The sequence below is a fragment of the Podarcis raffonei genome, chromosome 5, assembly GCF_027172205.1.
Source record: "Podarcis raffonei isolate rPodRaf1 chromosome 5, rPodRaf1.pri, whole genome shotgun sequence".
Classification (NCBI taxonomy): Eukaryota; Metazoa; Chordata; class Lepidosauria; order Squamata; family Lacertidae; genus Podarcis; species Podarcis raffonei.
In genome coordinates this window covers 79,389,005-79,677,362 of record NC_070606.1, presented here as the reverse complement: position 1 = coordinate 79,677,362, position 288,358 = coordinate 79,389,005, and the positions used below count along the sequence as shown (strand labels likewise).

The following is a 288,358-nucleotide window of genomic DNA, read 5'->3' as shown; positions in this document are numbered from 1 at the left end:
CCAACAAATGGGAACTAACATCCACTTCTTTCGCATAGGGTTGTACATACTGTTGCAATCTCAATGTCTGATACTGTGTCCACATTTTTCCTTTCTTTGCTAACTCAATTAGTCCCTTCATAAACTCCTCATCATCCTCTTCCTCTTTGCTCTCTAATTCATCAACCTTGGAGGGTTCAGGCTGAGGGCCGGCTCCTCCCTGGTCCTGGGGCCCTGGGCCTGGGGGATTCGCTAGAGGGGCAGTTGGTGGAGCATAGGGTGGCGGCGGTTTAATGACTTCCCCCTCTTCTCCTTCTGGCTCTGGTATCACCGGGGGCTTTTCTGCCTTCCCTGCCGGTCGAACTGTACAGATTGTATTTCGTGGGGCGTCGCCTTGGCAGGCTTTCAACCACGGTGGATTCTTTTCTACATTGGTTTTCCAAGTAGAAATATAAGGGATCTGGTCTGGGTGGACGTTCAAGATATTTTGATATAGTGGGCTGATTAGTTGCAAATCAAAGCTCCCCTCCGAGGGCCAGTTAGTTTGTTGGGGCCAATCAACTTCACACAATGTCCTCATCCTCTGTCTTCTCAATTTGAACCCCCAATCATCATGCTTTGTGGCCGCTTTCCAGTTCTTTAAAAAACATTTCAGAGGACTACGTTAGCTTGCCCCAGACCCCATTTTTTTTTTTCTTTTTCAGATACCCCGCACCTAATGGGCTGTAAATTCTTTCACACTCCACGCACTACAGATTGTGACCTGCCGAGGTCGCCCTGGCAGAAAATGCACAACCCTGCAATCGCTCGGCCAAGGGGACGCTAAGCCCCGACCCACACTTGACAACAATTCAGTCACTGGGGTATCCGACATGCAACATATAACATACAAATCACACCATTATAATTTCAACATGCAACACACAAAACACACCAATACAATTTCCCCTCTGTTTCCCTTTTACCCAACCTTACTGGCGGCACTCTACTGCAATCGGCCAGTTCCCTTCCTGGCGGCCCTCTGCACAACCAGGTGAGGCTTGATCAGACCTCGCCCCCCTTTTCCTTGGGGCCCACGCCCTTTCCCTTGGGCTTACCGTTTTCCGCTGCGGATTCCCTCCTGGCCAGTCCTCTTTTCTCTCCCGACTGGGTGTCTCGGCTCAGGCACAGCGTGGCGATCTCCCCCTACAAACTGGCAGGGTGCGCGCTGGAGATTGCGAGCCCTGGTCCTGGTTGCTCACCCGGTCGAGTCTGGCCCCTCGGTCCACCTTTCGTGGGGTGGGGACCCATCCCGGACGAGCCCCCAAAACTGAAGCCTTAGATTAGCAGTACCCGGAGGTCCAGCGGTCCGCCAACCCCGTGGCCAGAGGGGAAAAACAATTCCAGAGACTTCTTGGTCAGAGAAAAGAGATTTATTGCAAATCTGTGCACAGAGACAGTCAGCAGAATATAGTTTCTGAAATCTGACTGTGTTGTTACCATGTTCAGCAAGCATTTTTATACCTGAAAGCATTCACCCTCCTCCCATACCTCCCCCCCAATATTTGCTGGCTAAGGCTGCTAGCTAAGCACTTCCTCTGCTGGTTAAGCATTTTCTCTGCTCAGTAAGCACCCCCTCCCACCTTCTTGTACACGTGTCTTTCTTTTGCTAGCTAAGCATTTCCTTCGTATCTCTTCTTATCTTGCATTACTTAAAGCAGAAGTAAAGCAGGAAACATCTTGCTAGTGGTTTTTAGTTGACAGCAGTTTTTGGCTAGGCAGGAAACGACCTTCTGACCTGTAGCTAGCATCAGCAGTTTCAGATAGCTGGTTAGACAGAAAACGGTCTCCTGACCTGTCTGATTTAGGCTTTGCAAATAACTGCATTTTTTGAGTTTGAGCCATCCTAGCAGAGTGCCGGAATTTACTATGTGTAGATAATATTAATGATTAACCGTTCCCCTCTCCCTTCAGTAGGGAAAATGTACCTGCATCAAGTGCTATTTCTTTGCTTTCCCCCTTTTTCCCTTTTGCATGTTATCACTCCTTACACTGCCAACATTCATTTCCACCCCGATAAATTAGCATCTTCATCTGTAATACAATATCCAGTCTTAATGAATACTTACGCAAAGTCCAATCTTTTTATAGATTTGGATCTCGAGAGATCCAATGCCGGTATCATAGCACTTAATGTGAATTTTTACATTTCTGATTAAAAGTACGTCACCAAGAACATCCTTTACCGTATATGAGTGGCACAATAAATGTCTCACTGACAACTTAATAACCAATTGTTATACTATGAATTATATATATATATATATATATATATATATATATATATATATATATATATAATCACAAATGGGAGCTCATCATTAATCACAATTTACAACACCAATTGATTTGTGAATGGTTGGCCTGCTTTCTTTAGAAATTCTGGTTATAGACATATTCTTCCACAAAAATGTATGCTGGTGTTTTCCCATTGCTCTGTGCAATCTGGTCTTACCAGATCAGATTGTGGTGCCTTTTGACTCCAAACGTCCTGATGACCACAGGAGATGTTGCTGAATTCTCTTCCAAATAAGAATTTGGTGGTAGATTTGAAGTTCTGTTCCTGAAGTCCGCACCGCCAGTGTTCTAGCTGTCATTCAGCATGTTTCATCACACATAGATTCCTAGAATACCAGGGTGCTCTGAGGGCTCCACAGTCCTGGAGAAGATGCTCAAGAGCACTCGTGTAAATATCCTTCTGCATCTCACCATTCTACAGCAAAACAAGAGCCTCAAAGAGATCCCCCAGAGCAATCAGAAATCCATCAGATTCTATAAGTCAGATGGGAAGGGCCATCTTCATAGTTTCATAGAATTGTAGAGTTGGAAGGGAGCATCTAGTCTAATCCCTGTAATGCAGAATGTTTTGCACAATGTGGGGATTGAACCCATGACATTGAGATTAAGAGTCTCATGCTATCCCATGCCTAAATTGGTCCTACACCCTCGCTGTGGCACCATCACAGTTCAAGAGCACATTCCAGACAGAGGAAACCATTTGAGGAAAGTACAGAGCATAGCTAATGAAGAGTGTCACTTGCAGATAATTCTTAGGGCCATTTAGAGGTTGAATCCTGACAAGACAGAAGAAATGTTTTTGGGGGACAGGGGGCAGGTGGGTATGGAGGACTCCCTGGACCTGAATAGGGTAACTGTACCTCTGAAGAACCAGGTGCGCAGCCTGGGAGTCATTTTGGACTCACAGCTGTCCATGGAGGCACAGATCAATTCTGTGTCCAGGCAGCTGTCTACCAGTTCTATCTTGTATGCAGGCTGAGACTCTATCTGCCCGTGGACTGTCTTGCCAGAGTGGTGTATGGTCTAGTTATCTCTCGCTTGGACTACTGCAACACGCTCTACATTTGAAGGTGACCTGGAAACTACAACTAATCCAGAATGCGGCAGCTAGACTGGTGACTGGGAGCAGCCGCCGAGACCATATAACACTGGTCTTGAAAGACCTACATTGGCTCCCAGTACATTTCCGAGCACAATTCAAAGTGTTGGTGCTGACCTTCAAAGCCCTAAATGGCCTCAGCCCAGTATACCTGAAGAAGCGTCTCCACCCCCATCGTTCTGCCTGGACGCTGAGGTCCAGTGCCGAGGGCCTTCTGGCGGTTCCCTCGTTGTGAGAAGTGAAGTTACAGGGAACCAGGCAGAGGGCCTTCTCGGTAGTGGTGCCCACCCTATGGAATGCCCTCCCACCAAATGTCAAAGAAACAAACAACTGACTTTTAGAAGACATGTGAAGCCAGCCCTGTTTAGGGAAGCTTTTAATATTCGATGAATTATTGTATTTTTGGCTAGAAGCCGCCCAGAGTGGCTGGGGAAACCCAGCCAGATGGGCTGGGTATAATTATAATTATTATTATTATTATTATTATTATTATTATTATTATTAGGTCTTAGAGGGCCACATTCAGCAACCTGGATCCAAAGTTTATTGCCTACATGGCATGGGCATTAAGATGGACACCTTTATATTAAATTGACATGCTTTTTGAAAAACAAATGAAAATTGTAAGTGCTTTAATTATCATCTTAAAAACAGCTTTTTTTAAAATCACAGTGTGTGTGTGTTTTATTGCAGTTTGAGCTTTCATTTGGATATTATTGCATTCTGTTTTATTGTTAGCCTCTCTGAAAACTGAACAAATAAATGGAACATTTTTTTAAAAAAATGTGCAGTGCAATGTTGGAAATATCCCTAGTGCTTGGTCGCAGACACAAGCGAGACAATTTGATGCTGATGTCTAGTCTAGACATTTGTAATACTTTCTCAGGGTTGTGCTGTTGATTCACTGTACTGGAAAATGTTTTCTCAAATACTAAATATTTAATGCCATCTTTTAAAAGAAACCTGCCGTGATGCATATTTCTGCCATCTAAGCTGGGCCAACAAACCACCAAACAAATCTTTGAGTTTTGAGATTAACACCTCCGGGCGAGGGGCAAAGTGTGTGTATTCCCTAATCAGACAAAACAAACACTCATATTGCATTTCAGTGGGGAAATTGGCTTGATATTTTGGTAATGGAAATCCTTTTGTGTGCATGGATCTCTCCTTCCCCCTCTCTGCCCCAGACACTGTGTTGGATCATAATGTACGTGTAAAGTCTGTGGGTATGTAAGTCCATGGAGTTTCAAGGGGCTATAGCAGGAGGCGAGAAACTGTAGCCTTCCATGAAAACTCCCATCATCCCTATCTGTTGGTCACACTGGCTGGGGCTGGTGGGGCTTGGAGTCCAGCAACACCTGGTAAGCCATTGACTCCCCATTCCAGATCTATAGAATCCTATATCTGGGCTCAAGCTGGGCTGAGGGCTTTCCACCTTGGTTTATGCAGGGTAGTCATGAAGGAAGACTTAAAATTTGGGGTGGGGCAGGGTTAAGGTTAGGTGAATATGTCCATTTTTGTTTCTCTCCTGTGAAGTAGGTTAGGTTGAGGAGGAGTACCAGGACAAAAGTCACCCAGTGAGCCTCATGGCTGAGTGGAGATTTGAACCCTGGTCTGACACCCTTCACCACTGCGCCACGCTGGCTCTCATTACAAAAAATCATTACGCAAAGCCATTTCCCCTAACATAATGCAATTTCACGTGTTGTTTTCACTACTCTATGCATTTTTATGCACACTTTACCCTGGTATAGACATTTTGGTTCACACTGCTAGGCTGGGGGAAATACCCACATTGCAAAATTGAGAGATGCACAGGTTTGGAAGGATGACTGGGTTTCGTTTCACGTATTGTTCTGAAAAGTAAGAATCCTGTAAGTTTGCCTTTAAATGTGAATTAAATCAAGGTATTCTCCCCCATAATGGGGGCGCGGGTGGCGCTGTGGGTTAAACCACAGAGCCTAGGACTTGCCGATCAGAGGGTTGGCGGTTCGAATCCCTGCGAAGAGGTGAGCTCCCGTTGCTCGGTCCCTGCTTCTGCCAACCTAGCAGTTCAAAAGCATGTCAAAGTGCAAGTAGATAAATAGGTACTGCTCAGGCGGGAAGGTAAACGGCATTTCCATGCCCTGCTCTGGTTCGCCAGAAGCGGCTTAGTCATGCTGGCCACATGACCTGGAAGCTGTTCGCCGGCTCCCTCAGCCAATAAAGCGAGATGAGCACCGCAACCCCAGAGTCGGCCACGACTGGACCTAATGGTCAGGGGTCCCTTTACCTTTACCTTTATTCTCCCCCATACCTAGCCAGGGCCTTGGGGACAAGTGGCAGTGATGGTGTCAGCTTCCCTCTTTTTATTTTTATATCTCATTTTTCTTTCTCCAAGTGGTGGCGGAGCTGTAGTCTCCCGCCAAATTCCCCCGACTACTTGCGCTTGAACAATGCTTGGATGCTGCTGCATCATACTTTAAAAATATTTCAACATATTTTTTTCCAGTGAAACCTTTTGGCTTTAAAGAATGGAGTGCAGGCTTACCAAAGGTAAGAGAAAAGAGACATCTACAAAGTCCCTTAAAAGCAAAATCAGTGAATGCCCTGATCTTAGGTGTTTGGCAGCTGGCCTCCCTGGGCTTTTGTACTTCAGTTCAAGCTCCAGCAGGGTGTGGGGAGCAGAGAGACCATGAAGTAACTCCCCTCATGAGCTTTCTTCAGATCAGGAAGTACAGGCAACTGCAGAGGCCTCAAAGCACTGGATAAATGTTTAATGGGAAGAAAAACCTTGATGGCTGCCTTGAAGCAATAAGGTAAGCTCAACTCACACCCACCAAAGCTGTATCAAAATTCTAAGGGCCTTGGGGAAGAGGCAGAAAAACAGAAGGATCTTTGCGACGGGGGGCAGAGTTTTGGGAAATTTATTTTAAGAAATATGCCACTTAATGTGCGAAAAATCCGAAAGCACTTTACATAGCAGCACAACAGCATTCAGTAAGATTTCCTAAAAACTGGATGTGCACAAGATCAAATGGAAAATTAACGAGTCAGAGTCCAGGAGAGCTTCAGCAAACATGTAACTGGAAGATAGGTTTGGACACTGCACTAGTCAGGGTGCATGGGCTTGAGAAAGTGTGTTCCAGGATCAGACCACTGGGCACAGGGCAAATATGAACAATAAATGTGCCATTTGAAGCTTACATGGTTAAACAGCAATATTATATCAGCGATCGAGTGGCTTCAAATAGCTGGAATTGCTTCTGGCCTGCACTGAGCCCTTCTGTCACAGAGGATGACTGGCTTGTGATATATTTGATTATAGTACTAAGAACCTGATGATGAGCCAACCAGCAGTTGTAGCAGGTAGCAAAAAGTGCTGCTTTTAGAAGGTGCCAGTCAGCCACCATCTACACAATTTATATTTCCCTCCCTTCTTGATTCATGTTCTTTACTGCTGAATCGGAGCAAACAGCATTCTATGGAAAACCCAGTTGCTATTTGGTCCAATTCAGCGGTAAAATGTGGCTCTTCCCAGGGGAGTGTGGTGGGGGAAACGGAGGTGTGGGCGAACCTTTAGTGTAAACTTTCATGGTCTAGAGTGCACTTCATGAGATGTACGAGATGTTATGCTTCACTGCTCATTGTCGTATGATCTCTCTGCAAGCAAATCAGAATGAATGCTCTGTGAAGATCATATGTAGTCCAACCTCTTGTTGTAAGCTTTGTTCAAGCAAATCTGGATGAATGCTCAGGAAACCACTCATCTGGGGGAGCCCAGGATTTCTCAGCACTGAAACTTCAGTGGGAGCTAGGCTAGGTCTCTCCTGAATTTAGCACTCTAGGCTTATTGAGAGGACAGTTGTTTCCTCTGGGGAATAAGCACAGTCACTCACCCAGAAATCCTAGCAGCTTATTTCCTGGATACAGAGTTTTAAGTGCTTTCCCTGTCATTCACAGCTCATTAAGATGAGCGGTTTAAAAGATTTAAGAGCAACACTTTGTGCAGGAGGCTAATTGTTCCAACTGGATTTCTGCAATGCCTTCCTAAATTTTCAAGTGATTTCAGGAGATCAAATATTCATAAGCTGGAACTGAGTGGTGCTGAGAAAGCAATACAGCGTGTGTGCTTGAGCTCTCAGACTGTTAAGCCATCATTTGGAATATTTTGTCCCAACGGCACTACGTTTTAACGTGATTGCCAATGGGATTCTGTGTTAGGAGTTCATGTTGTGAGGCGACCTACAGAAATTTTACTGTAATGTCTCCCGAGAAAGAGGAATAGCTCTCTGCCATCAATTGTGCTGTCAATGCATGCAGTTATATAGATATTACAGGCATTTATAACCTTGCATGCCCTCTCCCGCATTTCAGAAGCGAGTTTTCCTTGTTGGTCACTTTATATCTGGGCTGGAGGATCTGTGTTTCTCCAGATGTGATTGGACTCCTATGCCTACAGCCCCAGCCAACATGTCTAATAGTGAGGGATGATGAGAGCTGGAAGACAGAACAGCTGGAAGACCAAAGGTTAGCCACCCCTACAGTGGTGAAATCCTTGTGGCATGGGATAATCTGCACTGTGAATAAGGCAATAAAACTTCAGTCCCTTGTGTATTTCTGTTATGTACTGAAGTTCTCACCCTGGGCCAGCAGGGGGATACTGTAGATAGTTTTCACTCAGGTCCACATATGCAAATAAGGAATTGAAAGTGACGTTCAGTGATTGGATAGTTACAGAAAGTTGTTACTGTTGCCTTGTAGTTGAGCTCTATATAAGCAGGTTGGCTGAACCCTTCAGCCCAGTTCTGTTCTGGCCTGTGAATAAACAAGAGCTGTTTGAAGAATCGCTGTGTCGTCTGATATGTTCTCCCACAACTTAAGAATTTCTATCCCAATCTAGCCATTGCCCAGACTGAGCTTACAATGTTTTCTTCTGTCTGTTTCTTAAAACAGGGGCGGGAAACCAATGACTCTTCATATGTTGCCCATCATCCCTGACCACTGACCTTGGTGGCTAGGGCAAATGGGAGTTCTTTGAGTTCAAGAAAACTGGAGGACCACAGCTTCCCCATCCCTGCCCTAAGATTTATTGCTGATGTCCCAGTGTGATATAGCTCCCTTACAACACTGTAGGAGTCATAGCACTGTGACTACAATTCCCTCATCCTTTACTTGCCAAATTGAAGGGGACTTGCATGGATGTTTGATTTCTTGTGTTTACACATCTCCCCGTGATCTTATTGTAATACAGTGGTACTTTGGTTTAAGAACAGCTTAGTTTATGAACAACTTGGATTAAGAACGCTGCAATCCTGGAAGTAGGTGTTTTGGTTTGTGAACTTTGCCTTGGAAAAAGAACATGTTTCGCTTCCTGTTGAGTGTGTTCCATTTGTAAAACTGAGCCCCCTTCTGCTATGGGAAAGCACGACTTGGTTTAAGAATGCTTTGGATTAAGAACAGACGTCTGGAACGGATTAAGTTCGTAAACCAAGGTACCGCTGTATGTAGTTACTGACTCACACTTGCATGCATGAAAAGGGTTAACCTGAGCTCAGGCTATTATTATTTTATTTTTCATTTCATATCTTTACTGTTTTATATTTTTAAGGGGGGGAGTCTCAAAGTGGTTTACAAGCTACATTAAAACAACAAATAAAATCTAGGACAAAACATTACTGCAGAAAGTAATGCTTTGAAAGTATACATTCAAAGCGACACAGTTAAGATAACATATTATCTTAAAGATTTCAAAGGAGGTCAACTACAGAATACACATATCTTAAACATTTCCAAAAGAAGACATTATTAAAGGAAGTCAAATGTAAAATGCACATTCAAAACAGCATAATTAGCAAGAGAATAAAATATTATCATAGGCATAGAACATCTCGTCTGGTGTTGCTGCCAATCCTGGTTCATGGCAGGCAGCTGTGGCTCGATGGCCTGGGTCTGCACTAAGAGAGATCCCAAATGGTCTCTGGCTTCTTCAGCAGCTTCAGCTTTTGCAGCTAGAGTCAGCTAGCGCCCTGCCTCCCCACTCTAGGTGGGAAAAGGCCTGCAAGGCAGGGAGCAGGTCTTCCAGATCTCACGTCCAAGATGGTCTCCAGCTTCTTCAGCAGCCTCTGCTTTTGTAGCTGGAGTCAGTCAGGGGCCTGTCCTCCCAGGCCAGGTGGTATCCACTTTCCCCCCTGCCAATAATAATTATATAAACTTCCATCATGTCTTCTCTTACTCTTACTCACCTTTTCTGTAAACCAAAAGGTCCCAAACACTGCAACCTTTCCTCATAGAAGAGTTTCTCCATCCTCTTGATGGACATGACAGTTGTGGTGGGGACTCTTCCTTTTGGCACCCATGAAAGGGAGAAGTGCTTTTTGCTTGGTTCTTGACCAGAGAGGGGTTTAACAAACCTTTCCCCTCTAAGCACTGCTGTCTGCATGAGATATAGCTCCCCACACATTTAATCAATTAAACAAACCCCTAACACACAGCTGTACGATATGCCTTCAGCAGAACATCAATTCTGACTCCCACCAAGGACAAATGACTGGATATAAATGTAGAAAGTAGATAAGGAACATCAATTGCCTGCTGATCTTCTAAAGCCCCTTGGCAAAAGCTAAAACTTTCATAACAGGTTCTTCCTAATCTGCACTGATTGATTGATTGATTGATTGTGTGAAGCAATGATGAAGGTGGAGATCCAAATAAGTAAACACACTAAGGATCACAGAGGGCATGGGAGAAAGCTGACTTGTAGAAGGCAGGGTGTTGTTGTGTATGGTTAAGGCTATACTTTTTGCCTAATCTTGAGTAGAAGGAGCACCGAAGGAATAGCACTTTGGCAGCAGATTGCAGCAGAAGCTGGTGGTAAATAATGCAGTGAACTATACGATTAAGCCACTTTTGTATTGCTGTCTCATTTACCAAGCTTTCTGCAAGTGGAACAAAAACAAAACCTGGTGAATCAATAGCCTGGACAGAAGGAAAGCTAGGCAGGTGGATTAAGAGACCTAGGTTTAGTGACATGGCTCCATTTGGGCACTCATCTCCATTGCCACTGCTGGTCCTGTTAACGAGAGAAGGGGGGGTCTTTGGCACTCTCTCTCAACCCCCCTTTTTTCAATTTTTCAGTTTATACATCTCAAAATAAACATTTTACATCATACCATGTAACAACTGACTTCCCTCCTTCCCCTTTCACAGTTCATTTTACTCGTCTGGTCATTCCTGCATATTTTACTATAGCCAGTCTAATCGTTTCTCCATTTTACATCCTTCAAATATTTACCATACTGTTGAATTTATCTAGATGCTACCAGCGTTTTCAATGTACACAATTATTTTCTAAATATTCAGCAAAAAAAATCCACTCCTCTTTGAATAAAGATTTTTCTTGCTCTCTTATTCTATAAGTGAAACCTGCTGCTTCCACAAATTCTAGCAAAATTCAAGCTGCTGAAACTGTAATTTGTAATTTGGCTGCTTACTTCTTCCATTGGTTTCAATCTAGGTTCATTCCCTGTAAAATCCAACAGATCTTTGTGTGTAGCCCATTGTCTAGCCATGCTAATTCTCTTGATTGTGATTGGTTCAATGGGGGATAACCATAAGAGGTTTTTCCTTTCCAACAAGTTTCTGTGCTTCTCCCAAACCCTATGCAAATTTCTCCTGATGATGTGGTTTGCAAAACTTTTATAAATATTTGCATTCCCATACCAAAGACATGCATGCTAGCCCAATTTTAAATCATGGCCTTCCAAATCTAAAATATATGCATTTTCCAATACAATCCTTTCTTTTTACCAACATAAACAAGCTGCCTCATAATACAGCTGCAAGTCCGGCAAAGCAAAGCCTCCTCTTTCTTTTTTATCAATCAAAATTTTATGTTTAATCCTCAGCTTTTCCCCTTGCCAGATAAATTTAGAAGAAGAAAAATTCCATTCTCTGGGGCAACTTAAGTTGTTGACAAATGGGATCGATTGGAATAAAAACAACATCTTAGGTAGTGCATTCATTTTAATGGCTGAAATTCTACCTAATAGGGAAAGCTTCATTCTTCCCCATATTTCCATCTCCTTTTTAATCTCTTTCCACAGTTTAATATGATTATCTTGAAATAAGTTGATATTTCTCACTGTCAGCCAAATCCCTAAATATTTCACTTTTTAACCTATTTTTAGACAACCTTTCCAAAATCTTTTTCAACATTTTAGCCTTTTCTATATTTATTTTAAAACCTGCCACTTCTCCAAACTTTTTAATTTCCTCTAAAACCTTGGGAACGCTTATGTTAGGTTGTTCCACTGTTAGAACCACATCATCCACAGAAGCCTTTAATTTATAAGTTCTACGCCCTACTTCTATACCTTTGATATCCTTGTTTTCCCTTATAGTTTGCAACAGTATTTCTAAGGTCGTAATAAACAACAGTGTGGATAGAGGGAAACCATGTCTAGTTCCCTTTCTGTTTGGTTCTGGGGAATAGCTCCGGGGGCCAAGGACTTGAAGGGTGTGGAACTTCCTCTCCTAAGTGCTTGACTTTTGTTCTGAGTAGAAAGTAATCTGAAAGTTTCAAATCTGAGTCAGCCTCCGAAGAACCCCTAATCATGTTGGCTAGATTATCTCCAGTACCAGAGATCTTGTACTCCTCTGAACGCCTGGTGCTGAGGAACATGAATGAAAACTAATAGAAAAGATGGCAAAAAAGGAATGAACTGGGTGAAACTCTGAGCAGAAGGACGCCATATTTCTTGTTGTACATTCCAACTAGCTGTTTGCTATTATGCCGCTCCTTTCCTTCACACTGTGGTGTTTGTTCATTCTGGCAGGAGTGTGCTGTGAACAACCAGCATACCTGTGACATAAAAAATGACTCTTGGTAATGATGGTTACCGTATTTTTCACTCCATAAGACACACTTTTTTCTTCCTAAAAAGTAAGGGGAAATGTCTGTGCGTCTTACAGAGCGAATGTGTGGTTCCTGGAGCCGAATTGCCTAGGGGCAAAAAGCAGATCATGCTTTTTTTTTTTTTTTTGAAAGAGGAAAGTGGGTGTTGAACCAAAGCCTCTGATCATTTGCCGATCGGGGAGAGAGATAAGGAACGCTAGAGATAAAGGAGGCTGCCTGGGAGGGGGGAGGTAAAGACAGCAAACTTGCGAAGGGGGGAAACAGAAAGACTAAAGAAAGAAGGAGAGAAATTAGAAGAAAAGGAGGAGCAAAAAACTGCTCCAGCTAAGGAAAAGACACTACACTAAGGCAAACAAGAGGGAAGAGAGTGTTGAAAGGAAACACCTGATCGATGGGATCGGAAGAGAGATAAGGGATGCTAGCAGAGACTGCCTGGGAGGGGGGAGGTAAAAGCCCATGGATCCTCAGGATTTTTACATTGGGTCACCCCAAATTCACCCCAAATTCACCATCAGATCACATAACATGTCCATGGCTACAGCCTGCACCAAAAAACCACGCATCCACTGTTTCCTGGGGCTGCAATGGTGCAAAAATGTGGTTACAAAGCGCGGATCCACATGGATCCTCAGGATTTTTGCATTGGGTCACCCCAAATTCACCATCAGATCACATGTCTGTGGCCACAGCATGAACCAGAAAAATCATACATCCACTGTTTCGTTTAGAATTTTGTTTTGTTTTGTTTTCCTCCTCTAAAAACTAGGTGCGTCTTATGGTCTGGTGTGTCTTATGGAGCAAAAAATACGGTATGTTTCTCCTCCAGTTTGACTACAGTAACTATTTTGAATTACTAGCTGAATGCCAGGTGTTTCCTGAAAGATCTTGCTAAAGGCAGGACCAGCCTGTTAGCCACCAAGCTGGGCACTTAATAATATGCAGCTGGAGGAGGCTTAACAACTGTTCCTCTCTATGTTCATGATAACAATTCTCTCCAATTAATGCAAATTAAATGGAAGTAAAATGACACAAAAGAAAACTGGCAGCCGCTCTCACAAGATTAGCCTTTTATTACAGCAATGACTGTCAGTCAATTGTGTGTTTTTTTCTTTATTACTAAATCTCTGTGAAGCATTCAGTGAAGCAACACATGAAAACAACATTATATCAAAGAACCGTCCTTTACAACATCCTTGGAATCCTACCGGTCATTTGTACTTCACTGCAGTGGCAGCAACCATTCTGTGTTATCGACACATGTCAGTAAGGGCATGTACACGTGCGTAGGAGATACATAAATGTCTGGGTCCTTAGCTCAAAGTCGCGACATGCCATGGTTCAAAGCGGAGCACACTTAGAACGATCAAATGAGACGCCAAAGCTTAGAATAAAAGAAGTTGCAGTTTATTGCAAAAGAGAGCGATCGATTAATTTGCAGGTTGTCAGCTCTGAAGTTCAAACTGAAGGGCAGCAGAAGCAGGATGACTCTGGAAGGCAGTAGATATGGTAGTGGTCAGCGGGGGGAGTTGGTACACACCTGGTGTCACACAGTGGAGTATTTGGCACTTACTGGGAGTGGTGGCACAATGGGAATATTGGTGCTGTGTGGGTTCACCAAAGGGAGCACCAGATTCCCACTGTGCACCTGGCTTCCTGCCAGCAGAGCAGCTGCCACTCACCAGGAGGGGGGCGGGGTTAGGAGGCAGGCTAGATAAATACTGGACTAGATGAGCCACTGGCCTGCTCCAGCAGATTATTCCTTTGTTCTTAATATCATCAAAGTAGACCCACAAAATATTAACCAACACACGCCATTTTGGTTTTTTAAAACCAATAAGCAAAGTACTGGAGCTTGATACTGCTCACAGCCCTGAAGATGACCTTCTCTACTCCGAACCATTCTTTAGTCCTGAAATTCATATAGAGTACCATTAGGCATTAGTTTCCCACTTAGATGTAGAAGCCAGCCTTTTCTGATACTATTCTTTGCCTGAAAGAGCTCTCAGGTTATATAAAACCAATCTGGAGAGAAGAAGCCTTTCCTGGGTACAGAAGAAAAGAACGCCTGAGACACACATCAACAGGCTGTTTCTAATGTTCCTCTCCCCAATTCCCCCTGTCTTCTTCCTTTAGATTTTTTTTAGAAAAGTGCTTTATGGAGAGGAGTTTTGACATTCTCCTCTCCACATCTCATTCTCTATATCTTTTGTTTGCTTCTTGAAAGAGAATAAAAGAGTGTCACTGTATTGTCTGGTGGCTTCAACCAGAAATTCTACCTTGCCTTTTCTTCGTGTGGCAGAGGTGAGGAAAGAGGAGTAGGGGGGAAATATAATTGAGGTTCTTCTAATTGTATTTCTATGTTTCATTGGTGCATCATCTATGAACCTGGAGTATTTTGCAATTCACTAAAAATGCTGAATATTCTGCATTTGACTTTAAGTGATTACGTGAAGAATTGTGTAACTTAGAATGAATTGACCAGAATCAATGTAAATGTTATTGTATTTCAAGGGCTTCCGAAGCCACTACTGATCGCCTTCAAGGTGTATTGTTCTGGAACATAGATATGAATGGGCAACAGTTTAAGCTTAATCTAGATGATTTAAATCTTCTTAGTTCTTCTGAGCTCAGTGAGACTAAAGATGCAATCCTATAATGTCTACTCAGAAGTATCTCCCAGGTAAATGGTTTTTTTTTTCAGTCTTAAGGTAGTTACACCACAGCTAGTTCTGATCCCCCCCCCCACTCTCCCTGTTTAGTTTTACAAGTTACACTAGCGACACCTAGTCTATGGAGCAGGGAGCTGACAGCAAGGGCAGTGGTATAGCATGGGTTGCCAGTGCCCGGGGTCACACGGAGTGGCAGGGAAACGGACAGAGTATCCCCATCACCACGAGATTGCAGCCACAGAGATAAGAAAAGAAGAGTTTTTCTATTGTCTGCAGAGATCACTTCCTAATTCGCATTGAGAACATGTTTTCAATGGAGCCCGGCGATGGAAGCACACAGCTTTATCGAGGCAGCACCGGGTGTTGGAATTTTGCACCCCTAACCATTTTGCACCTGGGGCAACTGCCCCTGTGCTCCCTTTACACTACACCACTGAGTCGGTGACCCGTCCTGAACAGGTTGTAAATAAGACGGCAGGCAGGTGGAAGCTGGGTGAGGACAGACTGAGCCTAGTGAGCCAGTGCATCCTTCACCCTAATAGATTGGCCTCCACTATCGTGCTCTAACCCCAACATTCGAGGTGCTTCTTAAAGACATACTTATTCACTCAAGTATTTTCTACTGTTGTTACCTAGCTTTAGCACCTGACTTCATTGTATCGTTTTTGCAGAAATTGTTGTAAATGGAATTTTCAGGGAACAGCAGTATATAAATGCTGAAACAAATAAAATAAAATGAATATAAGAAAGCATTGAAGCAGGAGTAGACAACGTGGTGCCCTACTAAAGCAATGAAAACAATTTAAAAGGCCACATCAGTCTATCTGTTTTATACTGTGACTGGCAAGTGGCCCTCCATGGTCACAGGGAGCGTGATTTAGTGGTTGGAGTCGCAGGCCAGGACTGGAGAGAACAGGCTTCAAATCCTCACTTGGCTATGATGTTCGCTGGGTGGCCTTGAGCCAGTCACTGCCTCTCAACCTAACCTACCTCACAGGGTTGTTGTGGAGATTAAATGAGGAGCAAGGGAACCACATACCACATCTGCAGCTCCTTGGAGAGCGAGAGAAAAAGTCGGAGATAAATGCAGTAAATAAATAAATAAGGGAGAAAGAAAGAAAGATTCCAGGAGATCTCCCATCCACAGCAACTCAACAGGAATCCTGTCTTCGTGTGTGTCTGTGTGTGTGTGCGCGCGCACGCGCGCACGCCACACGCCACACACCCACACACCCACCCCTTCTGCCTTGGAATTGAACCCAGCCAAAGTAAGAGCAATTGAGCAGATTGAAAATCCTTCCTTTTGGCATTAGAAGCATACTGTTCATTTTTGTGCAAGTACAGACTTTACAGAGGAAGCTGAGAGGTTGGAGGAGGAAGAGGAGAGAGAGAGAGAGATGCAGCTGCTAGGAAACTGTGAACTGATAAGTGCAAAATCTCCTGCTGGCAGAAATTGTGGACAGCGTTGTGGCAGCTGATCTAAATGCTATATGAAACAACAGCAGCAGCTCCAATAGCTATCCATTTCCTTTTTGCTCGTGTGCTGTCAGTTGTATCAGTGCAGCCACGTCTGCCGTCATCAACATGTAGAGCAGGCAGTCTGGCTCTCGCATCTCTTGCTCATCCTGTGTGCGCACACTTGTTGGCTTCAGTGATGGCTTTGAATCTAAAGAAAAGAAGCCAGCCACGTTCCCTGTCCCTGTTTCACACCGGTTGCATAAAATCAAGCAACAGCAGCGCTCTCAGCGTGATCAGAGAGCAGAAGCTGATAAATATCAAGCATCTTCGATAAATCAGTGGCGAGACATTGTCTACAGGTCAGCAAATACATCTAGAAATTGTGTTATGAACTGAAATCACCTCTGAATAAAATGTAATTTTATTTTCCAGATTTGGGGGTGTTGTTGGGCAAGATGCTTTGAGGAGGCTCCCTCCCTCCTCCTCACCATGGTTGTTGTTGCCCCTCTGCCTTCCTTTCACTCTGGCCCCAATCCACACCACCTCCTGGAGGAAAGGGGCAAAACATCCTTCTTGAGCCCCTCGTGGCTTGCTTGCTTGCTTGGAGAGGGAAGGTGAAAAGACTGGGGAAAAGGAAGCTGAGCAGCAGGCCCAGGAGGTTCAAAGGCTTGATAGCAGGCCCCCTACTGAGGTATGTTGTGCAGGCCTGCTGACTCCTAGTTTGACCATAGAAATTGCCTAGAGAACCCAGGACAGGCTAGTGTTAAGCACAGAAAGCTGCCAAACTGAAGAGGCCATGATGATATCAGGCCAATCAACAGTTTCCCATTTATTGAGCTCCTTCCCCAAACTCACATAGGAAGAAGAGGAGGAGGAGGAGGAGGAGGAGTTTGGATTTGATATCCCGATTTATCACTACCCGAAGGAGTCTCAAAGCGGCTAACATTCTCCTTTCCTTTCCTCCCCCACAACAAACACTCTGTGAGGTGAGTGAGGCTGAGACACTTCAAAGAAGTATGACTAGCCCAAGGTCACCCAGCAGCTACATGTGGAGGAGCGGAGACGCAAACCCGGTTCCCCAGATTACTAGTCTGTCACTCTTAACGACTACACCACACTGGCTCTCATAGGAACATAAGAATATCTGGCTAAGCTCAGTATTATGCCTACACTATCTAGTAGTGTGTAGCCAGGTTTTCAGACTGTGGTCTCTTGTACATCATTCAACAATAGTGCCACCAACTTGGATGACAAGAGAATTGGACAAATAGGCTATCAGTGGCTATGTTCTGACTCCAAAGCTGGGGGCAGTGTGCTTCTGAATACCAGTTGCTGGAAACTACTGGTGGGGAGAGTGCTCTTGTGCTCAAGAAAAACAAGATGCTGGACAAAGTGGGTGTCAGGGAATGGTCTGAAGACGAGGACTGGGGAGTGCATTCTATGGCAGACCTGTTTCTCTTTGATGGAGAGCTGGAGGGTGAAGAATTGTCCCCCCCCCTTGCCCACAGTGTGTTCAGAAGCAGAGAGAGAGGCAGAAGCTGAAGAGCTTAGGGGGGAGTTACCCAGTTACGAGATAATGACAACAGAACCAGAAGGGAGGGAGCAGCTAGCTGAGACGTCACTTGAGAGCATGGAGGACCTCCCCTCGGACTCGGAGGTCTGAACGTATCAGAGAGCAAAGGAGTCAGAGGGAGGGAGGAACTTCCTGTTGGCACCCAAAATGCTGTGGAAGCCGGAATGATGAGTAGACAAGGCAATTGTGGAGAGCTGTGTATCTGTGCTTGCAACATGACGCTGTAATAAAAAGACTATAAATCTATCAACTACTCGTCAATTCTTATCTGTGAAGTTACCAAAGGGAGGGGAGGACTCCCCATGCCTGACAGCGAGCCACTGGCTTGATCCAGAAGGGCTGATCCAGAAGGGCTCTTCTTACATTTTTGGAATGTAAATTTCATACAACATTGCAAAAGCAAATGCCTCCCTCGCCTCTTCAGTGGAATTTATTGGTAGTCTTCTATTTCCTCTAAGCAACAGAGTACTCTCATTCAACTATTCAACCCTGTTTCCGTTCACAATCTGCTAGCAAACTGAGATCGTCCACGTGCAGCAAATTGTGAGCCTTCTGCTAGCCACACTGTCCCCAACCAGGTCAGTTTTTCCCTCCCAGATGCTTAGAAGCTCACACCAAGGGACACTACTGAGTGGGAACTATTCATGTTCCATGAACCTGGTGATTCTGCTTCCTGAGAAAAGGGTTCAAGCTTTCCCTCTACCCCAGCTTTACCCCAAACTGCAGTCTATATATTTGGTTCCACAGGACTTGAGGGCAACAATTAGGAAATTGCTGCCTGCTGCCTCTGTACAACTTTGTCTCTTCATCTGTTTTAATTCAATTTCTTGGAAGACAGCATGCAATATTAAGAGTGTGAGGGAACCCTGACGTCTAGCTCCGATATAGTGATTAGAGAGAAAAAAGTAATTCCAAGATATAGAATTTTTCATTTTGTCAAGGTTTTACAGGAAAGATGGAAAATAAATCTGTCTCCAGTCTGCCTTACATAAGCAAATTCTGCCTGAGGTTACTGGAGAGATTTGTGAAACCAGTTTCTTAGCAATGAATTCTCATCTTGGGCACAAAGTGTTGTATCCTTGTGTTCTGCTTACGAAGGGCAGGCTTCTATCTGAAGGCTTGTCTGCTCCAGACAAAGAGAAAGAGCCCTAAGAAGGGAGAGCAGAAGGGGCCTGGAAATTGCCCATCGACAGTTAGCTCCTGGAGAGCAGATTGAGCAAAGGTCACCTAGCCACACTCTTCACCGTTATGATAAGATGCATATTACATTTTTATTTCAGTTATAGTAATTGTCAATACTTTTGCAACCTTGCATATCAACCAGTATACAGAAATTTTATGCAGATCTGTGCCATCTCTTTTGTCACTGTGTAAGCAGTTGCTCTAGCACAAAAGGCAGCCGTTGGGGATGTGTCATGGCAGTCCTAGGAGATTGCACAACTAATTATATCTAGAACTTGATGTCATCCCCCCCCCCACATGTGGTGCTGCCAAACGTTTAAATATGGCATTTTGTTCTCGAACGTTGCTTAAACGGAATTGCTATAAATGTCTTGCTTCCTCAATCAGTTTTTTTTTCTGAACAAGAAGCGTATCTCCAAGAGTGAACTTCATCACTGGCTAGCTTCACGTATGAAATCACCGTCAAATAGTGTTGTGTGTTAATAATAATAATAATAATACAGTGGTACCTCAGGTTAAGTACTTAATTCGTTCCGGAGGTCAGTACTTAACCTGAAACTGTTCTTAACCTGAAGCACCACTTTAACTAATAGGGCCTCCCATTGCCACTGCACCGCCGGAGCACGATTTCTGTTCTTATCCTGAAGCAAAGTTCTTAACCTGAGGTACTATTTCTGTGTTAGCGGAGTCTATAACCTGAAGCGTATGTAACCTGAAGCGTATTTAACCCGAGGTACCACTGTAATAATAATTTATTATTTATACACTGCCCATCTGGCTGGGTTTCCCCAGCCACTCTGGGTGACTACCAACTGAATATTAAAAAACACAATACAGCATTAAACATTAAAACTTTCCCTGCCTTCAGATGTCTTTAAAAAGTAATGCCGCAGGATAACAACAGGACTGTGTACTTGACAACTGACATTCATTCACGTGAGAAAGTATTTGGTAGCTGTTGCAGGAGAAGATCAGTGTGTGGTAGGGCACCTGCTTAATAATAATAATAATAATAATAATAATAATAATAATAATAAAATTTATTTATACCCTGCCCTCCCTGGCCAGAGCCGGGCTCATGGCAGCTAACACCAGTAAAATTACAGTAAAAACATAATGGGGGGGGCAATTAAAAATACAGGTTAAAATGCAATTTAAAATACAGCCTCATTTTAAAAGTAGCCCATAGATCAAAACCATAAGGGGGGGGGCATAAGGGTCAGACTGAGTCCAAACCAAAGGCCAGGCAGAACAGCTCTGTCTTGCTGGCCCTGCGGAAATATGTCAAGTCCCGCAAGGCCCTAGTCTCTTGTGACAGAGCGTTCCACCAAGTTGGGGCCAGTACTGAAAAGGCCCTGGCCCTAGTTGAGACCAACCTAACCACCTTGTGACTTGGGACCTCCAAAATGTTATCATTTGTGGACCTTAAGGTCCTCCGCGGGGCATACCAGGAGAGGCGGTCCCGTAGGTACGTGGGTCCTAGGCCCGGGTTCAGTCCTGGGTTCAGTCCCTGGCATCTCCAGGTAGGGCTAGGGAAGACTTCCTGCTTGAAACCCTGGTGTGTTCCTGCCAGGCAGTTCAGACAATACTGAGCTAAATGAACCAATGAACCAATGGTCTGGTTCACTAAAAGCAGTTTCCAATACACAACCACTGAGAAGTTTGGGTTGTGTTAATTTGCTTACATTTCTATGCAGCAGAGAAAGCCAGCTTTGCAGATAGCCTTAATATTTTCTGGATTAGATATTTCATGCCCTCACCTCTTGCAAACTGGATACGAGAATAAACACCAGATGTGACCTCTGTTTGAGCTGTGACTTTGCAGTAACGATGCTTCTAGCTTGGATGCGGCACCCTGAGCCAATACAGTATTTGTTCCAAAGGCTGCAATGAGGTGAGGAAAGGCATCTTGAGAGCATTTCTGAAAAGATGCTTGTTAGGCATATGGACTTGGATCTATTTAGCACCTTCCTAGTCAATAATTGTTATAGATGGTAAATGGCACAATTTTTGCTAAAACTGCTTGTACTGAAGCCTAATAAAGTTTATTAGGACATTTAGAACCATGGATAATGAATGAATCTGTCATTTTCAGTTGCTTTCAGTTGCTCATTTTTCCACTCTTAAAACTGGTCCTCCCTACATTTCTCTCTGTTTTTTTAATATATATATATATATATAAAGGGACCCCTGACCATTAGGTCCAGTCGTGGCCGACTCTGGGGGGGTCGAGAACTGGCCGAGGGAGCCGGCGTACAGCTTCTGGGTCATGTGGCCAGCATGACTAACCCGCTTCTGAAGAACCAGAGCAGTGCACAGAAACACCGTTTACCTTCCCGCCGGAGCGGTACCTATTTATCTACTTGCACTTTGACGTGCTTTCAAACTGCTAGGTTGGCAGGAGCAGGGACCGAGCAACGGGAGCTCACCCCGTCCCGGGGATTCGAACTACTGACCTTCTGATCGGCAAGTCCTAGGCTCTGTGGCTTAACCCTCAGCGCCACCAGCGTGTGTGTGTGTGTGTGTGTGTGTATACACACACACACACACACACACACCTCATGAAAATTCATGTGTTTTGGTGTGTATTTCTCTTAGTGCGTACATTTTGCCCAAGCACATGCATCGTGGCAACCCATTTTCCCATAACAAAATCCATTTTTGTACATTATGCCTCATTGATAGTCACATTTTTGTAGGTATTCTTTGGTTGGAGAACTGCGTGACAAAATTCAGAGAAGTGAGAATTTTGAAGGAGAATTGTGTTCGGGTCATGTGTTTGATAAATCCACACTAAAATGTCTCCCTGTCTCCAGGTAGGATGGGGAGAGACCACCATGTGAAACTCTAGGTAGCAACTGCCAATCAGACTGGACAGTATTGAGCTAGATGAACCAATGGCCTGACTTGAGATAAGGCAATTTCCTAAGTGGGGAAAGGTGCCATCTTGACATTTCCCTTGTCAGCAAAATGTCTTAGGCCAGTTCTGGGCAATGTTGTTGTTGTTTAGTCGTTTAGTCGTGTCCGACTCTTTGTGACCCCATGGACCAGAGCACCCCAGGCACTCCTGTCTTCTATTGCCTCCCACAGTTTGGTCAAACTCATGCTGGTAGCTTCGAGAACACTGTCCAACCATCTCGTCCTCTGTCGTCCCCTTCTCCTTGTGTCCTCAATCTTTCCCAACATCAGGTTCTTTTCCAGGGAGTCTTCTCTTCTCGTGAGGTGGCCAAAGTCTTGGAGCCTCAGCTTCAGGATCTGTCCTTCCAGTGAGCACTCAGGGCTGATTTCCTTCAGAATGGATAGGTTTGATCTTCTTGCAGTCCATGGGACTTTCAAGAGTCTCCTCCAGCACCATAATTCAAAAGCATCAATTCTTCGGCGATCAGCCTTCTTTATGGTCCAGCTCTCACTTCCATACATCACTACTGGGAAAACCATAGCTTTAACTATACGAACCTTTGTTGGCAAGGTGACCACACAGGAGAGACCTAAACAAATACAGTGGTACCTCAGGTTAAGAACTTACCGTAATTCGTTCTGGAGGTCCATTCTTAACCTTTGTTGGCAAGGTGTTGTCTCTGCTTTTTAAGATGCTGTCTGGGCAATGTTCAATTTATATAAACCCAACTGTGTTTGGCTGAGGAAGGTTAGGCCAATCTCTCATCAGCAGTAGTCTTCATGGCTGAGTTGGGATTTGTACTTGGGTTGCATTTAACCATCATTTGTCTCAGAAACACCATTAGACTGCTGCTGTGGTGCTGATCTTCTGTGACGTTATGTGGATGGTTACATTTGTGGCTCTGCATATGTGGGGGAGCTACTGCAAAAGAAATGCACACCCACTGCAAAGCAAGCCATAACTAAAGCAGGAAAGAACTTCAGGATCAACTCCATGGAGAAGCATTGTGAATGCCCAAGGCCTTTTTTAAAAAAGGAAAAAAGAAAATTCCCAGCCATTGGCTGACAGAGACTTTTTACTGGACGGGCCCATCAATCATCATTATTTTTGATTTAAAATCAATTCCTTTTCACAGCTGCAGGATTGCCCTCCAAGTACAGCACTTCAGGTACTGATCTCTTTACCCAAGCATAAGGCTTGCTGAAAGTGGATAAGATCCTCTCTCTCTCTCTCTCTGCGTGTGTGTGTGTTTGAAATGGAATTATTTATGGTGCCAGGGCAGAAGTGGATTCCCCTCAGGTTTAAAATACATTTCTTGATTAAACACTCTGTACTTTTCATTAGCATAGTGACCTTTTCAGTCTTATTAATTCACACCTAAAGGGTTCACCAGCTGCTTTGGGGGCGGGAGGGAATGACAACCAGAGGACACTGATATTCCTTGTTCAAGGAAAACCCATCTTTGTGTTTATCAGCATTTTCTGATCGGTTGGCAAGGGGTGATGTTTCCTCCTAGATGAAATCCTTGCCCTCCATCCAGAAGGACTACAGAAAGAGCTATTTCAAAGCAAATATCTTGAGGAGATCTTTTGTTATGATGATATCCTATTCCAAATTACACACCTGACATTAACTGGGGATCTTTTTAGGTTTTTATTTTCACTTGTGGCAATCTGAAGATTCAGTGTTTTATTCAGGGGTCTCCCATGTGGCACCTAAAGGATTTCCCTGGCACCCAGAGGGTCCCCTCTCTCTGCTTGATGAAATTGGCCTGGAAAGAAACGTTCTGTTGTAGTCAATGGAATAGGTTGCAGAGTGTGATGACTTGGTTGTGGTGTGGTGTTCATGTGATCAGAGGCGTAGCGTGGTGGTGGGGGGTACCGTGGGCACCATGGCCCCAGTCACAATTTTGAGAGGGGGCACAAACACTCCTTGGTGTGGTCCGGCCTAACCTGGCGGCAAAGACCAGGAGGAGAGTGGGCAGCAGCTTCCCCACTCCTCTCCTACCCTGAACTGTGGTGCACAGGTGGGTGCACTCTTAGCCCCGCCCCCATGGGGGCGTGCCCCATGCACCCACCCCAAGCAGTGTGGGAATATGCTCTGCCACTGCATGCGATGTCTGCAGCAGTTTGCAAATGTGCTCTCACACACCCCACAAAAGGTTGTCAAACCTTGTTCTATCTTTCAGGAAAAAGCAACCTCTGTTTCCTCTCACTGAACTGTTCCACTGCAAGATATACCTCAGACATTTATATACTGCCAACATTAAGACAATCACAGCAGCGAACAGCACAAAATCAATGATAAAATTACATTCATAAAACAAATATAATTATTGATTGGAACATTCAGCTGCCTTGTCCCCACAACCTTTCCTCATAAGAGAGTCATTCCATCCTACTGATGGCTGAAAGAGGGGTTGGGGGGGGGCTGTTCCTATTGACACCCATGGAAGGGAGGGGTGTTTCTTGCCTGGATCATGACTGCCGAGGGAATTAACAAACCTCCCCATCCAAGCACTGCCTAACCCAGCAGGCTCGTCTTATCCTCTTAGCACCAAAGTGTGAACTTTGAAAGCCAAATGCATTTCAGTTTGCATATTGTTTCAGAAATTGCGGATCAGGTAGGTTTGCCTTTAAATGCAAACTGAATCGAATTTCTTTGCCATAGCTAACTGGGACCCTTTTCAAGCAGTAAATGTTAGATTAGCTTTCCGTTGCAAGGTAAAAATTTGACGTTTTGCATCGAAGATCTGAGGTGGCTAGAATTGACTCTAGCATAAGCTTTCTATAAAAACCATTCTGTCTTCAACACGGAATGTTCTCTGTAATCCAAAATACTCAGAGCTCATCAATAAGGCAGTTATTGAAGTAATATAGAGCTGGAGGAGGAGGAGACAGAGGGTGAAGAAAGAGCTGTGTGTGGAGGGGGGCCTTTTCCAATCCTCTGGACTCCCTGAGAAACTAAATAAACCTGCTGCACCTGGAATTTGGTATGGAGAGTGCAGTTGAATGGGACACAGCTATGGGCAGCCTAAGGAAGTACCGTCCACAAAAAGCAAGTCTAGAGTGAGCAACTAAGGTGTTGCCCACTGTTTCCAGGAACTTCTCTTGTGAGGATTTTTGTCAGTGAGCTGAGACTTTGTTCAGACCCTAGATAAGAACCCAGAGACTGAGAGGGAGGGCATGTCAGAAGGAAAACGAATTGACACTGATTCGTGTAACTGTGTATTTTTGCGATATTTTGTTTGCGTGGTCTGTTGTTGCTTCAGTTTTCTGTACACTGCTTAGAGTTAATTTTAATATATTAAATGGTATAGAAATTAAATGGTCAATCAATCTGCTGTTACGGCAAACGCAATTAAACCTCTTCTCTAGGCTTCCGTTCAGCATCAATGTAATTGAAGCAGAATGTTGATCCGATGCTTCTTTTTGTCAGGGAAATACACTAGGGCAATGACTGCTTCCCACTTCCCCGCCCACGGATCACCAGTGACTTGAAATTGTTTGTTCTGTCAGGAACGTACTTTAATAATAGTTGATTGCAGAATGTTCAAAAAGCACTTCGAGTCTCCTATGAACTTCTGTTCTCATACTTTAGATATCAAGTCAGTCCCTGGGGCTCCATTCCAGAGGGAAGGTGCCTTGGTGATGTGGCTTCTCCACCTGTTATCATCCACACTTTTACCTCACCTTTGTTCTGCTAAATGTTCATTTCTCTGATGTCTCTATCATACTGATAGATCTCTGTTGCATTCTGGCATCTGAAACAACATGGACACCCTGGGCTTCTTTCTTCGGGTGTTTCTCCTTACAATCCAGAGACTTTGGAATGGGGGCAATCAGAAAGCCTAAATCAAAACAACCTGCAAGAAAATGTTGCAGTGTGTGGTGCGTGGTTCTCCTGTTCACAATACTCTGCTCCAGTTTTCCATTCCATTTACCAGTTTTCCATTTCTTCATCCCTAAATAAGCCAATCGGCATTCCATGGCAACTGAGTACACTCATTAACTGAACTCTTTTGGGCTACCTGCTCCCCGCCCCTCCCAAAAAAATTTTTTTTGGGTGGGAGGATACTTCTGCAAACATCGATGCTCTGTTGATCGTGTTGAAACCTCCCACTTGTGTGTGTCATTCCATTTTTAGTACGTAAGAGTCATTCATTTTTTGCTACTTAAGAATGGCACTGAGATTTCTACCAGTATATATGATAACTAAATAGGCTTGCGCACAAATCAGAAGGTGTGACCGAAGATATATGTCATGTTCTGGTATCACAGGCATCAGCTTTGAGGAGTCTACTTCATATCACCATCTTCATTAACTTCATTAATTCACCACTAACTGCAACATCCAGGCAGGGCAGAGGAAGAGGGATGCAGTGGGGGTGGACCTTCCCCCAGGTGTCTTTGCTGAGGGGGGTGACATTTGGTGCACCGCCCACCCGCGACTCCCAAGCCTACCTTGAGCCATCAAGGGAAGAGGGGAGCTGCGCTGCTTTGCCGGTGGCATTCCCCCCCTTCTCCTTTCATTTTGACAGCTGTGGGAGGCTTGGGAGTCACGGATGGGTGGCACGCCAAATGTTTGCCATTGGAGGCTCACTCCGCCCACATTGGCTGCTCATTCTGCCCCTGGCTGCAGGGCACGTGCACCTCTCAGTGCACTCAAGCAGTTATCCCACTCCTGGGAGGGCACCCTCCGCACCCCGTCCCCCTCAGGAGTGCGTACCCAGCCCCCTTTGGCAGCGTGCCCACCCTTGGCAGCGCGGGCATATGCTCCGCCGCTGCATCCAGGGCCTCTCTAGAAAGCAACTCTAAAAACAGGAAATACAGTGGTACCTCGGGTTACAGACGCTTCAGGTTATAGATTCCACTAACCCAGAAATAGTATCCCGGGTTAAGAACTTTGCTTCAGGATGAGAACAGAAATCGCGTGGCAGCAGTAGGAGGCCCCATTAGCAAAAGTGGTACCTCAGATTAAGAACAGTGTCAGGTTAAGAACAGACCTCCTGAAAGAATTAAGTTCTTAACCTGAGGTGCCACTGTAAAAATTGCAATAAGGTCTTCAGGCAGTAGGCTATAGCCATGTATTTTACAATGGAATTAGTAAGTATCTTCTAGTACAGTTAAGAGTGATCTAATTTTCTCTTTAACAGGAACTTCACAACTTTTTCTCAATTGGTAATGCTCACTAGTGAACTTCTTTTAAATATTGTTGTGGACTAGGAAGTTGAGCTGGACAGGAAATAATTAGGACAATCGGGACTCCTTAAAGATGGTCCAACTGGTGAGCCACATTCTCAGTGAAAGAATCTGCATATTTTTCTAAACCTACAACCCTTTTCATTCTGCAGCAACCATAACATTTCCTATGCCAAGCAAAGCAATTGTTTCTTGTTCAACCCCACTTTACCAAATGGCCTACTGAAACATTCCTGCAGTCAATCTGTCAGTAGAGCACAGGGTGGAAATGAGTTGGTTTTTTTTTATGGAGTGCCTCCAAATTGAATGATTGGGGTTTTTTTTGTGAATGAAGGGTTTATAACAAAATTCTTTGTGTCTGTTGAAGCTGAAACAAAATCATTGACACTCGCAGAGGGACAAAACTATTAAGCTCACACAGCAATCCAAAAGGAGGGAGAACCCAAGAGGGATGAGCTGTCCCCAACCCATCACCATATCTTGCATTAGCAAACGTGCTGTGTGAAGAAGTGCTTTGTTTTGTTTATGCTGATTCTCCCCAACATTAGTGGGTGTTCTCATATTCTAGTATTATGAGAGAAAAGGAAGGAGTCTCTCTATTCATTTTCTCCACAGCATACATGAATTTTTGCACATCCAGGATTGTGTGAACTGGCTCTCTGGTCATCGGCCCTTAAACTCGGAGAACCCTGAGCAGGTGGGCATTGGGAATATTAGAAACAGAGAGGTAAAATATATGGCTTATTGTAAAAGATGCAGGAGGAAATGATTAACAATAGGACCCACAAAGGGGAGGAGGGAAGTCCAGGAGATTTTTTGGAATCTTGTTTCTATGTTGTATATGTCACTGTCAAATTTTAATCTGAAAAACTATATATAATTTATTATATATTTTTCTGGCACCCGTACATGCTTTTCACCAGAGCCAAGTTCATTCTTAGTCTAATTACCATCAAACATCAGAACCTCCACCACCATCACCACATGAGAACAAATGGATGCACAGCATTATCATAGTAGTAGTTGTTGTCATTCCTACTTCACAGGAAAAGCACCCATTTTAAGCTTAAATTTAAAAAAGTAATTGATCGTAAGAAGGTGTATTTTTCACTCCTTCAAACTGGATGATGAGTAAAGTGGCACTCTAAGGAAAATGACTGATGTTTCAGTAGAAAACAATTTCACTAAGCCAGGCAACAAAATTCTGTCAATAACTTTGAAGCATTCTGTCTTCAAAATAACTATCTCCTATGGATGACTGGTGTGCCTTGGTATTGTCATGACTCAAAGGAAGATAAGGGTTTGACTCTGCCTTGGGCAAAGAACTGCCAAGTCATTCTTTGGGACCCTCCCAGCCAAAGGACACAGCCCGGCTTCCATTAGCAGAGGAGGAGTATTCCTGCATCCTTAGCCTCACAGGCAACAAAAATGGCAAGTAATAATAATGGGGAGCTTTAACAGCCACTCCTTTGTGGGAGGCAGGGCTTCCTACATCTTAAATTCAGTCAACCTACAATGAGGTTTCAGTTGGAATGAGGTACTCACAGAAATAACAGCTTGTTTAGTTGGCTCAGCAGGACCAATGGAACTCTCCAAGGTCCTGAAGATGGTTTGTAGTGGTATCCTCACAGAAGAGGACAGTTATAGGCACAAATTCTGATCTTCCTGAATCTTAGATAATGAAACACTTAGGGAACTAAGGTTGGCTGATGCAAAAGAGGACTGGGATCCTGTATCTTTAACTGATATGTAGAAGAGGGAATTTTAGCAAGGGTGGCTTGTCATGCACAACTAATAAAGGCATAGCAGCCTACTCTTTTTCGCTTGGCCACCTTAGTGAAAGCCAAGGGCTAGTGTCTATGGGCATACCATCACTCCAAGAGTGCTGAAAGTTGTTAGGAGACCCCTGTACCTCTCACAGATCTACAATTCCAAGAGTGCTTAAACCATCAAACCTTATTCCCAGAGAGCTTTGGGAACTGCAACACTGTGATGGGAATAGGGGTCTCCTAACAACTCTTCCCTTAGCAAGTGACAATCCCCGTTATTTCTCATAGCAAGCCATGACTAAACAGTGGTATAATACTGCTTTAAATGTATGATTCAGACGGGGCCTGTGTGTGAATGCCCCATCAATGATCAAACACCATAGACAGAGTTTTCTGCTTCCCTCGCATCAACTCAAATATAATAATTTTCAAGGCAATCACTTCACATTCAGTGTTGACCCATGAAATCAATTGAGTGTTGAGAAGTCAAGTGGTGTAAATGCATGTGTGAACCAGCCTAGGCTCTGGAATTCCTTCCAACCATATTATTTTATGATTCTGTGGTATGTATTCATTGCAGCTTCAAATCAACTCTGTCCTCTGCTTCTGGATGTAAAATTTGCTTTGCAGCAGCTCTGCTGAGGTGTCAATTCTGTGCATAGTGCCACAATTTGGTTACATAAATTCCACGGAAGACAATGGAATTTTAACAGCCTAGGCACAGGCTTGCTGCTAATTCTCAAGACAAATAAATTGTGAAAAGGGACAAGGTATTTGGAAACATAGCCGTGCACAAGCATATTCATAAACTGAATTGCTTACTACTAATTACAGGTAGGTAGCCATCTTGGTCTGCCGTAGTCGAAACAAAATAAAAAAAAATCCTTCCAGTAGCACCTTAGAGACCAACTAAGTTTGTTATTGGCATGAGCTTTCGTGTGCATCTGAAGAAGTGTGCATGTACATGAAAGCTCATACCAATAACAAACTTAGTTGGTCTCTAAGGTGCTACTGGAAGGAATTTTTTTATTTTGTTTTGCTTAGTACTAAGTTGATATGAAGGACCTCTGTTTAAATTCTGTTCACGTAGTATCTTGCAAGAGAATTGTATTGCATTTATGACTGATGAGTTGTTCCATTTCTTATACCGATGTGATATATGTAAGCCAATGCAGCACAAATTATTAGGAACCAATTTCTTGCAAATGTCTAATGAGTTATACAGTGTCACATCATGAAACTAAAAATGACAGGTTACGACCAGCTGGGAATATGTGTTCTCATATATTTATGTTTCTTGCAACTGTAAATTAAATTTTCAGTGTGCTGTGAAGTAAAACAAGATTAGTTCTTAAATTTGCTCAGGTCTCATATTTAAGGATTAGCTCTGTATAGATTGCTTAAACTCATAAGATGAAAGCATATTATTGCCTTAATATTCCTTATAGGGGTTTTGTTCAGGGAGGGGAGCGAAAGAGGAAAGAAACATTAGTATCAACGAGCTGAGAAATAGAAAATGAAATATTTAGTTAACTTATAAAATGGCATGGTGGAAGCTGAGCAGAGTAATGAGTATCCTAAAAGGGGAAATTATTTGTGTTTCAAATTAAAGCTTATAGCACCCAGATGATTAGGTTGGGAAGGCAAAGGTAAAGTCTGCAGAGTCTCAGGCAACCTTAGGGACATAGGCAGCTTCCTTATACCAAGTCAGATCAATGCTCCCTCTAGCTCAGTATTGTCTATGTAGACTGGCTGCATTTCTCTAGGGATTCAGAGAGGTGAATCATAGCCCTATCCAGAGATGTTGGGGATTGAACTTGGCACCTTCAGCATGCAAAATGGTTCCTCTGCCACTAAGCCTTTGGCCTTTCCTCTGCCCAGGTCTGCTTGGAGCTTCTTCTATGCCATCAGCCCAGGCCAAGCTAGACATGATGCTAATCGTGAAACTGCCCCCTTTGTGTTTGTTTTTCCTCATGGGCAATTTGGATTTGGACCATTGTATGGGAGGGACATGGGTGGCGCTGTGGGTTAAACCACAGAGCCTAGGACTTGCCGATTGGAAGGTCGGTGGTTCGAATCCCCATGATGGGGTGAGCTCCGGTTGCTCAGTCCCTGCTCCTGCCAACCTAGCAGTTCGAAAGCACATCACAGTGCAAGTAGATAAATAGGTACCACTCCAGCGGGAAGGTAAACAGCATTTCCGTGCGCTGCTCTGGTTCGCCAGAAGCGGCTTAGTCATGCTGGCCACATGACCCGGAAGCTGTACGCCGGCTCCCTTGGCCAATAAAGCGAGATGAGTGCCGCAACCCCAGAGTCTGTCACGACTGGACCTAATGGTCAGGGGTCCCTTTACCTTTACCTTTATGGGAGGGAAGAGAGGATTTGCCTCAGCTATAGTCCCAATCCACATAGCCCATCCTCCCATTTACTTATTTATTATTAGTATTATGATATTGCACCTTTATCCCAGCTCTCTCCAAGGAACTGAATGTGGCAAACATAGTTCACCTCCTTCCCATTTTATCCTCAGAACAATAGGATAGCCTGAGAGTGAGTGACTGGCCATGATCACCCAGGGATCTTTATGGCTGAGTTGAACCCTGGTCTCCCAGGTCCTAGTCCAACACACTGCACCACAAATGGCTGCTGTTTGCCCAGGAAAGAAAACTTGCCAAAGCTGATAAAAGGCATTCTGGATCAGAGAGATATTTTGGTCCTGCTGTGCCACCATCCCAGACTTGTAAATACAATGAAAATTGCTTTGGACATGTATTGTATTGCACTCATGTCCTGTACTTACTCTGAGGAACTTAGGCTTGGGCGCTTGGTTCTACCCCATCCTTCTCTCACACAAGAACCCAGTGAGGTATATTAGGCTGAGAGAGAATGGCTGCCCAAAGTCATTCAGGGAGCTTCACTGCTGAGCTATTAGTCAGACTACTGGTCCATCTATGTTAGCATTGTCTGCACTGACAGCAGCCTTCCAGTGTTTCAGACCAGAGTCTCTCCCAGCTCCATCTGGCAATGCTGGGAATGGAACCTGGAACTTTCTGCATGCTCCACTGCTGGGCTATGATCCTTCCTCACTTTGAAACTGACTCATCTTTTTCCTAGCAGCACAACCTGTTGGCTCTCAGAATACATGTGCAGTGTACTTCCTCCCCACCCCCCACCCTGGTCCTGTGAAGGTCTAGCAGTAGCCTTTTACAAGTTCAACTTCCTTATGATGTTGTTTTTGCTGCCAACAGACTCACATGCCTCTCCCTCTGGAAATGGTCAGCAGAGAATACAGTAGGCTCATGGCATCTTTGCAATCTCTGTATACAGTGGTACCTCGGGTTAAGTACTTAATTCGTTCCGGAGGTCTGTACTTAACCTGAAACTGTTCTTAATCTGAAGCACCACTTTAGCTAATGGGGCCTCCTGCTGCTGCCGAACCGCCAGAGCACAATTTCTGTTCTCATCCTGAAACAAAGTTCTTAATCTGAAGCAATATTTCTGGGTTAGCGGAGTCTGTAACCTGAAGCATATGTAACCTGAAGCGTATGTAACCCGAGGTACCACTGCATTTGCAGATATGTAGCTTGAACATGAGAGAACAGCCAAGCACTCATTTTATAGCACACTACAAAATATAAGAGTTTGCAATCCTAGAAGACTTTGATACCTGCAGTCCATCTGCCAGAAGAATATTTATAAATTGCTAACATAAACTAGACGTTGATCAGAGAATCTGGCTGTGAGGAGATTTCACCCCTCCCATATCCAAGAATCTCCTGATGAGTCTGGTGATTCTCCAGAGAGAAGGAGGCGTGTTCTGCTCTCTACTTATTCTGCTCCAGCACCGAGTCAGTCAGTTAGTCAGTCAGTCAGTCAGTGTGTCGGAGAGAGAGAGACTGAGTGTTAGAGATCGTGTGTATAGATAAGGTTGCTGCTAAGAGCAGCTGCAGACACTCAGTGTAGTGCAGCATTCATTTATGCTTAGACCTCATTAAGCTCTGTATATAGTTGTATAATAGTTGTAGATAGAATAAAGAAGTTATTCTACAGAGCTGCTCTCCGAGTTGTTTATACTCTGCTATACTCTGCTATACTCTGCTGTGTGACGACTGTCTTCTTGTTGGAGTGAATCCGGTGCTCACAACTCTAAGCTGTGAGTCCACAGCACTTTGACCTGTTCCTGTGCAGAAGGTGGTCTCTGGAAGTGCTACCCAGCTCGCCTAGCCCAGTCGGGGCTGAAGTGTATGAGTCCAGTTAGTGGCACTGGCTCAAGGGCGATGCTGACAGGCTGATCATGGTGTTTGATATTCTTTTCTGGGAGCCTTTTGATTTTCTCTTCCTTAGGCAGCTCTGTATGTGCCACGGGCAGTTCAATCCTCTGCATGTCTGATTCTTTATGCAACTACTCAGAAGCAAGCCCCATTTTCAGTGTGCATAGGATTGCAGCCTGAGGCATACTATAAATACAAATAATTACTTCATAAGCATGGATCAAATCTTTTAGAGTCACTTCAACCAGGAAATGCCACTCATGACTTTTGATGGTATCCTACTATACTCTATGCAGAGGAGACCCATTGAAATTAATGGACTTCCTCCACCCCACCCAAGTCTCATAGTCTTGACAGCAGCACTCTCCGATAGCTCAGTGGGCAGTGTGGCTGTTATTTTTGTTTATTTTCTAGTATTCCCAGTGGGAGGAATGGAAGCACTACTCTTGCTCTGAGTGGTGTCAGGGTGACATTATGTCATGATGTATCAGTGTCTAGAGGCCAACCAGAATGAGAGTGTGCTTCTTCCCCTCACTCTGAGAATCATGGTCATGGTGGGGAGATGTCTGCTAAATGCCAAGATGTTGCACCAGTGTGTTGCCATGTCATGCCTCTCTAAAATACCCAAAATGACACACACAGCTTCACATTATTTTAATGATGGGATACTTCAGCTCAGGCCAAGCCATCTGAAGAATTATTTCTTCTTGGTCCTGAGACTGCTGCCCATCAAATTCATTTGATGTTCCCATGATTATTTTATTTTAGTTCTTACATTTCTTTCCTAGCTTTCTTCCATCATGGAGCCCAAGGCAGCATATATTTAATTCCCAGGTGGTCTCCCTTCCAGATGCTGGCCAAAGTCCTCAGCACAGTGGCACCTGCCTTGTGGAACACACTGCCCATTGAAACTAGGCTCTGACATTACAATCCACCTTTCATTGGCTGCCAACAGCTTTCTTATATTTACAGGCTTTTCCAGAAGGATGAGTTGTCTCAGGAACCATATTGGATACCACTTTGGGGCACTGTTTTATTTTTATTTTTTTAATTGGTTGTATTTTTCTTTCTCTTTTTCTCTAGATTAGTTTGCTTTTTTAAAAAAATGTACTGCATTATAAAAAGCCTCAATAAAATCTTATATGAAAAAAGCAGCTAGGGAAAATAGAATTCTGGGTGGGGGAAATTAAAGAAGTTGAAAATAAACAACAACCTTGCCATTCAATCCGGTCTTGATCCCACACATTAAGCAGGTTCCTAGGGGAACAATAAAGGAGAGGCATGCAGCAGTTTAAATGAAAATCAGGAAGAAACGACATCCTAATCAAATCTGATCCTATGAGTAATTCATGAGGGCTCTTGGATGCATAGCAAACACAATGTAAAAAAAAATATGCTGTGTGGTACTACATTATACATTTTCCTCCCCGCTTTGCCTCTTTATGAAAACGAAAACCATTTTCCACTGCAAGAAATGTTGTCAATGCAGCACTGGCTTTCATAAGTACTGATGGAGAAAATGAGCACAATTAAAATATTTTCAACTTATATTTTGGGGGTGTATACAGCACTTTCTCGAGCAGAATTATATTTTGGTCTGTATAGTAAAATCTAAGATCTCCTTCCCCATCAGAGTGGTCACAATGCTGTGTGTTGGAGGGTGGGGGGAAGGATCATGTCTGCAACAAGAAAAATGGTTGTCTTCGCATTCTGTGGTGGTTGTCATTTTTACCCTCAAAGAAAGAAATATTAGAGGCATTGTGAATAAATAACAAGGCAGCTGTCAAGATTGCCCAGAAAAACCAAGAATGATCAGCACTGGAGAAATAAATCCACCCACCTACCCCTAGACTGAGAGTTACAAACAAGAACACTGTTAGTATCCATTTGTCCCTCTGCATTTTATTGAAATGAATGACAATTGAACTGAATGGGTCCCAGTGGTTCAGTTTTTCTGAAATGAATGTGCATGCCTACTGGTTGAACACTGCTCTGTACCACCACTATCACCTAAAAACCAGTACACATTTTTTAAGGCCCTACAGTAATTGTTAGGGGAAAGGATATACTCACCTGCTCTTTGTGAAATCTAAAGCAATTGTGAGATATGGAGAAACCCATGAACTGGAAATCTAATAGGAGTAATATATCCAACACCCCTTACAATGCCCGAATCTACTCTGTAGAGTCCTCCAACCCTCTGGAGCCGACTTAGGGGTACCCAGGGACGGGGATGGAAGGGAGAATTCCGTTGCACAAGGAAAAGTCTGTTGCACAAGTGGAACAGCAGCACTGAATACAAACTTATATTCCTGCATTTTTCCAGACACAAATCAGGTACAAATCAGTTCTCAGATAATATGTTATGAATTGTGAAGAAGTGCTGCACGATCTCCTTTAATTGTTGCTCTCTTTAAAATAAAAACGGGGGTGTTTAAAAGTCACTGTAGGGAACAATCTAGCAATAGCTCACTTTTGGATACACACACCTCCCTTTAAAAGATGCGTACACAATTTTAGATTTGCAGATGATTGTCTGAAGAAGCATATAACCTTTCTTATATCTTATGGACAATACGGGGAAAGATGTGTTTGTATGAAGTGCTTTATGGAACCAGCAATGACAAATGATTATGGTTTGTTTTGTTTGTTTGTTTGTTTGTTTAGATTGAGTTCTACCTCTAAATGTGCCCAGACCCTTTCCTTATGAGACCTAGGGAACAATTTCCCCATGGGTGGCCAGGGACATCACCCTTGTGTAATGGATCACACCATTCCCCATTATGTTGCTCTGGGAGGTCTGGTCTTCCAGTTCTCTCTTAAAGCACTTTACACATTTAACAATCGACACACACATTGCTTTTGGCACTGTGCAAAAACCTTTTTAGTTTCCCAAGTGTTTAAAAACTGTTGTTGTGATTTTCAAGTTTGCCTTAGTTCTGTGACATTTGCTATCTGTTCTCACTTTGTTTTGATTTTAATGTGCTGCTCTCTTGAGTCCCTCATCAGCTGCTGATGCTTGGTGTGCACACATGCCATTGCTGGGCTTTGCCCATGCCACTGGTGTCTTCATTTTTTAAAAAAAAATATTAACTATTTCAACATAACAAAATATCAAAACATATCATATTCATTATTTCCCCCCTTTTTTCCCACCTCCCCATCGAACCCCCCCCCGAGACTTCCCTCAGCTCCTCTCTCTGATTTCTCAACGCATATTATTCTCTGCATACTGTAAAGTTGTATATATCCTTGTATTATCTGTCTACTATGTTAACAATCAATAAATTTGTGTATGTTTATTCAAAACCTGCCAAGGACTCCAATTCATTTTGTTGTCTTTGTAAGTAATTTGTAAAAAGTCCCCATTCTTCTTTGAAGTCACAGTTGTCCTTATCCTTCAGTTTGTTTGTCAGTTTAGCCAGTTCTGCATAGTTCATCAATTTCTCTTGCCACTGTTCTTTTGTCAGGGTTTCCTCATTCTTCCATCTCTATGCTATCATGACTCTTGCTGCTGTTGTAGCATACATAAATAAATTCTATGCCACTGGTGTCTTCAAACCTCTTCCGTGAGAGCTTTGGGGCTCCATGTCATGAGGATGATCCCTCAAAATCATTGCCAAACTGCAGTAGGCTGGCCCTTCTTTTATGTCCTAGGAGTGGAGTGTGCTCTGCTCCTGGGCCCCATCCCTGGAGAGCCAAACACTGTTTCCTATTGGCTCTTGGGATACAGATCCACCCACTGTCTCCAATGTGTCTGACTGGGATACCCATATGCAACATGGCGGCATCGAGAATGCAACACATTGAGCTTCCTAGCAAATTAGGGTACCGGAATTGAATATGCAATGCAATGCAGATTAAACAGAAAGGCCATCTAATGTAAGTTTATGCTATGCTTTGTAGATGCAAGTTCACTGTGCATGGCCGACAAACCGGATGGGTCCAGTCCTTCATACACACAAATCGGTTCTCAAATCAGGTGGCAAAAATGAATTTGTATCCTTCAGCTGAGAACCGGCAGGTTCCCACATTCAAATCAATAGGTCTTTTTGTTTGAGAGTAGTTGAGAGCACACACATACACACAAAATCAATTATGTTTCAAAATCATTATAATTCAGCTTGACAGTTTAAGGATACTTAGAGTTCCAATTTCCATTGCAACAGCAAAAATCCACTTTGGAAAAGTTTGTTTGCAACATGCTCACTGGCTCCTACATAGTGTTGATAATTATGACAGCTTGTCACAAAATCTTTAGTATTTTCCCATGCCTATAATCTTCTCCCCAAGCTTGAAGTTTATATAAGGCAGCATCCTATGTTCCTGTACAAGTCTTCCACAGCCCCTTTGCTGTCTTCTCTACGCATTCACTCTACACCAGGAAGAGAGCACAGAATTGTGCACTAAGGTCTAAAAGTGCATATACTTAAAAGTGGTAAGTATATGCATATGGCCCCTTTTCAGACATTATATATAGAGGTTGATGACTGAACCAGTAGGGCATCACAAGAACAGGAACATCTTCCTCCCTGCACAGATTGGCCAGATGGGAAAGAAGGTATGAAAGGGGCTCATTAAAAAATTAAGAACCATTCATTCTAGTTATTCTGGCGATGGCTGCTTACTTGAACATCTTTTGCATATAAATGAAAGTATGGTCAGATCGCTACATCCATACCGATATTATGAGACAGAGAGAGGTAAAGAGAGATACATGGATGCTGTGATGCATCATAGCAGATTCATACTTCTTCAATGCAGAATCTCTATACAGTGGTACCTTGGTTCTCAAACACCGAAAACCCGGAAGTCAGTGTTCCGGGTTTCGAATGTTTTTGGGAAGCCGAACATCCGATGCGGCTGTCGGCTATTGTTTCCGGGGCACCTGCACCAATCAGAAGCTGTGCCTTAGTTTTTGAACATTTTGGAAGTCAAATGGATTTCCAGAACTGATTAAGTTTGGTGCTTTTGTTTTTGCTATTTATTTTGTGTTTTTGTTTTTGAGGCTTTTTCAGTTAATTTGTATTTGTGGCTGTGTGAAACCCAGTTCAGCTACTGACTGACTGATTGGTTGATTGATTGTGTGACTGCAGATATGAATAAAAGCCCCCCATCCAAACAATGACTAACATCAGTGCAGGTAAGAAAAAAATAATCAATTTTTATTTTTACCATCTACAATAATGTCTTATTTATTTTATAGTATAGTACATTGATTATTAGGGACGTGGGTGGCGCTGTGGGTAAAAGCCTCAGTGCCTAGGACTTGCCGATCGAAAGGTCGGCGGTTCGAATCCCCGCGGTGGGGTGCACTCCCGTTGCTCGGTCCCAGCGCCTGCCAACCTAGCAGTTCGAAAGCACCCCCAGGTGCAAGTAGATAAATAGGGACCGCTTACTGGCGGGAAGGTAAACGGTGTTTCCGTGTGCTGCGCTGGCTCGCCAGATGCAGCTTGTCACGCTGGCCACGTGACCCAGAAGTGTCTCCGGACAGCGCTGGCCGCCGGCCTCTTAAGTGAGATGGGCGCACAATCCTAGAGTCTGTCAAGACTGGCCCGTACGGGCAGGGGTACCTTTACCTTTACATTGATTATTGCTTTCATTTTATGGATCAATGGTCTCGTTAGATAGTAAAATTCATCTTAAATTGCTGTTTTAGGGGTTGTTTATAAAAGTCTGGAACGGATTAATTCATTTTGCATTACTTTCTACAGGAAAGCATGCCTTGGTTTTGGAACGCTTTGGTTTTGGAACAGACTTCCGGAATGGATTAAGTTTGAGAACCAAGGCACCACTTATCGGGATCTCTGCTCGGCCAAGCTGATAAAGCTCATTTTCCTCCGAGTCGCCCCCAACGATAATTAACGACCTGGGCCTTTGAGGCCTCAGGCACATTCCTATCCAGCAGAGAATCAAAGCAGCATGCGGAAGTGATGAGATTTATGGCTACATGGCTAAAGAGTTTTATTTCTCACTACACAGACAGCAAAGAAAAATACATCCTCTCTCTATGAAAGCAGAGACCAACTGCACAACAAAGGAACAGGAAACCAGTAATGTCACATCCGTCTCTTGTCTCCTGTGAGACTTCCAACAGTATGGAATGTGTCTGGAATGTAAACAGAGTCCTGTGACTCTAAGCAGCTGCACAGTGGCAAACAGAAACTAACACCACTGTACCTCAATTCAGAACAGGTGTGAGGAACCTCATGTCTGTGGACTGAATGCAGACCTCCAAACCTCTCTGTCTGGCCCTCAGGGCTCTCCCCAGGCCACAACTCTCACTGGCCCTGCTCCACACTCTTCACGAGTGCACTTCCCTGGCTAGAACTATGGTAATGCCTCTTGCTTGCCTGGATGGAGTCTGGAGAATTGTACTTGTGTGCATGCAGAGAAACCTCTGGATTTTAGGTAGATGGCATGTATACACTAACTGCTCCTCTTCTGCTAATTTCTGCCCATGAAATGGAATGGGTCTATGTGATAAAGCTGCAGGCTTGACACTGCCACCAATGTGGACCTGATAGTCCGAAGACTTGACTACACCAGCATACAGATCAGAAGGATTCTGCAGACAGCTGCTTCTTAGCTGAGAAGGATGTCAAAGCTATCACATGCCATGTAAAAAATAGCTATTGTCTGGGTATCCCAGAATTACACCTGTGGTTGGGAACTGACCATGTATTGATAATGACTGTTGTGATCCATATGGATAGAGATTTGTTTTTTCCACTTAAAGTAGGTTTGTTAATGAATAGGCTATAAGTTTGTTGTGGCATAACATATAACATTTTATGAGGCCTCTGTAACAATGAGAATTTCTACTTCTTCTCCTGGCATGAGAATTTTACACCACGGTGAAGCACCGTGCCCAGTTTGTGCCTGGTGTGCTGGGGATATGGTAAAAGCATTTGGGTCACTGAGATCAGCTCCCTCTGACAATGACCCAGCATTATCCTCAGAGAGAGAATCGGTTGCATTAAAACAGCCTTTTGGATTCCTGTAGCGAGATGGCCTGATGCACTTTTTCAGATGATCGTTGCGATCTGCAGACTGCGGCAAAATGGTTCACCTTGCCACATTTACGAGAGATATTGCTGGACAAATGTGCTCATGAGAATATTATGCTCCACGATGATAGCATGAGGAATCCTGATACTGGGTGACTGATGTGTGTGGGACTCTCCCCATTATAGGTGTAATCATCATTGCTGAGGCCTCTGTGCTGACAGCAGTGCAGGCATCCTTTTGTTGAGAATATCACTGCCACCTCATAAGTGCAAACAGTGTCCAAACGTTTAGGGAGTGGCAAACATTAACCCTCAAAATTACCTTCTTGAGGCACGGGCAAAGGTATCCTTCAAATATCTGAGCTTGCACCTCGCATCAATATTGATCAATTCCCAGAAGAAACTAGATTTTCTCAAATGTGCATGAAACTCATCCATGCATTCTCCTTGCTTCTGGCTGGCTTGGCAGAACTTGGAAGAACTTATACACCTTGATTCCCATCAGGGGGAAAGGCGGGGTATAAATAAAACAATACAAAATCAATGTCTTTTTTTCCTCTGGAGAAAAGTACTTTGCAGTGACGTGTGGTGAGATTTTTCATAGGGGAACAGTTACACCCAGAGGAGCTAACTTGCAAAGGCAATTGTGGCGGGGGGGGGGGACAACATTGCGAGTGTGATGTTGCACTTGTGACTCCCTCCCTAAGTTGGGCAGGTGCTTCCTGAGCTTTGGGAAGGATGCACCATGGCTCTGACAGGATGCTAGAACTCTCCTACTTCTTTCCCAAAGCCGGGCGGGCTTTGGGAAGGTGGTGGGAGGGCTCTTGGACCTGTCTGACCATCGCGCCTCCCTCCCTAACCCAGGCAGACTCTTCATTTTTTTTTTTTTAATATTTTTATTAAACAATTTTTATATTCATACAAACAAAACATACATAAACAAACAGAAGACAAAAAAAAAGCAAAACAAGAAACAAGTACCCTTTCATGTCCTAATTTCTTAAACCTTTCTTCTTCGACTTCCTCGTGCCTCCCGTTTCTGTATTCCAAATTCTAATCAATTGTTCAGCAAATCTTCCCTTATTTTGCTATAAATTTAAGCTAATCATCCTTATTCTCCTTGTCTTAACCATTACTAATAGTAACCATTTACTTTAGTCCAACATCATTCTAGCTGTCATTAATTTTGTAATATCTCTTTAAATAGTCCTTAAACTTTTTCCATTCTTCTTCCGCCGTTTCTTTTCCCTGGTTTCGGATTCTGCTCGTCATTTCTGCCAAGCCCATGTAGTCCATCACCTTCATCTGCCATTCTTCCAGTGTGGGTAGATCCTGTGTCTTCCAGTACTTTGCAATAAGTATTCTAGCTGCTGTTGTAGCGTACATAAAGAAAGTTATATCTGTCTTTAGCACCCCCTGGCCGACAATACCCAAGAGAAAGGCCTCTGGTTTCTTGGGGAAAGTATATTTAAATACCTTTTTCAGTTCATTATAGATCATTTCCCAGAATGCCTTAATCTTCGGGCACGTCCACCAGAGGTGAAAGAATGTACCTTCCTTTTCCTTACATTTCCAACATTTATTGTCAGGCAAATGGTAAATCTTTGCAAGCTTGACTGGGGTTATGTACCACCTATAGATCATTTTCATAATATTCTCTCTTAAGGCATTGCATGCCGTAAATTTCATCCCGGTGGTCCACAACTTTTCCCAGTCAGCGAACAAAATATTATGACCAATGTCCTGAGCCCATTTAATCATAGTTGATTTAACCGTTTCATCTTGTGTATTCCATTTCAGCAGCAAGTCCCAGGCAGACTCTTCACAGTCTTTGGGCAGGAGGCACCAGGGAGAACATTTAGGGGACTAGCCTAATCCCCTTAGTCCACTGACTGCACAACACTGGTACCTTTGTTTTCATTTGCAGTCTCACCTCCTGCATCTGGTAGGGTGGTAAAGATGTCACACGCTTATTCTCCAGTGAAGTGCTGAAGAGAGCACATTTTCTAGAATTGCAGCCTATTTCCATAGCACAGAACAACATTTCTAGTTACCGGATCTATTTATCCCAATGGGGCCCTCAAGTTTTGTGTGGAAAACATGAGCATTGTATGAGGGGATGGCAGGGAGAGTAGCTACGGCAGGTCTAATTTCCCATTATCAGTCTTATACAAAGCAGGAAGACGAAGTAAAAACACTCACACACTTATTATCTCATCAGCAGGTAGGCAGAGGCTTTTGTCTGTGAAGTAGACCTCAGCTAGCCTCCAGAAGGCCATGCAGCGCTCAGCGTGAGTTCATAAGACTTTTGTCAATGTTGTAAGAGGTACTCTTGGCACAAAGGTTAGTGACCCAAGTGTTATGTATGCAGGCATTGTAGGCTGCAGCAAGGTTGTATGCATGCAATGCCGGCCTAGGTCTTTGGGCCTCCTGGAGCTCAGGAGGTTCATCTGGATAACAAAAGACAGAGAGAACCTTCCAATGACATTGTTAGTAGCTGGCAGGCAGCCAAACCCTGCTGAGATAGGGCCAGTGTTGTGATTCGCTAATTGTAGCATTAAGACAACCTATCACAGATGGTGCGTGTGTGTTGCCTGGGTCAGCTTAAGGTATATATACTGGGCCAGGTGGGACATGGTTGGCGCTGTGGTCCAAACCACTGAGCCTCCTGGGCTTGCCCATCAGAAGGTCAGCGGTTCGAATCCCCACAACAGAGTAAGCTCCCATTGCTCTGTCCCAGCTCCTGCCAATCTAGCAGTTTGAAAACACACCAGTGCAAGTAGATAAATAGGTACCGCTGTGGTGGGAAGGTAAACAGTGTTTCCATGTGCTCTGGCTTCTATCATGGTGTTCCATTGCGCCAGAAGCAGTTTAGTCATGCTGGCCACATGACCCGGAAACCCATCTGTGGGCAAACGCTGGCTCCCTCAGCCTGAAAACAGGCTGAATGGCGCAACCATAGTCGCCTTTGACTGGACTTAACCATTCAGGGGTCCTTTACTTTTACCTTTTTTTACTGGGCCAAGTGCCCCTGTTTGTCATTCTTGTTCTTCTTATTCCTGATGTTCCAATAAATCTGAAGTGAATCTCGGTCTTGGGTCATGCCTGAACCCACCTTCACTTCACCAAGTGCTTTATTTATAACAAACTCCAATGAGCACTAGACATGAGAAAAAGTCCAGCAGAAATCTATGTCCTCAGCTGCCTCGGGTCCTGATCTTGCTTGAGCTGGTGTGTAAGTCCTGGACTGGAACACTTCCGAACCTTGCTGAGGTGGAACACACAATTGTTTATTGAACAAAACATGTACTGTACTGGACTCCCCGACATTAGATTGTCAACCATCTAATGGCACTATCTGATATAATAATAATAATAATAATAATAATAATAATAATAAGAAGAAGAAGAAGAAGAAGAAGAAGAAGAAGAAGAAGAAGAAGAAGAAGAAGAAATAATACCCCCCCCAGCCAAGACTGGGCGGCTAACACCAGGTATAAAAACAATTGATTAAAATACAACTTTAAAACAAGATTAAGTACAACATTAAAATGCAGCCTCATTTTCAGTAGAAATGCAAATCAAAAACTTTTTGGGGATGAAAACATCAAATCTTCACCAAGGCCAACTATCCAGACTGGTCTTACATGGGCCAGAAAAAAGCCAGGGAAATCCCCAAATACGAGTTCCATCACAAAAGGAAAGAGGGGGAGGGGATCAAGTTGATTCCAAGCCAAAGGCCAGGCAGAACAACTCTCTCTTACAGGTCCTGCAGAAAGAAATCAGATCCTGCAGGGCCCTGGTCTCATGAGACAGAGCATTCCACCAGGCCGGAGCCAGTGTTGAAAAGGCCCTGGGCTCTGGTTTGAGGCTAATCTGACTTCCTTAGGGCCCGGGACCTCTAGGGTGTTGCTATTTATGGACCTTAAGGTCCTCCGCGGGGCATACTGGGAGAGGCGGTCCCGTAAATACGAGGGTCCTAGGCCGTGATATCTACGATATCTTAAGAGTTAAGCCTCCATTTATGACTTCTATGAAAAGTGAATTCCACTATCAACAAGCAAGAGATTGGGTCCTCCGTCAATCCTTATGTAAATTAGGGTTTGTTTCTTCTTCAATTTAAAATGACTGTGCGCTTCCGGAGTGCACTTCCAATCAGATTCTTCATTATTTATCTTGTGCTCCCCGCTCCTGCACTTTGTGGCGCCGCATCTGTTGATGAGTCAATTGAAGTAGAAGCCTTTGATTCCCTTCCCAATTATTTCAGCCATCCCATCCAAACAATAAAAAACCCTGGTAAGTGGAACAGAGAGCAAGTTATGATATTTTACAGTGTTTACTGTTCACAGCTGGAAGCCTATATTTCAAGGGTAGTTTCAGGCTAGGTCCGTTTTATGATAAATGGCCTCAGCTATTTATGAGCAAAGGTTCCCCTGCCGTTCTCTTTGATATTGCTTTCACTGTACCCAAGGTAGTTTAACGATATAGTCCTGCACAGAGCTATTTTTCTAGGAAAAAGAGGTGCCAGGACTCACCATGAACTCACCTTGTTCTCTTATAATGGCAATGGTGCCCACCTGAGAGGTGCAGAAACTGAGTTCTGGTGAATTCCAGCTGGGGGAAAAAAGCCCTGGATGTTCCTAGCTGGATAAAACACCACCAGGGGACTAGGGACCCATCAAGGCTATACTTTTAAAGCTTTATCATACCACTTTATGCAGTCATGACTCCTCCCCCAAAGAAAAAGTATATTGGGAACTGTAGTATGTTAAGGGTGCTAAGGGTTGTTAGGAGACCCCTTTTCCCCTCACAGAACTACAGTTCCCAGAGTGGGAAGAGAGATTGATTGTCATACCACTCTGGGAACTGAAGCTTTGTGAAGGAATGCACAAACTTGCCGTGTGCAATCCTGACAACATTTGCATGCAGTTAGCTAACTGTGCCTTATCCTTTGGCTTTCTCAGTAGACTCCCTTTGAATGAATAGTTCCTGACAATATTTGCTGTCTTACCTCGCCGTGGGACAATGCGGATGAATCCTTTGTTATTCTATGGAATAACAAATCTATGGAACTGGTTGTGAAGTTAACCCAGAAGGCTGTACACTGTGGTCTAAATACGCCTGAAAAGAAAGATCTATAACTTTATTCTTTCCCCTCGGGTAATTGATTTACACTTCATGAAACAGAAGGAACGCTGTTGGGTTTTTTTAATAATGATGATGATGGTGGTGGTGATTTTTTAAAAAACAAACAAACTGCATGGCAGCCATTAACCTTCACATGATAAAATATATTTGGCACAGCTTTCAGTGGGTTAGAGTGGGGTTTTTTAATGGTTCTACTTGCTGATTGAAAAATCTTTTTAATCATTATGTGACTGGTTTCTAAACAATGATAAAAAGTGCTAATAGCATAAAGCCAACAGAAATATACTTTTCTCTCCCAGAAACAAGGCAAGAGGCCCAAAGCTCTTGATGTTTTTAGATTTGTCAAAAACAAAACAAAACCCCAACATCTCAGTTATCTGCAAACATCAAACAGATGACACAAATAAAGAACGAAGGGATATATAGCAGTATCAGAAGGAACTGAGAATTCACTCGGGACCTGACACAGATGAAAGCAGTGATGCACAATACACAGTGGGAGAGAAATGAGGAGCCACACATGGAAGAGGCGCTGAATTCATATGGAGCGGTGGGGTGGGGGTGGGGTGTTGAATCTCCAGTGTCAATTAACGTCAGTGTGATTGACGGGGAAATCATTCCTGGGGAATTAAAGCAGTTTTTCTTTGGAATTAGAAAGAAGTAAGCCATGAAAGTCCTGCATGAATGTCATTACTGCTTCCATCAGATGAACCGTCTCCTGTCTGATCATAGGCCTAAGCTTGTTGCTCTTAACAACCTTTCACTACCATGAAAATATATTAATGCATCCTTAATGGTAGGTCTGTCAGAATGCTATGTAATCTTACTTTAATTCCTGTTTCATTCATCCAACAACTTTTGCTCATGTCGCTGTTTAAGCCCAGAATGGGGGAAACTGTAGCCCACCTGACGTTGTGAGGCTGCAACTCCCATCAGCCCCTGCCACTGTGGCCCATGGTCAGGAATGATGGGCACTGAACCTGCCACATCTGGAGGACCACAGGTTCCCCAACCCTAATTTAAGACAATTCTTTCCCCACATCGCGCTGCCAATGTAGAGGAGGATCTTCAACCATGCAGTCCAAACTTACCATTCATGTATACCAAATAAGGGGGGGGGGAGTCTTTGACATTTAGAAATAGTAATTCCTGTTCAGGCTGAAGAGTTGAGCTGAAAAGAACTGCTCAGAAATCCCCACCCCAGCTTTCTTTGTGAAAAATATTTATTCATTTGTCCTCACTGTGCCTGATGTTGCTCAACTCACATTGATAAACTTTGCAAATTTGTCCCGATTTTGCAGCTTCACCAAGTAAAATTTGTGAGAGGAAAGGGTTAATTTCCTTCATGGGCACAAATCGTCGCATGTCTGAGATAAGCCAACAGGTGCTTGGTCAACCAAGATAATTGCTATGGCAATGGCCTAGTGCCATCTATATGAGTGATGAATGCATGGCAGCTCAGCAGTCCGGAGTCTTTTGCTGAGTGTTGGTCAGTGAGTGTTGTCCATGAGTCGGAGTCTGTGTTACGACTTGAAGCTGGAGCAGCAGAGATACTTTGTGCTTGTATATATCTGTAGCTGTATCTGCAAAGCCTACAAGCTGTCCAGCCTACAAATCAATGTCCAGAACTGTATTACTAAAGCCTAATCTTCTACAGCTGCAAACTATTTTGGACCTTAAGCTGCTTCTGTGGAATAGGGGACAGCTTCCGATACATGGGTATCTCATCTCAGATTCCCAACAAAATTTGCCATGTCCAATTTAAACTGGTCCTCCATTGGTTAAAGAAAGCCTTTTGGATGATGGCACTCCAGTCATCCCCAGAGAGGCTTGCCTGGCACCTACATTATGATCTTTGTGGCACCAGGAGAAAACCTGCCTGTTTAATATTCTATTATATGTTTTAGTGTGCTTAGGTTTTGGTACAAATTGCTTTCTCTTTTCTGGTTTGTTGTTGTTGTTTCCATTAATTTCAGGCTGGTTTGTTTTCATGCTGGTTCTCTGTTTTTATTGATTGTATTTGCGAATTTAAATTTTTGTGAACCATCCAGAAGACTTGGATTGATGGACGATCTAGAAATGGCATGTAAATAAACTCCCAGAGAATCGTCTTGAAAAGATCAGTCTGTTTGCCACGAGTGCAGAGACTAGTGCCTTAGCTGCGAAATCTTTACAATACATAAATGCGACAGACCTGCTTTGCTGGTAGGCTAGAGCAAGGAAGTGCCTTGGCAAATGCCAGTTAAAAGCTTGTTAAGCCGGTCAGTGAAACAGACTGATTAGATCATTGTGGTTCACATATTGGCATTGTTTCAGCTAATCTAATCTGAAGGAGGAAGTCATAATTACTGAGCTAAAATAAGGTGAGTGGGGCTGCCATCCTCCAGCCAATGCAGAGAGTAACTCCATCGAATTAATTGGATAAATGGCTTGAGAATGGCAATGCAAATGGCACACAATTCTTACATCAAAAGCCGTTAGGAAGTTACTAGGAAAGCTCATGCCAATAACAAACTTAGTTGGTCTCTAAGGTGCTACTGGGACATGGGTGGCGCTGTGGGTTAAACCACAGAGCCTAGGACTTGCCAATCAGAAGGTCGGCAGTTTGAATCCCCGCGACGGAGTGAGCTCCCATTGCTTGGTCCCTGCTCTTGCCACCTAGCAGCTCGAAAGCACGTCAAAGTGCAAGTAGATAAATAGGTACCGCTCTGGTGGGAAGGGAAACGGCATTTCCATGCGCTGCTCTGGTTCGCCAGAAGCGGCTTAGTCATGCTGGCCACATGACCCGGAAGCTGTACTCCGGCTCCCTCGGCCAATAAAGCGAGATGAGTGCCGCAACCCCAGAGTTGGCCACGACTGGACCTAATGGTCAGGGGTCCCTTTACCTTTACCTTAAGGTGCTACTGGAAGGATTTTTTTTTATTTCGTTTCGACTGCAGCAGACCGACACGGCTACCTACCTGTAACCAGGATGGGCAGTCTGTGTTTTCAGACAACCATTACTGTGCTCAGCAGATGGATGCTGCCCATGTTTGGTAGCCTAAATCACTGTAGACACACAATCCCAAACACTCAGTGTTGGGAAGAGGGCAGCACTAGAATAGCAGCAGTGGCAACTTAATAAGGCAGGCTGGCTTGGCAATGAAATAAATAAATACTTGGGACAGGTGTGTGGGCCGTGCACATAATTTAATAAAATAAGGCAGGTGGTGGCTGAACAAAAATCACTTGAGGCAGTAAATGAATGAACCAGAACAGAACTTTTTGACGGGGGAGTGGGGAAGTTGCTGACTCTGATAAGCAAGCAGCACAAACCTTAACTGCAAAAAAAAAAAAGAAAAAGAAAAACCCAGCAAGATAAAATCAAAAGGAATGCATTGTTTTTAAAAGGACCTGTAGGAATTGAAAGGAAAGGGTGAGTAACAGGAAGGATCTGGTTGGACTGAAGCCAAAAAAAAGCAAAGTCTCACTCCAACTGCTCCACCTTTTATGATCAGAAGGTCGGAGGTTTGAATCCCCACAATGTGATAAGCTCCTGTTGCTCTGTCCCAGCTCCTGCCAACCAAGCAGTTTGAAAGGACGCCAGTGCAAGTAGATAAATAGGTAGCACTGTGGTGGGAAGGTAAACAGTGTTTCCGTGCGCTGTGGTTTCCGTCATGGTGTTCCATTGTGCCAGAAGCAGTTTAGTCATGCTGGCCACATGACCTGGAAAGCTGTCTGTGGTCAAGTGCCAGCTCCCTCGGTCTGAAAGCGAGATGAGCACCGGAAACCCAGTCGCCTTTGACTGGACTTAACCATCCAGGGGTCCTTTACCTTTCACCTTACTAATATTCCTGTTCTGTAGCTTTCTGCTCCTTTGGGGGAAAGGGATGGATAGAAAATTAATAAATAAACAAATCTGTAAATAGAATAGGAAACTAGCAGAAGAACTAAAAGCACATGAGACCAAAGTGACAGTGGCTATTTACATCAGCATGCCGCCCCCAAAGCACAAGGATTGGAGAGCCCAGGTAAAATTATTCCCTCTGATTACAGTCACAATGGACCTCTCCCTTCCCTTTCTCTGCAGTGTGCTGTTTGCTCTTTGTCATCCAGCTTAGTGACATGAGTATTGTTTTTTTAGCAGGCAAGTTGTCTGCTGTGCTTTCTTTGACATGTGAATCACTGAGCTGCCACAAGGCATTTCTTGGGGTGCTGGTGGTGTTCCTGCATCCGTTCGGGGTGTCTCATACAGATCCTGCTTCACCTGACTAGAATCCCTCTGAAGTACCCAGCATCAGTTTGGGATTCAGTGTTCATCCGAATGTGCTGCACATCCCTGAGCATTAATAAGAATTACTGCCAACACGGGGGGGGGGGCAGGGCGGGCGCTCTCCAGATAATCTCTGCACCTAGGCAGACTGAAATGGGAGGTGGTGCTCCTACTGTTAGACTTCAGCAGCAGCCTTTTATAGGCACAAAGATGGGAGGACCCATTCTTGCCAGCAATGGAAAAAGGGCTCTTAATACTAATGGAATTAGCTGAGAAGGTGAAATCGACATGTTCAATAAGAGAAAAGTCATTGTTAACATTTGTTAAAGACTGAAAACCTCTCAAAGACTTTTTGCATGAAAAAGAAAATGATATCTGGGTTTGAGGATTGAAGATAATGTGTTTATAGAAAGTCGCTTTGTTGGGTGTTATATTGGATTGGATGAAGTGAATAGTGTTTTTATATAGCAGACAGATGAAGAATCAGAAGTTCTTTACTTTCTGAATCTTATTCTTCTATCTTTCTCTTTTAACCTCTTTTCTAACCCTTGTTTCTTTCTTTCTTTCTTTCTTTCTTTCTTTCTTTCTTTCTTTCTTTCTTCTTTCTTCCCCCACCCCTTTGCATTTTTTATTGTAGGTACGTAAAAGTACTGGTTTAGTTTTTAAAAGAGGAAAGAGATTAATTTTGCATTTTTCTCTGTAAACCTCAATAAAATTATTATTTTTTAAAAAAAAAAGACTTCGGTAGCAGTCAGCTTCATAAAACTGTTAGCTAGAAATTTTCCAACAGGTTTCGTAGGTGATTCAGACGAAAATGACAAATGAGCATTAATGTTCCTCTTTTTAATGAGAGAACATTGCTGCTTAACAGCAGTATCCTTCATGGCCAAGGAAAGCGAGGGAAAGTTATACCTCTCTAATTGGGTGCCCTGAGCTTCTCCACTTTCTCCTTGGGTTTTGATGTTGTCACGGAAATCTGCATTAGTTTGAGTTCTTCTGGTCTGAAAAGATGCCAGTCATGGGTGGAAGAATCCGCTCTAATTTATGTAGGCGAGAGAACACTGTGGGGAACGTGGTGCCTGAACAATCTTGTCTTTCATGTCCCTGCATGCATAAGGACGCAAAGGAACAAGGCTTAGCGTGCGTTGACGGAGGTTTGCACTCCAAAGAGCCCCGCCCCATGCATGAGGAAGGTTCAGAGTCTTTTCTTTTAGCATCGGGGAGGAGGGGGGATTACGAAGAACTTGAAGTCTGCCCGAACCCCATGGAGAGCTTTGCCAGGTAGTTTTAGAGAACCTCAAAGACCCCACTCCCTGCAGCGATATTGGATCTGGCAACAGGAGCAGGGGCTGCCGGGGCTCAGCGTCTAATTCCTCTCCTATTTGCTTTCTTCCGAGCAGCACACTGAGATGATCTTAGCCTACTACCGAGCTCCACTTAAGGCAGAAATGATTCCTAGATGAAAGCAGGGAATGGAAAACAGTTTGCTTGCATGTAAGTTGTTTAAATGTACACAGGGTTCGGCTTGCTCCAGTGGTTGACTCGGAGAAAACCACGGCTTCCCGCTAACTTCATCGCGACTCCGAAGTGAAAGTTTTAATACAACGCCATCAAAGGGCACGAAAAATTACAGAGTGGCTTAAAATTTAAAGTCATTAGAAGTAACGTTAAACATCTCTTTGCATTTAAAGTTCATGTCTTGCTTTAAAAAAAAATATATAGCAGCAGCTTAAAAGTATACAAGTGAGACCGGCAATAAAATGTTGCAGTTTGGAATACTCCTGTTCAGGATTCCAGCCAGCCAAGCCCTTTTCCTGAATGCACCATTCCATTTCCCCTATCACTGGCCTTCCATTTTATTCAGCATTCCATCCCCACTGAGCATGCTCCGTCCCCATTTGGCTGTTTGGGGGAGAGATTCCCAATTAGACTATTTATTTCTCCATTTAGTTATTTAATTTCTATACCACCCTTCATCTAAGAATCACAGGGTGGTTTACAAGTTTAAAACACAAAAATACATGACATAGTAACAAATGAAAACAACAGAGAGAGAGGGGTGGGGCATAGATTGTTTAATTCGGCCTGAGAGAAGAGGACTGTTGGCACATCAATATATGCAGTGAAGGCACCAGGGTATAGGGGGTGCAGGAGGCTTCAGCTCCCTCAATATTATGAGGCAGGGGGCTGAACCCCTCCAATATTGAGGGGGCCACCATCTCCCGCTGCCCCTGGACAATCCCCAGCACACCGGGCAGGGGCAGGAGGCTTGGAGGGTGGTTTTCAACCTCCACGCCCCCACTGCACCAGAGTGTCCCGACAGGCACCCATGCACCCTGGCAGGTGTGGCCTGATGGGGGGGGCGGGCATCACGTGTGTGACATCATGCACGCACAACAACCCATCTCCCCATGTGAGGCCCAGCTCAGCACACCTGCACCAGGCAAACCCCTTGAGGAGAGCATTCCACAAATGGGGAGCCACCACAGAAAAGGCTCTTTCTCTTGTTGCCTCCCTCCAGACTTCTCGTGGAAGAGGCACACAAAGAAGGGCCTCAGATGATTATTGCATGGTCCAGGGCAGTTCATATGAGGAGATGTAGTCCGTCAGGTATTGTGGTCCTGAGCCATTTAAGACTTTATAGGTCAAAACCAGAGCATTCAAATGGGTCCGAAAACTAATTGGCAGCTGGTGCAGTTGGGCCAGTATATGCGCAAACCCTCTTTCCCCCCTAAATATTTTGTTCCCTTAAGTCTGCTGATAATGTCCTCTTGTGCTATAAGTATATAGAATTCTGATTATAGTTCAGCTAGGCCAATTATCAAAGCAGAAAAACAAAGTTTTCCAGACCCTTCAAATCACCTGATTTAGAAACAATGCTTTGCTAACTAGTTTTAATTAAATAGAAACAGTACATTGAGACAGTATGAAATGAGCAGTTTCCAGAGGCCTTGGGGCGGGGCGGGGGGCGAACCCACCATGATCAGGGAGAAGTTGTTAGGTTAATTAAGAGTGCCTGCTACATGACACTATATGATTTCTATTTAATGAGAAATTTCTTCTCCCATGCTGGGTCATTCGTTCCCAACTGCATCATACTCCTCATGGTTTTGTTCATTTCCTCTTCTAGAAGTTTTCACATCCTTGCAGATAGCTCTGGGAGTATTCCAGCTCTAAATGTTACTCTGCTGTTGCCTGTCCTTAGTTTGCTGTTGCATCTTTTTCATGCCACTTCAGAATGTAAACAAAGCCTTGCTTGATTAAAACAAAAGAGATCTAGTTCAGCATCCTGGCAATATTCCCCTCTCATTGCTCCTCAGCAACTGGTAGTCAGATGTATCCTGCCCAGGAACCAGAAGGCATCTACCATGGCTAGTTGCCCTACCCACCATGAATTTGTAAACACCCTCCCACCTTTTAAACCTTCTAAGATAATGTGCATCATCACCTGTTGTGGCAGCAAATTGCATGGTTTAATAGGGTTACCAGACCTCCACGTCTGACCAAAAGTCTCCAGTTTACCTGGCCCCCTCTAGGTGGCAGGTGAAAGATTTGAATCTCCAGGTTGGCAAGAGTGCCTTATAAAAACAAGAGCAAATTGTTGAGAAGACTATATGCAGCTTGCAAGCTTCAGTCCAACAGGAGTTGCCTGCAAATTATAGCAGAGGTGCTCTGGTGGGGTCTGCCCTGTTCTCCCAATTAACTTCCGTCCCCAGGACTCTCCCCCATGGCATCACATTGGTCTCAAGTTTGGGCCTTAAAATTTCAGGGTCTGGGATACGCTTGACCTGGCAACTCTATAGCTGAATTATGTGCTTTATGATGAAGTGCTGTGTCTATATCTTGATTCTCCTGCAAAAAACTGCATCAGATGATCCCAGACTCTAGTATTATTATGAGACAGTTAGAAAGATAGAAATAAGATGATAGATAGATAGACGATGATAGATTGATAGATGATAGATAGATAGATGATAGATAGATAGATAGATAGATAGATAGATAGATGATAGATAGATGATAGATAAGACAGAGATATTCCATACTGTATTTAGGTCTGTCTTTCTATCAGTCTATTGAATTTCTATTCCACCTTTCAGACAGATATTGCCTCTCAAAGTGGTTCACATAAGTTAAAAGCAAAACAGGACCGGCTCTGCTCTCAGACTTACAAAGGAACGACAACAACAGCAACAATAACGAAAGAGGAGAAGAAGGAAAAAACTACCCTCGCCTGATTTAGATGGCCAGTCAAAGCCATTCCCGGGGTGTGGCTGCTATTGCATTCTGACAGCTTCTAGGAGCCACTGGTGAAAACTGAGTGCAGGGTGAGGACCAAAGGTGAACAAACTACCCCAGAAGGAGCATGATATGTCCCCTACCAGAGATACTGCCCCTCCCCTAAAGCTCAGAAATTTATTGATGCCCTGATTGTGCCTCCCTCATGCTGCTCAGACCTTCACCCAGATTGTCTAGCTGCTCTTCCCTGATCTCTGGTTCCAGATCTGGATCCACACCCAACCTTCCCCTCCACAACATCCGCATGAAGCTCATAATAACACAGTTTTGTTTTGTTTTTGTCTGCCTTGAATATGTTGGATATTCTCTGTGTGAGAGAGAGAGAATAATTTGTTCCAGAAACAGAGAAGAACAGAGAAGAAGTTTCAAGAAACAGCAGAAGGTTGAGATGGTTTTGTCTATGCCAGGACGTTTTCTGTGGGAATTGTTCTTTGGACATTCACAGTGTGACAGGAAGTACTGATAACAATGGTTCTGTGTAACTTGTTGTAACTTGTTGTGAGTTTCTTGCTTGCACCTTGCAGTGAGAGAAGCAGAGAGAGAGTCTTGGACTCTTGTTGGATTCTGAGCATATCTTGACCAAGGCAGTGGTGAATGTCTGTATATATTTGCTACCAATATGCTTTTATGCCTGTCAGGTAAACCTCTACACTTGACTGAATCTTTATGGTATCCATGAGTGTTAATTGCCTACTGTGTGTACCTTCAACCCCGAAGACACTTCACTGAGGTCCAGCGCCGAGGGCCTTCTGGCGGTTCCCTCTCCTCACTACAAGAAACCAAGTTAGAGGGAACCAGGCAGAGGGCCTTCTTGGTAGTGGCACCCACCCTATGGTACGCCCTCCCACCAGATGTCAAAGAGAAAAATAACTACCAAACTTTTAGAAGACATCTGAAGGCAGCCCTGTTTAGGGAAGCTTTTAATGTTTAATAGGTTATTGTATTTTAGTGTTTTGTTGGAAGCCACCCAGAGTGGCTGGGGAAACCCAACCAGATGGGCGGGGTATAAATAATAAATTATTATTATTATTATTATTATTATTATTATTATTATTATTATTATTATATAAAGGAAGGAGCTCCATTGAGATGTAACTCTGCTGAGTATGGATACTGGCACACAAACACAGCAAAAGTGATGCTGGACCCAATCCTTCTAAATCATCTATCAGAGGTTGATGGATTGATCCAACAGAATCTCCCACAGTTCAGCTTCATTAAAAGACACCTGGTTCTAGTATTATGACATAGAAAGAGAAAAAAACCTTCCTTTTATCTATTTCCTTCATGCCAAGCATAGGTATAAAAACTCGTCATGCTCCCTTTCATATTTTTTTCTAAGCGAAAATTAGAATTCCAATTAACCATTGACCTCTGTCATATTTCAGGTAAGTGCTGAAATACTGCTTCTGTTATTCTAGAAAAAAATTGGAACAAGCAGTCCTTCTGGTTGCCACTACTACCAAGGGACGCAGTGGTGCTGTTGTCTAAACCACTGAGCCTTTGGGGCTTGCTAATCATAAGGTTGACAGTTCGAATCCGCACGACGGGGTGAGCTCCCATTGCTCTGTCCCAGTTCCTGCCAACCTAGCAGTTCGAAAGCATACCAGCATGAGTAGATAACTGCTGTGGTGGGAACGTAAACAGCATTTCTGTGTGCTCTGGCTTCTGTCACAGTGTCCCATTCCGTGAAAGCAGAGATGAGCGCCACATCCCATAGTCGAATTCGACTGGACGTAACCATCCAGGGGTCCTTTACCTTTATCTACCTTTACTACCAAGGACCTGAAAGCTGGGTGATCTTGTATACATTTTTCCATTGTTTTGTTTTCTGGATTTACAGTAAAAGTCAGAAGGGAAACTTGCATTGCTATAGAGCCCCCTATTTACTTGCATAGATGAACTTCACATAGTGGTTCTTACAGCTATGTTGCTGCCCCCCCCCCAATGAATATGGCTTTGTTCCTTTGCCCATTTACCTGGAGATAAGTCCAACTGAACACAGTAGGGCTTATTTCTCCATGGACCTGCATAGGATTGCACTGTAAACAGCCCGTTGAAAAAAAAATGTATTGCATAAAACAAGCCAAGCAAGCAGTCTTAATTTCCCCAGTGATTGAGCTGTCGAACTTTTATGTCGTTGTTTTGACCGATATATTAGAAATGTGTTAATTTTGGCTGCAGTGTGAGAAGGAAACAGCCTGTACACCAGTAACTGGATCACTTTCCTGCTTAGTGTGCCTGATTTATTTGTCTGACAGCTTAACAGATGGAGTACTCAATATTTACATCCACCTTCCTTATTTGCTCTCCATAAGACAATTATTTCATGCTTGATATATGACCTTGGTCTTCCAAAAAATAAATAAAAAATGATATCATGTTTTGGCTCCACACTGTTCCTTCTGAGAATAACTATTTTAGAGGCAGTCAGTAACAAAGCAATAAATATATCCTACCAGCCAAACAGGTACACTGGGAGTATATGATCCATTGAAGGGTAAAAATTTGTTTCATCGTAGCAGTGGTGTAGTAGATTCTAGACTTAGTGGTCTTACCAAGAGGCTCGCTGTTCCTTGGCCATTCTGCCACCCCAAATCAGCTCCCATTTCAGATGCTGACAGCTGCTTCTTTGTAAATGCAATGCAAGGTGGCATTGCATGCAGAATGCTTGAGTGGGAGCAGATGTTTTCATCGCTGCTGCTTTCCCTGCCTACCTCCTCCTCCTGCAGTCTGCTTTCCAGTGAGTGGAGACTTGGGTACCTGGCACTAATAATTATGCGAGGTGGGAAAATACGCTGCCAGTAGGCCAGCAGAGTGGCTTCTTCAACCTGCACACGTGTATTGTTGTGAACGTGGGGGACTGGACAGCAGAGAACTAATGGGAATGAAACCTCCACTAAGCACATCCTTTGTTAGGTAAAACAGGCAAGTACAGATGATATGTTGCCATGGGGACAAAATAATTAGCCAATTGCTTCCTGTGACAGGGACCTTTTGGAAGTGATGTGATTAGAAGTTTTCTCCCATTTAAGGATTGTTGCTTTCCAGATCTCTCTAGGAATCCAAACTTTGCCAAGTGCCACTCAGAAAATTGGTGTGTGGATGGATGGATGATGATAGATAGATATAGATAGATGATAGATAGATGATAGATGATAGATAGATAGATAGATAGATAGATAGATAGATAGATAGATGATAGATAGATAGATGATAGATAGATAGATAGATAGATGATAGATAGATAGATAGATAGATAGATAGATGATAGATAGATGATAGATGATAGATAGATAGATAGATAGATAGATAGATAGATAGATGATAGATGATAGATAGATAGATAGATAGATAGATAGATGATAGATGATAGATAGATTATAGATAGATATAGATAAATGATAGAAAGATAGATAGATGATAGATTGATAGATAGATAGATAGATATAGATATAGATATAGATATAGATGATATAGATGTAGATACATATAGATACAGATAGAGATAGATAGATAGATAGATAGATAGATAGATAGATAGATAGAGTCACAGAACGAGCTGGCCAGTAAATCACATGGATTAAACTTGGAGTTAACTCTTTATTAGCAGAAAACTATCTTCACAGACTTGACTGAGTGTCAGGTCTAATGAGCACAGCAGCTCCTGCCCTGCAGATTTTACTTCACGAAATCAGTTGCTGAGTCTAAAGGCCCCCGCCTCCCCACAGCCAGCAGTGGAGGAAGCCGCTTGGGCACCTGGGGCAGCATATCTGGGGCAGGGCAAGGGCGGGGCGCACTGTGGGGCCTCTGGAGTCTGCCTGCCTCCTCCCACTCAGCTGCCCTACAGCTGGAGGGGGAGGCAGCGAGTGGCTCGTTTGGGCAGCACGGAGCCTGTTCGCGCCCAAGCCACCACGTCTCTCCCAGGAGAGTCGTGTGGCTCGGGCGCGTTGCAGGCCCCATGGTGAGTGCTGCCCAGCATTTTGTCACCCCCTCAGTGGTGTCACCTGGGGCAGCCCCCTTCCTCCTCCCCTGCCCACAGCTGTATATGTCTCCTCCTCTCCAGGGCTTTTTCTGAGCAATCAGAGACTATGTATGTGTGTCTGTCTTTGCTCCTCCCATTTCATGCCTCTTCTGGATCTGGGAGTCCGGGGGGGGGGGGGAGATTGTCCCAGGAGGAGGGGGAGACACTTATGAGTCTTTAGCAGCCTGACTCATCTCTGCCTCCTGACCCCCCTCCTCCGACTCTCCTGCTTCAGCTACTGCCTCCGATTCTGGACTTCTCTGCCACAAACTCTCCCAGCTCACTAAGCCCTGTTCTCCCTCTTCTGCCTCTGAGCACTCAACGTCATTCCACCACTGCTCCCCGGGCTCTGGGCTTCTTCTCTTGATGGTTTCCCAGCTAGCTCCTCCCACCATTTCTCTGCATCTAATCAATCCAGCCATCACACACAGAGTGTGAGAGCTGGGACAGAGTGCTTCTGTTCAGAGTTCCAGCCAGCCAGATAAGCCAATTTCCAGGCCTGTCAATTCTATTCCCCATAATCTGCTTTTCCTTCCCCCGACTTCTCATAGGTGAGGCCATTTTTGCCACATAAGAATCCACATTCAAGGAATCAGGTTGTGTGCACACCACACAGTTAAAGCAGATGACTCCCTGCCCGCTGCCCCAAATACTGGGAATTATAGTTTTTTAATGGTGCTGGGAATTGTATTAATTGTAAGGGGTAAACAACAGTACCCAGGACTCTAATTATTTGTTGGGGTGATGTGCTTTAAATGGATGGTGTATACACAGCCTCAGTTTGCTATTCATACATAGGAGATATTGCTACATGTACCTTAAACTGTTGCATGAAAATCTCTTATGCCCATTTTAATGGGTTGATGTCATTCAGTTATTCTTTGATGCCTTTCTCAGCCTTTCAAGCCCAGCCACCCTTTATGTCAGCAGAGTTATTATTGCCTTGTTCTTGTCAATCAAAATTAATTAGCAGACTTTCTCCTACAAAACTGCTTTCACCGAGGGGGAAAAACTTTGTAAATGCATAAAAGGGTTTTCTTTTGTTATTGTCATTTTAGGAAGGCTCCACGTCATGCACTTAAATCAATGAAAGTTTTTTTATTGTAAATATTCAGTTCCCAGTGGACTGATCGCATACACCCATGCATCTTCCCACACAATGTTCTCAAAACTGGGATTTTCCTTGTATAGTAAGTACCTGCTGAGAGGGAGCTGTTATATAAAATAAAATGAAAACAACACTCGATGTGAACTAATGGAAATCCCTGGCCTTGCCACATCCCTCATTTTAGTTTCCAAAGATTCTGAAGTTAATGGGGAAAGAAAGAAGGCAAGGATTATATGAAAATCCTATGAAATTAAAGGGAATGCTCTTGCAGTTGAGAGGTCTGGCAATCCAATTAATCCCCACCCCTTCCAATATTAAGGTTGGATTTGAGTTTTGGGTGTTGCTGGGTTTTGTTTTTGATGGTCGTGCACAGTCATTGATGGCCATTGAACCAGGCAGATACTGTTATGTATTCAGTGGTCTGTGTTTGCCTGAGCTTGAGTCTGGACTAAGGAGTCTGAGCCCCTGCGTTCTGATTCGATACATGATATCCAATCACAGAACATTTCAGGATTTGGGCCACTGCCATTGGTCCTTAAAACTCTGAGCTATTATTCACAGCCAATCATGTTGGGAGTAGGAGTGGCCCAGGCCTTCAGAAATGTATATAAGCAGCTGCTTTGCCCCTGTTGTCCAGTTCTGTTAGTTCAATAAAGGTTCTTGCTGTTATCACTGTGTGTTGCTTCATGGGAACCCACCTACACTTCAGATACTATATTCACAGTCGCACACAGATCTATCAAAACCAACAACAAACACCCCAAAATTAAATCAAAACTTCTAGGGCCGGAATGGGAGTGCAGGAAACAACTGACTTAACCTATTTACTAACAATTCAGTTTAGACTCAAGACAAACACAACGGTAAAAAAACCAAGATCAGGATACAAGGGGGCTGAGATTTAGGAAAGGATTGGTGAGGAATAAGAAAAGAAAGAGCAGAAGGCAAGGTTCTAAAGGGAAACCACAGAAACCAACAAGTACAATCTTCAAAAGTCTTAGATGCTGCTGCAGCAGCTCTCAACAGACAGGCAGTTAAGAAATGAAGAACACTCAGCACATGGAACCATTTGCTGATACACTAGTTCTACACCCCACCCCCAAAAGCACTTGATTGGAAGTGAGAGTAAAGTCCTCCTTTGATTGGACTCTAGAGCTGTCAGTTACAGTACTACAACCCACAGCCTCCCCCTTCCTCTGTGCCTTCACTTAAGGAGTGAAGCTTGTGGGGATTTTATGGAGGTGCAATGATGGATGGCAGCCCCAAGCCCAGTGCTTGATGAAGTTTAACTGAAAAGTCCTCCACAAACAAAGTCTGCTGTTCTGAAACCATCAGGAGAGTTGGGCGCATCTGATTTTCAGCTTGACTAAAATGAAAGTGGAAGTAAAGATTTCTCTGCCTTTGTTTGAGAAGCTATTCTTCACTAGCAATAACCACTCTCTCCCTTGCTGCAAGTTTTTTTTCATAGGCAGCATTGCCACATGAGCCACAGAGGAAAGTAATTAAATTTAATAGAGGCTCTCTTTGTATATTGAAGTTGCCCTTGATTTTAAATCTTCGGAGAAAAGAATAATTAGATTTGATAGGCTCAGCAGCCTCTGAACATTGTATTGTAGAGGTATGTCTGTGCTCAGCTTTTGCAAGATTGTCTAGGATGGGTTCCCCCCTCCCCCTGCCTAAAGTTGCAAGGCATTCTTGTTTTCTGTGAGGCTGCAGCATCTCCATTCATTTTAAATCTTTAGCATGTTTGTGGGAGCAAAGGTTAAACTTCAGAGGCTGACAGGAGATGAATGCATCATAGGAATAAGAGCTCTGCTATTTTAACTTGCAACAATGGACTTGTTCATTTATTGTACTGCTGTGATTTTTGTACCAGGCTGCAGTAAACTTCATATAGGAAATTGCCTTCATCAAGATTGGCTGATGGCTCATCTAGCTCAGTATTGTCTACACCAAATAGGTGGGGTATAAATATTATTATTATTATTATTATTATTATTATTATTATTATTATTATATCTGAAGGAGCGTCTCCACCCCCATCGTTCTGCCTGGACACTGAGGTCCAGTGCCAAGGGCCTTCTGGCGGTTCCCTCACTGTGAGAAGCCAAGTTACAGGGCACCAGGCAGAGGGCCTTCTCAGTAGTGGCACCCGCCCTGTGGAACGCCCTCCCACCAGATGTCAAAGAGAAGAACAACTACCAGACTTTTAGAAGACATCTGAAGGAAGCCCTGTTTAGGGAAGCTTTTAATGTTTGATGCATTACTGTATTTTAATATTTTGTTGGACGCTGCCCAGAGTGGCTGGGGAGGCCCGGACATATGGGTATAAATAATAAATTATTATCATCATTATCATTATCAGCCTTGTGTCATTATGTACTTTAACAGCTGGGTGGGATAACCCATCTGCAAATATCTAATGTAACATTGGTAGGTCGGTAGACAACCCACCCCCCTTCAATAATCCAAAGTCTCCACAGGTTACAGTGTTTTCCCCAGTGCCCGGTAGCTGTCTGGGGGTCAGGCACTAGGGAACTGCAACACAAGAGGCTTTTCCAACCCTCTGTTCAGCAAACACCAAGCATAGGGCTTGGCAAAGCTGGTCTCTGCAGGGATCGGCTGCCTTGCTTGCATTCCCCCCAAGGGAGCTCAGTTGTGCAGCTGATCCAGCAAGCTTGGACCTCACCATCCATCAGCTGATGGCCATTGACTCCAGCCCTGCTTTTCCTGGGGATTGGCTGTGCGATGGAGCTCCCCATGGAAAATTCAGTCCCACAGCTAATCCTCCCTGCTGCTAAGAGCCAATCAACCCCAGAGCAGCTCCTTCACTCAAGGCTGGAGCAGGTAGATAATTGGTTTCGTTTGAGAGTACCTGGAGCTGAACAGCCACAAAAGATGGTACATCATCATAGTAATTCTGTACCCTCATTAAAATGGCATGTTTGCCCCTGCATGGGCCAACCATTCTGAGCCCATGCAAGAAACAGGCAGCAGAGGAAGAGAATCAAGACCTGTTTCAGCACCGGTGTTAATGCTAGAATGATGTTTGGCCCAAGCTGATGCTAAATGCTAAGCAATGTGAAGAAGCAACAGGGGCAGCTGTTCTCTCTGTGTCTTCCTTTGAGGCATCTAGCTGGCCACTGTAGAAAGCAAAAGGCTAAACGAGATGGACCACTGGTCTGATCCAGCAAAACTCTTCTGAAATTCTTCCTGCATGAGCTGCTTTATTTATGCAGCAGCTCATCTGACAAGGCCCCCAAAGCTTCAGATCCAACCATTTAATTCATTTAGTGTGTGATCTGGCAAGTGGGGAGGCTTAAAATATATTCACTTTCCCCGCTATCTCTGCTGAGCAGGACAGAAAGGGGGGGGGGGACAGAAGACCAATGCAAGACAACAGACGAAAATGAAGGCTGTAAATCGGTGTGCACGCTTACTTGTAAGTAAGCTTCATTGTTCCCAGCAAACACACACAGGAATGGAAGTGATAAATGCAAATTGCATTTGCTGATTGCAAGTAATTAATGGCTGCTGAACATTCTGATCCTTCACATGCACTCTTAAATGGAAGCAGACTCTCTACGTGACAGATACCCTTCTGTGAAATGGCAGGAGAATGCAGCTGGCTCCCTCAAAGAGACAGTTTTCTGCAGTGCAGATGGAAATCAAGCTATAAATTAAATGTCCATGTACTGTTCGTTGCTTGGCACAGATCCTGTGGTGATGACAACAGCTTGAATGGCTCCGAAGAGCACGTATTAATATCACTGGGTGAAGGCCTGGGATGTTGGCTGCCTTGAATATGGTAGATTGTTGCTTTCATCCTTCTCCAAGGTGGGTGATCCTGGGCTTATTTATTCCAGGCAAGCGGTATAAATTTTAAAAATGTAGGTTGTAGCATGTGTCATGCTGGATTCCCCTCCCACTCCTAAATAAGCTAAAAGCATTCAAAGAGGTTTGCGCTGTTTTTACAAAGTTCCTGTGTTTGTGAAACTCAGTAGTACAGCAGAGCAATTACAAAGGGGGGAATTACTTCACTCAAAATCCCCTGTGTTAAAAGCCAGCAGCTACACATATGGGATGGAGGCTGAGTTCTGTAGTACTATTGTTGTGCATTACTCTGGTTAATTCCTACAATGTCTTTGTTGTTCATGAATGCTTAATATTTGCATTTACAGGTTGGAAATGGTGAACAAGAGGTCTGGTGACTGTCCCTACTAAAGGTTTAAGATCAGGCAGAGGGCTCGTTTTATTTATTATCAGTTAGTCCCTTCTTGAAATAACTTGTCTAGGTGATGTACAATACGTAAAAAATATATAACGAGATTCAAAACGCAACAAAAATGGCAAACTGGCATATTAGGGAGGGAAACACTGACCATAACTATGAAATGTTTAACACCCAGGAAGCGCTTTAGAACATCTCATAGGACCTAAAGCAGACCAACCCACCACTAGTTAGCTGACTACCCACTAAAAAAGTTCACACACAACAATCCATTGCAAAACCAAAATATCCTTCCCCACCCATCACCAGGATGAATGCTAGGATGCTGTCAAAAGGGCCAGCCCAAAAAAGAAAACACTGTTAATGCTTAGGAGAATAAAAATGTCTTCACCCAGCATCAAAAAGATGGCAATGTTCATAGCTGTCAACTTTCAGATTTGAAAATAAGGGATCGGCAGCCTCGAAAATAAGGGATCAGCAGCCTCACCTGTCCCGGGGACAGTCTACGGGATATCTAACAATCTGGGATAGCAGTGGGAAGCAGCAGGAAATGGCGCTGGAATAAGGGAATTTCCCTCAAAAAAAGGGAAGGCTGACAGCTATGGCAATGTTGGCACCATGCAAACTTTCCTGAGAATATTCCACGAGTGCCAATGGATTGAACTTCCGTTTATTGGCTTCCGTCCAGTCCATTACTGCCGTCAGACACCAGTTCAGCCACATCCTCTGTCACACCTGCTTGAGATGCAAAAGTGAAATAGAGCTATGTGTCATCACTCTGTTGAAGCCGCTGCATGGCTACCTCTGCTTTAGGGACTAAGGTTCTAAATCACAGAGGTCTTTTTCTAGATGAGCACCAGAACTTTGAAAGTGCACCGTCTTCATGGTCATTGGTCAAGGTTTTGAAAACGAATAGGTGCAATTGACTCAGAACAAAAGGCTAAACTAATTGTTAACAATGTGGTGACAGAGGAATTTAAGATAGAGAAAGGGACACGACAAGGCTGCCCAATTTCCCCATTGCTCTTTATTTCGGTCCTGGAGGTTTTGCTAAATATGATCAGAAGGGACCGTTTGATTAAAGGTATACAGGTCAGAGCCAAACAGTACAAATTGAAGGCTTTTGCAGATGATTTAGTACTAACGTTACAGGAGCCAGAATCTAGTACTAAAAGAGTATTGGAATTGATTCAAGAATTTGGTCATGTGGCAAGATTTAAGCTGAACAAGTTAAAAACTAAGGTTCTTGAGAAAAACTTAACACCGATTGAGAAAGAGAGGTTTCAGAAGGAGACAGGTTTAACATTGGTTAAGAAAGTGAAATATCTGGGGGGTTAACATGACCACTAAGAACTTAAATTTATTTAAAGACAATTATGAGAAATGTTGGTCAGAAGTGAAAAAGGATCTAGAAATATGGTCAAATTTGAAGCTGTCCTTGTTAGGTCGAATTGCTGTTATAAAGATGAATGTATTGCCAAGAATGTTGTTTCTGTTTCAATCATTGCAAATTTTGGACAAAATGGACTGTTTCAAGAAGTGGCAGAGAGATATTTCTAGATTTGTCTGGCAGGGCAAGAAGCCCAGAATAAAATTTAAAATATTAACTGATGTAAAGGAAAGAGGTGGATTTGCCCTGCCAGACCTTAAACTCTACTACGAATCAGCAGCATTCTGCTGGTTGAAAGAATGGCTGCTTCTTGAGAACACAGACATTTTGGATTTAGAAGGTTTTAATAACGTTTTTGGGTGGCATGCATATTTGTGGTATGACAAGGTTAAAGCACATAAAGCATCTAAAAACCATATTGTCAGGAAAGCATTGTTTAATGTCTGGATAAGATATAAGGACCTACTTGAAAACAAAACCCCAAGGTGGTTCAGACCAGGGGTTGCTGAAAAAAGTTTAAAACAGGGATGCAGAAAAGGGAGGCATGGGGAAGTCGTTGAAATTGGGTATATGAAAAAATTTATGAAATTATACATGTTTATATGTTTGTTTGTCAGTGTTTGTTGTTTGTATTGTCTTATATTATATGTTGAAAAACCAATAAAAATTTTATATATAAAAAAAAACAAAACCCCAAGGTGGTTGTCACCGATGGAAGCAAAAGCCCAGAAAAAGCTCAATATGGAGGCCAAATGGCCAAAATATTGGGAAATTTTGGAACAAGGAGATAAATTGAAATTGCAGAGTTTTGAGAAATTAAAAGATAAAGTGCGAGATTGGCTTCATTATTATCAAATAAGGGAGGCTTACAATTTGGACAAAAAAATTGGCTTCCAGTGGAAAAATCAAAATTGGAAACAGAACTGTTAGACCCCAAAACTAAGATACTTTCAAGAATGTATAACTTGCTGCTGAAATGGAACACCCAGGATGAAACGGTTAAATCTGTTATGATTAAATGGGCACAAGATGTTGGACATAACATTATGTTTGCTGACTGGGAATAGTTGTGGACCACAGGTATGAAATTTACGGCATGTAATGCCTTAAGAGAGAATATTATGAAAATGATATACAGGTGGTACATGACACCAGTCAAGCTTGCAAAAATCTATCACTTGCCCGATGATAAATGTTGGAAATGTAAAGAGAATGAAGGTACATTCTTTCACCTTTGGTGGACGTGCCCAAGGATTAAGTCTTTCTGGGAGATGATATATAATGAAATGAAAAAGGTATTTAAATATACCTTCTTGAAGAAACCAGAGGCCTTTCTCCTGGGCATGGTCGGCCAATTGGTGCCAAAGAAGGACAGAACTTTCTTTATGTATGCTACAACAGCAGCAAGAATACTTATTGCAAAGTATTGGAAGACACAAGATTTACCCACTCTGGAAGAATGGCAGATGAAAGTGTTGGACTATATGGAATTGGCGGAAATGACTGGCAGAATCCGAGACCAGGGAGAAGAGTCGGTGGAAGAAGACTGGAAGAAATTTAAGGACTATTTACAGAAACATTGCAAAATTAATGAATGTTAAAATGATGCTGGAATGAAATGAAGCGGTTTTAGTAACAAGGTTAAAAAGGAGTATGTAAAAATGATTTATTAAATAGATGAAATTATAAGGTCATAATATGTCAAGATAAAGAACTAAGATAAAAACAAAGAGGGAAAGGATTTGCTGAATTAACCATTCAAAATGGAATACAAAAAAGGGAGGTGTGAGGAGGTCAGGGAAACAAGTGAATGAAAAATAAGACATTGAAAGATGGACTCATTTTTTTTACTGTTTTTTCTATTTTATTTTCTTTTCTACTCTGTATTTTTTATTGTTTGTTTTCTTTCTCTATTATCTTATTATTTTTGTAAACTCTTTCTTGAAATTTGAATAAATATCATTTTTTAAAAAAATAATAAAAAAAGAAAGTGCACCCTCTTCCTGCTCCTCCTCTGCTGTGTCCCCATGGCTCTACAGGATCTTGCTGAGCCCACGACCCATGTCCCCTTTTGACCCATGGTTGGGATAACAGGGTCAGGGAGATCTCATATGCACCTAAATATCCCAGGTTATGGTCTGAGGCCAGCACAGGACATTGCACTTGCTGAAGCTAAGCAGGTTAGACTGCAGTCCATGCCTGGGTAGGAACCACATGGCACTTCTATGCTCAGTGCCCCGAGTTCCAAGATAGGTAAAGGTAAAGGGACCCCTGACCATTAGGTCCAGTCATGACCAACTCTGGGGTTGCGGCACTCATCTTGCTTTATTGGCCGAGGGAGGCGGCATACAGCTTCCGGGTCATGTGGCCAGCATGACTAAGCCGCTTCTGGCAAACCAGAGCAGCGCACAGAAATGCTGTTTACCTTCCTGCCAGAGTGGTACCTATTTATCTACTTGCACGTTGGCGTGCTTTCGAACTACTAGGTTGGCAGGAGCAGGGACCGGGCAATGGGAGCTCACCCCGTCGTGGGGATTCGAACTGCTGACCTTCTGATCAGCAAGTCCTAGGCTCTGTAGTTTAACCCACAGTGCCACCTGCGTCCAAGTTCCAAGATATAAATGTACTAAATATTATCCTAACTTGTGTCATTTATTCTTTATAAAATGCAAACATACTTTCAAATAACTTGATTATTCCCCCCTCCCCCATGAGGCTTGTGAGCGAAGCCAAATGTCTGCAGCTTACATTTCCATTGCATATGTAATAAATACCTTAGCATTACCCCTGGTGAAGAACAGCCAAGGGATAAGGCTGAAAACTAATCAAGAATACTGGGACATGCCAGAGCTCTGGAGCACCTTGTTGCTCAATCAAGGCTTAGTGGAAACAGGAAACTTTATTATACCCCTTCCTGTTGTCAGCGTTACTGGGCGGAGTCAATTCAGGGCCTGAAGGTCTTTAATTTGCTGACACTTACAATTCAAAGGTTCACCATATGGGGGCAGTAGCACACAGGTCCAGCAGTTCCTGAGGCAGACGATGGGATGAGGCAGACTCTTCTGGCCCCTTGGTTTTGGACCATTTTGCTTTTTCTCGCTCTCTACTTATAAGCCTGGACAATACAGAGTTAATTTGCAGACTTTTACTTTGAGGCAGGGGCTGGACATGTCAGCGCGTGAATCCTTTTCAGTTCTGTGAAATGCTGGCCAAATGTGACACGGCCATTAATAAGCCAATAATAATTATTATTATTCATTTTGAAGTATTGATCCACTTTGTCAGGCATGACTACGGAGGCCTGAAAACTGCTCGCAACTGAGCAGAAGCAGAGCCTGCCGTACAAAGGATACTCCCAAAGCCTATAATTGAATTGCTGGTGTGGAGAGGCAGAGAGAGAGAGAGCTATCTGCAGAAAGATAGCATTGTGTACCTGCCTGCTGTTCTGCCTTTAGCCTGTGCTGTCAGCTTATCCCTTTGATCACCCAGACATTCACTAAATATACACATTTATTCTTCTCAAAAGACATGCTCTGTGTGGAGATGTCTGCATTTTGTCAGGTGACTGTAGCAGGGGAGCAGAGTCTGATGCTGTCATGTAAGGAGCTAAACTGAAGATGCCAACTCACTTATCTGCTGCCTTACTTTCCAGCTTTCAGGCAGAAGTGGCAAGGTGAAATGGCCACAGAAGCAGGTGGCTTCTGGACTTGATGAAGGTGTCAGTGGATGGGAGACTATCCGTTGTAACTCGGGACCCCAGGGCATTTGTGGAATGAAAAGTTACGAGATTTCAGCAAAACCATGGAGAGACCTGGTCTGAACAAAGACACTGGATTCTTATCTCATTATACATGACAAAGCCATTTTTCACCTTCTCACCCCTTGCTTTTTCCTGTAAGACATTGCAGTCGTTAAGAGTCGTCAACAGGCTCATCACAGCTATCTGCCAATCACCCATTCCCACCACCCTTCTGAGTAATACCCCTCCCCACCTTTTCACTATATAGAAGGATCTGGCAACTTCTGTTTCAGTGTATCTGAAGAGGTGTGCATGCACACGAAAGCTCATACCAAGAACTAACTTAGTTGGTCTTTAAGGTGCTACTGGAAAGAAAAAAAATTTTGTTTTGAGATTTCAGCGAGACGTTACAGGATGTGCCTTGGAAACAAAGCAGTTAGGACTGCCCCCCCAAAAAATGTTTGCAGGTGCAAATAGCCTCAAAAGCAGGACTGTGTCTGAGTGGCCCAATAGTATCATGAACACAAATCATAGTGAATGCACAATAAAATGTCTTCTGCAACATCCCTGAGAGAAAGCAATGTGACTTTTCGAACACTGAGAGAGGTAAGTTACCTTGTGGGAACTTTGCAATTTGAAGGTGGTGTGGGAGCTTTCTGATCCCCAAACTCCCTTTCTGATAAGATAAAAAATCAGGTACTCAGGACTAGGGATAGGCAAATCTGTTGATTCCAGTTTCTCATTTTCCCCATCTTCTGTCCAGTTCTCCACATTTCCACTTCAGCTTTTGTGTGTGTGTGTTTTAAAAAATAGTTCTCATTAGCATTTTAGCATGAATTTCTCTTAATATATACATTTTTAATTGCAATTTTCCCTAGCAAACACATTTTTGTCAGCAAATCTCCCTTATGAAATGCATTTTCTATGTATCTTCATAAATACATGTATTTTTATGTACTGTACACATTACCCTACTATATGGAGTTTTGGACACATTTTGAAGGATGGCAGTGTTTCAGGCATCATGAGTTAGGTCAGTTGGCCTTTCTCTACAAATCAAACCAAATTTCTCCCTCATCTCTATTTGTTTATTCCATTTCTATCACATCTTTTCCTCCAAGGAACTCAAGATGGCGTATATGGTTCTCCCCTTCCTCATTTAATCTCCACAACAATCCTGTGAGGTAGGTTAGGTCGAGGGTGAGTGACTGATCCAACCTCACCCAGTGAGCTTCATGGGCCGGATGGGGATTTGAACCCTGATCTCCCAGGTCTTAGTCTGACACTCTATTTATTTTATTTTTGGAATAATTTTTATTTGGTTTTATAAGTATAAAATTACAGTGGGACCTCATTCTGGAGGTCCATTCTTAACCAGAAACCGTTCTTAACCTGAGGTACCACTTTAGCTAATGGGGCCTCCTGCTGCCGCCGTGCGATTTCTGTTCTCATCCTGAAGCAAAGTTCTTAACCGAGGTACTATTTCTGGGTTAGCAGAGTCTGTAACCTGAAGCACCTGTAACCCGAGGTACCACTGTATAACAATACAACCATACACATCCATATTTAAAGATTCCTCCGAATCTCTGGACTTCTCACCTTCTCTTCCATGGGTCCCATTGTTAACCTTTTCTACTGCATATTTTTCAATAGTCCATATTTTATATCACTCCATTGTCTCCATAATATTTGCTACATAACAAATGTTACTGCAATCCTGCTAATGTTTTCATCTGCTTACAGTGATCTCCAAGATAAATTATATTTCCCCCCCCCCCCCATTCTTTGTTAAAGTTTTGGTCTTCTTGGTTCCTGAGCTTTCCGGTCAGTTTTGCCATTTTGGAATAATCCAGCAGTTTAATTTGCCATTCTTCTCTGGTAGGGACTTTATCTTCTTTCCATCTCTGGGCTAGTAGCATCCATGCTGCTGTTGTTGTGTACATAAAAAGTCTTTTCTGCTCCCTTGGAATAGCAGCACCTTAGTCTGACCCTCTAACTGCTGTACTGCAGGAGTTATGTGTCCCCACAATGCTATTCCTTGTCCACTTATTCCCCTTCCTGTTCCCCTTCTTGCAGCAACGGTGGCAAAAGCTGAAAGGAAGGTGTTTCTCCCCCCCCCCTTTCTCTCTGCATCTCTCTCTTACTGCATTCAGATGGCCCTTCACTCCATCTTCCCAATGCTTCCTTACCTGTTAATTTTCATGTTTTACGGACATTTCACATGATGTAAAAGCCACTTCTGGAAATCTAGTGGATGTTTATCACTCATTTCTGTGCTAATTGTTTCCAGAAAGAAATGTTTGCAGCCCCAGTGGGAGTGTGCACAGGATTACCTAAGAGGCTTGTTGAGTTCATGGTAGGGTTTCACTCCATGTAACACATTGTTGCAGTGCAGCATAATAGGTGTGAAGGGAGAAATGCCTGGTGCATCTTCCTTCCCATCTGATCTGTAATCTTTGCACACGTTATCAGGATGAATGGCAGATAGCATAATAACAATTATACCCCGCCCATCTGGCTGGGTTTCCCCAGCCACTCTGGGTGGCTCCCAACAGAATATTAAAAACACGATAAAAGATCAAACATTAAAAACTTCGCTAAACAGGGCTGCCTTCAGATGTCTTCTACAGGTCAAATAGTTGTTTATTTCCCTGACATTTGGTGGGAGGGCGCCACTATGGAGAAGGCCTTCTGCCTGGTTCCCTGTAACCTCACATCTCACAGCGAGGGAACCGCCAGAAGACCCTCAGAGCTGGACCTCAGTGTCCAGGCAGAATGATGGGGTGGAGATGCTCCTTCAGGCAAAGAGATAGCAAAGAGAAGCAGGACTGTACAAACCCAACACACGTGGTGAGCAATTGCCCTCAGCCATCCCACTCTGTGCATCCCACTCTGCAAAGCATAGACTCATACAACTGTAGAATTGTAGAGTCGGAAGGGACCCCAAGGGTCATCTAGTCCAACCCCCTGCAATGCAGGAATCTCAGCTAAAGTATCCTTGACAGACAGGATACTTCTAATATCATGGAATGAACCATTTGTCAGAAAAATGGGAACCTGGGAGAAGAAGAGGCTGGATCTAAGTCAGAACTCTCCACAGGAACAAATGCCCAGTAAAAATTCAGATAATGGTTTTTGTGTAAGACCCATGCAAATTGTCAGTTAGGTCACCATTTGTCAGCGCAGCACCCTCTCCCAATCAGCGAGAAAAATCACAGTCCCCCCCCCCACTCTGCAAATTTTTCAGCGGGCTAGTCAGGTGGTCCATCAGTTTTCAGTTCTAGCTTGTACTTAGAGCTCAGGAGTTTTGGACGTTCCGTCAGCCTTTGCATTTTGGAGCCGCACAAGTCATCCATATCCAGATTAAATTTATTTTATTAACTACTGAGGGGTAAGTAACGAGGTGGCCAATTTTTGCTGATGGTACTAAATTGTTCAGGGTTATTAAGAACGAGAAGATTGTGAAGAGCTCCAAAAGGGCTTCTCCAAAAAGGAGTGAATGGCAAATGCAAGTCATTGTAAAGAAGTGTACAGTAATGGATGTTGGGGCAAAAATAATAATCATAATTTCAGAAATATATGCTCTGAGCTGGTGGTGACTCACCAGGCACGAGACTTTGGGGTCATAGTAGTTGGTAGCTCAATGAAGTTGTTGACCCTGTGCGCTGTTGTTGAAAAAAGCTAATACCATGCTAGTGATAAGTAGGGAAAGAATTGAAAATAAAACTGTGAACATCGTACCATTGCATAAATCTATGCTGCAAACGCATAGAGCATAGAGTGGTTCTGGTCATCTCACCTCAAAAAGGGTACTGAACAAGTTGGAAAAGGTTCAGAAAAGGGATACCAAAAAGATCAAGGGCGTGGAGCCACTGCCATATGAGGAAAGGTTGCGGCATTTGGCACTAGAGCTCTCTTCCCCCCCCCCCCCCGCCATGGCTTCTAGCAACTGCTATTCAGAAGCATTAATGCCTCTGCCCATGGCTAGTAACCATTGATAGCTTTCTCCTCCGTGAATTTGCCTAATGTTCTTTTTAAAGGCATCCGAGCTGGTGGTCATCATCACTCCCTCTTGTGGGAGTGAGTTCCATAGTCTAACTGTGCGCCAGTACTTCCTTGCCTCCCTAACTACTCTAACAATACAGCCTTTATGGCTTTAACACCAAGCCCGCTTCCCGCCACCCTTTGCTTAATACCCTCCCTGATGAAGAGTTCTGGAGACCTCAAAAGCTTGCTCACTATTTCGTGACGTTTGGGTGGCTTCATGAAAGCATTGCTCTGTGCGGATTTTGAATGGCTACTTTACCTATGCTGCCGGGGAGCTGGGGCGGGGGGGAGAGAGAGAGAGAGAGAGAGAGAGAGAGAGAGAGAGAGAGAGAGAGAGAGAGAGAGAAGTGCATCTAACGTGCACTAAATGTATCTCAAACGCAGCATTTTGGTGTGATCGAGAGTACATCCTTTTTGGCTAAATGGCATCCCCGCGCGCCCTTCTCCGTGGTGAGCCAAAAGTACGGCGCAAGCGATAGGAATGGCATTGCTGAAGGTTGCAGCTGCCTGGAGCCTCTCCCGGACTTCGGAGAGGTGACATTTCTGGCTCGCAGCAGGTCTCTCCTTTTTTTGCGCTGGATGGAAGTGTCAGCGTCGAGGGCGTGGCTTGGCGAGGGCGCGCCCCTCTTCCTTGGCTCCTGCTCGGAGAGCCAGCTCCGTTGAGAAAGACACTTTCCTCTCTTCTGCTCCCCGGCTTCTATCTGACTCCTCCCTCCTGCAGCTCTGAATAGTGCAGAGCGAGCCAACGAGCTTCTCCTTTTCTCCCCCCGCTGCTATAGTTCCTTCTCAGCCGGCAGCGTGAGACCGAGATTCTCCTTTCTTTCCACTACGGCACGTTTTCTGGTACCTGCTGGACGCGTCTGACTTGCAGAGCTAAACTTGATCGAGAGGATCCGGGACCCATTCAAAAGCAGAGAAATCACGTTGCCTTATTTTCTTGCATCTTTTCCTCCCCGGCACTTAATGCTCCTTTTTCAAACCATGTGCTCTTTTTCTCTCTCTCTCAAGTGACAGCTTGGCTGGGCTTGCTTGACTGCATCCTAAGCAGGTCTCCAGGAAAAAGGGTGCTGGACAAGGGATCTATCTATGCAGTCCAACAAACTTGGCAGAGAAGAACAGAAATTCACCGTGAAGCCAACATTTTTTGTGTCCTCAGATGAGAACTCCCAGAATTGGTGGGAAGGCAAAATAACACCCCACCCATCCCAAGAACCATGTCGGTCACTCTGAGCAATGTCTCTTCAAACGGGACAAGCCACCACGGGATTATGGATATACCCAAAGGGCAGAAGCCTTTGAATCTCTTCCTTTTCTGCTTGACTTTTATCATCACGTTCACCGCCCTCTTGGGCAGCATCTATTCGCTGGTGTCTCTGCTGAGGATGCAGAGCAAAAGTACTGTATCCATGCTGGTGACTTCTTTGACAGTGGACGATCTGATCAGTGTGGCGCCAGCGACAATCTTCATGCTCAAGCATTGGTTGGATGAGATGCTCCCCCAGACCTTGTGCACGGCTTCGGCGCTGCTGTACTTATTCCAGGGCTTTTCCAGCAATCTGATGGGGTCGCTCATAGTTTCTTATAACTTCTACAGCTTAAGCAAGATGGGAACTGGCCAAGGGGCCACCAAGAGGCCGGTCAGCATGGTCTGGGCCGTTCTCACTATCTGGATGGTCAGCCTACTAATCTGTATTTTGCCTCTTTGCGGCTGGGGTAGCTATGCCTCCACCCCTTGGGGGTGCCTGACAGACTGCACAAGCTCTTACATTTTATTTCTCTTTATCGTCTACTCGCTGTGCTTCTGCCTCCTCCTCGTGCTCTCCATCCCTTTAATTTATCAGCTGCTGTGTTCAGATGAGCAGCAGCATCTGTATGACGATTATCACCAAATTGCCAGAGGCTATTTCTCCCCTGGGTCGCCTCCGACTGGCAGCCGTCACACCCCTTCCCTCTCTCCAGAAGACACTGTGAGCAAAACCTTGAAGCATTTCCAAGGCGCTTGTCCAAATGCTGACCTCAAAGTTAGGCAAAGCCCAGTGGACCATTATGGACTGGATCACTACGGCATGCAAGAGGGGCCCTACAACAGCCGAACCCTCACTGTGGAATTTGCTCAGAAGCGCTTTTCCCTGATTCTGGCGCTGACCAAAGTCACCCTTTGGCTCCCAATGATGGTAAAATCAAACCAAGTTTCTTTCTCTATTTGTAATGTTCTGGGGGCTGGGGGGGGGAGTTTTGGATGAAATTTAAAACATGCCATTGAACACAGAGCAAATGAGGCAACTTTCCCATGTAACTTGCACTGGACATCTTCAACACTAGACGGTCCAGTTAAAAGTTACTGGCTTGTTTGCTTTTTAATCATTTTATCCTGTAAGACCATCAAATCAGCTACTAAGAGTTAAACAGATTGCCCGCCAGAGATTCATTGCATATATTATTGTCATTTCAATCAAACCCTGTGCTGGCAAATCCTGTATCAGCAACTCTTAATTATTTGAGTTCGCTGAGTGTGCAAGAGCCCCCTCCATGTGTATCAGTGTCTTCTTATGGAAAGGGCTGGGCTTTTAATTGCACGTTCTGATTATCCAGATTTGGGTGAACAGATTTGTATTGAACATACGTTTTCATGGGCATTGACAAAGGATCATGCCAAACCAAGGCTCCAGCTAATTACTTAATTGACTCTGGTTTTATGCTAGGGTAAGCATTCTACGAATAAGAATTGCAGAGTGAGTCAAACAGGAAAACTACTTGGAAGGGCAGGCCAAGGGCTACATTTTCAAGCAACTGGACAGGCTGTGGGTTGACTGCATGAAATTAATCGGAGCATCTGCAGAATCCTCCTTTCCTGGCTCCGAGGCACACCCTTTGGCAGTGGGTTGCCAGAGGTTGTAAAATGGAAATGTGTCTCAAAAGCAAAGGTTTGTGTGTTTGCTTGTGGTTTTGTAAATAGTGAGAGCTGCTGAAAACTGCTTTGCTTCAGGGTGCGGATAAGTGCTGTGTGACACCTGTGAAACTCACTCAGGGCCACACATAGCACATGCGAATGCCTTGGACTAAAAATCCTCTGCTTTAAGTTTTCTCTTCTTCTCCAGTTCCTTTCCCCAAATTCACCTTGACCCTGAAGCCTTTGAGTTGACCTTCAAATCATCCCCCTAACTGTGATTATGGTTGAATTTCTAAGCATACTTTCCTGGGAGTCAGCACCATTGAACGTGGTTCCCCCCCTCCCTCTGTGGCCTCCTCACCAGTGAGATTTAGACTGTAAGGTTTGTGGCAGTAGGTACCTTCTCTTTTCCTTGCGAAACGACACTCATTGATGGTACTGTATAAGTCATCTATCATCATTATCAGTGCCATCATCTGAGAGGTGTGTTTCTGTCTCCCAGCATTACCTCAAGTGGACTTTTATTAATAGCCTCAGGGTCAAAGCTACTTCTCTGCCAGAGCAAAGGCATCAATATTTATTGTTTCACTTGAAGCAACTGACACAGATGGGAGTTGCACAGGAACATTTGCTTCTCAGCATCTGTCAGGTTTCAAAGTCACAGAGCTCGCCTTCGACAGATTCCAGAGGAACAGGAATGCTGGTTTCAAGCTGCACCAACACTTTAGAGACCAGCAGTGCAAGAGACCAGAAGCAAGCCCTGATGGGTTCCATGGGGCATACGCCCAGGTAAGCCTAACTGGCTTACAACCATGTATCTTTTTGTAGATGGCAACCTCATTGTGTATCTGTGCTTCAGAGCCAATGCCTATTGAGACCTGCATTCTTTTAAAATAGGGTTAACCACTATGGTGCCCTATAGATGTAGCTGGGCTACTGGCAATGTTGGCCTGGGTTGATGGGAGTTGGGGATCCAAATTATCTGGAGGGCACTGTGGTGCCCATCCCTGTTTTAAAATGCCAAAATATTACACTGTTACATATTTAGAGTGTACCGGGAGTTATTGAAATTAAAGGCTAAGGTTATGCATAGGCTTTCAAGAAACAGTGGGCTATCAAAAACTGTACTGCAGCAGGTGCATTCCTAAGAACCAAGGTTTTAACAACAACAAAAAAAGATAATGAGCATACAGAAGTCATGGGATTCTAGAGCATGAATAAAATGCAGTGAGAAATTGGAGATTGTAAATATACATAATGGAACAGCCCACATAATCCTCAATTCAAACCCCAAAAGACACAAGCAAATGTGTGGATAAATTCTGTTCTGAATTCAATTATTCCTCGTGGATTCTTTAAAAGAAAGAAATAAAATAAAAGGCCACTTCACACATTACCTTCAGTGTACACATGTATGATTCAAGGTGGTTTAAGTGTGCCTATGACAAATGGGTGTGTACCAGGAGCAAGGGAGAGATGAGAGGAAATAATACGCATGACACAGAACCATGGCAGAAGATCAGCCACACACTGTATCAAGTACAGCTTGACTGAGGAAAGGCACGGGATTCTGGTGATCTTGTTCCAGATGCAAAATGCTGCCCAAAAGCCTTGACTACACCAAACTACTACATCATGATGGGAGATGGGCAGGAAGCCAACTCTGCCAACCACCAATGCAATTCCTGTGACTGTAGCTCTTCCCAATGGGTGCAGTAATGGTGATATTCAGAAACAAAGATGGGCTGCTCTATGCCCCATAGCCCCTTAAGATGTGGGTTTCCCAGTGTGAGAGATCATGGAGCCCTCCTCAAGTTCCTCTGGACCCAAGTTCCTGCTTAACGCCTTTGCATCTGTAAGGTAAAATCACAGCTGTGACAAATAGTGCCACAGGGAAGGTAGAGTTAAATGTAGGTTCATCAAACAAACTAGCTGCCAAGACAAGCCAGTTATGAACAGGAGAACATAAGAAGAGCCTGCTGGAACAGGCCAGTGACCCATCTAGTCCAGCATCCTAGTCCAACTGGAGCCTGTAGGAAATCCAGAAACAGAGCCCAAGCACAAGAACACTATCCCCTCCTGTGGTTTCCAGAAATAGCCCTCTCCTTCATGAATCCATCTAATCTTCTTTCAAAGCTATCTAGTTGGTGGTCATCATTGCCTACCAAGGGAGCGAGTTCTATATTTTAACTATGCACTGCTGCTGCATAATGGAGTACTTTTTTAACCTGTCCTGAGTCTTCAGGGACATGAACCCTGAAGAATCATGGTTCTCTATACACATACGGTATATCCACACACACATGCATAGAGCCATTTACAAACTGATGTTGATTGCATGTTGGCTGGGGAACGTGTCCAACGGGCTTGTCATTCACGAGAGCCTCTCCATTTTAAACACTTCTTGTTCTTGTGGAGAAGTTGGTAAAATGTAGGCTGGATGTGGTTACTGTTAAGTAGATTTGTAGCTGGTGGAGTAACCGAAACCAAAGTGTGTTCATCAATGGTTCCTTGTCATCCAGGTAAAAAGTGGGGTGCCCCACTGCCACAGGATTCTGTCCTTGTCCCATTGTTGTTCAACATCTTTATAAATGACATGGATGAAGAAATTGAGGTGGATGCTCATCAAATTTGTAGCTGACACCAAGCTGGGAGGGGTAGCTAATGTTGCAGAAGGCAGAATCGGGACTCAGGATGACCTTAACACATTGGACAAGTGGGCCAAAGCTAAAAAAATGAATTTCAATAGGAGAAATGTAAAGTTCTACACTTAGGCAGGAACCACCAGCTACACAAATGTAAGAGGGTGGGGAACACCTGGCTTACTAGTAAGGGTAAAGGGACCCATGACCATTAGGTCCAGTCGTGGCCGACTCTGGGGTTGCGGCGCTCATCTCGCTTTACTGGCCAAGATAGCCGGCGTACAGCTTCTGGATCATGTGGCCAGCATGACGAAGCCACTTCTGGCGAACCAGAGCAGTGCACAGAAACACCGTTTACCTTCCCGCCGGAGCGGTACCTATTATCTACTTGCACTTTGACGTGCTTTCGAACTGCTAGGTTGGCAGGAGCAGGGACCGAGCAATGGGAGCTCACCCCGTTGCGGGGATTCGAACCGCCAACCTTCTGATCGGCAAGTCCTAGGCTCTGTGGTTTAACCCACAGCACCACCCGCATCGGCTTACTAGTAGAACATGTAAAATGGATCTAGGGGTCTTGGTAGACCACAAGCTTAACATGAGTCAACAGGGTGATGCAAAAGCAAAATAAGCTAATGCTATTCTAGGTTGTATCAACAGAAGTATAGTGTCCCGATAAAAGGAAGTCATAATACCATTCCATTCTGCCTTGGTCAGACCACACCTGGAATACTGTGTCCAGTTCTGGGCACCACAATTTAAGAATATTGGACCTAAGCATAGGCTATATTGCAGAGATGAAGAACCTCCATCCCAGGGGCCTAATTAGAGTCACCAAGAGTCAGCTGCTTGTAACATCTGTATTACACATTCCATTGGTATGACACTTTCAGGCAAGACTTATTCTATTCCTCCAAGGAACCAGACTTACCAAATTTCAAAGACACAAAGAAAAGGCTCCTCATTTTATTCTATTTCTTATTTCTCTTCCCTCCTTCCTGTAACCTGTGCAGAAAGTTGGTTATTTCTCTATGTCAATAAAAACAAATATGAAAATGAACAAAACAAATGAGAAATGAATAGGCTGTACACTCAGAATTCATTTGTTTGACTCTCTATGTGAATAAAACAAATGGGGCTCATTTTTAATTTGTTTATTTTAATGAATCCACACACTCATGCATCACCTGAACAGGGCTAGAGTCTCACATTAAAGCAGCTGCTCCTTCCTCACAAAACTCAGCCTGCAACAGATTGGACACAATCCAGCAAAAACATTTAAATGCCTGGTTGATTTCAGTAGGAGTGTTAAGTCCATGCTTAAATGAACACGATTTATAAAAGCTTAATATAGTGCAATCATATGTATTTTGTAAGTTCTATTAGGTTTGATAGGACTTTTTTTACAGATGATGGGTCATATCCAGCCCTGCAGCTCTTCTGGCAGAAAGAACTTATGTGCATGCAATGGAGCTTTATCTTTTTGCCAGTCTCTTCCAGTCTCCTGTGCACCCCCAAAATCAGCTCCAGAGTGTTGGGGGACTGTTGGGAGCAAATTTGTGTGTATATAAATGATGAGATGGAAGTCCCATTGCAACAGTGGAACTTTGCTGGAGCAGCACTATCTGTGAGCAACTGAGAGATGGCGCGCACAATTTTCCATTTACCCTTGTATGGTTTGTTTGTTTTTATTCCTTTTACTCATAGTAACAGACAACTAGAGTGTTTCTAATTTCTTTGAAACGCCTCTCTCTTTCAGATTCAAATGGTTGTTCAACACACTGTTGGGTTTCAAAGCCTTTCCTTTGAGATATTCAGCTTTCTGTTAACGCTGCTAGCCGTTACTGTCACCCCAGTATTTGTCTTGTCAGAACACTGGAGTCACCTGCCTTGCGGCTGCATCATCAACTGCAGAAGGAATGTCTACACTGTATCCTCAGAGGAAGGCAAAAGTAAGTACAGAAGGATGATGGGAAGTGACTGGAGGCTAAGCTTCTGATTCTGCCTGGCCCTGAACAACTTCCCCTTCCCAGGGAAAACTGTGCAGTTACAGCTTGTTTCATCAAAATCTGGTCCACATGGTTCTTTCATGTCCCTTTCTTCTATTATGTGAATGGCTGTTCAACATGAACACCACAAAGCTAGGAATATGTGGGTTTCACCCATGGTAACTTCCTTGATCCCTCTGGATCTGTGGTAGAGCATTTGTTTTGCATGCAGCAGGTCCCAAGTTCAAACGAAGGCTAAGAAGGCCCAGTCTCTGAAGCCCTGGAAAGCTGCCTCCAGATACTGCAAAGAATACGACGTTAGATAGACCCAGTGGTCTGACTTAGCACAAGATGCTTTCCTGTGCTGCTTCATTTGAAATCCCTGAGCTGTCCAGTTCTTAACAACTTGTAACCAACCAAGTCAAACACAGCCCATCAACAATATTGGATGCCTCCTCACTGATAAACCTGGCTTATAACAGCATATAGCTACAAGGGGGAGAGGTCATCAAGTACTTCGGACCTTCAGCCCCAGTGTGTGGCTGGTGGAAGGGCAAGGCCGGTGAGGATGTGATGAAGGGGCAGGGCTAGCAAGCATGACCCCACTCTCCCCTGCATGCAATGGTTAAGCACATGAGGAAATTGACAAGATAGAGATATAGTGAAGGTCACCCAGTGAGCTTAATGACTGTGCTGGGATTTAAACATTGGTCTCACTGATCCGAGTAACACTATCTACACTGGCTTTTTTTTAAGGTGTAGATGAGAGAGCAGCAGTTTGTTTACTTTATTAAATTTATATCCCTCCCAAAGGAGTCCAGTGTGTGATCTTTCTTCCTCCAAAAGAGAGCCTCTCTTCTGGACTAGGTGACTGATTGATGCTTCAGTGTCCCAGCTCCATGTGCCTTGATTCTATGCATGTAACCTCAGAATCATGGCTCTCTACATTTAAGGAGGATATCTGATATCTAAATGTGCACAGTGCAGGACCATTTGAAGAGCTCTGCTGGATGAAACCGAAGACCTATCTAATCCAGCATTCCCACAGGGGACAAGCAGATGCTTTGGAGAAGCCCACAGGGACTCTCCTGTTGTTGTTCTCCAGCAACTGGTCTTCAGAGGCATGGTGCTTCAATAGCCATTGATAACCTTATCCTCCACAAATTCCTCTAATTCCCCCCTGAAGCTATCCAAACTGATGGCCATCACTCCCATCTTTCGGGTGCAGATTCTATAGTCTAGATATGTTCTGTGTGAAGAATTACCTCCTCTTGTTGGTCCTGAATCTCTCAACATGAACTCCCACCTGCAGTCTTTATAGGCAGCTCACGCAGAACAGAACATTTTTCAGTAGTTTGACCAGGGTTGTTACAAAAATATTCTTGAAAATGGATCTATGCTTATGACGGAGATGACTTTTGCTCTAAATTGATTCTTCCTCTGGATCTTTCAGAACCTGTTTCCCCAACTACAGTGTTTGCTGTGTGTCAAGAAGCAATTTGTTCCTGATAGTGCTTTGTAACAAACTGGCTCTGGCTCCGATACAATATTTACAAAGTGAAATATGTGACAGATGGCAAAGCAATGATTACCTAATTGTTTCGAAACTGAATTTTCCTTTTCTTTTATTTTTTGCCAAGAGCTATTTTATCTCACCAGGACCCCATGCAAAATATTTACCATGCAGAATTAAGCAACTTAAAATATAGCTCATGTGCCCAGTGCCAGAATGACCTTAATATATTTATTTAGAATAATTATAACCCCCCCGCGCCCCAACATAACCAATCTCTGAGCATGGTACATACAGTACAATTAAAACTCATCCAGACTGAACAACCACAATAAGAAAACAATTTAATAACTAAAGCAGATAAAAGAAATAGATTAAAATCCTCAAGGCGCAGATTCTTAACAACACAAGTGAGTTGTAAGAACTAAACAGCTAATGTTCTCCAAATGTTTGGGCAAAGCAAATAGGTTTTTTGCTTGATGCTTGGTAAAGAGGAGGTGCCATGCATACTGCTAAGGCAGGGGTAGCCCAAGCGCCAAACCCTTGTCCAATTCCCAGGGGGATCACATGCCAGGAGTGGGTGTGGCAAAAACTGGGTGTGACATTGCATGCATGCAGACACAGAAACACACATACACACCACTTATTGGCTGATCCATGCAGATCTGTGGGCGGGGGGCAGGTATCAGTCCCCCTCTGTTCATAAAAATGACTGATCTGCTGTATCAGATTTGTATCCTCACAAGTGCACTAATCTCTCTGCATTCCAGTGATGTGCCTGCTCAGTTTCTTGTTCTTTCTGTTGCTGCTGCAGCTACCCAATATGTAGTTTCTTGGGTGAGCAAAATAATTGCAAGGGAGCCCAGATCGGGTCAGTGATCTGGGGGTTAAAGGTAAAGGTAAAGGGACCCCTGACCATTAGGTCCAGTCGTGACCGACTCTGGGGTTGCGGTGCTCATCTCGCTTTATTGGCCAAGGGAGCCGGCGTACAGCTTCTGGGTCATGTGGCCAGCATGACTAAGCCGCTTCTGGCGAACCAGAGCAGCACACGGAAACACCGTTTACCTTCCCGCCGGAGTGGTACCTATTTATCTACTTGCATTTGAGGGTGCTTTCGAACTGTTGGGTTGGCAGGAGCAGGGACCAAGTAATGGGAGCTCACCCCATTGCGGGGATTCGAACCGCCGACCCTCTGATCGGCAAGTCCTAGGCTCTGTGGTTTAACCCACAGCACCACCCGTGTCCTTGATCTGGGGGTTAGCCACCATCTAACTAGCCACTAGCAGTAAGAAGGACCTTATAAAAGCAAAAAGCCCACACTATATTTCTTTAAGTGGACTCTTTGGAAAATCCCCTTTTAGCTTGCTTCTATTTCTATCCCATCTGTTCCAAAGACTGGGAATGATAAACAATGGGGATGGGGAACCTGCGGTTCTCTAGATGTTGCTGAACTACAACTTACACCATCCCTGAACAATGGTCACGCTGGCTGTGACTGGTGGAAGCTGTAGTCCAATAACAGCTGGAGAGCCATAGGGTTCCCATCCCTGGTTTAAAGCTTTGATCCAGAGATTTTCTGCATGCAGCATAGGGCTATCCATATAATCCCTTGCACATATAGCCTCCAAACAGGTAGATGGTGCTGTTGACTTTGAGAACAGCACTCACTTGCTTGGATATGTGGAGGTTTTCCTTTGAGGACAAATGGGGTGGGGAGATGATGCCTCTGACTAGCAATATCATAAGCATCTTCCACGGTTCCCAATCCTACATCAGAAACAGTGTTGGATCCAGCCTGCGAAATGACTGTGAATGCAACTCCAATTTTCTGCATGCTTTTCTTAATTCTGAAGAGATGCTTCCATGTGCCTGTTGCCCTTTCTGAATCAATGCCACAAAGCAGATTTAAAGGATTCGATTAAAATTAGATTAAAGCCGTTCAGATGCAACAGATGCTAAATGTGAAACCATCTGCTGACTTAAGCCACACACACCTCCAAAAAACCAGGCAAGATAAGATTGAAATGGCAAACAATGGATGGGATCCAGAGTAAGCTAGTTGCAGAGTTCTCACTGAAATCAGTGGGTTTTAAGTCATGCCTGTCTAGTTCCAACCTAATGTGTATAATTTTGCCTGTTTTCACAGTTCATTCTGTTAAGTAGCATGCTGCACTAGCCCTTGATCCAAGGTGTTAGATCCACATAACTGAATTTAGTTCCCACTGAAATCAACAGGACATGTGACTTGCCTTTTAGTAGTCTTATGCCTACCAACTCAACACCAACCAGTTCAAACTACACTCTGCTGACTATCCTATCATGATGAGCCAGAAAGTTTGTTTTCTGTTTTGCATGTTATCAGCTTTCACTTGCTGGGTCCTCCAGAAAACAGAGATCAAAACTACTTCTAATATCTGGAAAATCACTCTGTTCTCTTCCTGAGAAAATGAGTCAGCTAATATTGGGTAATGTCAGATATAAGTTCCAGGTGTGGTGGAAGTAGCTGGAAGACACATTAAATCCATTCCAAGGTATATGTATTCAGGGCAAATAATGTCTTCACCCTTAGAGCATATGTCTGTCTTCATTTAGCATTGGTGTTTAAGCACTTGGAACATTGGTTGGTTTTTAAAAATATTGTGTTAAAGTGTGCAATGCAATCCAAATTTATCCCATTTTATGGTTGTTGTTTTTAATGCCAGTATCTGCCATTTGCACTTCCTACCAGCTATTTTTAATGCAAACACTTCTTTCCTTTCTTTAGCCAAAAGAAGAGGCTTTGAATTCAATCTGTCATTCCAACAAGGTTATGGAATCTATAAGATATCTCATGACAACCATCACAGCGACGATGGCAACTCTATATCATACCACAGCTTGCTCAACTATGACTGCGAGAATATAAGAGAGACTCAAAAGGACTGCAACAAAATTGAGTTCAGCACCATCTCCCTGGAGGACAGCTCCCTGCTTAAAGAGAGCACCAAGTGCAAAAAAACTGTTGGTACAGACACCAAACAAGACCTTAACAAGGATAAGTTTATGGATTGTCTGCTTTCTGACAAAATGGGAACGTATAAAAAAGAAGAGGTGAGGAATATTGAGAAGTGTGCTTTCTTTGAAGAGAAGGAAAGAAGGCTTTCTCATGAGGAGTGCCGAAAACCAGAACTCTCTGACTGGGAGTGGTGCAGAAGTAAGTCGGAAAGGACCCCACGGCAGGTAGAGTCTTTCCTTGTTTGAAATCTTCTAAAAGTGTCTTCTTATATGTGCAGTATGTGATGAATAACTTACAGGCTTGGTGGTCTGTGCTTTACTTCTATGTTTTGAAACTTGAGCATCTATATGACTCAGATTTATGTGAAAAAGAGCCACAGTTGAGCCAGTGTACATCAGCTTCATGGAATGTATTCCTATTTATTTCACTGGCAATAAATAAAGCCCAAAGACTTTGGTTTACCAGCATTGCAGGTGGGGTAGAGCTATGACTTTCTTCCATGCTGTTTTTTTAATTTGTTTGTTTGTTTGATCATATGATCAAAAGCAAGGGATTTTGCTGGTACCAAATCTGGTTCCTTGACAGGTGGAGTGGATAAATGCTTAGAAGATAGCAAGGAATTCTGCTTCCTTCTTTGCAATGCATCACCATCACCTTGAGATGTGCCCACTGTGCTTTTAGGCCATGTAGTCCTTGAGCGTACACAAGTCCTGCCAGAGTCTCCTTACTTCCATTTACTGTAGGGTTGCCATATCTCGAAGAGCAAAAAAGAGGACAGCTCGAGCTGGGACAAGAAGCATGTGGGCATGGGCACATGGGGTCACCACAGCGCTCCTCTTTCCCTGGCTCAGACTGGCAGTGGCCATGGCGTGAAAAGCAGCCCACGTCCAAACTGCCCAAGCCTAAGCCACCAGGCTCAAGCTGCTGCCAGCCCGAGCCGAGGCAGGACCCCAGCTCCTACCTTATCACACCACCACAGTGCTTCTGCTTCCAGGGCACAGTGTCCTCCTGAGCATGCACATGCCCGCTCCCCCCCAAAAAAACCCTAAAATTAAAAAGCCCAGAAAACCCGGACATTTCCTTTAAAATGTTGAAAAACAAAACCCAGATGGGCATGTTGGCCTCCAAAAAGAGGACATGTCCAGGTTTTCCCGGACGTATGGCAACCCTTATTTACTGTTCACCAATTTCATTGCCTGGTTGCTACAAACCACCATCTCTCTTTTTCATCTTCTAATTGAAATAATCATATTTCCTCGTGATCAGGGTGTAGTGGTAAGTGCAAGAGCTCATCATTACAGTCCCCATAGCAGTCATCTGGGTTTCTCCACTATTAGACACACCCAATTTATTAGAAACTGCATTGCACTCAGTGGGGCTTTGTTCTGAGTGCATTGGTTCAACTTATAAACCACTTGGAGCTGCAACACAACTTGTAGCTTGCAGTTAGAAATGCAGACAATTTCACAAAGAAGTGTGGATCCATGAGCTACGATGAATTAGGAACTCCATCAAAGGGAAGGAATATCCAGACTCTGCTTGATTCTTTTCCTCATCGACTGACTTCTGATATGCTAACCTGTCACAAACAAACTTGAAAGTCTCATCATCACCTCATTCACTTGTCAGAGCAAAGAGAATCTGTCAATTGCCCTGACACTCTGGTGGATGCTGTCATCCTTCCTGCTGTGAAAAAAAGCCTTCGGGTTGCACTCCCTGCTCATTCACCACCCCACCCCACGCCACCCTCTCTCTGGATCACATCACAGAAAAGTAGCTTCTATGCAGTTTTTTTAAAAGTTTTTTTATTCAAAATTGAAACAAAACATATTCAGAAACATATCATCCTTATTTTCCCCCCATTCCCCCCACCCCCCACTTTCCCTCAGTTCCAGTCTTTGATTTCTCTAAGAATGCTGTTTTCTGCATGTTACACAGTTGTATAGATCCTCAAACTATTTAGCTGATTATCATCAATAAAAAGTTTGTGAATGTTTATTCAAAGGCAGCTAAGGAGTCCAGTTCGCTTTGTTGCGTCTTCAAATACTTTGTAAAGGGTTCCCATTCATCTTTAAAGTCACAGTTATCCTTGTCCCGTAGCTTATATGTCAATTTTGCCAGTTCTGCATAGTCCATCAATTTTTCTTGCCATGATTCTTTAGTTGGGGTTTCTTCAGTCTTCTATCCTTGTGCTATTAGAACTCTCGCGGCTGTTGTTGCATACATGAAGATGTTTTTCAGCTTCTTTGGCAGATCTTTCCCTACAATCCCTAACAAAAATGCTTCAGGTTTTTTAACAAATGTTAAATGGAACATTTTCTTCAATTCATTGTATATCATTTCCCAAATTTTTTTAATTACATTACAATCCCACCACATATGATAAAATGTCGCTTCCTTTTCCTTACACTTCCAACATATATTTGAACTAATTTTGTACCTTTTCCCTAACTGCACTGGTGTCGTGTACCATCTGTACATCATCTTCATGTAATTCTCCTTCAATAGGGAACAATCTGTAAATTTTAAATCAGTTTTCCATAATTTTTCCCAATCTTCCATCATAATGTTTTGACCTACATCTTGTGCCCATTTAATCATAACTGATTTTACCTCTTCATCTTCCGTCTCCCATTCTAATAGTATGCTGTATGCGGCCTTCAGTAATTTCACTTTCCCTTTGATCACTTCCGTTTGAAACCTATGCAGCTTCTATGCAGTTTTAACAGGAAGTGGGAAAGGTGCCTCTGTCTGTGAAGAACCCATTCAGCTTTCATTTACTTGGATTTGGATTTTGGATTTGATATCCTGCTTTATCACTACCCTAAGGAATCTCAAAGCAGTTAACATTCTCCTTTCCCTTCCTCCCCCACAACAAACACTCTGTGAGGTGAGTGGGGCTGAGAGACTTCAGAGAAGTGTGACTAGCCCAAGGTCACCCAGCAGCTGCAGGTGGAGGAGCAGTGAATCGAACCTGGTTCACCAGATTACGAGTCTACCACTCTAACCACTACACCACATTGGCTCCCTATTTGAAGCAGGCATGGAAGCAAGGAAGGACATTCATGTACCAACCAGATTATGCAAGATCGTTGCTATTTAAGGGGGTTAAATATTCAAAGAAGTAGTGTAAGTTTTAAAAATGGTTTTCACCAGTGCTTCCCCCCCCCCAGAAGAATAGGTGCTGGTACTCACCATGAAGTTGTTACAGTAAGTGCCACACTTTTTAACAACCAAAAAACGCCTTGTGTACTCTTGAGTACCTCCTGAAAAGAAAGCACTGGTTTTCACCCAGAGTTCAGCACCCTGGACAGAAATATTCTCTGCAATGCACTCCTATTCATGGATACTCTGGTAACTAAAAAATAATGATTTAGACCTAAAGACCAAAGCACTTTCTGAGAATACATAATGGACCCAACAACCATATTTGCAAAGAAAGCCCAATACTTGCTGTTCTTGCTGCCCCAGCACATCTATCCTCCTCAGAAATGGTGTTTGCATTCCTCAAGCTGTGAAAGGGCAAGCCAGGGCAGATATTCAAAGTGAGGGCTTCATCTCATGTCTATTCATCTTAGCTTTTTTGAGCCTCTCCATATGTATTTTCATGAATTCCTGGTACTGAGAAATTGAGCCAGACTCACCCCACCCCACCACAGTTACCTTCAGGTCAATTTGTTATTTTTTGTTTGCTTATCAAAATATTCGTATACTACTACATCATTAAAAAATGTCAAGGTGATTTACAGAAATACATGCGTGTTATTAAAACACACAAGCCTTTAAAATCAAAGACCATCAACTAACCATGATGGGGAAAATGTTCTCTTTAATTGCCTGAATAAGCCTGGCAGCGTATAATTTTTTCAGCAGGCATTTAAAGGTTGAAACAAAAGGTACCTTCTGAATCTCTGGGGTGGGCTGATGACCTTAAAGGCTTGGTTTTTTCTTGTTGTCAGGTGAGCCGCATCAACTCAGGGGACAAAGAATGATGCTCCCCAGTGATTAAAGGTTTCAGCAATTCTTAATGTACCTTGGACCCCCATTCCCCTCACAATTCCTCTAGAAAACTGAGATCAAAACTACTTATTTGAGGGGAATGGCGCCTCCTGATGACTCTCAGCACCCTTAGGGAACTACAGCTCCCAGAATTCTTTGGGGGAAGCCCTGACTGTTTAAAGTGGCACCATAGTGCTTTAAATGTATGGGGTGAATATGGCCTATGACAGCTTCATATGAACAAATGACTGGGACGCATCAGTGGGAAGATTGTTGATGTTCTTGGGTCATGCTCGTACATCTTGTTGGCCATTGTGAGAAAAGTCTGCTGGATAAGCTGTGCCTTTGGCCTGCTCTCTTAGTTATTCATGCCCAATGTGTGATGTCAAAACTAGATGGCAGGTTGTGGTGTTTGGGGTTTAATACCCCTGTGTGAATATATCAATAGGAGTCGCCAGATGTTTTGCAACAACAAGCCTTTTAACTTGAGATCTTTCCTGGTCTGCAGCTGTATTAGAATAGTTTCAATGATGTGTTTATTGTTTCATTGGGAAGAAGGGAGGGATATAAATTAGCAGCAGCAAGAATGCCCAACGGCCTCGGCCCAGTGTACCTGAAGGAGCGCCTCCACCCCTGGACACTGAGGTCCAGCACTGAGGGCCTTCTGGCGGTTCCCTCACTGTGCGAAGTGAGATTACAGGGAACCAGACAGAGGGCCTTCTCGGTAGTGGCGCCCACCCTGTGGAACACCCTCCCATCAGATATGAAGGAAATAAGCAACTATCTGATTTTTAGAAGGCATCTGAAGGCAACCCTGTTTAGAGAAGTTTTTAATGTTTGATGTTCTATCATGTTTTTATTATTCTATTGGGAACCGCCCAGAGGGCAGGGTATGAATAAATTGTTGTTGTTGTTGTTGTTGTTGTTGTTGTTGTTGTTGTTGTTGTTAATCTTAGCTCCTTGGCTTCTACAACCAGTTGGTGCCAAGATAGGTCTGAGAGCAAGTGTAGTGGTTAGGATGTTGGACTAGGACCTGAGAGCCCAGGCCTCAAATCCCCACTTGACCATGGAGCTCACTGGGTGACCTTTGGGCCACTTACTGCCTCTCAGCCTAACCTACCTCACAGGGTCATTGTGGGGATTAAATGAGGGGAAGGACTATGCATGCCACACCTTGAGCTTCTTGGAAGAAAAGGAGGCATATAAATGCAAACAACAACAACAACACCACAAACTGGTGAGTGTGGCTAGCCTCTTCTGCCCTAGAAGTGAGGGTTATCCTTTCCTAGACAAAGTTTTTTTCTGCCTGCTTACCAGCCTTCCCTATTCCCTTGGCATGAACACTTGACATTTTCCAAACCGTCGCCCAGAGCCCTGTTGTCATGCCCTCATGCTCGGCAAGTTCTAAAGTTCAGGGCTTCTATCCACAAGGTCCATTTGCTTCCTGCATCCAGTAGTAGCTGCCAGACTGCCTGCCACAAGTATGACATTTGATCTTTTGAACAAACTGGGGAGACGGGGGGAGGGAGGGAATCTTGCAAGTGCCAAAAGCAGAACTGACTGCTGTACCCTAGGGCTATGGCAAGACGGATGAACCAAGTATTTCAGTATTATTAATCACTGTTTTATTACTGCAGTAAATTCCCAAGAATATGATGTTTCCCTTACTGCCAATTCCTAAGAGCTTTCTGTTTCCAACTTTTGAGCAAACGCTTGTTAGTGATATGGAGCAAAGCGAGAGACTCGTTCTTCAGTGACATGCACAAAAGCTGCTCTGCTTCTAAATGCTAGAGTCAAAAGTGCATTGATAGCACATATTAGGGGCGGTTTTAAATAGTTATTTTCAATGCAGCACAGAAATTAAGAATGCACTGCTGTGTCCAAAGGAGGGTTCCTTTTCCAGTCTGCATGTGAAAGAGAGCCTTGGACTGATTTCATAATAACACTTGGCTAAGCCTTCAAATACCACATGACTTGGTATTGTTGTTATCCTTACAACGAGCCTGTAAGGTAGGTCAGTATTTGTATCTCCATAAGTAAGACTTGCAGCAAAAGGTTGCACTATAGCCTCACTTGGTAACAGGACTGTTCAAGCCAGCCAGATTTATAAATTGTTATGGGCTCAATAATCCAAATAGCTCTCCCTATTCCAGCATCCCCCCCCCACATTTTTTTAAACCCACACTTTCCAGCAGTTGGCATTCAGAAGTATATTGCCTTCAACCACTATGTTGCACTAGCTTTCTTTATGCAATGAATTGGTTTTGACACTGTTCTGATAAGTATCTCCTTATAATGTTGGCTCAGCTTTTTTTTTTTTTTTTACAACGCAGATATGAAATGATGACAAATGAAAATGTCAGTTTTGAGTTCTAGAGTGTATCATGGGGCCCCTGGGGCTCTCCAAATTGGGACAAGATGCTTGGGGGCAATTTTGTCAGCTATCCAGGCCACATCTGCATTCCTCAAATCAGACAGGGCTTCAGCAGGAGCACAAGTCATATGAGTGATAAAATCTTCTTCTAAAATCCATCAGCATCCGTAGGGGGCTGGGGGGGGGGGCAGTCCATTTTAATAGGAGGCCTTGCAAAGGGAAAAGGCTAGTGTAAGTCTCAATCTCAACAGCACTCTAAACACGACAAGAGAATACTTGTAACATATTCTGCCTTCAGGTCACCTTCTTCCTGCCTAGGAGAGAAACCCAAATCCAGTGTGTGTTGTTGGGACAGCCTTGTTGTGACAGCCCCATGTTTGTCAGGACAGTCATGAAGTCCTGAGCTGCCCCAGATCCTCAGCATAGACATCCCAGAGAATTAGCATCCTGGGGGGTCCTCAACACCAACTCTCATGCCAACTCTCTGTCAGTTCAAGTAGAGGAACTGCTGAACAGTGGATCTTCTCCACCAGCAGAATTCCAAATCTGTCCCTACACACAATATACAAACACTCCCCATTTCTACTCAGACAGGTGGTCCGGAGAGAGTAACTGATGTTCCATAGACTGCAGCAAACTCCATTCATAGCCAGTGAGCCTACTCTGGTGCTGATCTGAGTACTCAAGTGGGTACAGCTAGGAGACAGTATTTCTACCCAGGTCTCAAACATGCATGGCAAGTCTACTTCCTCATCCATTTTCAAATTGTAGATGAGCAAGATCTTATTGCAAACTGATCTGGTGTTTAAAAGCAGCACTAGCAGATCCAATGGCTAGTGGGTGGGGGAGATCAGTATAGCCAATAACTGTTTGAGCCACCTTTCCCCTACTTGGCTAAGGTTACCAGAAGTCCCCGTTTCCCGGGGACAGTCCCCAGATTTACAAATCAGTCCCCATACAAAATCCACTGAAGTTGAAAAGTGTCCCCGGATTCATTGGAAAAAAATCTGGTAACCTTATACTTGGCATGCTTCCCAAATGCCATATCCTCCCCGCCCCCGTTGCCCATGACACCTTGATTGCCCCCGCCCATCCTTCTCTGTTCTCCACAGCTAAGCTAATAACACCTTTTCCCATGCACAAATCAAGGACAGGGGCGCAGTTTCAAAATGCACAACCCTGATCATTTTACTGGAAACAGACACCGGAAACAGCCACAGACTCACAAATAGCCTAAATCCTCCCTATGCATGGAAATAGTAACTGAACCTTGCCATACACAAACACAAATTCTTTTTTTTAATGGTTTCCCCATCAATGTTGCTGTTGTCAGGGTACTTCTGCCTGTGTTGGCCCAGCGGCTATCCCTGTTCCCTCTACCTAGAAAGAGAGTTCTGACTGGCCAGATGTCGATTAAGAGTGAAGGCTGTGTTTTCATGCCAGCCACCTGTTTTGTGGCTCTCCCACCTGCTGGCTGTTATTCTTAAATAACTCCAGCACTATGGGTTGTTCTTCTTTGGCGATCACTTGTAGCTGAGTAAGATTATCTTCCATAAACACGGTTTTAACAGTGGGTCCAGAAGGGACTGTGGAGCCCAATTTTGGATGCACACGTCCTTCCACAGTGGGGACATACTGTAGGTTTCCAGGTGGGAGTTGATCATGGTGAGGGTTTGCCAAATGTGCCTTCCTCTTAGCATGTTTCTCCCTTTCATCTTGAGTTTGAGCGTCTTCAAAGCCCATGACACCTTTGTTCTCAAATTGGAGCACTCGCAGGCCAGTGTTTCCCAGTTGTCGGTGTTTATACTACATTTTAAAAGATTTGCCTTGAGAGAGACTTTAAAGCTCTTTTGTTGACCACTTGGAATGATGCTTTCCATTTTCAAGTTTGGAATAAAGTGGTTGCTTTGGAAGATGATAATCAGGCAGCCAAACAACATGACCAGTCCAACAAAATTGATGTTGAAGAATCATTGCTTTGACACTGGTGATGGTGGGCACTCTTAGATAACTCCAGCACTATGGGTTTTAGCCAATGCTAGTTCTACTCAGAGCAGACTCACTGGAATGAATGGACCTAAGTTAGCTGTGTCCATTATTTCCAATGGGTCTGTGCTGGCACTGGAATTGGAGGCAACCCTATGGTTCTCTTTTAACACTCACAGTCCAGCAAGAGTAATGTGTCCACCCCCTACAAGGCAAGGAAGTACATACACAAAAGTATTTGAGGCACATACTTATCCTGATTCTCTGGAGCAGATTTTGGAAGAATGTGAGTGCTGCCTCATATCTCCAGGGGTCTACACTTTGCAACCTTTCCTAGTGCCCACACTTCAGTCAAAGCCCAGGAGAAGCTGTCACGAGGCAATTCCTTCCATAGGACTTTTTTTCAGTCAGGAAGCGTTACTGCAGAGCACTAGAGAAATGTTTAATGAAAAGAAACACACTTTCCCTCTCACGACCTTGCCATGATAAGGCAAGTTCAAAACCCTGCTCCCCCAGAAATTCTAAAGTTCCCTGCAGATGAAAAATAGAATCCACAATTCTCAGAGGAAGCAAACTTTCAAGAAACTGGAGGAGAGATTTCAGCACAACTCCGGTTGTCACACATGAATAAAAGAGCAAAAAACATGCTCATGGTTTAATAATTTTCATCTCTACTTGCATTGTAACTAGTTTGTTATTAAAATGGCTCAGCACAATCCTATATATCTCTACTTAGAAGTAAGCTCCACTAACATCTGTGGGACTTACTTATAGGTAAATGCATATACGTTTGCAGCTTCATAGTCCTATCACATTGTACTCACAGTTTAATCTGTAAGGAAAAGCAAACAAAGCGTGTTTCAGATCATTTCTAAATGTAATTTATCTGTTGGTTTTAGAGGACTTAATTCCCCTCCCTCCAATAAATATTTATTGCTTGTAACCACAGGCCATTGCAAATTATAGAACTTAATAACCTGCCATTTCTATCCCAATGGGATTCCAAGAAAACCAAGCACAGATGATTAAAAATGACTTGTTAAACATATAAATCAATAAGTTTTCATGGAAAAACTCAACCGATAAGTAGCATTACAACACAAAAGCATGTTTTTCAAAATTGAGCAGCAGCCCATCTGGAAGACAAGATGGATCATTGTGGGACCTCGTAGGACACTGGGGTGGGGCAGCCTTCCAGAACAACTAGATATGCTTAAATGTAGCACACACACCCCAGGCCATTCTGGTGAAGTGCTCCAGAATATCAACAATGTTCACAGAATGTAAAGCTGCTAAGAGGTCCAGAAGAATCACTAGTGTCAGGGTTCTAATTTCAGACACATTGCTGTATAGACTGATAGTTCACATACATTCCGGAAAAGGAAAGGCTTTATCCAGAAAGGAGATTCTCTAAACACCAGGAAGAACTTTCTGACAGTGGAACAGACTCCCATGAGAGGTGGTAGACTCTCGTTCCTTGGATGTTTCTAAGGAGAGGTTGGGTGGCCATCAGTCATATATGATCTAGTTGCAATTCCTCAGGGGTCCCTTCTAACTATACAATTCTATGATTCTATAGATACTGAGCTGGATGGACCATTAGTCTTTTTCAGTAGAAGGCGGCTTCCTTTGCCTTTAAGATAATTTCTTAATTATCTTCTAACATTTGGATGATTATTGTCTTTACATGTGATGTGCATGCTGTGAAGCTAGGTTGTCCGATTATTCTAATCTCTAGACTAGCCTGGAGAGTAAAGAAGACTCCAAGAAATAAGAAGTTAGTTGTTTCTGAGCAAGAGCACTGGATCTTTGCAAGCCCCCTCAACAAGCACACATCTTGTATCTTGCTTCCTTGTAGTCTTTTGCTCTGATCAACGGCAGCACCCAAACAATAGAACTGCTGTGCGATATCTGTGCCAAATGGTATCTGTGCCAAGTGGGTTACTGAAATGAAAATCTTTTTAATAAACAACATCATGGGCATGTTACGTGAACTGCCCACACTGCAGCAACAAAACTACAGACTTGGAATTCCTTTTCACTCCAGGATGTCCTCTTACAATGACATAGAGCTATCCGATGTTGAATCCTAGAAAATTAATGAGACCTCCCGTCTCAGCTTTCAAAGCCTTAATGACTTCACAGTGAGAATCAGTGATTAGTTCCACTTCTGCAAAACACACACAGACAGACACTTATTGGAATGCAAAAGAAAACAGAGAGCAAGCCTTGAGGGGGTGCATCACTGCAGGCACATGTAAATCACTGAACTGATTTTTCTGAAATGAAAATCCAGACATCTGAGCGAGGTGAAAAGGGAGAGAGAATCTTCTCCAGGCTGCAAATGTAGCTTGCAGTGGGGAGAGGAAGAGCTTTTGCAAGGTGAAGATACAAGCCTATATGAAGGAACCATTGTTTGAAACGAGTTCCAGTTGATTCCTTATCTGCTGCAAGCACTCTGTTCTTCTAACACAGAGGGGCAAGGAGATATGGGGACCTGGTGCAGTTCTTAAAACATTCCCGCCTTCTTCCACCAAAAAGGAACTCATGAAATTAGGTAGCACAAAAAAAGTCTTGCGGTATCCTAATGACTAACACATGTATAATGGCATAAACTTTTGTGGAGTACAAAAAAGAGAGCCCTGACAGAGTGCACATGATTCCAAAAAGTTCTGTCACACAGGCACTGACTATAGCAGTTTAGCTTCAGCAATGGCATTGCACCGGAAGCCGTTGGACCATTCTCAAGCTGCACTCAAAACATGAATATAGCCTCATTTATCCAAAGCGTCCTCAAGGGGCTGTGTGAGATTTTTAGCTATATCCATTGTTGAGTCAGGCAGTCATCTGGAAACAGAAAGCACGTATCCAATTGTTCCCAATATTCACAGGATGTTTATGACAGGAGTGTCTCCAAGGAGGCAAAGGCTGGCCCCAGCGGGTTTAGCTGTTTTCATATCAAGGCTGTTTGTGGCTACTGAAATGGATTTGTTTGGGGAGTCAGATCAACACCATGGAAAAGAATGTATGAGGGGTGATGATGCAGGATTGGAAAGGCAGGTGAAGCCAGGCCTGGCCTTACCATGAGGCAGCCTGAGGCGACTGTCTCAGGCAGTGAGATCCCACTGGAATCTAGAGGCAGCATGTAACTAACTAAGAGAGAGGAGTGACATTAGACCTCTAAGGCTGATCAATCGATTGTGGTATCTGGCCTTGAAGGACCATGGCTCTAATCTTGCTTAGGCCCTTTGTGTGATCAAAGTTACACAAGAACTTAAATATTTGAAGCAGAGGCAAAGAACCTTTTTCAGGCTGAGTTCCACATTACACACATTACACCAGTAGAAAGTTGTTTGGGGGTCACAGTACTGTAATGAGCACCCGTGACAAACTGACACACAATCACACACACACAGTAACTCTGATTTTCTTTTCCATCTTCGATTTTCATTAAATCCATTGGAGCAGGCATAGATCAGCACATACTCCTAGCTAGCTTTTCTCTGAGTTTCCTCTGTCAATGAAGGCAAACATAGGATCATTCTGGCACCCGGGTATGTTCTTAGGAGCAAACAAAAGAGCTATGTGATTTAGTGAGCCTTTCAAAGTTGTGTGTGTACCTGTGTGTACTGTGTGTACAAGCTAAAGCTACAACCTTGTCTTCAATTTTCTCTATATACTGTTTATTATTATTTATAAACTCAGTTTTTAAAAAGCTCTTCAACACCTTTATCTTTTCTGACTGCTCAAACCCACAGTAATCCTTGAAGCATGTACAGTGGTACCTCTGGTTATGAATTTAATTCGTTCCGGAGGTCAGTTCTTAACCTGAAACCATTCTTAACCTGAGGTACCACTTTAGCTAATAGGGCCTCCCGCTGCCACCGCGCCATCGCTGCACAATTTCCGTTCTCATCCTGGGGCAAAGTTCTTAACCCGAGGTACTACTTCCGGGTTAGCGGAGTTTGTAACCCAAGGTGTTTGTAACCTGAGGTACTACTATACAACTGAACTGCCAGCAAAATGTATGGATACTTTTTGATTTTTTTTCAAGAAACACATATCTACTTCTCTGCTGAGACATTTTCCACATTGCTTAATATTATTATTATTTAAAAAAATATTTATTTATTCATTTTTGCAGAGCACATAGCTGCCATTGCATGCTTTCCATGATACTAAGAGCCCTTTCCCTCTCACTGAATGGCTGATGGGTGGAAGGGGACCCTGAGGGTTGGGGAAAAAATTGGCTGCAGGCCATATATTTCATTCTATTTTAATCAAGAACAACCAGTCCCCTGCTATGCTCACTGCTACAATGAAATTCTACACATGTCTTCTCATAAATAAATTCTCCTGAGATCCATGGAACTAACTCCTAGGTAAGAGTATATAGGACTGTAGCCATAGACCACTTTCTTCTCAAAAGCAATCTTATACATGAGAAGTTTGGGACCTTTTTTGAGTCCACAGGTCCCTTGACCAACTACATTCTTTCTGTGTCACACCTGTGGGGCTCAGGAACCCAGTTATGTCACCCTTTGCCTGCAGAGCTGGCAGCCTCTCACCCTTTTTCAAACACCCTCCTTTGTGGAGGGTTCCCTCAGCCTCCTCTCCCCTCCCCTCCCCTTGGGAGTCCTCTGGGCAGCAGCTGCTGCTGTCCCTGGTCTCTGAGCTGCCCTGCCTTTCAGAGGCCCCATTCGCCTGCAGAGCTTATAGCCGGGACTGCTGCAATAAACAGCTACGCAAGCCTTCGGGAGGCAGAGACAAGAGAGGGGCATCAGAGGAGGGAGGAAAGGAAAGAGGGACAGAGGCCAGTGTTGCCCGCAGCACCCCTGACCATCATTCAAGGCACCCCAGGAGTGCCACACACACTGGTTGAAAACCACTGCTATACATACTTACTTGGGAGCAAACCCAACTGAACTCAAGAGACAGACTGCTGAGTTTTCATGCAAATGGTTTTCCTCTAAGCCAATTACAGAAAATCCGTAATTCCTGCTCCCTATTTTCTATGACAAATAGGAGCCTAAGCAAAGCAGTTTTGTAGCACCCATTATAAATTTTCCTTTGTGGTACAATTCATAACAAAACACTTATCGTTGTCACCATTTAAATTGCTTATTTCACTTGATGTTGAAGGATGAATGTTACGGCCTGTTGTCTGACCTTGTTCTCAGTACGGAATACATAAGCGTTCTAAAAGCGAAAGCGGGAAAAGTAGAATAGTGCTGGGAAACAATGACAGGGAAGCAATATGAGTTTCAGACAGTCAAGATAATCCTCCATTAACTCAGAAAGCACAGCATGGGTAGGCGTTGATGTTTCAAAGGTCATCATAACAGATTAAGTGAATTGGCCCTCAATGAGTTGAGTTCAGTATTTCGAGGTTAGAAATAAATACTTTGCATGAAGGGTTGGGGGGGGAAATACACAAGTTATACTCTCAACATTTTCAGGGACAAAATTCCATTTTAATTTAAAATATATCTTTGCAAATGCATTCAGCTCAAAGATTAAACTGAGGCATAAAACTGTACTCATCAGTTTTTCTAATTTCTGTTTAGAATACCTCTGAAGCACCTTCAACAAAAGATCCTAGGGCAGTATACAACTCTCAGAAGAAAGAAACATAACAAAATATAACAAGGCAAAATAAACAGCCAGCAAACTAAGAGCAGGATAAAATATCTACATTTTCAAAGAGCCTGAGCAAATAGGAAAGGTTTCTCATGTCCATATCATAGTTGAACTATGGAACTCACTCCCACATGATGTTTTGATGGCCACCAGATTGGATGGTTTTAAAAGAGGGTTAGACAAATTCATGGACGATATTAGGCGATCAATGACTACCAGCCACAATGGCTACGTTCTAGCTCCACTGCCACTCAGTATGCTTCTGAATGCTGGTTGCTGGGAATATCAGGTAGACAGGATGATGTCGCACTCAGATTCAGCCTGCAGGCTTCCATAGGCACCTGGTTGGCCACTGTGAGAAAAGGATGCTAGATGGGCCCTTGGGCTCTTATGTTCTTATCAGGCCAAGTTTTCATGCAGTCATAAACTTACAATGGCTATCTATTCCAAATCTTATTACAAAACAATGCAACTTGTGGAGTTCTCCTGATGTCTTTACTAATGGGTGGATGTCATGTTGAGTCTCTTGGTTTTCATCTCAGGTATTCTATAGCAGCCTGGTGTGCTATCCTCCTCACCTGATAACTGTAACTTTCACATGTGCCGTGGCTTAAGAAGACGTTATTTGCCTACTAGAGCAGTTTTTGTGGCTAGAATACATGTTCTTGTCTGAAACAGAGAATCACTTGAATTGAAATGGCTGCTGGAGGGAGGGGTATGTGACAAGAGGAGGCTTGTAGGTCTACCCAGCTGCTACTGCTGCTGCTGCGACAGCAGCAGGCACCAGAGGTTATTGTTGTTTCTGCACAAGTATTGAGAACATGGGGTTGTATCCAACCACTTCAGATTCAAAGTTGACCCAGTGAAATGCATGGACATGGCTAATTTAGGTACATACATTTCAGTAGGTCTACTCTGAGTATAGGGTGGCAGATGGCGCTGTGGGTTAAACCACAGAGCCTAGGACTTGCCGATCAGAAGGTTGGCGGTTCGAATCCCTGTGACGGGGTGAGCTCCCGTTGCTCGGTCCCAGCTCCTGCCAACCTAGCAGTTCAAAAGCACGTCAAAGTGTAAGTAGATAAATAGGTACTGCTCCTGTGGAAAGGGAAATGGCATTTCCGTGCGCTGCTCTGGTTCACCAGAAGCAGCTTTGTCATGCTGGCCACATGACCCGGAAGCTGTATGCCAGCTCCCTCAGCCAATAAAGCGAGATGAGCGCCGCAACCCCAGAGTCCGCAGCTGGACCTAATGGGCAGGGGTCCCTTTACCTTTACCTTACTCTGAGTATAACTTGGTTGGAGAGAGCCCATGGAATTTCAGCAGTGAAACCCTTCAAGGTTTACAAACATTCTTATCTCACTCAGGATATTAATAAATCTCTCCCAGAAAGAGGGCAGTTTTATATGTTTGTGTACGTGTGTATGTATGCATGTCCAAAGAATCACCTGAGATTTATCCCAGGTGATTCCTTTGATGTTTTGTGGCCCTGTGTTGAAAGCAGTGGCTTTTGAGAAATATCTTGAAGATCCTTGATTGTCTATCCACTTGTACTCATACAGGTTCTGTCCAGACTTTATACTGAATATGTGGGATGTGGGAAAGGACCATGCATACACTAAATGTGGCTCTATCATGTGAGAAGGACTACTGAGATAAGAGTATGCAGAGTAGGAGAAGTAACTAAAAGTAGATAACAAGATGTCAATCTGGGAGGAACTGAGGGATTGTGGATCGATATAAGAGATGTTTATGGATTATTAACAATGAGCTTATTAAAAATCTAACAAGCCTATTTCCACAAGGGAAATACTAAGACAAAACCAGTTATAAACTGCATCGAGTTTGTCCTCCAAATAATTTCAAAGGAATGTAAGCTACAACATTATTTTTAGAATGCATGCAAAATGCTTCCTGTTCCCTCTCCTCCTTTGCAATAAATAGTATTCCAAGTCTAAAAAGCGCCAGTGCATACACACAGAGGCACACAGAGCATAATTGCTGTCTTTTCTAAAAAGCCTATAATAAATCTGGATCTCTTTCTGGAGGAGCAGGAATACAAGAGGCCGCCCCAGATTGTATGGAAACCAGTGATCGGGAAGAACAATGTCCACATTTACATCTGGAAGCAAATTCACATTAAAAGGAAAACCAGAAACATTCCAAGACAAGACATAAAAGCTAAATTTACATCCTTTGACCTTTGCATGGGGTTTTCGGCTATGGAAATGGATAATTTGTTTGCATAATGCCTATCCTGTTTTTGGTGTGCTATGTCACCCTTGAAAATGCTTCTCGTGTCCCCTTTTACAAGTGTATTGAAAATGATCCTGGAAGATGAACCTCTAAGAATTGCAGGAAACTAAATGTATGTAGCTTTAGGGCAGACAGATAAAGTTTATTATAGGAGAGAAAAGCTGTGCCTGATGGAATTTTCCTTTCAGTGCAATTCTTAAAGGCACAGCAGTTCCCTATCCTCCCAGGAAATGTAGGAACCTTATTATAGAAGACAATCTTCACACTGGAAGAATATTTGCAGCAAATGTTGCTATGTCTGAGCAAATGAATATAGCACACCAATACAGCGCGAGGAGCGAACGACTTCAGTCTCTAGGTCTATACATCAACTGAGAGTGTGTCATTTTCTGACGTCTTTGCCGGCAATCTGGTAAGCTGCACTGTGGCTTATTTGTCTCAACCTGCATTTATCAGCAGCAGCAGCAAAGCTCATCTAAGGGGGCACAAGGCACAGTCGATCTTGTTTCCTTCAATTTGTTGCATACCTAAATGAGCTTGATGTGCGTAGCAGAGCCTCTTGAAATAAGTCGCTCGCAGCAGTCAGAAGAAGAGGTGGCAAGTCGAGAGAAAATACAGCAAAGCTTCCTAAAGCAATGTGCGGAGATTCTCAGTTGTCCCAAGAGGCTGGGGAAACCTAGCCAGAGTCGGTTCAGTAAAAGCATTCTGCTGAGAAGCAAGCCATCCCTCACATCAATATCTCATCAAATTCTGAAAAAGAGAAAAGGCAAGGAAGCCTTTTGCACCTGCCTGTATGCCTTTCTTCCTGAGTGAGCCTTTGCCTCAAGGAACAAGGCCACAGCGGTTAGAGCAGAGAACCCTTGGGGTCTCTTCTAGCCCTACAATTCTATGATTCTATGTTCATTAAGTGGATATTATTAATGTAAGTTTCCACCTTACCACCTTGTCTGCATCAGTCCTACAGGCAGTGACTCTATTGGCAGAGGTGCTATTGGCTCCTCCCACTAGAAAATCAGGCATCCTTCTAGGTACAGAAAGCAGCTGTCTCAAAGCCGGGTATAGAAAGGTGAAGAAAGTTCTGGGAGGACAAAAATGAGGCATATCAGTTACAGTGGTACCTTGGGTTACAGAGGCTTCAGGTTACAGACGCTTCAGGTTACAGACTCCACTAACCCAGAAATAGTACCTCGGGTTAAGAACTTTGCTTCAGGATGAGAACAGAAATCGTGCAGCGGTGGTGCAGCGGCAACAGGAGGCCCCATTAGCTAAAGTGTTAAGAACAGTTTCAGGTTAAGAACGGACCTCCAAAACGAATTAAGTTCTTAACCCGAGGTACCACTGTACTTAGTTCATGGCAACCTTTGGCTCAGTGCTCACCTAATATTCACTAAAAGGAGTGATTTAGAAACAGGAACCCCTTTTCGTAATTAAACATTCCAGAATCAATACAGCTGGAATTAAATAAAACATTCTGGTACTTGACCAGAGCCATGAGTGTAGCCAAGGGGCGGGGCGGGGGAGCTGCCACCCCTAAACCAATTAAGTAAATAAAAATACTTAAATAACTGACCAATCATATCACAGATAGCTTGGTTCTGCCTCCCACAACATAAATCCTGTTCCGCTAACATAAATCCTCGCTACACCCATTTACAAAGCTGATGAGGTCAGGAATCAGCCCTTGAGACAAAGTCCAGTACTTGAGTCAACACAATCCAGGCTACAAAGGGGCAGGGATTTTCAGAGAGCAGGGATATTTGGGTGCCTGGTCTACTCATAGAAAAGCCAAATGATTTGGGGGCATCAGGTCTACCCACTGAGAAGCAAGGTGGTTTGGACACAAGGTCTATGCATTGAAGAGCAGGGGGAGGGTTGGATTCCGTGTCTACTCAGCCTCAAGTCAAAATCAAGAGTCACCAGTAGATTCACTGGAACATCATTTTCACATGAGTTTGCTAGCTAAAGGCAACCAAGTTAATGGTCAGATTAAAGGCAAGGAAATCCTGTGATGATCAGCTAGGTAAAGGTAAAGGGACCCCTGACCGTTAGGTCCAGTCTCGAATGACTCTGGGGTTGCGGCACTCATCTCACTTTATTGGCCGAGGGAGCCAGCGTACAGCTTCCAGGTCATGTGGCCAGCATGACTAAGCCGCTTCTGGCGAACCAGAGCAGCGCATGGAAAAGCCGTTTCCTTTCCCGCCGGAGCAGTACCTACTTATCTACTTGCACTTTGACATGCTTTTGAACTGCTAGGTTGGCAGGTGCAGGGACCGAGCAACGCGAGCTCACCCTGTTGTGGGGATTTGAACCGCCGACCTTCTGATCAGCAAGTCCTAGGCTCTGTGGTTTAACCCACAGCGCCACCCGTGAAGAGCTAAGTGGCCTTAATTCAAAGACATGAAGTTAGAAAAAGTGCTGAATTGTGAAATTTGGAACCTAGGAAGTTGCCTTCTACCAAGCCCTGTCATTGGACCACCTAGCTTTGATTCTTGCGTTGTAGGGGGTTGGAATAGGTGACTCTCAAGGCCCCTACCAACTCTACAGTTCTATGATTGTTTAGCTCAGCACTGTCTAAACTGACTGGCAGTGGCCCTCCCAGGTTTCAGACAGGGATCTTTTCCAGTCTTATCTGGAGATGCCAGGGATGGAACATGCGGCCTTGTGCTGCAGATGTGCTCAAGTTCTGAGCTGCAGTTTCTCACCAAATTAGGCTAGGCTACATGAAAGATCCAAAAATCAGTACAGCGTAAGAAGAAAGAAGAGCCTTTCTGGATCATCTAAACCAGTAGCCTGTTCTCACAATGGCCAACCTGCAGGACCTGAGAACAAGAGCACTCTCCACTCCTGCAGTTTACAGCAACTGGTATTCAGAAACATTAATGCCTCTCATTGTGGAAGCAGAGAATAGCCATCATGGCTAGTAGCCTCATCCTCACAAACAAATCATCTTTGAACACCATCTAAGTTAGCGGTCATCATCAAGTTGGTCTCGTACTACCTTGAGCTAAAATCAATGCAAACGTGGTGTAAAAATTATGTTCTAAAGAAACTGTATACCTTTGAAGACTTAAGTTTTACTTTAGGTTCTTAGGTTGGATGGTCATCTCTCATGGATGCTTTAGTGGAGATTCCTGCATTGCAGGGGATAGATGACCCTGGAGGTCCCTCCCAACTCTACAACTCTGTGATTCTGTAATAACATCTGGAAGGCACCATATTGCCTACCCCTGGCTTTCTTGATAAATTTTACATTTTGGGAAACCATGGAAAGAGGGGAGGAAGGAAGAGGGAAGCAAAGCAATGGAAAGAGACATGGTAGTACTTTCAAAGATATCCTGCATCTCTTATTTTTTGAAATGTACAAGAGAAAAAACAGATCCATAGTGATTACAAGTTCCCATTCTATTCAGCAAGAATTCATTCTCCTGGAACAATACCAAGAATTCTTGCATGGCCTGTGAGATACAGTCTTGTCTTCCAGAAATTTAATTAGACACGCCTCAAACCATAATCACTTTTTGGACTTGATCGGTGTTAGAACAATCAGCCTTCATTCATCTCAGTTTTCTGGGTGCTTCAGATGTACTAAGTGGATTTCAGACTGAAACTCCAGGCTGTGCACATTAATGTAGTCTGAGCCTTGAGCGCAAAGCATCCCCCAGATGTTTACAGCCAGAGCTCTGACAGCTGCGCAAAGCAGCCACTAGGTAACACTAGGCAGCTGCCTAGAGCATTGCAGTGTACATGAGCCTCATACAGATGATTTGGAAGTAAATTGTGAAACTCCTTCACCGCCTGGCTTGACAATCTGCATTGTGAAATGAGACACCCTTTCCTGACTTTTACAGGCAAATCCATTTTCCAAGCTTTCCCACACTTATTGAAAGTGGGGGTAGGGAGCAGGGGCCAGTCTTGGGATATAGGCTAGCATGATAAAGGTATGTTAGGGAATGTCCTTGACTGGGAGACTCAGAGACCAGAGAGGAGACGGTGGAAGAAGATTGGAAGAAGTTTAAGGAATATTTGAAAAAATATGTTAATATTTAAATCTTAGAAAATCTTACAAAAGTGGTAAGGACCTAACAGAAGCAGAAGACATCAAGAAGAGGTGGCAAGAATACACAGAGGAATTATACCAGAAAGATATGGATGTCTCGTACACCCCAGGTAGTGTGATTGCTGACCTTGAGCCAGACATCCTGGAGAGTGAAGTCAAATGGGCCTTAGAAAGCACTGCAAATAACAAGGCCAGTGGAAGTGATGGTATTCCAGCTGAATTATTTAAAATTTTAAAAGATGATGCTGTTAAGGTGCTACACTCAATATGCCAGCAAGTTTGGAAAACTCAGCAGTGGACAGAGGATTGGAGAAGATCAGTCTACATCCCAATCCCAAAGAAGGGCAGTGCCAAAGAATGCTCCAACTACCGCACAATTGCACTTATTTCACACGCTAGCAAGGTTATGCTTAAAATTCTACAAGGAAGGCTCAAGCAGTATGTGGACCGAGAACTCCCAGAAGTGCAAGCTGGATTTAGAAGAGGCAGAGGAACCAGAGACCAAATTGCAAACATGCGCTGGATTATGGAGAAAGCTAGAGAGTTCCAGAAAGACATCTACTTCTGCTTCATTGACTATGCAAAAGCCTTTGACTGTGTCGACCACAGCAAACTATGGCAAGTTCTTAAAGAAATGGGAGTGCCTGATCACCTCATCTGTCTCCTGAGAAATCTCTATGTGGGACAAGAAGCTACAGTTAGAACTGGATATGGAACAACTGATTGGTTCAAAATTGGGAAAGGAGTACGACAAGGCTGTATAATGTCTCCCTGCTTATTTAACTTATATGCAGAATTCATCATGCGAAAGGCTGGGCTGGATGAATCTGAAGCCGGAATTAAGATTGCCGGAAGAAATATCAACAACCTCAGATATGCAGATGACACAACTTTGATGGCAGAAAGTGAGGAGGAATTAAAGAATCTTTTATTGAGGGTGAAAGAGGAGAGCGCAAAATATGGTCTGAAGCTCAACATCAAAAAAACGAAGATCATGACCACTGGTCCCATCACCTCCTGGCAAATAGAAGGGGAAGAAATGGAGGCAGTAAGAGATTTTACTTTCTTGGGCTCCATGATCACTGCAGATGGTGACAGCAGTCACGAAATTAAAAGACGCCTGCTTCTTGGGAGAAAAGCAATGACAAACCTAGACAGCATCTTAAAAAGCAGAGACATCACCTTGCCAACAAAGGTCCGTATAGTTAAAGCTATGGGTTTCCCAGTAGTGATGTATGGAAGTGAGAGCTGGACCATAAAGAAGGCTTATCGCCGAAGAATTGATGCTTTTGAATTATGGTGCTGGAGGAGACTCTTGAGAAGCCCATGGACTGCAAGAAGATCATACCTCTCCATTCTTAAGGAAATCAGCCCTGAGTGCTCACTGGAAGGACAGATCCTGAAGCTGAGGCTCCAATACTTTGGCCACCTCATGAGAAGAGAAGACTCTCTGGAAAAAACCCTGATGTTGGGAAAGATGGAGGGCACAAGGAGAAGGGGACGACAGAGGATGAGATGGTTGGATGGTGTTCTTGAAGCTACCAGCATGAGTTTGATCAAACTGCGGGAGGCAGTGGAGGACAGAAGTGCCTGGTGTGTTCTGGTCCATGGGGTCACGAAGAGTCGGACACGACTAAACGACTAAACAACAACAACAATTAAATCTTAGAATAGTTTTGGAAGTGGATATAGGTTGTAGGGTTAGAAGTAGAAGATAGTGTATTTTAAAATAGTATTATTTGTAACTGATAAAATGTGAAGATTTTTATGGTTAAAGTAAGCGTGATAAAAGAAATGGTTAGAAATTATGATATATGTAAACTGTTAAAGATGAGGTAAAATGAAAATCAGATGGGGGGACTTGGGGAAGCCCACCTAACAATGTTTAGAAAAAATAAGGATAAGACAAGAATTTGTTTGTGTTGTTTGTTTTTCTGTTTGTGTTGTTTGTTTGTGTTATAAAATAATATATATATATATGAAAAAAAGAATAATCTATTCAAACAGAAATAAGGAAAATCAGGTCTGGAGCCAAATGTGGACTCTTGGGCATTTCTCTCTGTTTTTTGTCACTCCCAAGACCACTGTTCCTCTCCTCAGGCCAACAGCCCTCACCAGTGCCCACCACTGACATGTGACTGCTGGAAAGTTTCCCAGAATGCAATGCGACAAATCCCGGCTGAGAAAGTCCACCATCCCTGCATTAAGTCGAACCATATGTTCTATCACTTCCCCTTGTTTTAATGTTGATGCTTCGTGTATAGGTTCCTGCAATATGCCTTTAGAAAAAGCACTTTCATTTTCACATCCACCTCGGAAGAATGTGAAATTCTTGTCACACTGCTGTGAATTGGCCTCTTTTTGTAAGTCCATGTAATCAAATATTTTTTTCATGTGCCACCAAAGTCAGCATATCGAGAGTCCAATTATTTACTGATGGAGTTTTGGTTACTTCCCAGTTTTGTAATATGAATAGTAACTAATGTAGCCCTGTTGAGCCACAACTGAGATTCTGACTCCAGCTTCCAGTAGCCTGGGGTGTGGTGTAGTATGGTGTGGTTTATTTATATATGTACTGCTCTTTGGTCCAAAGGACCCCAGAGCCATGAAGAACATCAATACATAAGAAAAGAGAAATATACAATCAAAGTACAATATAATAGATTGTACTTCAGAACAGAATACAACTAAAAATGTTTATCATTTGATGCTGTGTAAATTGGAAGCAGCAAATTGCATTCCACTTGGCTACTTCAGTGTTAGATTGTCCAAAGGCTGTCCTAAGTCTTCTGGCACATCCTTCATTTAGCACTGAACTATGGGTGTTGCAGGGGTTCTGCCTCTGGCTGCCCCGCCATAAATACTTGCAAGGAACTAGAGGTGATATCAAGCTTGAGTGATGGGCCAAGGGACCAATAGCATGCAAACAGGCTCTTCACACAATTCCCCCATTCCCAGAGTACTGCCCCACCCAAAATACAGATGTCATTCTCACAACCACAGCCAACATTCACTGCGTAAGTAACCCACCTCTTTGAGTTATCCATAGCAACCAAGGATGCTTTAAAAGTCTGTCTATTTAGGTAGCCTTTTCATGTTTAATATGCTTACTTGATTTAATTTGGTTTTATTAACTGCCATTCACTATTTCTCTTGTACTCCCCTCGCTTTCATTTCTTTACAAATTTTGTTAATTGCATCTTACATGGCTTGCGCTTTCTGGGGTTGGGATGTTATGAAGATGGAAGGTCACATAGGAGGGAGGGCAGTTTTATGAGGATGGGTTAAGTCAGTTGTAGAAGAGTTAAATATTGGGGGTTCAGCCAAATAATGCAGCAGATCTGTTGATTTAAGAGTCTTCCCCCCTCCCAAGTCAAAGAGAGATATGAATACCAATCAAAGTTGGATTAGGACTTCCTTTTCTTTTCTATGTCTTATAGCTCATTGCCCCACTATATATCTATGTTTCTCTAGGTCTGTGTGATTTGAAACAATCAAGGGTGTCCAAAATGTTTCCAGCACAGCAATGAATAGCTCTGTATTTATTTTAAACCACAGTAGCAGATTATTTTTTAAAAAGTTAAATGCTCTATTTAAAGAGTTAAAAACAAAACACCCAACCCCAATTCCTACATGGCTCTGCTTTAATTTAAGAAAACCAACCAACCCAGAACTATTTAGAATTCTACAGGTAGCATTCTAGATAGGACATATAGCTTGAGGCTGTCAGAAGAAATGAGCAAGTACTGGAAAAGCCAGTGTGAAACTGTGAAGTTTAAAAAATGTAGACATCAGAATACACTCCACTTGCCCTCCTTTGGGATCATGGAGGAAAGTGAATCCTTTTTACTTCCCCCATAAAAAGTTCCTGGACCTATCTGTATACAATTTGGCAGGCTTAATCCATTCTAAAGGCACTCTCGTGCCTGCAAATTTCACCCACTTTGACCAAAAGGCAAAAAAGTTATAGCAGCTTTAAGATTCCCCATTATAGTGAAAGGGGAACACAGAACATCATTTTATAGAGTGACTCAGAACATGAGGTATAGGTTGTAGAGGAGGGAGCACAGAGCAAATCAGTAACAGAATGGAAGTTTAAACCTATGCACATCCCTATTAAATACATCACAGACCATTTTTGTAGAACTTGCATTGTAGTATTATAACTCAATAAAGAACCGTGAAATTTAAGAAAGGGGACATGTTTTCATACTGTTGATTAAATTCATGGCATCTAAGAAAGCGAAGAGTGCATTTTCAGCAATGCAAATAAGCGAGGGATAATTGGTTTGCTGTGTTTTCAGCAATGAATATAATAAGTGAGGCACAATTAGTTTGTTAACAATGGCTTGTTGACTTGTGGAAGCGACATGAAGGAATATTAACAATTTTGTTTCTTTCCAGCGTTCAGGAGGCTCCTTAGCAATTCCTTTGTGTGCATTTCAAGGGACCGTATCTCTCCATGCGCCTACAGGAAAAACCCTCTCTTTATCTACATATGAGGTAAGCACGGAGGGACAGAAAATAACGCCCACATCGAAGAAAATTGAAGTGTATCGCTCCAAGAGCGTGGGTCATGAGCCAAACCCTGAGGATTCTCCCACCACATTTGCTGACACGAGTGTCAAGATCCATTTAGAAGTGCTTGAAATTTGTGACAACGAAGAAGCTATGGACACAGTGTCAATCATCAGCAACATCAGCCAGTCATCAACCCAAGTCCGGTCTCCATCCTTGCGCTATTCTCGGAAAGAGAACAGATTTGTCTCGTGTGATTTAGGGGAAACGGCTTCCTATTCGCTCTTCATACCGTCAAACAATCCCAACAACGATATTAACATATCAATCCCGGACACTGTGGAAGCCCACAGGCAGAATAGTAAAAAGCAACACATGGAGAAAGAAGGTTATCAAGAGGAGATACAAATGTTAAACAAAGCATACAGAAAAAGAGAAGAAAGCGGTGCCAGCAACTAAAATAAACAGTTTACTTCAGACCTGAATAATCTGGGTTTTCTGAGTCAATACATTCTGTTCTTTTTTTTTTTTTTGCTTGGACATCAAATCAGAGTTAAGAATATTGCTGCAGCGATGGAAAACGTCAGCACATTTAAGATAGAAATCAAGATATAATGCAGCAAGGGTCACAATCCTGCATATCATTTAAGCAGGATTTAAGCAGCCTAATTGCGTGCAGAATTGTAGTCAAAGCTTTTAAAGCAGCTCTAATGGGCTACCAGGGAAGGGAGGAGATAATGTTTTTTTCTAAATTAATGCTTTATTGCATTTGTTTTGGTTTTCAGTAATGAGCTACCTACCTTTGGAAATATACAGGATCTGCTTGAAGAGCTGCTTCCAACCAGTTTTTAATCATTTACTTCAAAACTTTTTTATTATAATAAAATGTTTCAGAATAAGCTCCTCCAGGGTTCTAAATCCAGTGATGCTGAATGTTGGAAGATTGAGGACTAACACAGCACATAAACCATGGAATTCAGCAGTGATGATTGGGGATGAGGATAAATTAAATTTAGTATGCATTTAAAGCCAAATCTATCAGATTTGCACTTTTCAGAACAAAATGAGAACTGAAACACAGCCATCCTCCAAAATTCACACTAATTTGAATTTTGCAATGCAGTTCTTCCACCCAAGAATGTTGACAAAAATGCACATATTAAGAGGAAAATGTGCATAAAACAATACATTGGTGAAAATAATCTACAAAATTGCATTATAAGAAATTGCTTCCAAAAATGTGTACATTAGTCAAAACTGCACGCAAAAAGATGCTTATTATGATAAATTTGCACTGCTGGGGGGGGAATTATATATATTGAGAAATGAACGTGACAGGGTTCATGGGCTTGTCCCAACTCTACCCTACACCCAGTACTAATCACATGGGGAAGGGGGTGCACTTCTGATGATAGCTATAGTATAGGATGTAAAGGAAGCAAATTTATATGTTCAGTTTAAGCTGTTTCAAAAAAACCACATATAGATTGTCCAGTTTTAATGAATGTTCAACTCTAGCATGACATCAAACTGTCATTAAACCTGGGTAACCAAAATTAGAAAGGAAGATAATCCCTGACTAATCAGTACCAAAGAACAAAAGTCAGAAACAATATGATGCAACATACTGCTCAGTTTGTCATTACTCACAAATTAAAATGTTAAAGAGCATTAAACATTTAAAACACACATTTGCAATCATTTCATTAACAAGGTGAATTTTAAAATGTTTCACATTTTAGATCAGTTACGAAACATTTGCATATATAAATAACAACAAATTATGTGAGGTTTTTTTTGCATCATTTGGTTTTTTACTTCCAAACTGTTTATTAAAATTTAAGTATTTACATCTTGTAAATATGGAAACATGTATTTTGACATAATTGCTTTGTATTGTATCACACAAGCTATCCAAAAAGCTGAGACCCTGCGTTGCAACTTTTGGTTTTGACAATTCAGTACAAACACTGTCGCTTACCTGAATCACAGACTGGGCTCTCCAGTGATGACAAATTCAACACCATGTCGGTACTGCAAAACTCTTCTTACGAGTTACAATTTATATGATCGCAGGCCAAATATATGAAGTTGGAAAGTAATGTAGCCTTAAATATTTTGTAGACAGGGATGCCAAATGATTCTTCCTGTAGTTATGGGCACACCGTGTTTCAGATCTCATATGAGGAAGTCAATTCTTCATTGTGCCTGTGCTGCATTACTGTAGTCACATACCAATGGGAAACTGGCTAACTAAGATTAGGCCCTGACTCATATATGGGAATAACTAGTATAACAAGTCTTGAAATTTACCAACTCTTATTTATTTCATTTAAAGTTCATTTAGAGTTGGATTCCGTTCCAAGATGGCGGTGCGTTCATACGCTGCGGCTCTGAGCTCCCAATATCTTAAGGTCCATATATAGCAACACCCTAGAGGTCCCGGGCCCTAAGGAAGTTAGATTAGCCTCAACCAGAGCCAGGGCCTTTTCAACTCTGGCTCCGGCCTGGTGGAATGCTCCGTCTCATGAGACCAGGGCCCCATGGGATCTGATTTCTTTCTGCAGGGCCTGTAAGACAGAGTTGTCCCACCTGGCCTTTGGCTTAGAATCAGTTTGATTCCCTCCCCCTCTTTTTCCTTTCCCCTCCTATGAAGAGACTGCATCCTAATGTTTTAATGTTGTATCTTAATCTTTTAAATTGTATTTTAATCAACTTGTTTTTATTATTGGTTGTTAGCCGCCCTGAGCCCAGTCTTGGCTGGAGAGGGCGGGGTATAAATAAAAATTTATTATTATTATTAAATTCCAACTGTGTTACAAGGAACTGGAGGAACTACTTGGTCTTTCCCCACATTTTAACCTCACAACAGCCCTGTGAGGTAGGTTTCAGCAGAGGTCACCCAGTAAGCTTCATGGCTGAGTGGGGATTTGAACCTGGGTTTCTTCAGTCCTAGATTCAGGTAGGTAGCTGTGTTGGTCTGATGCTGTTGAAATAAATAAAAAATAAAAATTGTCCAGTAGCACCTTATAGATCAACTAAGTTTTTTCTGATATAAGCTTTCATGATACACTGAAGCAGAAGTCACCAGACCCTGGACAATTTTTTTTTTTTAAATTTTTATTCAGTCCTAGTCTGACACTCTAACCATTACCCCACACGTCTTCTTGTGATTTAAGATTTTTGACTACTTCAGGTAACCTGTTTCCACAAGAATCCCACAAGAGCAGTGATTGCCCCCAAAAACCACATTTCATTGTTTAAATCAACTACCGTATTTTTCGCTCTATAAGACGCACCAGACCATAAGACGCACCTAGTTTTTGGAGGAGGAAAACAAGAAAAAAAATATTCTGAATCTCAGAAGCCAGAACAGCAAGCGAGATTGCTGCGCAGTGAAAGCAGCAATCCCTCTTGCTGTTCTGGCTTCTGGGATAGCTGCGCAGCCTGCATTCGCTCCATAAGATGCACACATATTTCCCCTTACTTTTTAGGAGGGAAAAAGTGAGTCTTATAGAGCAAAAAATACGGTACTTCTTACTCTGGTCATGCTCTTACAAAGGCAACAGAAGGGGTGCCTGAGATTCACTGGTGCTCTGCTTTTAATCTGTGTTGAAGCCAACAGTCTGCCAATGGCGGTGATTAATTTATATTTCAGACTCTACTGAGTTTCATCAATACAAAAGGGTATTTTCAACCTTTCAAATTATTAATTCAGAACTCCAATCTCGGCTCATCATGTGTTGTTGCAACTTCGAAGTCCATGAATGCAGATTGTATTCTTATGGTGTATGGAGAACAGGGTGGAAGTGAGGGGGCTCCCTCTTTTTAAATTGCTAGAACAGAAGTAAGTGCAGCCCAGAAGTGAAATGCAACTTGCAGAAGTTGACTTAGAGCTCTCAAAATGCTTGTGACATGCTTGTTACACTTCCTCACTCCAACTTCTCCAAGGGTCATGGAGAATTCCTTAATGAAATAAGCTGCGAGTACTTTTTAGAGGCAATGGTACAAAGCAGGAGATTCTCGCACAGGACACCTGTGGATGTACCAAAGAAAACATTTTTATAGCTGGAATCTGTATGTGGTGGGATGCAGATCTGCCCAGAGAAGTTCTGCTAGAAATAAGGTATTTTTTTACTTTGCTTTTGTCAGTGTTTTTGTTCCCAAGCAGGGAGCTCCTAATTTGAATTACAAATTGTAACTAAGCAAAAATATTTTGGAACTGTGAACTAGCAACAAGACTGTGAAGGGAATATTATAGGCCAAAGTTGTTAGAAATAGTAAAAACCATCCTGGCTTTTAGAATCCTGTTCAACTGGGTGTCTTTTCTTTTAAGAGAGTTCAATATTTTGTGTAGGAAACAATTTTACAGATGATAATTTAACGCTGGTTAGTTGTGTTTATCTTGGGTTAGACTTTAGATGCATTAAAATTTAGCATAAAAGTGGTACTCAGCTCAACCTGATTGTAAAGTAATGTACTGCTGTTGTATGATAGAAAGTGAATAAATTTCCTTGTACAGCAATTCCATAAGCTGAGCTCTGTTTGGTGTCTGATCTGTGTTTTTTTCTGAATTCATGGTAATATTTTGCATGTGTTCATTCATAACGCAGTTCCATCCCATGTCCACATTAATCTGTGAATTAAATCAAACCCAAATTCATATTAAAATTTGCATCAAAATACAAATTTTCCTGCTGATTTAAACGGGGGTGATATTCAAATAAGTCTTACTCAGGGTAGGCCCACTGAAATCTGTGGCTGGTATTCAACGCTAGTCCTACTCTGAGTGGACTCACTGTTGTTAATGAACATAGCTAAGGTTGATTCATTTCACTGGGTATGCTCTGAGCAGGGATTCTTTGAATACAACCCATGGGACTCAAATACATTGGGTACAATGAGTCTACTTGGAGTATGATGAAGTTTGGCTATTGCCCTATGCATTTTGCGATAAAATGTGTGTGCATTTAAATATCTATTTAAAAACGTACTTTATAACTATATATATATATATATATATATATATATATATATATGTATGAATTTTATCTCAGTGCACCCATTTCTAAACCCATTTTTTCCTCATAAAATACACATTTTAAACAAATTTTGGTATATTCTTGGAATGAAGAACTGTGTCGCAAAAACTGAAGCGTAAAATCCAAATAATTAAGTTTAGACCTGCACACTAGCCCAGGAGGTGCAGATCAAATCAGTTCAGCTCAGAACCCATGGAAACTGAATTTCTCAAGCATCCCTAAGTGTAAACAACCACATCCCATTTATTTGTCAGTCAAGAGCTACTTGCTCTGTGCGCAAGGAGACACAGTTCCTCTTCCTTCCTCTGGTTCATGCATTAGTGAACACTGGAAATGGGGCATTGCTTATCATTTTTAGAAGCCCTCTTGGATTTAAATTTTTAAAACCCTTTTAAATATCTAATGAGAAATGATTTCATCCTTTCCCTCTTTGAATCCCCCCCACTCCCTTTTCTTTTCCTGTGACCTTTAATGTACACCAGAACACAGGCCTGACATTTGCAGGCAAAAGGATGTGTTGTCAAAGTGACCTTTTTTGAAGGTGACTTCAAAGAGATGTGCTCCAGCCAGCCCTTTGCAGGGAAGCAGAAAAAGCTTGGGAATATATGGAAAGCAGATGCAACTTACACCCAAGCTTACCGGGTGGCTTCAGACTACTGAATAATGCATTTCACATCACACTGAAAACTGGGAAGCTCAGTATTGAGAGCATTCTCAGCTAAATTAGTCAGATTTCTGCCATCACCCCAGAGATCAATTCCTATTTAGTTGGAAAGCGGACCTTAGCAGAACATCAACTCTCTGCTGCTCTGAGCATTAGGAAACTGAACTTCCTTTGGAAAGCTGAACTCCACTGCTGGTAGAGGCTGACAACTCACTGATGGATTTGAGTTTCAGGGTTAGGGTCAAAGGTCAGCATGGCTGAGCATCTGCCAAGGGTTCACACCCCAACAGAAGGGCCACTGGTAAGTGCCCTTGGAACTGTTCACCTGCTTGCTTGTTCACCCACACCTCAGGCCCCTCTGCACTACACATTTAAAGCAGATCCTACCACTTTAAACAGTCATGGCTTCCCCCAATGAATCCTGGGGGCTGCAGTTCATTTAGGATGCTGACAGTTGCTAGCAGACCCCTATTCCCCACACAATTCCCAGAGTTCCCTGGGTAGATGGATTGTTAAACCAGTCCAAAAACTGTAGCTCTGTGAGGTGGGACGCGGGTGGCGCTGTGGGTTAAACCACAGAGCCTAGGACATGCCGATCAGAAGGTCGGCGGTTCGAATCCCCGCGAAAGGGTGAGCTCCCGTTGCTCGGTCCCTGCTCCTGTCAACCTAGCAGTTCGAAAGCACATCAAAGTGCAAGTAGATAAATAGGTACCGCTCCGGTGGGAAGGTAAACGGCGTTTCCGTGCACTGCTCTGGTTTGCCAGAAGTGGCTTAGTCATGCTGGCCACATGACCTGGAAGCTGTACGCCGGCTCCCTCAGCCAATAAAGCGAGATGAGCGCCGCAACCCCAGAGTCAGTCACGACTGGACCAAATGGTCAGGGATCACTTTACCTTTTACCTTATTCCCTTAACAGCACCCTTAACACACAACTGTTTGAAATATATAGTACAGATGGGGCTTCATCTGGCCCAGACAAGTTAGAGAAACAATATTGCCATAATCATATAAAGTATTATGCAGGGCTTTTTTCTGCTAAAACTCACCGGAACTCAGTTCCGGCACCTCTTAGGTGGGCACCATTGCCATTATAAGAGAACAAGGGAGGCAGAGAGCCTTCTCGGTAGTGGCGCCCGCCCTGTGGAACGCCTTCCCATCAGATGTCAAGGAAATAAACAACTATCCAACTTTTAGAAGACATCTGAAAGCAGCCCTGTATTGGGAAATTTTTAATGTCTGATGATTTTACAATTTTTTATATGCTGTAAGCCACCCAGAGTGGTTAGGGAAGCCCAGCCAGATGGGCGGGGTAGAAATATTATTATTATTATTATTATTATTATTATTATTATTATTATTATTGAGTTCTGGCACCTTTTTTCTCTAGAAAAATAGCACTGGTATTATGAACTATTCTACCAAGTTAAAATTATCCCAAATCTCATTAGCCCTAGTATACCAGTGGCACAATGTGTCAGTGCATCTGGTTGTTAACCAGAAAGTTGGTGGTTTGAGACTACCCAGGTACTGCTGTTTGCAGGATTCCAGTATTGCAGGGGGCTGGACCAGATGACTCTCAGGGTCCCTTCCAACTCTACAATTCTAGGATTCTAGTGATTAAAATTAGCTCACGCAAGTGGCGAATTCTACCCAACTTAGTAGGACGTACAGGGAAATTTCTAATCAGAAGTTCAGTCAGTTCAATTGGACTTACAAGTTGCGAGGAAAGGTGCAGAGCTCAATGCAGTGCACCTGCTTGATATGCAGAAGTTCCAGGTAAGAGTCAGAAGGGTCCCTGCCTGTGATCTGGGAGAGCTGCAGCCAGCCAGTGTAGACAATAGTGAGCTCAATGGACCAATAGTCTCAGTAAAAGGCAGCTTCCTATGTTCCGATGTTGAAGCTACCAGCATGAGTTTGACCAAATTGCGGGAGGCAGTGGAAGACAGAAGTGCCTGGTGTGCTCTGGTCCATGGGGTCACGAAGAGTCGGACACGACTAAACGACTAAACAGCAACAACAACATGTTCCGATGGGTGTAGGATTACTCCCATGTAAAGATGTTTAGGCTTAGGCTGCAAGAACACCAACCAAATGCAGGATTGTGGTTTGTGAGCCAGTGGTATGTGAAGTGGAATGACGTCTCTTTGTTTCTCATTTTGAATAATTTTTGAAAGTTACATCCTGTTTGGATTACTGAAATGCCTTTGGAAAGCATTCAGAAACTTCAGCAGGATCAAGCTGCTATTGCCAGATTGCTGACCAAAGCTAGTTTCAAGAACAGAAACCCCTTGTTCCAACAGCTCCAATGGCCCATTTCTGGGCATAATTCAGAGGACTGGTTATGACCTGCAAAGCCCAATCTGGCTTGGATCTAGACTACCTAAATGGCGGTACTTCCCTATGTGAGTCTGTCTGGGCAGACCTTTCTCTTAGTCCTGCTACCTTCACAGGCCCATTTCGTAAGGACACAAGAGAGGGCCTTCTCAGTAGCTGTTCCCGGATTGTGGGACTCCCTTCCACAAGAGGCTAGCTTGGCCCCCTCCTTGCTTTGCTTACACCAGCAAAGACTTTTTGTTTGTTCAGACAGGCCTTTGGCCACTAACTGGCTGCTATGGCAGAGTCTTTGGAGAACAGGTGTTGTACATTCTTGTTTCTCTTTTGTGTGTGCTTTCAAATGACTTTAGGGTTCTCAGTGCTGTTTTTAATAGGGTTTCTTATTTGTTTTTTAAAATATTTATACTGAGCTTGTGCTTTAAGCTACATTTATTTAAATTCATGCTGTGAGTTGATCCTATACAGGGTAAAAGGAAGGGTATTAAATAAATAAATAAATAACATATTTTCATCCTTTAAAATCGGTCATTTATTCTGAACTATAAATTCCTCATAAATCTCTAATAGGTTTTGTTGTTATGCTAATGGGTTATTTCCATAACACCTTGCAGTATTTAGCAGAATAATGAATATAAGATTACCATGGATTGATAAGAGGCTCCGAGATGTTTGTTTCCATGCCATTTTGCATCTTATAATTTTAGACAATGCTCACAGGCCAAAAAACCAAATGCATTAATCATATTTTTAATTCTCTTTTCCAAACCCATAAGCAATGCTTCACCTGTCAATTCCCAAAGCATGCAACTAGGGTAATATTTCTATGACTTCTATCTGCTTTGTGAGACAATGGAAAGAAATGGTATCATAGGAATGGCTTCTTCACATGTGTGAATAAGCCATTAGAGACATAACTTTCCTATCACTTGAAGTCATCTCAAATGGATTGGGTGCATGGGAGTCAGAGTCCAACAACTGGAGGGACACAGGCCCATGCCTGGTTTAGGTCTAGCAAATCATCTTAGTTTTTGACATGGTAAATCCCACATGAAGTGACCATGTTGTTTAAAGAGAGGCCTTTTATCCTCACCTATGGAATGCTGTCCCCAACAATTGTTTTAGAACAACATTGGAACTGCAAACCACTCTGAAAGTCAGGCTGACAGCAGGATATGATGCAAAATTAGTAATGAACCAACGATACCAACCCAGTTGAGAATGAGACTCTTAATCTCAGGGTTTGAGCCTCACATTGGGCAAAAGATCCCTGCATTGCAGGAGTGGACAAGGTGACCCTTGTGTTCCCTTCCAACTCTACAATTCTATGATTCTCTGTTGTGTGATCTAAAGGCACAGAAATGTGGTATTATTCCCATGTTCAGAAATGTCTATAGCAACAATTACCGTATTGGCCTGAATATAACCCTCACTTTCCCTCCAAATTCCAACCATGAAAAGTTAAAGTGTGGCTTATATTCGCAACCTTACGGTATGCAGCCAGGACGTGGGGCAAACAGCACCAGGAGCACGGCAAAGCAGCACCTGCCCTACGCGTAGTTCCCTGTCCTCTCCCCCAAGGCTGGGAAGGGAGAGAGCGAGGAAGGAGAAAGGCTGCTGGCAACGCAGCGCGGTCCGCGTCCCGTCCCCCCCCCCCCCAGAATGCAGCCAGGAGCAGCAAGGATGTAATGGCTTATATTCGGTATTTTTTCTTTTTTTCTCTCCCCCCCCCTAATTTTAAAGGTGCGGCTTATATTCGGTCCAATATGGTATACAAAAAATGGTAAGTCAAGAGACTTGGATGAAATGATGTACACGAGTGCTGAACTGGCTATATATAATATGGCTATCTAATAAGCCCTCCTCTCCCCCAGTTCTGAAAATGTTTGCATCATAGGATTATTGTAGGAAAATGACAATATAGCCCATTATAGCCAGTGTCTTTTATATATTCCTGTATTGTTTTTTATCATGTAAGCAAAGTTCTACTATAGTAGTTTGCATTTTTGAAGAACCACGACTGAATTGTTTGCAGGCTCGAGCAAGAAGTTCAGCTCTGAAAAAGAAGTCAAATTTCACTGAACCTGTATGAGAAGCCATGATTTCTGAAATTGCAGCATGCCAGTGTACTACTTACTACAAATGTACATCGTAAACGCTTAGTAATTGGACTCACTGAGATTTGTTCTCTATTTGATGAGATTCTCTGTTGCTTTAAGCTAGTGAATGGAACACATTCATCTTTCATAATCTGTTCGGAACATCTTGTTACACAAAAGTCCATCATGTAACTAGCTTATTATTTTACGTCAGAGTTTTTAAAGAAAGAAATGCATACAAAAGAAGCATAATGTGTACTGACTTGGCTACTAATAGCTCTGAATAGTGAATGAAGCAAAGTGGTAAGGAAAAGATGACCATCATATTTGTTCCCTATTCGAGCATATCACAAATGTGAGCAATTTCGCACAGGTATAAGGCACCACTTTGTATACATTGGAATAAATCCAGTTTTTTAACCCCAGCTAGTAAACAGAATTTTTCTTCCACTTCACCCCAAGTGACTACCACTACCACTACCTTGCCTTCCCTCCTTCCCAATCAAACAGACAATTGGTATTGATAAATTATTATTTCAACAATTCATATACTGCTTAACCACAATCCTTTTGAAGCAATATGCAGGAAACTAAATACAATGAAGCTAAAAATGAGCTTTTAAATCAGAATTCAATTAAAAACCCTGCTTGATTAATTATAAACAGTCTTCAGTAAATGCTGGACATTCAACAAGGACAGGGACTAATCTCAACTGTAAGGGACTTCCATAAAATTGAGCCCACAATACTACACACATGGCTCCTGGCAATTCCCGTCAGGGAACTCCTGTCAGGCCAAGCCAGCATGAAACTCTTCTTCTTCATACTTTTAAAATTCCCTATCCAAATATTCAGTACTTTTTTACAGACCTTTTTACAGCACTTTTTTACAGACCTACCGATGCAAACCTATGCAGATAATGCACATAATCAGGAAATGTTTAAAATTCAATTACATTTGAAATTCAGTCATTAAATTTCAGTTTGCTGCATTTAGCACTTGACAGCCAATCTAGCCAGATGTTTAATTACATCAATGGGTCCTTGTAGTTTCAAAGGGAGATTTGTTAAACGTAGAGCTTTTGCTAACTGCCTTGTCTGAAAAGTCAGCAACCACTATGCCATTAATCAATTTAAGAGACTAAGAAAGAACAACATTACCATGGAAATGTAACTGTGTTCCTCTAACCACTGTGTAATCATGAACTGAATCCAACATTTGCAGCTAAAACAACCTTTGGTGACAGATGCTAAGCAATGGAGGGAAAGGGAGACATTTTGCCTTCATGGAAATTGTCTCGAGAAAAGGACACTGCAATTTTGAGAGCTATTTGTGAAAATCTTCTGAAGAGCATCTTCAATTTACATAAGCAGAAGTGATGGCATAAATAACTAAAGCTGGATAGATAATATGTTATGGTTACCTAGGCAGCAAAAACATCTCTTGTGTTCTTCACCGGCATGGAAAAAGGACTTGGAAGAACAGCCCCAGAAGGCAGAAATTAACAATGAGTTCTACATCAAATTATTTCCAATATCACAAATTCTGTGGACACTCCCCTTCCACTTATTCGAAACACACACCAGATCACCTACATCTAGACTTGTGAAGAACACATTGAACTCCACATTCTGGGATTTACATGTTTCTAACGGGCATGCGTGTGTGCTACAGTCCCAGCACCAGTCTTCATTGGCATTTTCAGCATTAAACTGGTTGCCAATCTACTTGCCAATGCAAGGTTTTTGGGCAGCTTCTACAATCACCACACTATACATTTAAAGCACACAGCTTTCTCCAAAGACTCCTGGAAACTGTAGCTCATTAAGGTGCTGGGAATTGTAGCACTGATGGATAAACTATGGTTTCCAGGATTTATTGGAAGAAACCCTGTGCTATGATGTATGGTGTGGATGTAACTAGAACAGCAACAGGAAACACCTTACTCCATCCAGACACAGGTAAATTGAGCTCCACCTAGTGATTAAACTACAGTGGTACCTCTGGTTATGAACTTACCGTATTTTTTGCTCTATAAGACTCACTTTTTCCCTCCTAAAAAGTAAGGGGAAATGTGTGTGCGTCTTATGGAGCGAATGTAGGCTGCGCAGCTATCCCATAAGCCAGAACAGCAAGAGGGATTGCTGCTTTCACTGTGAGATCCCTCTTGCTGTTCTGGCTTCTGAGATTCAGAATATTTTTTTTCTTGTTTTCCTCCTCCAAAAACTAGGTGTGTCTTGTGGTCTGGTGCGTCTTATAGAGCGAAAAATACGGTAATTCATTCTGGAGGTCGTTCTTAAGCTGAAACCGTTCTTATCCTGAGGCGCGCTTTCGCTAATGGGGTTTCTTGCTGTGCATGCGCCTCTGGTGCGCAGTTTCTGTTCGCATCCTGGAGCAGCTACTTCCGGGTTAGCGGAGCTCGTAACCTGAAGCATTCGTAACCAGAAGCGTTCGTAACCAGAGGTGCGCACTACCCACCACTCTGCTTCTATTTCCCAAGTAAAAACTTATGTCGTGCAGTACAGTTTAATTTCTATATAAGAAGTATGGAGTCAATCTTGTCTGAAAATCATATTTGGGTTCTCTTACATGAAAGCTCTTTCTCGTCCACAGATGTATATAGAATATTATTATTATTATTTTATTTTTGGGTTTCTGGCTTACAAACAATCGCAAAGGAAACAAATAAGATGTAAATAAATCCCCTTTGACTTCCTTCCACCCCTTTTGTGGGTCCTTATGTCAACCTTTTCTCCTGCATCTCATCTGCTAGCCCAGTTTCTATCAAATCGTTAATTAATCCATAGTCCAACTTTTAACTACAAGTGTCATATCAACCCTACTAATAATTTTACTTGTTTACAATAATTTTTTAATAGACTATATATTTTCTCCATTTCTTATTAACATTTTGTTCTTCCTGATTCCCAATTCTTCTGGTCAATTTTGCCATTTCAGCTTAGTACATCAGTTTAGTCTGCCATTCTTCCCTGGTAGGGACTGTACTTTCTTTCCATCTCTGAGCTAACAAAGTCCAGGCAGCTTAGAATATTATTTTTAGTGAGGAGACAATGACATTCTGCAGATTTGTAATGGCACACTTTCCTAAAGAAGTGTTACACAAGCTTGATTGTAATGAAAGCAGCATGGTGAAAATTGAAGGTGCTGGGAATTATAGCTCTGTGAGGGATAGACAACAGTTTCCAGGATTCCTGGGTGTGTATTTTAAATGTATGGTATGTATGTATGTGTGTGTGTGAACACACTGCAAAGTGGATTAAAATGTGCATACAGGGATGCAGTGAACACATATAAACAAATGAGTATAATTTCCTGATTAGAAGCTTCTGAAATAATTAACTTAATCTGTTTTGTTATTTAAAGAATTTTTTTTTACTTTTTCAGTTGAAGCCGAGAATGAGGAGATGAAGTCAGGATACTAGACAACAGGATATTACTACAAAGACTTCCAGCTTCTTTCTTCATGCCTCCCTTCTCGCCCCCCCAATTCCTCTGGGGGATCAATCAGTGGTTTGAAAGTAGGGAAGTGAAACAGTAGAAAAATATATTCAGAGAAATGCAAATATTGAATGATAAAAAGGAGCCTTGTGCAATAAATGCTATTCAGCAGCCACTTAGCAGCATCACAACATTAATCCCCAACACAACAAAAGGAGCATTAATTGCCACTAAAGCCCAGTAATTCCACTAATGATTTCAGAAAGAAAAACAAGACCATTTTTGGTATCTCACAGAGCTGGAATGAAATAAGCTGGATAAGATAGCAACTCAAGCAGTGCATAAAAGTCACAAAGATGTATATATAAAAGCAAAATAGGAAAAATAATCTTACTCTCCACCAGGAATCTTTGAAATATTTCTAATTCAACAGTAAGCTGAAATTTAGATTCAGTGCTGTTTCCTTATGGACTGAAGTGTACAGACTTAAAACATTTTTTCATCTATGTATTTATTATTTACATAATTTATATGCTGATAATAATCACAACAAAGTAAAAAATAAAGTAAAAAATAATACAGCAAATTATAACTGCAAAATAGCAATAGCCAATTATAGTATTTACCACTCACCCGTCACAGCGGTGGGCGTGGGCTTCCCAAGGCCGGGTGACACCGCCCCATTGTTGTCTACCCGCCCCCTTCCAGCTGGCCAATGGACAGCTGGCAGGGGGCAGGGCGAGGGCCAGGTAGGGCAGGCTCCTGCTGGCCATTGTCCCAGTCGGTCTCTGGAGTGTCACCCATCCCTCCATCTAATTTAATGTGTTTTCTTGCAGGCTAACCTTTCTTCCTAGGTCCGTGGACACTGCTACTGTCAGGGAACTGCCATCTGAGACGCAGGAGGTGAAAGGGCTCACGGAGGGTGAGAGAGACCATTCAGCTGAGGAGGGGACCAGCAGGGGGAGAAGTGGAGTTCCAAGGGAAAGTGAGTCGGAGGGAGGGCTCAGAGACACTTCAAGCGAAAACAGTGGGGAGGTTTCAAGACCTCCTGTAGGGACACCCACTCCTCGCCGGAAACTGTCACGCCGAGAGTCCAGAAGACGCGTTTCCGTTAAGGAGCTTTTATGCTGGAAGAAGTTCCGTAAACGCCCACTGTCCGATTCAACGAGCGACTGATGGAGCCATGCTTAAGGAGCTCCGTCAGAGACAGAGGTTTGTGGACTTAGCCAAACTCTGAGGGACTAAGATTTTACGCACAAGCAGCTCACCATCCCATCACAGCAATCGGACAGTCCCTGAAAGCAGCTTGTGCAAAGAGGCATCATGAGCAACCCAGCCGGAGCCGGGGGAGCAGGAGGAGCTGGAGAGGGTCCAAGCCTGGAAGAAAGGTACAGGGTGTTGGAGCTCCAGCTAGCGCTGCAAACGGCGAGGCTAGAGGAAAGGAGGGCACAGGATGCAGATAAGACAAAAGGCGCCCCACTAGCAAGAAAGATGCCAGGATTGGTGCAGAAGTTTGGGGGGGACCCCAGGAACTATCAAGCCTTTAGGACAGAGATGCAGTATGCTCTCGAGCTGCAGTTTAACGACTTTCCCGACGAGGCATCGCGAGTGGCGTTTGTGATTGGCCATCTCGAAGGAGGGGCGAGAGACTGGGTTAGACCCCTGATGGCAGGGAATAGTGAAATGCTGAAGGACACCAGGAAGTTTTTTCGCGCCATGGATTTGATGTTTTCCAGCGAGATTGAACAGGGACTGGTGCGCAGACAATTGATGGCTTGCAAACAGGGGAGCCGATCGGTTCGTGAGTACTGGACTGAGTTTACAATGTTGATACATAAATTGGGATGGGACCTATCGGCGGAACCCATTCAAATGCTCTTTGAAGAAGGGCTTTCTTCGGCGGTGAAAGACGAACTTTCCCGGGCGCCCAGGGCGGAGTCTATGGACCAGCTGACCAAATCAGCGCTGACCATTGGAGCGCGCCAGGAGGCAAGAGCCTTGGAGAAGCGGGAGGGGAAAGGAGAGCGTTGGAGGGATTTCCGCATTCCAGAGATTCCAGAGCCAAGTTTCCCGCCAGGAGAGCCGATGGAAGTTGGAACAGCGCGCGCGCGCGCAGTTTCAAATCCCAGTGAAGGGAGGAAGAAGGAGGGAAAGAGCGCCAAGAAATGTTATCTCTGCCAGCAGCCAGGTCACTTTGCCAGAGTCTGTCCGCAAAGAAAGGAATGGCAAGGGATGGCGGGAGCTGTTGGGGGGAAGGAGGAGGGAGCCCAGGAGCCAGTAAAAGCCAACGCCTGGCTGCCACCGTCGGGGCACTGCAGCCAGGCCAAGGAGCAGTAAAAGTGCCCACTCCGGAACCTCCAAGACCAGCCCTAGTAATAGAGGTGTTGCTAGAGCTGGCAAACGGATACCCACTAAAGACAAAGGCGCTGTTGGACTCAGGCAGCTCCTGTAATTTTATGAGTAAGGAGTTTGCAGCTGAACACCAGATACAGACACTCCCTTTAAGCAACCCCCTGCAGGTGACCACGATCGATGGGAGGGAGCTGTTGGGAGGAGAAGTTAGTCTACAGACCGTCCCAATGGTTATGAGGGTGGCCAGGCACACCGAAAGGATAGCGTTCAATGTGGCCACCCTGGGAGGGGCTCCCGTCATTTTGGGAATGAGCTGGCTAGCGTTGCATGACCCGCTAGTGGGCTGGCATCAGAGAGTGGTCTCCTTTGGGTCAGCACATTGCCTGGAACATTGCAGAGAGGGAAAGGTGCCGGAAGGGGCAAAAGCCTTTCTAGCAGGGACGGAAGTGGCAGACAAAGGGAAGGTGCCCAAACAATACGCTGATCTGAGCAAGGTCTTCAGCGAAAGGGAAGCAGATAAACTACCACCGCATAGAGACTTTGACTGCCAAATTAACCTGGTCCCTGGGGCCCAGCTCCCCGTGGGCAAGCTGTACGCCATGTCAGACAGGGAAATGCAGGAGTTAAGGGAGTTTATTGATAAAAACCTGAAGAGGGGCTTCATCAGAGAGTCCAGAGCGGTGGGGGGGAGCCCAGTGTTTTTTGTGGACAAAAAAACCACGGATAAACCCAGGCTTGTAGTGGATTACAGGCGGCTAAATGCCGTGTCAGAACCAGTGACTTTCCCCATGCCCAGGATTGATGACATTTTGACCAGGGTGAGGAAGGGAAAGATATTCACGAAATTGGACCTGAGAGGGGCATACAACCTGATACGAATAAAGAAAGGGGATGAATGGAAAACCACCATGTTCACCCCTTTGGGGGCTTTTGAATATCTCGTTATGCCATTCGGATTGCAATCAGGCTCCGCCTGTTTTCAATCGCTCATGAACCATGTCCTGGGACCTTTGCTCTACAAGAATTGCGTGGCCTTCCTCGATGACGTGCTGATATATTCAGAGAATGAGGAGCAGCATGTAAAGGATGTCAGGGAAGTGCTGAGCCAGCTGCAAGCAAACCAGCTGTGGGTGAAATTGGAGAAGTGTCAGTTTCACACCAAGGAGGTGGAATTCCTGGGGTACCGCTTATCAGACAAGGGATTAGCCATGGATCCAGGCAAGGTCCAGGCGGTGCTGGAATGGAAGACACCGAAAACGAAAAAGGATGTGCAAAGGTTCTTAGGGTTTGGGAACTTTTACCGTAAATTCATCAAGAACTTTGCCCACTTAACGGCTCCCATCACGGACTGTCTAAGCAGCAAGAAGAAATTCGTTTGGACGGCGGAGGCGGAGCAAGCATTTGAGGAATTGAAAAGGGCATTCGCTTCGGAAGAACAGCTCCTGCATGTGGATTTACAAAAACCCATGAGAGTGGAAACTGATGCCTCAGACCGGGCGGTGGGGGCGGTGCTGCTTCAGCCAGGGAGCAATAAGTCGGAATGGAGACCGTGTGCCTTCTTTTCGCGTAAGCTGAACAAATCCGAGAGGAACTACACCGTATATGACCGAGAACTACTCGCCATTCACGAAGCGTTCCGGAGATGGAGACACTTACTAATTGGCGCACAGCATAAGGTGCAAGTGTGTACGGACCACAAGAATTTGGAGTATTGGAGAACGGCACGAGTGCTCAACCAACGACAAGTGAGATGGGCCCAGGAGTTCTCCAAATTCCATTTTGAAATCTGCTATGTGCCAGGTCCAGAAAACATCAGAGCGGACGCTCTCTCTCGCAAACCTGAATATTTGGAGGGGGAGGGAGCGCCTGAAGAGAGACATATTATCCCAGAGGACCACTGGGTGTGTGGGGCGGCCTGGGTGGGGCAAAGAGAACTGGTAGAGGGAACGGTAAATGATGAATACGCCCAGGATAAGCTCAGAGGTTTAAGGAGAGAGGGAGAAGACCCCGGAGGTTTTGAAGAAAGAAACGGGGCATTGTATTACAAAGGGGCTCTATATATACCCGAAGGGGAATTGAGGGGGAGAGTACTCAAACAGCTGCACGACAATCCCACAGCGGGGCATTTTGGGCAACACAAGACCATGTGGTTGGTGACCAGGGAGTTTTGGTGGCCCAAGGTGAGGGAAGATGTACGGGAGTATGTGAGAAGGTGTGACCAATGCCAGAGAGCCAAAGGAGAAAGGCGGGCACCAGCGGGGTTATTAGAACCGTTACCCACACCAGAACGACCGTGGGAGGCGGTATCGATAGATTTTATGACTGATCTGCCTAAATCCCAGGGGAAAACCGCCATACTAGTCGTAGTAGACCTGTTAACTAAGATGGGTCACTTTGTAGCTTGCTCACATGCAGTCACGGCGGAAGAGACAGCGAAATTGTTTGTAGAACATATTTTTAGGCTGCATGGCGCCCCCTTGAGGGTGGTCTCCGACAGAGGGAAACAGTTCACGTCCAGATTCTGGAGGAAACTTATGAGCTTGTTGCACGTAGAGGTCAACTTTTCGACTGCCAGGCACCCTGAGACCAATGGGCAGGCGGAGAGGGCAAACGGTATCCTCCAACAATACCTGAGGTGTTATGTCAATGACAGAGAGAACGATTGGGTCGAAAAGTTGGCGCTAGCGGAATTTGCTTACAATAATGCAGAGAATGTGTCCACCGGGATGAGCCCCTTTTTGGCTAATTATGGGTACCACCCCAGGGCGTTTCCAGGGGGAGGAGGGGAGAGATGGAGTGTCCCGGCCGCTGAACATTTTGTAGAAGAAATGGAAGCGATCCATCGTCAACTCCAACTCAACTTAGAAAGGGCCAAAGAAGAATATAAGAGGCAGGCAGACAAGAGCAGAAGGGAAGGTGAAACCATTAGGGTGGGGAGTCAGGTCTGGCTATCAACCCAAGGGTTGCCGTTCAAGGGGGGTTGCAAGAAATTGAGACCCAAAAGATTGGGACCATTTGAGGTCATCCAACAGGTCAACCCAGTGGCTTTCAGACTCCGGTTACCGAACCACATGAAACTGCACCCAGTATTCCACAGATCATTACTGTCACCATATAGGGGGGAAGGTGAAGGGGTATCCACACGGGGGCCAGCCATAGAAGAAAGGGAAAGCAGCAACCATGTGGCGGAAATCATCGACTCCAGGTGGAAGGGTAATCAGGTGGAGTATTTGGTCGCGTGGGAAGGGGAACCGGAGTCGGAAAACACCTGGGTGACGGCAGAGGAGGTCAGTGACGAGATCTTGATCGAAACGTTCCACCAAAGGTTCCCCAGGAAACCTCAGCCAATAGCGAGGTTCCGGAGGGAGTACTTTGGCACCACCGACGATGAGGAGGAACTGGAAGGATTCAGGGAATCGGAGTTGGAAGGAGGAACAGACTCCGATGAGGAGGAGTACTTGGAAACCGGTAACAGCAAGAGGTGGAGGGAAGTGTTCGAAACTTCGGAAGATGAGGGAGGTTCATTCAGGGGTTTTGCTCCCTCGCCTCCCGCAGAGGAGGGGAGGGAAGGGGGTGAAGGGGGCCCTGGAGGGGAGGTGGATGTCAGGGAACTGCCATCTGAGACGCAGGAGGTGAAAGGGCTCACGGAGGGTGAGAGAGACCATTCAGCTGAGGAGGGGACCAGCAGGGGGAGAAGTGGAGTTCCAAGGGAAAGTGAGTCGGAGGGAGGGCTCAGAGACACTTCAAGCGAAAACAGTGGGGAGGTTTCAAGACCTCCTGTAGGGACACCCACTCCTCGCCGGAAACTGTCACGCCGAGAGTCCAGAAGACGTGTTTCCGTTAAGGAGCTTTTATGCTGGAAGAAGTTCCGTAAACGCCCACTGTCCGATTCAACGAGCGACTGATGGAGCCATGCTTAAGGAGCTCCGTCAGAGACAGAGGTTTGTGGACTTAGCCAAACTCTGAGGGACTAGGATTTTACGCACAAGCAGCTCACCATCCCATCACAGCTACGGTTGCACAGTGGTTGCTGTTTCTCAGAGTTGGGAAGGAATTTTCCCCTGCTCTGCAGGTTTTGCCTTCCCCGTAGCAATTGTCACAACTTTGGCAGTTTTAGGCCTTGGACTATAGTCTATATTATAGTCTATCTTCAGAATAGGGGATGGCATTATTATGCACCCCCATGTGGCAGGTTGGGGTACCATATTGTCAACCCCTCTAGGGCACATTAAAGACTAAAGGGTTTACCATAGCAGGTGCTTTCATAGAAGAGAGAGAACTTTATTAGACACATTAAGTTTTGTTGCATAGATGGGGTATAGAGATAAGCAGTGCATTTAGTAGTCTTATAGAACCAAATGTGTACACTTTCCCATTTTAATCATGTGTGCCACTGGGGACAATACTTTGGACCTGTTGGATTTGGCTCTGGTACATGGAAGATTCTCCCCGAGATCATTAACAGCACAATCCTATGCTTGAGTACTACTCAGGATAAGACCCACAAACAAAGCTTCCTTGTGCCTTGGATTCTAGCCTAAAACCACAGGTCATGCACTGTGTGTGTGTGTGTGTAGTTTTGCTGCAACAATGGCTCAGCGTGTCTGGCCGTTAAATCAGAAGGTTGGTGGTTTGAGCCCACGCAGAGACTGCTGCATTGCAGGGGGTTGGACTAGATGATCCTCTGTGCTCCTTCCTGACTCTACAATTCTACGAAACAGACTAAGAGCTCAATACTAACCACGTTTTACTGAAGTCCTACTGAATACAATGTGGATTATTCCAAAATAAGTAGGGTCACCACTGCAGTCTGACATAGCTTAAAACCACAGAATGGCTACAGCCTTATTAATATTATTATTATTATCGCTGCTATTACTATTAAATGTATTATAGAAAAATAGAGGTGGTTGGCTTTTGCTGCCCAACTCCCCAAGGGAATGAGTCTCCTAAGTCTGATCGGTCAGAGATGAATGGATGGAGGCTGCAGTGAAAGCAAGGCCGATCTTTATTTTTCTGTTGCAGCAGAGTTCCCTCCCCTCCTTTCAAGGAGGCAAGAGAGTTCCCTCCCCTCCTTTCAAGGAGGCAAGAGAGACCCAGAACCAAGAAGAAACATCTCTTTTATGGGTTTGCATTTTGACATCTAGTTACAGCATCTGGGAGGGTGGATACCAGGTTATTTATGGGGCACATTTTTTAGTTAAAACTATAGCCCCAGAGGGGGGATATTGTTACAGTATAGGAATTCTAAGGTCTTAAAGTATTAGCAGGCCCCAGAATGAATGGAAAATCCAGTTTTAGAGAGTTTGGAACTATTAGCCACACAGAATTGGGTGGGGTCCCGAAAATCCACATCTCAGGTGCCAAAGGGCAGGATCGGGAAGTATACAGGACGGCTACTGTTTGCTACGGCTGTTGGGAACTTGGAGGTGCCACAGCTTCGCAACATACTTGGGCTGCAGCCAGGGCCGGATTTAGGTTTGATGAGGCCCTAAGCTCCTGAAGGTGATGGGGCCCTTTATTATGTCCAGCTGTCCTTTGTCAACAACAAATTGTTGCTATTGTTTGTGTTGAATATATGCTATATGGTAATTTATGGACCTAATAGGTATCTAAAGCCATTTGCACATAACAAAATATGTACAGTGGTACCTCGGGTTAAGTACTTAATTTGTTCCGGAGGTCCGTTCTTAACCTGAAACTGTTCTTAACCTGAAGCTCCACTTTAGCTAATAGGGTCTCCTGCTGCCGCTGCGCCACCGGAGCACGATTTCTGTTCTCATCCTGAAGCAAAGTTCTTAACCCGAGGTACTATTTCTGGGTTAGCAGAGTCTGTAACCTGAAGCGTCTGTAACCTGAGGTACCACTGTAATGGTTGAACTGAAATACAATTAAGAAGTATATTAATAGTGCTTTTTATCTTATATTTTTGAAATGTACATCATGGGGGTTTTTTCATTTAAATTTTTGGGGGGTCCCCAAGGGAGTGGGGCCTTAAGCTATAGCTTGTTTAGTTTATACGTAAATCCGGCCCTGGCTGCAGCAGCCCTCAAGCAAGAAGTGCCCACCTCAGTCAGGAGCTGGAAGTAAAACTGCATTGTTATTTGCTGTGTTTTCAGCTGCTGCCTTGAAACGTTCGCTCTGTGAGGCTTCACCGTACACTGACGAGGCCAGCCGCCCCGGGTGGGACCGAAGGAACAGACGGCGAGCGGGACACACAAAGCGAAACAAAGTTCTAGAACGTTGGCTGGCCGCGCGAGGCGACCGTTGCGACCGTTGGCCCCGCGGCCGCCGTTTCGCGCACGCGCTCCTCCTCCGAAAGGGAAGCGCCCCTCTGAGCGCCCCCCACTTCCCTTCCCCTCTTCTTCCAGCGGTAGAGGAGGGGAAGGGAAGTGGGCGGGGAAAGAGAGACAGAGAGACTTAGAAAGGGAGAGCCTCAATCCACGTCTGCGCCTGCGCGTCAGCCAGAACGGAAGTGATTACGATTCGGCCCGGCCGGCTCAAGAGCCTCTCGAGAATTCCGCTTCCGGTTCCCTCTTAGCGTCTGCCGGCTAGGGAGAGTCTCAGTACCTGGAGGCGGCGGCGGCGGCAGCAAGATGAGCTACGAGCACCGCCGGGATAGGGGCCGCGGGGGCGGGCCCCGCGCTTCGCAGTCGTCGACGTCGTCGTCTGGCCGCGGCGGAGCTGGAGGCGGCGGAAGAGGTGGTGGTGGTGGCGGCGGCGGTGGCGGCCGGGGCCGACCCCCTCCGCACCTGAAGGGCCGCGAGATTGGCCTGTGGTACGCTCGGCGGCAGGGCGAGAAGAGCAAAGAGGCCGAGAGGCAGCAGGTGGGTGAGGGGGGGAGGCTTCAGGGTGGCCGGCCGAGCGCTGCCTGCCCGCCCTTTGCGCCCTCAGGATGTGTCGTTGCGGGACCCTTGAGGGGGGTGGCGCTTGAGAGAAGAGGCCTCCGGTGAAGCCCTTCGTTCCTGAGGAATTTACCTGTCGGCCCGCTCCTTTTGAAGGTGGCCACATCCAAGAGGCCCTTTGAAAGCTGGTGCGGCGCGCCTGCCTATCTCGTTCGTCCTGACCGCGCTGGGGAATAATAATAATAATAATAATAATTTATTATTTATACCCCGCCCATCTGGACGAGTTTCCCTAGCCACTCTGGGCGGCTCCCAATCGAGTGTTAAAAACAATACATCATTAAATATTAAAAACTTCCCTAAACAGGGCTGCCTTCAGATGTCTTTTAAAGATAAGATAGCTGCTTATTTCCTTCACATCTGAAGGGAAGGCGTTCCACAGGGTGGGCGCCACTATCGAGAAGGCCCTCTGTCTGGTTCCCTGTAACCTCATTTCTCTCAATGAGGGAACCCCCAGAAGCCCTCGGCGCTGGATCTCAGTGTCCGGGCAGAATGATGAGGGTGGAGACGCTCCTTCAGGTATACAGGACTGAAGCCGTTTAGGGAAATAATAATATCATCATCATTTTATTTGTGTGCTGCCTTTCCATAGTTAAAACAATACTCAAGACTGCTTACAGCATGACAAGATTTACATACTGTAATTACCAACATAACAAAAGTTATAAACAGTAAATAAAACACATCAGAAAGTACACAGCCAAATGGAAAACAATGTCCACGTAATTCATAAAATCGAAAACTAAGAATACAGCATTAATATCAATCACAGTTTAAAATGACATAGATAAAAATAAAAGCAATTTTAAAAACAAAAACTCAACCCTCTCTGCCCAGCAGCAGCAGAAGCACTCCTTTATGGAGCTGTCAGGCCCCGCCCCAAGCCAGGTGGAAAGAAGCAGGGCAGGGCCCTTCAGGCTCCCAGCAGAAATAGAAAGACAACTCTTCTGCCCAGTCCTGTCCCCCATCAGTCGGAGTGACTGGCCCAAGGCGGCAAATCTCACCCCACTTTTTGTGAGGTTGGGGGTGTTGGGACATCTAATTTCCCATCCTATCTGCCAAATGTGTGCACCCCCACCCCCCACTGGTAGCAGTTTCTGAGTCAAGAGCAAGGGAAGGGCATTGCAGTGATCTTATCAAGGGTTGTAGCCATTGCTGCATGAGTGGCGTCCTGCTCCTGCAGCAGGGCTTATTGTTTCTTTCCTCTCCCCGTGTACGCCCCAAATCGGCTCCAGTGAGCCTCTCAACTCTCTAAGGCATATTTTGAGGATTGGGGGTTTGGCTACAAGTTGAGAGGAAGGGGATGACAGGTCAGACTTTTAAAATAGGTTTGAAGAATGTCCCGCAAACATGCCCCACAAGGTACATTTGTTGTGGCTGATGCCTTTCTCATTTGTATGATGCTTGAAAGAACCTCTTTGAGCATTGAATAGTTGTATCCGTGTATATGCCACTCAGGTGGGTATAAAATAAACAATAGCATTCATTTTCCTCACATGTATGTATGAAAGGAAATGTTCTTCCATATGGAGAAGATTTGTGTGCAGGTGTCCTATGGTGTATGCTGACAGAGAATTTTACTGTGTGTTTCTGTTAGAGATAATGAAGACTTTCTCAACTTTGTACAGAAACATTAAATTTAAAGTATAGTAGTAACTTGACATATCCTTAGTATTTAATATATGTAGTCCTCATTTTACAATATTGAGTGTCCATCATTGAGATAATTGGAGCAAGATTTTTGAGCATGGAGTATGTTATACTTTAAGATTTTGTTAAAATCCATTGTTCTTTCCATATATAGAGAGCTGTGGTGCGTATGGATGAGCGCAGAGAAGAACAGATTGTACAGTTGCTGAACACTGTCCAGAGCAAAAATGAAAAAGAACAAGAAGCCATGTCTTGGTGGTCTGATGAAGAAGGGTAATAATATTTTTTGTTTCATGTCAAATGTTAGCAGTATGTTTTGCAGTATGCAAACCAACTGAAGAGTAGTTTGATTATAAAATAGTTAAACACGCCATTCTATGTTCTGTTTTGTTATCAAACACTATAGTAATTTGTATTCAGTTTCATTTGTTTTCGTGCTTAATATTCTTATGGAACATCACATCACAACAGTATTTCTAAATTGGGAAATATTTGCCATTTGGAATAAGAATGACTAAAATACAGGCAAACCCTGTTTTAGGCACAACCAATATGTGCACAGCGCCAACTCTGGAAGTAGTCTGTAGTCTGTAATAAAAGACATCACTAAAGGGTGGGTCAGGGGCGGAGTGGGTTGTTTGCAGGCTGTTTCAGTTGCACACAATTTCACAATGACCTGGAATGCACCCCCTGCACAAATCGGGGCTTGCCTGTAGCTAGTGACATTTATTGAGCTACTTTCATCTCAGGTTTTTGTTTGTTGTGCCTTGCAACTTTGTGGCCTCTTGGGGATTATACAACACGGGGTATAACTGGGATAGTACTGTGGCAAAATATCAGTGTGGTGTGGGAGAGAGGAAAATCCAGGCAAGCAGAGCAGTGAGTTCTAATTGTAGAGTTGGAAGGGACCACTAGGGTCATCTAGTCCAACCTCCTGCAATGCAGGTATCTTTTGCTCAACATGGGGCTCAAACCCACAGCCCTGAAATTAAGAGTCTCATGCTTTACCGACTGAGCTATCTGCTTGCCAGCTGCCACCTAAGTTGTTTACAGGATGGGATCACCTATTTACTCATAGCTGGACACAGGACTGTAGATCAAAACTATAAATACCAAATTTATCTACTGATGTGTGTTTCTTAGAGCTGGATGACTTATGCTTAACCACACCTTTTCCAGGTACACAAAGGAGACCCCTCCAAAACCAAAGCCTGTTGTGGAAAAACCTGTTGTTGAGAGGGCACCTAAAAGAACTAGACCAATATTGGAAAAAACATTCCTTGATCAAGATTCAGAATATCTCTTAGAAGAAAATAAACCTGATGTTGATTTAGATGAGCAACTTAAAGAAGAATTGAAAAAGAAAAAAACTGATTCCAGATATATTGAAATGCAGGTAGCCTCCAGAGAAGATTTTGGGGCATGTTGAGGGCAGGAGGGGAAGATCAAGCTCTATTGCACTAGTGTATTCCCATTTGTACAATGTTAGATCTCTAATTGTATCTATCTGAATAGAAGTTTGCATAAATGCTTTTGGCTAGAAATTATAGATATCATTTATGACTTAATATATGTGGAAACCCTGAGCTGGTTTTTTTATGCTGTATTTCATCTAGTAGCCAAGATGATGAATATAGTGTAATCAGTTGTGATCCGAATTAAATTATTGGGTATAATGGGCAGCCCAGTCATGTGGGCTTGCTGTCAAGAGCTCTGCACCAGCTTCTTATTTAGGTTATGAAGATGAACCAGATATATTTGTGTACACTGCCTTAGAATCTTCTGATGAAGGGCAGCTAATCATTCCCCCCCCCCCAAAAGAAAGATAAATAATATTTTCATTCCATTTTTATCCTTACTGCAGTGAGAGGCACAGGAACTTTAAAAACCTAACTTTCCTCAAGGAACTTGCTTAGGAACACAGTCAGAGGTTGATATAGTTCTAGTTCCTCTTCTCCTTTAGTGGAAAAGGCAAGCGTTAATGTGTTGCAGCTGAATACATTTATTATTAATATATATGATTCTCAGTGTCTTAGATGGAACATTAACATGCTTTTAAAAAAAATAGGTTGGTGCTTCAGTTCATAGCTTAACAGCATCACTGATCGTATTCAACTTGCTAACCAAATTTATAAATATTATAAATATACTCTATTTTCACTTAATTTTTCTTTACTTTGCAGAGATTTCGCGAGAAGTTGCCTTCTTATGGAATGAGAAAGGTAAATACATATCTTGAATATGAGCCTTTTTGTCTTAACTCAGATGAGCATTAAGATTTGGAAAAGAAAAATATTTGATGAAATGTTAAAAGGCAATGAGAATTTAGTGGAAAATGTTCGTGTGTTCTACTGTGTTGAGAAACACCATTAAACAATTTCAGTCCCTGGTGTATTTTTTAAAGAGTGGGTAAAGAGTGATTGTTGGGACGCGGGTGGCGCTGTGGGTAAAACCTCAGTGCCTAGGACTTGCCGATCGTATGGTCGGCGGTTCGAATCCCCGCGGCGGGGTGAGCTCCCATTGTTCGGTCCCAGCTCCTGCCCACCTAGCAGTTCGAAAGCACCCCTAAGTGCAAGTAGATAAATAGGTACCGCTTTATAGCGGGAAGGTAACGGCATTTCCGTGCGCTGCGCTGGTGCTGGCTCGCCAGAGCAGCTTCGTCACGCTGGCCACGTGACCTGGAAGTGTCTTCGGACAGCGCTGGCTCCTGGCCTCTCAAGCGAGATGAGCACGCAACCCCAGAGTCGTTCACAACTGGCCCGTACGGGCAGGGGTACCTTTACCTTTACCTTAAAGAGTGATTACTGTGTGTTTCTTCTTTTTTTCTTCTTCTTTTTTAATAGGAGCTTGTAAACATCATAAATAGCAGTCGGGTAACCGTTATAAGTGGGGAAACTGGCTGCGGAAAGACAACTCAAGTTACTCAGTTCATCTTGGATGACTATATTGAGCGAGGGAAGGGGTCTTCCTGCAGGATTGTATGTACTCAGCCTAGAAGGATCAGTGCTATCTCTGTAAGTGACATTTATATCTGTTCTGGGATAAAGTAACCATATTTACAAAGAAGAAAACATTAACAGATTTTTCTTTAATGTTAAGGTAGCAGAGAGAGTTGCGGCAGAAAGGGCTGAAGTATGTGGTAATGGAAAGAGTACAGGATATCAAATTCGGCTTGAAAGGTACATGAGTATTTTCTTGTTAGTTTTTATACTTGAAGAATGTCTATGCACAGACTAGAGTGGGCATATGTTTTAGCATCCCTGCTGTGCTGTTACTTACCTAGGGGGTTCTCCTTCCACAGATGTAGCGATGTAACTTTTGGTGACAAAATTAGTAACCTGTCCTGTGAATAATTGTGTCAGCGCAAATGCTTATTGGCTGGGCTGTAAGATTTCATATGAGGTATTTGTGTATACAGCCATGCAGACAGAGCTCCATCTGATAAGCTGCACCAGGGGAATTGTATTTTCATGTATTTTCAGGTGTTAATTATTCCACCTGGACTTTTGCTGTCACAAATTGTGGGTGTTGCCACAAATAGGAACACCGTACCACAAATATTTGTGAGGAATTGCTACAAACACAATACATTATCAAGTAGAGAACCAATCGGAGTTGTGATGTAAGTGGCCACCCACTTGCCTTTGAATCGACTGTACTCACAAGACTTACTTTTTGCTGCAACTTTTATTCTGCTAAGCTGCTGTCAAGTTAAGCCTTATGTTCCTCTAGAAGTAATGTGTATATATAAAACAGGTGAGCAACCAAGATATAAACAGTGGCATTTGTGTGTATTGTTTGAATTAGCAGCAACTAGTAAAATGGGTTAATTAAGCATTGTTGTGTCATACCTTAGACATTCTGTTTGTTGGCTGCATGCTGAGCATACCATGAAGCCAAACTATGCATGCTTTCTCAGAAGTCCAGTTGACTTCAACTAAGCTTACTTCCAAATAAGTGTGTATAGAACTGCAGCTTTTATTTTCGTATTGCACAACCAGACATTGGATGCTTGAATCTTAGTAAGTGAGTACAGCTCAAGGTGTACTGTCATTATAACACTTAAAAGTATCTTCTGGCTTTTTCAAAAGCAATATCAAGAGGAACTGAAGTATTGTTTTTAATGGCTATCTTTCAGCCGGTTGCCAAGGAAACAAGGCTCAATTTTGTACTGCACAACAGGAATTGTCCTACAGTGGCTCCAGTCAGATAAGTATGTGTTTCTCTGTTTCAAAAGAAAATTTTGAATGCCTTTCCTCAAAGCTTTATCAGCTGCTGTTAATAGTTGTATTTGCTGTACTCATTTCCATTTATTTCATATCTGCTGATTAACATTTTGTTTCTTATGAATATAGGGGGTTATCAGTTCTGTGCTTCTTTTGTTGTAGGGAGTTGGCCAGTGTTAGTCATGTAATCCTTGATGAAATCCATGAGAGAAATCTCCAATCAGATGTTTTAATGACCATAATCAAAGATCTGCTAAGTGTACGACTCGACTTGAAAGTCATATTGATGAGTGCTACGCTGAATGCCGAGAAGTTCTCAGACTATTTTGGTGTGTGAAATTACCTACATTTTTACAAGTGTAATAATCCACTGCATTTTGCTATGAATGTTGGAAGCATCATAGTATAACAAAATACAGGTGTCTTCTTATGGGGTTACAATCTAGGCTGCCGCTGCTTTCTCACTTGTCAGCTGTTAGGCCAGGAGGCTGAGCAGCATCAATAAAACCCCGCTGCAGCACCAGCTCATGAGGAGACCGTCCCCGGAGCTCAAAGAGAATGTCCTCTTTGGGTTCTGGGGAGAGTCTGCTCACGAGCCAGGAGGACTTTCCAGCTCGCTTCCACCACTTCCGGGTTTCAGGTATCGCACATGTGCACAGTTGTGCAGAAGTGTGGAGTTGCCTGTATTTGTCTAAATAAATAGACAAAATATATGCTGTTTATTTTTTTAGTTTATCTCTGCATGAAATGATACACTGAATACTTGGCATTTTCATGTAATAGTTCTATGACGCCTTAAAAGACACACACATATTGTGGTATAACTATTCTTTGTCAGAATCAGTTTATCAGGTGAAGTATCATATTCTGTGTGCAATAAACATTTTACTTCAGTGAACAATATCTTTGGCAGCATTTTGAACACTTGAGTTCATGCCAAGGATAATTTATACTCCACCCATCTGGCTGGGTTTCCCCAGCCACTCTTGGTGGCTCCCAACAGAATTTTAAAAACAGAATCAAACATTAAAAACTTCCCTAAACATTCTAAATCCCTTTGGTCTTTCTAGTAGAATAAAAACAACCTAACTAGCTTTTTTGATTACTATAACAATAGCATTTTAAAAAAATGTTTTATTTGGATAAGCATCATGCTTCTAGCTATTCTGTAAGTTGTGTCTTGTATCTTGTTTTCAAGCATGATGCAGTTTGCTAAAATGTAGGTGATGTAATATATATTTTCCCCTTTTTATACAGACAGTTGTCCTATGATCCATATTCCTGGATTCACCTATCCTGTCAAGGAGTACCTTTTGGAAGATGTAATTGAGAAGCTACGGTTAGTGTGAAAATGATTCCTCTTAGTTCCTTTTTACATTGTGGCACGTATAATGATTCCTGACTTCTCCCAATATGAAGACTATATTGAGATATTTAGAATGATCTTTAATTTTTTTTTACTTAATATGCAAACATTATTACTGAATGCTATATTTATTTCTGAAGATACATTCCAGAAAATACGGATCGCAGACCACATTGGAAAAAGAGGTTTATGCAGGGGCACATAAGCAGGCCAGAAAAGGAAGAAAAAGAAGAAATTTATCATGAGCAGTGGCCAGATTATTTGAAGCAGCTGAGAGGACGGTAGGGTTATTTTTCACTTTTGTACAACTTTCAGATTTTTGTTACATATGTGACAGACACTTTATGGCTGCAATCCTAGCACGTTCTAGGGAGCAAACCATATTTGATGTTCTAATTTGCTGGAAGCCACCCAGAGTGGCTGGGGCAACCCAGCCAGATTGGTGATATATAAATATATTACTATTATTAAACACAGTAGAATTTCTGTATAAACATGCAGTTTCTGTGTTTAAGAGAGACTGAGATTTGTTCTGTGCTTAAAAGCAAATAGGGTCCACTCTGTTCTGTTGTCTTCTTTCAGCAGTTTCTTCTGTTGATCTGTGTTTATTTTAACCAGTCTCCTTTTCGCTATTTGTATAAAACAAGAGCCTGTGTACTTGTGCTAAACTTAACTATAGCACATATGGTTAAATAATGCTTTTTATTTGTACGTGATTTCTAGGTATTCAGAAAGTACAATTGATGCATTGGGAATGATGGATGATGAGAAAGTTGACCTCGATTTGATTGCAGCACTGATCAGATACATTGCTCTTGAAGAAGAGGTGAGTTTCAACTTGGCTAAATATGACTTCACTTTTTAAATTATTTCCTCTTCTTAAGTAGATTAGGTCAAGCTAATTAAACTTCTAAATTCTAAATCTGCTAGATTTCAAGAGAAGAGACTTAAGCACTAACTTAACCTTAACCCTTACTAAAATAAATGGAACTTAAAAAGGCTTAAATTTCATTCATGGTCATCATAATTAAAAAACAGAATATAAGTTAGTGTTGGCTGTATGCAATTGTAGAGGAAAATTATTTTGTAGAGAATTGTTTTCTTGGAATTTTTGTAGGCAACTGTGCACTTGTAATGTGAGGCATATGAAATCACAGGGATTAGTATAAAGTTCCTCTCCCTGTGTGTGTGTTAATACTAATACATAAAGTTGTTTTCACTGTCTTTTTTTAAAATGTTGTTTATATGTTACAACAGTTGATTATATGATAGAAGAATTATTAAACTATTGTTTGTTGTTGGTCATGGTCCTGTATCTTTGGCTATAGTAAAGAAATATTCTGATTACCAGGCACGATCAGTGCACCACCACAATACTGCAAGCAGGGGCTATGCTAACGTTGTTGTATTCCAGTTACATCATAGTAGAAATTCAAGAGTAGACTGGAATCTTAACTACAGTGGTACCTCTAGTTATGAACTTAAATTTGTTCCGGAGGTCCGTTTTTAACCTGAAACTGTTCTTAGCTAGAGGCGTGCTTTTGCTAATGGGGCCTCTTGCTGACGCTGCGCCACCAGCACATGATTTCCGTTCTCATCCTGGGGCAAAGTTCTCAACTCGAGGTAGCTCTTCCAGGTTAGCGAAGTTTGAAACCTGAAGCGTTTGTAACCTGAGGCTTTTGTAACTCAAGGTACCACTGTACTCTGTTGACAAACAAGCAAAGACAACAGCTACAAATGTTTTTCTGTGCTTGTATGTTAAAGTCAATAATCTTAGAGAAAAATTGAGTAAATGCTTTTCAGAACCAAATCACACATCCTTTGGCTTCAACAGGATATTTCAATGTCTCTTGCTCCCAAGCAAACATTTCAGGAAGTAGAATGTTTGTTTTGTACTAAGTTCTAGCTTAATCCCATTTTATTTAACACCATAAGTTTTGAAAATAGAATATAGTATTTTAAGATAGTTTTTGAGCAATAATGTCTTTCATGATGGTTCACATAATAAAATTGAACATACGCAGATAATACTGTCTTCACGATTACCAATGCTTTCAATGGTATTTTGGCGCTTTGCTCTATTCCCTGAAAAATTGTGATAGTGACAGTAGTGGTACTGGGGGACAAAAGTTACTCAGAATCAAGTATTTCTGCTGCATATAATTTTCAAATTGCAAATAATATTAAGAATGTGATTGCAAGGTTTTAGAAATACCAAAAATAAAGTTTACAGGTTGAATTGGATACAATGCTTAATCCCTGGTTTGCTTGCACATATGAATCTGCCTCAGTGGGATAATCATGGCTTGTTTTTGGCTAACAAATCATGTTCTGAAACCCCATGGTTTAAAATTGGTGCATGAATCTTGGCTTATGTTAACTGTAGTCTGTCATTACATCCAAGTTCAGTACCCTGGTTTAATTCTAATTTGTTGTGTTGCCCCTTCCCTGCAACCGATCTAAGTGCACGGATGCGAGACTCAAACAAAACTACTTGGGCAGCTAAGAGTTTCCTGCTGGCATTTTCACAGACCTCTGTACCCTCCTCATCCTACCAGGCAACAGACTGCTTGCACCACTCACTTTGTAAACAAGCTGACTATTCAAAGAGGAGGTGAGACCCTGTGGAGGGGACACAAATCAACATTAGGTGAAACAAACTAAATTTGTGAGCGGGATCCAAACTTCCTAAATTGTGGCTTAACAACATGTCTGAACTTGGCCATGATGTGTGCTTTATGGGTTGAACTATGCATCCATGTTGGATAATCGATTTCTCCATTTACCTGTGTTCATGTAGGATGGTGCAATACTTGTATTTCTCCCTGGATGGGACAACATTAGCACTCTAAATGACCTTCTGATGTCTCAAGTTATGTTTAAGTCAGGTAAATCATCTTCTTTGATTTTCTTAAAATAATCTGCTGCGAATTAGGGGTTTTCTTTATAAACTGTTAACCCAAACCCTCCCAGCACCTTTTGGCAGCAATCTCAACACAGCATTATAGATTGTAAATTGTGCCAACATAGCTGCTGATGTTCAGCATATGCAAGTTGGCAGACAAGTTCAGAATTCAGCTACCCTTTTCAAATGAATGTTGGCCTACATTAAATAATCTTAAATTAGGATGAGCAGTTAAATTAGCACTGTCAAGATGCTTCAGTAACACTTGGAGGGCAGGGTTCTCTGTCCCTAAAGCCTACTGAACTTCTCTAGCTGCCATTCTGAGCCTCTGCCCCTCTTCCTGTTGCCCTGCAGCTTTCTCCTTTGCATGACTGCCAGAACCATAATTCCCACTGTCTTTCTTAAAAATGCATTTGAATCCAATGCAATGGTTGAACAGCCACTGCAGGGGACCAGTAAGTGATAGCATCTGGGGTGGCATGTCAGTTACAGTGTTGGCTGGTAAATCCCCCTAACTCAGGCATGGCCAAACTTGGCCCTTCAGCTGTTTAGGGACTACAGTTCCCATCATCCCTGAACACTAGTCCTCTTAGCTAGGGTTGATGGGAGTTGTAGTCACAAAACAGCTGGAGGGCCAAGTTTGGCCATGCCCGCGAATAAATTGGTTACTGTTAAATGTCAAGGATAGCAGTCTCCATCCTTAATGTGGTTTCGCATGATGACATCGCACAAACATAACCCTCTGTGGAACAAATGTTTCAAGGATGTTGAGCTTTGCATTTCCTTTGAGAGCAGATCAGTTTATTTGGGTGAATCAAATGGATAGCCGTTAATGATTCTAGCAATAAATTTAAAATATTCAAAGGTTTAATTTTAATTTTACCTAACAAGCTGCTGATCTCAAAGACTTTTTCAGTTTAATGCTACAATGCAATATTTAAGGCAAAATATACAAAGGTTTTGAATTTTCTTTGTTATGGGCAAAACAAAATGAATAAATTAACTAGTGCTTTCAAAAATATTATTTGTAACGAGAATCTGTGGCTTCTTGAAGAAAGTAGTTCATTTTTCCTACAACTGTACCTCATTTATATTCTTAAATTTCTCTAGCTTTTCAGCTTTTCTTTCAAACTGAATTTTACTTAGAGTAGTACCATAATGCCAATTTTATTTTTCAGATAGGTTCGTTATTATACCTCTGCATTCGTTGATGCCTACTGTTAACCAGACCCAGGTAAGTTTTATAATTAGCAGTTGTCATTATTTTCATACATCCTTCCCACAACAGAAAATGCATGCATTTGGTATAGAGTATTCTAAATCTGTTTTCAGTTTTTTAAACTAAAGTAGAATGACTTCAACAGCTGTGCCTTCACATAATTTACTTGGTTGGATCCAGAGAAATGCTGGTGGAAGTACTGGGTAGAAGATAACTTCTGGCAACAAATATGCCTCTGATTTTCAGCCCCCACCCCGTAGCCCACCTTATTTAGGGTCTCACAACCCTTTAGTGAGGTATTTGGGGTGACTAGCGCTAAGATGAGGGAGGCCAGGAGGTCATATTCCTTCCTCCCCACTTCCCCCTGTTGTTTCTCTGAATTCAAGCGCATATGTTTATTTGTTGCCCAATCGTATTTATTATTTTAAGTAACATTAAAAAACTGATTTCAGTCTTACTAAGCAGCAAGGAAGGAATCAGTTTTTCATATTGTGGAATCTCCATATCCTTGAAAATTGGGACCAGAGTGTGGGCTCATGTGTAATAATAATAATAATAATAATAATAATAATAATAATAATAATAATAATAATAATTTTATACCCCACCCATCTGGCTGGGTTTACCCAGCCACTCCCTATGATATAGAACACAATGTCTCAACTGGGCTGTGCCATGCCTGTTAAAATCCACCTGCTTTTCTAGAGATCATATCCTTTATTCCAAATAACTGTTTTCTTCTTGGATTGCTGTTGTAATAATACCTTAATAAAATGTTTCAACTATCCATTAATGCGTAGTTGCTCTGGTGTTTAAATTTAGTGATGAGTGTATGCATGTGCATGTCTTGACTGAAAGAAATTAAATTAAGTAAACAAATATTAGGATGAGAAAGAAATTTCTGGAACAAACACTTTTTCTCTGATTTTGTTTTTCTTTAGGTTTTTAAAAGGACCTCCCCTGGAGTCCGTAAAATTGTAATTGCTACCAACATCGCTGAGACTAGGTAAATCTTTGTTTATGCTTCTAGCAATGCTTGAAATTAACTTGTTGGGCAAAAGGAGGATTTTCATCAAAAGTGTAAATTAAAATGTTTAATTGCTTTATGTGGTGGAACGAGGAATAAAATAAATTTAAAATATGTACAGTGAAGCTGCTTTTCCACTTTGGATTCATCAGATAGTTTAATGTGGAAATTTAATGTAGAATGCATATACTGTACAAGGGAAAGCAACACATTCTCTCATGGATATCAGAGGTCTCTTGAGTGCTGCCCAATTAATCCGTTGAGTTTCTTTTTGAATGCTGGCACTTTTAAGCACAATGCCTGCAATGCCGCCTTTTTTCCTTTGAAAGGGAAACGGTTTTCAGTCCTCCTGGAGCCCAATAAAAAGTGGGGGAATAAAGGCTGAGGTAAACAATGTTTTTGCATTTTCCTTTTTGGAGAGGAAGAATAACAGAAAATACAAGCAGGTATGGAAAGTGGAGGGAAGGCAAAATTAGGAAAAAATGGCTCAGTGCAGAGCGAGAGATCATGAGAAGATGTGCTTAGAGTTTAGACAGGAATCTGACTGAGCCTCAAGAGGAGAGGAGCAACAGCAAAGCCTTGCCTTGAAACTTTGGCATTTTCTGACTTGGAGCTGCAGGGGGAGCTGTATTCATTAAGAAAAACTGTTTACAATATGATCAACAGTTCCTTTTCGGCTTTTATAAATTGGCTTCAGCATTCAGCAATATCTGATGGCCTGTGGAATAAGTCAGGTGTCGAAACTGACCCTCATCCCTAAAACAGTGCACATGAAGCTAGGCAAAAGAAGTTATAACCCAGACTCTTCCCTCCTCAATATCCATTACACTGACAGTTTGGGAATTAGATAGGAGTGCTGCCTAGACTGGATTGCTTGTTGGAAAACCCCAAGGGCTAACAGTTTCCATTAAGCATGCTTACAGCCGATTATCCTAAGGCTCCAACCCAAAACACGCTTGCTTAAAAATAGAACTTATTTCCAGATTAGCATGCTTAATGTTGTTTTATGTAGCTAGTACTAGAACTGAAGTTAGGCAAGTGCCTGCTGTCTTGATGAGTAGATCTGAAAACTTACCCTTAAGTATGACCCAGTCATCTTATGGGCTATTAATTGTATCGATGTAAAAATTGGTTTATTGTTAGAGTTATTTTTTGTGTATTTTACCTCCTTTATCTTTTTGCACACTACTTCAGTAGTTTGTGGCTGTGAAGTGGTTTATGAATCTGTAAAATAATAATAATAATAACATAAGCATGTCTGCCAACAGTCTTAGCTTCTGACATGTTCAGTTAGTCTTGCTTCAGTCTGAGCATTTTTAGCTTTTTGGTTTTCTTGCAGACTTCACTCCTTGGTGGATCTGTGCTTATTATGTAAGAAATAGCAAAACTGTAGCAAGTGGTAGTCTCTGTTCATTACGATTGATTGCAGGACAATTTGTGTGTTTCGTAAGGGGCAATTTCTTCTACAGATTGACGTAATCAATGCAGATTGTCTCTATTTGATGTACAAAAGCTAACCATTTCTTCCTGCTTCCCATTTCTGCAGCATCACCATAGACGATGTGGTATACGTTATAGATGGAGGAAAGATAAAGGAAACTAACTTTGATACACAGAACAACATTAGCACGATGGCTGCAGAGTGGGTTAGCAAAGCAAACGCTAAGCAGAGGAAAGGTAGAGCAGGAAGGTAAGAGTAATCTATGGTAACAGAATGGACAGAAGCAGGGAAACCTTGGCTATTGCAATAATGAACATTTTCAAATATTTAATTAAAAAAAATTATTTAAAGTTTACTTTAAAGACATTAACTTTCCCCCTCACTTTGCTGACTTTATTGATTAATCTGAAGCTTTTCCTTTAGAGACTTTATTTGCTGGCTTAATTTTTTGTTTTGTTTTTTGCCCCTTTGATATTTAATTTTTATAGACTGAATACCCAAAGTAATATGGTGGAGCCCAATGCATTTTAGATTGGAGCGTCCTCTTGTATCATCAAACCTTTGATAAAGGAGGCTCTAACCTGCAAAACCTTATACCAGAATACTTCTGTTAGCCTTTAAGCAGTTACATGAATTTCTTAGGGTTCTTTTTTTACTTCCATAGTCCAGCACAACTGTTCTTCAGGGATTTAAACTTAGTTTTAGAAGTTAAAGTAGTTCAGCAGCACGATCTCTCTATTACAGTCTAAAAATACCATATAGAAAAAAATTCTTCACTATCTTGACATTTGCATCGTTTGTATTTGTTGAACTCCTTCAAATAAAACCTTAAGGCATAGGACTATATGCACAGCACATATGCCTAGTTGATACGTATAGGTCTTGTAGCCTGATATTCTTGCTCCCTATGTGGAGATGCTGTGCGAGCGGAGGTTGAGCTCTTGAGCACAAATAATTGGTAGTGAGTTAATGTACATGTAGAGGGACGTGGGTGGTGTTGTGGTCTAAACCACAGAACCTAGGGCTTGCTGATCAGAAGGTCGGCGGTTCAAATCTCCGCGACGGGGTGAGCGCACGTTGTTTGGTCCCAACTCCTGCCCACCTAGCAGTTCGAAAGCACATCAAAGTGCAAGTAGGTAAATAGGTACCGCTCTGGTGGGAAGGTAAACGGTGTTTCTGTGCGCTGCTCTGGTTCGCCAGAAGTGGCTTAGTCATGCTGGCCACATGACCTGGAAGCTGTCTGCGGACAAACGCCGGCTCCCTCGGCCTATAGAGCGAGATGAGCGCCACAACCCCAGAGTCGTCTGCGACTGGACCTAACGTTCAGGGGTACCTTTACCTTTAATGTACATGTAGTACAAATAAATCATGTCCTGTAGATTACTCTCTTAGCATTTTTTACTCAGTTCATTTCTCTAGATATTATCGACTTACCAGATAGTACATAAAGAAAAAGAAAGTTCAGTATCACTATCCTTGAAGAGTTTTCCTCCACAGTATTGCTACCTGAAAATTACTCCCACTAACTGTGGAAGTACTTAATATCTTCCCACATAATCACTTGGAAATGAATTTGCCTAGAACTCTGGTATTCAAGAGCATTCGTGAATACAGAAAAATGTGTAATAGGTGCATAGCTGTTTAGCTGCCCAAAGTTGCTTCACTCAACAGTTGCCATTCTATCCTTTGTGAGACCAATCAGGCGTTACCTTTCACTGCATTGCAGATTCGGTGCAATCCCATCCTATAAGGTTATTGTCTCATACTGATTAAAGGGGAGTGCATTGTGGTCCTTAGTTTTCTGTTGACATACGTCAGACTGGCAGGTAGATATATCATCCCTGCCAGCACCATATTTGCATTTATTATCCCCTGTGCCATATATAAAAAGAAGCTGGTGTTGGTTTGGTAACATTTTCTTCATTTTGTTGCACCAGGCTGCTGTCCTTGATCAGATATGGCGAACATTCTTTAGCTCAAGGGATGTGTTCCCTTCCAGGGTTTCATGCCAGTGGCAATATTGGCTAGAGCAAAAAAGGGTGGAGCAACAACCATGACTCTTACCTTCGAACAGTAGGCTATATTTCAACTATGCAGGAGCCAGAGGTTTATGCATACACGTATTTGTGTGTGTGTGTGTGTGTGCGCGCGCGCACACACGCACACACCTCTCCCTCTATCTAGGCACAGAACTCTTAAAGGGACGCATTCCAGCCAGGCAAAAGCACTCAAGGGGCAGAGTAGTGCTGATGAGAGGTGTGGCTTGGGGAAAGTCTTGAGGGCCATATTAAGAGGTCTGGAGGGTCTCATTTTGTGTCTGTGCCTGGGGTTCCCCACCCCTGTCCTAGATTATTGCTTCTCTTTATAATTGCTTCTTGATGGTACACTGAGCTTCTCATTCTTTCATTGCAAGTTTTGCAAAAAAGGTATACTGCTAAGCCACTTTTACTTATAACACATCAATGTTACTACAGTGTCAAAATATTTTAACTTCCTGCAGAGTCCAGCCTGGTAACTGCTACCACTTGTACAATGGTCTGCGTGCCAGTTTGTTAGACGATTATCAGTTGCCAGAAATCCTGAGGACACCTTTGGAAGAACTTTGTTTGCAAATCAAGGTAATATATATATAATATATACCCTGTTAGGGTAGCCTTTCCGGTAAAGGATTTTGCATCAAGCATAAAGATTTGGAGTTCGTTCAAGTAGTATTGATAGGATGAACTTTGTTTTCTTTCAGATCTTAAAGCTTGGAGGAATTGCCCATTTTCTGAGCAAATTGTTGGATCCACCATCACGTGATGCTGTGTTGTTATCCATTAAAAATCTCATGCAGCTGGTAATTTTTTGTTTATTTCTTGTACTGATATTTTATTTTATGTAACAAATTTGTATAGCACCCTTCATTTGTAGAACTCAGGGCAGTTCACAACTTGTTCAGGCTTGAGAATGTTCATTCATGGTTCTTAGAAATCATTCAGAAAACAGCAATTACAAATGTTTACTGTTGATATTGTCTAAGCTTTATACATGATTTTAGTATCTAAGGCAAGGAAAACATCAAACACTTGAAGTCTTAAGTTAATAAACTTCTTTTTGTACTAAGAAGTGTAGTTTAAATCTTAGTGCAATTTAAAATTGAACTTCACCCAAATCAAATAATATCTAGTTTTGACTTGGAAAGGACTGTTTTTGTAATTTTTCTAATGATAGATGTAACCACGAAAATCAGTACATTGAAATGGAATAAGAGACTGAATTTTTACACTGGTTAAAGCACAATGGGCAGTGCATGCTCATTTTGCTGCAGTTGTTCAGTTGGTATTTTATTAAAATTCAAATAAGCTTTGAGAACAACAGTAAAAATCACCTCTTTTTCTTCTTCTTCTTCCCTGATGGGACTGAAGGCAACTTACAGATAAAAAGAAAAACTGCTAAAACAGAAAAAAATCAATCATTCAAATGTAATTAAAACTATATACATACATAATATCTGTTTAAAACATGCTAATAATTACATTAAAAACATCACGGCACCAGCCCTTTAATTAAAAGCAGTCAGTTCCTAAAACTCTGTTGGAACAAGAAATTCTGGTGCTCAGAATTTTGTGTCTTGATGATTTGCTAATTTGTGTGTACGTTCATTAATTTGGAGTAGTACATGGCATCTGGGTACTTTTAAAGCAAGCATCTTGCTGAGCGATAGAAAACTGAGGCAATGAGTCTAAAGACTTAGGGAGATTCATCACCTTCACCCTGGATACCTACCTGAGTTGTCTTCATGATTATTGCTCACAGTTTTCCTCAACCCTGTTTATTCCAGTACATTTGCTACTCTTCTCTGCTGTCCCAACCTTATTGCTGAAAATTGTAATTATGAAAGCAGGTGGTGCTATTCTAAATAAATGTGAAACTAAGTTTCACCGTACCTTAAAACTTCAGGGACAGAATTTAGGCTTCTTTAACAAGGATTTCAACCAAATGCTGATACTCTTTTTCATTCTTTATGTTCTTCTTTTTTGTGTCATCCCTTTAACAGAATGCCTTGGATAGGCAAGAAGAATTGACTCCCCTTGGAGTTCATTTGGCGCGATTACCAGTGGAGCCACACATAGGAAAAATGATTCTCTTTGGAGCTTTATTCTGTTGCTTAGATCCTGTTCTCACTATTGCTGCCAGCCTCAGCTTCAAGGACCCTTTTGTCATTCCCTTGGTAAAGTAATTTTTGTTTAAATTTAAGTTTTTGTTCTTCTTTGAAGATGAAGCCTTTAATTTCAGAAAGATTTCCCCCTCCCCCTTGTAATGTGCTATGTTTTAGTCTTACAGCAAATTGCACTTAGTTTTTCTTGGTTATATCTCCTGAGTCTGTCTTTCTTTCTTCTTTTTAATACACAGATTAGTCCAACTTTGTGTGTTTTTCTCTTAAGGGTAAAGAAAAAGTAGCAGACGCAAGAAGAAAGGAACTGTCAAAGAGTTCTAAAAGTGATCACCTCACCATTGTGAATGCTTTCAAGGTAGATATGTGATCCATTGACCAACAGTGGTCTGCAAGTTTCGTGGTGGTTCCCTGGCATTCCTGGGTATTTGTTTGAAGATGTGAGACAGCACATCCATTGCATGGAATAGTCATTTTCATTGCTGCTTTTATTAATATACTGTACAGTGGTACCTCGGGTTAAGTACTTAATTCGTTCTGGAGGTCTGTACTTAACCTGAAACTGTTCTTAACCTGAAGCACCACTTTAGCTAATGGGGCCTCCTGCTGCTGCTGCGCCACCAGAGCCCAATTTCTGTTCTTATCCTGAAGCAAAGTTCTTAACCTGAAGCGCTATTTCTGGCTTAGTGGAGTGTGTAACCTGAAGCGTATGTAACCCGAGGTACCACTGTATACTGTTGCATTACAATTTGAATTCTATGGAATTACAATTCTTGCAACAGGCAGAGAAGTTGTTAAATGGTCTGCCAAGACCCTCAGCAATTTTCAACTTGTCCACGACGGGGTGAAGTTTGGGAAGCACTGTTCTAGTTGACAGGTGGTGGATTCACTGGGGGAACATCGTTTATTAAATAAATAATTTAAAGAGGATTCAAATATTAGCATGAACAGCTCACATTGCACAGAGATGAAATCTTCACGGTCCATACTTGATTTACTAGTAGTGGTGACAAACTAGTATTAAACCCAAATATGCATTTAGTATGGAGATTATAGAAGAATGGAATTGTGTGGTTGGAAAGGACCCTGAGCGTCATCTAAGTGCAACCTCCTGCAATTCAGGAATCTCAACACTCCCCCCCCCATCCAATTTGAAGCCATTCTGGACCCTGTAACTAGAATTCTGGACCCTGCTTAGCTTTGCAAATGTGCTAGCAGTTTAACTGATGCACCACTAGGCGGGTATTACTAGTAGGTTAGCTTTTTATTCCAAGTTTCATTGTTTTCTGCTATGATTTGCTCTGAACAATTTTAATATATGGGTCTAATTTTAATCCTGTATCTCCTCCAACTTGCAGTTCATGAAGTGTTTCTTCCTCTTGTTTTGGAGACCAGGATTAATTATTGCCGTTCTAGATCTTTTCCCTTTACGCATAGTGGAATAAGGAAGTGATATGAATGGTAGTTTCCTTTTAGCTGCTGAGTTAGTTCTAATCTGGATGTGTTGACTTAATACAGCTCTGTGAAAGGAATGAATGCACTCCATATTATTTTTTTAGGTCACTCTTATTGTGACACTTCATATTTAACTTCTTTACTACTCTATAAAATGCTTTCTTATTCCATCTGGCATTCAGATGAGGAAGATATAAAAATCAGATTCAGTTCAGCTCCAGTTTTCCTTTAAAAGGACCTATACTAAATAATAATAATAATAATAATAATAATAATAATAATAATTGTGCTTTCAGGGTTGGGAAGAGGCCCAGCGACGTGGCTTCAGGTGTGAAAAGGATTATTGCTGGGAGTATTTTCTTTCTTCAAATACTCTGCAGGTAATAGTTGTTTGTCTCTAGCGAGAAAACGTACACTTTTGAAACAGATTTAGTTTGACATTATCTGTAAGAACAAATTGATCGATTCATGCTGTTCTCTAGATGCTGCGTAACATGAAAGGGCAGTTTGCTGAACATCTCCTTGCAGCTGGGTTTGTGAATAGTAGAAGCCCCAGAGATCCCAAATCCAACACGAACTCAGGTAAATTCTGAAGAGGAGCAGTACACCAGATACGCTTTCAATTCTCCCTTTGTGAATTGTTGATTCACTTGGCTATTTTCTTTTCTAGACAATGAGAAGCTACTCAAAGCTGTTATTTGTGCTGGCTTATATCCAAAGGTTGCAAAGATCCGAGCAAACTTCAGCAAAAAGAGAAAAATGTAAGGCTTTTTCTTCTCCATGCTTTTTTACCAAGAATGAATGAATGAATTTATTAATACGGTCACAGACCAGCGTCAACACACACAATATCATAGATCATAAAAAAATATCAGAAATACAAGGGACAATATTACCAAGAATGTATGTGTGTGAATATATTAAACAAGGGTTTCTACGTAGTTGGAAGAAGGCTGGAATATATTTTTCCTCGTGTTGCTAACTATGTAGTCTAGGAATACTTGAGTTCTGGGGGAGCATGTGATTATTTCCCCCCTCCACACACTCAGGTGAGACAACAGATTGGGCAGGTGATACTTGGGTTAATTTTGGGATCCTGCAGCTCCAGATGAACAGAAATTTTGTGGAGATCATCCCAATTGAGAACCACAAATTTATTTATTAATTTTTTACACTGCTCTTTTGGCTAGAAGAATCCGTTGTGTCTGAAATAGTGGTCCTTTCTGTAAGACATGCTTAGCACAATAACCAGTATGCAGATTGCTCGTTCCTATTTGAATTGAGCAAAATGTAATAGCATAGTTTTGCCACTAGGTGGAGCCACAAATAAAAATTTAAGACTGAATAAGCAGAGTTCTCTTGATCCCGTCTCCACAATCTATGTTTTATTTGGTAGATGGCTAGCAAAAATAAATTGATTATATTTTGCTTTGATGCTAAGCCCTGGACTGGATAGGTCACTAATAATGATGATAGAAAATGGCTTTCCGTATATCAAACACTTATTTTCCTCTTGTTTTGAAAATGTGTTGGGTTTCAAAAGAGAAATTGAAATGAGGATAGTATCATAGACAGGACAGTATAATTTTCCTTTCCCCATCACTGGGATTATCCTTTATGCAAGCAATATCTTCTTGCTCAGAATGAAAAAGGGAATAGAGCACACAAATTGCAATGAAGTTCAACTGATACCTTATTATTCTCTAATTAATATAACACAAATCTTTAAAGTAATCTGATACTGTAGTCTGATTTTGAAGTGGAACTTTTTAAAGTATAGATGCTTAAAATCCTTCCTGTTTTTCCTTTCAGTTCTTGCCTAAATATCTTGCAGCAATATCTAATTTAGGAATTGCTGATAGCCCTAATGGCACATTACAAGTCTCTTTTTGAAGGGCAGTTATCTTAAATCTTTGAACGTATGTGCATGTTATTCCTTTGTAGCTGAATTATAAGTGATTTGTCTGTCTTAAGGGTTAAAGTTTCCACTAAAACAGATGGAACGGTTTACATCCATCCCAAGTCTGTCAATGTTGAAGAGACAGAATTCCATTACAACTGGCTTGTTTACCATTTGAAGATGAGGACAAGCAGTGTAAGTGAAAATTTATTTTGTATTGTTTTAAGGATAAATGTGGGTGTATTTTAAGTCTCTCCACAGTCTGTTCTGTTGAAGCAATTACAGTCTTAGTTAGCTTAACTAGTCTGGTCTGTACGCAGCCCCACTCACCGCAGTTATCACTTCACTTTACAAGGGGCTTCAAAATGACAACTCCTGGTTGAGAGATGGCAGTGCTGGTAACTTTTAATGCTTCATTCCTGTTCTGTGCCCTCCCTTCTCCCTCCTGATGCCTGCTGCTCACAGTGGAATTCTTCAGATTCTCATGTCCTCCATGCTTCTTGTGATCTTACGACTGTCATTCCAGAAGGGAGGAGAGCACATTGAGAAGCACAGCCCATGGAATGCAAAAGGGTGTAGTGTTTGGTGTTTCTTAACAGGCCTAGGGATATCACATATTTTAGCTATGCCTTATCACTACTCTTGTTTCTAGTCAAGGAAGAACAGCAAATCTTTGCTCAGCACTTGTTTGCATGTAATGCAGCTAACTATGGGACTGAAACCTTTCACAATTAAAATAATAATTGTCTTGGCTTCGGAATACCTTGCACCTAAAGTGTTTTCCAGTGTTTGCCACATTATTAAAATTTCGCTTCAGAGGAACTACACACAAGTTTAAAACCAAGTAACTTGAGATCCCATTTTCAGTATGCACTGGTACATTCTCGTGCCCTATTTTGAACGTGGTAACATAGTTTATATGTGCTGACTGCATTCCTTGTTACAGATATACCTGTACGACTGCACAGAAGTCTCTCCATACTGCCTTTTGTTCTTTGGGGGAGATATTTCTATTCAGAAGGACAAAGATCAGGATACAATTGCTGTGGATGAGTGGATTGTTTTTCAGTCTCCAGCAAGAATAGCACAGCTCGTGAAGGTGAGTGGGCTGCCCATTTCATTTTCAGATTTTCTTCTACACAAACAACTGCCATACTCCTGGAACAGCTTATATAGTATGGTGTTACAAAAACATTTATTTCTTTTTTTCTAAATGTTAACATCTGCTTAGATTGCTGTGTTGTAATTCCCTATAAAGTATAAACTTGAAAGATCTTTTCAGGCATCAGTCCTTTTCAGGCATTTCATTTTGGAGAGAACTGTCATTTTAGGATTTCACGTGAAATGCTCTCTCCTTCCTTCCTGGGGGGGGGGGGGATGAATTAATCAACCAACAGGGAGATACTGCATTTATTTCTATGTGATATTTTCCTGCTGCACCAAATCTGTTTCTAGAAAAAGGCACTTAAAGTGGAGTAATCAGAGAGAATCAATGTTTAGATAAGCAGTGTACAGCCCTGTTCATTCAATCCCCCACCTGTGCCTTGAGATAGATGAAGTACAATCAAGCACCAGATTTTAATGCCAGATGGATAGCTTTTTTCTGAAAGGGGTTGGGGAAGAAGTACAATAGGATCTTAAAAACTAAAACATTTCACTTATTTATCAAATATAACCACCTTATGATAAATTAAGACAGAACTTATCTGATTGATGTTCAAAAATAATTGCCTTTTTATTGTGTTTTGCCTCATTTTTTCACATTAGTCTTTTCTTGGCCTATATAAGCTATTTTTATTGTTACTGTTAAAAAGTGCTATCAAGAGCGAAGTTGTAAATTTGAACAAGATGTGAAAATATGCAGTTTAACTAAACCACAACTTCAACTATTATTTCAGCTTGAAAATGGGATTCTTTTAAAGACATTGGGTTGTATCCAAATTCATTATTAAAGTAGATGCATTGAAATTAAGGGACAATGCTAACTTCCTTCCATTAATTTCAGTGGGCTTCCTCTGCCTATAACTTAAGTTGGATACCACCCATTGACTCCTTAGCCAATTCTTTTTTTATCCTTATGAGAAACTTACTTTGTTTCAAAGTGCCTTATACAGTACAGTTCTTGAATAGCTCGAAACAGATAAAGCTGTGCCTAAAGTAAGTTACATTTTAACTGGGCAGAAAAGAGCTAGTTAAATTTCCAAGAGGTTTGACACACATTCTTAGCAAAATGCAGAATAATGAAAGAGAATAATACATTTCATTTCCAAGTATGTATTAAGTTTTTGACACTATAGAAAAATAGAATGACTTTCGAAACTTCCTGCTCTTGGGTTTCTTTCTGAACCAACATCCTTTTATCCACAGGATTTGAAAAAAGAATTGGATGACCTTCTACAAGAGAAAATAGAAAACCCACACCCTGTGGACTGGAACAATACTAAATCAACTGACACTGCACTGCTGACAGCCATTATAGACTTAATCACAACACAGGAGAATGAAACTGCCAGAAACTCTGCCCCCCGTTTCCAGAGCGAAGAATATAGTTAACACTGTTCCTTTTGGCCGCTGAAGAGATGGCAGCTCTACCAGTTCATTGTTGACAGTTTATCTTTGGGCATCTTGGAATTTCATTTTTAGTATCGGTAGTTCATAACGGCTGTGTATGGCGTTCATTGTATAAAGTAGCTGTTTATCTAGTTGCCAGTGCTGCATAGTTGTATTCTGCATGTATGACGCTGCTTCTTGAGGACTGTCATTGTCAGGTAAAAAGATGGATGAAACTGAACACGAACTGATTTTTTTTTTACATTCTTCTGGTGTTTACACTGTTTTTCTGCTAACTGTGGCATTGTCACTTTAAGAAAAGTGATTCACGTTAGTAACTAGAAGCCCCTTTTTGTCCATTAGCCTTTTATTTACATTCTGGGGTTACTAGTAAGGGCATGCTGCTGAGAGTGAAACAACCAAAGTCATCACTCCAAAGAGATGTACAAGGGCTGCTGTGTCAAAAGCATTGTCACATTTTAAATAAATGCTTGATGTTTAGATCTTTCTAAACATATGTACTCCTGTTCATCTATGGGTCATAGGGTATTTGATGATCCAGAAGCTACAGCGGCACATGCCTAGAGACCTGGGTAGATACTCTAAATACCAGCAATCAGCTTTGGAATGGGAGCAGGATTTAGTCTCCAACCTAGACAAATAATGTAGTTTTGAGATGGGGGCTTGCAATAGGCTCTTTCATTCCAGTGGAGCTTAAGTGTACATGAACTGTACACTGAGTAGCTGTTTCAGTGATGCAAAGATTTTTTGGGTTTCTTTTGGAATATTTTATCAACTCGTGTCTTTATTAAATGCCTATATGCTAGTCATTTTCATATGCACATTATTATTACGTGCGCCGCATTGCTGTTTAAAATCGCAGGAACCTTCTGCAAGATCTGGAACTGGCAGCTTCTAGTTGAAGATTTCAAATTAATAGTGAATAGAAAACATAAGCAAATGCAGAGCATTTCGTAAAACTCACACAGACAATATGTGGCTTGCTCACAGGACCTTTCCTAAATCAGTTACAAAAATGGTTGTCACAACACTTCACTGCCACCCCCAAATGTTCCTATAGGTTGCAATGGAAGTTTTAAATTTAGTTGTAGAAATATAACCAATGATTGCAGGGGTGATGTGTACCAGGTTTTGTTGCTGAACATGTATATCTCTGATTCCCCACAGAAAATCTACTATTTTGATTTGAATAGACTAATTACATCAAATTGTCAAATTGATTTTCCTTAAAAGCAATGGCAAAATCTTGGGAACCCCATTTTACTAAACACCCTAATTTAGAAATCCATTTAGTGAGCGATTAAGAACTCCCACTGCAGTTCATTCACCCAGTTTGGAGTATTCTCTGTATAGTATATATGTGTTTCTCCTCTGGAACTGCTGGCTTGTCCCCACCCCAATTACTGATTTTTCTACCATTTAAAAATTCTGATAAAATTGATGTATCTTGATTAATGAACACATTGGCATTAAGTAGAGCTAATGCAGTTAAATCTTTTTTGTTAAGATCTTGCTAATGAAAGAGAAATGAGCCAGTAATCAGAAAGTACAGTGTGAGGCTTTTCTTCAGACCAATTATGCAAAAGCTTGTGCAGGCTTCTAATTAGCCAAATGGACTATTTGTCTCCAAGGGACATGTATGGAAACCTCTGTAAATCGCTGGTAGTTTCCCCCACAGGCTGCTGAAGTGCCACTAATTAACTTAGGTACATGAGCTAGCCAGTTTCTGTGGGCAAGTAACACTTGCACTCGGTTGCTTGAACTTCTTTAATAAATATTATCTGTCCGTAAGTGGTCATGCAACTGCTCAAGGCTACATGATGTTTCTATATGGAGATGAAACCGTGTGTGCTCTCTGGCAGGAGAAGAGTTGCACGAATGGGCTTTTTCTTTGCATTAGGTAAGAGCGCTGCTGGAACAGATCAAAGGCCTAGCTAAACCCAATACCCTGTTCTCCCAGTGGCCAACCAGATGACTATGGTAAGGCTTGAAGTAGAAGCCAACACATGTATCAGCTTTCCTGGTAGGTAAGTTTCAACCCAAGCACTGACGGTTGCTTGATTTGTTTTTGGATACAGAGCGTTGCAACTGAAAATGAAAACATACTTAAGATGCAATGTCTAAAATGCTGTTACAGTTCTATGACATCATCTACTCTGCGTAATAATATTACTATATCCAGGGCATCACCAGTAGGTTATCTGCACATCGCTTCCCTCTATCACTCAAGGTAGTGGTTAAATTGAGAAAGCAACAGAAGGCTTTTGTTCATTTGCCCATGCTCTGTACTATACCAGGTGCCAAATACAGGTATCACAGGATGTCTTACAAAATATTTCCCATTTCACAAAGACTAGTGCAGTAAGGATGACTGGCAATATTCATTCTACTAATGTTTTTGTAGGTGTTCTCATGGTCCAGTTGTGTTACTGGAGAGTAGAATGCATAGCTTCTTTTAAAGAGTATTCCTGCTTTTAAATACACGTGATTCTAAGTTAGAAGAGAAGGACTGTACCTAAGTTAGTGTAGTATTTTCCATTATCTTCTGTCTTTCTTTTAAGCTCACTGTCCAATGTATTTTGTTAAAAGAAAATCATCAGAAGCCACAGACAGGTCATAAAATATTTACGTAGGGCTGGATCAATGAAATAGAAAAAAAACACCCCAAACATTCAGAATGATCACACTAAGCTGTTAGTAACTTGGCAGTAGTGTTGAATGTGAAATATCAAAGAAGATTGCCTCTGGGCAGTATCTTGTGTGATTTTATCTTTGAGATAAACGCTCCAGGACTCAATGTGTGAATGTTGACAGGGAAAGGTTAGTCTTTCCACCAAAAAACCCGAAACACCATTTTGACAGTGATGCATGAAAACAATTTAGCTGCCTCTATTTGTATTTTGATGCCTTAGTGAGATTGTTTTAGAGGGCAATGGAAGGGTTTCATATGCAGTGTGGGAAATAATTATAGTGGTTATTGCAGTACTATACAAAATGAAATATTAAAGCCTTTTAAAAACAAACCCACACACTGCTTTCCAATAGTGTTAAGAGTATGTTGTAACAGCACACTTATTTGAGTCAAAAGCAGCTGAGTGTTCTACTCAAAAGTCAGGAGAAATGTAGAATTCAGAATGGCTTTTCTAACATTTCATGGCTAGGCAGCTATGTCATATATTGTCTGAGACCAATCCTGTTTAGAGTTGTTAAAAGTTTACATAATGGGTGGTATCCAGCTAAGTAAATTATTAGATTATCCATTGATTTAAGTGGGGCTACAAAGTTTGACTATTATGTAATATCTCCCCCTTCCCCAAGCATCTTTAGATTTGTGTGGGCTCAGCATGCTATGGGCCCAGACTCAAATTCCAGCTTGACTACATTACAATGGTTCAGGAAGGACACGAAGAGCAGCCGCTGTCCCAGAGCAGTTCAGTGCTGCAGCTGTATGGCCTAGTGTAATTTAAAACCATTCTCTTCTATTGTGTTAAAAGTCACTTGTGCCCTTGCTAAGAAAGTTACACCAGCCAAGAGTTCTGGCTTGGCAGTAATGAATCCAGAACCCCAAACTTTTTTTTTTCTTTTTTCAAAAAGCAGTGAGTGAATTGTAAGAGTGGCATCTTTTCCTCCTGGAATGTGGAGATAGCATATGCTCACCTCTCATCACCATGAACAAAATAGTAATGAGGTGTACATGCCACTTGTGTACACTTGTACATGCAAATAATAGTGATCATCATAGATTTGTAGCGATGGAAGGGACAAAGAGGGTCATCTAGTCCAACCCCCTGCAATGCAGTAATCTTGCCCAATTGGGGGGGGGGCTTGAACCCATGATAGTATCATGCTCTACCAACTGAGCTATGATGTGGGGCTGAAAATTAATTAGTAACAATGAATTGATGCTAGCACAAAATTAAGCAATGTTGGCAGTTTCAAAGTTGTGTTTCAGGCTTTTCCAGGTTATGGTGCTTTGGATGTGCATATACTTTATTGATTTATGAACTGTGTGAAACAACAACACCGTCTTCAAACAAAAAAATCAAGTCATGCCTTTAACTGAATTAAAGCCAAACTTAAATTTCAATGACGTGGGTTCACCTTTACCCACTTTGAATTGCAGTCAGTGTATAGATTATTCATTGTATCCAAATACTTGGTAGATACGTAGAAAAAGCAAATCCGGGCGTGGGGACAATAAAAGCATTCCCCAATAAAAGAATTAGCGGTTACCTTGACTTGTTAAATGTCTCTACAAGATTCAAAGTAGTCTCATTCATCTTTCATTGGCCCGTTACCTTGAAAGGTATTTCCAGAGAATGTACAGAATGGCGCTTAGCAAGTCACTCATTGTGTCCGTTTGGGAACAAAGTTTAGCTCCTGTGCAATGAGCAGTTCAGGTGTGAATACTGCTTGTGCATAACTGAAACTAAGTGTTAGTAATAATTTCTGCATTACTAAGGAAAAGAAGTGCAGTCTTATGGATGGGCATAGAAGCAGATTTATTTGCATGCAAAGTGATTAATGTATTGAAAGTAGTGCAAAGAACCCTACACAGGTTCCCACTCACAGCATTGCTTAAAATAAAGGCAATCGCAAAAGCCACAGGCCGTTTCATTTCCACAACTTTTCAAAAAATGTACATGCTTCCTTTCTACCCTTAGATACAACACTTGCCTTTATAACAGGGGCTCCAGCGCTTGTAACTAATACATGATTCGGTAGAAACTAATGTGCAGGTTTAAACACTATTTGAATTCATTGTCTGGTTATGTCATGAATATTACAGTACTATTTTCCATCCATCTGAAAAAATGTCAAAAGATTTTACCACTGTTTGATTCCTGTAAAGTGAGAAATTACAAAGTTCCTTATAATACAAATGTAGAAAATGCCATGCTTATTTACATAAAAAGGAAATGCATTGCAAATGAATTCCTATTTATAAATTAATTACAAATGCAATTACAAATTAACTCTTATTTACATCTTCGTTTCACAAGAAATTCCTGCCAAGACGCCTAAGTGGAGATTTATCATGAGACATTCAGCAGGCAATGAAATCATAACGTTTTCCCCTCTCTAGAGACAGGGGGAGACAGTATACTATGGCTACAGTCCAGTAGCCTCAATCATAGGTAGCTAGCTGTGATGATGGGAGCAAGACTGCTTAAATAAAATGCAACTGAGTTGCTCTAAATTAGGGCAACACTTTAGAACATGGTCCTTGTGTCCAGCCACTTTAAAATCAATTCCTTGACTGCTTTCACTTCCTATTTTTTGCTTCATCCACGTGGACTAGTATCCATTTCATAACAGTGCACTTAGAACTGCTAAATCCAGGGAAGGCAAACCATACCAGGTCCACAGGCAAACCTTGTTACCCAATATCTTCTAATGCCTCCCTTCAACAGCTTTTTGGGCAGGAGGGAACTGCTAGAACACGTTTTCAAAAGCACAAGTGAGGACTGAAGTTGTTCCTCTATGCTAATTTTGGTCTAAACACTTACCTTGGACGTAATGTGGAAGTCAATAGTATTTCTAGCTTTGTAAATGTGTTCCTAAGAAAATGCTACGAGAGATAGAGAGCTGACTCTCCAGTGCCTGCTCCTCAATCCAGTTAACACGTGAGATGCTCTCGTGCTGTGCATTTGCCTGTCTGGTGTTAGGCATAGTACAAAAATGTCACGTAACCTGTTGGTTCAACAAGGCGTTATTAAAAAATGGGAGGCGGGGGGGGGGGAGAGGAGATACCTGCTTTGAAACTAAAACCCAGCATGCATGCTTGGGTAGCACTAAGCCCCAGCTGCACTTGAAGGCTTTTTAAAAGTAGAAAGCCCATTTATTCAATGAATAGGTAAGAAGGACTTAATGCAGGACCTGCCTTCTCAATGCATTTTCTGAAGGGAGGGTTACTGCAGAAGAGCCCTTTGTTGCTAGCATTGTGAAAACAAAACCACCTACCCATGAGTCTGTTGCCTGGTAAGAATCCCAACACTTGTCTAGTTTATTGAACGGGCAGGGAATCTCAGACCCAGAAACTCCAGGCTGCTCTTTCTGACCCTCAGGCCTCTTCCTAGTTACAAATTCTCCCCGAGCCACACTTCTCACTGGTCTTGCTTTATGCCCTCCTTGACTGCTTCTGGCTGGTTGGAATGTTCCCCTGAACTCTGATATTGCCTCTTGCTTGTCCAAAGGAGGACAGAGAGCTGTATATGTACAGACATCTCTATAAGGAGTGGTGTGAAGCAGGGCTGTGTTCTTGCTCCAACTCTTTGGCATATTCTTCCTGTTGCTCTCCTATGCCGTCCGCTCGACTGAAGATGGAGTGTACTTCCATTCAAGAAGTGATGGGAGTCCATTCAGCCTGGCACGTCTACACACCAAGACAAAACTCTGGCAAATCCTTATCCGAGAGGTGATGTTTGCAGACGACAAAGCTGGACAGTGCACTCAGGAGAAGCTCTACCAAGTTTTGCCCAAACCTGCAGGCTGTTCAGCTTCACCATCAACCTGGCAAATACCAATATCCTGGGACAGGATGTCACCAGCACTCCACGCATCATCACTGGTGACCACACGCTTGAGGTGGTAGACATTTTTGCCTACCTGGGTTCCAGCATAGCCATCAACACTGAGCTGGACTGAACTATGGCTCGCCTCTCCAGAAGGGTATGGGAGGATGTGATGCTGACACCCAGTACCAAGATGAAGGTCTACCAGGCTTGCGTATTGAGCACAATGCTTTATGGCAGCAAGACATGGGCAACTTATACCTGCCAGGAGCAACACCTCAACGCCTTCCACGTGCACTGCATCAGGAAGATTTGGGGCATCACATGGCAAGATGGAGTCTCAGACTTGTGAACTGTAGTGAAATCAGAGTGGACATTTAGCTGCACCCGTCACCTATTTCAACAGGCTTTAGATCTAGGTAATGCTCAGTAGATTCTACTCAATGGCTCTATCTGGACATCAAAAGATGCACATATCCAGCTGATTGAATCAAGATGTGGACCCCCAGCTAATGCCTGCTTTTGCACATTAGCCTCCCTTGATGACTGAGAAAATTATACAGAAATCAAAAGGGTCTAGCAATGAATGTAAAAGGGAAAATAAATTGAGCAGGTTCTAGAGCTGGTCTGTAAAACAAAGGAGGTGCGTTCAAATTGATTCAAGAGTTGTTAGTCCACTGTGATAATCCAAGGAAGTCATAACTCTATTAGGAACTCTTTATAAGTGTAAAATCGGGTTTTAATTAAAAGTGACTATTGGTTATAAAAAAGGAATAAAAAGTTCGACCTGCTACTGCTTTGTACCGAACAGCCCCACCAGCATGCAATTGCTTTTATGGCTGCTTCCATTCCTAATGACGACACCTATCTGCGAGTGGTTATTTTTACACGCTTCAACTATAAAATGGCCATCTGGATGAGACCAAGAAGCCCCAGATGTTCCTTAGTGCAAACCCTGGAGAACAGATACAGCAGTGAGGGTCTATACGTTTGTTTCTAGGCCCAGCAAGCGTCCCATTCTTTCCATGTTCTTCTCAATTGTGGCATGGCAAGTGATCTCCTTGGCACATTCCATTGGGAACCAGCCTCTCTCTCCATCCCGCAATCGCTCACCTTCATACCAACCTGAAATGTATAACGAAGTACTAAATATGATGCATCTTTAAAACAGAAGGTCCCTGCTGGATCAGATCAAAGCTCTACTGATCCTACTACACAGGTCCACTCAGAAGCAAGTCAAACCAATTTCAATATGGCTTTCTCCCAGGAAAGTGGGTATAGACTTATAACCTTGAGTCAGTATCCCGCTTCACAGAGTGGCCAGCCAAATGTTTTTGATGTGCCCACTTGCAAGTGTATTCAGTGATATGCTGATAATTGTTTGCTTTCTGATATTGTGGCCAATTGAAGCTATGTCTTTCCTTTGCAGTAATCATACCAATATATCGTAAGCAAGGTACTAGTTTACCTAGGGCATAAGTCTCCACCAAGTAATGTGTACAGTAGATTGAAATGTGCAGAAAAATGCTTTCTATTAAACGAAAAAACCTTACAAAAATGTTTGTATTAGGAGAAATTTGTGTTAAAAGGCTTATAAATTTCATTGAGGACTTTCTTTATAAAAAAACCACCCAAAAAACTGCAGACTGATGTGGAAAACTGAACTGGACCAATTCACCCATCCCCAGGTCTCCTGTGGTTTAGCTTTAAGGCAGATGCTAAGTATCCTTGTGATGGTATGAAATGACTGTTTCCATTTATGGCAGCTAAGCAATAGGCAATTCCACTCACCATCATTAACTTTCTGAGAGACCAGAACTACATCAGCAACTTGGAGAGATAACTCATCCGATTGCTTCGCAGTGTATGATCTGATGACTTCTACCTGGGTTAGTGCTGAGAAGAGAGAATATTTATTGATCCACATGGTAAATCTAAGGGTAAGCTCAGTTTAAGTGGTAACAAAAGAAAAGCTGATTGCTTCCCAGCTCACTTTCCAGGAGCCAAATGATTTGATAAAAAGGCATTGGTCAACAGCAGACAAACTACAATGGCTCTTTGACACATTTAAGTGTTGTTGTTTTTTTAAAAAAGAACTGCATTAAATGGAAAACCAATTTCAATCATGCCCCATTGATTACAACAGGACTTCATGTACCTAGTTGTCTGGATCATGAGTTTTAGAATTATTTTGAATTAGAACTTCTATATCTTCTCTGCCTCTTCTCCTTTTTTAAAGGATTCAAACAACCATTTTACCAAGTAGTATGATAGAAAGAGACATCTTGCAATCACCCTTATTGGAGCATGTCTCTTTAATTCACCCAATTTTCCAGAGAGCTAATATGCTTTCCTTTTTGCTTAACACAAAAGAAAATGGTTCAGAGAGAATTATTAGATGATTACAGTTATGGTCCTTCCTTCCCTCTCCCCAACAACAACAAAATACTGAAAGGCAACAGATTTACTTCTATGTTTTAAGATCTGTATAAAGTGCATCTCGTGTCAAAGCCCCAAAGAACAGTTTCACTGCTCACTTACTTGTCCGATCCACGGTCCCTCTATCACTACTCTTCCCAAGTGCAGTAATCCAGCGAGCACGCTCATTCCTGGAAAAGGAGATGAAAGGTTGAAGTGTGTTTTTCAGTCGGCTGATATATGGCCCTTGTTGCACTCCCTGAACTCAAAGCCTCCCTCACTGTTATGGGAAAGTATATTCATCTTCTCTGAAGGCCTCTTTGTGTCTGTCTGTTGGGAAATCCCACTTCTACATGCAAAGCAAATGTTCAGCCACTGAGCTATGGCCCTTCCCCAGTAGACACCTCATATATTAACCTTATGAATATGTCTTCTGAACTAGCTGACAGGGATACTGGGTGAGGCTTCTGAAACATAAGTGTTTTTTCTGGGCAGCAGAAGGAAATAAGCAGAATCTCGCAATCCAGCATTTTACAGAGCAATCTGCAAGCACAGGCATTTCAAATCTATGCCAGAGAATGCCCATCTTATGGACAAGGGTATATTAAAGGCCTGCAGTGCTCCAAACCCATATATTGTTAACAGAACAGCAGGATGGAGAAAATCAGAGTTGAAGTAATGATTTTAGTTTTCCAAAGCATATATATATATATATGAATGAGGCATTTTGATAACTGATGAAATGGCCAAGAATAGTTTTGCACCAAACCATTCATACAAACGGCTAAGCTGCGATCTGTTTCAAAAGAACAGATTTAAAGACCTAGGCATGTCGTTATGCACTGGTACCACACAAAGCTTTTTTTCAGTGAAATGTAATCTTCTGTGAAAGGGATTCTCACTTAGGTCACTCAACAGGAGAATACCTTTTCAGGAAAGTTATAGCTGCTTTTAAAAGCCTGGAATCCCAGTTATATATCTATGGTGGTTTATGATGCATGTAAGACAGCTTGAGGTTCATTTTTCAGACCGGAAAGGGTATGAATGAATCCAGCAAACTCTTCAAAAACGAGCTATCAAGTCATACAAAGTTTCAGTACATAAAGAAAAAATGACTGAAAGGAAGGAAAGATGAGACCAGCAGGAGCTACGGCAGAGCAACGGGAGCTCACCCCCCATCGCATGCAAACGCTTGCATCCACCGCTGGCTTAAAAGCTCTGAGTAGTTATTAAATGGAACCAAGGCTTGTGAGGTAACTCTTCTTCTTGCAACAAATTCCTTTTTTCAACTGAAGGAAGACAATTACATATTTAAAGGTTGGGCACTTGTAGGAGACAACTACCATAGATTCTGGCGTATTAGGCAACTGGGCGTATAAGACGACCCCCCCCCCAACTTTTGCTGTTAAATTATAGAGTTTGGCCACCCACCAAGCGCCGCCAGGGTCAGAGCGCGCACCCCTCCGCTGCCTCTGCCGTCGCAGCAGCAGCAGCAGCCGAAGGCATGCAAGGCTTTTGGTGAGTGGAACTCTCTCCCTCCGGGAAAAGGCTGTGAGCGGCCGCCTTGGCCTCCGCCACCCTCATCTGTGGGGATGCCCAGTTCCTTGGAGCCCTGGCCAAAGCCGTGCACCACCTCACTGCGGCAGGCTCTTCATGGCGCCCACGAGCCAAGTGAAGCCCCACGCAGCCACGGCGGAGGCCAGATCTGGCTCCCATGGCAGCAGCAGGCGGGCGGGTGAGTGCAGCGCTCGGAAGGACTTTCCACAGTGAGGAGAGAGCGGCAGCTGCGTCCCCTTCTGTGGGGAGGGAGGAGGAGCGACGGCAGAAGGGGCGCCTCTGCTCACAGGCTCCCTCTCCTCCTTCCCAACAGGTGGCTCCGTGTATAAAGGTAAAGGGACCCCTGACCATTAGGTCCAGTCAAGGACTACTCTGGGGTTGCGGCGCTCATCTCGCTTTATTGGCCGAGGGAGCCGGCGTGCAGCTTCCGGGTCATGTGGCCAGTATGACTAAGCCACTTCTGGAGAACCAGAGCAGAGCACGGAAACGCCGTTTACCTTCCCGCCGGAGCAGTACCAATTTATCTACTTGCACTTCGATGTGCTTTCAAACTACTTGGTTGGCAGGAGCAGAGACCGAGCAATGGGAGCTCATCCCGTCACGGGAATTTGAACCGCCGACCTTCGGATCGACAAGCCCTAGGCTATGTGGTTTAATCCACAGTGCCACCCGCGTCCCGGCTCCGCGTATACCCTGCGTATAAGACAACCCCCGACTTTTGGGGTGATTTTCCAGGGATAAAAAGTCGTCTTGCACACTGGAACATACGGTATTTCCAGCAACTATTGCTCACGGGTTTGGAAACTGACTTTACTCCTGGAACCACAAAATTGTTGTGTTGCAAGGTATCCCAAGGTTCATCTGGTCCAGCCTCACTGCAACGAAGGAATCATATCTAAATCATCCACATGCTGCATCATTACCCTTGCTGTTCTAATATTGTTGCAGTATATAAGTGGTTTGATGTTGTAAGAAACAAGTACAACAAGAAATTTCAGAGCTATTTTAATTTCTGGAAAGAAAAATACTGCAAAACATCTTCAGCAAGACTTCATATGGGCCATTGTGTAGATAACCCCCCTTAACCCCACAGTTTCCATAGAGACGGATACAATCTTTTGAGTTTTGTGGAAAGCTACTTGGATGCTTATGGCATCCCAAGGAATTTTCTTGAGTCAGGATCTGTACCACAGCAAACAAGAAGTTTCTTGTTGCTATCGTCTACAACTGAACAATCTTTGAAACTTGGCCAGAAGAAAAAGGCTGACCCTCTTCCTCGTGAACTCCAGAGTTTTCCCCCAGGCTGTATCAAATTTTGCTAGACAGTTTCCATGGTTTCATCAAATCCCGTATTGACTACATGAACTACAGTGCTTAGCTAAAATGAAATATATTGCAAACAACAAAGCCCCAGAACAGCAATAACAAAATCCTGTACACGTTACAATTTTTAGCAATACAGTAATGTCATTGCTTAAACTGGCTCTATGTGGGGAATCTTTACATGGAGCAGAACAGAACCAGAAATTCAAACTGCCACAGGACCACATTTTTATGACTAGTTTCTGTCAGGCTGAACTGAGGGATGCAAACCAATAGCTATTGGCTTGGTTGGGGAAACGGTCTAATCTAGGATTGCTGTTGTCATCGGTGATTAATTAAATTTGTATACCACTCTATAATACCCATAGATCTCTGGGGGATGTATTTCCCTCTGTTTTTTTTTAAATTTGCTTTTTATTATTAGCTACTCAATAAAACCTAGTTGTATTTTAAAATGGGGGGAGGAGGTTATTGGGTTGTTCTTGTTTTTGTTTTTATTTTGATTGTGTATTCTGTGTTTTTATATTGTGATTTTATCCTGTGAACCACCCTGAGATCTGCAGGTATAGCGCGGTATATAAATTTAATAATAATAAAAGTTTTCAATTCAGAAAAAAGCTTTTTCTCAGTAACCATTTAACTTGCTTGTTGTGTTACTAAAATTTCAAGGCATCATTGTTTGGTTTTGGGGTTTTTTGCGGGGAACGGGTAGAATCACTCTGAGCTTTTGTTATTCACCCCACACCTAAATGCCACACCATTTAAAAAAAAATTGCCCCAATGAGCAAAGGGGTGATAACCAAATTTATTTGGAAAGATACTTTATTTTAAGTGCATCTGCATAAGAGCAATGAATGCATTCTACCCAGTAAAGGGAGCAGGTGGGGTCAATCAAGGTCTCAACAGTTACACCAACGCTTATCAGAATTTTCTCCAACCCTTCCTCCTAAAAAAGCCCAGGGCAGCTGAGACAGCCAGAAAGAGAAAGAAGATATCCAATTACCGTATTTTTTGCACCATAACACTCACTTTTTTTCTCCTAGAAAGTAAGGGGAAATGTCTGTGCGTGTTATGGAGGTAATGCCTACGGGTGGCATGCCTACGGATTTTCCTCCTCTAAAAACTACGTGCGTGTTATGGTCGGGTGCGTGTTATAGAGCGAAAAATACGGTAATATTCAAGATATCCACATAAGAGATAGAAGATGTGACACATATATTGGTTAACACAAAAATTAACCTAGGCATAACCAACTCTTCTTTTCCCAGATATAGCAGCCTCACAAATGATATCATTGGTCTGCATACTGGCACTGCATTCAGATGAGCTGAACAAAGTTCAGAACTCCCATTGCTTCGGATCATTATACAGTGGTACCTCGGGTTAAGAACTTAATTCGTTCTGGAGGTCCGTTCTTAACCTGAGGTGCCACTTTAGCTAATGGGGCCTCCCGCTACCGCTGCACCACCGCCGCGCGATTTCTGTTCTCATCCTGAAGCAAAGTTCTTAACCCGAGGTACTATTTCTGGGTTAGCAGAGTCTGTAACCTGAAGCGTCTGTAACCTGAAACATTTGTAACCTGAGGTACCACTGTATATACACAAACACACGGACATATTGTGATCACCTGACTTTGCTCTTCTATGACAATTTCACGACAGAGATGTTCCGTGTTCAAGTAAATTAGCATGTGATAGCTCTCAAGTGAAGAGAAAGTGAAGAGTTAAGCTTATTAGTATTTAATGTGAAACTGACCCAGACTTGAAGGAAGACTTCTCTTTCCTCTGCCTCTCCTTTTGGGTACTTAGTAGAAGCCACCCACACATCTCACATATGGAGAAGATATGGGACCAAACCACACAGCAAAAAACAACAAAAAACCCAACTATGTATATTCATCTCCACTTTCTGGGCCTCCCTAGGAATGGTTAGGTTCCCTCATCAATGTAAACAGTTCTATAACATGGCTTCCAGATGTTTCATCTTGTGTGACTTTAAAAATGCAAACCTAAATGATTAAAAATAGGTATTAAAGATAATAATGGGTGCCACTAACCACTGAATGGCTTGATTACAGATGAAAACACAACTCCACTGAACAGTTGCTAGCAATCAAGAGTCTCCCCCCCCCCACACACTTCCAACATCTGATTCTGTAAAGGCCTCAAGAGATTCCCCACTATCTACTTCCTTTTCTTGCAGTTTCTTGGACTCAAATGCTGTGTTCAAAGAGCCATTCTGGCCTGAGATGCTGTTTCTGCACAGTGCTGATGTGTGGAAGTTTTCTTCTGAAATCTCCACAACATGGATAGTTTAACACTCTGTGTCCTCCAGATATTGCTGGACTCCAACTCCCATAAGCCCCAATCAGCATGACCAATGATCAAGGATGATGGGAGTTACTGTCCAGAAACACCAGAGGCAGGGGCACCTTGGCTTAGGCCTGCGTTTTGTGAGATAGACTTGAACTGGAGAAAATACATTCAAATCCTTTCTCAGCCAAAATGCTCATTGGATGACTTGAGCCCCTTACTGTCTCTCCACTGAACCTATTTTTCATCTAAAAGAATAGAGTGGCCACCCAGTCATGTGCCCCTTCATATAAATTGAACACTGCATTAACATGCCACAAGATTCACTTCCCCATGGCAAGTCAGGTTCTCCACATTCCTGCTTCTCTTGAAAAGGTTTCTTCCTGCCTCTTCCTTTCTTGCTTTAACATTTCACTGGCATAGGCAAGCTCGCCGTGAAAAACCTCTGCATTACGGAAACACTCTTAAGCATCCTAATGCTTACTGAAGCAAAAAATATGAATGATACTTTACTGGCTGGTTATCAACAGCTGCCTTGTCTATATGCTACATTAAACCAAAGTTTAAAATAAACCATGGCTAAATGTGAACAAGCAGTGTGCTGGTGCATGCTGCTCAATAATTCCCACAGTGCCGCCCCCCCACCACCACCGTTCCTGACGCAGTCTTTTTTTGTTGCCCAAACCTGGATCCTTGGTTTGTTTCCTCCAAACAAATGACAAGTGGTAACCAAGGTTTGTTCTCAACTTACCACTCATGGTTTGTTTGGAGGAAACAAACCACAAATCTGAGCTCTGGTGACATGACAAGTCAGACCACGACTGCTTTCATTTCCAGCACACCCACATAATACACACACACACACACACACACACACACACACACACACACACACACATATACATGCACATACCCTGCCACTCTTGGCGGCTTCTAACACAAGATTAAAAATACAGTAAAACATCAGTCATTAAAAAAACTTCCCTAAACAGGGCTGCCTTCAGATGTCTTCTAAACGTCAGATAGTTGTTTATTTCTTTGACATCTGGTGGGAGGGCGTTCCACAGGGTGGGTGCCACTACCGAGAAGGCCCTCTACCTGGTTCCCTGTAGCCTTACTTCTTGCAGTGAGGGAACCGCCAGAAGGCCCTTGGTGCTGGATCTCAGTGCCCAGGCAGAACGATGGGGGTGGAGATACTCCTTCAGGTATACTGGGCTGAGGCCATTTAGGAGAGCAGGAGCAGAGCATCCTGGGAACTTGAGCAGTGGCCACCACCTGCTCAACTATCAAACCATAGTTTACTATGGTCTAATGTAACATGCAAACTAGGCTACTATCTGACAGTTATGTTTCCTAGCACAATTCAAAGTGTTGGTGCTGACCTTGAAAGCCCTAAACGGCCTGAGTCCTGTATACCTGAAGGAGCGCCTCCACCCCCATCTTTCAGCCCGGACACTGAGGTCTAGCTCCGAGGGCCTTCTGGTGGTTCCCTCAGTGTGAGAAATGAAGGTTCAGGGAACTAGGCATAAGGCCTGTGGGACGCCTTGTCATCAGATGTCAAGGAAATAAACAACTATTTGACTTTTAGAAAAAGATCTGTAGGCAGCTCTGTATATGGAAATTTTTAATATTTGATGTTTTACTGCATTCTTAATATTTTGTTGGGCGCCTCACAGAGTGGCTGGGGCAACCAAGTCAGATGAGCAGCATATAAAAACAACAGCGACAAGCAGTCTTATGAAGTGAGAAAAGAGTTCGTTATTAGCTTATCAAATTTGTGGTTTTTCTGGCCAATGAAAATTCAGGCATATTTTACTATTTTACATTTCCTAGACAAAGGCCAGCAATAGAATAACTATACGTTCCTGTCAAATATATAGATGAACCGAGGTGAAAGACAGATTGAGAAAAATGTGTTATTTACTTACTGAGTTTCACTTCCCAGCAGGAGTTCAATCTTCTCTCCTGCATGGTTGTTTAGGACAGTTAATCTGAAGAGGTGATTTGCAGAAGTCTGCCGAGAGTAAAGAATAGGTGTGCTGTTTTTTACAGGAGAGGAATTCAGCTCTTCGCTGTCACACTGTTCAACTAACAGTTGATCCCTTAAGGAATAGTCTGTGACATTGTAGCTCTCTTCACTGCAAATACAAAAAGCGGGTAGAAGAGACAGACAATTGCTTAGAGTCAAAACGCTACTAAATGCACCAGGAAGTCATGTTCTGCAATAAAGCCAATCTCAGATTACAGTCCATTGCACATAATTATTCAGACATTTTCAGCCTTTCGGTAAAGGAAGAAGGAATACACACGTTTGAATATTTACAAAGCACCTGCTTGTCAAGAAGACAAATGAAGTTAATGCTTAAGCCCTGGGGGGGAATACATTCAATGATGAAGTTTACATGTATTTGATGTTCTTTTGGTGTCAAAGGTTTTCCTAACTTTAATTGTAGGAAAGGATGAGACTAAACTAATGTAAAGAGAAAAAAGGGGGGGAATGAACCGTAGGTTTTCCTGAGTTATTATTTTATTCTATTCTCCATGTGCCTCTTCCATTTGAGGTGAGATAATCATCATATAAAGGGAGAGGGGCTTTTTCAGCCAGGGGGCAAAAAGCTGATATAGAATGCCCTCCCAAGGAAGATTTGCCTGGCCAGAACACTGCTATCATTTAGGCACTAGGCAAAAACATTATTTATTTATCCAGGCATTTTAACGTTAAGGAGTTGGGATTCTTTCTTGAGACTTTATCCACGGCTTTTCCATGCGTGTGTTTATTATATTGTTTGTTTTATGCTTGCATACTGCCCAGAAATCTAATCAGATACAGGAGAAACAACATTCCTTTCTTACTACCCTCCACAGGCAGCTGAATACTGAAAAACCTAAGCAAGGTTTCCCAAACTTGTGTCTCCAGTTGTTCTTGGACTACAATTCCCATCATTCCTGACCACTGGACGTGCTAGCTAGGGTTGATGGGAGTTGTAGTCCCAAAACAGCTGAAGACACAAGTTTGGGAAACCCTGCTATACATCTACAGAGAAGTCTCACTGAATTCAGTGGAGCTTACTTCTGAAGGAATGTATACAGTGGTACCTCTGGTTATGAACTTAACTCGTTCCGGAGGTCCGTTCTTAAGCTGAAACCGTTCTTATCCTGAGGCGCGCTATCGCTAATGGGGCCTCCCTCTGGCGCGCGATTTCTGTTCATATCCTGGGGCAAAGTTCGCAACCAGGAGCAGCTACTTCCGAGTTAGCGGAGCTCGTAACCTGAAGCGTTCGTAACCAGAGGTACCACTGTATAGGAAATATTGGCAATATCCAACTCAGAGGAAACCTATTAAAGCCAATACAGTGCCTTAGATTCACTGGGTATGGTATCCAAAGCATTCATCCTGTTAGACTCATTGAATTGCAGAACTGGAAGGGATCCCTAAGGGTCATCTAGTTCTGCGCAAAAAGATTTCAATTTGCACAACTGGATTTCCTCCCCGTGTGCATTCCCTTTCCAAATCTGCTCCAGGGGGTTGGAGGAACTCCCAGAACAGATTTAGCTGTTCCATCAGCGCAAGCATTTCAGGTTGCCAAATGGAGTGGTCCTGCTTTCCCCCCTCTCCCAGCGTGCTGTTCTGAGGATTCTCCTAATCCCCTCAAAGTCAATTTGGGGGGCACAGTGACATGCTGTGGGAAGGCGCACTGTGCTAGCAGAAGTCCTTCCACAGATTCATTAGTAGTTTTGGCTGGGGATGAAGACCTCATTCTTTATGGAATACCATTGTTATAATTTATGTAATTTCTCCCATTTGCGATGATCTTCTATGATGAGACTCCATCAGCAAACCCGACACAGCCCACTAACTATGTGCATGAAAACATGTCTGCAGCTACAGATCTAGGCAGGCAGGGGAAGAGGTGGCTTCTCAAAAGCTCCTACCAAATATGTGATAGAAAAGCTGTGTCCAAGCTTGGTGGCAGACAAATTTAGCACTGCAAGTTGAAGAATTTTGTTTTTTCACTTGGGGGAGACTGAAGATCCCTGGAAAAGACCCTCAGACTACAATGGGGAACAGGATGTTCATCTCCAGAACCATGAACTCACACATACACAACAGGATGTGTAATGCCATGAAGTTGAACTGAAACAAATATGAAGAAATGCTTTTGATATAGCTTCTTTTTAACCAGCGCAGACAAGAGCTGAACTATAATAGTCTATTTTTACACCAATGCAGAACTTGCTACTTGGCGATGTCCAACATAAGTGTCCTTATTCATCTCTTACTGGAACTTGTGGATGAAAGAGATGAAGCAACTTCAAAATGGGCAGTAAAATGCAAGAAGACAACAAAAGAATGAAGTTCTTATTGGATTAATGGATGCACAGCCTTGCCGGCTTTATGTACTGAGTGGCAAATGTATTGGCTCAGTTACAGATACTGCAATGATTATTCCCATACAGAAATAATACCATCTGTTCACATGGTCTTCCACCTGTGACTTACGGTATATCTAGTCTTGCGTTTTGCCACAGAATATTCTAAATTGGCTCTAAGAAATCATCAACAATATAAATACACAAGAACACACAAACCTGAACCATGCAGTCTCAATACATCTTATAGACTAAGTAACTATCCCATAATCTTTCCCTCTACAGTTCAATGTGGCATACTGATCACCAAAGTCAGAGATATATTGTCCAAAAAAGGCAAAAATAGATAGTGTATGTGCAACTCTTCCATGTCCATTAGTTGTTAATTACAGTCAACTGTTCAATAACACATTGATTTTTATTCCTTTCTAACATACCCAAGACCTGTAATTTTCCCCAAGTCTTAAAGGTATGGTAGCTTCAAACACTTATTGTGAGGTTCACCCCATCCACCCTCCCTGTAATCGATCATACTGTAAATCAAACTGCATCACCTTCAATATAAAGATTCGCTGATTAGCCATAACAAGAAAAATGATCTGGATAAAACTGCATTCAAATGGTTATTTTTTTCTGAAGAAAGTAGATTTCGTTTGGAATGAGAGGGCCTAGTTTTCAGAGGGTGGAGTTAGACTGTGTATGCAATGTAAACAAATATATCTATATAATCAATGCCAACTCCCTACTCCCACCCCTCTCAATAACCACTATTATGGGAGTACCTCTGGAGAAGATGACTAGCAGATGTTGTATGAAAATGGATATGGAATGAGAATGAATTCAGTGAGGAGAAAAATATTCCACTTCACTGAAACAGAATACTTGCATTCTGATGTGCTCCTTATATTCCAGTTTTTATCCGAACACATGCCAAAGAATGCAAGAACAGCTTCTCAAATAAAACACCTTTCCCTTTTATTTATCGTTTCCTGTTTGTTGGGAAGTTCTTTCATCAATAAATGCAAGGATCTGAAATGCATTTTCGCTACAGAATATTATTTAAAAGTATTATTTTTTGTTGCTCTGTTAACTTGGCAAGTCAAACTGTTTAAGAAATCCAGACATCCTTTTAATTGGGAAAGGGCTTTTTAATTATGTCAAATCTCCTCCTGGTGAGTGTAGCAGAAGTTCAGTTTTAGCTGGTAACTGTGGACAGGTAACATTCCAAAGTATTATTTGACCTTTGGCTGGCTTCACATTTCAGAAGTCCAGCTGCATTCCATTGCCGGGATTATCTCAGGAACTGACAAGCCACTAGACAGAGAGAGAATTTTAGTGGTATCCCGAGGGGATTGCAGGCCATGAAGTAAGAATATTTAATAACCATAGCGTCAAAAAAATATATATCCCTTCCTTAAATGTGTGTGAACCAATTTGACAGGTATCTGTCTTGCTGTTAATGAGGACGCAGAGCAGCCTGAATGATTGTTTAAAAAAAAAAACTGCTGTAAAATAGACAAAATATAACTGAGTACATGAGGGGGTGGGGATTAAATAGCGAGCCAGGTCTAAAGAAGTATGTTCATACTTCATGGCAGGATTCTTCACCTACATTCCTCTGGAAAATATGATTCTGCATTTGCGTAGCTCTCTGCTCAACATAATTCCCTATGGAATTATGCCCCCACCCCGGTTATTAGTTTTATTAGCATCGTTTAAGGATGCTGCTTTTGTGTTCTGGTTCTTTTAAAATTGTTATTGAAGAACACTTATAGCTCACTTAATATTTACACACACACACAAAAGGGGGGTGTACAAAATTCAATATGCAAGAAAAATATAGAACCATTTTGCTAATATATTGGAGTTCTCTCTTTGTGCATATATATGTGAGTGAGTGACTGTGTGTGTGAGAGAAAAATGAATGAATGAATGAATGAATGAATGCTATATTATTTTTAGCCAAACTCTTTGCTCAGCCCCACCCCAACATATCTTGTTTGCACTATCCTTACTTATCCATTCATCTTAGCATTCATGTCCACGGAAACAGTAAATGGGAGCTACTGTAGCTGCCTCTCCAGGTCCCTCAAGGGAGAGAAAGGCAGCTGTGACAGCTGTTCAGTGTCCAACCTCTGGGTCAGGAAGAGTAGATATCACTACTGCAGCTGTTTTCTCCTCTTGATTAAAACCAAGTGAAGGCTGCATCCAGCAACCCTCTGCTCACGCAGCAGACTTCAATTTCCAGTTGGGCGACCCTCTGGAGCAGATTTAGGGGATTTGCAGGGAGAGTAGAGGAAAGGAAAGTGCCATTGTGTGAGCAGCTGGATACAATCGCCAAGCTTTGTACTTTCAGGACCAAAGAAAGTTTAGTGTGGCGAGTGAGAGATGATGCCACTCACTTTCCTGACATGAATCAACTGCTATTCACTCCAGGTAAGTAGCTAACTGCATCTAATCGCTACAGGTCTCTAACCCTGAAGCCCTAGGGTCCCTAGGGTCCCTGAGAGGACATCCCAGGGGCAAAAGGAAGCATCAGATTGCTCTCTGGTCTCTCAAGGCACAGAGAGAGGTCCAACCTCAAAGACGCTTTCTTCCAGCTGCTGTGAAAACCTCCATTGACCTATTGGCATTGTGGCACCAATGTCAGTAGAACCAAGAAGGGAGATAATTATGTCAGCCTTGGAACTGGCATGGTGAAGTTCCCTCCCAATGTTCTCAAAGGATGTGGCATCAAAATAGCTTCCAGCTCCCTCTCCTTTCCCCACTTTAGGATTGCAGCCTAAAAATATGAAATCACAATGGGTCTCAGAGCCAACCCGAATTTACGTAACTATAAAAAATGTGTGCTAAATTAATGACTTTAAAAGAAAACCCACCATCTTTCCTCTGTGGCCTTACTTAGGAATGGACATATACAGGTTTGCAGCATGAATGTGCATTTTACACCATTCCAAAGACACAGGTTAGATAACTAATACAAATAAAATACCCCATTGAAGTAAGACACAAAAACAACAATGCACCAACCTCCAACGCTAGCAACAATTGAAGCGGTACTTCTCAAACATTTTGAAATGGAAACTGCCTGTAAACCAATTCAGCCTTTCAAGACCCCATTTATTAACTAACTACACCTTTAGAGCCCCTATTGCATTAGTAGATGACACTGAGAAAGTTTATGTTGTATTTTTTTCATTCTGGATGAAACCTCTCCCTTAAAGGGGTCCTACAAAATAGGGTGGTGCTGCTGATCTGAAGAAAGAAAGAAAGAAAGAAAGAAAGAAAGAAAGAAAGAAAGAAAGAACAAGAAGAAATTCTTCATTTCACAACCCACCCAGGAACAAATCATGACCCACAGTTCAAGAAGCACAAGCGTAAAGAACCATCAGAGTATGTCTAATGCTGCATTTTATCTTCTTATAGATGCTTAGTACTAAACCTGAGTAAATCTCATTGCTCGAATGCCTTTCAGCTTGCTTGGCTCAATGTTAAGAGTTACATCTAATTCTTTTAATGATGTTATCTGGTATGCAAAGAATTTGCAATCTTCTTCTTTAAAATGTACACACAGTATTAACCCAGTGCTAAAAGTGGTCCTATCGACAAGACAATTCTGGCATGTACTAGCAATCTATGGCTGGATTAATTTTACATCCAATCACCATCACTGGCTGAAGCTTACACCTGTAAGTCCAGTTGAATGCACAGACCGATTAAGTAGATAAAATATTTTAAAGGAGAGCAGGAGGCTGAAAAAGATGTACAAAGGAACGTGCATGAGTTGCCACGTGTCTTTCAAGCATTACACATGTACTCTTCTCTTTACTCCCCTGAATGTCCCATACAATGTGCCCTAAATCCACATCTAAAAGAGGGAGAGCAGGCAGCTATTGTTATCTATTTGTCCAGTGTAACTGACTCACGTATCCAGTGCAGCTCTTACCTTTTCTTTTTTGTGATAATGAGGACATCATTGAAGAGGAAGAAGTACACTTGTTGCTTAGAAGTCCTTTTAGAGAAAAGCCCAGTGTCTTCCACATACGCTATCAATTCACCTCTTTTCACTAGCCATCGGGAAGAAGAAACCAATGGAAATGGCTACAAAGTAAGGAAATTGCAATTAAGTCCATAGTAAGATTTTGTGGTATGTTTTCCCCTTTCCCCCAGAGAGATGCGTGCACATTTATAATAATCTCTGAGCTCCTTCCAAACCTAGAGTTCTGAATACAAAAGGAAAGAAAGAATGCTCTAAAATAATTCCTGAAATAAGTAGTCACTTCAGCTTTTCAAATACCACAATTAGATCAAACTATTTATAAATCATGCAATCTGGTTTACATTAAGAACAAAAGGCACCATCATAATGCAAACCAGCCCTGAGGGCTTTGGAGCGCTTTGTGGCAGGTTGAAAATTGCAAAAAGAAATAAATATCTAATAACATTTTAAAAACAACAACCACCACTCCTAAGTGAGAGTTTTCATTTGTCCAAGATTAGCAAATGACTCAAAGTTTTCTTCTATATGTGCAAAGTATGTTTCTGATTTTGAACAGAAAATGTATATATCTTTAAAAAAAATCCAAAGAGTGTGGGCAGTATCCCAACTAAACAGTTATGCTATTGCAGGAACTTTTAGCTGTGCAAAACAGGTTTGCATTAACCATCATTTAAGTGTTGGAGCTGCATGGAGCAAACATGGTTCAAATAGGTTCCCTTTCTCTTTAGCCTCTCTGCTTGAAAGTTGACAAACAGGTCTTACCACTGTTAGCTCACTAAGCTACATCCTGGTTTCTCTGTATATTTAGAATTTTAACCAAGGTTAGGAAACAGTCTGGGTGGCACTACCCACTGAAATGGGTTACGAGTGATATCCAACTGAGTCAATTTCAGATGGTCTACTTTCAGTAGACGTAAGTCCAATTATTTTTGAATTATCTGAATATGACCGCTATTAGCTCCAAAATTCAAGCTAATTACAATTAAACAGATTTTGTCATTGTATCACTGTACAAGCGTTTAGCATTTTGTGTGTGTGTGTGTTTGTGTGTGTGTGTTTGTGTGTGTGTTGTCTTAAACACACAACATTAAAGTTCTTCAACTAGCAAAAACAAACATGCAGAAAGAGCAAACAATTATTTCCAGGACTCTTTATATTACACTGAATAGGAATTATAGTACAGTCGTACCTTGGAAGTCGAACGGAATCTGTTCTGGAAGTCGGTTTGACTTCCAAAATGTTTGGAAGCCAAAGTACGGCTTCTGATTGGCTGCAGGAAGCTCCTGCAGCCAACTGGAAGCCACAGACTTTGCATCAGACATTCAGGTTCCAAAGAATGTTCGCAAACCGCAACAGCCACTTCCGGGTTTGCAGTGTTTGGAATCCAAGGTACGACTGTCTATGATTATCTGAGGCAAATGTTCAGGTAAGGGAATGTATGTGTTAAAAAAAACAACCAACCATTTTCCTGCTCGGTTTGAGTAACTAGACTTCCATCAGGAGATAAGTCCCTTGTTCTGCATGCTTCAAGCACCACTGCCGATTTCAGGATATCAACTTATTTGCCACCTCCTAGAACATCATATAAACAACCTCTAATTCCCCAGATAATAAACTGAGTTTACTTTAGCTGTGACAGCCCATCATTAAAACTAAGCAAAGGTTAAAGTTTGCACAACAGAAGTATGAAGGCAAATATCACACCTTGATTCTGAATTCCAGCTGGGAGTTGATAGTGTACATCATTTCTGTCCTTTCCATTGTTCGAGCACCTTCATTGCAGAGGCGAACCAACTGGGAAAGAAGACATTTTATTCAACTGATGTTATTTATATCTATTAAGCTTTCTTGCTTCTCCTTACAGTGCACTATTTTTCAGAGATTCAGAACAGCGGAAAGCGAAAGGGCGGTCAAAGAGATTTGAAAAGCACTTACTTTACAGATAACTTATCACAAATTAGCCTTTCCTGCAAACAATTTATATTTTATTAAAAAGAACTGCTGTTCACATCAATTTTGAAAACACTGGGCTATAGCCACCCCTACCATTGCACAATTCCCTTTGCCTCTTCAGTCACAAACCACAACTCCTTTATGTTTCCTATGCAAAACTTAGAACCCTGATTATGTGTCACCTTGGTAAACGTGTTTTTGAAACACGAATATGGGGTAGTAATTTGTAGGGAACAATCTTTGACCAGGACTGGGTGGTTCTTCTCTAGAAATATGCTTCTTGGGCTGTTTGCAGCCTTCAAATAGGCTTGCTTCCCGTCTCAAAGCACAGCTATGAAAAAGACAGTCTACTCTAGGGACATTTGCCAAGAGTCATTCTTTGTTCCATGATGTTAATTTATTCTTTTATCTACTGCTCAGACACTCTTGCAATAGGAAACATGGACCAAGCCACAGTGAAATGCCACTGTTACTTTAATATATGTGAATAACAAAGGGTACATTCTAGTCAATTTTAAGCACCTGGAAGCCCTGCTGACTTAACTTTAGCAGGGTAAGACCTCGAGTAAGGAAACATTGTGGGTTAAAGCACTTGTGCTGTTGCATTACATATAAGCCACATTAGCAAATCACAGCCACTTTTGTGTGTTTTTCAGAAGTTAGTAAGGTTTTAAAAAAGGTAACAAAGCCAAGTAGTCTGGTTCATACGTAACGCTAAATTTTAATATGCTAAACTATGAGAATGAGCCTCAGGTTCACACATTTCCCCCTCCCTTCTCATCTGCAAGCATGAAAAGGAGACTGGAAGCATTGGTCCTTGTTTGGTCCAGTGTTTCTAGCTGTTTGTAGACTATACCTTCTGTCATCCCTAGCTAGCAGGGTGATGGGATTTGTAGTCCAAAAACACACACACAAAAACACAGCTGGAGACCCAAGTTTGGGAAACACCCGTTTAACTGAACCAGATTTTTTCATTGCATCTGAAGAGGAATCATTGTTTTTTAAAAACACACACTGTATTACCCACACTGCATCTGCAATCATGTATTATGACAGGTGTAGGGTGGTTGGGCGCACCAAAATGACCTCATGAGCCAAATGGGAAGGCCAAGAAGGCCAGGTTTGGCCCACAGGCTACTGCTGATTTAAACTTACTGGCCTGTCCTTGTCAGATGAAGCAACAGCCAGCCATTAGTTTAATAATGGAAGTGGATACTTTCCCCTCTGCTCTCCTCTTCCAGTGCAGCCATGAAGTGACTGGAAGCACATGAACCCAAGGCTTGCCCATGATTATCTTCATATCATTATTGTTTAGAACAGGCATCCCCAAAACTTGGCCCTCCAGATGTTTTGGGACTACAATTCCCATCATCCCTGACCACTGGTCCTGTTAGCTAGGGAGTTGTAGTCCCAAAACATCTGGAGGGCCGAGTTTTGGGGATGCCTGGTTTAGAATTACATATGAACCAAGCCAGTGATACCTTTTAAAAATAAAGGTGCCTAATCAAGATTGGAATTAATATTGGACATTTAACTAACACTTGCAATACCACTGGTGTCTCCTGAAGACCTTTTTATGCCAACAGGCCTATGCTGTTGTTTAAATTTCTTATTAGAGTGACATTTTGATGATTAATTTATATTGTTTTTGTGGTGCTTTATTGTGTGTATTCCAAGGGACGCGGGTGGCGCTGTGGGTTAAACCACAGAGCCTAGGACTTGCTGATCAGAAGGTCGGCAGTTCGAATCCCCGCGATGGGGTGAGCTCCTGTTGCTTGGTCCCTGCTCCTGCCAACCTAGCAGTTCGAAAGCACGTCAAAGTGGAAGTAGGTAAATAGGTACCACTCCAGCGGGAAGGTAAACGGCGTTTCCGTGTGCTGCTCTGGTTTGCCAGAAGCGGCTTAGTCATGCTGGCCACATGACCCGGAAGCTGTCTGCGGACAAACGCCGGCTCCCTCGGCCTATAGAGCGAGATGAGCGCGCAACCCCCGAGTCGGTCACAACTGGACCTAATGGTCAGGGGCCCCTTTACCCTTTACCTTTATTGTGTGTATTTTCACACCTCTTTGATATTTTACACAAGTTGGCAGTATGCAAATACTTTTATAAATCATGGTGAGGAACAGAAAACGTTGTGGTTTTTTTTAGGGGGGTGGGAATGGGAAGTTTGTAAGATTTTCTCTATCGTTCTTTCCCCCCCTAAAGCAATGATCAAAACTCCTGAACCACAATAGTGTATGCCATCGACTCACAGCGTTTCCCAGATATAGTTCTACAAAAAGCATCATTAAGAAAGATATTGATGGTGAGCACTATTGCCTTTGCCAATACTCGCTACAACAGCAATAAAGCAAGTGATTTCTATATACGTCCCTATTATGGCTTTACAGACCTACCCTACCCCATTTTCAGGGGAGAAGGAATCCACCTGGAGCTTCTGCGATAGAAAGCAGTTACGTTAGCAATTTCTATTTCTAGCGATTTTGTGTGTAGGAGGCATATTAAGCTATTTTCTCCCTAGTAGCCAATGAATTCAGTGCAAGTAATGAGTAATTTGGAGAAGATGAAGATAAAGACTTTTTAAAAAGGCCCTAAGGGTATATTCTGCCTGAGAACTATTTGGCAAACTGTTAGCAAGCCATCAGAAGCATTTTTTATGAGCCAAAGATAAAAGTCAGGCTTATCAGTGATAATTTAGTGACAACCTCACAGGGTGAAGCAGCACTAGGCAAGGAAAATGGAATTTCTTCTCCTCTTTCCTGGTCTGAATTTTATGCACATCACTCTGCTGTCCTCACAGTTAACTCTCACAATATTGCCTGAATAATATTACCTTGCAACATCAGCATGCAAACTTGTCCCTCAATAACTGTATTTGATTTAACCAATTTCCATATTTCTCCCCCCACCCCCATAACATTACTTTTTGCTTTTTGCTTTCTAAATCCCACTGTTTTAAAAAGTGGAAATTTGCCTGCATATTAACAACTTAAGTGTAGTCCAGAATGCACATAGCCTTAGGCAAAGTCCAACTTTAAAAAGTTGGAATGCATATATCCAAAACATAAAAACCCAGCCCTTCTGATGTGTCTATATTCTGATGTACCTATTTTCTTCTTTTCTTTCTTAATGCTTTACTGATTTTGTTGTTGTAATAAACAATTAACTATCCCAAAGTCTTCACCTACTGTTCTTACTTCTTGATCCACAAGCAAAATGGGAAGAGAGAAAACAGGGCAGGGTGGGGGAAGCTGTGGGGAATTTGCTCAGGCTATATATGATTGAGGAAAAATAAAGTAGAGGAAATACAGTGGTGCCTTGCAAGACGAAAAGAATCCGTTCCGCGATTCTCTTTGTCTTGCGGTTTTTTCGTCTTGCGAAGCAAGCCCATTAGCGGCTTAGCGGCTTAGCGCTATTAGCGGCTTAGCGGGCTTAGCGGATCAGCTGATTAGCAGCTCAGCGGATCAGCTGTTAAGCGGCTTAGCGGATCAGCTGTTAAGCGGCTTAGCGGATCAGCTGTTAAGCGGCTTAGCGGCTTGGGAAAAAGGGGGGGAAAGGAAAAAAACCCTGCAGGAACTCGCAAGACATTTTCGTCTTGCGAAGCAAGCCCATAGGAAATTCATTTTGCGAAGCACCTCCAAAACGGAAAACCCTTTCGTCTAGTGGGTTTTCCGTCTTGCGAGGTATTCGTCTTGCGGGGCACCACTGTAAGGGGATGAAAGGTGAAGAACTAGACTGGGGAATGCATGACAACACTGGAGATAATTGCAAGGCAATAGCGAGATATGTAAAAGTGAGGCTGCATGTGAAGGAAGCTCCTCTTTACTAATGCAGCTGTTGGAATCCACCATATTTTGGGTGCCCATAAGAAGGTAATATAGCTAAGGCTCTATAAATTCACTCATATACTTCCTAGTAGTGAGTACCCTGGTATATTCAGCAAAACACAGCTTGCAGGAGAGAAACCACACCTCCTTTCAGCGGTGTAGCAACCCACACCGGCACCTGGGGTGGATCCAAGCTGTTGAGCTTAAAACAGTCACAAAATGGTGGCAGATTAAGGCAGTTTGGCAAAAATCAGCTGGCAATTACTGACATCATATTCTGTTGATATTAAACCCATCATTGGAAATTGATAAATTCTTCACCAGCCTTCTCCTTGTGGCAAGCTTTCATTCCACTAAGTACAGACATTTGCTCCGGAGGTACTGTGGCTCAGCCTCCCCAGTGTAGGCAAAATTTGCTGATCCAGGGGCTCTAACAATGGGAAGCGTTTTTCCTTTACCCCTTACCACTGTCACAGGCCTCTAAAAATTTCTACCCTTCTTCTGTAACTCCTTCTCCCTTTCTTTTATACTCAACTTGTGCCCTATTCCCTCCCTCAAATCAGTGAACATTTCTCTCCCTCTCATTTCTTTCCTACCCACTAAAAAAGCCTCTCACTCTTTTCCTCTTCCTTTTCGTTCTGAGTTTATTTAAAATCATACTAATTACAATTAGTAACATTAGCCTTTAATTTCAGTTTCTAATTTTACTTCAACACCTCTTCTGGCTCTTTTCATTCAGAGGAAGGAGAATTTCCTTCCTGCCTCCTCCCGGCTGAACTTTTCTCTCTGCTACATTTATTCAGCAAGGAGTTTCTGGTGCTGGCACTGGTCCAAACGAAAGGCTGTGACACAGCCAGGAGACTAGTAAAGGCAAATGACAAGACACACGACATGCAGTGGCACTGAGGTCTGCATGAAAGTGGCTCAAGATCCACCGATGGTGGAAATTAGCCAGGTACCAAAATATGTGGAAGGGTAGCTTTTGCTGAATGTGTTTTAGATACGAGCCTTGAGGGTTGTTCTTTTTCCAGAACAACTGGGACAGACAAGAGTCTCAATTATCCCGGGTTAAGCACAGTTCAGAACATCAAAGATTCAGGCCACTGACATTACAATAATGGCATACTGATTTAGTTAAGCATTTCAGCCATAAATTAACCTATGTTAAAAATTATTTACACCAAGAGCCATGTTGTTCTCCATTTCCAGCTTTGTAATGGACTTTAAAAACAACAACCCATGAATAGAATTGTCTCATGTAATTCTGATGGAAATGTAGCTGCATGGAATGTACGTAGGTGTTGTGGTCCACAGAGCTCAGCAAATCTTACTTCAAGTAAGTGTGCATGATTGGGCTTCAGCCGAAACATCAAAAAGTTATACGGAAAGTTTGGACGATGGATACAGAACAGAGGATCTAAACCTACCTTGCTTACTTCTTTTAAAGCTCGTTTGCAAGCTTCGTATTTTGGTGACTCTTTGGGCGTTTTCTGGCAAATAGTCTGAAACAAGGAGTAAGCCTATTTAGAGGGGTGTAAATTAAGGTTCACAATGATATGGCATTTCATATTGCATTTGCACAAAGCTGAAAAGTTCAATATTGCAGGGCATGTCTGGGGAATTTCTCGCCCTCCAGATGATGCTGAAGTGCAACTCCCATCACTCCTAGCCATTGGCCATGCCTTCTACTGCTGATGGGAGTTGAAATGCAGCAACACAATGAGGGCCAAAGATCTCCCAAGATCTGTTATCAAGAATCAAAATGTACCACCACCCAGAGAACCAATGGGAACAAGGTGAGGTATGTTGTTATTTCTTTACCATTAATTTGAAACTCAGTCTCAATACTTGGTAAGAGGGAAGGATTACCTTCTGATTGACTAAGGGAAGTGGTTGGACCCCTGGGTGACAAGGGAGTCAAAGGTGGTACTAAAGGAGAATTGCAGAAAAGCTGAGTGAACTCTTCACATCTGTCTTCACAATGAAATATACAGCGCATATCCCAGTGCCTGAACTAACTTCTGCAGGAAGGGAGTCTGAGGCACCCAGTGGTGACAACAGATTAAGCTCTAGGCCTAACGGAGAAAAGAAAAGCTGGCAAATCACTGAGTCCAGATGGTACCCATCCAGAAATCCTCAGATATTTCCAATGCCTCTGAATACTACCTGTTGGGAATTGCAGGTGGGGCAGCGTGCTCTTGTGCTCATATCCTGCTTTCAGACTTCTCACAAGTATATGGTTGGCCGCTGTGAGAACAGGATGCTTAACTAGATGTGCCATTGGCCTGATTCAGCAAACTCTTATGTTCTTACCTCTAACCAGGAAGAAGTCCCCCAAACCCCACTTTCAATTATACTTAACACACTTCCTTTCTACTTCCAAGATGGAAATGCCTCCTTCCCATCCCAATGCCAACTCTAACAAGAAACTGATTCCAAGTATTTCATTAGCGAAGCACCAATATATTTGCAATTCAGAACTTCTGAGATAGCAAATGTAATTCAAAAATTTCTCTTTCTGAGGAACACCATAAAAGCAAAAGGAGTCTGATCGTTACATCAACATTTTGTAGACTTGCTTTCATTAGCAAGCTATGAAAACAAAGCAGAACCAAAGCAAACATCCTGCACTGATATGTTTCTAATGACGAGGGGGACGTAGTATGTTTTTTTGTGAGAGAAGCCAAAACGCTATATTAAACAGTTCCCTTGCAGTATGTTGCTTTTACAGGCGGAATGCAGTTCGGAGAATAATGATTCCTGAATTTCTGGCACACAGACCTGAGCAAAATTAATTACAATGAAAAGGTCTTCATGAAAAACAGACCTAGTGCTGATTGGTATAGAGAGTTATGGAGGTAGGAGATCCACCTCCTGCTGAGCCACTCAGACCTTTGCAGTTTAGATTTTGCCTCTGTCGTTAAGCAGGGACAGTAGTAAAGTTTTTGTAGTAAAGAGGGTATCAACTTTGTGAAACACTTGATCCTTTAAAAAGTTTAATGTATTGCCATCACAATTATGCCAAAGCTGAAATTATTGCATAGGCTGCTAAATAGTTTCTGAGCTAAGTTCAAGGTGCTGGTACAGGTGTGCAAATCCATATACAGCTCTGATGTCAGAATCAGGCCTTCAGTGTAGCAGCACCTACCTGAACTCCCTCCTACCATATCAGACAAGTGTCTTATTCTGGTACCTGTTGGAGATGTTCCTCTTCTTCTAAACAAATACAAATTTCAGCTCTTTCTGTTTGCTATATGCAATGAAATTTAAATACTCTGAAGTGTCTGGATGAGGATTTCTTTTGGGAAACACCTCTCAACAAAACAATTTTTTCACATCAATTGTTAAGGCTGAAACCCTGATGCGCAGCAATTTATTTAAAATGGGGAATGTTAGCAATTAAGATGACTAAGAACTATATTTTAGATTTCTTAAATTTGACTGCCTTTTACATAAGTTCTCAACAGAGTGCTTTCACAGAAGTAAATTAGTGCTTTCTCCTAATTACATCCTAGTTGATGGAGCATTACTTTAGACATATGACAACTGGTTTAAAATTGACTATTTTTTACTTGAAACTGCTATGAAAACTTATTTCATATAATTTCCCCTCTTAAACTGAGAATTGTTTTGCAACGTTCAGCTATAAAAGCCATTGCTTCAGTATTTTACAAGTAAATACAGTGGTACCTCTGGTTACGAACTTAATTCGTTCTGGAGGTCTGTTCTTAACCTGAAACTGTTCTTAACCTGAGGTACCACTTTAGCTAATGGGGCCTCCTGCTGCTGCTTCCACCGCACCGCCGCCACACGATTTCTGTTCTCATCCTGAGGTAAAGTTCTTAACCCGAGGTACTACTTCCAGGTTAGTGGAGTCTGTAACCTGAGGTGTTTGTAACCTGAGGTGTTTGTAACCCGAGGTACCACTGTAATGACATTCTAATAATAATAATAATAATAATAGTTCCATAAAAAGAATTTTGCTGGATGAGGCCAAAGGCCTATCTAGGCCGCCATCTTGTTTCCCACAGTGGACAACCAGATGCCTATTGGAAGCCCTCAAGCAGGCAATAATCCTGTCCCACAGTTGTTCCTAACTGGTATTGAGAAGCATGGTGCATCTGAGCATGGAGTTATGACCATCATGACAAGTAACTATTGATAGTCATCCTTCATCAAAGAAACATCAAATACAGGGACAGAAGTAAGGCCCATTACTGGCAAGAGTGCAGGGAAAACAATGACTGCAATCCAACGCACAGTTAATATACCAAAATCCCAGAGAGGTTGATGGGACCTAGGCTGCCCAGCAGAAAGTCTCCCTCAGACCAGCGATCACATGCCTGAGCAGACATGAGGTGTTAACAATGTCCAAATCAGGGTACCCGGTGCAATGGACACTCATGCCAAAAATGAACAGGAAAACCTAGACTTTTTCTTAACAACAAGGCAATCAAGTGTAACAAAAAGCTGAGCTAAAATGGTGGTGGCAGCAGCCAAAGCATGGTTTCTAAAACCAACTTTAAATACAGATATACAGTTTGAAATATGCCGCTCTTACATCCATCAGCAGCGGAAGTCGCGTGACCCTCTGCATTGGGAGAATGAGGAAAGAAATCATAGGTAAGTTTCTGCATTCTTCTTGGGACTCAATCCGCGACAATACTTCCTTGAATGCTGGATTTGTAGCCCTAACCAAAAACAACAATAATTTTAAAGAGAGAATTAATTTAGAAGTTACTTATGAATCCTATGAATTTTTTGTTCGGTTGTTTGTCAGGTACTTTCCCAGAAACTGTGCTAATGCTTTTCTGTTATTCCCCAACCTCATGTGGACAATGCTGAGCTAGGTGGACCAATAGTCTGACTCAGTATAAGAAAGCTTCCTATGTTTCTACACATGGAAATACATCATGAAACAGTAAGCACTGCTTCTCCTGTGTCACTGATAGGAACTAAGGAACACAGAAAGATCCCTTACACTGAGTCCATCAAGCTCTATACTGTCTACAATGACTGGCAGATGCTTTGGTATTTCAGACAGAGGTCTCTTCCCAGCCCGATCTTTAGATGTTGGAAACGGTACCTGGGACCTCCTGCCTGCAAAGCACATTGCTCTGCCAATGAGCTCTGGTCCTTCATTCACCAAATTCCTCAACTACTTTCCTCTCTTGTTTGTTACAGGACAAATTCACAAGAGGCTGCGGGGAAAGGTGAGCAAGAGGATGGACTGGTGAAGAAATGTGGTTTGAGGATCAGCAGCTGGAAACTCCTTCAATGCCTTGTACCATTTTGCATCTATTGAAACCATTTACAGGCAAGGAACATGCAATTCTATGGCCACATTTCTGCTCAATAAGCTGACACATGAATGAGTTTTTAGCCTACGTTCTTCCCTTTGCCTAAACCAGTAAACAAACCAGGAACTCCTTCCTTCCATTAGCTATGGTGTCCCATTCCACCCAAACTGGAAAAGTGTTGTTAGCAGCTTCAGAACAAGGCAGGGATATTCAACCGTGGTTTCAAGCTGGCTAAATATCCCAACTTTTGTTCTGAAGCTATTAACTAGAAACTTCTTCCAGTTTAGTAAAATATAGTTCACTGAAGAACTTTGGAGTTTGCTTGCCATTTTCGGACAAAGGGCTTGTTCGTGCTTTGGCATATTAAGTCAAAATATTATCATCTGAACTCTCCTGTGTGTGTGTAATCAATCTCTCAAATCTCCAGTAATAACATTAAATGCAGGATTTGAGCAAAATCAAGATCTCTGCAGCTAGTGCAACCCACCTCCCGCCGTGAGTTCTGCTGAATGAAGCAGAACATATTAAGGAACTATGAATTATGAATAATTAATTGCCTAATTCAGACCTTGTCCTTTTAAGTTGCAAACATTTGAATTAAAAGGGCTATTTCATTTATCAGGGAAAGGGAACTTCAGGCCCAGGTGGAAACGTGGTCCTCCAGAACTCTCTACAGTGGTATCTTGGTTCTTGAACTTAATCCGTTCCGGGAGTCCGTTCGACTCCTGAAACTGCTCAAAAACCAAGGAGCAGCTTCCGATTGGCTGAAGGAGCTTCCTGCACTCAAGCGGAAGCCACTTTGGACGTTCAGCTTCTGAAAAACGTTCGCAAACCAGAACACTTACTTCTGGGTTTGTGGCATTTGAGAGCCGATTTGTTCAGCAACTAAGCCATTTGGGAACCAAGGTTTGACTGTATATGGTCCCTGGGACTCTCCCGAGGCTATACTCTTTACTTGCCCTACCGTTCAGCCTCCTTGAGTGTTTTTGCCTATCTGGAATATGCTGCTGAACTCTTATAATGCTTCTTCGCTAGTCTTGGAATTACCCAATAGTAGAAACGTAAAATTTACATTTGTTGCTATGCCTTTGGCTCTACTTACCACACCTATGTGGCCCCACAAGGAAATGGGCTCATCAGGATGAAAAAAAGATTGTATACCCATGATATAAATAGCAACTTCAATTACTTACAGTAGTTTCTGGAGTGTTCGCTGCTGGTAGACTTCATTTGTGCAATATTTCACATAAGGGTCAAAGGTTGATGCAGTATGCTTTTCCACAATATCACTGATATCATCTATGAAGATATTATTCTGATGCCTTGCTTCAAGCTCTCTAAAGAACCTAAAATGGAACAGAGCAAATTTACAAAACATAATTTATCAGTATATTATCTGAAAGGCTAAGAGGTCTTTAAGTGACTTCATAACCAAATAATTATATACTGCAGTACAGAGATAACTAGAACAGCCTACAGAATCTCATGCCAGAGCCATGACCTGTCTCTTTCTCTGAAAATCATACATATGCTTTTATTGCCAGTAGAAATTGGTGCTCATGTTTGTGTGTGTGTGTGTGTGTGTGTGTGTGTGTGTGTAAGAGAGAGAGAGAGAGAGAGAGAGAGAGAGAGAGAATGGAAGATAAATGAATAACCTACCACAATACAGATGACAAACCAACATATTTCACTGACTACATTACAAGGAACTGAACCAAAAGGAATGTAGGACTATGAATTCGTTTTGAATAAAGGAAAGCTTAAACTGAATGGAGCCCATTCCTTGCTTATTTGTACCATTTGGGATGGGCATGGGAGATTAGCTGCCTTGAGTGGCAACAGGAACAAGTAGCTACTCCTGGCAGCTGCCACCCACCCCCTCCCCATGCTCCAGATGCTGTATTGTTTTCCTGCACTGTCCTCCCCCACCAAAAAAAGGTAGTTACCATTTCCCCCAAAAATGTACAAAAATGACACAATGTATAGCAAAGATAGCTTATGTAGTGAAGTTGAATTTGAATTACAAAACTAATGAAATTGTAATGAATTTATATCACAGTTGTAATGAATATGAATGGCATACTGAAACAGATTGGATTTTTTTTTTGCACGCCTCTAGTTCAAGAAATATACCCATTGTACTTCTTCTATGTAAAAATGAAAATATAGAAGGTGTAAAGTATTCATGAATCGTATAAACTGAACTGCTAATGCATTCAAGATTTTTATGATAAACAGATCCAAATGGAGATGAAATCATGTTTTCTATAAAATGTTGCATACTTTCTATGCTATTTTATTCACAGTGAAAATATAAGGTCCTCAAATAATATAAACACCATGCAGAAATTTGAATGTAAGTGTTCCACTCAAATGTAACTTCACAACACTTATCTAGAGAACATGATGTGTCTACTTCCTATGTTTCCGCTACTGTAAAAAAGAACCATGAAATTTGTTCTCTGTAGCCAAGTGGACTTTTTATACATTTATTCCTATTATTTCCTTGAAGACTGCTGCTACTGCAAGCCAAGGTTTGGTTTGTGGCCTCACTGGATTCTAATCTTTGAAATATCTGGTTATGTGTTATTTCTTATATTACTTATTGCATGTTGCTATTTGTAGGATTTTTAAGTAACTGAATTTATATCAATATATAATTCCTGGGCAGTTATTTATATGTTACTTAAATAGTGGGAGAGCAAGCCACAACTTATGGTGCACCAAGCCAAATATTAAGTACAAGGAGCTGAACAGTGACCTGTTTTTGCTGCCCATGACTGCAATAATGATGATGATGATGATGATGTATAGCCAAGCACCAAATTCACAAGTTGTGTTTAGTGAATTACTGCTGTTTTTGGAAGGAAGAGCCACAGCTCAATGGTAGAACATCTGATTTACATGCAGAAGGTCCCAGGTTCAAAACCTAGCAATTCCTGGTAGAACTGGAAGAAACTCCAATCTGAAACCCTGGAGAGCCACTGCCAATCAATTTAGACAACACTGAACTAGATAGTCCCATGTTATTATTCGGTATAAGGCAGCTTCCTGTATTTAGGAGAACCTTTAAAAGAAACCCAGGTGACTTAATAATTTCCCAATGGTAGTAGGATGGCCTTACCAGAGCATACAGAGCAGCTTCAGTAGCAAAGGATCAAAGCTGCCATATGAATGAGAGCAGTTGTTTATGCAGAATTTTTCGTTTCCCAGCTTTTGCCCACAGACTTGCACCCTAACCACACAGACTCCACTTGCCACCCCAGACAGCAGGCTATTCCAGTACCACAGATCTATGAGTGGGAGACCTGTTTGTGTATGTAGATTGCATTTGGTAGATCTAAGCCAGCCATGACCAAACTTGACCCTCCAGCTGTTTTGGGACTACAATTCCCATCATCCCTGACCACTGCTCCTGTTAGCTAGGGATGATGGCAGTTGTAGTCCCAAAACAGGTGGAGGGCCAAATTTGACCATGCCTGACTTAAGCAAACAACCAAAAGTTTTAAACTATCACTTTGGCATAAGCTCTATTGGCAAAAATTTGCTTACACTGGAGAAGAATTTGGTTTCATTATTTGACATTTTATGGTCTGAAGACATGTTTGACATTAAAACAATTGTGAATTTAAAGCACAACTATCCTGGCTATAAAATTTATGTAATGTCTTCAGAGAGCAGCAGTTTGTAGGAAGTTGAGATTAAGTCAGGAAAGCACAGGATAAATAATCTTTTCTCTTAAAATAATTTGGTGTATCTAAACATTGGTTAATAGTTCAACAATGTACATAAACCTTTTATCTTTAAAGCTGAAATAAAGCTTCATATATTTCCTCACAGGAAAGATCAGCAATTTGGTTGGGGATAAGATATCGTAATAATGCTTATGGGTCCATTTAAAATTGGGTCTAAAGCCCTTTTAACAATGCAAAGGGATTCCTTTAAGTGCTTTCCTCTTATCACTAAGAAGGTTATGAGATTAATTTAAGTTTAAACTAAACAAGTTCATGACAGCATATTCTTTTCCCATCTATCTCCTCATTAAAATAAGTATCTGCTCTGCAATAATCTAATCTAACTCATTCTGCTTATTCTCATGATGCTCCATTGACCCAACTAAAATGTATAGACGGCTCTTTTGCTCTCACTAGTCAAAGAAAAGTTGAGTTTTAATCAATCTTTCTTGCCCAATGAGAAAGTGAGGTCTCTCTGAAAACGTTTTCTCCTTTAATTAGCCAGCTCTTGCTGAAGGGCTTTACTATGGAGTCAATATGTTGCTCTGCAAGTTCTTTTCAATTAACACCAATGCAGAGGCCTCAGTGTTTCATTGGGTCCAATGCAACTTAAAGCAGAAACGCTGAAGCACATGGTTCTGATCCAGCATTTCCTTGCATAAATAAGATCTTAGATGCATGCACAAAAGTCCACATTCACAAACTTATCTCTGCAGTATCAAAAACGGTTTGGAGCAACTTCTCCCACTGCAGTGAAGAGGGCTGTGTCAGCCACTGGACCATGGTATGCTGTTTCTGAACAAGAGATGGCTTTCAACAACTAATATCATAGTCATTCTACAGCATATGCACTGGGTGAGCCAGCAAAGCTGTTATGGGTCTTGTATCTAGCCCTCCCTCTGAAACACTGGAGTCTGCAGGTGCTAATGTATCCCATTTTGTTTAACCCACCTGGGAAACTCCTGCAGCACTCTCATTGCATATTGTTCACGTCTCCAGTGTCAACTTCCAAATAATGATGCAGAAAAGGAGGAAGAAAATGTGCATCTTTATAATCACCTGGGTAAAGTTGATCTGTCATTTTTGGCATCTGATACGATAAGCCTTCCAGACATCAGCCCCAGGCAGCAATCATATCAGTCAAATGATTGCTGACCATTGGTCATGCAAGCTGGGGCTGATGGGAACTGGTGTCCAGAAAGATCTGAACGGTTACAGTATCAGAGTTACATCTGTAGGTCCATAGGTTTCCACTCCCATGATACTGTGTGGCTCCATCTTTAAAAGGTACTTTAAAAGGTACTGTAGAAGCTGCTTATGGGAGTTCAGTTCCTAACAGGAAGTTTAGGGCCAACAAAAATAAAAACAAGTGTCTTCAAAGGGGTACATTCATGTGTATAATGCTCTGCAAGAACCAGGTGTCTACTATTTATGGTTGCCTGTCACCAGTCATCTGTCATGTGCTAGGGACATGTCCAAAGCACATGGTGAACTAAGTGATGGGCTTCAGAATGGAAACTTTGGTTCAAAAGAAACTGAAAACAGGTTGGCATTTGCTGTAACTTCATACACTTTATAACAACTGATTAAAACTGTCAACCTTTCTTCCAAGACCTTTGGTGAACTTTCGTTCTGTTTATAAATTCTCTTTTTCCTTGCTTTCATGTGGGCCTCTTATGTTGCAACACTCTACAATACAGTCCACACAGAAAAAAGCAGCCTTCTCATTATACACTAACAATGTACAACACTTAAGTTCTACAAAACGACCACAAATGGCTTCCTTTTTACAAATTCAATTGAAAAACCCAAATTTATTACAGCCTGTATACCCAGAAACTTATTTCTGCACCCAAATCTCCATTGCAAGGTCAAAACGAAAGTGTACAAGGGTTGGTTTTTTTTAATGAACATTAAATTCCATTCAATTCCAGCTGATAAGAGATTCTTCTTATGCACCAAAAAATAATCAATGCAAAAAGACCTGGCAAAGTTACACCGAAGGCTGCACTCTTTCAAATATATTTAACATGACCAGCTGGTGACATATTTCACAATACTTATCTAAACCTAACAGGAATGGAATATTTATCTACTTTCATGCCATACCACTTATACAATTCAGTTGCAACTCAGTGGTGTTCTGCTCAATTTAGAAAACTAAAAGTGGCTCAACAAAAGTGTTATTTAAAAACACACACCTAACCATAAAAAGGTACTAGGTACAGCAGCTACTAAATTCTCTGCCTTAGATAAATCAGGGATTCAAATTCCTAGGATTCATCTGTACATATTACACAGTAAACGGGATAAAAGCAAGAGGTTTTTCTGAACTTTGTTCCCAGTAACAGAGCAATGGAGGCGGAGCTGGTTTCCATAACAACCTTTTTCACCATGTGACAAAAGCTTTTCTTTTACGACACATGATCGTATTGCAATCCTAATCCTTACTGAAAGCACTTTGATAAAACATAATAACCTTTGTCAGTACACCTTTGTACGCTCTGAAACGTTTTCAAAGGAAGCACAAAATTACAAGCCAGAAACATTAGTAAACAACTGAAACAATTGTTTTTACTATTTCTCCTCTTAACACATGACACATTTGGCATGGTGTGTGTGCCCATTTGTGTTAACAATGTGAAATAATTATATAACTAAAACATCCGTGCAAAAGGTGCACAGTCATTATCTAAATAACTAATAACTCTTTGATTATTTCAGATAATTTTGCAAATAGTTCAGCAACTTGTCACTGAGACTGAACGGTCAGCTAGATTAGCATGGTTAGCTTCCCAACCACATGTAACATTCACTAGTCTTGGATAATTAAGCTACCAACACTAGACTTTAGCTATTTAAATGGAGCTGACAATCTTATTAAGTAGAATTAAGACACTGCAAAAATATAAACAGAGAAAGCCACGGAGATCTGAGGAGGGAGAGTTCATGATGGATGAACTGCTTTTCCATCTCTAGTTTTTTTCTTAATTCCCCTTCTATTTACCACAATGAGGGCAAATTGATGATGCCACTCCAGAGCTGGCAAAGTTTTCCGGCTGGTTTGTCAGGGAAAACCAAGGTTTTCCAGAAGCCACCTGCTCCATTCAACCCCCGAGCAATCAAGAAGCAGTGAATCTCATTCTCCGAATGCCTCCCTGTCTGATGATAACAGAAAAGTTCAGCAGCCTCCACAGTTGCCCTCTCCAGGAAACCTGGGATTGCTCCCTAAAAGATATATGAAAAAGATTTGTAACAGTGCTTACTGTCAAGAATAGTAAGTATGGGAAGCACATGAAAAGGCTAGAGAGACTGAAAAGGAGTACTGAGGAGAAAGCAGGCATTTGAAAGAAGCAATGGTAATTATCTGTTTAGAGGCAACTCCAGCCCTTGTAGGGTGAAGAAGGATCGCTGCAAGCTCAGGAAACTACGGAGCGGTGATTCGATCACCACATTAACATGCAGAGTTTAACATGCCAATCATGCCTGTGGAAGCAAACATAGTTGACATACCTTAAGCTACACCATTGAAGCTTTTTATTTTTAAGGCAGAGACTGGGAACCTGTTTTCCTCCAGATGTTGCACTACAACCCTGGCTAGTGGCCAAGTTAGCTAGGACTGATTTCCTGGAGTCCAGCAATATTTGGAGGGCCACAGGTTCCAAATACCCAGTTTAAACTGTACGCTTAGAAAGGAGCGCACCACTTTAATTCAGATTAAATTTACTTTGTCACCTTCTTGTCCACCACTGGGCATTGCTTTCTTTACAAGATACCAAAAAATCTTTAGTGGAGGTCAGTGAGTAAGTGTGTCAAGTTTAACGCTTCAAACCCCAAGCAAACATCCAACCCACTACACATAGCTAAATATTCATCTCTCACCAAGTTGATTTAAGCAAGATAGTTATTGGCCCCTGCACAAGCAAAACCTCAACACGTGGATAACTTGTGCAAAAGAAAATATACAAGACATAATTGTTTTGGACACTTCATTTTTGACATCGCAGGTGTAATTTAACTGAAGTTAAAACTGGAACTGAGCCAAAAGGAGGGAAGCTCGCCGCTTTTGTTTTGCTGGGAGATTATTGTGAAAGAGAATAAAGCGCTTGCCTAAACAGGAATTGCTCTGAATTGACTGAAACTACCTGGAAGCAGACAAAAAATACTAATTTAAAAATATTTAAAGTACTTTCATTGTGTTAAAAAAAGGGGGGGGAGAATTACATATGCTAGAGCAATGAGGGACAGGGCAGAGCAATAGCAAGGTCAGAGCTAATTGGTTCCACCAATGTGCTTGAACTGCTCTGACCTCAAAATAGCCACTATGCCTTGCCCTCTGACCATTCTGGTACATAGCACCAATGCCACCAGAAGGAAGTCAGGATCTGCAGTGATGTGCCTCCCTGCTAGCCACTACTGAGCAATCCCATACTCTGGTAGCTGCCCTGGGCTCCTTTGGAAGAAAGGGCACTATATAAATTTAATTAATAAATAAGACAGTTAGCAATCCTGCACTCCAAACTACAGCTACAACCAAAAGGGGGAATATGGGGGGGGGGGATCCCCAAACAGCAGACCCCCAAACAGCAGATTAATTGAGGAGGGGGAGACAGCATCATCAATAAAGCTCACTTATCAGTGCCTGCAACAATGGCCAAAAGCAGCCCACAGCCAGACGAAGACAACAGCCACACAACAATGAGGACATGCCACCAGCACACAAATCCTGCATCACAACACCCAACATACAAAGCGACTCCACAAAGCCCCCATTCCGTAAGCTGCAGTGACCGAGCCAGCAGCAACCCTGCTATTGCCACTACTATTCTGTAAGCTGCAGTGACCTAGCCAGCAGCAACCCTGCTATTGCCACTACCCAGGCTAGAATACAGGTCTGGTGTTTGCATCTCCTGATGCTGCTCACAAGCAGTTTTAGAGCACAACACAGAGGAAAGGAAAAGAGCCTACAGAACACACAGCATCCACAACACCCATGAGCAGAAAGGTCAGCACACAGTCCTCCTTAGAAAAAGGGTTCAAGACCAAACCAGGGAGTAAAAGACTCTTCCACCAAGTCACCGAAGTAGGGCTAGGTCATGAAACAAGGAGAGCAAACCCATGCAGAGAGTAGGGCGGCCAGGTACACTTGCCCAGGTCCTCGGAGTGCTAAACTGGCCAGGGCCAGGGATCTGCCATTTTTGTTTGAGCTTATAATTTATTCTAAGAAGAATCCTTCTCTGGACCCCATCATCTGCATATTCTGTTAACAACTGATGGGCTACCTAGAAAAACTTCACAGATCCTAATGACTTGGACAAATAGTATTTCCTTTCAAAGAAGCAAACACCGTCTTTCTGTAGTTAGGTGCTGGGGTAGGACAGAGATGAACTGATAAGGCACAATGAGGTAACTGTCCACTTACGGAAGATGCCAAATGAAATGTTATCCTGTACAACAAGTTTCCACTAAGAAAAGGTAAACAGTAACTTAACTGATTAAGCACTGCAGCATTAGTCAGTGCCTGAGGACAAATATTATACTGTAGTTGCTGCAACTAGAGAGCTTGATGTACTTAGACCATATCATATCCTTTTCTGTATTTCACAGAAAAGGCTAATTTTCTGTGCAAGGTAGGTGAAGGGGCTCTTTGCTATGTAATAATGAGACGTTTGGTCTTATATGGTACTGTCAATCAAGCAGTCACAGAAAAAACATAGGATGCTGTGGAATATGGGCTTTGTTTCCAATTTAATGTTTCTATATAGCCCTGCAGTAACAATTTCCACAAGTTGATTATGTAAACCACGTAGAAAAGCTTCCTTTTGTTTGTTTGGAATCTACTGAAAGTGACCATGAGTCTTAGTATTTTGAGAAAGAAGAGCAAATATTTATCTCTATTCACATTGTTTTAAATTAATATTAAAATCACTTACAGTACAACTGTTTTACTCAGAGTAAACCCAGTGAAATTAATGAACATGGCTTGGTTAGGTCCATGAATTTCAATAAATCTGCCTCTGAGTAAAATGTAGTTCAACACCACCCTTTGTTGATTTTACATTTATTTATTTACTTTCACATTACTTTGTATACCCAAACAAATGTCAGAAAGACAAAAATACAGATCTTAAAAACCCCCAGAGAAAACAAATAAAACCAAGACAAAACCTATAATCTAAAAAGAGAAATAACCATATTCAATTAATAGCCCAGTCATGAAACTATCATGCCACCTAACACGGATGGTATGAACATTTCACATCAGTGTAAATTTCATGAATTGTGATATTTATTTATTTTCTAAGGTTTATATCCCACCTTTCTTCCATCATGCAGTCTGCAGGCAGTCACCCATCCAGGTACAGTGGAACCTCGGTTTTTGAACATAATCCGCTCCGCAAGACCGAAACATTCTTAACTGAAAACTCAATACAGAAGCCTCAATACAATAGGGAAACTCAAAATGAAAGCTGCATAGCACATTCGGCTGCTGAAAATCGTTCAAAAACCGGAATAGTTACTTCTGGGTTTTCAGCGTTCGAAAGCCAAAATATTCAACTACGGAGGCGTTTGGTAACCACGGTTCCACTGTACTACCAGAGCCCTGACCTCTACCATTGGAATCTCTATCATCTGGCAGACAAAAAGATCCATGTTCAAGCCCTACTTCAGCCATGAACTACCAGATCGGCAGCTCTAGCTAATTCACTTACTTTAAGCTTCAGTCCCCCACCTGTAAAATCAGAACAATCAATAGTTCTTCTGGGGATAAAGAGTGTGAAGTACTTTGCATAGTATAGTATGTTATGGAAATGACGGATAAAATGCCAATGTATTGTCAGCACTGCAGCCGGTATTCCTCAACTTTCTACTTGTCCAGATGTTGGAACTACAATTCCCATCAGCCCAAGTTAGCACGGCCAACGGAAAGGGATGATGGGAGCTGTAATCCAAAACATCTGTAAGGCACCGGCTGGAAGAAGACTGTTTTAGTATTATATGACTTTTCAAATACTGGTACTGGGTAGCATAAACACTGATCCGATCTTAACAAATAGTATCTATTATATTTGCTATATATCACTAAATACACTACAGCAAACCATACTTCTGCCATTTCTTTTGATGACAGAAACACTGGAGAAAGCTGTGAAGAAGAAAAATTGCTCTTAGAACAAGAGAGCCATTTTGGCTGCAGCCAGGGTCCTGGAAAAAAATTAATAGTGCAGCGACATTAAGCTAATGAAGTTCAACTGCAAGTCAAACAGGAACCCAAAATATTTGGACTCAGGAAAGACAAGAGTAGCAAGATAAAGTTATGGGATGCTGTGTGGCTTAATGTGAAAAGCCTGGGACTGAAAACGCAGGAATCAACTGTTTGGAATTTATTGTGTTTCCTCCAATATCTAAGTAGTGTCTTGCTTCTCTTCTATGGATGGAGACACTTGACTGTATATTTATCTATCTAATCTATCTATCTATCTAATTATCAAATTTATATCCTGCCCTTCCAAAGTAGCCCAGGGCATCAAATATACCTGTGATACAAAATACAATAAAAACAAAATAAAAACCCTCAGAGATATTGACTAGATTTAAATTAAGGCAAGTTTTGGACACCTGGCATAAACAGGTTTTATGCCTTAAAATGATGGGACTTCATGTGACCATTTTTTTCCACCACAAGACATGCATCCACTACTCAAAGGCTAATAACAATCACATATTAATTTTCATATTCTTATCTTCCATATCTATATAAAACAATTCAAGTAATGTATGGGGAAGAGAAAGACAATGTTCCTAGAATTAAGCTATATCATTCAATACACAGTGCAATCTGATGCATGTTTATTCAGAAGTTAAGTCCCACAATGTTTGGTGGACTTACTATGCTGGGTGTTTTTGGTATGACAGCCTAAACAGACTATCTACCCCACTGAACATCAATAGCCCATAAAACAAGAAAGAATAAATCTGAAATACTGTCCAAAAAAGATTATAAATGCACAGGAATTTATACACACTCAATTTAGATCACAAAGAAGCAACAACTAATTACCCAAACTTGTTTTGAAACAAGAGAGTCAACAAATATAAACATTTCACAACCGCAATTTTTTCAAGTTGCTGTAATGCAACTGAATCACTGACAACAGGGGTTTAACTTGGGTGAATCTTGTTGCCACACATCTCTAAATGCTTGGAAACTACTCTTTGCTTGATTCCAAACCAGAAGAGATACAGAGATTCCAAACCAGAAATGCCTTAATTAAAGAAATCTGTCAAAGCTTCTAACATTGTTCAGATTTTGCAGCAAATCACCTGCCAGTTTTTACAGCAACACATTAGTAATCCATTGTTAAAGGACATGTGCAACATATACACAGCCTTTTTAAAAACAACAACACAATCTCTTAAAATATCTTTCAGGGCAATGATATGTATCACAACACGACTTCAAAGATCAATCATTTTTAAAGTATTGCATTCCATTTTAAGAAACAATAAAACCCTTAGCTTAAAGATGCAATTCCGCAGGCCTACATCCTATTGATTTCAACAGGATTTAGCAGCACCTAAAGGCTGGGTCCTAAAAACATGGTATGTACAGATGAGGGGAAAACCATAGGATGCGCTTCAGGTTTGCCTATTGTTTCTGCCAGGGCCAGCCCAACACATCTTGGCACCAGGGAAGAAGATCTACATCAGGAACAAGGGGGTTATAAATATCTACTTCGGGGAAAGGCGGGTAATGAAGATCTACATTGGAAACAGGTGGGGAGTGAAGCTCTACATAGGGAACAAGGGAGGGGATTATCTAATCAACCTTACCCAATAGTTGAAGTGGGGGAAAGGGGTTTGGGGCTTGGTCTGAATGATGGTGGGCAGGTACAGAGCCCAGGAAACCCCAGAAAGCAGCCCATGCCATTTCTTCCCTAGCTGTGGGAGGAGACCAGCAGTCCCCTCCTGTTTGCCAAGAGGCCACTGTGGAGGCAGAAGCAAATCCGGCCTCCAAGGAGCATGGAGCAGCTGTTGCTGCCATTGTGGAAGTAGCAGTAGCAGTAGGCGATGTATGCCTTGGAGGCCAGATCTGCTGCGCCTGTAGATCCTGCCGCCTGAGGTAGTTGCCTTACCTTGCCTCATGGGTGGGCTGCCACTTCTGCTGTAGTAGCTCCCACTGCTGAAGAAACAAGCTGCTACATTTTTAAAGTACTTCAAGATTGTTTACATGCAGGCCCAGCTATCTGAACACAAAAAATTAGTACAAAATCTATCTATACACGGCAGATTCAGATATTCGAGAATTTTGTACTTCCTCGTTTACCTTTTGCTGTTTGGTTGAGCATCTGTGGTCTGTATTTTAGTAACTATAAAGTTTCAGAAGGTTTTCCTAGGGTTTTTTGTTTGCTTTAGGGGGTCAAAATTCAGTGGTCAGGAATGCATTAGAAATTTTCCCACAGGAAACAGTGGAAATCGCCAACTCATTATCTGAACGCTCACCTAATGAATGATTTCCAGGAATGCATTGCGAATTTTGTTATATTGTATTCTTCCTTAAGATAAAGGGACTCCTGACCATCAGGTCCAGTCGTGGCCGACTCTGGGGTTGTGGCGCTCATCTTGCTTTATTGGCCGAGGGAGCCGGCGTACAGCTTCCAGGTCATGTGGCCAGCATGACTAAGCTGCTTCTGGCAAACCAGAGCAGCGCACGGAAACGCCGTTTACTTTCCTGCTGGAGCGGTACCTATTTATCTACTTGCACTGCATGCTTTCGAACTGCTAGGTTGGCAGGAGCAGGGACCGATCAACGGATGTTCACCCCGTCGCAGGGATTCGAACTGCGACCTTCTGATCGGCAAGTCCTAGGCTCTGTGGTTTAACCCACAGCGCCACCCACGTCCCTTATTCTTCCTTAGATTGAACTAAATGCACTAAGAAAAAATTAGCAATGATAACTGCCAACTGTGATAACACAAGCTGGATTCAAAAAGCATCACATGATCAAAGCATGCAGTGGTCATGACCACCCCCTCCCCACAATCCGAACATTCAGATGGCATTTGAAAAGGCTCTACATGCATAGAGCCCATTCACATATTGGCCAAATGTGTGATCTTCCAGAGGACACGGCGGCTACATGCAGTGTTGACAGGGAAGCTCATGGAACCTTGCATCCCCTCACACATTCTTTCAAAGAATGGGTGTGGGAGGATAGCTGAATTCCCCTTAACAACATTAAAGTGTATAAAAGTTCCTGGGCATAAACAGAATAAAGGGGAAGGACCTCTGTTTAAAACTTACCTCTTGCTTGCTTCGCAGACATCCGCAATATTGGAAAAAAGGTGATGGCTTTCTGTTTTGGTCATTGTAGTGCCCAGTTCTTTGGAGTTCTTAAACATCCGGATCAGGATTTCCAGACTGAGCAAGTATGAATGTTCTGAAGATATAACTTCAAATATAGCCTGCGTGTGGGAAGGGGGAGGAGACACACACACACATACACAGGTCACTTCTTTTAGCTTTAGGATGTGAAAACCCAGGATCAAAACCCTCCTGAAGCAATGAAGTTCACGGGATGGTCAGGAGCAGGATTTTATGGCCTGGTTGAGATAATAATAATAATTTATTATTTATACCCCGCCCATCTGGCTGAGTTTCCCCAGCCACTCTGGGCGGCTCCCAATCAAGTATTAAAAACAATACAGCGAGATATATAACTATCTCGCTTGAATAAACCGTGATTTATGGGACTGAGAACTTAGCCTAGTGCCTGTGTGAACAGATCCTGCTTTCATAGTTTGTTGGCAGTGATTAAAACACATTTCCCCCAGTCTGGATATAATGGAAATTGGGTGAACAAACTTCAAGAATCTTGCATTGAGGCATATGCAAGAAGGGAGGATTGTGTGTGGCCACAATGCTTGTACTTGGTCCAATAAACCATGGTCAGATATCAGATCAAGATCTTTGCGCCTGAATTGGACCAACCTCTCAGGCTAACCCTCACAAAGAGCAAAACTGGCAATAATGTTAAAGTAACTGTTATACGCAAAGTGCTTGAGAAATCAGTATTAGCAAATAGCACCAACTACAAATGTTTGCAAAAATTAAAAAGCTGCCATTTATAAAATATATGTTTGCTCTTTGTAGCCCAAGCAAAAGTCCCCCCATTATTATTTTTAACTAAAAAAATAAGGGGGGAGAATCGTGATTTTTATTAGGAAACCTTGTATAAGCAAAAGCCCCAATTAATGAAAAAAGAAACCCTGCATAGTTGAAGATTCAGCTCCTTGAAAGCAGTGGAAACTGAGAAGCAGCTTTGCCAGATACTTCTGCAAAAGGTCAGCTGGCTGAAAAGGAGATGGGCTGGTCTCCAGAATGCACACACAGGCCTCCCACACAAGCCTTCCCAACCCACATTTCTTCTCTTTACTCTGGCAAATCCTACACAGCACTGCCTATCGGCCTCTTCCCCCAGCTTCTTTCCTTCAGTCAGCTGAATGCCTAAAACAGAGTACCTGAGAAGGAGGCTTGATTCAAGTATTATTTGACTACTTATCTGTATACCACCACCAGTGTGTGTGGTGGTACACTGGCGGTGCACTAGTGTACAGGACAGGCCCCCGGCCCCAAAGAGCTTACAATCTGAAATCTGACATGGGGAAACAGCACAGGGTGGGTATGGAGCTGCAGGGGAAGAAGACCATGAAATTATTTCTGTTACACATACTTAAAAGCTGGTTGCACGTTTATTAAATAGCATGTCCCCGTTAATGTAAAGTATTATCTGGTGTTTCTATATCCACCAGTTAGAAATTCTAATGATTGAGCAGTATATACCGTATTTTTTGCACCATAACACTCACTTTTTTCCTCCTAGAAAGTAAGGGGAAATGTCTGTGCGTGTTATGGAGTGAATGCCTGGGGGTGGCGGGGGGGATCTGCTGCAGTCGTGAGCAGAGGATCCATGGTTCCCCTTCCTTCCCTCCTCCGTGGTTACAAAGCATGGATCCACATGGATCCTCAGGATTTTTGCATTGGGCTACTCCAAACTCACTGTCAGATCACATGTCTGTGGCCACAGCGTGAACCACAAAAATCATATATCACTATTTCGTTTAGAATATTTTTTTTTTCTTGTTTTCCTCCTCTAAAAACTATGTGCGTGTTATGGTCTGGTGCGTGTTATAGAGCGAAAAATACGGTAAATACCTTAAATAAATAAAATTCACATGCAATGGGAGGACATTTTGACGTATCAGTTGGGATCATGATGTGGCTTCTATTTTGTTTTTACGAATCCCTCAACTTATGACTTGGAAAACGCAATGATACATATTCTACTTTGTATAACTTAACTGGAGGGAATGGAAGAAGCCACAGTGCTATCACTCAGCCTTCCTACTAATAATCTTGTCCCCAAATTTATGCTGCACTCACAGGCAATTTGTTGCTTTGGCTGCAATCGTGAAAAAAGGGCTTGACTAAAGAGAGCAGCAGAGTTCTGTAACTAATTTGCTCTGGTGTGTGTGTGTGTGTGTGTGTGTGTGTGTGTGTGTGTGTTTCAGAGAAAGGACACCAGAGCCCTCGTCTTCAATGCTATTTAAGAATTCTTTGTTCCCAGTTCCATCACAGCCCTCATTGATTCCTTTCAAGCTAAGAAATTCAAGGCGAGGCACAGCAGTTTTTTGAAAGTGAAAATGAGATATGGGTTGGACACTTATACATTCTAGCAAAGCATACAATGAAAAGAAGTTTTCGATTACCCCGATTTCAGAATACTTTAAAACGATCATCTCAAAACACCCAAACAAGGAACGTTTAAGCTCATGCATAATCTAGTGACACTAATCTGAGATGAAGAACGATAATGCATTTGCCAATTACTATTTCTTACTCAAGACAAGTGACAGTCCCCATGAGTGACAGTGTGAAATGTAGTTATCATTCATTTGCACGGCATCAATACAAACAGATGTGTGAAGCTTGATAGCTTATGCATGCTTTGTGGAGCTCTTTAGAGACCAAATGTATACAAATGCTTTGTATGTGGCCCTGCTGGAGAAGCAGATGCATTCAAGGATAGAATGTGATAATGGTTTAACGGGAAAGATAGATATGTATTCCATCTCCATCCTCTTTAGTTCAGCCTATTTATTTCTCCGTGGCTTTGTACATTATTTAGCATGTTGCATTAATAAACTGCAACAACACACATTGTCCAACACAACCCATTATGTGTGTATTTTTTTAAAAAAAAAACACCTCACTTAATAACTTCACCCTCTGCCCCATTTAATAGCTGCCTTTAAAAAGACATTTCTTTAACTATGCCTGCAGCTTAAACAAACCACTCACCTAAGTGAAATGGCACCAAAGTCCTGACTATCACCAATGTATCCTTTTTTCCCTCTTTGGGAAACTCAACCTTGAAGGTACTTCCTGATTTACGGAGACAGAATGGGTTCATTTCTCACTGGCACTTATTCTGTCCTCAAGGGGGGGCTCAAGGGGGGGACAGCATTCATCCCAGCATCTCTTCTTGCCAATGGGAGGAATAGTCCTCTTGCCCTCAGAAGAATGTAGGCTAAGTGGCTAAGGGAACAGCACAAGATACAAACCAGGATGGGAAGGGTTAAAACCAGTGGACAGCAGGTGATGGCAGATGTAGCACAACAGGCTAACATTGGAGGCAGAGTGCAGCTGGCAGTGGAGGACCGGCACTTCCCAGATGAGCATTAAGGGCAGCTAATGTTGGCATGAGATGCTACTTTAACAATGGAAATCCAAGCATGCACTGGACAGAAACCGTGATTTTCTTTGCTGCTCTTGAGTCCTGAAGGCACAAGAGAGGTAACTACCAGTGCAGTTGCTTGTTACCACATTGTATTTGGAACTGACAACAGCAAGTCCCATGACCACAAAGAGGAAAGGTTTCCAAGTCCACATCTGTCCCAGTTTCCTTCAACTGCCAAATTGCTCATAACCACCATTCATCAGAAAGTCTCCCAAGCCCTCTGAATCTCAAGTTGATTTTCCTGCCTGTTTTTAAAAAATCCTAACATTCTACAGGCCTTACATCTCTCACCCCCTGGGTATGTCTGTGAGTTTCTTTTGCCTGATATTATTATTATTATTATTATTATTATTATTATTATTATTATTAATACCCCGCCTATCTGGCTGGATTTTCCCAGCCACTCTCAGAACACAGCTCCCAACAGAACACTAAAAACAGAATAAAACTTCAAACATTAAAAACTTCCCTGAACAGGGCTGCCTTCAGATGTCTTCTAAAAGTCAGATTGTTGTTTATTTCCTTGATCTCTGATAAGAGGGTGTTCCACAGGGTGGGCACCACTACCGAGAAGGCCCTCTGCCTGGTTCCCTGCAACCTCGCTTCTCGCAGTAAGGGAACCGCCAGAAGGCCCTTAGCACTGTACCTCAGTGTCCAGGCTGGATGATGGGGGTGGAGACGCTCATTCAGGTATAGCTGAAGAGAACTGCCCTGTCCTCTGGCTGTTGCCTAGCAAGTGCTAATGGTGCAACCAAAAGCAGATTTATTTATTTACTTCCCAGTTCACACATAGACTGGACTGATTCTAAGAAGGATCTTCAGGTCCTTCCTTGTGATCTTTCCCTGAACAGGCAGTGCTGATCTGAGAGTCAGCCCTCTTCAGGTGACAGATCAAACCTATAACAGCTAGAGGAGATTATCCACATTTATCAAGGGGTACAGCAGTAGCCGCTAATGGGCTGAGGAGGAGAAAGCAGGAAGCTTTTAAGGGTCATTCATCCTGTTCTGCTTTGAAGACATCGGTAGGACGAAGAGGTCCTATGTGTGGAATTCTGCACACAGATCATTCCTGCTCATGGGAATAGGGGTGATGATTTCCCCCTAATCCCCTACAGCCCACAGAATTTTGCACAGGAGGGTTGAAGGGTCATCTGGGACTGTGTGAAAATCACCTCCCCAATTTTTTCTACAGGCAGCAACCTATGCTGAGGTGCCACTCCTTCTGCAAATGGAAGGAGCTCTTCCTTTCACAAGTGTAGCTCAGAAAGCAAACGGAGAACTGAACAGACAGGTGGTTATGAGTACGGCTGAAGAGACTGCTTATTTCAGATATTGGGCATGTTCACAACATTTGCATATTATTATTATTATTATTATTATTATTATTATTTATTGCATTTATAGATATATTACCCACTTGCATTCTATGCAAGCCGCAAAACCCCAGGTAGTCTGTATCAAAAGTTAGATTTCTACTATAATTTAGTTCACAGAAACGGAACAGAAAAGTATACAACAACATTTTTTTAAAGTTTTCCTCCAGAAAGCAAGCATAAAAGGATGACAAGCTCATGAAGTAACGAATAAACTGTGGCTATAATAATGAAGGTACCTCTTGCCTTTTCCTTTCTTCTTGGCTGATGGTCTGGTATAGCCCATTCTTCTTCACCTGAAACAAATGATTAACCCTTTACATATCTTTTTGCAATACACATGTTTCTCCTCTATTGTTTTCATTCAGTAATTGACTGAAATTTTCATTTGGATGGGCCCCATTCAAAACAAGGCATGAACCCATTTCCCAGACATAGGAACCACCAAGCCATAGAACATCCACCTGGTCAGGTTTTAGTCTCAGTTTATTGGCACCCACCTAGACAAACTCCAGGCCCTGGTTCAGCACCTGAACACCACCACCCAATTCAATGGAGACATACAACTAAGTGCCATCAGCATATTGCTGACAAATCACCCCAATCCCATGATAATGGCACTCAATGGTTTCATATATATGTTAAGCTGCATGCAAAATAGAATTTCTTCTTGCGCGATCCCATAGCACAGTTACCATGAGGCTGAGGAAAAGTCTTCCAATGCTATTCTCTGACCCCTGTCCTGCAAAAGTAGGAGCATAACCACTGTAGAAGACAACACCCCTATACTATCGGTCAGCATCATTCAAAGATAAAGTTAAAAAGGTTCATTTCAGCAACTTCTCATTCTGCAGTATAGAGTTTTATGGCCAACTATCTTATGAAGGCTCTTTCAATGAAGGAAAGATGTAAAAGAAAATGAAATCAAACAAAACAAACAGGAAATGATCTGTTTCAATATTAAGAATAAAGAATTTATGAAGGTAGCTGCAGCACTCAGGAGTGGAAATATTCCTGCAATGTTTTTACACATGAAGAGGAAAGAAGCTAGTGCTTGCCTCCAAAATACAGTCCAGAATGTCCCTCCTTTCCCCCCCTATTACCGTACATCCTGCGAAAAAATGGCAGAATATCTGCTTCACTTTAGAACACTTTGGCATTAACACTGTGCTTAACTCTGTGCCAACAGAGGTATTCAGCCAGCGAACCTTCTGCTTTTCTATCCAGGATGAAAAACTGAGTATGTACCTGTAGTTCCAAAACAATCTCAAAATACAAGTTTGGCCTGAAAGTACAGGCTAGCACATGTTGAAAATGTCAGGTTAATTAATCAACAATTTGAGACATTAAACTGTGCTTACAAAAATGAAAGTTTTAGATTTAACAAATCATTGTTTGTGTAGTCCTACACTTTTATACATATATAGAAGCAGAACTTCACAGTAGGTTTACCCAGATTATTGGTGAAAGCATGCCCGTTCTACAGCCATTGAAGGAAATACCTGTATAGTTGTGATTTTCTTCTAACAGTTATATCTGAGCAGTGATGTGTGATACTGATTTGCACATGCCCCACTCCCCAGCTGGTTTCTTCCTTCCAGTTGGGACTTGTTCCCTGTGTGCGAGCCTGACCAGAGACACTCACAAGCGTGAACAATAAGTATCCATGTGTACATCAAAACATACAAATAGAACTAAAAAAAAAAGCATTTTCAGATCTATGCATAAAAAGCAACATCTGAGAGATGGGGAACATGTCCAACTTCCATCAGCCCAAGCCAGCATGGCCAATTGCCAGGGTTCATGGGAGTTGTGGTTCACTAACACCTGTATGACTTTTTGTTGAATCAGGAGGAAGCAGAGGTTTCAACAGATGTTCAGATTTGGACCCATCCAAAAGACTCCAAGTCCAAAAGGACAACAGTGTTTTTCTTGACCTTTAAATCTTTAATACAGTGGTACCTCGGCTTACGAACTTAATCCGTTCCAGAAGTCCATTCTTAAACCAAAACCATTCTTAAATTGAGGCGCACTTTCCCTAATGAGGGCTTCCACTGCCAGTGCCCTTCCACCGTTCGGTTTCTGTTCTTAGACAGAGGTAAAGTTCACAAACCAGGACACTACTTCCAGTTTTGCGGAGTTCGTAAACCGAATAGTTCGTAAACGGGGCTGTTCTTAAACCAAGGTACCACTGTAACCGAAGACCTGAACACCTCTAGCAACACCGCTATCTACCTCAATGACCCTGCTGCTTGGCCATTCTCCAAATTAAAATGTACAAAAGGGGCAGCGTAAGCTCACAAGCAGAACCAACCAAGAGTTTGTGGCTTTGCACCTGCACAGCCCTGACCTTGCTGCAGCCTCATCCCTTCTGGTAAGCAGCAGCACCATTGCTGCCAGGAAGCTATTGCTGTACCTCTGGCTCCACCAAGTGATCCATTCCTAGCCTTGGGGGCCTCTTGGGCCAAAAGGCAGCATAGAAAGAAACTCTTTAACAGGACAGACATGTATCCAATAAATATAAGTTGACTAACTTAGTCATGATTAATTTCAACAACTCTACAGGCAGGCCCCGCCCCACCCCACTGACATGCGTTCAATACGTGTGTGACTGTGTATACGCACATCACGCCAAATCCAGAAGTGACCTGGAAATGTCAGAAGGATGTCACTGAAACATCACTAAAAGGGCGGAAGGGAGGTGGGGTGTTTGCCAGCTTTTTCAATGGGTTTCAATTACAGTGGTACCTCTGGATGCAAATGGGATCTGTTCAGGAGCCCCGTTCGCATCCTGAGCAGAACGCAACCCGTGTCTGCGCTGGTTGCGATTCGCCGCTTCTGTGCATGATGTCATTTTGAGCGTCTGCGCATGCGCGAGTGGCGAAACCCGGAAGTAACGGAACGTTCTCTTACTTCCGGGTCGCCGTGGAACACAACCTGAAAACGCTCAACCTGAAGCACATTTAACCCGAGGTATGACTGTATACACAATTTCACCAACACACGCGGTGCCTTGGGACATAACCCATAGACTCTGAGTGTTAGCTGAATACAATCCACTGAAAAGGAGTGGGAGCTTACATAGTTATTTTTTTTCTTATGAAAAGAACTGAGTTTGCCAGTGTATTACAACACAAGTTTACTCAAAATTAAGTTCCACTGAGTCCACTGGTGCTCCTAGGAAATTCGGTATAGAATTGCAGTCCAATCACAGGAATGTAGTACACATTTTAGTTCTGTTTATAATCTAGCCCAGGGGGTTCCTTTCAACTTAATACTGTGGAGTATTTTCACTTCCACATTTCGAGTGTAAGTATCACACACAGTTCTCTCTAGCTCAACTGGTCGCTCAACTGAAGCTATTAACGTTCAGCATCATTTAAAAACATTCTAATATAATTTCCCCTTCACTTCCCAAATAGACATACAGCTTATGTAATCTCTCATACACAAGTTATCCTCCATTTATTGCATACTGTGAATGGGGCATAGTAGCATTTATTAGTTCTCCAGTTATAGCCACAGAACTGTAAACAAAGAGGGCTTTAAAAAGTGGGGTGGGGAGGGAACGCTTTAACTGTATCATGTCTCAGAGGCCTCGGAATTGTTTTCAAAAGACTTTCTGTTCCCATTCAATGCTGCTTTTTCCATCAAGTCAATTAAGTAGAGAGAAGCAAACAGCTAGATTAAACATATTGCATGAAAACAGCAGCACAGTGGTAAAACATGTGAAGAGATTTGGGTTCAAGTGGTCAGCCTCCACCCATACAACCCTGTCCATACTTTGAGATTGGTTTTAATATTTTTGAGATCCTTATGTGAGATCAATTGAGATCGGTGAGCACAAGGGAAATGTCCTTTTCTGTAGCGGCACCACACCTCTAGAATGCTAGCCATGTGCAGTGTATTTACACAGGTTTTGATATTTTATTGTTGTAGCTGTACTGCATTGTATTTTAACTGGAAACACACACACACACCTCACTTAAAGGCAATACTAAACTATTTTAAATAAAGACACATCTGCTCATAACTAGGGTTAGGTCCTAATTTCAGTAGATTCCCCTCCTCCATACGCAGGCCTCATGCTGCACATCTTGTTCCTATTAAGCCCCTTGATGTTTTTTTGGAGGAAGTGCATTAATTATGCTACTGTGGTAGAGAACGGACTATAAAGATCTGTTCCAGAAGCAGAAGTCCACTTGCAGTTCTTAGGATCCCAAAAAATATTTACATTTGCACACATGCACACAAATGATTTGCATATCGTAAGTTGTTTTCCACTAACTTTTATTCAGAGTAGACCCACTGAAACGAATGGACCCAATGTTTTCATCGCAACATTTTCATAGAATTGTAGACTTTTGAGTTGGAAGGGACATTAAGGGTCATCTAGTCCAACCCCTTGCAATGTAGGAATCTCAACTAAAGCATCCATGACAGATGGCCATCCAACATCTCCTTGAAACCCTCCAATGAAGCAGTGTCTGCCACCTCCCAAGGGAGTCTGTTCCACTGTCAAACAGCTCTTACCGCCAAAAAGTTCTTGCTGATGTTGCATCAGAATTTCCTTTCTAGGAACTTGAATCCATTGGTTCAGGTCCTACCCTCCAGAGCAGGAGAAAACACGTTTGCTCCATCTTCCATGTGACATCATGTGATATCATATCTCCTCTCCGTCTCCTATTCTCCAGGCTAAACATATCAAACTCTCTCAACCATTCCTCATAAGGCTTGGTTTCCAGACCCCTGCTCATCTCAGTCGCTGTCCACTGTCCAGCTTGTCAATATCCTTCTTAAATTGCAGTGCCCAGAACTGGGCACAGTTCTCCAGGTGTGGTCTGACCAAGGCCAGATTTTATTATGAACAGATGAGTAACAGTTTGCTTTCTCCATTCATTCACAACATTAACATGTCATTTCACAAGAGAAGTTGCCCTAACACATGGGGGTTTCCGCTCATCAGCTGATCACACAAAATCACGCGCTTTGTATTAATTGTCAATGCACAGTGCAATGCAGAGTTGAGGCTTTCCTTTCCATCTCAGTAACATAGGAGCCTTATGATCTTGCTCCAAGCAACTACACCTATTGCAGAATTTATGATCCACCAAACCAAAATGCACTCTACCAGCTGTATATAGTGCCAAACTAAGATATCAGCAAATCTTCTGGCTTTAGTCCTTGCCTTAAAACTGTAAGAATGGCGTGCAGAGGATGGGAGAGACTTCCAGGCACCTTTTAGTCCACAAAACATGACTTGTGGGCTGTCATGTGGCTTCTTGTATCATGCACTGTGTAGGTCTGACTGTGAAACATGATATAAAACGAACCCCCCAAGCATCACTGAATGGGTTCCCTTCCTTGAAATTCTACTATATCAAATAATTCAAATAAGACACACTAAATATAGCCATTTGCCACCATTAAAAAAACTTTGAATAGTAAACTGAGGACAATTCTTCACAGTGAGTGAAGTCGTGAACCTGTTCTTTCCTTGCATTCACTTATTTTAATAAGAAGAATAAATGCTTACTGCTAAAAGCTGTTGCAAAGTTTTAAAATCATATACAAGAAGCCAACCACAAACCTCTTGAGTGTTTAATTAAATTGCACTTGTAACCATAGCAGACTACAGTACACAAACAAAAAAGAGAACTTTGACCTCTTGCAGTTTTCTTCTGCTTAACTGTTTCCTTATCTGTGAAACTGCAGGGAAGCTAATATCTCTAGCCTATCATAGGTGCAATTCTAATGCCATTATCTCAACACTGGGTTCACACATGTGGCAACCGCACATGTGTCAACCAAGGTCTTCCTCGGCACCTGCAGGGTCCCCTCCACCCCTCTGAAATTAGGCTTGAAAGAAGCCTTAGACAGTGGAATAGATTGTGGTGTGTGCTTGGTTGGGATGGTGGGGACAGAATGATGCCCACAACGTTTTCTCTAGCATGCAAATTTTCACTCAAAGAAAGTTGGCGACTTCTGCCTTAAGTGGCATGGCTGTTGCTTCAGCGCGGTCAGTTCCCACGCTGCTCTAGTAATGTGGAGCCTGCCAATACCTCAGGTGATATAACATGGTTGCTTCCCATTACAGAATTCCAATCCCCATGGAATGGTCTGATGAGCAGCCACGTGGAAGTACCAACCACAGTGCTAAAATATTGCTTGGTACTATGCCAACCAGCAGCCTTAGGCTTGAACACACTCTTCTCTCCTCCTCCTCCTCCTCCAGCAGACAGAGAAGATAAGAAAGTGACTCACCTGGTGGGATGGAGCTGCAGAAATATTCTCCTAGCAGCACTGCAGCTTACCAGAGGGGCAAGGTGGCAAAAAGGTCAAGGCCCATGTAGTCCCAACCACCCCATCCTTACACAGTGAAGCTGCTGCTGCTTTGAGGCTATTGCTATGGCTCCACTCTGGTACATACATGTATTACAAACTATGATTTGCAGAGAGCCAGTGTTTGTCTGTGCTGGCGTGTTGTGAGACCTAAATTTCCCGCAGAACGACATTAAAATAAACAAGCCTCTTTGCTTATCCTCTCCATTTTCAAGATACTTATTTTCATTAATTCTCTCCATATGGCTATTTTACTGAACATGCTCTAAGGGTTGCCCCCTTCCCTGCAATTTAAATTCCAAAGCAGAGGGATCCTGAAGTCCTAACACAGTTGGCGACTTGTGGTTTGCTTGCATAAAAAATAAAAAAACCCATAAGGCAAACGAAATTAGGAATGCAAGTCTAGCAGCTGTACCTCTTTACCAATTACAACCATTGGGTATTAGCTGCATACCCATAAACACTTCACTTCAGGAAGTAGTTCTGAGGGCAAACGAAAAGCTATAAAATGTTGGGTTGAAAAGGACACTGGGAGATAAAAGAGACTCGCTTATAAGCACTGCTGCATTCCAGTTTGGCTTCAGGCTATTTAACATTATGACACTTACCGCAGACAACTGACTCCATGTTGATCTCAGAGGTTTGTACTGAATAACTATTTTTTCATCTGACTTCAGTTCTTTCAATTCTACCTCTTCATCAGAATCTATATCCAGAGCCTTTTCTTTGTAGTTCTGATACAACACAGCATTTTCTACAATAGCACGAAAAAGAAATTGATTTAAGGAGAGGTTCTAAGTAACATTATTATGAATATGCCTCTCAAACTCTGCGGACAAAGATAGAGGCTTCTTCAGGACAATGGGAGAGCATAGCACATATTAAAGTAACAATAGATCACTGTACCACCAAAAAGATGCCTTCCACCCGAATTCAATAATAGCCTGTGTTCTTTGTTAAGGAAAAACCAGAAACACTTTTATTATTTGAGAGCTTGTGCTTAATAGAATACGAAATGTTAGGGTGAAAGACACCTGATTTAACTAGTTAATAAACTAGGCTCTGGGTGTTTCTAAGTAAGCACACAATTAAAAAGCAGAGATTTCGTTTTAAGTAAGGACTCTAGTCCTCAGGACAGTAAAGGTGGGCTTGAAACATGTGGATGCAGAGTGTGATAACATCTCAGGGAAATTCCCAGGAAACAAACTTTGATGCCACACATTTATTCTCCCCCTGCCCCACAGATGATAGTGGAAACACCCCCCCCCAAAAAAAAATATGCATGATAAGCAACCTGGTGTGCATTTGCTTGAGCTGAATAATTTACACAGGTTATTAAATACAGCTTTCCTTGATTTTATTTTAAATGCAGATAATATAGTAACCTAATAAAGAAAGTTAACGGTCCAATAATTTATTAATCTCATAGTAACTTGCTGCAAACCACTAGCTGCATAATCAAATGGAAAGTGTTACCGTAAATGAAAACTAGCAGTTGTAAGGCCTAAGCACCTAAAATTCTCTACCAGAAAGCTGAAACTGCAAAACCTGAATTCTGGCACCAGTATATATAACAGTGGTACCTCAAGTTACAAACGCCTCAGGTTACAAATGCTTCAGGTTACAAAATCTGCTAACCTGGAAGAGTTACCTCGAGTTGAGAACTTTGCCCCAGGATGAGAATGGAAATTGTGTGCTGGCGGCACAGCAGCAGCAAGAGGCCCCATTAGCGAAAGCATGCCTCTAGTTAAGAACAGTTTCAGGTTAAGAACGGACCTCTGGAACTAATTAAGTTCGTAACTAGAGGTACCACTGTACTGAATATATTAACTTAATCTAGTTTTGTCTATTATTTCCTTTATTTATTCTGACTGCAAGTTCAAAGCAGCTTTTGAGTTCTGTTTTCAAAGTATTTAAAACTTGTTCCGTTATTTTGTTAGGAGTCAAGGAGATAAGGTTGACATACAAGATATTTGGAAGGGGAGGTTGCAAGAGAACCGTGCCTGGAATCTATGCCACCCTTCAGAAGGAAGGGCTGGATACAAATTCAATAAACAATAATAAAGAAGGCATTCCACTGCCCTTCATGCTGGAAGACCTCTCAGTCTTTTATCCAGCATCCCAAATGATTATGCAATAAATGCATAAGGAACCCCTTTCCCCAAAGAATTTCTCCACGCATTTCAACGGAGGGACAACTCTGTAAGCTGCAAAGGAAGCCTATACACATTATCAAGCCTCTTCCATTGAAGTGAAAGGGAAGTTTGAAAACCACTAACCAGAGTTTCCCAATTTGAGCAGAACTGGTTAACTGAAATTTGCTGACTTGTATACCCACACACATGCATGAAGGGAGGAGAAAATAAAATAAAATAAAATAAAATAAAATAAAATAAAATAATAAAATAAAATAAAATAAAATAAAATAAAATAATAATAAATAATAATAATAAATAATAATAATAATAATAATAATAATATACCCCGACCATCTGGCTGGGCTTCCCCAGCCACTCTGGGTGGCTTCCAATAAAATATTAAAATACAGTAATGCATCAAACATTAAAAGCTTCCCTAAACAGGGTTGCCTTCAGATGTCTTCTAAAAGTCTGGCAGTTATTGTTCTCTTTGACATCTGGTAGGAGGGCGTTCCACAGGGTGGGTGCCACTACTGAGAAGGCCCTCTGCCTGGTTCCCTGTAACCTCACTTCTCGCAGTGAGGGAACCGCCAGAAGGCCCTCGGCGCTGGACCTCAGTGTCCGGGTAGAACAATGGGTTGCTTGCAGGCAGCAGCGGAGGAAGCCGCTCGTGTGCCTGGGGCGGCGCGCCCAGGGGCGGAATGAGCCACCCATAGGGGTGGGGCAAACCACGGGGCCTCCGGAATGTGCCTGCCTCCTCCCACTCAGCTACCCTACAGCTGGAGGGGGGGAGGCAGCAGGCGAACTGTTTGGGCAGCGCGGAGCCTGCGCGTGCCCAAGCCACCGCCTCTCCCAGGAGAGACACGTGGCTCAGGTGTATTGCAGGCCCCACGGTGAGTGCCGCCCGGCATTTTGTCACCCAAGTGGTGACACCCGGAGTGGCCCGCACCCACCGCACCCCCCTTCCTCCGCCCCTGCTTACAGGTGCCTAAAATTCACACATATCTTAGTTTTCAAAGCTAACATTTGGCAGTCCAAATGAGGCCCTTACGTCTAAAACACCTTAACCTGTCAATTACGATAGAACAATAACTAAAGGTACTTAATTCTATTTCTCATCTGCTTTTCCATAAAATCACCAGCAAGGCAATTTACTTGCCATAAACAGTGAATAACGGCTATAGCTCAACGGTAGAGCATCTGCTCTGCATGTGGGTTCAATATCCTCACATCTCCAGGTAGCTCTGAAAAGAGGGCCTTTGCTTGAAACCATGTAGAGCTAATGCCAGTTAGCGCAGCAAGGTAAACCAATTATCTTGACTCAGCTTCCTAATCATAAATACTGATATCAAAAAGATGCAGTATCCAGTCAGAGGAAAGTTAAAATTTTCTGCACATGGAAACTTTGAGAAAACAATTAATTTTTTACTCTCTGCCTATATTCAAGGAGATAATAACAAGTTCTTCTATGGCAGAACTCAGCACTACTAGCAAGAAAATGTTATTGTAAACACCTCCTTGTGGTTTCAGACCCTTACCACTAATGAACCATTCTGGTCACAGAAGCAAGGCCTCCACCCTATGCAACATATAAGTTACTGTCATTGCTAACAAGAGCTTTAAACTACTGCCAATTCTCCTTTTGAATTTTAAAAAAAAAATCCTCTAAGCCCATGGTTTGGTTCCAAACATCTGGTCTCCAAAAGGATTGAATTTAGCACTGGGTTTTCACACTTTCGCTGCCATCATATATTAAAGCAGAGGTGGGGAACCTCTGTCAGGCTTAGGGCCACAGTTCCTCATATGCAAGCTTCTGAGGGCTGCATGCCAGTGGTGAAAGCAGCCAAGTAGGTGGAGCGAGAGTTCAATTCTTATTTTTCCATAGTAGGCTACATGCCAACCACGCCAGAGGTTTCTACATTTACCTCAAGCCACTTCTCTGCATCCAGGCAAACAGGAAGCATTACCCTAAATTCATTCCCGCTACTCAACAGTACTCAAGGAGAGCATGGAGCAGGACTGGTGAGAGGTGTAGCCTAGGAAGTGGGAAAGGCCTGAGGAGGGTTGCAAGGCCCAAGAGCAAGGCTTGGAAGCCCACATTCAGGCCCAAGGCCTGAGGTGCCCCTATATTAAGGCGACAAAACAGCTGAAGAATAAAATACAAGAGGGAATGATGACGCCTTCTGTTCTGAGGCATAATATGGACCCACAACGATGAGAAGTTCAGAAGAGGCCATATAAAAAGTTGGAAGTTTTAAAGTTGGAAGACAAGACATGGCCAGAGAATGGAATGGTACAGATTATAAAGAGAACCAAGTTCTTATTCTTGCTGTTGCTTTTAATTTTACAATGGATATCCTGAGTAAGAACAAATAAGTTTACTTTAAGGCTGCAACTTAAATCCCTAAGCCACTCACTACACTGGTCCCTCACCCCACAAACAGATCCACCAGCCCCCAAAACAGGGTGCTTCAGTGGCAGGGAAGCTCTGAGCCAGTTCAAGTGCCATCATTTGATGGCACTGTGACCTGATGCTACATCAGTTCCAGGCTGGCATAGCTGAAGTAGTGTTTTGCCTGCATCCCACCCTCCGCCCTGGCTGGAGTGATAGATGAGGCTGCAGGTGTGAAGGCAATCCTATGCACATTTACTTGGGAGTAAGCCTCTGTGGACTCTGTAGGAGCTACCTCTGAGTATTTTTACATAAGATGAGGATATGTGTGTTTTCATCCATCACTGCTCTCCCTTTATTTGTTTTCTTTCTTGGGTGGAGGCAGCAACTGAACTTGACCCTCTCAGTGGCCACAAACTCACTTCTTTCAGTTTGCTAGGTCACGTTTCCAGCTGTTGTGCCCTTTACAGTTTAGCTTGAAAGCCACCCTAGAGATTATAAAGTGTGGGAAAATACGTATCATACATAAACATATAACGATAGAAACAGCAAATGGCTTAAAGCAGGCATGTCCAAAGTCCGTTTTGGGGCCCTAATCCGGCCCACCATCAGTTTAATCCGGCCCCTGTGGCAGTTTATTTCCTGGGGTAAAAATCCTTAAAAAAACCCTCAACAACTTCAATCCTAAAAGAAGCTCAAAACAACTCCAAACTTACAAAAAGCAACTTTGGTCGGCCCCCACAGCCCTTCACTTCACCAAATCTGGCCCTCTTTGAAAAAAGTTTGAACACCACTGGCTTAAAGGCTCTGCCAAACAACTGAACCATTATCCAGTAGTCCAAAAGGCATTACCAGTTGAATAACATCATAGAATGGAACATGGCGTTGTTTCAAAGTAATGAGAACTGAAGCACTGCAAGAAGGAACTAGATCAAAATTGATACCGAAAGTTGAATGAGGAAAAACAGGTTGGTTGAAGTTGTGACAGAGCCAGAGTGAAATATAGCACAGGTAAAAGTTCTGAAAAGTAAACCATCACTACGATTGAAATTTTTGAATAGGTCCAGCCCACAAACAAAAGCAAAGGGTAGTATTCAACTGAGTTTTTCTCGGGGAGAAATCCATTGAAATTAACGGCCATGACTAAGTTAGGTCCATTAATTTCCATGGGTCTGCTCTGAGAAAAACCTAGCTGAATACCACCTGAAGAGACCAATGAAATGGTATGGAAGAGCAAAGGCAATGGTGATGGCAAACAGATTTTCATGATAGACTTTAGGGCAAATGCAATAAAGGGGAGGAGTTAATGCAGAGGTATTTTACTATAGCCAAGACAGTATTTATAAAGAAGCAACTGTGATATTTATTTGTTCAATTATGAGTCACCTACATCCAGGGTTCAAAATTAGCAGGGCACAAGGCGCATTTAGCACCTAAAGATTCTCCATTTGCAGGCACCTCAAAAAGTCTGGGCACCATTCTTTTGTGCCTGGCTGACACTCAAGGATTAATGAAATGTATGTGCTTTGAAGCCTCAAAGTATAGGTTAAGGATAGACAATATGTTAAGGAGTTTAACAATAAAGAGTAGAGTGTTTTGAAAACTGAAATTTGGTGCCAATATTTTTATTGTAAACAGCAAATTAAACATGTATTAACAATTTCTGTTACAAATGTGAAATTAACCATTTGCCACTTATGTGAATTGCATATTAGTTCATTCTTATCAAAATAATAAAAAGTGTTGCCAATGGCGACTAGACATTCTGTTTTGGCGCCCACAACCCAGGTCCCAAGAGCCATTTAGCTCCTAGCTTTTCTATCCAGGTTTCTAAGACTGCCTGCATCATATTATCTAAGCCAACTTACAACAAAAACATCGAACAACAACATTCACAAAGCAGGAACTATCAACAATAAACTGCAACATTTGACAAGAGAGGCAAAGAAACACAAATTTGGGCACTTTTGAAATTGCCTATTTTGCAAAAGTTGATTTCACAATCACAACCTTCCGAAACATCAATACAATGTTGGAAAACTCTGCAGGTGCATACAATCCCATTTACTTTTAGGCCTACCTCAACAAGCTGAATTCATTGGAGGTCTTTTTTAAAATAAACACCTTTTAAAAAAAAACAAACCCATATTAAAGACAATTTAGTTGTACGTGATTTTGCTTAAAACACAAAACTCATTTGGCTCAGTTTCTTCATACATGCTTTTTTGAGGTTTCACACCAAATTGTCCAAAAAAGTGTTCTTACCGTCTCCATCAAAGGTCCCTTGTCCTTTTGGCATTTTCTTCTAAGATTATTTTAAAAGAGAGGAGAGAAAGGAAAAGCAAACCAGTGAAAACAAGAAGGTTCAGCAAGTAGTAAAAAAACCCCCTAAAACTGAGTTCATTACGTTTTGCATAAAAGTAAGTTCAAATAAGATACATCAGATTATTTACTTTAAGAAATGCCACTTCCCTTCCTGTTACAGGATGGATCATCAAGTCATGTCAGCAGTCAGCCATCTCAACAAGTCTATAATGTTTGTGGCCCTCAATTAGACCCTTTCAGGGGGAAATGTGCACACGCTCTTGCTATCTTCACTAAAATTAATAGAAATCTGAAAATGGGGGAGGTTCGCGTATATACCAGATTACATCACATGATGCATTTTACTAATGAATTTTCTATCTCTAAATGGAATAAACTCCATTTTAAAAAACAACAACATAGAAATATTTCCATTTAGTAAACATGCAAGTGACTTCATTTGTTTGGAACAGTCTTTAAAGTCATAGCATTTGTCTAAGGCAGGCAAGGTTGTCTCCCATTTGCTGTAGAACAGTTTCCTCTAGTGTAGCGTTTGCATCAATCTGCTGCCCTGCATATGCCACTGGACTGCAATTCCCATCAACCCCAGCCAGAATGGTCAAGGATGATGGGAGCTGCCTTCCAAAGTGTTTGGGGGCACCAGGCTAAGAAAGGCTGCTCTTGAGCAATGGTTTATAGATGTTTTGCTGATGGCCACTTCACAAGATAATCCACTTAAATAGGTGTGTAAAGGTAAAGGTACCCCTGCCCGTACGGGCCAGTCGTGTCCGACTCTGAGGTTGCGCGCCCATCTCGCTTAAGAGGCCGGGGGCCAGCGCTGTCCGAAGACACTTCCGGGTCACGTGGCCAGCGTGACAAGCTGCATCTGGCGAGCCAGCACAGCACACGGAAACGCCGTTTACCTTCCCGCTAGTAAGCGGTCCCTATTTATCTACTTGCACCCGGGGGTGCTTTCGAACTGCTAGGTTGGCAGGCGCTGGGACCGAGCAGCGGGAGCGCACCCCGCCGCGGGGATTCGAACCGCCGACCAAAATAGGTGTACACTAGTGTAAAAACAACCAACTATGTATATCACCACGAATGCAAAATAATTAAGTGTCCACTCTGCTACACGGGCGTGTGTTTAGATGCAGGACCCCTAATTATGGTTAGCCCTTGTGTGCTTCACTATGCAATTTTAAGGCACCCTGCAGAAATTTTAATCAAATGTTTGTTATTAAATGTATCCAGGACCCATAAGGTAGGGTGCAAATTAAAAACATCAAAATTATGACACGTTCAGGCAATCAAAGTTTTCCGCATCATCTTAAACATTCCTTTAGCAGCATCTTAATGCATCATTATCTAGACACAATATAATTAAACCTGAAATCTTATGACATTTACCTGGGACATAAATCCACTGTGTGAACAGGCTGCAAGGCTATTACTCAAACATATTTAAAATGGGGATTAAATTAAGCATTCTACTTCAGCAAAGACATTAGAGTAAAATGACTACTATAAATGCTGCTTATACATAACTGCTGTTTACATATGTTTCACCTAACTTTCCTCATTAGACTTTTCAATGGTTTAGCTTAGGTGCAAAAGCAGTACTATGCAAATGCTGCCTGCACATCAAATTATTTCCTTTGTTCACATACAAAGGGATGTGGTAAGTGGGGTACAGGTGACAAACCTGTATTCAGCGGTAAGTAATGGATGAGAAGCAGCTATTGGTTCCTGTTTCTGTATTCTTGTCTACAGGATGGATTTAAAGGGTAAGATCATCTGGGCACATCTATGCCCTGCAATGTCCCCCAATCAACAGTTCCAAGTAGTCCTTGCCAATGAGATCAGTGTTGCCTGTTCAGTCTGCACAGGCTAATGCACTGGAGAAAGAAGAGTACCTGCACCTCTCTTTTTTTGCCAGCTTCTCTTGCCCCTGAAAGCGGCTTTTGGGTATGTCATTGTACTTGACCCATCTGATTCACATACAAGTGTGACTGAAGTGCAGTTACATAGATCATACTTCCATAGAGGAGTTCAACCAAGCAAGACCCAGTGCAGTACAATAGTCAGAGCGACAGCAAGCCTCCACCCACCTTGCTTCAGCACTGAGCAAAAATGCCCCCCTCTCTCCCCTGCTCCAATGCCTGCTGCATTTCAGACACGCAGCACAAGGCCAGGAGCAGAAGGGGTTGAATAACTAAAGCCAGCCAAGATTAGTCAACCCCTGTGTATGAAAAATAATTCACAATGGGTTTCTTAGCCAGGAGCTTCCCACCAATTTCACAAATGAAGCAGCACATCTTAATGTCCCCCTTTAAGAAATAATTTCAAAGGGTCATATTACAGCCTTGGCCCTCCAGATGCTTTGAGACTACAATTCCCATCATCCCTGACCACTGGTCCTGCTAGCTAGGGATCATGGGAGTTGTAGGCCAAAAACATCTGGAGGGCAGAGGTTGAGGAAGCCTGATTACGTCAAAGAACTTCCTTGACTTGACAGAATAGGTACTGATGCTGCAATTACACAACAGCTCAAAAGAGGATAAAAATGTTACAAAAAATCTCCCCCACTCTAAGAAGATGGCATTCATGTTTAAGTTCTGTTTGCTTTCTGTTCCTATCATTGCTGCAAAGTTGAGAACCACAGCATTCAAGTGCTGGATGGAGAAGACTATGCAGGAAGAAAAGGAAGTGCTCATTTGTTTCCCAGCTGGTGCTGATAAACTGAAGGCAGCTGGACACACGCAGCAGCAAAACACACGAGTCACAATTCAGAGCGGACCCTGGAGAACGCACTACCCCTCCTTGCCACAAAGTCTCCAACTTTCCTTTAGAATTCAACAAACCCTTCTATGGAGTGGTTTAATCTCCCATTCTGCTTCCAGCATGGATCAGAGTCATTCGTTCATGTGTGGGAAGGAGAGGGCAATTATTCTGTCCAGAGAGAGTTGCACCTGTCAATATTCTCCATCATACGAATGAGCCAATATAGCTCACAGAGGGATACAAACCTGACAACCTGACAACTTGACAACTTAACACTAAGCTGCCTTATACAGTGAAATCACTGGGCCACTTTGCTTAGTATTTTTGGTAAGGACCAGAAGCTGCTTTCAGACAAAGAGGAGTTTATCCCAGCCCTACCTAGAAATACCATTGACAGAACACAGGGCCTTCACACATGCTCTACACCTGAAGTATGTCCGTTTCCTGTGGAAACGTCAGATTGCATCCAATATTACTTTACTCAGAGTAGGTCCATTGAAATCAATGACCAACCTAGGTCCATTGATTTCCAAACAGAACTTAGTTGGATGCAACCCATAATTTCTGTCTGCAGACTTGCATCTTCCCTTCATGCTTGATGGTGTATTCAACATGCTTGATGGTGTATTCAACACCATTCAACACACTAAACATAAATTCAGACTATAGGATGGATTACCACTGAATTTACCATGAGCAAATCGCTATCTCTCACCTATATCACAGGGTTGGTATGAAGTTAACACACTACTTTAAACTGCTTGAAGGGTAGCAGGGATGTAAATTTTGCGTACAAATAAAACACATTTCCCCCCCATTTTTAAAACCTACATATCATTGCAACTCATTAACAAAGCAAGTTTCATCAATTTCCTTACCTTTATTCTTCCTAAGCTAGAGAATTTCTCCTTATCTTCCACAACCGCCTTCAGAACTGGCTGGGACATTCTGTTTTTTGTCTTAAAGCTGGCACTGCTGTCAAAGTCAATGCCACTCACAACAGCCCGCCGATAGGAAGTAGACCTCAAACTACGTTTCAGCATCCCTGGGCTGTCCACATCCGCTTCTGCTTCTTCACCTCCACCAGCTACCAAAGGCAACCCAAGGGTCTCCACCATGCTACGGACCTTGAGAACCCTCCTGCTTGGTTCCACATTCTGGCTATTAGCTTTGTTGGTTACTTTTATTTCAGTAGCCAAACTCTTAGGGATGATCTGCTGCTTCCCCACTTTCAACGCAGCAGGACTGTGCGTACTCAGAACCACGGGCGGCGTTTCTGCAAGCTCATTCTGATTTGACGGCAGTCTTTGGAGAGGCAGATGCTGCTGTTCCAAGGGAGCAGACAGGCAAACAGATGCCTTCTCTGAGCTTTTAGGAAGCTGGCTGGGTTGCAATGCTGAGGCGGTGGATGTGTTGTTATTTGGCGAATGCACGATTTCCGTAGGCGACAATCCAAGGCTTGATGAGAAAACAATTTGTTCCTTCTCTGGACAAAGTGCTGCTCGATTGGAAATCCTCCCTGGGTGAGCTAGCTTGCTGCTTCCTGAATTTATAGGACCACTGGCTGTAAAATTTATAGAATTATTTGAAACCATTTTCAGGACTTGGGGTGACTGGTCAGAAAGCCTAGGGGAGAGCGCCTTATGCTCCGGAAACCGAACCTTTCCATTTGGCACAGAACCAAGGCCGCAGCTGAAAAGCAAAGGGCTCCTTTGAATGGATCTGCTGTCCAGAGAAGTAATTATAGTTTCATCAGGCTGAGTTAAAGTAAACGTATCCTTGTCTTCCAGGGGAAAATCTGTGAAGAGAACCCCAGTGGAGCTCTGATAAGACTGAGGCCTGGGTTTGTTCTTTGTGTGCAAATGGGTCTGGTGGGCTGACCTCCTCCTCCACAATGGTGCAATATTGTTGTTGGAAAAGTCCACTTCATTTGGGCCATCCATAACCAAGGGCGACGGTCAACCCAACACTGGGAGAGGAATGCAGATGGCCCTTTTTAACAAGAAAACAGAAGCTACTAAAACTTCAATCCTTCAATAGCCTGATACGCACATAACACAAAACTATTACAATTAGGTATGAACCCTATCTAACATCTTATATGTGATTTGTTTACTACCAACAAACCACAATCGGAAGCAATGGTTTGCTGTTGGCTTAGAAATATTGGTTTGTTTTAACTACGGCATAGCATTATGTCCCAGCACCCTTCCTTAACCATGGTTTGTTTGAGCAACCCAGGCACCATTTGGCTGGCAATGTGGTAAAAGTTAAAGAGGTGGAAGCATTTAAAGCAAGTGCAAGGTCCAGCTTAATTTTAAAAACCTGCAGAGTAGGGAGTTTCTTATCCTACATGTACATTAGCTGTTGAACAACAAAGCAGAGGAATTATTCAATTACAGAACTAGAATGCTTGCCAAGAATCATTTAGTATAGGTGGTTGCTGCCACGGTGGTTCTAGAAAGAGAAATAAAACAGGTAAAGTTATTGTTTTTGTTGGACCAACTTCTGTTGATGTGCCATGTCACACACAAGTTTTCATCAATCATACAGATAAAGAATTCTCCATCTTTCCTACAAGCAAAGCCCTCCAAAGAATATTTCCTGCAATTACAGCACTCTGAATGGTATTTTATGAAGTTCTGAAGGCAGAATGAGATTACAGCAGGCATGCAATCCGTTTCACTTTTTTCAACATGCACCTATGGCCCATAGGTGCATCTTGGGGTAAGGTGCAAGGAGGGAGTCTGCACAAGGAAAAAACAAACAAACCAGGGCCTGGGCACATGGTGAAACAAGCAAAAATATTCCATCACTCAGCACTCCTAACCATCAAACCATTTAACACATGTGAAAATAGCCCAGCAGATGGAGGCAAATCCAGGTCATGAATTGATGACTGGGGGGAAAGGAGGGTGGAGCTACTTAAAAACTAGGGCTGGGGTCCAAAGACACATTTAAAATGCTTTTTTAAAAAAATAAAAGAGCAGCAGACCACCATGAACATCAGAAACTACCTCCAAAACTCCTCCCGGTCTTTAAAAGGATTTCCAGACACTGCAAATGAGGCTCCTATAGCCAAGCAGCAGAAGTTAAAATGAGAACGGAGTGGCACAGTTCCTTAGTTCCTGCCTCAAGTTCAGGTCAAAAGCCTGATCTCCAACCTGATAAGAAAACAAGGAAGTGCAGTGACACTTATCACACTGAATACAGGAGGAACTTCTGCAAGCCAACTCCTACTGATGCATTTGACGAAGCAAGTGCTCGCCTTCGAAAACTCACACCAAAACTGATGTGCTGGGTATTTTTTTTAAGGTTGCAGCAGCTAAGAAGCACAGTCCCCATGCAGCCCGTTTACTAAGAAGCAAGTGCCCACACTGAGCCCGGGCAGAAATCCTGAGTGCCTGTTTGCTTGGAAATAAGCCTCGCAGAACATAATGGGCTTTCCTTCCTCCGAGTGCATATATGGAAGAGGAAAGAAAGCCTATTAAATGCCGCTCCATGCACGGAGTTGTCCTCAAAAGCGAACCCTCAACAAACTACCCGCCACCGGAGGCGAGGAGGGAGTTATGAGCCACTTAACTCCCCTGAACTGGATTGTCACCGGCTATTGGCATGTGGGCTTCCTCGCGCGCTGTGATTTTTTTGAAGACTTCCGAGATGAAAAGAGATCACACCTTTCTCTAAAAAAGAAAAGAAAGGCCGCCGCGCTCTTTCACCTCGCGGGCTCTGCTGGAATTCCCACGCCTTTCTCCTCAGCTTCCATGCAGAGCCCCTGGCCCCGTTCCCACCGCCCCCTTCTCTTAGCATTCTCGCGGGCTTTGTATGTTCTTTCCCGCCCGGCTCCTGCGACCTCCCCACCGAGGTGGCGACGGCGGCGCGGAGTTGCGAAGAGCGGCCAACTCAACTAAGAGCCGCTGCTGTCGGCAAAACTTTTCGCTTATTTTTCACAGGTACGAGAGGAGAGCGCGGGACGCCCTGCCTGCGCCACGGAGGTCCCAACCGAGCGCACGGTCCCCGCGGCGCTTTCCCGCCACGCGCCCCACCCAAACGAAGCGCAGCCGCTCACCTCATTTCGGCGTGCGCGCGAGGCGAGGGCGCTCTCGGTCGGCGCGCCCGTCCGTCCCACCTGCAAAAACAGAAGCTCCCTCCGCGCCGTGTCTCCTTCTCCCAGGACTGAGGCGGCGAGGGAGTCCCGACGCGGAGCCAGAGCGCACCGCCCGGCGGGAACTTGACCTGCCTGCCTGCCCGCCCGCCCCAGCCCCCTTCCCTCCTCCAAGCGCCCAGCGCCGCCGCGGTACCTTCGGCCCCCCTCCGCTGCCCTTAGCGCCGCCTCCCTGCTGCCCTTAGCGCCGCCCTCGCCGTCCGGCCGAGCGGCGAAAGGCGAGGCTGCCTCCCCGCGGGCGCGCGGCCAGATGGCGCCGCGGCCGTTGCCAAGGTCCCGGCAGCAGCCGCTTGGATTTGCATGCGAAGGGCTGAGCCTTGGCGTCGGAGCAGAGGCGCGGGCAGGGCCGCCGAGGGCGTGTGAACAGCCCCCTGCCCCGCTGGAGCGTCCGGCTAGAGCGCGCGGAAATGTGAGGATGGGGGCTTTCGGGTCCACAAGTGGTTTGAGCCTTTCCCAAAGAGCCTCACGATTTAGAATTAAGTCATGAGTAAGGGACGCGGGTGGCGCTGTGGGTTAAACCACAGAGCCTAGGACTTGCCGATCAGAAGGTCGGCGGTTCAAATCCCCGCGACGGGGTGAGCTCCTGTTGCTCGGTCCCTGCTCCTGCCAACCTAGCAGTTCGAAAGCACAAAAGTGCAAGTAGATAAATTGGTACCGCTCCGGCGGGAAGGCAAATGGGTTTCCGTGCACTGCTCTGGTTCACCAGAAGCAGCTTAGTTATGCTGGCCACATGACCCAGAAGCTGTACGCCGGCTCCCTCGGCCAATAAAGCGAGATGAGCGCCGCAACCCTCGACTGGACCTAATGGTCAGGGGTCCCTTTACCTCAGGTTAAATACTTAATTCGTTCCGGAGGTCCGTACTTAACCTGAAGCTATTCTTAACCTGAAGCACTACTTTAGCTAATGGGGCCTCCCTAGTGCTGCCACGCTGCTGGAGCCCGATTTCTGTTCTCATCCTGAAGCAAAGTTCTTAACCTGAAGCACTATTTCTGGGTTAGCGGAATCTGTAACCTGAAGCGTATGTAACCTAAGTTACCATTGTACTTAAAGAACCTGTGTCTTTCGATATTGCTGGGGGGACACTGACTGAATTGGGTTCATGCTTACGCAGATACCTGGATGGTGTGATTCCTTTAAGGCAAGGGGGGGGGTCGGTGAGTAGGTCAATCTTTGGCCTTCCGGATATTTGCTGAACTTCATCCATCCCCAACTATTGGCTGGGGGGCTGATGGGAGTTGTAGTTCAGCCACATCTGGAGTGCCTTGGTTGACTATCCACCCCTGCTTTAAGAGGAACAACTTAGCACCTGGAATTGAAAGGGGGGGAATAAGCTTTGTACACCCAACCAACCATTGGCCCCAATGTGTAGTGTTTGTAGGGAAGGGGGATTAGAAGGAACGCCCCCCCAATGGCCATTGGAATGCCTTGGCTGCTTCCAAGTGCCCTAGGACAAAAGTCCCTTTGGGGGCTTCAATTTCCAAGGGGCTACATGTCAGTGATGGATGTGGCCTGTGGGCTACCAAGCACAACACTCAAACACGTGTATAGTACATACATACAGCACATACCATACATGCATACACACAGAGAGAGAGAGATCTAACTGATGATCTCCAACTTCAGTTCTGTAACACCAAGGTTGCAGGTTCAATCCCTGTTTGGGACAGCTCCATATTCCTTTCATTGCAGGGGGTTGGATTAGATGATCCTCAGATGTGTGGCTATTGCTGTCATTTCTGCTTCCAAAAATAAGCTTAAGACACTGCAGAAAGGATAGAACTATTTGGTCATAATACCAGAGGAAATAAACAGGAGCGTTGCTGGCAATCTTTATAAATCACATAAGCATGGAAGTCTGTGGTTTGAGGGATGTCGCAATTTCACAAGGATTTGGTACACAGTGTGACTTCAAGGAGAAGAAAAACATCTTCTTAGGTAATAAACACAATGATCAAGCCTTCTGCTTCTCACATACTCCGCAAGAGACTCCCTACTCATGTCTCAGCATCTCCCTGTTGCCAGTTGCAGTCATTAGAGGACAGGAAGATTTGTCACCTCTTTCTCTTTCCCAGGACTCTTGCTAGCCAGAAATGCAGCAGGTGATGTTTCTTTCACTCGCTGAATTTCATATGACAAATTCCTAAGAGTCCTGCCTCTGTCTGTTAAAGGCACCAGATTCTTAGAGGATATTTCATCTACCTTAACAGTACGGAGGCAAGATCCTGTTCCTGAGGCAGTGCTTGTAGTTGCAACTCTGTAGAGCAGGGGTAGGGAACCTGTTTCAGACCAAAAACTGCATTTCCTCATGGGGAACCTTTAGGAAGCTACATGGCAGTGGTGGGTGGGGGCAACCGATAGCCAGTGTGCACATTAAAATGTTCAGGCACCTTCTCTCACAGTTTGTAAATAAGAAGTAATGTCAAAAACATAATTACAGGATTTAACTTAGTACAGGAAAAAGGAAATGCAGTTACTGTTCATTTAGCTTTAGAACCAATCCTTTCCCTAAGGGTGAATATGGCTGGCTTCTCACTTGGTGTCTCAACAGCTGTTGATTATTCCAGTTTTAGGGAAGTAGCAGAAAGCTAGACTACATAGATCTTTATGCTTGCCCAGGGATTTTTCAGCTGGAACTTGCCAGAACTGAGTTCTGGCACCTCTCAGGTGGGTGCCATTGCCGTTCTAAGAGAACAAGGGAGGCGTTCATGGTGAATTCCGGCACCTCTTTTTCTAGAAAAATAGCACTGGTCTTGCCTTACTTTTTTGTGGCTGCAGCAGATTGTGGGCATAGGTTACTCCTCAACACTCAGCCTTCCCATTTAAACACCAATCAGTGTCATTAACAATACACCAAGGATAGGGAAACTGTCCCCTCAAACATTGCTGGACTGCTGCTAAAGGCTTTTAGGATGTTCTAAATGCTTTTGGTGGTGCTGTGGGTTAAACCACAGAGCCTAGCACTTGCCGATCAGAAGGTCGGCGGTTTGAATCCCCGCAACGGGGTGAGCTCCCATTGCTTGGTCCCTGCTCCTGCCAACCTAGCAGTTCGAAAGCACATCAAAGGGCAAGTAGATAAATAGGTACCGCTCCGGCAGGAAGGTAAACAGCGTTTCCGTGCGCTGCTCTGGTTCGCTAGAAGCGGCTTAGGCATGCTGGCCACATGACCCGGAAGCTGTATGCCGGCTCCCTCGGCCAATAAAGCGAGATGAGCGCCGCAACCCCAGAGTCTGTCACGACTGGACCTAATGGTCAGGGGTCCCTTTACCTTTACCTTAAATGCTTTTTAATGTTTTTAGATCATTTTTAATTGTATTTTAAAATGTTTTATTTTAATTAAATTGTATTGTTTTAACATTTTGATCCTTTGGAGTGAAGGGTGGGATACAAATTTAATAAATTAATAAATACTCATTTCACCAACCCTGACAATTGGTCACGTTGGCTGGGTTTGATGAGAGTTGGACTAACAACATGTGCATCTGCTCCTTCTCTATGGCGCCCAAGAAAATTAGTCCAAAAAGGACTAATGTGGTCCTACAGTTGCAGTCCAGTTTTCCGACTCATTTTCCTGGAGTGCTGTAGAGAAGGAGCAGATTGTATAAACCAAAGGTTCAAGGAAGCCACAATGATCATTATGCTTCGGTCCAAGGTTGGAGGAGCAGAAAAAAAAGGCTGGCTAAGCATCCTTGAATCCAGGGATCATTCTTCCTACCATAAAAAAGTGAGATAAACGCAGCAATGGGCCCTATATATTCCTTTGAAGATGGCTGTTTGGATGGCTGACAGTTCTCTGATAATAGCCAGCACCAAATGAACCCCTAGATGAGTGAATTCTGGTTGCTCCCTATTCTAATTGAACACAAGAAAAGGAGAGGGTTCATCTCTGTGACCCACTCAAAACTAAGCTGGAACAACACAGAATTTTTGGTTCAATTGAGAGTGAAATATATTATTACTTTCAACCACTTCTACTGTGTCCTTGCTTCTAGCAGATCAAGATAACCTGGTGACAGCAAAAACTGCAAAAAAATTTAGCAGGGGCAATTATAATAAAATATATTATTTGATTGTTGATGTAAACCTCCAGAATGTATTTTGTATAGTTAAGTTTTTACCTCTATCTTCAGTACATTATGTTTTATTTTATTGCTATGGCTAGTGGCTGATGCAAACAAAGATTCTTCTTCCCTCTCTATCTTATTATTTTCATACATAGGGTACCTTTTAATTTTACATGTTTCCTGTTCAGAGTCAAGAGTTACATATGTCTCTGCTTGATTAAACCTGGAACCAGCTGTTCAAGGAACTGTAGAAAATTGGGTGAAAGAAAGGGAGTATAATATATGGACTAGGCATGCCACCCCTTCATGGATCACTGCCTTGTCGTGGCGAAGGGGCTTGAATAACTCAGAGAAGCTATGAACTATGCCGTGCAGGACACCCAAGATGAACAGGTCATAGTGAAGAGTTTTGACCAGACGTGATCCACCTGGAGGAGGAACTGGCAAGCCACTCCAGTATTCCTGCCAAGAAAACTCCATGGACAAAGACAACAGGCGATTTTACTTTCTTGGGCTCCATGATCACTGCAGATGGTGACAGCAGCCACGAAATTAAAAGACGCCTGCTTCTTGGGAGAAAAGCAATGACAAAGCTAGACAGCATCTTAAAAAGCCGAGACATCACCTTGCTGTCAAAGGTCCGTATAGTAAAAGCTATGGTTTTCCAAGTAGTGATGTATGGAAGTGAGAGCTGGACCATCAAGAAGGCTGATCGCCGAAGAATTGATGCTTTTGAATTATGGTGCTGGAGGAGACTCTTGAGAGTCCCATGGACTGCAAGAAGATCAAACCTATCCATTCTTAAGGAAATCAGCCCTGAGTGCTCACTGGAAGGACAGATCCTGAAGCTGAGGCTCCAAGACTGTGGCCACCTCACGAGAAGAGAAGACTCCCTGGAAAAGACCCTGATGTTGGCAAGATGGAGGGCACAAGGAGAAGGGGACGACAGAGGACGAGATGGTTGGATAGTGTTCTCGAAGCTACCAGCATGAGTTTGACCAAACTGCGGGAGGCAGTGGAAGACAGGAGTGCCTGGCGTGCTCTGGTCCATGGGGTCACGGAGAGTCAGACATGACTAAACGACTAAATAACAGCAACAACAAGGCATGCCAAGGTCTTCCCTATTACCGGGTAATTATTCAGCTGTGTGCCTTTATGTGAAACTCAAGAATGAAGATTTCTTAGAATGCCCTGGTTGGTCATGGAATAAGGCAAATCACCTTTAATTAGTACATAGTTAAAAGTTGATTTAGGTCCTGATAAAATGTTGAGGTGTTTTAAGCTGAAGTATAGTGCCAAACTCAGGACCCGGTGGAATTCACCTATAGTGGCAGTGCTCCCTCTAGCAGCTGGGATGGAGTATTGGGCACAAGAGACTGGTGAATTAGCTCTGGGACCTAGGCTGACTTTTACACAGTAAGAAACCTGGGTTTGTCACTGGGAATACACCTGGCAGGGAACTGTAATCAATCCTAGCTCTCTCATGACCATATATATTCATTTGCCAACATGTGTTTGGACGATTCACATGCTACATTGTTTGGTGCACCTAAAACTATAATGTGAAGAAGAGGCCAAAAGTTCCAGTAGGAGTAGAAAACTCTGTACCATTAAAGTTAGGCTATCTATCAGGTCCTTTTTAAACTCTGGAAGTGTTAGATTCAAAGCCTTCCAGAGTATATATTCTTCCTTGCATCTGGGAGTTAGTTCCATTCCTGAGTTTCATGCAAAGACATTATTTTGGAACATGCTGCACATGCCTTCTGTTTATTGCTGTTAATCTTGGCTTGCACCTTCGAGTTTCCTGCCACCAGAATTCATTCTGAAATATTTAGGTCATTGTTTCTGAAACTGAGCTTAAAAGGAAACTGCTAAAGCGAGTGCACACTAGCCAATCCTTCGGTATAGGTATTGCCAATTTCCTTGTGCGTGGGCAAAGGGCCCTCTGTGAGGAGGAGTTTGCTTTTTGCTGCGAATTTCAACTTCAAAACATACACGCACCAAAAGCTTTGAAACAAAGACTTGGGACCACAGCCAATCTGCCCTTCGGTATGCAATAGTAATTCAATATCAAACGTTATCTGAGAAGTGAAAAATGTGAAGCTTAAAAATGAATTGGAAGTAGTTTCTTCGGAAACTTAGAATCAAAGAGTTGTAGAACTGGAATGGGTCCCAAGGATCATCTAGTCCAACCCCCTTCAATGCAGGAATCACAACTAAAGCATCCTCGACAGATGGCAGGCCAACCTGAGCTTAAAAGACTCCAGTGAAGGAAAGTCTACCTTCACTGTTACTGTTTTGAATTTTATCGTGTTATCATCTTTCTTAGTGGGTAGCGTGAACTGCTCTTCTAAAGAATGCTTTTTTATAGGGCAGCAGATTGGGTTTATAGAACCAAGGGGGCAGGGGTCCAAAAAAAATTGGGAACCACTGCTATAGACAATCACATGTTTCCCATAAATGGGACCTTTTCATCTCTCAAGCTTCCTCCTATGTGGAAAACACCATCTACTGCCAGACAACAGTGACAAGTTTGCTCTGGGCAACTTTGACACAGACAGTTGAGGATTGGGCAGAAAGGATATTAACTTGGATGAAACAATGAACATTAAATCAGTGTTTCCCAAACTTGGGTCTCCAGCTGTTTTTGGACTACAGCTATTATAGTTCAAAAACAGCTGCAAAACCAAGATGGGGAAACACTGGTTTAAACTGTAAGCTCCTCAGTGCAGGGACCTCAGTCTCCCTACCATGCCGTTCTCAGTCAAGAGACATTTCCTTAAAAGGAAATTTCTGATTTGGTAGTGGCAATACCAAGAAGGCCTTTTGTAGGCAGTCTATTTGAATGAAAGAAGTTAATAATACAATCAGCCTGAAAGCAATTCAAAGCTAATGAACATGAGGACTGTGTTTGGAATATTCTTATAATAGGAAGTACTTAGCTGTGTCCTTGGAGTCAGTCCAAGCTTTTTAAAACCTCTTTGAAACGGGAGATTTTTGTTTTTCGTTACGTATTCGGCTATCTAAGATGATAAATCAGTACTTTAAGGCTCTCTCTCTCTCTCTCTCTCTCTCTCTCTCTCTCTCTCTCTCTCTGATCCTCTTTTACCTTCCAAAACAAATTGCAAATAAATAGCCAATTAGCTCTGTGGTTAAATCTGTAGGTACTTATTTTCATCTCTGTAACTATGTCCTTTAATTTACATGGGAGAGGGGGAGGAGCTGTTACATTGCAAACAAGAGCCAGCCTTTTGGTGAGTCCCTAGACTTACTAGGCACAATTCCACCTTAGGCAGAAACTCAAAGATAGATCAGGCTTTGTATTGTGATTGCTTTCAGCAGTATCATTTCTTATCAGCATTATTACTCGATAAGACACAGTGGGGTGGCGTCCCTTCCTTGCACAGCAGATTTCACTTTTGCAAATGCCAGCTGAGATCTGTCTCTACCCACCACTCACTTCCTGTTCATCCTCTTTTCTCGCACTTATGTTATTAATGAGATCATGCTAAGAGTCCTGCTGAATCAGGCCAAAGGCACATCCTGTTGTCTCAGTGGCCAACCTATAGGAATCCCGTAAGCAGGACCTGAATGCTACAACACTTTCCCCACTTGTGGTTTCCAGCAATTGGTACAGACCCTCCAAGTGTCCCAATTTTCCAGGGACAGTCAGATTTACAGAAGCTGTCCTAGTTTCTGATTTGATGCTAGAATGTTCCGCTTTTCCTTAGGATGTCCCTGTTTTCATCAGAGAAATGTTGGAGGGTAATAGGATGTTCTCAGGGGTTTTTCCCCTGATGGAACTTGCCAGAACTCAGTTCTGGCGCCTCTCTCGTGGGCACCATTGCCATTATAAGAGAAGAAGGGGAGTGTTCATGGTGAGTTCTGGCACCTCTTTTTCTGGAAAAATAGCACTGGATGTCCATATTTTCATCTGGGAAATGTTGGAGGGTATGCCAGGGGTATTCTGAAGGCAGAACATAACCTTCATGGCTAGCAGCCACTGATAGTCCGCAGCACTAATTGTTATATTAAAGAAAGTGAAAAATGTGTTTCTGCTGTCTTTTTTCAAAAAATATATAGCTTTCAAAGCTTGAGGCATTTCTTTCTGTCCTTGTCCATTTCTAGTCGCATATCTCCAACCATAACAAAAGCCACAGGAACTTAGAAATAAGGTTTTAGATCCAGATTGCATGCTTATTGTCACTGACATCGGAGTGAAAACGATTAAACTCAAGTTCTGTTGATTTCAATGGGAATGCATTGCAACGAACTTGGTCTGAATCCAGGGTCAGCATCCTTGTCACTAGCAAAAGCCCCAAACAATTACAGGTACCCCACTTTCGGTACCTGAAACCTTTTGACCCAGCTGTTGTTATTTATTTATGACATTTATATACTGCTATGTCCACACACAGAAGATGTCCAAGCGGTTTACAGCTACGGAACATAAACTGTAAAATAAGAACCACAGAAAAAGTTTAAAACTTGCCAGAGATCTGACCTCATTGTTTGCAGAGGTCTTTTGAGATTAAGCCAAGGACCGTGTAAAATCCAGTCAATGGCTGCAGGTTACCCACTGCTCTGGAACATATATGCGTAAATGACTTAAGCACCTAGTCTCCAGAGTCTATTGAAGGCTGAAGCAAAACAGGCTTGTGTCAGATCAATTGCCTGGATGGGATACTTTCTGGAAGTCACTTGTTTGCCGCTTTGAATTCCATGATGGAAGATGCATGAGATATACAAGAAAGCAAGACAATGAATAAACGAATGAACACGCATTCAATCCTACTTGCAATACAGAACAAGGCATGCATGCTGTCAGGCTACCAGAGGCAGCGATGGAGTTCGCGCCATACAGAAGCTTAATTTAAACAACTTCTTGTTGCAAAAATATGATGTTAGTGAGAGGCCAGAGATAGGACACCAGGAACAAGGAGCAATGTCTGAAGAGCATTTGCTACTCGTGTACATGCATACATGACAGATTGCTGTGTCTGCTGTAAATACAAATTAGGGAACCAGAAGTGCGAGGGGACCTAAACAAAGGGGCCTAAAGAAATGAAGGGGTGCCAATCCTCCCATTTTTCAAAACAGACAAAGTCTTTCATGGTGTAGAAAGAAGGTGGAGAAAAGCGGCCCAGACAAAGAACACTTGGGGTACCCCTACTGAGTAAATATGCATAGGACTGAGCCGCAACTGTTAACATTTACACAACTGTGTCCCTATTTTCGTCTGTTAAAAACATGTCACGTGGGGTATGTTGAGAATAGCATCTGACTCAAGAACGTTTGGAGATAAAATGACACATATGCTTTGAATGATCCCCAATGTATCTCAGCCCCAAGACACGATAAGCATTTTAAAAGCGGGTCGCAGAACGAAACAACGAACCAGAGCGCATGTGAGACATTGTCTGCCATAGTCTGGGAGAGTTTGTGGTTGCTACTGGAAACGGGGGTGGGGGGAAAGATTTGAAAGTGGGCAGAACAATATCGGGACGGGGTCAGGGCTGCCTTGCCATTGAGAGGTCTCGTTTTCTGGGCCTGGTCTCTGTCCCCTCCAGCCCTCCCCCTCTCTTTATATGCAGAGAGCACATGAGATGACTGTGCAAGGGACAAAAGATGGTGGGAAAAGAAGGGGAAACCCATTTGTATTGGTAGCAGTGCCAATACGACACTTGCAGTCCCGTTTTTTTAAAAAAAAATTAAGATGCATCACCTTTTGCTTTCATAAAGCACCTCATTTTGGGGACATCCAATGTATGGAAGCTAAATTTTGGAAGATTCAGAGCAGATAACAGAAAGTACTTCTTCATGTAAAAGGTAAAGGGACCCCTGACCATTAGGTCCAGTCGCGGACAACTCTGGGGTTGCGGCGCTCATCTCGTTTTATTGGCCAAGGGAGTCAGCATACAGCTTCCGGGTCATGTGGCCAGCATGGCTAAGCTGCTTCTGTCAAACTAGAGCAGCGCACGGAAACGCCGTTTACCTTCCTGCTGGAGCAGTACCTATTTATCTACAGTGGTGCCTCGCAAGATGAAAAGAATCCATTCTGTGAGTCTCTTCGTTTAGCGGTTTTTTCGTCTTGCGAAGCAAGCCCATTGATGGATTAGCGCTATTAGTGGCTTTTAGCGGCTTAGCAGATAAGCAGATAAGCGGCTTAGCGGCTTAGAAAAAGGGGGGGGAGGAAAAAAAACCCGCAGGAACTCGCAAGACATTTTCGTCTTGCGAAGCAAGCCCATAGGAGATTCGTTTTGCGAAGCACCTCCAAAACGGAAAACTCTTTCGTCTAGCGAGTTTTCCGTCTTGCGAGGCATTCGTCTTGCGGGGCACCACTGTACTTGCACTTTGACGTGCTTTTAAACTGCTAGGTTGGCAGGAGCAGGGACTGAGCAACGGGAGCTCACCCCATTACAGGGATTCGAATCGCTGACCTTCTGATCGGCAAGCCCTAGGCTCTGGGGTTTAACCCACAGTGCCGTCCACGTCCCTTACTTCTTCATGTAGTGCTTAGTTAAACTATGGAACTCGCTCCCACATGAGGCATGATGGCCACCAACTTGGGTGGCTTTAAAGAGGATTGGGCAAATTCACAGAGGAGGAGAGGGCTATAGTCTCCCAGCTTATTTAACTTATATGCAGAATTCATCATGCAAAAGGCTGGGCTGGATGAATCCCAAACTGGAATTAAGATTGCCGGAAGAAATATCAACAACCTCAGATATGCAGATGACACAGCCTTGATGGCAGAAAGTGAGGAGGAATTAAAGAACCCTTTAATGAGGGTGAAAGAGGAGAGCGCAAAATACGGTCTGAAGCTCAACATCAAAAAAACTAAGATCATGGCCACTGGTCCCATCACCCCCTGGCAAATAGAAGGGGAAGAAATGGAGGCAGGCAGAGATTTTACTTTCTTGGGCTCCATGATCACTGCAGATGGTGACAGCAGTCACGAAATTAAGAGACGCCTGCTTCTTGGGAGAAAAGCAATGACAAACCTAGCCAGCATCTTAAAAAGCAGAGACATCACCTTGCCGACAAGGGTCCATATAGTTAAAGCTATGGTTTTCCAAGTAGTGATGTATGGAAGTGAGAGCTGGACCATCAAGAAGGCTGATCGCCGAAGAATTGATGCTTTTGAATTATGGTGCTGGAGGAGACTCTTGAGAGTCCCATGGACTGCAAGAAGATCAAACCTATCCATTCTGAAGGAAATCAGCCCTGAGTGCTCACTGGAAGGACAGGTCATGGAGCTGAGGCTCCAAGACTTTGGCCACCTCATGAGAAGAGAAGACTCCCTGGAGAAGACCCTGATGTTGGGCAAGATGGAGGGCACAAGGAGAAGGGGACGACAGAAGATGAGATGGTTGGACAGTGTTCTTGAAGCTATGAACTGTGAGAGGCAGTGGAAGACAGGAGTGCCTGGCATGCTCTGGTCCATGGGGTCATGAAGAGTCAGACACGACTAAACGACTAAACAACAACAACAACAAAGCCTTGATGGCTGTGCTCTGCCTCCATGGTTGGGAGGCAGTAATGCTTCTGAAGAACAGTTCTGGAAATCACAGGAGGGAAGAGTGCTGTTGTGATTGAGTCCTGCTTGCAGGTTTCCCACAGGCATCTGGATGGCCATTGTGTGAGGAGGAGGAGGATGCCCTAGATGGGCCATTGTCCTGATCCAGCAAACACTTCTTACGTTCTGTTTTTAGATCACTTTCTAATAGTTAACATAAGATGAGCCCTACTCTAGATCAGAACAAAGGCCTACCTAGTTTAGGGCTGCCATACGTCCAGATTTTCCCAGACATTGCTGGGATTTCAAAGGCGGAATTGATATCCAGGGGGAATTTCCGAAAGGCGGTGCTTTGTCCTGGATCCTAATAATAATAATAACAATAACAACAACAATAATAATAATAATTTATCATTTATACCCCACCCACCTGGCTGGGTTTCCCCAGCCACTCTGGGCAGCTCCCAATAGAATACATAAAAAAGCGACAAAACATCAAACATTAAAAACTTCCCTATACAAGGCTGCCTTCAGATGTCTTCTAAAAGTCAGATACAGTGGTACCTCAGGTTACGTACGCTTCAGGTTACATATGCTTCAGGTTACAAACTCCGCTAACCCAGAAATATTACCTCGGGTTAAGAACTTTGCTTCAGGATGAGAACAGAAATCGTGCTCCGGCAGCATGGCGGCGGTGGGAGGCCCCGTTAGCTAAAGTGGTGCTTCAGGTTAAGAACAGTTTCAGGTTAAGAACAGACCTCCAGAACGAATTAAGTTCTTATCCCGAGGTACCACTGTATTTCTTTATTTCCTTGACATCTGATGGGAGGGCACTCCACAGGGCTGGCGCCACGACCAAGAAGGCCCTCTGCCTGGTTCCCTGTAGCTTCACTTCTTGCAGTGAGGGAACCACCAGAACTGCCAGAGCTGGACCTTAAAACTAGACTTTGAGCTTTGTCTAAAAACAGCACAACTGGTTCTGGTTTTTACTTTATGAAATATGGCAACCCTAGCCTAGTTGAACATTCTGTTCTCACATTGGCTGGTCAGATGCTTATGGAAAACCCACAAACTCTCTCTCTCCTCTTCCCACTTCTGTCCCCCAGCAAGTGGTATGAAACTGGAAGAAATATACGGCCATCATGACATGGAAATATTTCATGGAAATGTCTTGGGTCTTGTGGTGCAGTGGTTGTGCTAATACATTTCACTAGCATGCCTGTCAACTGCCTGCTAAGGGGACATCCCAGCTTCTGGTTGGATCCTGGTGTTGTCCCAAATTAAGTGAAAGAACATGACTAAGAGGTCTATTAACTTCAGTGGGTCTGAGTGAAACTTAACTGAATGTCACTCACTGAAATTAATGAACCTTAGTCAGTCATGCCTATTAACCTCAGTAGGTCTACTTTGAGTAGGGTTGGCACTGGATGCAACCCTGTGTCTTCCAACTGTGTCAATAATAAAAGAAATGGACTTGGAGAATAACTTTGTAAAAACAATAACAAGCAGCAGCATCTGATTGTTTAAAAAGTAGGAAGATTAAACAGAGTTGAAGATTGCTTTAAGAGAGATTTGCTGTCTCTTGTGTGATATGGGGGGGGGGGAGAGACTGTTTTCCTGTGCCTTTACTCGCTGCCTGGCAGTGGCCCAACTTGAACATGGTTGATTTAATTAAAGAGTGGCAACCAATATTCTTATGCCCCTTGGCTGTATAGTCTGACTTTGCTTCTGAATTAACATCTCCACTTGATTAAAAATGGGATGTCAAGAAAGCCAAGTTGGATCTTTAAACACACACAGAGGCACACACCTTTCAACCAGTATTTCATAAAGAGCTGTAAAATTTGGCTGCATGTTGTGTTGTGTGTTTTATCTGTGTTTCTCATTTAATCAGTAAGAAAAACTCACACCGCATTCCATGCTAGGGGCAATGCCAGTTGAGTTTTTCTGCTGTTTATCTATTTTCCAATAGTGGGCAAAACATTCGTAATGCGATCTCTTAAACCATTGCTGCAAGCAGTCAATTATCTGCTGCTCAGGTCAGTGGGACTGCTGGAATTCCATCACCCCTTTAAACATAAAGAGTTCTGCTGGAAGACATCTCCATTTTAAATTCTGTGTGGTCCAAGTTTGGTTTCAAGAACCATAAGTAAAAATGGTAAAAGGTAAAGGACCCCTGGATGGTTAAGTCCATTCAAAGGCAACTATGGCGTTGCGGCGCTCAGCTCACTTTCGGTACAAGGGAGCCGGCGTTTGTCCACAGACAGCTTTCTGGGTTATGTGGCCAGCAGGACTAAACCGCTTCTGGCGCAACGGAACACCATGACGGAAACCAGAGTGCATGGGAACACCATTTACCTTCCCACCAAAGCAGTACCTATTTATCTACTTGCACTGGTGTGCTTTCGAACTGCTAGGTTGGCAGGAGCTGGGACAGAGCAACAGGAGCTTACCCTGTTGCGGGGATTCGAACCACCGCCCTTCTGACCGGCAAGCCCAAGAGGCTCAGTGGTTTAGACCAGAACGCCACCCACTTCCCACCCAGAACCATAAGTAGAGAGAGAGCATCAGGGGCCTTGAAGTTGCCTATCAACAGTTGCCACCTAGACAGCAACCTGTGCAGGCACCAAAGTCACAGTCTTCTCTACTGTGGTGAAATATGTGTTGTATTCCTATTTAAATTATAGACTTCATTTCTAGATTTGCACCTAAACATATAAATTCACGTGTGCTGATTTTAAGCAAATCTTTTTGGGGGTGATGCATTTCTTCTTTTTCACCGATGAGCAAGTGGTTTCCCTAGCTCAGTGATTCTGCAGTGAGAAGAGCATTGCTGGCTGTTTTGCTTATTGGAAAGGCAACTTGACCATGGTTATGTCTGCCAGGGAGTACTGTGGTTCAAAGTTAACTGCTTATTTAACTCCCTGCGGTTTCCTTTCTATGGTGGCCCATATAGTCTGGCGGCATGGCCAGCCAATCGTGCACCAAATTTACCCCAGTTATTGACTAATGCACAGTGGTGCAAGGCCCACTAACCCTTTGGGCCACTTGGGCACATTGCAAGTCAGAGAAATGGATGTGTTTACTGCTTGCACATGCCACAACCATGTACTCGCACTCATTATCCCTCCCTTGAAGCAAATTGACTTTGAAACCCCACAGAAAAATTTGTCCCTCCCAAATTGACCTCAAATATTTCTCTGCAAGGTTGAAGGAAAATGGAAAAGCCTCCCCATTGTCTTTTCCTTCACAAATCCTGTCTTAAGGGTATGTCTGTGTATGAATAGGGTGAGCCTGTGACCTGGCTCAGGAACTAAGTATTTGTCATTACAAAAGACTGGCCAGGCTTCCCAGGGTATCCAATCAAGTAACCATTAACAGGTAACCTGCCAGACAGGAGATAAACAACGCACTCAGATTTCTGTTGTAGAACGCCCTTTCTGTGATGTAGGTATGATGTATCTGGGGGGTGGTCTTGAGCTCCACCCCTTTCTGTGATATATGTATGATGTATGGAGGGGTGGTCTTGAGCTCCAGGGCAGGGAATTTAAAATATCTATACGTATAAGGGCAGGCACACCTTTGTTCAGGGTCCTCCTCCTCCTCCTCCTTGTTGCAACAGTTTCAATAAAGATCAGGCTTCTTAATAGTCTCAGGTTGGCCTCTGTTATTTTCTCTGACTGATGGAGAACCTACAAAGGACTCTATAAGGGCTCTTGTGCCCCCCCATAAGGGAATAAGGGCAGATTTTTGTTTATTACATTTCCCTTCACCCCAACCCTAATGGAGAGTGACTCTGGGTTCTGAAATCGTCAGAAAAATCACCCACATGCAAGACTTACGCTTTTTGGGGAGGTGGGGGGATTTTTTCTTGTGGTCAAAGTGAAGAGGTTTTCTTTCAAGCCTAATTCCATCTCTGGATGTGGATTGAAGATGCTCCTGGGGTGCAGTTTCTTGTAGGAGAGAAGCAACGCAGGTTAGCTAAATGCAGTTCCTTATCTTCTTGAGTGCTGGGTAGTCATTCTATTCTTTTCTCCAACCTTACTAGGTTCTTCTTCCTGTAAAACCCCCTGCTTCTTCCTGATTCAAGTGGACCTGAATACAATTCAAATGAGCTGCACACCCACAATATATTTACATGCAACAACAACAGCAACAACAGAACCTGGAGGAAACAACTAATTATAATTATAGTTCAATTGTGAAACTTCAAGGTCTTCAAATTCTTGATTCTGAGAAACTAAGTGTGATGCCAGCAAAGATTTCTATTCTTTCTTTGTTTTCTTTTTCTTAAAAAGAGACTGTAAAAGGGGATTTTTTTTTTGAAGTCTAAACAGTAAACTAGCAAGTGCATGGGAGCTTCAGAACATGCATAATAGCCTCAATTCAAGCAGAAGAAAAACTCAGCATGGTTTTCTTTTGGGGTTGATTTTATTTCATTTTAAATTAAAATATGCGATGAAAAGCTCTTTTCCAAGCTAAGTGAAGCTGGAGTTTGCATTTCCAACCAAACAAGCAAGCCCCTTTTGGATCAACAAAAAAGACCTTAAAAATCTCTCTCTTAAAAAAAAAAATCTGCTTCCCACAAAGTCCTACAGTGTGAGCCATCATTTCACTTACATAAGCTTTCAGTTTTGCCTATTTGATTTCCCTTCAGCGAACAGCCTGCTTCTTATAGAAAGAATTGGAACTGAATCACTGAAAAAAGTGCTATTTAGAATAGATATTATAAAGTAAACCGAATACATTGAAAATGAGATCCATGCTGAGTAATGGAAAAAATAAATTGAAAAGGGGGGGGGGGGGAGAGAGAGATCAAGAAAACCATTTATATGATGGAGAAATATTTTATCAAAAGGTAGCAACACATCTTTCTTTAGCTAAAATGAGAGACAGTGATGATAACGCAGTGACAGTAATAGTAATCATCATCACCATCATCATAATAATAGATGCAGAAATCTACCAGCAGAAGTTGTGGGCAAAAGCATTTCCTGCGTCCTCTTCTTCCCACCATGCTCCAGAGCTCACCCCCCCCCAAACGTGGTGTAGTGGTTAGAGTGTTAGACTAGGGTCTAGAAGTCCCAACTCAGCTATGAAGCTTTCTGGGTGACCTTGGGCTGTCACTCACTCTAAGCCTAACCTCCGTCACAGGATTGTTGTGAAGAGAAAATTGTTAGGAGTTCAGCCTACACTCGAGTAGGACCCTGGCAGAGACATATGCCCAACTGGCATGTTCTCTCCCTCCTGGTCGATCGTTTGGGAGCTTCAAAAGCTTTATTCTGCCCGAACACCACAGCGACCAATGCCAACCGACACCGGCACACTTAGGAATCCACAGAGTTTGCGCAGTTGCGTAACAGACCTCACCAACTCAGCATTTTGGCTAATCTACTTTATTTACATATAAACACACACGGAGCACTGCAACATGGCCCCCCCTCTCTCTAGCATCAGACAGCAAAGAGAAAAAGAACAAAGGACAATAATCCCACTTCACGGAACACAGTAACACAAACATCCCGTCTCCGTCACTTCCCACTCTGTGGAGTCAAAACATACACCGTCATGTGAAAGACAACAATCCCATGACTGCAATCATGGAGCAGGAATTCTAACAAAAAGGGGCAAAGCAACTTTACCCCCCCCCCATGTTTGTTTGTTTGTTTTTTGAGGAAATTGGACCCCCTCAGTGGGTGTTCAGCTCCACACACCCCGGCTCTTTGTGATGTTGCATGCGTGCATGACTTCAGGACATTGTGGGATGTTGTGTGTCGTCAGGAGGTAGCATTGGGTTCCCTCAATCATCTTGAGAAGATGGCACCTCTGCTTCTAAACCATTTAGGGCTTTTTAGGTAATAACAAGCACTGTGACTTTGGCTCAGAACATATTGCAAATGGAAAATAAAGATGTAATATAATGTGTTCTGATAAGTGGACTCACAGCTGTCCATGGAGGCGCAGGTCAGTTCTGTGTCTATCAGCTCCCCCTGGTACACAGACTGAGACCCTACCTGCACGCAGACTGTCTCGCCAGAGTTATCTCCCGCTTGGACTACTGCAATGCGCTCTGCATGGAGCTACCTTTGAAGGTGACCCAGAAACTGCAACTAATCCTGAATGCGGCAGCAAAACTGGTGACTGGGAGTGGCCGCTGAGACCATATAACACCGCTCCTGAAAGACTTACATCGGCTCCCAGTACATTTCCGAGGCCAATTCAAAGTGTTGATGCTGATCTTTAAAGCCCTAAACGGCCTCGGCCCAGTATACCTGAAGGAGCATCTCCACCCCCATCGTCCAGCCCGGACACTGAGGTCCAGCGCCGAGGGTCTTCTGGTGGTTCCCTCACTGCGAGATTTGAGGTTACAAGGAACCAGGCAGAGGGCCTTCTTGATAGTGGCGCCCGCGCTGTGGAATGCCCTCCCATAAGATGTCAAGGAAATAAAGAACTATCTGACTTTTAGAAGATATCTGAAGGCAGCCCTGCTTAGGGAAGTTTTTAATGTTTGATGTTTTATCGTGTTTTTAATACTCTGCTGGGAGCCGTCCAGAGTGGCTGGGGAAACCCAGCCACATAGGCGGGGCGTAAATAATAAATAATTATTATTATTATATGAACACCTACACTGTAGACCTGATCCTTGAAAGAGAATGCAAACCTACCCAGCACAGACCACAACTCAGGGATTGCATGGACTGGTTTTCCCACTGACCAAAAAAGCATTTCTTTTGACCGGCTTAAGCCTCGTCTTATTAGCTGACATCCAATCCATCACTGCACCCAGACAAACATTCAGGACCTCGACACATTCCTCAGCATTAGAAGAAAAGTAGAATATGTCACAAATGTAATGTCTCAGGTTATATAGAGCTGAAATGCAGCTGATTTCAGCCACAGATTCAAACATTGTTCTTTCACGTGGTGATGATAACTTTTCCTGATTGTTACCACAGACATTCATAGATGCCTGAAAGAAAGAAAGAGAAATATCACCATAGCAATTTGACTTTCAGGTTTGAAGCCACTGAATATTCAGTTCTCCTAGATTTCCCCCTTGACACCATGTGTTTCTGTACATTCATTACTAGGATCAACAATATGCATAAAAACCTCAGCACATAATCAATCTGCATTTTCCTCTTTCTATGAAGAGCAAGAACAGATGTTTAATGAAAACTCTCTTGGCTAATTACGGCTCTCAGTTACATCTAGGCAATATTAATGAAAGTAACTGAGACCCAAACAATAAGAATCTTTCAATGAGCCCAGTGCCAGAGCCTTTGTAAGGAAAATTTACCATTGACCTGAAGCAAAGTTTGGAAATGTTCCCAGATAGGGAGCATGAAATTGACATGTAATGGGGGGATGCTGATTGTTACATTATGATTTAGTACTTGAAGTTATGTCAGTTTTTTTAAAAAAAACCACGAGACTCTAAATAAGTATGGGGACACCTCCTCCATCCATTGTTTTTCAGCAGGGAGAACAGAAACATTTGAGAATTATTTTGCATTTCAGGATTTAACCACTATGCCTTTCCTACAGGAAGAACAGCATTGCAGCAGAAGCTGACGGTGCTCAACTGAAATCAGCAACAATCCCGTTTTAAAGAATTGGGATTTTCCAGAACAGTGCTGAAATTTGAACTTGTTCTTTTTTTCTTTTCTTTTTTTAGTTCATAATTTTGTATCTGGTGTTTGAACTGGGAATATGCTATATTCCAATCCCCTAGCGATATAAAAATGATTAAAGCTGGAGCTTTCCTTCTGATGATAAGCTGGTTCAAACACTTGCAAGAGTGTGCATGTAACACTCCTTTCCTCATGTTCCAGCAGTTGTCACATGGAAGGAACAGTTAAGAATGAAAGGAAGAGGAAAGGAAAGGAAAGGAAGAAATATTTTTTATTTCTGCTTGTTAAGCTGTTTTACAGTCAACTTTTCATCAGGCACAGTGGATGAAACTGATAGAATCTATTCTTTTTCACTGATAGCAGTGGAAACTTCAAAGCAGACAGAATTTCCTCCCCATTTCACCTACTATGCATCCTCAACCAGAGCTTGTTACTCTGGCACCAGTGACGCGTCTTTGAAGCTGTCACTAAGGTTATCAAGGGCAAAAATGGAAGATAAAATGCAGGGGAAATGTCTGCTCTCACAAAAGCCTTTGGGAACACACATGTGTTTCCTCACAACTTATTCTAAAGGCAGTTAGATTTTTATTTTATTTTTGAGGAAAGTGTTCAATAGCATTGCTGGTGGGAGGTGGCACATAGCTTGCTTAAGGTGATCAACGTAGCACCAATTCAAATCATGTGTGATTATTCTCCAGTGGCACACATTTTCCTGGATAACTAACTGATACTGCACCATGAATAACTGCTGTTACTATGTTAAATTTAATCTTAAAACCATACAATACGGCTTTCGACAAAATGCACACAATGCAGAACCGTATGTAAATGATCAGACATCAATTGAATAATAGACTACCTAGTGGCTTGCATTGGATTCAGATTAATTTGAAATCTTGAGGTGACATGGGCTGCCTCAGCTGGATTTTTGGCTTGATGGGGATGGAAGCAGGATTTGTGCTAGGTTTCATAACTCAAAGCAGGGTTTGCTTGAAGCACTTTGTGGCACTTCACCAATCCAGACCTATCTGCCTGTAATTTGGTAGGCTTTCTTCCACTCTGGAAGGGCTGCTGAGCCTGCAAATTTAACTCTTTTCTGTCACAAGGAAAAAAATTATGGGCAATTTCGATTCCAAATTGTGAATTGAAACGAGGTGGGGTGAAGCAGACTCAATACATACCCATATTTTATTTGTTTTGGTTTTATCTTTAGGTTTGTATTTGTTCAACAGTGATCTATGATTGTATATGGACAGTGCACATTGTCCCCAAATCCTGCTTGGTAACATTGTAGTTCTAGAGCAGGTGACGCTGTGGTCTAAACCACTGAGCCTCTTGGGCTTGCTGATCAGAAGGTTGGTGGTTCGAATCCTTGTGATGAGGCGAGCTTCTGTTGCTCTGTCCCAGCTCCTGCCAACCTAGCAGTTTGAAAGCATGCCAGTGCAAGTAGATAAATAGGTACCACTGTGGAGGGAAGGTAAACGGCATTTCCGTACGCTCTGATTTCCGTCATGGTGTTTGGTTGCACCAGTAGCAGTTTAGTCCTGCTGGCCACATGACCCGGAAAGCTGTCTGTGGACAAACGCTGGCTCCCTTGGCCTGAAAGCAAGATGAGTGCCACAACCTTATAGTTGCCTTTGACTGGACTTAACTGTCCAGGGGTCCTTTACCTCTACCTTTTACCTTCTAAACCGTTTTGATTCCGAATAGTGAATTCAAGTGGGATTGGATGAGGCAGACTCAAACAGGACCCAACACAAATCTGGCAGCCTCTGCAGCACCTCAGACCTAGGCAGGCTCCTTACCCTAGTGCCAAATCAGGGTCCAAATTGAATCTTGTCATCCTTTTTTTTTGCCTAACCTCCCTTGCCTACTGAAATCTTCTACAATCTACACCATACCCTCTGCTGTTTTCTAAAGTCACCTTGCCCTCAGGTGGGTGGCAATAGGTAGAGGTGAACTGAAGAAGACTGGTTGACCTGCCTTACACAAATTACTTTACACAAGTACAACAGCACTTGTGGATAGAACCTCAGCCTCTTTTCTGTTCCTCTTCCACCAGCAATTTAAGGTATTGAAAAACAGAGTTGCATTATCACCTAACTCCATGAACAAATAATAAAGAATGGCAACCAGTTTATAATGAATTTATTTGTCATTTGTCTTTAAACCTTACAATAGACTATTGTTATAAATCATTAAATGGTCCTCTTTAACAAGCATGTATGCAAAAGGTACAAACCCCGCAGTTTTACCAAAAAAGAAGAAGAAAAGAATTCATAGCGATTAAGAAAGTTCTACTGAAATCACTGCCATGACTTCCATGCCATGTGTTAAGAATCAGGGTGCAAGATTGAAAGAGAGAATGAAACCCTTATTGAGAAGAGAGACTGGAAAATGTTAAAGGCTGAGAATTGACTGGTGGCCAAAAAGCATGCCGAGTGGAAAAACAGACATGGGGATTTGCAAAGACTTGGCAGGCACTTGCTGGAGGAGATGCCAAGAGAGAACACACAAAGTGAGTGAAATGAGTCAGGGCTTATAAAAGGAGATAGAAGAAAGGGGAGACATTGGAAGGATGGACAGAGCAAAAGCAGGAAAGCTCCAAATCCTCCAGGCTTTAGATTAAAAAATGCAAGATAAAAATAGATGGAAAGCCCAACACATTCGGCCAAAAGGCCAAGGAAATAGCTTCAGGGGCTTACATTTGCAATGGAGTTGGCCACTGTGGAGATCTGTCTGTAGAGCGACAGATCAGCCATCCAGACTTATTTTCGGCTAGTGTTGGGTACAGTTCCACTCTTTGAACCAGTCAGTCCTCAGGTCGTGAAAAGGATGTGTTCCTCATTGAAGATGTTCTCCAGAGAGGTTTAAAAACAGAGACTGGTTCTTGCATTCCTTTGAAGCATTGATACATGCATGCATCAGTGTCAGTGGGAATCTTGGGTGTGGGTAAAGAATTCGGGACTGTCTGTGGGATGGGACCATTTCCCCACAGTGAGTCGAAGTTTTACTTGCTTGTCACCACCTGCTGGCTGCATATTTCATAAACAATCTCCCTTTGCCAGCGATATAATGATATTTATTTAAACACCAGTAGCCTCACAATAAAGTTGCTCAACCATTTTCCTGGGGCCTTTAGGTTTAAATGAACCTCATGCAAAAAAAAAACAGCTGCCAATTGAAACTGTTGGCTGCATCTACATTGATGAAAGTGAGGACTATATTGGCAGAGCAGCCATGTTACCTATTGTTTTATTCATTCGTTCATTTATTTAAACAATTTATATACCCCAGGATGACAAAAGTCTCCAAGTGGTTTTGAAAGATACACTACATAAACAAATCAAAAAGCAGCTAAAACTATAAGATCAAATTGCAATTAAAATGCCTGATAGAATTAAACAAAAGTATTTGGTAGGCAGCAGAAGTTCAGTAGGGAGAGGGCCTGTTTGACCTTATCTAGAAGGGAGTTCCATAAAACTAGGCCCACAATACTGAGCATAGGGTTCCTGGTGGATGCATGCAGTTTATCTGTGTGCCTTCTAACTTTTCCCAATGCAAAATCAGGATGGGTGTTTTCCAGGACATGCTGTCAAGTGAATCACATGACCTGCACCTTGCTCTTGCCCTGACAAAAACACTTTCTTTTTTTGGGGGGGGGAGATCTTACTTAATAATAATTTATTATTTCTACCCCTCCCATCTGGCTGGGTTTCGCCAGTCACTCTGGGCAGCTTTCAACAGAACATTAAAAACAGAAAAAAACTTCAAACATTAAAAACTTCCCTAAACAGGGCTGCCTTCAGATGTCTTCTAAAAGTTGAATAGTTGTTTATTTCCTTGACATCTGATGGGAAGGCATTCCACAGGGCGGGCGCCACTACTGAGAAGGCCCTCTGCCTGGTTCCTTTAACCTCACTTCCTGCAGTGAGGGTACTGCCAGAAGGCCCTCTGCGCTGGACCTCAGTTTCCGGGCTGAACAATAGGGGTGGAGATGCTCCTTCAGCTATACTGGGCTGAGGCCATTTAGGGCTTTAAAGGTCAGCACCAACACTTTGAATTGGGCTCAGAAACGTACTGGGAGCTAATGTAGGTCTTTCAGGATCAGTGTTATATGGTCTTGGTGGCCACTCCCAGTCACCAGCTGCCGCATTCTGAATTAGTTGTAGTTTCTGGGTCACCTTCAAAGGTAGCCCCACATAGAACACGCTGCAGTAGTACAAGCAGGAGATAACTAGACAGTCTGCGGACAGGTAGGGTCTCAGCACGCATACCAGATGGAGCTGGTAAACAGCTGCCCTGGACACAGAATTGACCTGCACATCCATGGACAGCTGTGAGTCCAAAATGACTGCACTCCTGGTCCTTCAGGGGCACACTTACCCCATTCAGGACCAGGGAGCCCTCCACAACTGCCCATCCCCTGTCCCCCCAAAACAGTACTTCTGTCTTGTGAGGATTCAGCCTCAATCTCTTAGCCACTATCCATCCTCTAACCACCTCCAGGCACTCACACAGGACATTCACCGCCTTCACTGGTTCTGATTTAAAAGAGAGGTAGAATTGGGTATCATCTGCATACTGATGAACACCCAGCCCAACGGTATCATATAAATGTTAAAAAGCATGGGGGAGAGGACAGAACCCTGAGACACTCCACAAGTGGAGTCTGAACACTCATCCCCCCCACACACTTTCTGGCCACGGCCCAGGAGGAAGGAGCAGAACCACTGTACAACAGTGCTCCCAGCTCCTCTAGATGGTCCTGAAGGATGTCATGATTGATGGTATCGATGGCACCCACAAATGTGTATTTTTGGGGAGATGTGCAAGATTGCAGTCCTGAAAAGGGTGTGTGAGATCGTGGCACCCAAAATGGCCACCAAGCTCTCATGAGAGAAAACGGGATGTCCTGTTTTCCCCCAAGGGCACTTGCATTTGCACCATAGGTGATCACTAACAATGACCCCCCCCCAAGACCTCAGTGATCAGGCAGGGGTAAATGGATTAGGTAGTCTTTTATTTAGTAAATTCATTCCCCGCTCCATGAACATCTAGGTGTTCAGGGCAAATGACAATCAAAAACAGATGCAGAGGGCACTTCCAGACTGCCAGTATATTTGGGTGGGGTTCACTCATGTAGGCCTTATGATGTCAGGGACTGGACAGAGGAGGAATGGTGGAGACCGCCTCCCCAGCCTGACCCTTCCAGAGAAGAGGAAGACAGTATAGATTTATAACAGTGGTTTGCGGGAGGTCACAGCTCAGAGGCAGATGAGGGGGGAAATTGGGAGATAATGGGAGAGGAGGAGGCAGAGCCAGAGCAGCTGGCTGACACCTTATCACTGGAAAGCATTCCAGACCCACCATCTCCCAGAACCTGGTGAGCATTGAAAGTAGGAGAGCAAAGGGCTCAGAGACAGATGGCCCTAAGCGGCAACCGTAAGGTGGGTGATGCTGTTGACGAATGAGGAAGTAGGAGAGATGGGGCGGTGGTGGCGGAGATTTACTCAGATCAATGCCATTATTCCAAGAGGTAGGATGTCTAAGCCTCCCTCTGTGAATATTGAATAAACAACATTGGCAAGAACTTTCCTTGTCTTATCCATTCCTCTCAACCTACCGTAAGGGTTTGTTTCCTCTGACACCTGACGCACCCACACTTCCATCTGCCCCGTAATTTCTAGGCATGAATCCGAGAGGTTATTCTTTCTTCCTACCGATTTTCCTGGGAAAACCCAGTTTACTGATGAATTGGAAAAAATGTCCATCACCTGTGGCAAATTCAGGTCACTCAGTGATGGGAAAATGCACTGGAAAGTGTGGGATAACACCAGGGCAGCATAATGACATCTGGGCAGAATTTCACTAAATTTGGAAAATGCCTGGGAAAATCCAGACCGGGAGGGGGGGGGGTAATCCACAAAAATTACCCCAAAAGGCCCCAAAGCTCAACCACTTTGTCTGGATTTTCACTTTGGGGAATATAGCAGCCCTAGATAACACTAGCTTTCATACATTGTCTTACATCCCCGCAAACAAATTAAGATGGATGCTCAATAAACAGGTCATTGACTAACTAACATCTTGGGGAAGAAGAATGGAAAAACAATACATTCGGAAGTTAGCCATGGAAAGCTGTGCTTGCTCTTTTGCTTCACTCCCACTGGCCAATAGAAGGCACCATTGTTTTCCGAGCTGTTTTCATGACATATTTTTGTTTCAGCGAGGCCTTGTTGAGAAACATGTGCAGCCTGAATTGGACAGGATGTGACAGAATCCCACCCAAAAATAGTGACAGTCTGGAAGCCCCCTTAGAGAAAGATGCAAAAAGAAGCAGGAAACTCTTCAATTGTGGAACAGACTCTATCTCCAGTGACAGAGTCCATGCTTCGAATTCAAAAGGTCTCACGTTCAGTCCCTGGAATCTCCAGATACAGCTGGAAATGCCTTTTTTTCTTTAGAGAGGTGATCTGCTGATACCAGATCATGTAAACAATACTATGTTATTTGTGTGTGGTGTTTTTAATTGTTTTTTTTTTTAAAAAAACTTGTTTTATTATATATTGCACATCGCCTTGGAACATATTTGAAAGGCAATTAATAAATAAGAGCACTAATGAAGGGTTGTTGTTTCTGTTTGTTACTATGTTGAGTATATTTGAGTTTTTATATTGCAAACCACCCTGTGTTCCTCAGATGAAGGGCAGAATGGGAATACAGTGGAACCTCAGGTTGTGGACGCAATCCATGATGGAGGAACGTCTGCAATCCGCAGCATTCGTAACTTGCAGCGCCGTGTCTGTGCATGCGTGTGATGTGATTTGGTGCTTCTGCGCATGTGCAAAGCGCGATTTAGTGCTTCTGCGCATGTGCGAGTGGCGAAACCCAGAAGTAACCCTTTCCGGTACTTCCAGGTTTCCCACAGTCCGCAACCTGAGAACACGTCACCCGAAGCGTTTGTAACCCAAGGTACCACTGTATAAGAAATGCTACTACTACTACAGCAACAATGGCAACAACATAGGCAGCAATAATAATAGCAATGACAATAGCAATGAATAATAATAAGGTTGTCCTGCAAACAATATATTTGGGCTTTAATGCATCCCTTTCTTCTGCATGAAGCTGCACCCAACATCAGTTTTCTCATACCGATCCAGATGCAGACCTCACACCTGCTCTGCAAAAGCACTTCAGCTCATGCAATCGGAGGCAACCAATTTTCAGCAATGCCCCCTAATTACTGCAGCCCTCTGTGCCATCTCCCATTTTGTTTCAGGTGGTCTTCCAGCCCTCTGAAGGAGCTTTTACTTTTGAGAGCATGGTGGCACACTTAATTGGGCAGGGGGATTGGCAAAAAACAAATGCCTTGACTTGCGTTTTTATGCTAAACATTTTCTACTAAGGCAGAGGTAGCTAATGTGGCACTCTGCAGGTGTTGAGCTACAACTCTCAGCAACCTCAGCCAAACGGCGCAGCTAGCAGCTCAGGTAACCGGGGTGGCGCATGTGCCCTGCACTTGGGGGTGGAGCGAGCCGCCCATGGGGTGGGGCGAGCCAGGTCAGGGCGTACTGAGCAAATAATAAAATAATAATTGGCAGAGATGACTGGCAGAATCCGAGACCAGGGAAAAGAGACAGCGGAAGAAGAATGGAGGAAATTTAAAGACTATCTTAAGAAACATTGTAAAATTGTGGAATGTTGAGATGTTGTGGATCTGGAAAATATGAGGTTGAATGCTGTAACCATTATGTAATATGAAAAGAAAGTGTAAAATTTATTTATTAGAAATTAGGGAAGGATTTGTTGATCAAAATTAATTAGAGATTGGAATGCAGTAAGGGGAGGTATGAGGAGGTCGGGAAAATCTTTTATGAATTTATGAAAATGATTTATAGGTGGTACATGACCCCAGTCAAGCTTGCAAAAATTTACCATTCGCCCAATAATAAATGTTGGAAATGCAATGAAACTGAAGGTACTTTCTATCACCTTTGGTGGACGTGCCCAAGGATTAAGGCCTTCTGGGAAATGATCTATAATGAAATTAAGAAGGTGCTTAAGTGTACCTTTCATAAAAAACCAGAGGCATTTCTCCTGGGCATGGTGGGCCAATTGGTGTCAAAGAAAGATAGGACGTTTTTTATGTATGCTACAACAGCAGCGAGAGTTCTACTAGCAAAGTATTGGAAGACACAAGAACTACCCACACTGGAAGAGTGGCAGACGAAGGTGATTGACTACATGGGACTAGCAGAGATGACGAGCAGAATCCGTGACCAAGGGAAAGAGACGGCGGAAGAAGATTGGAAGAAATTTAAACTTTATCTTAAAAATAGTTGCAAAATTATTGAGTGTTAAAATGTCTTGGGTAAAGCATAACAGATTTGCAGCGATAAATGATTGGATAAGAGGAAAGAAAGAGGTTAAAGAAAGGAATTAATAATAATTTGGATCAGGGGTTGCTGGAAAAAAAAAGTTCAAAATAGAGATGCAGAAAAGGGGGGCATGGGGAAGTCGCTGAAATTGGGTATATGAAAAAATCTATGAAATTATACATGTTTATATGTTTGTTTGTTTGTGTGTGTTTTTGTATTGTTTTTATATTATATGTGGAAAAACCAATAAAAAATTTTATAAAAAAAAAAAGGGAAAATCTTTTATGAAAATAGGGTTTGAAATTATACATGTGGTGTTTTTTTGTGTTTTGTGTGTGTGTATGTTTTCGTTGTGATTTGTGTTTTTATAATTTGTGAAAAACTAATAAATATTTAATTAAAAAAATAATAATAATAAAATAATAATAAAATTTTATTTATATCCCGCCCTCCCCAGCCAAAGCCGGACTCAGGGCGGCTAACAACAATAAAAGTAACACAGCATTCTAAAATCAATTCATTTTAAAAACAGGTTCAAAATCAAATTAATGGCAACCATTGGGCTAGAGTTCTGTGAGGATTACCAAAGGACTGTGCCTTGGCCCAAGGCCTGGGCGAACAGCTCTGTATTGCAGGCCCTGCAGAAAGATGTCAAGTCCCGCAGGGCCCTAGTCTCTTGTGACAGAGCGTTCCACCAGATCGGGGCCACAGCTGAAAAAGCCCTGGCTCTGATTGAGGCCAGCCTAGCCTCCCTGTGGCCCGGGACCTCCAAGATATTTTTGTTTGAAGACCGTAAGATCCTCTGTGGGACATCCCAGGAGAGGCGGTCCCGCAAAGCCTCGCCGCCACCTCCCCCCCAGCTGTAGGGCGGCTGAGGGAGAGGCGGTGGGCAGATGCAAGCCCTATGCTGCCATTTCAGGCAGCACAAAGCCTGCAGGCACCCAAGCCACCACGCCACTCCCAGGAGAGATGCGTGGCTCAGGCATGCCTGTGGTGTGGCACCCAGTGCCAGCCACGTTTCGTTGCATTTGTTGACTGAACTAAAAAGTTTTGAGAGCCCCCATTTTTATTTTTTTTAAAACCCTCTTATTTTTGCATTTTGTCACACACACCCCTCAGTGATGACACACGAGGCAGCCCACACCCACCACACCCCCTTCCTACACCACTGCCTCAGCCATGGGAGTTGTAGGCTACAACATCTGGAAGGCACTAGGTACCGAGGTGAATCTACATCTGGATACAACCCATATATTCCAGAACAAATGTTTTTAGGTGTTTGTTGTTTGACTCTTACCCAGAGGTTCCAGAAAGCTAAAAACTGGGAACGGTCTCTTGAAAAAGAATATTTCACGGGGGAGAATTGAATAGTAGAGAAACATCTCATTGAGCCTAGATAATATTATTGCTGATATATCACAGACTCCTACTAAGCATAAAGTGTAGACCACAATTGAGTAAATGTTTCTCCCAAAGTGTTAGAATGCCACAAGTAATTTAGTAACAAAATCCAACATGTGTTATTTTTATGTGATATCCTATATTTACACAAAGGCATCCATTTTACAACATACCATGTTGTTATTTGTGGGGCAAAATTTTTTAAGAAAAATTCTAGCCCCAAACGGGGAAGATTGTGATAGGAATTTTGAGGTCTTAGATATATGGTAATGTTCCTAAGTGTACCAACCAAGCACATACATAGATCAGTACAGAAAGACCAACCTGGAACTATTTTTATTCCAAAACTGTCCACGACTGACCAAATGTTTTCTCTGCAAGTTCAAGGAAAATGGAAAAGCCTCCCCATTGTCTTTTCCTTCACAAATCCTGTCTTAAGGGTATGTCTGTGTTTGAATAGGGTGTGAGCCTGTGACATGGCCCAGGAACTAAGTATTTATCATTACAAAAGACTGGCCAGGCTCCCCAGGCAATCCAATCAAGTAACCAGCCAGACAGGAGATAAACAATGACAGGAGAAAAACAACATTCAAATTTCTGTTTTAGACCGCCTTTTCGTGATGTAGGTGTGATGTATCTGGAGGGTGGTCTTAGGTTACACCCCTTCTGTGATGTATGTATGATGTTTCTGGGGGTGGTCTTGATCTACAGGGTGGCAATTTCAAAAGTCTTTATAAGGCCTTGCACACCATTTTTCTGGGTCCTCCTCCTTTCCTGCGTGTGAGGGGAGCACCCTGTTGCAACAGATCAATAAAGATCAAGCTTACTAGCTGCTTTGCTTCTCAATATTCTCTGGTTGGCCTCTGTTATTTTCTCCTACCAATAGGGAACCTATGTGAGGACTCTATATGGGCTCTTGGATACCCCATAAGGGAAAAGGGCAATTTTTGTTTACAACAACATCAAATATGCATCTTTCACAGGGTGAAATCCAATGGGGTCCAATCTATGAGTCGAGATTCCCATCCCTCTCCTTGGCACTGCAGTCCCACATAGACTCACTAAATCTACCCTGGAAGTTTCAAAGACCATCTGGGTAAAGTTGGGAGTCTGCGGGGATGAGCAGAGGAAAGGGAAATCTCATTATAAACGTGGAAGTCCATTTACTTGACCCTGGATGGTGCCTTCAAGTTTTGTTTGTTTTCCATTTTCCGTTTTTAGTTGCAATACGACTCAGAAGCATTTTCTCTGATTATATCTACCTACCTTGTCCTTTTCAAGAAACAAGCAAACATTTGCTCCATTGACATTTCCAAGGCAAGATCTGCGGGCTCAAGAGACAATGGCTTACCCGTTATTGCTTGAGAAGTGCTTTTGAGAAGAATTGCAATCCTATACGCCAGGCTTTGGCTGGGGCTGATGGGAGTTGCAGTCCAAAAATATCTGGAGGGCACTAGGTTGAGGAGGACTACTATAGACACTTAATGGGGAGTAAGTCCCACTGAATTCAATGCGAAGATCTTCTGAGCAGACATGTATAGGACTGCACTGCAAGTCACAAAGTTTCAAGCTTTCGATGCATAGCAAATTACATCACAAGTTTACCCATTAAATTAGAAAAGCTCGGTTGCAGACTATCATTCAAATGCTTCATCTATATTCCTTCAGGGTAGGAATTTAAAATATTCATTGAATGCAACGTTGTTTTGTGTTATTTAACTCCTTTGCCCTCAACTCACAATTCCCCTCAGGAATAGCTTCTCCTCTTGCTGGTGTAATTACTCCAACTGCCACTAGAAAGAGCTGTTTATCTTATTTTTAACCATTGAAATGTTGAAGCCTCTGGTTACAGAGGTGTTAATAGGCTGGTAATTATAAGGAATGTTCATGGCAGGAGAAAAGCTTTTTGTTTTGGGGAGGGAGGGGGGAAAATCCCATTAAAACTGTAACGATGTTGAAAAGTGTAAGGAGGTTTTACTCTCTTTTCAAAAAACACAGTACAATAACTGTTGCTGTTTGCCTCTTGAGAATCGCAAACGGAGAGGGTACCAGAGAGGGCTGACAAACGAGGAGCGTTCATGTGGTTTTGACTGCTCCGACACAGAAATAATCACTGCCAGCAGCCTAGTGGGTGGGAAAACACTCTAGGGCTGAAAAAATATTGTAATAAAAATACTGCTTAAAAAATCCCGGAGATGATAGCTTTGCCACGGGACAGGAAGATCTCGCAAAGAATGTTTACAGAGATTATTATTTTGCTCAGGTGAAGGAGTCTTGGTGACTTCAGAAAACGCAACATATTTGGAATGCTTGCAGATATTAAACCTGATATAAGTGCATCAGTGGAAGGCGTTCATTCCCTTCTTGACCATGGGTTCCGGCTATGCTGCAGCCTTTAGTGCATGCCTTGGTTTTCATATGATAGGTAAAGGTAAAGGGACCCCTGACGATTAGGTCCAGTTGTGGGCGACTCTGGGGTTGCGGTGCTCATCTCACTTTATTGGCTGAGGGAGCCGGCATACAGCTTCCAAGTCATGTGGCTAGCATGACTAAGCCGCTTCTGGCGAACCAGAGCAGCACACGGAAATGCCGTTTACCTTCCCTATTTATCTACTTGCACTTTGATGTTCTTTCGAACTGCTAGGTTGGCAGGAGCAGGGACTGAGCAATGGGTGCTCACCCTGTCGTGGGGATTCGAACCGCCGACCTTCTGATTGGCAAGTCCTAGGCTCTGTGGTTTAACCCACAGCGCCACCCATGTCCTTTCATATGATATCATTGCCCAAATGACATCCTTCCTTTACATTTGCAGCAGTGGTGGATGGCATGGGAGAGCTGCAGTTCTCGCCTAACCTCCGGACAGCTGAGCCACTGCTGCTTACTGAAAAGGAGAGGGGGAAGCAGTGGGGAGGTTGGTGTGGTACGAATGAGACTTACCACAAAATGGAATGCTCCTGTTCAGGGTTCCACCCATACCTTCCCCCAGAATGCTCCGTTCCATCCTACCATGATGGTATCAGCATTCTGTGACCAGTGAGCCTGCTCAGTTCTCATTGATCCTCTATTAAGGTTTTTTTTCTGTTGGAAAAAGAAGCCCACTTCTACAAACCATTGGGTTCCCCAAGCCCGTTGATCTCTCTCTCTCTCTCTCTCTCTCTCTCTCTCTCTTTTTGTTGGCGGTATCATTTTATGACAGATGACACCCCCTTCTCCACCAGGGAGGAAGAGGTGAGGGAAGATCTACATTAAGAAAATGGTGGGTGGGAGAAAGATCGACATCAGGATCTGCTGCCCCGGTAGATCCTGCCACCTGAGGCAATCCCTTCACCTTGCCTCATGGGTGGACCAGGCCCGGAAACAGGACTACACCTGAAGAAGTGATGGCTACTGCTTGGACGATAATAGCCTTAAACTGATCAGCAGAGTACATGAAGTGTTACAGGAAATCTACCGTGTGTCTCTTAAGATCCCTGAAATATGTCCTGTTTCAGGTGCATCCGCTATTTTGAGATTATAAGTGGTTAGCATACCAGGGGTTTCTCAGTATTGGTACCATCCTTGTTGAATTCTTTGCACAAGAATGCCTGCATCATTCCTGAGTCCTGACCACTGGTCCTGCTAGGGATGATGGGAGTTGTAGTCCAAAAACAGATGGAGACCCAAGTTTGGGAAGCACTGGTCTATGCATTTATCTATCCCTCTTTACAGCCATTGACATTACTGGCCATCTCCACATTTTGCAGTAGTGAGTTTCAGAGTATAGCTAGGTGTAAACTTCCTTTTGCTTGTCCTGAGTCTCCCACTAATTCAGCTTCCCTGGATAACTTTTCATTGAGTTCTAATATTATGGCAGAGGAAAGGAAACTTCCCCTCCTGCCATATTGGATTGCCAGATTGCCTTATGCTATTATGCTGATGTACTACCCCCCCTCTCCAGTATGGTACATATAAATTACTTTTCAAAAAATTGTGATATGCTAGGATTGCTTCCTCCTTCATAGATCACTGCCTTGTCGTGGCGAAGGGGCTTGAATAACTTAGAGAAGCTATGAGCTATGCCATGCAGGGCCACCCAAGATGGACAAGTCATAGTGGAGAGTTTTGACCAAACGTGATCCACCTGGAGCAGGAACCGGCCTTACAAATAGCAGGGGAGAGAAAGCAAGCAAAATGCAAGAGAGATAGTGAAAGATACAGGGAGCTGAATGCAGATTTCCAAAAAATAGCAAGGAGAGACAAGAGGGCCTTCTTAAACGACCAATGCAAAGAAATGGAGAAAAACAGCAGAATGGGAAAAATCAGAGATCTGTTCAAGAAAACTGGAGATATGAAAGGAACATTTCATACAAAGATTACCATAATAAAGGACAAAAGTGGTAAGGACCTAACAGAAGCAGAAGACATCAAGAAGAGGTGGCAAGAATACACAGAGGAATTATACCAGAAAGATATGGTGTCTCGTACACCCCAGGTAGTGTGATTGCTGACCTTGAGCCAGACATCCTGGAGAGTGAAGTCAAATGGGCCTTAGAAAGTACTGCTAATAACAAGGCCAGTGGAAGTGATGATATTCCAGCTGAAACTATTTAAAATTTTAAAGGTGTCGTTAAGGTGCTGCACTCAATATGCCAGCAAGTTTGGAAAACTCAGCAGTGGCCAGAGGATTGGAGAAGATCAGTCTACAGCCCAATCCTAAAGAAGAGCAGTGCCAAAGAATGCTCCAACTACCGCACAATTGCACAAAGGTCCGTATAGTTAAAGCTATGGTTTTCCCTGTGGTGATATATGGAAGTGAGACCATAAAGAAGGTTGATCGCTGAAGAATTGATGCTTTTGAATTATGGTGCTGGAGGAGACTCTTGAGAGTCCCATAGACTGCAAGAAGATCAAACCTATCCATTCTTAAGGAAATCAGCCCGGAGTGCTCACTGGAAGGACAGATCGTGAAGCTGAGGCTCCAATACTTTGGCCACCTCATGAGAAGAGAAGACTCCCTGGAAAAGACCCTGATGTTGGGAAAAATTGAGGGCACAAGGAGAAGGGGACGACAGAGGACAAGATGGTTGGACAGTGTTGTTGAAGCTACGAACATGAGTTTGACCAAGCTGCGGGAGGCAGTGGAAGACAGGAGTGCCTGGTGTGTTCTGGTCCATGGGGTCACGAAGAGTCGGACACGACTAAACGACTAAACAACAACAACAGGATTGCCTCACTGACTAGGACGCAAGGTGCACACAGCGTATGAATGCATCAGCACAGGATTCCAATAAATATTCTGGCTCCAATAAAAGAAACCTTATCAAGTATCAGGAGGATTAGGGTATGTGTATGTTAATTGCATTTGGTTGCCATCAGGCAAGAAATCTAAATAGGGCAGTTGGGAATATTCTGAGGCAATGATGTGGTGACTCACTTTGAGCGTCTGTTATGGCAACATGAGCGAGAAATAGTAAACGGGTATTTTGCAAAAGAAAAAAGCAATAATAATGGGGATAATATTGATCCCCCTGTACTTATTTTCTTCCCTTTTTGTCCATGGGGCTATCAGTGGAAAGATAAGTACCTTGAAATACCTAATGAATCCAGTGCTGATTACTATTTTCTTTTAACGGAAGAAATGCCACACTCTCCTTAATCTTGTGGAAGCAGACTAGTGCTTGCTGATCCATAGGCTATCAGACCGTGTGAGCTGAAGAGGCACTGTAAAATCAGACGTGGCAGATGTATCTTCATAATGTAGTTTGTAATGGTCCAGTGGTGCAGCTGCTAGCCTTAAACGGCTGGGGAGAGGAACACATCTGAAAAATTCACAGAGAATTCCAAAAATAAAACCTTGTGCTCGAGAGTGTTCCCAAAAGATGCACATGAAACCTGCTTTAAAGATGGCTGACATTATTTTTGCCGCAGATGCTGTTTGTGTAGGGCTGCCATACGTCCGGATTTTCCCAGAATCGGTCCACGAAATGGTGTCCGGGCGGATTTTCGCCAAATTGGCAAAATGTCCGGGGAAACCTGGACATATGGCAAGTGGAGTGATCTCACTTTTTGGGAATATGGCAACTCTATAACAAAACCATTACAGTGTTATATGGCCAGGCAGGCAGGCAGGCAGTCCAGTAACCTGAGACAGCAGCCCTCTTTAGGCATTCAGTGTGAATGCTTGGAAGGGTAATTGTGGATCATGCATTCATGAGATGCGCTCCCTGGCCAAACCACAGAATCATAGAAGTGTAAGGTTGGAAAGGACTCAAGAGTCATCTAGTCTGAACCCCCTGCAATCCATGTCCGGCATTCATCTGAAGGGGGATGCCTCAATCATGGGTAGGCTTGCCAACAAGGGAACAAGATCCCCGACTGACCAGTGTTTCTGTTCGCATGTTGGAAATTTCATGCCTGAGAAAGGGAGCCCCTTCAGGTGAATCCTGACTGCCTATTGGCCAAGGAGGGCACCTGATGCATGCAGAGTCACTGAGGCGTTGGGATCTGCCCATTCCCACTCTCCCCTTTGCACATTCAGTTTGAATGCCTGTGAAGGGGGCTTCCAGTTCTCACAGAGTGGGTGAACACTTTTGCCCAGTGCCTTTTTTCCTAGAAAAAAAATAAATAGGTGATGGTACTTGCCATGAAGTTGTTACCGTATACAGTGGTACCTCTGGTTGCGAACGGGATCCATTCCGGAGGCCCGTTTGCAACCTGAAAAGAATGCAACCCGCGTCTGCGCACACACGGGTCGTGATTCACCGCTTCTGCGCATGAAGTCATTTTGTGGTCGCGATTCACCGCTTCTGCGCATGCGTGTGAAGTCATTTTGTGCGCCTGCGCATGCACGAGTGGCGAAACCCGAAAGTAACCCTTTCCGGTACTTCCGGGTCACCGCAGGACGCAACCTGAAAACACGCAACCTGAAGCAAACGTAACATGAGGTATGACTGTAACTGCCACACTTTTTAACAAAAAAAGAGAGAGCCTCTCTTGAGTACCCCCTAAAAAAGCACCGCTCGTTTTTTTGATAACCTTACATTGCCACCACATGTGATAAAACGTACCTTCCACTTCTTTACATTTCCAACAGTTAAAAAAAAAATGACTCCACGCTGCAGCATTTTGTTGCAGATTCCACTCGGGCTTCTTACACGCCATAAATGCAAAGTAAATTTCAAAGCACATAACTTCCCCCAGAGAATCCTGGGGGCTGGAGTTTGCCAATGATGCTAGGAATTGTAGCTCTGTGAGGGGTAAGCTACAGTCCCCAGGGGTCTTTGGGAGAAGCCACAAACTTTCAATGCCTTTTAAATGTATGACACCAATGCAGCCTTGTTCTCTTCATTTTGCCTTCTCTGCAACGGCCTTGAAGTTTAACTTCAGAGATTAACTTCAGGAGTTTAACTTCAGGAGTGAGCCCTTGCCTCTTTTTCTTAAACTGTGCTTTATTTGTAAAAAGCTTATTCAAATGACCGATTTAAAGAACGCCAGTCTGGCAGTTTACTTTTGCAGCACGATGCTGTCAGTGACGGTTGAAAGGCAGTCGCATAATATTCAGTCCATACAATGTGCTTGTGCGGGAGGGAGGGAGACTTCCTACAGGGCCATAATCGTAACCGTGTAGGGTATATTTGCTGGCACCCAGTGACTTCTGTAAGAGGGGAGGATAGGCCCTGTAGTGGATGAAAGGAGGAATGTTCAGCCTGAAAAGGAAAGATCTGCAGAGGAGATGAACCTGTCTCTCAAGTTCCACTGAAATTAATGGAGCTTGAAGTGCTCACACAAAAAGCAAAGAGCAGCCAAGGACAATCATGCATATTTGCCACGTGCATTAGCCAATGGACATTACAAATAAGGGGCCACTTTTCATGAAAAGTATATGGCCCAGTATACCTGAAGGAGCATCTACACACCATCATTCAGCCTGGACACTGAGGTCCAGCTCCAAGGGCCTTTTGGCGGTCCCCTCACTGCAAGAAGGTAACAGGGAACCAGGCAGAGGGCCTTCCTGGTAGTGGCACCCGCCCTGTGGAACGCCCTCTCATCAGATGTTAAGGAAATAAAGAACTATCTGACTTTTTAGAAGACATCTGAAGGCAGCCCTGTTTAGGGAAGTTTTTCATGTTTGATGTTTTATTGTGTTTTTAAGATTCTGTTGGGAGCCACCTGGAGTGGCTGGGGAAACCCAGCTAGATGGGTGGGGTTTATTTATTTATTTATTTGTAGTAGCAGTAGTAAGGTAAAGGTAAAGAGACCCCTGACAGGTCCAGTCACGGACGACTCTGGGGTTGCGGTACTCATATCTCTTTACTGGCTGAGGGAGCCGGCGTACATGACTAAGTCGCTTCTGGCAAACCAGAGCAGTGCACGGAAATGCCGTTTACCTTCCCGCCGGAGCGGTACCTATTTATCTACTGGCACTTTGACATGCTTTCAAACTGCTAGGTTGGCAGGAGCAGGGACCGAGCAACGGGAGCTCACCCTGTCGCGGGGATTCAAACCGCCGAACTTCTGATCGACAAGCCCTAGGCTCTGTGATTTAGACCACAGCGCCACCCAGCTTAAGCCAGCACTGAGGGCTGGAGGAAGGGTGTCAAATGGCCTCACACATGACAGCGTATTACCAAGGTCCACTCCTGCTCTAGATACCCCCAAGATCCCAAGGAGAAAGAGCTCTCCTCTCTGCTTCTGGAGGCCTTAGGCCAAATAAGCCAAATTACACAGAAGCCAACATGACCAAAGAAGCAAGGCTTAACCCAAACACACCAAAAACAAAGAGGCAGATAGATAGCTTCTTAACAACCATTAAAAGATCAGCATAGCACGAAGTTCCTGGGGTTCTTGCACAATTTGGGCAGGCCTTTAAGGGAAGTCCCTTGTGCACTGATGTTTCATGCAGGGTCAGGTTGTCTGTATGGCAAGTGATGCCATTTGTGTTGCCTGAAGAGCCAAAAATCACGGTGACATGCAAGCAGCATAGAGTTCGCTTGCTTTCTCCCTCCCTATCAGTAGTCTTACAAACAACAGATGGCTAAAAAAAAATTAAATCCTACAGGATCAAATACCACCCACATCCTAAAGCTGCCTCCTTTGAAACATGTTGCGGTGTAGCTGGAAATGTGATGCTGAAGAATATGAATGGGATAAACCGTTCCCAGTAGAAAGCTCAAAGAGATAGATGCCAGGATCTGCCTGACAAATAGCTTCAGCCTTAATAATAAAAAAGCAAGCCCTGAAATATGAGCAGCATGCCAAATCCACAGGAACCACAAGCTTCTCTGTTTCAGTAATTCAGCCTTCTATTTTAGAGATAGTATACCCAGCACAGAAACCTTCAAACTGAACTTCTGGAACTTCTCATCGGAGTCCAGGTATTATTTTGACATCTTTTGGCACCTTGTTGTGATTAAAAGCGCTCAATGTCTTGCCATCTGTAGAAGCCTCCCTTGGAAATCAGGCATAAGGCTGTACATATGGATAAGGATGAGTCAAAACTGTTTTAGCAAGATGCATAATGCTGCAGCTGAACGAGGCCCTGAGTGGTGGAGTCTACCTGGGAGATTGTTTAACAGGGAAAGTTTAAAAGAGGATATTTGGCTGCAAAATGCAAGTAGAAAGAAAAGCAAGAACATAGGGACAATATGTACGACCCCCCTAATGTTATTATTGTTGTTGTTGTTGCTATTATTTACCAGTCCTTCACTCTAAGGTTCCAGGGCAAAACACATTCTGTGCCAATTCAGTTTCTATTAGGGCTGCCATACGTTCAGAATTTACTGGACATATCAAGGATTCGTCTGTTGGAAATAGCGCCTGGACAGAATTTCTGAAAACAGGTAGAAATGTCCAGGAAAAACCAGGCGTATGGCAATCCATGTCAGAAGTGATTATTTTTTTGGCAAAAAACTACCATTTTCTTTTTTTGAGTTTTTACAAAAGAAGCTCAACAACTTTTGTGTCTGGATTCTCACTTTTTGAAATATGGCAACCCTAGTTTCTGTGTGAATTAGGATATGAAAATAGAAATACCAAAACAGATAGATGGAAATAGACATTTTCATGGGGGGTGGGGGGTGGGATCTGATCCACAAATTACATTTGTCCCAGTCTCTTGAAAAGAGAACCAATACATGGTTTACTTTCCTATTCACATTTGAAAAGACACTATTAGTTTTTTATTTTCCTTAGCACATTGTTATTAGCCATTGTCTCAATATGTTTATGCCTCAAAGGCTGTAAAGTTGCTAAGAGATGAGATAGAATTGTCCTCATTAGTTTGAATAGGCAACTATCAATTATAGACCATTTCAGGGATAAAGAAATTATTTCTGTCGTCATGTTGTCATGCTTCACAGCAAGAGCTCGCCAAAATGACAAATGCTTGTATTTTATTTATTTATTTATTTAACATATTATTGTTCCATCTTTCAGTCTCTGGAGGCCTCAAAGATGGGTTATAACAAAATTTGCTATTTTAATGCTTTTTAATTAAGTAGTTTGTTGTTTATTTTATGTATTTTTATTGCAGATGTTAAATAATGGCTTTTATTAGCTACTTTCTGCAGCTGGAAAAGATGTGATATAAATATTTAAAGTGAAAGAAAGAAAGAACAAACAAACAAAATCTGAAACAGCCCTACAATACCCATAAATATCAGACTGTGGTTGTACTCATATACCTAAGCATAGGAGCCAACTCCTAGGGGGCCAAGCGGACTTCAGCCCCCACAATAAAATATTTGAGGGGGCTGGGCCCCCCAAAGTTAATGTACGGTATATTCCCATTCAAATGGTGTGTATGCACTGCGTCTTGTGATCGATTATGTGGGGCGGGGCTTACCTGGGCCCCCACAGTATTCAAGTTGGCACTCCTGTACCCAAGAAAGCACCACTGGATTTAATGCAATTCACCATGCATAGGATTGGCTCCCCATAACACAAAAAGCAGACTAATCTTCAGACATATTTACCGAAGGCTCAGGCAAATAAGATGGTTTTAATTTACTATCTAAAATATGAAAGAGATAGGGTTGTGTCCAATGTTAGTCATGCTCAGAAATTAATGTACATGACTAACTGAGGTTTACCCTGAGTAAAACTTAGTTGGGTATAATTCATAATGCCAGTCCAACAACAACTCTGGATAAGGTTCTCTCCAGATGGAACAATACCCTGTGTTAGCAATTTAAGTCAGTTAACTTAAATGGTTCTGCTTTGTTGCTTTCCTTAGAATTGAAACTACTACTGCTGAAAGGGCCAGAGACCACCTTTGCTCCCTGATTTGCTGGCCTGATTCCACCTGACCAGGTGTGTATGTGAGTGCAGACTGACTCTAGCTACAAAAGCTGCTTCTGAAGGGGCAGGCCAGAAGTCATCTTACCTGTGTATCCTGCTGGACCTGCCGCTTGGGATGCTGAGAGACTATTGACAATGGGCTGTGGTTTAGAAATTTTTGTTGAGGTCAAGATTTAATATTGGAGGTGCTTAATTTTTGCAGCAGAGACATCACCTTGCCAACAAAGGTCCGTATAGTTAAAGCTATGGTTTTCCCAGTAGTGATGTATGGAAATGAGAGCTGGACCATAAAGAAGGCTGATCGCCAAAGAATTGATGCTTTTGAATTATGGTGCTGGAGGAGACTCTTGAGAGTCCCATGGACTGCAAGAAGATCAAACCTATCCATTCTTAAGGAAATCAGCCATGAGTGCTCACTGGAAGGACAGATCGTGAAGCTGAGGCTCCAATACTTTGGCTACCTCATGAGAAGAGAAGACTCCCTGGAAAAGACCCTGATATTGGGAAAGATGGAGGACACAAGGAGAAGGGGATGACAGAGGACAAGATGGTTGGACAGTGTTGTCGAAGCTACCAGCATGAGTTTGACCAAACTGCGGGAGGCAGTGGAAGACAGGAGTGCCTGGCATGCTCTGGTCCATGAGGTCTCGAAGAGTTGGACACGACTAAATGACTAAACAACAACAATTTTTGCTGTTATTGGTATGATGCTTTTCTCTTTATTAGACTTTATTCTTTATTATGTGGGGATTGTTTAATTTTATTGTATACCGATTGTGACGTTTTCATTTATTGTTTGTAGCTACTTAAATGTTATGTTTCTGTAATTGTGTAAATCTTTTGATGTTGTAAGTCTGGTTTATCTATGGAATGGCAGCACACAAATGATGCTGATGATGCTTTGAGCATGATTTAGTTGATTATTACCTGGGAAGTCATAAGAGAGAAGGCCTTAGGTTTCAGGTTGTCACTACCTTCACTTCAAATCTGGAGGAACGTGAAATAGGACTTTCAGTCAACGGATATTGTTATGTACTGAGTTGAATAGGACCCAAAATGCAGCAGTCTGATTGGTCCTAGAACAATAGGATCCAAAATGCAGCAGTCTTATTGGTCCTAGAACAATAGAATCCAAAATGCAGCAGTCTGATTGGTCCTAGAACAATAGGATCCAGAATGCAGCAGTCTGATTGGTCCACAGGTGCCACCCAATCCAGCTCCAGGTGGAAGTGAATCCGCAACCTGATTGGCCTACAGGAGAATCCCGGAATTAGCCAATCATGTGGGGCCCATTGTGTAAATAATGTATATAAAGCAGACACTTTGGGGGAACTTCCATTCCTCCCTACTATGAGCTGAATAAAGAGCATGAAATCCACACTCGACTCCAAGTATATTTCACTGGCGACGAAGGTGGGATTCCTCTGAGCTGACCGCCACACACAGCACCGCAGCACCGCCATCTGCCGCACCACTGCCTCGCACCGTGTATCCAGGCTTCAGCTCCGGGACCCAAGGAACTCAGAATGGCAACTGACAGCAGCTTCTTACCATTCAACCCAGCCTCAGGAGACTGGGAAGCATCAAAACAATTTTGAATGGGGAAAGACTTCAGCAGAGTTAAGCTCTATAACTTGGACCTCAACTTTACACTGGTGACTTTTACGCTGCCCCCAAAGAGGAATTGTGCCACCCAAATGTAGTACCTTCCAATAGATGGCTGTCCTCTGAAAAACAGGGCTGGCATGCAACTTCCCTGACTTCTCTGAGCCTTGGCCTTTCCCATTTTAGAAATTAAATTGACGTCTGCCTGGGTTTTCACACTGAAAAGTAAGTTGCTTGCAGAAGCATTTTTGCCTTTGTCTCAGGAAGGAGACGGTCTTATTTCTTAATTTCACCACAAAGCGGCACTGAAGCAATTTATTTGCAGATGTCACTTTAAAGTGAGCCTTGCAAATGCTTTGTGACAGCCAGCTATTGGTTTGTTTGTTTGTTTTGTGAAGCTCGGGTCACTGTTATTAATTACTCCTTGAATAGAGAGTAATGACCCTGTTAAGGTGTGTGTGATCTATTTCCATGCAGTAGGCCGGTGGCCCCTGACTCTCTTACTAAGCAAATGTGCTTTTTATGAAGCGCATCTCTTCTTCGCAATTCTAAATGTTCCTTGAAAACAGCTGGGTATAAAAATGAAGATCACAGCCTGCAGTCCAAAGAGCGAGGAAGACATAATTTACCGAAATGACCAAACAAAGGCTGAAGTTTACGAGCAGTTTACCTCAATTGGGATATTTCATAGCCCCTTATATGCTGTCTAGCAACCTTGAAGATATTTCAGGTCTCTCTAGGCTCAGCGGGAGGGGCCAATGAAATTTCCAATAAGTTGCAAAGCTACATGTGTTTAGTCATTTAACCACGAGAGTCTCTACATGTCTACTAAAAAATGAGTCCCAGTGAGTTCAGCAGACCTTCCACCCACATGCAGGTGGATTGCAGCCTAAATATCAGGATTGTACCATGAGCTCTGAGGGGTCTCCTGGCCAGGTAAAGGACCCCTGGATGGTTAAGTCCAGTTGAATTTGATTATGGGGTGTGGTGCTCATCTCTGCTTTCAGGCCAAGGGAGCCGGCGTTTGTCCGCAGACAGCTTTCCGGGTCATGTGGCCAGTATGACTAAACTGCTTCTGGCACAACGGAACACTGTGATGGAAGCCAGAGCTCACTACAAGCCTTCCTGCCGCAGTGGTACCTACTTATCTACTCACGCTGGTATGCTTTCGAACTGCTAGGCTGGCAGGTGCTGGGACAGAGCAATGGGAGCTCACAATGTCGTGTGGATTCGAACTGCCAACCTTACAATCAGCAAGACCGGTTTAGACCACAGTGCCACCCGCGTCCCTTTCCCAGCCAAACCCAACTGGAGTCAATGAAATGTTCACCAAGATGGTTTGAGAGCTATTACTACCATCACCACCATCATGAGTGGCAGCCAGAGAGGGATGTTGCAGTGACATCTGTCACCCCATTAATGGTGGTGCTGCTTGACAGAAGGGAAAAAGCTGGGAGCAAAGCAGCAGTGAGGCTGGTGCTGTGCAAACCAACCCCATTGGGTTCCATCGTGTAAAAAAGAAACCAGAGAGCAGGTTGTTGCAGAGGTAACTTTGCCATTCGTTTTAACCATGGTTAAGTGGGGTGGGGTGACTCTTAATCCTGCCCCCTACTCTTTCTTCCCCCTTGGTTTGTGTGATCCTATAATTTCTGCTGTTCAGAATTTCCCCTTCCTTTTGTATTCAGCACCAACTGTGGGTAGTATTAATGCTAGCCATTGGTTTAGTTTAAGTCTGAAACTCACTTCTACCCATGGTTTCAATTTAAACATGGCTTGAAGTTAAGGCTGGATCTAGACACATCAAAGAAGCGTTTCCATTAAACGCTTCATAAAGGGAAATCCCGTTGGCGAAAGATGGGACTCCACAGCGCCATCTTGTGTCACCGTGTTATATAAAACGGTTTTTCTTTACTAATGTAGCTGAGTCCTAACTTTGGTTTGTGTTCAGCTCGGTGCAGATATAACCATAAGCCGAGTTAAGAAAGGAAGGGAGGAATTTGAGTGAAAGAGGCAAAGGGGAAATAAGAGAATGGACTGTGCAAGCCTGAAGGGTGGTCCTTAACCCAGACTTTGCCCTCCAGGTGTAACTCCTATCAAACCCAGTCTGCACAGCCACAGTAGTTAGGGCTGATGGGGAGCTGTAGTCCCAAACATCTGGAGGGCATCAGGTTGGGGACCGCTGTCTTAGCCACTGTTGTGAAATGTTAGGGTTGCATTGAGCAACTGCAGAATATTTAAGAAGTCCAAGGGCACGTCAGACGTTTTTTGGCGGAGAAAAGCTTTGCTTCTGCTGCAGCTCTTCAGAAACAAAGCATGAATAATGCAGGAGGCTCAAGTAGAATTGTGCAGAAAACACAAACCCATTCATGTCTAAAACAAACACCAGCAGTTCAGTCGCTCATCCTCCCCCCTTCCCCCCCCGTCAACAGCATATAAATAAGATTATCCGTCTCCTCACACGAGCCCCTTAAATGGTCCACTGAGTAGTTAGAGGTTGCATCATCGTGTCAATAAGATCACTATCTATTTATTTATCTATCTATTTATTTCCAAATGGGGTTATTTTTTGCATGGTATACCATCTTTTCTGAAAAGTATGTAATTGGCTTTGGGGTCAGATGGAAGTCTCTAACTACACGCACCCAGCAAAAGTTCATTAACATGTTTAAGTCCCTGATCTAATTTGAACATGACCACCCTCATGGTGCTCCTGGTTTCTCTTAGTTCTTATTAATTTATTTTTAAATACTCTTCTTAAGTAAATATCAAATACAAGACAGGACGGTATTTCCTTTGTATTACCATACAGACAGATTTATCTAAGCCAGGGGTAGCTAACTAGGAACTGTCCAGATGTTGTGAGCTACAATTCTCATTACTCCTGATTATTGGTTTATCAGTAATCTAAGACAGCTGGATGGCATTACTTTGGCTTCTCTTGGTCTAAATGTTGGCAAGTAAAGATTTTATATATCTACGTCTATGTACACCACTTGAAATGCCACTTGCCTTTCAACCCTACCAACCAGAACTTCCCATTCTGTTTACTCTTACCTGCATGATGAAGTAACATGTCCACCATTCATTTCACACAGTATGTAATAACTATGTAGAATTTGTTGCCACAAATGTTTGCTGAGACCAGAATGGTGTAGTGGCTAGAGAGACTCAAACTAGGAAAACCCATGTTCTAAACCTTGCCTAGTTATCTCCCGCTTGGACTACTGCAACACGCTCTATGTGGGGCCACCTTTGAAGTGACCTGGAAACTACAACTAATGTGGCAACTAGTCTGGTTACTGGGAGTGGCTGCCGGGACCATATATTACCGGTCCTGAAAGACTTACATCAGCTCCCAGTACGTTTCTGAGCGGCCCAGTATAGCTGAAGGAGTGTCTCCACCCACATCGTTCAGCCCAGACACTGAGGTCCAGCGCCGAGGGTCTTCTGGCAGTTCCCTCACTGCAAGAAGTGAGGTTACAGGGAACCAGCCAAAGGGCCTTCTCAGTAGTGGCAACCACCCTGTGGAACACCCTCCCATCAGATGTCAAGGAAAGAAACAACTATCTGACTTTAAGAAGACATCTGAAGGCAGCCCTGTTTAGGGAAGTTTTTAATGTTTGATGTTTTATCATGTTTTTAATATTCTGTTGGGAGCTGCTCAGAGTGGCTGGGGAAACCCAGTCAGATGAGTGGGGTATAAATAGTAAATTATTATTATTTCTAGCCATGAATTTCACTTCTGTGATTTTAGGCAATTCCTAACTTCTCAGTCTAGCCTAACTAATGACATAGTTTTGGAAGGAAGGAGAGAAGCAGGACTTTTTTCAGCCGGAACTCTCCGGAACTCAGTTCCGGCACCTCTCAGGTAGGTGCCATTATCATTCCAAGAGAGTGAGGGAGGTCTTCATGGTGAGTTCTGGCGCCTCTTTTTCTAGAGAAATAGTACTGGAGAGAAGCATGTATACTGTACATATACTGTCTTGATCTCCTTAGAGGAAAGGTGGGGTATAAATGTATGTAATAAATAAATGACCTGACAATGGGCATTAGCGTAGATCAGGGATGAAGAATCTGTGGCTCCCCAGATGTTGTTGGACTCCAAATCCCATCAGCATGGCCAATTGCCAGGGATGATGGGACATGTAGTCCAACAATATGTAGAGGTCCACAGGTTCCCTATCCCTGGTTTACATGGCTTCAAAGAGGGAATGCATGGAAGATGAATCTATTAGTGGCTACTGGCTATGCAAGCTCAAGGTCCAGAGACTAGATGGGGGCAATGATGGAACAAAATGACTCTTCATGCCCTGTTTGTATGCTTTGCAGAGGCACCCTGGGAACTGCAACACTGGATTATGGACCACTGGCCTGATCTAGCGAGGCTCTTATGACCTTTAAAATAATAGTAATAGCAATCAGATATGCAATAATAAACAGGAAAGGAAACATAAAGCCCATAATCCATGACATAACTTACAAATTAAGAATGTCAGTCAGCAAACAATTCATTCATCATCTAGGCTACCATTAGCAGCTAATCATAGTAAATACTTCTATCAATCTGGCAAAGAGAACTCTAATTATGTCTAAATAAATTCATATCTGTTTTGTTTTTATTACTTCTAGCATATCTTGTCTTATAATAATTATCTTTTCCTTCCAGTATTGAGCAAACTTCTCATGTTGTTCTAATTAATCTTTTGGCATAGTCTGTCCTTCCAAAAGTAGTTTCAAAGATGAAATCTTAAACATCAGTACTCTGTGCCAAACATTACTTTTCCATTCTCTTCGGGATGGTAAACTTATCTATTTATAATATCCAGCCACTAACATTTGGTAGAAGCATAATTCATTTTAAAAACCCACAAAAACTTTCATTTTCTACTAAGCCTTCTACCTTCCTTAATAAAAACAACCATATATAGGGTTCAAAAGTAACTGTTATAATCTGAATAGTCCCAATTATCGTAACCCAGAAATATATATATATATATATATATATATATATATATATATATATATATATCTTCACACAGCCATCCAACATGTCAAAAATATGTTAAGCCCTCCCCAAACACACTAGGAATATATTGGGTGGATTTCAACATAGTGGTAAGTGAGGTATGCATGTGCAGAATCCACTCTTGCACACTTCTCCTGCGTGCCCTCTAAATCTATTCTGGAGTTTCCCCCACTCTTCAGAGTAGATTCGCTTGGCAGACAGAGGAAGGGAGGAAAGGTGGAAAGCCCCATTGCATGAGTGGACCTCATTCTGAGCATGCAACAACTTAGCTGAATCCTGCCCATTATGTTCTTTTTCTGATAGGTATTTGTTGACCCAGCTGACAACAGACAGATCAACAATTAACGGTTGATATTTTCCCACAATTTTGCTGCAACAGAACCACTGCTAAGAGACGATCAAGTAACAATCTGCCTGCAGTTAATTCCATTACAGTATGTATAAAAATATATGATCTCATTTTTTTCTCCCTTACTGTCTGGAAAAAAATGTGTTCCTATTTTTCAGCATTGTTTCTGGGCTAAATTTGGAGGGACACTGGTTCGCCTGAAGACATTCAATCAACATCTTGCATTATCATGTCGCTACGAGAAGCCTATGTTACAACAGAGATTAGTTCAGGGCCACTGTAAGGTCAAACTTTCCCATGTTAGATAGCTTTGCAAACTCGAGACAGTTTACTGTACTTAGGAGTGTGAGGGTGATGCTCTGATGTTTCTGAGAAACACATACTTAAACATAATGAATGTTTTGGCTACGATGCTGCTGGGAAAACAGCGAGCAAGAGCATCAGAATTGGCTGGCTGCAGCCAAGGGGGGTTGTGGTCCAAAAAACCTCTGGAGGGCACCAGAGCCAGGGTGGTGTAGTGGTTAAGAGTGGTAGACTCGTAATCTGGGGAACTGGGTTCACGTCTCTGCTCCTCCACATGCAGCTGCTGGGTGACCTTGGGCTAGTCACACTTATCTGAAGTCTCTCAGCCTCCCTCACCTCACAGAGTGTTTGTTGTGGGGAGGAAGGGAAAGGAGATTGTTAGCCGCTTTGAGACTCCTTCGGGTAGTGATAAAGCGGGATATCAAATCCAAACTCCTCCTCCTCCTCCAGGTTGAGGAAGCTTGGGTCATACCCATAATTACATCTGCTGCATTTCATTGCTCAATTGTCTCAAGGGAAGACAAAGCAATGATTTGTTAATGGCCCCAGAGAAGCGCTTCCATATTTTCGGGTCTGATTCTTCCCTGTGACAGATCTAAAGATACTGGCTTGCAATACTTGCAAACGTTTTGTTCACTAGCTTGGAAACTACTGAAAAGCCTCTTCGATACAAAGGGACAAAATGTTCCTGTTCCATTCCATTTCCTACATGCTGGTTCACCAGCTTGAAGTGAATAAAAAAGTGCTGGATTGCCATGTCTGGGTTTATTTTCTGACTTGGCCTTTTGCACTCTTTGCTCTTCTCGTTTATTGCTGATAGCTGCAGATAAGACACTGTCAGTTGTCCATTGTACCAGCCTGCAGGCGCTGCCTTCTGTATCTCCCTGCCGGTCCAATCCTCGGCGTCTCATATTCTGATATGAATAGTTTGCTGCCCTCAACAAGTGCCTGCTTCCACCTGAACGCTAAGCTTCTTTCTCTCTGGGTACTCTCGTGCCTCTGGCCCCAAACCACCTTACTGGGGAACACAGATCAGCAAGAAAGCCCCCAGTCTCACTGTATATTATCCACAGAGGAAATCGGATGTTGCTTCTGCTTCTAAAGCATTAAACATAGCAAGAGATAAGGAGACAAGAATCAGATTGAGGGGGGGGGGACTTGCATTAAGGAAACTCAGTCAGAACATATGGGGAGCTTAATTAGCAAAGATAAGAGACGCATGAAGATACATTCTAGGGCTGGAACGGACATAGAATTTAGGCATTTGCCATTGTTTTCCTCTGGTGCCTTTAGCTCTTAGGGCCAGCATTTTGGTCGTTTCCCGCTTGTATTTTAAGAGAGCTAATTCATACAAACCATTTTGCCTGCATGGCCTCATCCTCCTCTTAACAATGGTCTTTTTCTCATGAGATATCATTGGATTCCATAGGAAGTTGCTGTAGACACAATTATACCACTGGCCCATCTAATTCAATAATGCCCATGCTGATGGGCAGCAACTCTCTAGGGCAGGGCTTCCCAAACTTGGGTCTCCAGCTGTTTTTGGACTACAACTCCCATCATCCCTTGCTTGCAGAACCAGTTGTCAGGGATGATGGGAGTTGTAGTCCAGAAACAGCTAGAGACCCGAGTTTGGGAAACCCTGCCTAAGGCCATGGATAGGCAGTTCACCAAACCTTGGCTGGAAATGCCAATGACTGAACTTGGGACGTTATGCGTGCAAAGCACTGAGCTATATCCCTTTCCCATGACTCAGTGGCACCTTCTACATGCTCCATGTGCCCTCCGCATCTACCACTAATTGTGTCATGTCAACTTGTTAGCTTGTTTACAGTGCTTTCAGGATCAGCACTCCTAAGATACAAGTGTGTTGTAGGGGCACATGCTGCTCCATGATCACTGCAGATGGTGACAGCAGCCATGAAATTAAAAGATGCCTGCTTCTTGGGAGAAAAGCAATGACAAACCTAGGCAGCATCTTAAAAAGCGGAGACATCACCTTGTCAACAAAGGTCCGTATAGTTAAAGCCATGGTTTTCCCAGTAGTGATGTATGGAAGTGAGAGCTGGACCATCAAGAAGGCTGATCACCGAAGAATTGATGCTTTTGAATTATGGTGCTGGAGGAGACTCCTGAGAGTCCCATGGACTGCAAGAAGATCAAACCTATCCATTCTTAAGGAAATCAGCCCTGAGTGCTCACTGGAAGGACAGATCCTGAAGCTGAGACTCCAATACTTTGGCCACCTCATGAGAAGAGAAGACTCCCTGGAAAAGACCCTGATGTTGAGAAAGATTGAGGGCACAAGGAGAAGGGGACAACAGAGGACGAGATGGTTGGATAGTGTTCTTGAAGCTACCAGCATGAGTTTGACCAAACTGCGGGAGGCAGTAGAAGACAGGAGGGCCTGGTGTGCTCTGGTCCATGGGGTCACGAAGAGTCGGACACGACTAAACGACTAAACAACAACAAAGGGGCACATGCTATGCACACAGATTAAACTGGAGAGGAGATGCGACTGCCTCATGTTAGGGGTAGATCTTTATCTTTAACTACTTGCTCCTGGCGAATGTTAGATCCTAGATAATTTTAGAAGTATTGTGAATGACTGTGGGACATGTAATTGTGGCCTTCTTGGGATAATTATTTGTGACTGAGTAGTAATTACTACGGCAGACTCCCAAGCACTGTTTCTCTGTGTGCCTGCGAGACATATCCCTCTATAAGCTTCCAGCCGTGCAACAGATATATTTCCTTGATGCTCACATTTGCCTATTGAAGCAAAGCGGTCCTCCCATTTCAGCCAGCCTCCTTCTGTCTTCACTTCCATAAAGACCAAATATATGTTAATGAATCACAGGTGTTTATCCTTTACTCAGAATGAAAGTATGCACCCCTTGTTGTGAAGCTTTAAATATTAGGGGTGGAATCCAACATCGAGCTAAGGAAATAATTCCATCAGCTCCTAAATCTGTTCACCCAACCCCCATTGAAGCAGATTTTAGGAAGGGCATGTGGGAGGGAGGGAGAGAGGGAAGTCCTGTTGCACAAGCAGAAATCCTTGCACGGATGGGACTTGTTAGTAGAATACCACCCTAGGGGTGTGCATTGACCACAGTATCTGCCTTGCATTTGGGGGAGCATCTGGAAGCAATCTGATCTATTTCAGATCCACTGCTGTCATTCCAATTCAATTTGTTATTCAGGACCATATCTGAGTTGTTTAATCTGAAGCTGAATCTAAAAATGACTATGGGTGGAATTTAACTTCATGCTTTTCAAAGCATTCTGACTGCATAAACATTTCAGCTTGCCAGACAGAACGATAATAGAATAATAGAATTGTAGAGTAGGAAGGGACCTGGAGGGCCAACTAGTCCAACCGCTTGCAACACAGGAATCTCAACTAAAGCATCCATGACAGGTAGACAACCTTTGTTGAAACATATCCAAGGAAGGAGAGTCCCCAACCTCCCAAGGAAGTCTATTTCACTGTTGAACAGTTCTTAATATTAGAAAGTTATTCCTGAAGTTTTTAGTGCACCTATTCTGTGTTTTTGGGTCTGCAATTTTTTTTATGAAGAAATGGGGCAATTGAAAATCTCCTCCCATATTGTCCTTCCTCACATAATCAGCTGCAGTGGAATTTCTCCTGCTGTCCCTGCCACTTTTGAACATTGTTCCTTAGTACCAGATCAAAAAGGAAGGACCTGCTGGTTAAGTTAGGCTCTCTCTTTTTAAATGGCATGTTCAAATTATTCTTTGCACTGCTGGTGATTATTAACATTGACACTGCTGTCTATTGCTTTGATTCTCAGCTGAGGCAAAACGTTCTCTAATATATTTCCAGTGGCTTCATTTGCCCCTTATTATGACAAAGCTAGACTAATTTCTAAAGCCTTATTGTCAAAAATGAACAATACACCGAATCTTTATAAAGTCCATCCAATTAATAAAAGCACAAATCAGTTCCATGAAATGCAGCTATTGAGTGTCCTGTGCCTTTTATTTGCTATTATGGTGAAGTTTTGATTTCCATAAAAAATGGAAAACATTTACTGCTTTGTCACCAGTGATTAAGAACTCAGCCTTCAAACCCACCAAGATTGTATAGAAGGAATGTTTAGATTTGGATGTGTGTGTGTGTCTCCCCATATGCTTTAGATTTTGGCTCCAATTGGAACAAATATATTGTCATGAAGAGTTGAAGCAGACGGAAAATGTAATATTTATCCCAAGCATCAGAACCAGGGAACCTCAGACCTGGGGGCCAATGTAGCAATTTAATACTTTCTTTCTGGCTCATGGGACTCTTCCTAGGCCACTCACTGGCCCTGCCTCATAGCTGCCTCTCCTGTTTTTGCCTTGTTGGAATGTGTCCTTGAACTGCAATAATGCCTGGTTGGAAGATAGAGAGCTGTACATGCAGATGTGTGTGAAGAAACCTCTGACCTCTGCATGGCTGGAATGCAGCCAACGGTACAAAAGCCTTCCTCATAGCAATTGTCACAACTTTGGGCAGAAAAAGGCCATGAGTTGGATCCTTAGTGGGTGCCCCCACCCAAATTCAGGATAAAACTCAAGGTGCCCCAGTAAGGGGGTTCAAGGTAGGGCTCTGTCCCAAAGCTCAGAGGGGGCTGATGGGTCATAGAGCATTCCTGAATGGCACCCCGATTGGATTTCCCCATTAGATGTGCATCAACGTGGGTCTCCTTTCTCCAGGATTGACCTTGCTGGAGCTGTCTGATTCAGGATACGTACCCATTACCTATGCCAAACCTGACTTACAAATCTGTAGGGTTGCAATATTTTGAAGAGCAAAAAAGAGGACACATTTGCCGACTTCTGTTTTAAGTATGGATTGCTATGATGAGACTACTCATGAAAAAGAGGATGTGTCCTGAAAAAAGAGGACATATGGCAATAAAGTTGTGGCCATTTCAATCCCAACTAGGTGTCATGTTTTTCTTATGGTGTACACACTGATAGTCCCCTTCCTCAGTAACGACTAGCAAGCTGTGCTGTGGCCCACCAAAAACACAATGACCCCCCCAAAAAAAGTTTAAGAGAACATGGATTGTTTGTTTGGTCAAATATTGTCAGGGGCTGAGCAGAGGAGGAGGGGTGGCAGAGACCACCTCCCCGTCCTGAGGAGGAAGAGGAAGACAGTATAGATTTACAACAGGGGTTTGCGGGAGGTCACAGCTCAGAGGCAGATGAGGGGAAAAGTTGGGAAATAATGGGAGATGAAGAGCAGGCAGTACCAGAGGGGCAGCTGGCTGACATGGTGTCATTAGAAAGCATTCCAGACCCACCATCTCCCAGAACCCAGCGAGCCTTAAAAGTTGGAGAGCAAAGAGCTTGAAGACAGAGGGCACTCAGTGGCACCCATAGAGGAGGTGATGATGATGACAGTGTTAGAATTCCTGCTCCATGATTGCCTTCATGGGATTTTTGTCTATCACATGACGGTGTATGTTTTGACTCCACAAAGTGGGAAGTGACGGAGGAAGGATGTTTGTGTTACTGTGTTCCCTGAAGTGGGACTGTTGTCCATTGTTCTTTCTCTTTGCTGTCTGATGCTAGAGAGAGAGGGAGCCATGTTGCAGTGCTCCGTGTGTGTTTATATGTAAATAAAGTAGATTAGCCAAAATGCTGAGTTGCTGAGGTCTGTTACGCAAGCTGCAAAGACTCTGAGCATCCTTAAGTGTGCCGGTGCCTGTTGGCATCGGTTGCTGTGATGTTCCGGCTGAAGAAAGATTTTGAAGCCCCTGAACGATCGACCAGGAAGGAGAGAACATGCCAGTCGGGCATGTGTTTCTGCCAGGGTCCTACTCAAGTGTAGGATGAGCTCCTGACAGACAAATGAGGAAGTGGAAGAAAAGGGGGGGTGGAGATTCACTCTGGACAGTGCCATTATCCAAAAGGCTGGGTTCTATAGCCTCTCTCTCTCTAAAGATTGAAATTTAAAAAGGACTATAGAAACTTTTCCTTGTCTTTATAATTTCCTGGGCAACCAGCTGGGAGCACCCTGACAGATATCTGGAAGAAGATGGATGTTTTTGCTTGATGCCTGAAGAAATTTAATGAAGGTGTCAGGCGAGTCTCAATGGGGAGAGCATTCCACAAGAGGGGAGCCATTGCAGAAATGTTGAGATGCTCACCTGGATTTGCAGCCCCATGAACATTCCATGAAAAGCCACACTGTGCCAATAGACAGCATCTGCTGTAGAGTCTGCACAAGTCAGACCTCACCTGGGGCACTATGTCCATGGCTGGGTCTTGCCTTTTCATACGAATATATGGAACACAATGTAGGCACTTGGAAGGCAATGAAGATGATCAGTGGTATAAAAAAACAAGCCCTATAATGAAAGCTTGAAGAAACTGAGCCTTATCCCTATTAATAGATCATTGTCCTTATATTATGTTGCCTTGAACTTCCATTTGATGGGAAGGCAAACTAAGTATGGTCTACAATGGATCTTAATCCCAGGCCTGTATTTATAGAGTGAAGTCTTAATGAAAACCCTAAATGATGATAACTGTGTTTCACTGTCTGAACATCTAGATAACGGAAACAGGTGCTGGTCTAGAAAACTTATGCATTCTTATAGTGTGTGCCCTGTGTTTCCTTGACTGAATTTCCTTAGACTGCTTCCTTAGAATGTCAGAGAATGAGAATGAAAAACCTTTTCCCCAAGATTGTGACCCATTTCTCAGTGTGACAATACAGCTGCATATGTAGGTTATCAGTTAGTAGGAAAAAAATCATTAGGGAGTGGAATAGGGCTTGATTATTTTTCTCCTAACATTGATTGACTATGACAGCATATCTCGGTAATATTTATATTGCAGTGAAACCCAATTACTGCCTATTTTACTCATCGACAAGGTTAGGATGACATAAAGCATACAGTGACATTTTAAAGGGTAGGGGAGCAAGGGCCATGCAATTGCATGCTTAATTTCTTTATCATAGTACGCAGGGGAGATTCTCTGCACACAAGTGCCAGTAAATGTATTTGTATAGCTGTCGCCACATTAATGTTGGGAATAAACCATATAAAATGCATTTATTGGAGAAAACTACTGACAAAGCTTAGAATGCACTGTTTGTCCATTAACACATGAGAGCTAACCCAGCAGTATTAACTTCCTTCCTATAAAGCCAATTTTAGTATAGATATAGCTCTGATTGGTTGAAGAGTCTGAAAAGGGAACACTTTGACACTGGATAGTCAATTGGCAGGCTCTGAAGTTTAATGCAGATCTCCAGTAATGCCAAGCAATGCCTAGAACAAAATACTGGATTGTGTGGGTTTCTAAGTCCCATTTACACACTTCAGAATTGGATTGTTCAGCTGCCCCTTCCCACTGGGAGCCAGGAAAGTTCATCTGCTATGCTCAATGCGAGCTATAGTTACATTTCTACAATGCAGATGCAGAGAGGGTAACCTCAGGATTGTTACCTGAGATAACCTTGCCTGCATGGACGGGGCATTTTAGGGTGGCTGAGATCTTATTTGGAAGTTGGGCTGTACAAAACAGCTGTGCTTATGTTTACATGCTAAGTTTCATCCTCACATTTTTCATCTTTTTCCAAAATAAACACAAAACTATGAAAACTTAAATTATGCTGATTCACCAGATGATTTTTGATTACTGCATACAGGCAATTTTCTTAATTTACAGATTTTCCTCCTCTCCTAAGTGTGTTTTACTTTTAACAGATGTTGAGCAGATGTTTTTACTCAGACCAGATGGGAAGAGATTCTTTATGTGGCTAATTATTCAGCATGCCAAAAGCGCCTGTTCCATAACTGGAGCAGCATATTGAAATAATATTTATTCCGATTCCAAAGGCACACATTTTATACAAGGGCATAGGCGCCGACTCCATGGGGCTTGAGGGGGCCCGAGCCCCCTCAAAAATTCGTTTGGGGGGGCTCCGCCCCCCCAATAATCTCCGGCGCCCCTCCAGCAGAGCGCCATCGCCGCCCCTCCCCCAGCCCAAAATGCACAGGGGGGGCGGGCTGCATGCCTCCTGCCCTCCCTCCCGAGCAAAAGCTCCACCCAATTTCCTTTGGAGCTGATTAATAGGCGCAGCACGCTCTCCCCTATTCGCTCACGAGGAGGCGGCGCCACTTTATTTGCATATTCATGAGCTTATTTATTATTCATGAGCTTTCCCGGGCCCCCCCAATATTTTTTATAAGTCCGCGTCGCTGTACAAGGGCCATAATCTGAATTATACCCATATTGCTAGGACATTTATGATTCCATGGAGGCCAAGTTACTCTTCTGTACCACATCTGCAACATAACTAGCATAAAACGGCAAAGAAATTTTAGCGTGCTTATTTTTAACTTTAGACCTCATGTAGGTTGGTCCAATGAGTGCTTTAGAGGGAGGGGAGAGAGTGGGTGAGTTGCCTTCCATGATTCTGTAGAATAATCAAGGATATTGAAGGATTGCCTGCTTCCACATGAACCAAATAATAAACCCAGAAGCATAACAGAGGAGCATGCCAGAAGCAAGGGTCCAAGGAAAAAACAAAGGTTACTTCTGTCATAGCAGTTAGGACATATACCACACCTCAGGAAGAACTTACTACTCAAGCAAGGCTTAACTGAAACAGGGAGCTCTTCTGTTATCCAGGAGAGGACTATCTATACGGTGGACAGCGTTGTTGTGCTTGCATGATGATTCTGCTCATGGTGATATCAGAACAGTTGTGCATGATCCTGTTTCCATCTCCAAAGGTTTTGAGGCAGACACGCTGCTTCCTTTCCAATCACTGCATGTCCTGCAGCTTCCTGCTGATATCCTGCAACTATTTCTATCACAATTGCTCTTGGGTGCTTGTTTATTATGCCCAGCTCTGGTTCCACGACAGTGCAAGCTGGCCTTTCCAGGAGGCAATAATGTCATTCCACTCTTGCATTTGGAAAGCAACTAATAGAGTGGAATGACGTGTGGATGGCCCAGTATAAATCCACCACAAATGCATGATTATCACAACAATGGCATGCTGTGGAATCTAACCCCCCTCCCCAAAAAACCCACCCCAGTCTGGAATGATGCTTTGTAGGCAGATACTGCAATGTGCAGTTTAGTGGCTTACCACATGGGGCAAGCACACACAAGCTCTAAGGTTCCCAACACCATGGGAGTCTGGTGGTAAGCAATGCCACAAATGTTTTGACAGATACCAAATTACAGTATCCATTTTGTTTTGGGTCAAGTGGCCAAAAATGTCTGGATTACCTCTGGCATACAGAACAGCTCTCACACACCATTCTATGAAGCCTTTGGACTTCCTGTTGAAACTATTGTGGACCTTATATTTCAAGGGAAATATTTGTGTAGTCTGTGGCCTGTTTGTTGTGCTTCAGCTTTACAGAGCGGGTTTTCGTGGGGAAAGCTCTGGAAACAGAAAAAGAGCACTCAGACACAGAGCTTTAAAGCATGGACCTGTGGGGCAAAATATAAGTGTGGATAAGCCTTTAAACCTGACATTGCACTTAAAATTACACTAAACTAACCATTACACCACTCTAGTTTTCTCCTTCCTAACATGGGAGTCATTCTAATTTAAATTAATGGGATTACATGGTTCTTCGTATTAAGAAATTATCAAATGCCTGAAAGGACTTGTTCATATTCCAAAGAATATTATCTTTTATATTCTTTGCTTGAGAGATGGGAGCTGTTTTGGGTTTCCTCAGTTAACTTTAGATGTCAAACCACAGGAAAGAAATAGTTTTAAAAGATTATTTTTCTTCTTCAGTGACATGAAGTCATCTCAGTACCTAAGCTGCCTCACCAAGATTTCCCTTTCTCAATCAGGTGATACATTCCTTGTTGTCCCCTGCCCCCCCATGCAAGTCTAATTTAAGACCCAAATCTAACCATGTATTACTGCTGCTAGAATGTTGGTTTGTGGGAAAACATTATTGCAGGGAATGTTATATCCTTTGAACGTAATGCTGTGCCTTTCCCCCTATGGTGATTACTGCTGAAGGGTATAACATTCCTGAAATCCACTGACTGCCAGACAGCAGCTTTTATTGTGTTGATCTTTAGATCAGAATATGAACAGTGGACAATGCTGGTTGTGAGCATACGTGCAGCTTAAAGAAATGCTTCTCAGAGTGTGACATGGTCTTTCCTTGAGAGCCCCAGGCAGTTGTCCGAGAACGTGCAACCTCCGCTACGATTCCTCACAGCAGAAACCATGACTGGGCTACAAAATAGATGTTGGCATTGAGTATAGGCAACTATGGACTGAGAGTCAAACACAGTGGAGAAGTTTGTTGCATAAACATTTATTATTATTATTATTATTATTATTAGTGTTAAATTGGGAGGGAGGCAAAACAATATGTGGGGCAGAGTTGAGTGCAAAGCACAGTGGTGAAAATTTGCTCATCCATATTAGGATAATGCTATTTGAGCTTTGACTCTGGCCAGTGATTTTCAGTAGAGATTGGGAACCTCCAGATGTTGTGGGACTCCAACTCCCATCAGCCTCAGCCAGCATGGCCAGTGGTGAGGGTTGATGGGAGCTGTAGTCTAACAACTTTTGAAGCACCAGAGGTTATTCATCCTTGATTTACAACATTCGACTCTTATGTGCTTTGGGGCTCTGTTTCCTAAATCCACCTTAAAGGTAAAAGGGACCCCTGACCATTAGGTCCAGTCGTGGCCGACTCTGGGGTTGCGGCACTCATCTCGCTTTATTGGCTGAGGGAGCTGGCGTACAGCTTCCGGGTCATGTGGCCAGCATGGCTAAGCTGCTTCTGGCGAACCAGAGCAGCGCACAGAAACACTGTTTACCTTCCCGCTGGAGCGGTTCCTATTTATCTACTTGTACTGTGATGTACTTTTGAACTGCTAGGTTGGCAGGAGCAGGGACCGAGCAACGGGAGCTCACCACGTCGTGGGGATTCAAACCGCCAACCTTTTGATCAGCAAGTCCTAGGCTCTGTGGTTTAACCCACAGCACCACCCGCGTCCCTTAAAAATCCACCTTAGACCCTCTTATAAAATCTACCCATGTAATGTGTCCTAAATCCCGCCTGGACATATTCTTGCAGTCACTTGTGCAATTTGCTTCTTGTTGCTCACCACTGATGTCCAACAGAGGGCTGAGGACACAGAGAGTGAGTCATATAGTACTTGCATAGGATGATCAGAAGCTCCCATGCACATTCCAAATACAGATCTCTAGATGTAGCTATCCTCAGCAAGCACCGCTTTTGAACGTGAGTTTTGAAGAATGTAGATTCCACAGCTCTTTTAGGAAGCTTTTGTTTCCTCCCAGTGAGTTAACATAACCGGCAAACACTTTCACACACTCCTGGCTTGGCAGTTAATATTCTTCATCCTCTTCGAAAAGCAGAGAATAACAACACCAGGTCAAATGGCAGGTGTGAAAAGGAGCTGGGACACAGTGGGTGTCTGTAAATACAGTGCTTATATAAATAAATCTCTCATGTTTTAAGGCTTCCACTTAAAACACACACACACAAACACAAAAACCACAGTGCCTGCTAAGAAAAAGGCTGGTGCTCTTTGGAATTTAAAGAATGTAGCATGTAGTGAAGTACAAAAGTGAAAAAATAAATAAACTTACCTCAAGTTATATACGCTTCAGGTTACATACGCTTCAGGTTACATATGCTTCAGGTTACATATGCTTCAGGTTACAGACTCCACTAACCAAGAAATAGTGCTTCAGGTTAAGAACTTTGCTTCAGGATGAGAACAGAAATTGTGCTCCGGCGGCGCGGTGGCAGCAGGAGGCCCCATTAGCTAAAGTGGTGCTTCAGGTTAAGAACAGTTTCAGCTTAAGTATGGACATCCGGAATGAATTAAGTACTTAACCTCCTGCTGTTGCCATGCCACCGCCGCCCGATTTCTGTTCTCATCCTGAAGCAAAGTTCTTAACCCGAGGTACTATTTCTGGGTTAGCGGAGTCTGTA

The 288,358-nt window shown here is 42.9% G+C and overlaps 3 protein-coding genes and 2 long non-coding RNA genes across 6 annotated transcripts; 2 read left to right on the top strand and 3 right to left on the bottom strand.

The window, feature by feature from the left end:
- Window positions 1-73,256: 73,256 nt before the first annotated feature.
- Window positions 73,257-110,718, top strand: GPR149 (G protein-coupled receptor 149). Its single transcript, XM_053390322.1, has 4 exons — window positions 73,257-74,755; window positions 79,870-80,062; window positions 84,376-84,830; window positions 109,320-110,718. The coding sequence occupies exons 1-4, from the start codon at window positions 73,796-73,798 to the stop codon at window positions 109,890-109,892; spliced, it is 2,181 nt and encodes a 726-aa protein (XP_053246297.1). The 5' UTR covers window positions 73,257-73,795; the 3' UTR covers window positions 109,893-110,718.
- Window positions 98,418-100,154, bottom strand: LOC128414683 (uncharacterized). The gene is made up of 2 exons (XR_008330708.1): window positions 99,885-100,154; window positions 98,418-99,520 (listed from the first exon to the last, which is right to left on the bottom strand). It is a non-coding gene; the product is annotated as an uncharacterized LOC128414683 (long non-coding RNA).
- On the bottom strand, window positions 100,970-131,657 carry LOC128414682 (uncharacterized). Its single transcript, XR_008330707.1, has 2 exons — window positions 131,450-131,657; window positions 100,970-101,608 (listed from the first exon to the last, which is right to left on the bottom strand). It is a non-coding gene; the product is annotated as an uncharacterized LOC128414682 (long non-coding RNA).
- A 304-nt stretch (window positions 131,658-131,961) lies between these two features.
- DHX36 (DEAH-box helicase 36) lies at window positions 131,962-156,422 on the top strand. The gene is made up of 25 exons (XM_053390318.1): window positions 131,962-132,208; window positions 134,091-134,209; window positions 135,116-135,332; window positions 136,120-136,158; window positions 136,780-136,950; window positions 137,036-137,115; window positions 138,075-138,149; window positions 138,325-138,491; window positions 139,420-139,501; window positions 139,669-139,809; window positions 140,252-140,354; window positions 142,329-142,416; window positions 143,612-143,667; window positions 144,594-144,658; window positions 146,226-146,369; window positions 148,621-148,738; window positions 148,861-148,959; window positions 150,160-150,333; window positions 150,548-150,634; window positions 152,028-152,111; window positions 152,214-152,313; window positions 152,402-152,492; window positions 153,706-153,826; window positions 154,578-154,730; window positions 155,999-156,422. The coding sequence occupies exons 1-25, from the start codon at window positions 131,978-131,980 to the stop codon at window positions 156,182-156,184; spliced, it is 2,991 nt and encodes a 996-aa protein (XP_053246293.1). The 5' UTR covers window positions 131,962-131,977; the 3' UTR covers window positions 156,185-156,422.
- A 5,634-nt stretch (window positions 156,423-162,056) lies between these two features.
- ARHGEF26 (Rho guanine nucleotide exchange factor 26) lies at window positions 162,057-228,902 on the bottom strand. 2 transcript variants are annotated; one of them, XM_053390321.1, is made up of 16 exons: window positions 228,713-228,902; window positions 227,661-227,807; window positions 225,522-226,635; window positions 221,824-221,863; window positions 215,637-215,782; window positions 208,926-208,982; window positions 203,818-203,978; window positions 190,972-191,124; window positions 189,040-189,169; window positions 185,906-185,980; window positions 180,403-180,492; window positions 178,645-178,799; window positions 172,256-172,465; window positions 165,259-165,326; window positions 164,509-164,613; window positions 162,057-163,842 (listed from the first exon to the last, which is right to left on the bottom strand). In XM_053390321.1, exons 3-16 carry the CDS (start codon window positions 226,584-226,586, stop codon window positions 163,700-163,702), a joined length of 2,598 nt encoding a protein of 865 aa, XP_053246296.1. In that variant the 5' UTR covers window positions 226,587-226,635; window positions 227,661-227,807; window positions 228,713-228,902; the 3' UTR covers window positions 162,057-163,699. The 2 variants fall into 2 exon arrangements, with proteins under 2 accessions (XP_053246296.1, XP_053246294.1); XM_053390319.1 differs by lacking the exon at window positions 227,661-227,807.
- Between the last annotated feature and the right edge of the window lie 59,456 nt (window positions 228,903-288,358).

Coding starts and splice junctions, on each gene's coding strand:
- GPR149 (XM_053390322.1), top strand. CDS start 73,796: ATGTCGGTCACTCTGAGCAATGTCTCTTCAAACGGGACAAGCCACCAC. Junction 74,756..79,869: donor CCCTTTGGCTCCCAATGATG/GTAAAATCAAAC, acceptor TCTCTCTTTCAG/ATTCAAATGGTTGTTCAACA. Junction 80,063..84,375: donor ATCCTCAGAGGAAGGCAAAA/GTAAGTACAGAA, acceptor TCCTTTCTTTAG/CCAAAAGAAGAGGCTTTGAA.
- DHX36 (XM_053390318.1), top strand. CDS start 131,978: ATGAGCTACGAGCACCGCCGGGATAGGGGCCGCGGGGGCGGGCCCCGC. Junction 136,159..136,779: donor CTTCTTATGGAATGAGAAAG/GTAAATACATAT, acceptor CTTTTTTAATAG/GAGCTTGTAAACATCATAAA. Junction 139,502..139,668: donor GATGTAATTGAGAAGCTACG/GTTAGTGTGAAA, acceptor TTATTTCTGAAG/ATACATTCCAGAAAATACGG.
- ARHGEF26 (XM_053390321.1), bottom strand. CDS start 226,586: ATGGATGGCCCAAATGAAGTGGACTTTTCCAACAACAATATTGCACCA. Junction 215,783..221,823: donor AGGGACCTTTGATGGAGACG/GTAAGAACACTT, acceptor GTGCTATTGTAG/AAAATGCTGTGTTGTATCAG. Junction 178,800..180,402: donor AGCTGGAATTCAGAATCAAG/GTGTGATATTTG, acceptor CTTACTTTGTAG/CCATTTCCATTGGTTTCTTC.